Source organism: Coturnix japonica, chromosome 7 (assembly GCF_001577835.2).
Source record: "Coturnix japonica isolate 7356 chromosome 7, Coturnix japonica 2.1, whole genome shotgun sequence".
In the NCBI taxonomy this organism is placed as follows: Eukaryota; Metazoa; Chordata; class Aves; order Galliformes; family Phasianidae; genus Coturnix; species Coturnix japonica.
In genome coordinates this window covers 24913071-25201428 of record NC_029522.1, presented here as the reverse complement: position 1 = coordinate 25201428, position 288358 = coordinate 24913071, and the positions used below count along the sequence as shown (strand labels likewise).

At 39.3% G+C, this 288358-nt stretch overlaps 1 protein-coding gene across 3 annotated transcripts; it reads left to right on the top strand.

Moving 5' to 3' along the window:
• Window positions 1-124838: 124838 nt before the first annotated feature.
• RBMS1 (RNA binding motif single stranded interacting protein 1) lies at window positions 124839-261856 on the top strand. 3 transcript variants are annotated; one of them, XM_015869076.2, is made up of 14 exons: window positions 124839-125216; window positions 199318-199493; window positions 225339-225397; window positions 228186-228277; window positions 239918-240075; window positions 242530-242609; window positions 250337-250452; window positions 251317-251366; window positions 251461-251554; window positions 253458-253508; window positions 255601-255711; window positions 256325-256405; window positions 256647-256731; window positions 259490-261856. In XM_015869076.2, exons 1-13 carry the CDS (start codon window positions 125142-125144, stop codon window positions 256722-256724), a joined length of 1221 nt encoding a protein of 406 aa, XP_015724562.1. In that variant the 5' UTR covers window positions 124839-125141; the 3' UTR covers window positions 256725-256731; window positions 259490-261856. The 3 variants fall into 3 exon arrangements, with proteins under 3 accessions (XP_015724562.1, XP_015724563.1, XP_015724564.1); XM_015869077.2 differs by having other exon boundaries at window positions 124840-125216; window positions 250337-250443; XM_015869078.2 differs by lacking the exon at window positions 124839-125216 and adding an exon at window positions 174962-175287.
• Window positions 261857-288358: the final 26502 nt, after the last annotated feature.

The following is a 288358-nucleotide window of genomic DNA, read 5'->3' as shown; positions in this document are numbered from 1 at the left end:
CTCAACCCCTATTCCTCTTTGATGTCTTAATGTGTTTGGCATTAGACTAACATAAAATTACCAAAACCAACAAACAAAGCAGCTTAGCTAAGACTGATTGAACTGCTTCTGGGAAAACAAGAATTAACTTGAACCTTAAAAAAAAAAAATTTTTTAAATATTGCATTTACATGAAGCTTATCCAACTCTTTTGGGATTTTTCCCATCTGTGCTGAAGTTACCCTATTATTTTTTCCTTTTACTCTTGCTAAAGCTTGAAGATGAACATGCATACATTGCGAGTAAGCATTCTTCAGCTACCAGTAAAAAATTTGAAATGCTGTCAAATACTAAAGGTGTTTTGAGAAATCTATTAAAAATGCTGCCCTCTTATGACCTTAATTTTCATATATTTTGTATGTGCTTATAACAGAACAGCATGATTCATTGAATACATAGCTTGACATTTGGGTTCGCTGTATGTTTTTGAATATCAAAATGAAAGTGATTTTACCTCATCATTTTTTTTTTATAGTGTACTTTGAACAGAACATTACAGATGGTGCTCCTTGACTGTTCACAAAACTTCACATTTACAGAATCACAGAATGGTAGAATGGTTTGAGTTGGAAGGGATCTCAAAGATTATCTAGTTCCAACCCACTGCTCTAGGCAGGGACACCTCCCTCTCGACCAGGTAGCTAAAAGGCCCATCCAGCAACCCAGTTGCTGAACAATAATCTGTGGTAATCTAGTGGATTTCAACACTTCGTGTCAGGCAAAAAATGAAATCCAGAGTTGTTTAATGATAAATAATAAAAAGATAGAACCCTGTAAGTTGTATCTACGGAAATCATTCTCAAATTAATCATCAGTGTAGTCTTGTAACTTCCACTGTTTCTCTTCCATTCTTAATTTCACAGGTCAGTCCCTTCCCATTCACAATCTCATAACTTCCTTTTGGCAGTTCAAGCAACAAAAGAAAGTATGTAGTTGGTGTAAGTGTGGGTAGCTGTCAAGAAGGAATATTGAGAATGGAATTAGGAAGATCAAAGCTTAACCAGAGCTGAAACTGAATAGAGGTGTAAACAGAAAAATGAAGCAGAACAAAACAAAAAACCCACCCAAATAACATGGGTACATTGGCAGCAGATGGAAGATCTAGAAAAATATTGTCCCTTGGAGAATGAAGCAAGCAATGCAATAATAAATAATGTAGAAAAAGAATGAGAAAAATGAAATGAAAGCAATGCTGTCCTTATATCTGTCTTTAGTAGTAAAGCTGTCTCACAGCTCTTGAGTTCTCAAGTCTCTATTCCCAGAAACAGTCTGGGGGATAAAACTGCCAAGCATAACAAGCACCGAGTCAGAATTAGCATGAGCGAGCTGGTCACATATATGTCCCTAGAACAGATAGGATTCATCTAATGGTGTTAGAGGAGCTGGCTGGTGTCAGTGTAAGGCCTCTCTTTAGATTAAAAGTTTTGAGATGGCAAGTAGGAGAATTTGGTGAACTACAGACCTGTGGTCCTATTTAAAGTACAGGAACAAGTATTTATGTGAACATATCATTTCTAGACAGATAGAATGATTTATTCTAAACCATAGATTTTCATAAGTTTTTACTATTACCTTAAAAAAACCAAAAAAACAAACAACTGGCTTATGGTCTTTGTTTTCTTTTTATGCTGATCAACTGCCACACTGAGTCTTTTTCACAGAACAGCGATAGCCAGTTACTGCAAACTGAGGACTATCATGTAGGCATCAAGTTGGGTATAGCTTGCCCTTGAAACCATTGATTCAAGCCCTAGCAGTGTTCAGTAAGTCATTTGCATGGTCTAAAAGAAAGATAAGAAACATTCATTTTGGAATTTGACTTAGTATTTGCAAAGCACAGCTCGCAAGGAGAGTAAGTGGGTTCTATTTCGGTTTCAAAAAAATCCTTTTCTCCCTTTTTGAGGTGCTAGACATTACTTCACTTGTCTCCTTTTCTACATTCCTCTTTCACCAGCCTCTGATGGCTACAGCAGCATCTTCCCCAAAGCACATACTTTCCCATAGTTAACATAGAAGTTCTCTATGAAAGCTACTCTTGTAATTTAATAAGCAGGTGTTGACTGGTGCAGTCTCTCCTTTGATATGGCTTGATGTCACTGCTCTCTGCCTTTATGCCCAGTGTTCAAATACTGATGAAGATAAACTCCTCTTCTGGGCATGAGGTTAAAGAAAGACCTTGTGATTTAATCATAGGGAAATCAAATAATTCTGAACATTCTGGTCACTGATTCTCATTGACTATTTGGCCGTCTCTAAAACCAACGGTTTCCCCATCATCACTGACATCTGACCTGCACTCATGTTTCTAGCAGGGAAACCAAGCAGATTCCCTTCCGATCTGCTCAGGCATTTTCCTATACTGGTGGAATCTATGAAGAAACTCCTGAAGAAAACAGTGCTGCATGAAACTGTCCAAGTTAGAATGACTGACTTTGCAGAATAGGAAACTTCCCTGAGACATGCAATCTCCTACTGACTAATTAAGGTGCTTTTGAAAACATTTCCTTGATGTTCATCAAGACTCACAGTCATCTGTTGAATATGAATTGTATTTTAAAGAGAATTCTGCATGTCAAGTTGTAATTTCTGCGCAATCCTTCAATTCATCAGTTTTTATTTTGACACTTAGAGAACTTTTTTTCATATTGCAAATACATTTGTATGCAAATTATGATACAGTCTCTTACTGATTATTCATGACATACCCTTGGATACTGCTATTATGTATGCAACTTATATTTGAAGCCAAATCAATTATTTAGAAGTCACAGGAACTGTGACATTAACTGAGATATAAAATTGTCTATTCATATCAAAGTGTTCTATGCAGTGATTTTTCACGTGAGTCATTATTTATATGGTTAAGTTAGACATAAAGAAAGGCTACTTAATTTATGAAGTTGTGAGCAATACACATGTATATTTCTTTTAAAAGAGAAAAACATGCAGATCACAAAGCATATGGTTGTCTCTCCTCATCTGTCATTCACTAGATTCTGCCAGTGATGTTAAAACTGTATGTATCTTTTTTTTTCCAGCTTAAATTAATAAGATATTTTTGTACCTTCTGAAAAGGCACAAAGGATGTTTTATAGCTATATTTGGGTCTTCAATCTTAGAGTACTCTGACCTATAAATATTTCTGAGAGGGACCACATCTTTTCCTGTTTGAAATTATATTTCTCTCATGGATCTTACTCCTCTGGAGTCTTGTCCAGCAATATTCATTTTTTAGTGGGGATGAAAAATGAGTATTAGAAAAGAAGAGATTTGAGTTGCCCTTCAGTATGATTGCTGTAACTGGCAATAGAAAACACCATATACCGTGCTCTGTGTTACGATCAACTCTGAATGGAACAGATAATTGGTTATTCATTGGTCACAACATTGGTCACAAGTCTGAAAGTTTGTTGGGAAGGATAAGAGGAGCTGCCATTTGATTTTGGTAAATATGGCCAATAGAATTCTGCTGTTGAAAGTCCATTACGGTACTGTATCATTACTGATTAATACCTATGCTACCTTTTAACTTTGTTTTCCTTTTTTTTTTTTTTTTCCCTCATGATCCCCTAATGCTTGGTTTAGGTTCAGTGAATATTTGAAAGAATGCTATTAGCAATCCAAATGTGTTTTTTCAGTATAAGAAAACAAAAGGTGGATGATTATAGTGCAAAGTCAGATGTTGTATGGATATATGATGAAAGGAATCTATATCTATATCTTTTCTATATGTAGAAAGAGGTGTGATAGAAACAAGACCTATAATCCAAACCTATTTGTGCAAAGGCAATAATTGATGTAGAAAGGCTCAATTTTTGATAAGGAGTTTTGGGTTATTTCAACCTTAACGAACAGCAATATCTGCAGCAGTGTGCTTTAGCTTAAGATGTCATGCTGTAGCCTCTGTGAAAGAGGAGGAAAATGTCATAACTATCCCATAGCATTCACTTGCAGGAACTCACTAATGGATGTTTCTCTAATACTGAGTGACGGCTAAGCATGTTCGGAAGAAGCTGAGTAGTACTGGTTCCTGACACTTGTGAAATCCTTCACAACCACTTAGACATTAAGGACTTTAAATTCCAGAAAGTTTTTGCTAGTTCTTACTACTGCTTATTTTTCTGACTTTTTCAGTGCCATGTATCCATGGAATTACTTAGAAGCTTGTTACAAATTCTAGAACAGAACTAACAGAATTAATAATGCTAACATATTTTCATTGTTCTAATACTGCAGAAATCTGTGCATGGTGTTTTTCAGACATAAAATTATAAAGGTTTGTATGCTTTAGGACTCTGATGCTATCACTTCTGCTATCAGATATAAAATTCTCAGTTACGTTTCCTGTTCAGAAACTGTTAGAAGTTTCAGAATGGTAGATGGGCATTTCTTAAGCCTTACGAGGAGAAGTAATAAACAGTAGTGCAATGCATGCTGACAGGTTGCTCTGTTTTTGAAATATTTAACATCATTTGTTGGTCTGCATCTCCACAGGTCATAGATGCCATTGCCCTCTATTTTTATTATTATCTTTATTTATTTATTTATTTATTTATTTTTAATATGGTTATCCGAACAGCTTTTTTGTCTGTTTGTTCTCTATTCATGTATGTGAAATACTTTTTATGCCTCCAAAGGCCCACTGCGATCATTTAAAACATTTATATCAAAAGCATTCTCCCTCAGGTTTTAAAAAGTAGAAATAAAATATTCTTACTCAGCTTATGCAGTCTTATTCCTTTCTTCTCTGTAATTTTCTGGGATAGATTTTACAGACAATTATCCTCTGCTCTTCAGATTTTTGAGGCACATGAGCTGGAAATGAAGAATAAAAATCATTGTGCCAGCTCTCGGATTTTGTCCCATTGGGATGGGGATGTTAAACAAATGGAACTAGCTAGAAAGGTTAAGATACAATGGAGAAAAAGGTTGCATATCTGTAGCCTTATACTAAGAATCTCTGAATAGTTTAAACTGAAAGGTGCCTCTTTTAGCCCAACAGTGATGCACACAGAGATGGATCAACTTCTAAGTTAAATCAGGTTCCTGAGGATCTCATCCTGCTGAGTTTCAAACATTTCAAACAGAAAAAGGAAATTCTATGGTTCTCTCTGGGCAGTTTGTTCCAATTCTAAATGAGCTGCCAGCTGTACCCTTGTTAATGGAGCCTTCACTGCCACAAGTTGCTCATCAGGATGGGAGGTTGTTTTTTGCACAGGTGCTACCTAACCAGCTGGTCTGCAGTTCTTCTTTTCCTCTATCCCAAATTCTTCCTTTCTTTCTCCATAACACATCCTTTTTAAAAAAATTACTGTTATTCTTGTAAGGGCTTCTTTGCAGGTTCTGGAAATACAAACACTGCATGTGTGCTCTCTCTGCTATGAAACTCTGCAAGACTTGTAAATTTTATTTTTCCATGGTGAATCCTCCCAAAGCAGCTGATCCAGAGGAGTTCAGTTACCTCCCTACTCCCTGAAGAGGAAATGGGAACCTCCAAGTTCTCAAGAAAAAATATATAGAAGTTCTGCAGGTATAAAATGGATTTTTAATTTGGGATGTAAGATCTAATTAATTAGATTATAGAAACAGTCTGTAGCTTTCTTTCTCACAATTTACCTTGTATGTAGTTTGTATAAGTAACTTCTAAAAACGTTTTGGAAATAATCTTAGAAACTGCATAGGAAATATAACCAGCATAGTACTAGACCATTCAAAATAGGTTTATTTATAGAGAGTCAGATAGGCACAACAAAAACCATATAGGAATAAGAGAGTTCAATGTTGCAGTAGTAGAAGAGGAGCAGAAAGGCTATTGAACTAATTGTGGAATAAGTTATTAAAAGAACTGCTATGGTGACAGATGGAAATAAACACTGCTGCATGAATAATAATCATGTTTTTCCCTACCCAAAGATCAACTCTAGACATTCTGTCTGAATTAATTTTCCTTTAAATTAAGAGAAAAAAAAGTAAGCAGAAAACAAAAGAATTAATGAAAACCTTACATATGTTCTCTCTGTAATATATTGCATGATGTTTCCCTCATAATGAAAATTGTCCTTATGTAGAAAACATTTAGAAAGCTACATGTAGGTGACACAAAAATGAGAGAAATAACATACGTAATTTTGTCAGTAAGAATCCTAAGAAAAATTGCAGAAAAAAAAAAAAATCCTTAAAAAACTTATTAAAAAAAAAGAAACCTGCCCCAAAATGGGTCATTCACAAGAAAGAAATCACAAGAAACAGAAGTGTGTTCCATATGGAAATTATGGTCACTGAAAATAGAAGCCAACAGTGATACCTTTATGTGTACTGGTGCTCCCAGTCTGTGTAAAAACACAGTCCTGATTTATTCTTTTCCTCTCTGCAGAAGAGGAATCATGATTTTCAGAGCAGCTAGCATGTGTTATCATAACAGAAAGGGGAGCAGAAGTAGTAGTAATCCTATGAATAAATTCAGGGGGCAAATCTGTACTTTGTACATAGATGTAATTCTCATTGCCTGTGAAGGAAGTTCTGCAAAAGTGATGAGTGAGTACAAGATTAGCTGGGTGGTTCTTCACATCTCTGTGTCAGCCCTTTTGTTTTTCAGCTGCCATGGTTTATGCACTGCTTATTGTAGGCTCATATGCTCTAACCACTTCTTGTTTGGATCATTTTCTTGTTGCATTTTGTGAAGCACTAAGCATATCCTATGGCCTAAATAAATAATGAGCTCTAAAATAGAAACATGTCCCTCAGACTCCGACTACCCGAGACACGCGCTGATCTTGTTCGCATTACTAGATGGTTCCTCTCTGATTTGTTGTATTGTTATGTCTTTAAACCTGTGAGGTTAAACACCTGAAACTATTTTAGTTTCTGAATCAAGCAAAGTTAGTCCTGTTGCGAAAAGCAGGTATTTCATGTACCCAGAGGTCTGAAACAATTCTGTGTGTTTGCTAAGTAATTAGCGTGCTTTTTCCTAAGTGTAGCATATGGCAGGCAAACTTGTAAACATTACCCTAAGATGCCCTTTTTATTGCTGAATTCTGAACTGAACTGTAATTCTATACACATGTAAAATTTTTATAATAGCCATTACAATGATACTGGTATTTTAATATTACCTGGGACAGTGACAAGAGCTTGAATTTGCTCTAAAAAATTGTCACAAGTATTCACGAGTATTCAGCTGTACCTTGTGTTTAGCTGTATCTTGTGTTCAGCTATAGATGTGCCCTTAGCCAAGTTCAAGTCAGACAAAGGATTTTTCTGGTACCGTGACCCGTGTCAGGGCTTCTCCAGTCAGACTGTCACAGGATGGGGATCTCACATGGCTTCACTTCCAGTTTCAGAATAGAGAGTGAAGATCTCTACAGAAATACAGCTGAAGAGGTTCATATATGAGGAATCGAAGTGGGAACTGAAACCAGAGTGTGTAACTGACCCTTAGGAGAGATTTAGCACTGTGCTGCCTGCCCTCTGTCTGGGCACTAAACTGTGAGAATCAGGTATTGAATGGGTGTAAGTTGCTTATTCATCTTGCATGGCTTTTCTGCTCCAATACAAATCTGTTGCAGGAACCAGGGTAGAAGTCTCATGTTGCTCTTGTGCGCTGCAAGATTCAAATACTGATGCTGTTACTCTGTAGCTCTTACTCAGTGGGCTTTCCTGAAGAAGAAAGCAATCTGTTTCCATCAAGATTCAGCCTGGTAGTCCAGCAGAGCTCTGTGGGCAACATTAATAGACAAATAGAAGTGCCAGAGATGTGATTTACAGGAAGACAAGTTTTCAATAGTCACACTGGCACCACAGACTATTGATAAATAATCCTTTGCTTTGCTTTGCTTTTTCTTCCATATATTGGAAGTCTTAAACACTGTTCAGCAACAGAATTAACTTCCCATGTGATCCTGTAAAATGCCTTTTTCCACCTCATGCTCCCCTTCTCCCTCTTTTCCTTTGCCTGATGTTTCCTGCTGAAGATCTCAGTTTAAGTAGATAATTCTTCTTCTGTTCTGCAATGGCCTTGGTTTACAGCATGCACAAATGATGAATAATACCACCATCAGAACAGCAGACTTCTATTTTGTACACATACTACAAATCAACATTTATCCAGATTTCATTTTAAAATGAAAGGGAAAGCATATACTTCTATATATCTACTTAACAAAATAAAGAGGGAAACCTCCTGCACCCATGATAACATAAAAATATTCTGGCTTGTCTTCAGACACTGTGAGCACTTCTTTGACTGTAGAGGGGAGATCAGTTTTCTTCTGAAGAACGGATTTTCCCCCCACACAGAAAAATCCAGAATGACAATCTTCCATCAAAATGTAACTAAAGTAACACATACATTTTGGAGATAGTTCAGATGATATAATAAGAAAAGGTTGAACTGTAAGTAATAAAACAATTCTGGGATGGTTGTTTTGTTTATTTTCTGTTTTTATGAGAGGAAACTTGGGAGATGAAAAAAAAAAACAGCTGATCACATCATTTTGGTGACCACGAAGACCTCTGTTAAAAAAATTAAGATCCCTTGATATCATACAAACATTCTTGATATCCACAAAATTCTACATTTCTATATTAAGCATCGTGTTGCTATTTTCTGCATAATATAAAATTATATGTCCATAAAGGCACCATTACTTGAGCGATCTATTTGTAATTAAAGTATAACTATAATGCATTTTCCCCACCTCCCACATATTTATTTTTACCACATTTCTTGTTCTGACTCACAGAAGATGTGAAGGGAAGTGCTGAGGCCCTGTCGATTGAGCAGTGCCTCTGAAAACCACAGCCACTCCACTCAGCTTGCCTCTACTCAAAAGCACTGGGCAAGCAGTTTTCTGCCATTGCTGTACATGGGAGTGTGTCTTCAACCAGGATCCAACAAGCATGGAACCTGGCACACTGCACATTTTGAAAGAAAAAATCAAGAAGGGAACAGCACTTCTATGCCAGGAGAAAACCTAAGAGAAAGGTTGCATAAGAATCTGTGTCCTGAAGACCTGTCTGCATGTCTCCCTTCTTCCTGAAAAATGCTTTAGACCCTAGTTAGGTTCTTGCTTATGTATTTCTTTACTGGCTCCCAGAAACTTGCATTAGGCTCAAACCTTCCCATAAACCTTCTGGTGTACAATCTATTTCTAGCTCCTTATAACTGATAGTGATTTTACTAACAAGCATATTCCTTGTTGCGGATTTTCATAACTATTGGAAAAAAATCCCAAACAGCAATCATTTCTTAGAATTAATCAAGGGAAAAAGTGCATCATTTTCTCCTAAACTGAATGGAATCTCTTTGTTTGAAATGCTAAAATGAGCCATGAATTAAGGCAAGGATTAGTAACTTGACTGACAGTACACTTTTTGAAGTAGGTATGCTTTTGTCAGCCCTATGAATTCTGGTTTAGTCATGAGCCTTCAAAATATTCCCTCAAGCTTTGAATCTTTGAAAATGACTTAATCTAGAAATGAATTTGTCTAATTTAGAAATCATTTAAATTTGTACTGATTCTGGCATCATGTCTCTTTGTGGCGTCCAGACACCTAACCATGAGAAATGGCTGTTTATGTTTGAAGTCAGCATGCTCTGGACAGAGTGAGCACTCTTTCCTCTGACTCCAGCCAGCTTCTTTTTATGATAGTCTTGGTTCAAATGTAACAAATCCTATCTTCATGAAAAATAGAGAAGAAATTATTAGATGAAAAATTTAATGAAAAAGGAAATAACAGCTGGAGTATGTAAGAGAAAAAATTGACTAAGAAAAGTAATATGATGAAATTAGAAGAAAAGGAAATAGATACTGGTCAAGGTCTATATGAAGTGTTGAACTTCTGGAGAAATTCACAGCTTACTAATATGAAGTGGAAATTGATTTTTTTCATGATTTCTAGTATCATTTGTTACTTTAAATTTTTGACATCACTGAGGCTGAAGTATAGACCTTGCTTCTCTATGTCAAGAAGATAGGACTGAAAAGCTGTTCCAACATGCAGAATTTAAATCCCAATTAATACTGGACACCTAACACGTGTATGTTAAACGTACACTTTTAAAGAAAATGATTTTAAATTTCTCCTTATATCTGCCAGGACTTCAAGTTCCATGTGCTTCCTTCTTTAAAAAAAACAAAACAAAACAAAAAAGGTACAATAATTTATGTACAGTAAGATGCAAAGGAAACTGCAATCAGGCTTGCATATATTACTGCTCTTTAGAATCAAAACCCCTGAAAGCTTGCTTTGTGTTATGAATGTCAGTCTTATCTTCCCCAAGGGCTTGTTAGCAATTGGACAATTGGTGAAATGTTGATATCACAAGAGAACGACACTGGAACAATTACATGAAGGAATTTTAGTTGCAGTATTTACAACTTTTGGCCAGGGGAGAGGATGTCACCAGAATACTGGAGGGAGTAAGGAAATTTGTAAGGGAAATCAAAGATCAGGTATCAGGAACGTTAGGATATTTTATCTCAACTTTTTGTCTTTGGCACACAAAATAGAAAAACAGAACAAGAAGGTTCATATCAATTCAATAGCAGATTAATGTTAAAGAATGCAGCTTTCTGTTCTTATTTTATATATTAACATCCTTCTAAGCACTTTGACAAGTGTCATCCTTTATCTTGAAAACATGTTCTAGCAGAGAAATAAAGGGATCCAAAATATCCCTGAGCACCTAATCTTTCAAAGCAATATGAGGGATATAGCCATCATGTTTCAGTATTTTAAAATTTACTTCAACCTGGAATGGTTCAAGTCCCTGCTGATTTTCAAGTAGACATAGACAAGAGCCTCTCTCTTAATTCCCTTTAATTCTGAGGTCTGGTTGCTTGGCTTTATTCAATGTTAAGCCCCAAAGCAAAGAGACTTTACTACACAGACTGAAAAAAATACCAGCACGGAGCCCATCTCTTCTTTCGCAGACAAATTGACCTGAATTCTGAAAAGCTGTACTATACACCCCTGGAATTCAACAAAAAGAACTGCAAGAACTGCAATCAATATTTCTTCTGTTGTATGCCATCTTACAGTAGAGTATTTTATTATTACCTTGTTTAAAAATAGGTTTTTCAACTGATGATCTTTCAGCAAATAAAAACACCTTTTACGGCTGGCATGAGATGCATAAGCAAATGTAAGAAGACCAGTTGCATTCATTTTTAAGACTTAGTAACTCACATAATTATGCAGAACTAATTAGTTCAAAATCTGTTTATCAACAGTAGACTGTAGCTCCAGCATTTCATCCCAGAGGCATTAACAAAGGCTTATCACCTGCTTTTGTGTTGCATTTTATCTCAAAGACAAATCAATAGGCAAAGGATGTAAAAAATGCCATTTCCATAACTAACACATTACAGAACTTGCAGGAACTTTCAATAGCTGCTGCCAATTAATTTACCTGGCTTAAATTAAAATAATTTCTAAATGGAAATGAGATGTGCTAAAAAAATCAACACATTCACTACTAATATACATGATACGTGAAAAGGAAATTTGAAATACAAAGAAATATTTAAAGAATTTAAGTAATTGCTTAAGCATTAGGCTGTTATTCCTGTCAAAATATTCACTGTGCAGTACTTGTGCAGCACTGTACATGGTTTAAATCTTTCAGAGCTATGTTGTACTATTATTTTTATTACTCTGTCTTTAGATTCTTTACATTCTGCTCTTTTTTTCCTCATTGTTCTTTGAGTTGCAGTTTTTCGTTTACTGTTACCTGTACTGCAGTAGAAATGTTAGCTAACAGCAGTAGAGCTATACAAATTGCCTGTCATGAGTGGTTTTCACATTTTTTCTGCAGGGTTATCATATGTTCTAACATCTTAGTAGCTTAGTGTCCGCTTGAGTATTCAGCGTGAGGTGTCAAACATTCATCTGAGATAAGGTAGTTCTGAACCTGACAGGTCTGTATTTCTTTTCCATCAATATACCTAAAGCATTATTATATGAAACAAATACACAAATCTCTACTTTTGTGATCTAAGCTGTGGAATATCAAAGGCAGCTGACTTCAGCACATGTTATTGGAGTCTCTTCACAGAACCTTGTTTTGAATGTCTTTCTAAACCTGAACCAGTAGCCATAGCTACATAATTAGAACAATCTCATATGGAATCTGTAGATCAAATCGTATTCCTGATGAAATTTGTTACATAAAATGCTTTTATTTACATATATTACCCACATCATCCTACAGATAATCATACAACACATTCATGTAGGTGCACAATTAGCCATATGCATAAACTTTGACAAGATTTGAGCCACTGTCACAGCTATTGTGCTCATGATTATTTTCTTATCAGTCCTTTCATTGTTTTTTACATCAGTTGCTAATTGCTTGCTAAGAATTCATGCACTTCTTTGGAACTGACTTCCTTTCTAGAGAGATCAGTGACTGATGTTAACAAAATTCTATGTTGAGGTACATTGCTATTAATATTGCCAACACATATTCGAACAAAGTTTAAAAATAAGGTAAAATACAACTGTTTCCTCAATATATTTTACTTTGGTGTGATCTGGGCTGATAACAGAGAAGAAAGACCAGTTCAAGGAGAAGGAAATACAGATGGCCTCGATTTTACTTCAGGTGTCAGACACATTCCCTTTTGCTTATAAACTACGTTTACTTAAGTATTAGCCACAGCTTGAAAATGTGTGGAACAAAGATTAGGGAGAATCATGGACTGTGCTCAGTCTGGCAAAGTAAACAATTAATTCAGCAACAGTGAAATTAGTTACTCCCCAAAATACTCTTTGTATTGCCTGCTCACAAGAAGCTATAGGTAGGGCAAAGAGAAGTGACAGTCAAGGGTTAAATTATGAAATTTTGCAATTTATTTCTTATCATTTATGAGATTGTTAAATGTCAGAAAGTGGATTTTTTTTTTTTACTATCAGTATAAAACTGAACATACTGTGAGACATAAGGTAGCAGGTGTCTTGGCTCTAAACTATCAAGTCTGTGGGCATTCTGTTATAACAGGTGCTCCAAAAATTTGAACAGATTTTAACAAGAGCTGTATGGGCTTTTTAATTAGCCTGGTTACTCAGCATGTGGAGAAAGCACTAGGTATGTGCTTAAAACATCATTGTATCTTGCAAACAAATGTTTCACATACTTATAGTTATTCTTCTTGGTTATCTTAAAATTCCTTTCTATTTGATGCTAGGGTTTGACCCTTCTATTCATTTCTTGTATAACTTATTCTACCTGAAAAGAATCATCATACTAAAAGACAGAGTTGAATGTTGTAGAATCTTGTCTTGGGTAGACAGCATTTAATAACTTGGATTTACCTGATATTTAGCTGTGATTTTACTTGGCACCATAAAGCTACAACAAGGCGTGCACCACAGTAATTCTCTGCTCAAAGTCTTTCTCTGTTTTAAGTACAGTTCTTCACATTTGGTTATGTTTTTTCATTATTGCATATAATCAGATTTTTGTCTTTTAAAGATGATGCAAAAAACTAAATTAAAAATCATTAAAATAATTAAAAATAATTAATACTATAAAAATTTACATAAGTTTAGGGCTATCTTATATGACATGAAAATAATGCCACGTAAAAACATTTTTTTATAATGCTGGATTGAAAGAATGAGCCGAAGATATCACCTTGCAAGGGGGTGGGGGGAGGGGGAGGAGGTGGGGAGAGTAGGAACAAAGTGGTTGCATGCATAAATTGTTTTGCAAAATATCCTGTGGTGATTTATTAGCTTATTTTTACATCAAAACGATTTTACTGGTTCATTACTTTGTCATGCTCTGACAGAAATATCTTCTGCTTGTATTTGCCTAGAAATCTTTGCATCTATAATGATTTTGTTGCTACAAAGTTTAATATTGCACATCTTAAATTACAGAAATCAGTTTTTTTAGCTCAGCAGAGATTGTTGAGATATTATGTGGAGGATTTCACACTTGAAAAAATTCCTGTCAAAATATCTTTAATCATTTGGTGTAGGATTAAAAATACCAAGACACATTCTGATCCATATCAAATGCATACTTTCAAAAGTGGTCTCAATTTTAAAAATGCTTATATCTGCTTTTTTTCATTTTTACATGAATTCATTTCAGAAATGTACATTTCATTTTTTTTTCACTGTAAATTCAGCCTCTTTCCTTACTTGATCTTTTCACAAAGATGTGCTCAGCAGTAAGAAGCACGAGAATCATCTATGATCATTTATTGCCTAAAATAATAATTATTACCATTCTTGCTATATACATATGTATAAAATTTAGAAATTCTAACCACCTTATTTGCCTAATGGGTACACTGTGACACAGCGAAGTGAAGGTAGTGCCATAAATGTAAGCTAGCAGAGGTGACAACAGTGGTAAAAACACAGCAGAACAAGCGTTAGCGTGTCAGCCACCCAAAATCCCCATAGATCTTGTAACCTGTTTTCTGAGGTATTAAAGGATCCTTGCCACTACGTTTTTGTTAGATAACATCAACAGTAAAAGCAGATTACACTCATTCTATTACCACTGCAGCCGAGGCTGTAGTTTGAACATTAGTTGCCTTGGCATGAATGCTGGCTCGTTCTCTGACCCCACCAATTCACACTGCTTGCTCTTGTATGGCACAGCATTTCTTAGCTGTACCAATGCAATTGTTAATAAGCCTAATTTGCTTCTATTAAAAAGTATGTATGCTAAGCCAGTATTGCTGCAGAATATTATTGTATTGTATTGTCAAAGTATCATCTCATTTTACTGTGAAAATATAACCTATGTACAAATTAAGTCTGCTGGGAGTCTCCGGCAAAACTGAAGACAATAAAACGGACTCTGAAATGACAGGTAGAGAAATTATGACTCTGTCAAGGAGACTTTGAAGTGATAATGACTTTGAAAATGTTGTCTTCCTCTTTACTGCCATAATTTTCCCTTCAAGTAAGAATTTTCATTTTAATCTTTGGAGTGATTGAGAATAGTGACCACTTCATCATCATGTTTGATTATCCAAATAATCATGAAAATTGAAAACAGAAGTATCTCCTGCCAGAGAATGATTCACATTAGTGAGGTGCTATGTAGGAAAGTCTGTAATGAGATTCAGGTAGTAATAGTTGAAAAATGGAGTTGCAGCAATCTATTTCTAAAAGTGATAGGGCTACTCCATTAAAGAGCAGAACAGGAACATGGCTTTCTTTTCAGATATGCAGTTGTAAACAAGAAGCCTATTTGTCAAAACTCTGCCATATCTTAATGCAATTCTTTTTTTCTTGCAAATGTGGAAGCTCACACTGGATTGATTGGATGTTGCATTTAGGTAGAGGCTAGTACAAGTGGCAGGGGAATTATTTTGCTATATTTCTAATTGCTGCCTTGTGTTAAGTTTGGTTGTATGGTACAGATAGTTGTACTAGATATAAATACAAAGATTAAAATAAACACCATGAATTGGTTTTGCAGAATGCTTCAAGGGCAGCCCTAAGGATTTCATGTAAAGCAGTCTTTGCTAAAGGCTTCAGCTTTTTAAAGTCTGTCTGTGGAATAGCTGTGGACAGATACAATTTCATAATACAAAGTAGGAAGCTGTGTGCCCCATCTAGACCTCGTCCTGAATTTGGTTAGATTTCTTAGTGTCATTAATGTCATCAGCTTATGTAAGCAAATGAATTAAACTGCAGCACTTGTATGAATGTTTGCAGGATTAGAATCTTTGAAGAAGCTCTTGAAAATGTCACTGGCAATTATCTAGTTAGGTTTAAAAAAATACCATTTTCAAAGCAAAGTTCATACTTCCATAGACCACTTGAAGATACATTAAATGATATACTCAATAATCACTACTGTTTATTTCCAGCTGGGTTTCTCCATCTCGGTAGCTGCTTTTTTGTAGTCACACATAATACAGGCTCACTAAAATGTGCCCGAATTTGGGAACTTTCAGCCTGGCAAGAACTTGCAAGTAAAAGTTTCAGTTATGAATAGTAGAATAATTACAATTTATTATTTATTTATTTTTAACGTTTAGTTTGGCAGCTCTGATTATCTTTTATTGTACACTGAGGTCAATTAGGATTCAGCAGATCTTGGAGTCAGTTGACAACGCTGTTTATAATTAGATAGAGAAAAGAGGAAAGGTTGCTGGTTTTTTCTCTTCCTCATTAAGGCTGGCTGACTGAGCCAATTTCCTTGCTATCTTAAAGGCAGTTAAAAAGGTCATGTGACTGTTTCCTAAATGAATTGTTCTGCAAAATGCTGCTGACTTTTTAATGATACCCCATCGTTAGTACGGATAAACAAAGATAAATGTAAGATATTTTGCATTTCACCCTCTAACCTATGAATTGCAAGGGTACAAATTCTATATGACTATGTTTAGCTTTTCGGGAGCTAAACGGAAAGGGTCACAAAGTCAAGCCCAAATTTAGTACTGAATTTTTGTTTTTGACAGCTACTAAACAGTAGTTTCTAGAAGCAATGCAGTTGCTTTGGGCTTTCCAGTGACAGACCTTTGCCACTTGAGGTTTGCTTAATAACCACACGCGAGATTTTTGTTAAATAAAAAATCATGATAGCACTAATATAAATGAATTAAAATACTGTATATCATTCTGAAGTAAAGCAGAAAGAACTGATAAGTATTTTAACAGCCTTCAAACTCATTGAAAAAACTGGCTGTGTTCATTGCAGGGATATAATCGAAACAATCTTAGTTTATACTGTTAGTTTATTAACAACTTTGCAATTTCAGGCGCAGCTCTTTTGTTTATGCTGCAGTATTTGTTAGAGTGGTACTGACTCCCTTATTATTCAATGAGAGGTTAAATAGATTTAAATTTTTAGAACATTTGGTACTACGTTTTAATCATGTTTTAGCTTTGGTAACTCCAATTGGTATTAAACTAATGCTTATATTATACATAGTATATATTATACTGTGCTATAACAACATCAATAGAAAACAGCTCTCTAGTAAATGCAGTTTGAGGTAAATATAAACTGAGTTCAGGAGAGAAGAAGAAGAAAGAGCAGAACAACAACAACACAAAACGAAAGGAAACAACGAGAAAACAAACATGAGAAGGAAAGTCCCAGCAGTTCTAATTAAAGATTTTTCAATGATAGAACTTCAGCATCCACCCACATGTCATTCTTGCATGACATGTAACAGATCACCAGTTCTGTCTTCTTTGCACAAAATTATCTTTCTTATCATTGTTTATCAATAGTGGCAAAAGTGAGAATTTTGGCAAAACCACATTCATAAGTTGTACAGAAAAGGAGTAATCGCAAAAACTGCTGAAACCCAAGAAGTGATTGTTAAAGCAACTTCTAAGTAACTCTGCCAGCCCTGTGCTATCCTAGTACATTAGTGGGAGTGCTGGTTTCCTTCATCGAGTAGGGGACAGTGGAGCAGCCTGAAAAAGATGGCTAGCTCATGGCTTGTGAAAAGTGAAATGCATGTTTCCTTTGTTTCATTCAAAGAGGACTGAAGTGAGAACAAAAAGCCAAGAATATTCATGACAGTGGCAGATGGTGCCAACCTTGCACAGCAGTATTCTATGATTACTGAGTACTTATTATGCTTTCAAAAATGAGAGACAAAGCCAGAGAGCTCTGGTTCTAGAAGACAATGAAGTCACACTGACACAGGTCTTGTCCTGAATATCATATATGTATTTAGTTGGTGTTTCTACAGAATCCTCTATTTCTTCTTCTGCCTTTTATATTCTCTAGAACCCCTCCTAGCAAATCAGAACCATCTCATTCTACTCACACCAATACTAGGAAGAGATTAAAATTAAGCAGAATGCACCTACCTGTGCCACTTTAGAACACTTAATTATTACATGCTTTAAGAACTGCAAAAAATAATACTGACTCTCAGTTGTTGGTATCTAACTTGCTCTAGCCATTTTCAAGCAGCAAGTGTGGATTTTGAGTTTTTTATATCCCATACTGAAAACTACAGGTATTGTGCAGAATCACGTGAAACCTGGAACAGCTTGGAAAAAGATAAAATTTCTGCCTGCTGAATGAAGGCTGATTTTGCAAAGTGTCTGACTAACACTGGGGGATTTTAAGTATTGTTTTTTCTTCTCAGAAAATCCAATTGCTTTGTATGCCCATAGTTAGGTGTATGTTTAATGAAGATAAAAAATACAGCCAAGTTAGAATGAGAGAAATGTTAGCAGGTGGCCCCTTATGAGTACACTCTTTCAAATCAGAAAAAGGAGTGAAAGAAGAAGCATCTTTTCTACTAGGAGAATGTGGGAACCAAATGGGGTGGCCAAATGAAAATGCAGAGCTCAGAGAGTCTTCACCAAGAGAAAATAAATTCTTCCTGTTCTTTCCAGAGCATAGGGGATGTCATAAAAAAAAAAAGAAAAAAAAAAAGTCTAATAATGAGGTATGAAGAGAGTTTTTTTTTGCTGTGCATAACTATCTACTTGGATTTGTAATTCATATGTTTGAAGTAGAGTTTTAAAGCTAACCACATTATGAGCCTTTGTCCTATTGCTGATGTGACCGTGTTACAAAGGAAACTATTTGCAAGAGACACATGGTGACTGAATCTAAAATCATTAATATTTGCTTCAAATAATTATTTCATTATTGGAAAGCTCTGTGAGTTGTTTCTGTTTTATTCTTAACAAGTAACTATTTCAGATCAGAAGTAATCAAGAGTCTGTGGAAAGGACTTTTTCTTCAAAAAATAGCTCTGTTGTCATAATCTCTATTTTAATAATTCAAATTTCTCCCTCAGTGTTAGAAATACAGCAAAGAGCCCTTAAAATACAATAGTCATGTTACCACTTTTCCTCGAAGTTTCTTTGAATCATCTCCTGAATAGATCTTCAGCATACAAATGCTTCCTAGTAAAAAAATGCAACCCAGGTTTCTGTTTTTTATTCTTTCCCTCTTTTCTTAAATGTTATCACACTTAGTAATGAGAAGCATCACCTTCTTAAAGCAGGAGCTTATAGAGGGTGTTCAGCTTGCCATTACTCTTGCATAGTACTGCAGCGTTAGTGTGTGTTGCAATAGAATCAATGATACATGCAGTGGTTAGTGGTACTTGTTCATTATATACCATTCATTAGGATATTTTTTTGTCCTCACTGGATATTATCACTGTAGTTTCTTCTATGTGATACTATTGAAAATGAATTCATTTATTTTGAAAATCTTTATCCTTCTCTAAGGCAAGAGATACACACACGAAAAGATACAGTATGGCAGAATTATCAAAAGACCCTGACAACAAATCTGCCAGTCTTCTCATCCCAAGCGCATATAACATGCACTTGACTGAGATGGAAAAGGCAAGATATGTGACAGCCCAGACATGGAGAAACATAAGTATCTGTTTTAAAAGTAAGCACATGCATAAGACTTAACACTATCAGGGACCTCATACATTTTTTCTGCAATTTCTCAAAAACAGTCATTTTATGCCTGCCTTTTTTTTGTTTGTTTGTTTGCTACTATAAATTTATTGATTCTGTCTTTTGGAATGTGATTATAGAAGGGCCAGAAAACTGAGAGGAAGAATGCTATTAAAGTATGCTTATTTTATAGTATAGAGTTGAGTCTGAAGTGTAACACAATTAAGAAGTAGCTGTGCTTCAGCTATTTAATGTATAGGTGATGCAATATTCAGAGAGCTATTTAGATTGAAAATACTGAGGAGAAATAACAATATTACAGGGAGCAGACTGGAATACAAAGAATCTCTTGTGAGTTCTGTTGATGTGAAAGGAATGTTTGTAGACTGTGGATCATTTGTATTGCAGAAGGGATGACAGACAGCATAGAGATCCACAGTCCACAAACAGTGAGGTAGTGAAGAAATATATATATTTACTGAAGAGTAACCACTTTATATTAGACAGTAAATGATGAGGTACACTCTGGGTCTACTTTTACTTTTTTTTTTTTTTTTTTTTTTTTTTTTTTTTTTTTTTGTGGCACTTATTGACTTGCATAGATAGAAAAATGCAATCTTTAACCCTGCATTTTTCTATGATCTTTTCTTCATGTTAACTGGTTCATTACCAGTGTCATTGATGTGTCCAGCCTGTCTCTGTGAATAACAGAATCACACTGCTCATAAGTCTATAGTACTGGATGTTGGATAAGCTGATTCCAGTCCATAACACTGTAGAAGTCCATAACACTATTAAAATCCAAAAATAATGTAGCTAAAAATTAATCAACCTCATCCAAAGAGCCCTTATTTCTTTCCATACAATATTCTGGATCTAGGCAAAAGATAAAAGTCACAGAAGCTTTTATGTATTAAAAGCAGAGACAGTTGGCTGCATTGATTGGGGTGACCAAATGGCAGCAAAAACAAAATCTTCATTTCCTTTGAAGACCTCATGCTGAATGAGAAGCTGTCGATGAGATACAGATAGTCAGTCTTTGCAAGCATTTTCATTTTCTTCTTTTTGGCCTCTCAAGAGAAAAGAAAATTCAAGCAGTAAAGCATCTCTGCCTCTGAGATCACAAAAGTTCAGAAATTAAGTTGAAAAAATGGAATGCTGAGGGCAGTTATGAAGCTGTGGGGATGCCTGACTCAATGACATACTGACTTCACTAAAAACTACATGAGGTGTTTCCTATTCTGGAGAGCAATATCGAAGTTCCTTGTATTAGATGAGCTCTGTGCTACTCAGGGAGCTGCTCTGCAAAGTAGTTGCTGAGGCTGTCATACACAGAGCTTGATGGATAACTCTACTATTATTAACTCACAAAGCAGCATTTCTCAAGGTGACTTCCTAGCTGTTTTAGCAGAATTTAGGTGCCTGGAGATGTAAAAACCAGAAATCGTAGGAAGAAATTTCTTTGTTATGAAGAACCACATAACTGAACAGGAATTAAAGAAACAAGAATTGATAATTCTTTGTATTCTGGTACCTAAAAGTATTGCCATAATTGTATACTCTAAGTAGAGTTACCTCTGTAAATAGAGGTGTATTTTTTCTGCATCAGGAATTTATTCTAATACTTTTTATACTTTTCCTTCCTTAGCAGTATAATAACTACTGTACCATAAATATAGAAATTACTCCCAAGAATGTAACAAGCAGGGATTCACACATTTAAATGAATTCAAAAAAAAAAAAAAAAAGCAAAAAAAAAAAAGCTGAACTGTTTCCAAATTCTTCTATCCAAGCATCACTTAAGAAACTGTTTGTTCAGTTCAGTTTCATCTCTGCAGCTGCCAAACCACTTCAGTTCTGCCAGCTCTGCTCTGTGATTGCAAAATAAAGGGTGGTCACTTCACAGTGTATGCAAGAAATATTATAATTTTGTGAAAATTATGACATTTAAGAAATCGTTTCAATAGTAAATTGCAGGGCTATCCTGGTATGTGCCTACATGTCTATTTAGAAAAAAAATGGAAGTTTTATATTTTCCATGCCTTTCTATAACATTAGCAAATTTAGTATACAGGGTTCGCATTTTTGAAGGCTGGTACACTTCACTGCAGCTTACATTCATAAATATTTTTGTAGTATAATAGCCTGTCAAAACAAATCTGTTTCCCTCATTTGTGTGTGTGCAGAAGTGCGTTCTTACTGCTTTTTGTTCATCCCTAAATTTAACAATAGAAATTGCGTAAGGTAGCAAAGCTTTTCTTTTTGTCAGTGCCGACAGTGCCACTTTTCCTGAAAATAAAAGGTGTGAAAAAATCAAGCAAATAGCCCCTTATTATATGAGAAATGTTCCTACATAAACGCATTCATCATTTTTTTTATCCTGTCTCTGGTGATCGGAGCCCCCTCCATGCGTTCCGTGCGCAGAAGCACCGACATTGCAAATGAAGCCGCTACCTGCTTTACTGAGATGAGACGGGAATGCTGGCATTACGGCAATCCTTTTTCATGTGTGTTTAATACATTTTCAGAAAAACAATCTCAGTGGATCAAGAGCTTAAATGAAAGGTCTCCACGTAAAGCAAAAAGTGTAAATATTTATTTCCTATTTCTTTAATCTCGTGTAGTAAAGCGCAACGGGGAGGGGAAATCAGTAAGCCCCGCTGCTTAACTTCTAAGCAGTTTTCTTCTCAGGGAAGTAATTTCCCTCGGATGAAGGAGAAACTAAAGTGTGCTTAGGAGTCAAGAAGAAACAGAACATTAACTTCTTCTTAATTGAGAATAATAATTCTGTAAGTAGTGATACAGAAAAGCTGTTAGAAATAACAAAATAGAAGGATGTCAGTTTCTGCACTATAAGAGCAAAGTAGAAGGAAAGTTTCATGGTTTTCTTTAATGGAACAAATGTAGAAATAATTACTTCTACAGCTTTTGGCTTTACCCTGTGAGTAGCATCTCATACCGCCCAGGATGCTGTTTATATCAGACCAAGTTCTGTGTTTTTCTCGCGATGACACATAATTTGTTTGGTGGGAAATTTCCTTCCATTCAGAGGCTCACTGTGGGGCAAGGGGTCCTTCAGAGGATTGCTCTTTCTTCACCTTCAATTGCCACTGAGAATTATTAAAAACCTGACTGTGAGGAGATATCAAATTGTAACAGTAGTGCATTGCACTCATTTTCCTATTAGTGTATATTGCCTTTTACATTATTCTGAATAAGGTCTGATTTCAATAAATGTCATAGAAATAGGTATTGCAATTTTTCACTAGTAAGTAATTTTGAGAGGATTGCTCCCTTTATTTTTCTTCATACCAAACCCTCTAATTAGTCCTTGACGTAAATGCAGATTCAGAGGAATGGAAGTGACGGTAGCATGCCTCTTATGTGGGCTGTTATGTAAGCATTAGTGTTTGCTTGTCAAATGCTATTTCCATGTACCCCTGTGTAGACCCACTGAATGGAATATAGGCATGGGTACATTCTATATAGAATCTCTAGCCCAGAGAAATGTGCCCTGTTACAGCACAGTCTTGTGCCAATCGCTGCCTCAGTAAACACCGCCACATCACGATGACTGCTCTCCAAGAATTAGCAATGAGTTTGTTTATAATCAAGTTTATCAATATTTATAAAGTACTGTACTTAGGGGGATAATATATTGATAAAATACAGTTCTAAAATGCATTACATTTCCACATTATATTTAATGGCTAAAAATACATGTAGTGGGTGTGGAGTAATAGGGGCCATACCCCGCCCCCACAAACAGTTTCTTTATCACCCCATCTGCTACCCCAAATGCTAACTCTCAGGAACACCACTGCTTAGCAGCATGTTTTATTATTCAGGCTTTGGTGGGAGGAGAGCTGCAGAAAGAAAGTGTTAACTGTAGAGGAAGGGAGGGTCAAACTAAGACCCAGAATAAGCTGTATTGCTCCACTAATGCCAGGACAGTGGCACAGACTTCCACTGGACCTAAACTGGCTACTAAACACCATTAGATTGTATTAAAACCTGCTAGAAAAAAAAAAGTAACAGTGAGAAAGAGGTCTGAACACATTTGTCAAAGAACTAATAAAGAGGCTAAAGGTATTTATGTAGGCAGGGAACATATGGAAGAGGAACAAGGCAGACTTTGAGAAGAAATTATTTAGCTTAATTTAAAAAAAAAAAACACCAAAAAAGGAAAAAAAATCTCCCCCTAAAAAAGAAATACCAATAAAACCAACAACAACAACAAAAACCCAACAAATAAACCAACCCCAACAGAACAAAGGTAAGAGAAGGAAAAAAATAAAAGCCTGCACTTTTTTTTCACATTGCCTTTCTATTTTTCCAAAAGAAAGCAGTCGGGTGGGGCACGATCCAAAGTGCACAGAAGTCAAGCAAAAATTCCTTTGAAATTTTGGAAAGAAAGAATGTTGCTAGATAAGTATCAAATACTGATGAGTGTTAATGGGGGTTTTTGAGACAAAGCGTCCAGTTTGAAGCACTTATTGGCGATGTCTACACTATCACCACTTGCCAAAAACATTTCCATCACTATGTAATAGTTGAGCTTTATAAGTCATTTCCAACATTTAAATCTATCCAGCTCAGAGCAGGTGAGGAGGTGGCTGAATGTAACTCATTGAGACAATTTTGAGGGTGGCAACATTTTCTTAAGTATAAGTTGAATTCAGCCTACAGTTTCATTTGGGGGAAAAAAAAAACAGTGGGGAAAAATGCAAAAGAGAAATCAAAGAACTGGAAGCATTTTTTGGGATATAAACAAAATTTTAAAATGTGACTTTTGATCTTAATAATTTTTTCTTTTAGAATTGGCCTACTTAATTAACAGGGAAGAATCCTGACAGAAAGCAAAGTGCTTTGTTGTAGGATAATTCAGATTGTTTAGGGCAACAGAACAGTAATGATTACTCTGACTATGTGATACATCTGTCAATCTGAAAATGCTGCTACTCATACTGCTCTCAGTTAGGTAACACACTTTTGGCCAGAATGGCTAGCCACTATTTGGGGCCTCACTTGTACATGTCTGTTAGGATGTGAAAATGACAATACAAATCAGGTTTTCCTTCCAAAAATTCCATTTATTTACAGTGACAACAGAAAGATCTTCCCTGAACTCAGTCAGAACAATCACTGTGTGGTTTTTGTATTTCTAGTTGCATTGTCTGAACAGTTACAGATGTCTGGGGTTCTGTCTTGTCCTCTAAAGGTTTCTTTGTGTTTGTTGCTGTTGTTTTATCTACTTTCTTCTGTCCTCAGGTATTACATAGCTGTACATTGGTGTTTATTTTTATAGAACAGATTGGCCTTTATGCTAATAAGTACAGCATGTGCCGGTATAGACAAGGGTCAATATTTTCAGAGAGAAGAAAATTTTAGTCCTGACCATACAGCAATTGTTCATCGAGCTGTCAAGGTGAGGAAAGCCAGAATTATGCCAGAATATATTAGTAACTTTTCTGTCTCTAGTTCTTTTCACCCATAAGGACTCTGGTGAGAGCTCAGATTTAGCGTCAGTCCCAGTTAGTGAAGAGTTAATGTGATTGCCTCTTGCTATTGAACTAAAACAGGACCTGGGGCAAGACATAGGCTCTATGTGTGGAAAAACTAAAAGTCAACATCAGAAAGTATGCGAAGTTCAGTATTAATTACACCAACAGGGTCCTGTTAATTTTCAGGATGAGGGCCTTTTTGCTGTTCCGTCCCCCTCCCACACTGGATGATGAAATCCTAGTATGATGAAGTTAGATTTTAAATTTCCATGCCAAAATATTCCATACTCAGAAGCGACCATTTATGAAGTACTATTAAAAGCCAAATTCTGTTTTATCTATATGGCCTTTCTTTAAGTGAATGTACTCTCTCTCCTGCTGGTTAAGATGTGTTAGCTGACACTCTTCATCACCAGAAATGGCTCTGAGTCATGACTGAGTATGGGATGTCCTATATTGGGATGGCTGTGGTAGTTTCCTGCCCACGCTGCAGAACAGTTCAGACACAGAATTGCAGCTACAGAATTGCAAATAAGATCTTGGCATTTGTGTAATAAACTTGAGCACTTCAGTTACTGCTTTCTGAGAAGCAGAGCCAGCCCTGTATTCAGGACAGGAATCTCTAGAGAAGCAAGCAAATGAGGGATGTGAAATTCTATATCTTCCTCAACATAAGCCATCTTTGCTTGTGAATCAGATCACGGCTGTGGTACGTATCCTGCAGGACACTTTGAAATGAAAGATAGTTTGTGAATTACTATGGGAATTAATTGAAGTTAGGAGAAACAGCTCTTTGGTAATCTTCAGACAATGATTTTGTACATGGCTAGTCTGAGATTCACAGTTTATTATTCCAATAAATGGGAAATCTGACACAATAGTGAAAACAAAGAATGCTTCAAGTTTCAGAATTAAGGAAAATAGTAGCACATTGTCACAGAGAACATGTGTGCAGTGTTATGGTTTTACAGAAAAAGGAATTAATCATTCCAGACAAAGTCAGTTTAAAGTATGACACAAACCTTGTTTTGCAGAATTTCAGGCTCATGCAGGAAAGACAATTGCAGACAATGACTGGAAGGAAAGAAACCCTCACTGGTTACCTGGAATACTTAAGTATGACATTCCCAGCTCAGTAGGGAAGGACTGAAACTCACAAATTGTCTGCTATCTAATTGTCTCTTGGCTCAGCTTGGAAAATGCAAATAGAACTAGACTGCAAAAATTGGTTCAAGAAGCCCTAACAGAATATCAAGCACTAAGCAGTATACAGCAGATGGTAAAAGATTTTTAAAAAGCAGTCTTCTTGAAGTTCACAATAGTCTAGGGAGTTAGAAAATGGCAGGTGGAGCAGGAACTGTAACAGGTTATAAATTGTCAATAATTTCCTTTTCAGTGGCAAGGAAACTGCTCTTGAAATTACCAAAAGGTTATAGAGACACACTGTAATTGGAAGACACACACCTCAAGTGAGAACTGACATAAAGATGTAACAACTACAAAAACTGCAGAGGAAGAATGTAATTTTCTGAATTAGCATTTATGAGCTAATGAAGAATTATGATCAGTCCAGAAAATCTTGGACCTAGATGCATCTAAAGGTTGTGCAAAAGAAACACAGACTACAAATTAAGATGATTAAATAGCCTATCTTAAGCATAAGGGATGTACTTTGTACTTAGACACTTCAAGCTGACAACTGAAACAGATAATGAAGCTCAGAAGAAAAATAGTGTGTGTGGCAGGAGGCTGCATCTGCAGAGTACAGAGTGATGCAGAGGATGCGTGTATTTACACAAAAAGGTCTAGGATTGTATCTACATTAGTTGCGTGCCTGTTTTGCTGGTTACCTCCACTGACTTCTTCAGTCTCCAGCAAAGTGCTAAGGAAACTGAAGGCACAACTCTTGTCAATATAGTAGTTGTAAAAATAATCAATTCCTGACTACAAATAACTGCTAACATTTGGTTGAAATGGTTATTTTCTGGCCCCTTATCCTCTTGCTACAGTAGGCAATTGTCTCCTTTCCCTATGCTTCAAGTCAACCATTCTGTCTTTGGCAGAACAAACATACTGGCAGGAGAAATTAGAAAAGAAAGTGAAATTACTGTTGTCAAGCAGACACAGAATGAGTGGAGGATGCTGTAAAGTTTCAAGGAAATGGAAAAGAAAATTAGAATGTAATTATCTTAGTTGGTCTGCATTTAAATAGCCTGCAATAATAGCACCAAGGACAGATGTGAATTTTCCCATTCATCTTAATGGAACATTAACAGCAAAACATAATTATGACAGCTTCAATGCTAGTAGTGGTAACTGTTCCATTACTGAATTTTATACCTGATGTATCCATTGCAGCACCACTTTATTTCTTTAGAGCTTACTTGATATTTACTAACATTTCATTTGTTTTATGTTATTACTTAAATTATCACTGCTGGAGCCTACAAAATGTTTAAAACCAGAAAGGCACGAGAGGCAATTCAGAATCACACATAAAATTGTTGCTTTCAGATCTTCTACTTAAACTGCTCATTGATCCCTGATGTTTGCTTGTCACAGTACTGTTTTTCCACTACAGAGAAGTCTAATAGCTTCAGACTTTCTCCCTGTTCTGATATTACAAGGAGCTCTTTAAATATTTAGAAATCAGTTAGAGACTCTCAAAAAATTCCAGTAAAACTGGACAGTAGTCTGGAAAATGAAGAAAGTCACACAGTTGTAGCCTAGAGAGACAAAAGTTAAGAGACCAAAGTCTCAGAAAGCTGAGAGCTATTTACTTTGTGGGGTATTAATTTGCATGAACAGGTATGTTTGGAAAAGTTTTGCATTTGCAAGTTAACAGAAAAAATATTCAATTCTCTGCCTTGGTCTTCTATCACTGTTAAAATAGTACCAGAATAAAACAGTTGAAGTCCTCCCATTCAGCTCAGGACCTGGCAGTGGACAACAAATCTTCTTCCTAGTCTTTATTTAAGGGTTAGCCATTGGGCTTAGTCCCTTGCCAAGTGAGAGTCCAAACACAGGGATTTTCAACTTTCATTTAAAATGTCCGATAATTTGGACAGAACTATCAGATAAGTCAAAAGAATCCAGCCTGTTGTTAACCTCAACACAGCAGGTAAAGGAGAAAGAATAAGCACACATTATCTGGAGCAACGGAAGAAACCCCACTGATGATTTCTAGTTGCTATAAAAACTCATAGAAATAGAGATGATGCTCTTTGGGAAGCAAGGTCAAACAAATTGGCAAGAAACAGATAACAAGGTTGTGCCAGAGGAAAGAAAACCTTAGAGATTCCTCTGTAGGTCAGTAGTTTTCTGTCAGCAACGTAGTGATTTCATTATAAACCTCTTATGTTTGTGTGTGTGTGTGTGTGTGTGTGTGTGTGTATACAAGCATGTTAAGAACAAGTACATGTTAATTTCTTGGAGATTCCTCGACTCCCTGAAGATTTCAGAAGAAACCCAAGGTGCTTGAATTTAGTGGGCGGAAAGTGGGTTAGAAATAGGACAGTTTATCAAATTATGGTGGTCCCATCCCACAGACTGTTGTCCTTTCTTTGCAAGCTGTATAAATTCAGCCTTCAGCTACATTTCCAACTTCAATTCCTTGTCACATTTCTCATTCCTGTCTCTCTGCTCAGCCAATGGCAGCAGTGCCAATCCCCCAGTTGTTAAATCTATCCAAAAGCTTCCCCCCTCCTACTTTATATCACCCTAAAAGTGATTTTTGCAGCCTCTCCTCCAGAAAGAGTGAATTTGAACACAAAGATGGAATATTTGAGCCAACGAGAGAAGTAAAAAGAGAATCCTTTGAATCTTTAACTCATATTACCCTATGCGCATTAAAGGAAGGAGGATGTCCCTTTAAATACTTTGGGAGCCCTCTAGTGATTCTTGCTGCCTTTTGCTTTAGAAATGGTGAAATCCTCCCCAGTTCCCATGGAGGTAGGTGGAGGGGCCTTGGCACACAGCTCATGAACCCAATATTTCCATCCCATGGCCCAGCGTTAGTTTCATAAATCCTTAATGTAGCACAGAGAAGCAGAATTTCTGCGGTCGCCTCTGTTTGTCCTTTTTTTTCACTTTTGACATTCCCATTCTGCACAGTTTCAAGAGCTTTGAACTGTGGCAGCCCTTTGCCCCAGTTTGTGAAGGCCCTCCAGGGCAGTGCCCCAAGCACATTTGTGCCTGTGTGTGCTGCAAAGCCTTTCTCCCGGTTCGTAAGAACCAGAGTGTAAATCCTGAGCTTTCAGATTGTGGTGGGAGCTGAACCACTTGCAATTGTACCGTTACAAGCTGAAAGCTCTTATAAAATATATTTTTAGGAGTCCTATTGAATCGCACAGTATGTAGCATAATGTAATCAATACAAGAAGCTGCATATAAATAATCTGTTTGGATTCTCACACATTTTAAGATGAGAGAGGGCACCATTCCCAGCAGTACTCCCCCCCTCCCTCAGAGTTCACACCTTTTATGGGGGAAAATGATTGTAAAGTATTCATTTAAGCCAATAACCAAAGCTTATGTTATTCATTTCTCGGTGATATACATAGTGCTCTTTTTGTATACTATTAACTGTGGACATATGTTTTTCATTTGACTATGTTACTTACACACACAATTCTTTTTAAAAATATGTAAAATATAACAGCTGCTGTAAAAAAAAAAATATTTTTAGATCTCTGAAGAGCCTAGAGAGCTGCAGCACACAACAAAAATGGTTTGGTCTTTGTAACGTGCCCATAGTAAAATAAGGAAGAATTTAATCCACTCGGTCATCTCCCTGAAATAGGCTGAACTGACACAGTTACAATGATGGAGTGCTTCTGCAGAGTTTATTCCCTGGCTGTAGCAGAAAGGTCTCGATCGTTCGCTGCATCAAGGAAATGATACAAACAATGGACCAGCCAACTTTTAAAACAGCAGTATAAAAGCAATTGTAAAGGCACCAACTGTATCATCTGAGCTCTGCTTTGACATTACTGTTTTTTGATGGCAAAAATATACCTATTTCCTGCCAGTATAAGTGAGAGATTAAGGGGTAAATATAGAAAACCTAAAGTTTGCTTTGGATAAGAAGTTTTTTCTTTATGAATTATTGAATAAATCAAATATCCTTGGTTCTCATCCCAACAGAGTGTGATGATTGCTAGCTTGAAAAAAAGTAGCAAGAGCAAACGTTGGCAGGAGTGAAGCATTATAATGTGATGGCTACAGAGATTCAGAGATAAGAATTGTCAGTTACAGTAAATACTATCAGTGTTGGTAGAAGATATTTACATTGTAATTCTACCTAGATTAAAGTACTCAAGACAGTGTTCATTGGTTGAATGTAACCTTTGTGAACCTCTTCTAAGGAAGAAATTCCACCACCAGGTAATTCATAGATGCAGATTATTCTGTTACCACACTTTTGTCTGCTACTGTGTGAGGGAATGGCAAGTATGGAAAACTGCCAAATTTGAGTGTCTTCTTCCTTCTCTTCCAGTTGATAAGACAGGAGAACTAAAATGTTGGTTTTTTTCCCTCTGAAATCAGTTATGCGATATCTGGAAAGTAGGATGAGAAAACAAAATCTTTTTGAAGATCACAGTCAGCCAGTGGTAGAGAACATACTGGGGAGGATCCTGCCTCCAGAGGAGTGCTGCCATCCCCTGCAGCAGCTGCAGCACCAGGCTGCAAAGTTTCTGCTGCTGTTTGGTGGTGAGTCACAGTCTGTACTTGTACGAGGTCCTGCTCAGCTAGGTTCTCATAAAGCACCTTGTATAATCCAAGTTAAACATCTAGAAAATGGTTCTCATTTATTTGTGTGTCATTTTTTCCATGATACATTTCTGTTTCCATAGTGCTAAACCCAGTCCTTCTAGAAGTGCTCAGAGCATCCAAAGCTGTAGGCAGGGCCTTTGAAGCAATTCTGTTCAGCTCTAGTGCTTAGGCCATACTAAGCTTTGCTTATTTTTTGGTAAGCTTTGCTTTACCTCGAGTAATGTCAAGACAACTTCTTTAGTCACATGAAGCTGCACTAGCGATATCCAACTGGCTTTCCACTAATTTTCAAAGTACTTGTTCTACAGCAACAATTTTGTATTATTACCTTTAAAACTATCAAAATTTAGCTTATTTAAAACCCTTTGTTTAGCTTAATGTGGATGTCAGACTTTCCACATATTGGTTAATTTGACATCTGTATTCTCATCCCACAGGCTGACTCTGGTGTTGGCTGGAAAGTGGTGTAATTAATCACCACCAATATTTGGAAAGGGAATATGGGAATATATCTAGGGAATTCTGGTTTTACTTGGGGCCAGAAAGCCTGCTATCACATTAGATATATTTATTTAGCTTGCATACATTTTGCACTTTTTATACATTAACTCAAAATAATCTTCAAAGTTGTCAGAATAATCATAATGTTCTCTGGTATTTGAGAACTGACAAGTTCCAGGTCTTCAGAAAACTTATCTCTTATTTTAGTTGTATTTAAGTAGTATTGAATGAATAATGATGGCATCATAGTGTTTCTTGTACCATTCCTTTTTGCTGTTGTACTATCTAGTTCTTCAATCACAGGAGTTCTAACTGTGAAACCACTGTCAGTTTCTATTTTCCTGATAATCATAGATCTAATCCGAGACTCCTTGGATTTGCTTTCCTCTTAAAAAACCTCTTTAATGTTGTAGCTTGAATTTTGTATCCAGTTTCCACACTGTCATTGTTTTGAGCTACTGAACTCCAGCACTGTTTCTGGCCAATAAGAAGTTGTCTGCAGTCCTGAGCTTTTTGTGTGAGTAGATTTTTTGTGTGAGCAGTAACTTCTATTGAATCCATACCCATAGTGTTGCTGATTTCTGTCATCTCAAAAGTTTGAAAGAATGGCAGATCAGCTTGATCTCAGTGCCAAACACGTGCTATCACAGCAGCACTCATCCGGATTCAGTCATAAGATGGAGACAAAGAACATGAGGTAAAGCTTGCTGTCAAGTTTGGCCTGTGAAATTTATAAACCTGTGTCAGTGATCCAGTGATCCACTTAAACAACATAACAAACTTCACATTCTAGATTAGAACTGGATCTAACTTGCCTTCAAGCTTGCACTCTTTGCCTGCAGATGCATACTTACTTACTACAGCAGCTTTTGGCAGAGGATATATACATAGCAGCAGCAACCAGGGATCAGCTTTCCACTGGCAGATTGCAGCTGACACCTGGGCTGAGGAACTAATACACTCATTTCACAATCCAAAGGATAACACTGAACAGTTTGATTTTTAAAATGAAAAAACCAAAACAAAAAAAGACCCCAATCTGTATATGTATTTTGTTTTGGGGAGAAGGGGATGGGGGAACAAATGTCTTTAAATTTTATGTGGATTTTTCTTTTACATAAGGGAAGCAGGAATGTGAGACAGAAATATTTGCACTTCTGGTAGATTTCTCAGCTCCTGCATTTCGAATATGCAACATAAGTTGAAATTTTTTGCTGGGATGAAGGCATTTCATGTTGAATTGCTCCCAGAAAGTAGAAGTGCATCTGTAAGAACATCTGGCAGAACGATGGAAACCCTGCATGGAGCAGTGGTGGTGAACTGCAGAGGTACGGAAAGCAGGACAGAGAAATCTCCTCATCATTTAAGCAGTAGTGTTGTTCTGACTCTGTGCTTCTTCAAGAGTTGTATTTTAAAGAAAAGTTGCTGATTTTTTTTTTGTATTTCACTCAAAGCAATTTGATTTTGTTTGAGCATGGCACATTTTTCTAGAGAAGAGGAAAGAAAAATCAAGTTTAGCTAATTATCAAAATAAGCAGAAAAGCTACAGCCATCAAGAAAACAAGAATTTTGAAAACATTCCATTCTTTAAGTCACTTTAATTTAAAATTATAACAATGATTGTTGCCTACTGCTCAAATTTTCTATGTCAGCAGCACATACTCATGAATGGACAATCTGGATTTTGAAGTGGATTTCCAGTGAAGTCCTGGGCACACAGACAGCAGGAAACCACAAGTGCACTTCAGGTAAAGCTTCAGAGTTCTGCCAGGGGCCATGGCATCAGCGTTTATGTCAGAGTGAGAGGCTGAGCTCCATAACCACTTGGCAGACTTGCCAGTGCTATGATTGCCAATCTGATTGTTATTTGGGAAAGCTGTGGAGGTTGAATGTAGGCTCTGAACTTTGGATTATAATGAAGAACCAGAAAAAATCCTGGTCAGAGCAGAGTTTAAAATATACTTGAAATCTACATTGTATTTACATTGCAGAGCACATCTTCAGTTCTCAGAAAGGAAGAAATCCTGTTTTGCTAAGTGAAGGAAACTGAGGCAGAGGGATAAACTTATATTTCCAAAATATCACAATGAGGAAAACTGGAAAAGTTCCTTAGCTGCCAGCTACAGTAAAGATTGCAGTATCTGAAAATTGTTCTATTCTCTCATATCAACTCTACTGAAGAAATGGGATTCAAGCTCTGTACACAAATCAAAATGCTGAAGTGATGCAGACCAAGAAGTACTAGAAGAAGCAAACATTCCAGTGGCAAAATGTGCTGTGCTGATTCTTTTGACTTTCCTATAGAGACACTGAGAAGTATCTCTTAATCCAGAGGAAGAGCTTAACTTCCAAGGGAAGATGTTCATTCTTCCTTGATTACAAAGAAAGCCTGGGGAGATCATACCAGCAAAGCTTTGTTCTTTGTAGTGCAAGTGAACAATGTCATGATTTCCCATTTCTATAGAATTCCTTCTTTCTTTTCCTCTGATATCTGGCATGTACCTTATAAAACTGCTTATGGACTGCATAATGGATTATTATATGGACTGCATATATATATATGGATATATATATGGACTGCATTATGGATTTCTGTACAAGGAAATCCTGTGGAAGTTTGTAAATCTTATTTTTTTTTCACCGCGTTTTAAAACTTCAGAAATTCATTGTAGTGCCTAGTTCCAAAAGGTGCTGGAATTTTCACTTTCCAAATGCTCTCAGAAAAACTGATTTTCCATTAGTTTGCATAGCTCATGACAAGGTAGGGTACTGATATGTAAATGAGGTTTGGAGACTATCTTAGTGTCAAAAATAATAAATTCTGCTAGTATGAATAAGACTGTTAAACCTGTAGCCACTCAACAGAGGATTTTAATGTGCAGAGTAGCAAATTACCTTATGCCCATCACCATTCCTGAGCTGAAATCCACTGAGACCATCCTAACTGGAAATTCTATTAATGGAATTGGTGGCTGGTAGGGAGTTTTGTGTCTTTGACATTGGAATTCTTCTCATGCTTCTTGTGTAATCATCACGTGTCTTTGCTTGCCTTTTTGCTATACTTATTTTTTCTCCTTGTACATCACTGTTGTATAGTGTTGTGCAGTAAAGATGAACTATTGGGAGGGACTTTACATTTGATGGACCAGTGGTTTAGTAGTATATTTTTTAGACTAAAAAGGGCACTTGGCATTCTAGGCAAGCACTTTTATATCCTACAGCATTAAAAATCCCCATTCTACCAAATAAAAATGTAACACTGGAAAAAACAAAACAAAAATATCTTTTTAAGATATGAGTCACTTTTAGTACCACTTCACAATGACTAATTTTTCTTTCTCATCAGAGTCCAGACAGTCTTTTCATCTGTATATTGTTTGTGGACTTACTATATGATATCACCGTCTATGGCCCTCATCCTTTAGAAACAGTTCTGGATCTACAGATTTTAACATAATAATTTCTAGCTGAAGTACCTGAAGGCCTCAGAGGCACAGGCTTCCTGCCTGGTTTTGTGACATATGAGCATATATGAAGAAGACAGTCCCTATCCCCAAAAGCTAAAAGTTCAAATCTACAGAAAGACTGGAACTAAAAGAGAAAATAAGAAAAAAATGAGGCAATATTAATAGGTGAGTTAGTTGTTGGCTGGCTAGTGTTGATCTATTTAGAGGTATCAAAACGAAGTAAAAGATCAAAGGAGATATAGGAGAAGATAGTGAGGTGTTATTATTAGTAAATAACCATCTACTGTTAAATCAGAACTTCACTCTGGTGGTTATGACTCCCACTTCCAAAAGTTATCAGAAACACAATCCCTGCCACTACTATATTTCCTGCAAAAAGCTTACTGCTATTTTACAACTGATATGTGAAAAAGAAAGTGATGAAAATTCAGTGGCACTGATCCATATTTTTTTGTCTTGGTTTTTTCCAAAAAAACGTTCTGTCATTTTTGAATAACAACAAAGATTCCTTCCAAATTTTTGTTTCTGAAGCAGCTTTTCCGACTGATGAAAATGTTAGGAGAAGACCATGCAAGAGGGCAAGAAAGCCTTACATTATCTCACTCTCATTTTTCAGCAGAGAGCATACTGAAATAAGATATGCACTGGCAAAATCTGGCATAATACCATACATTAATCTCACAAATATTTTTGGTAATGTGTTTCCCTCTCACATCCCAGCTGCATTAGAATCAAAGAAATAAATGTTTACAATATAATTTGGAATTGTTTAACCTTTTCCTGCTAATAAAATCATTCTTTATGGGCTCTGATTTTGTACTGACTGGCAGTAATATACTTTGTGTAGTAATAACAATGTCATTCCACTTTTCCATCTGGATGAATAAGCTAATATAACTGAGAGGTGCCTTGTTGAATCAGTGAAACATGGTATAATGTAACCATTTTCCCTCTGAGCCAAGCCTGGCTCAATTTTCGGTCTTGAAGGAAAGATACGGTGCTCTGAAATTAATTTTATGGATCACATTTTCATTTTCCACTCAAGTGTTTTGAATTTGTTTGTGGCAGTTTGAGGTCAGATGCAAGCAGTAGTACCAAGTACTTCAGGCTTGACTCTTGGTTTACTCTGCAGTTCGATGTCTGTGAATTTCCTAAATGACAATGAGAATTATTTCTGCTTCTATTTCTATTCTCCTACTCAATGTTGTTAGCATCATTCTGTGTTTCTTATTCCACCTTAGAAGTTGTTACTGAAAACTGATCCAAAGAGATAGAGAACGTACAGCAGCTGTTCAAGAAACTTCAGACAAAAAAAAAAAAGTGCAGAAGGATTCTTCCAGGTCTGACCATCCAAGTGAGCAAAAGGCTTGTTCTCATCCACACTGGCTGTCATGAATAATTGAGAATTGTTGAAAGGCAGCATCAGCCAACAAAATCTTGTCTGGTTTGGTTTGGTTTGGTTTGGTTTGATTTGGTTTGGTTTGGTTTGGTTTGGTTTGGTTTGATTTGGTTTGGTTTGGTTTGGTTTGATTTGGTTTGGTTTAGTTTGGTCTGGTTTGGTTTGGTTTGGTTTAGTTTGGTTTGGTTTGGTTTGGTTTGGTTTAGTTTGGTTTGGTTTGGTTTGGTTTGGTTCTGCCTCCTGCTGGCAGTGGGAAAAAAAAAAAAAAAAAAAAAAAAAAGGCATTCTCCATGCACCACACTTTTCAGACTGTTTTCAGGGCTTTTGTGCTATTAGAACGATACAAAGAATTCCTCATGAAATTAAGGCATTTCTTGAACAATTCTTCATGCAGTGCTCATTGATTGGTGCTAGGCACCAACTGAAGGTCTGAGGGACTATTATCCCTCCACTTTTTCTCCAGATCTTGGTGAACTGTGACCAGAGGTTCAGGTAGTCAGGCAAAAAATGTCTGCAATATTTGGAGGCTGTATTTAAGGGCAGATCTTAATCATTCTATCAGCCAGGATTACTATCTTCCATATATTCATAACTCTGTCATAAATATATAGATTTCCACGTTATCTTAATAAGTGAATGAAAATACCTTTTGGGGAATAAAGTGATATGTTTTTAAGACATTTGTTTACTTTTCTTGTAAGCTCCTGAGATGGCTAACATACTAGTTGTTAATCACGCCATCTGTTCAAGCAGTGTTTGACTAAATGAATCAATTCATACTTTTTCTTCTTAAAGCAGTTTTTTACAGAACAATATGTTTGTGTCTATTACCCCATCATTTGGCAAAGTAATATGAGATATTTTAATTTTCCTATTTATTGTGCATGGATTTTCAATCTCCAAATATTTTTTTAAAAATATGCATACAGCACAGAAAAGCTGTGTCTATTGATTTCTGTAGCTCTGCAAACAGTGGAAAAATCTGTTCCATTCTGCTGTCAAATTCCAACCATCTGATTATATTTAAATGAGATATTTCAACATGTTACTTTTGAATGACCGTTGTGCGAGCCATTCCTAGCTCGTACCGAAGATGGCAGTGGTGCACAACCTAGATTCTCGTGCTTATCCTTGAATAATGCTTTCTCATATTTGTGTTAGAAGTTCCAGGAAAGAGCAAATTAGAGAACGATCCTGCAAGTGGGAATAGCACCCCTTTGTAGCTGCCTTTGTTTTTAACTGTTTTAATTCACATAATTGCAATCAGAATTTGGGCTAAATAAGGTAACTGAAGATTAAAAACAGCAAAATAAATTTCCTTGGGATTTACACTAAAGGTAAAATGAATCACTTTTGAACTTCAAAAGGATTACAACTAGTTTGTTTTTGTGTGTACTTCCTAGTTTCAGTCAAAACCAAAACCCATCCATGTCTTCACATCACATTTTTCATTGTACTGACAAATCTTGGTCATTCCTGAAGCTTCATCTGAAAGGCTGCAAGCTTTAAGTGAGTGTAGGTCATTTCTGACCCATAGAAGCTGTGCACTGGCTCTTCCTTTACCTTAAAGCACCTTTTTGAGTTTCATCCTAGCATGAATTTGAAGAGGAATGCTGAGCTGAGCACCAGTGAGAATCAGGCATGTAGTTAGTAAAACAGTTTCTGAATAAAAACTATGATTGAAGCCACAGCACTAGTGCAAACAAACAAACAAACAAACAAACAAATTAAGAGAAAAAAGTACTTTGGTATGCTAAGGAGTAATCTTAAAGGAAGTCTGACTGGATGACTGCCCTTTGCTGGGTAAAATACTGACTGGAGGGCTGGACCCAGTGAGTGGTGATGAATGGAGTTAAAATCAAATGACAACCAGTCACAAATGGTGTTCCGCAAAGTTTGGGATTGGGGTCTGCCCTGTTTAATAACTTCATCAATGATCTGGATGAGGGGATTAAGTTCACTCTCAGTAAGTTTGCAGATGAAACCAAGTTGGGAGGAAGTGTCAATCTGCCTGAGAATAGAAAGATCCTACAGAAGGATGTGGACAGGCTGGATCACAGGGCTAAGGCTGTGATCCATACCTAAGATGTTGTTGATGAACAAGACCAGTTGCTGGGTAGGGGCAATGCTACAGGCTAGGGGCAGGGCAGATGGAAGTCTGCATAGAGGAAAAGGAGCTGGAGGTGTTAGCTGACACTGCTGGAACATGAGCCAACAGTGTGCTCATGTGGCCAAGAAGACCAATGGCATCCAGCTTGTATTAGAAATAGTGTTGCTAACAGGAGCAGGGAAGTGGTGAACACCCTGTACTCAGCTCTGATGAGGCCAGGCCATTGTATTCAGATTTGGGGCCCTCACTACCTTAATGATTCGATGGTTCTATGATTCTGATCATTGATTATTATAATGGACTGAGCGTAGATTTTGATGCCACGGTGGTATCACAGCTAATAACAGTTCCTAAAGGCTATAGCATATTTATGAGGGCATCTGTGAAACAATAAATGTTTTTCCTCACTGCTGTGATATCACTATCCTTTATAAGAGAGGCAACTATGTCCTCAAAGGCAAATGCCTATTAAATCTTTTAAAGAAAAAAAATTATGAAATTATTGTATGTAATTTCTTTCATGTAATTAATTTACATGAAAGATCAATCCTCTACTGGAGAGACATTGTTCTCACATTATTGATGACAAAGATGTTTCATGTCTTCACACCATTCCTAATGGCTCGTTTCTAGATGTAGAGAAAGGCAGGCAGGGAGGGAGGGAGGAAGGAAGAGAAGGCAGGAAAAGGAAAGAAAGGCAGTGATTGGAGTTGTTATAGTGCTATGTAGTTCACTTGTGCTCTCAGGGGTCAACAATACCTCACTGAAGTCAGTGCAGAAGGCAATATTTGCCACCAAGATTTAATTTCTACTTTTAAAGCCTTATAGAAGTCCCACTGGGAAGTTCTTCCCTGAGTCCTGATCCATCTTCAGAAATAAGTGTAAGCTACATCAGACAATTTTAATTAGTCTATGTTACAGTTTATTTATTTGAATATCAAAACTTTGATTTTTGTTTGTTTTTTCAACATTTTCAAAACACAGGTTTTTCTCTGTTTAAGGGGGTACAGAAGATGACTTTTGCAGTGTGAGGTAAAATTAGTTATTCGGTTGTCACCTCAGATCACTGAGAAATCCAGGTAGAGCTATAGCATCATGGTGAAAATGCTCATACACTGCTTTATTTGGTTAATTAGAAAGGATTTCTAGGGGGTTTATGTCAACTTGAATAATGAAGTAATGCAAGTGGTTACTCTTGTTGTAAAAACTCTTTTATGGATTTGTAACTGACTGTTTCTAAAACCTAAACTATTTTACAGTAATGGTAGGTTTTCTTCTCCAAAATTTTAATTTTCTTGGCCATTAAAATAATCTAAAATTCTTTATTTTAATCAATTTAAATCCATGATTTCACTGAAAAATAGTCTGTACTAGGTGATAATTTTAATTCGTTTTGTAAGCAAACACATTATAGAGAATAATTTGAAGGAAAAAAAGAAGAGAAACAAGGACTAAACTGAGACCTTTATTACTTAATGATGTTACAAGATTATTTATGTCAAGCTAGAAAGCAAGATGCTTCTGGTTATAACTACAGAAATATTCCATTTGCATTGAAGAAAACTATCATTGGTCTACAGAGGTAAAAGTTTTCATTAAATTTATCCTCAGTTTTGTGCTATAACGGAGTGGGAAATGACAAAAGAGAAAATACTGACTGAGTGCTCCTAATGAAATGCATTCAAACAGAAGAGGCTTCTTCAAATTTTGTGCTTCTACCTGCACTGAAAACTACAGTCTATTTATATTACCCTGTGTCCAGCTTGCTAAAATTTGAGTTCAGAAGTCTGTGTAATCTTATCCTATGTCAGTGCAATAGCTTGAGGTGTTAGGAAATAGGTTTGCTCTCATGAGTGCCTAATTTTGGAGTTGGAATAAAATGGAAACAAATTGAAATTGATAATAACTTTCTCCCTGATCTTTTGCTATTTCAAGCTTTAGGAGGTAAAAAAAACCTGTTAGCTATTATTACCTCTCCATTTATATATGGTTTTGAAAGATGCAGAACATTTTGACTGTTATAAGGTTATTGGCAATCTTTGTGCTGTATTTTTGCTTAAGGAGAGAACTTGTTGAATCACTAGACATCAGAAATCTGAAGAAAACACCCTAAATCTCTTTTGGCAAAGAGTTCAAGTGAATAAGTGCAATACCATGAAAAAGAGACTGCACTCTCCTATTAATCAATAGTACAAACAGATTATTGTAAGTTTTATTATACTATTATCTCCAAAGAGCCATGTGATATCGAATCCTGTTTACCAAACTATGCACTGTAAAGATCTCCCAAATCCAGTGAGCTTTAAGTTCATGGGCTTATGCTGTTTACCAGCATCATGCTACTAATTCCTTACATATCTTCTAACTGGTGCTTAGATGATAAAGTTCCAGTTATAGAGGATTAGAAGGGAATAAGATGAAAGAAAAGAGAGAAGATGAGCAAGACAGGATGCAAAACTACTTCTTTGATGATCAAAAGTTTTACCGATTAGGTCTGTGTAGTGTCTGATCCCCTGCTATTGTCAGGCCATATGCACTCTGCTCTTCATTGAATCATGTATTTGTTCACTATGGATCTTTCTTAGGACTTTTGTTCCCTCAGTTCTTTCCTCTGCTGTGGTGGTGGCACTGCTTTAGTGGCCCAACAATTTCACCTTCCAACATTCTCCTATTCTAAAGTAATTCTCTAAGTATTGTGGAAGAGAGAAGGTTTAATCAAAAGCAAATGCCAGCCAGAAGGTTCAGCTCCTACAGACACTGTTAATTCCTGACGCTTATTTCAAAACGAAAAGAAATACAGTGCAGTAATACCACCGAGAAAGAAAGGCTCGCTATTGCTGAGTTGTGTGTTCAGCTTCTTCAGTGAGTTGTTTATTCCTGCACCAGGTTTGCATATAAACTTTTTATTTTCCTTCTGTTGCAGAACCTTGAAGAATTATATCTTGGACGCATTTTTAAACGTTGTAAAAACATGCTATTTGCAATTTAAATTGATTACATTTCTAAACAAAGAAGAAATGGAAGTAACGATGGGAAGATGTGTTTAAAAATTGCTACAAATGTTTCATGTATTATTCAAGGCAAACAATTCTTTTACACAGCATGAGAACTGTTAAATTGCAAAATAGTGTCAATTACTGCAACAATAATGTTGCAGTTATGTTTGAATCTGACTTCTTGTACCTACCCTTTTTTGTCTTCTTATTAAAGTAGAAACAAAGGCTCTATAGACTTAGTATTGAAAAAAGTAAATTACGTTCAGGCCACTTGGCAGCAGTTTCTAAGCGCACAGGTGAACCTCCTACAGCAAATGCAACAGTGTACCTGGTGATAGGGCTAATGGTGCTTCTAGGCTGCTTTACTCTATAGAAGAATGAAAACAAAAACAATGTTGGAGAAGCAGAGCAAGCAAGGGCATTTGGTAACAGGTGTTGCAGTAAAGAGTTGTTATTTTATAAGCCTGTTAGAAATACTGTTAGAAGTGGAGGACATGTGCCAGTGGTGTCATTATTTTGACCAGGTTGGCAGCAAACCTGGCTTCAGCAGACTTAGAGACAGTCACATGAACCGACAGACACCTGCTGCTATTGGTCTTTCTGTTATCAAATGGACTCTTATTGAAAAATTCAATGCCTCGTGTTATTTATTTCAGGCAATAGTTTAGCATTCACTCCTTTCCAGTTAAACTAAATAACCTGCTTTTATGTAGAAAGTTGAGTGAAGGGACTTGCACTTTCCCTCATACTGAAAGCTTTTGCTGTGGGCTTATGTGGTCACTAGAAAATGAACACAGAATTCCACTTAGTTATCATTATGCATCATTTGAGCAATATCCTGTGGGTTTCAATTCAGCCAGGCATTATGGTAATCTCTTTCTCAAAGGATAGCATAGAGGTAAGGATGCATCTGCTCATAGAGCATATGAAAATAAATGATAGATGGAAAAATCCCTTGTTTTCTAGAATAAAAGGTGCACATATTAAGTATTTGTTATTTCCATTGTTTTAGTAATAACTATTTCCAATCACTTTACACTTCAGAATATACAATCCATGTGAATTTTAGAGTATATACTTCTGCTTTTTTTTTTCTTTCTTTCTTTTCAAAGCCAAATATTATGGTGAGCCAGTTTTTTATGTATTATTATATCCTCTCGAGAGACTTAAGTAAAAAATGTCTGTGAAACATTACTCTAAATCACCAGTGAATGAGGCCTCTCACAGTACATAAACCTAGCTGTGTTCATAAGTCTTCTCTGGGTCAGGGCTGAAGAATGCATTTACTTACCAGTACTGCCTTAAAGACATCTTAATGGACAAAAGAATCAAGCACAACAAGAAAAGCGTCATTCTTGTGAAGACACTTGACATTCCCTGAAGCATTCACACCCTTAAAATCAGTACACACCTGAAAAGCAGATTGAAGTAAAAGCAGCTGAAATACGCTATTGTAGGAGAAGTTCAAATATTTGCAAATATTAAGCAATTGTTCCACACTCCTAATACAACTGGTTGCATTACACTTGTGTATGCAAAGGTCTCTCAGTATCATGGAGGAAACTGAAAACGTGATAAGGTCTGAAACTTTCTGTGTTCACTGAATATGTGTAAATATGCATTCAATTAGTCTGGAGCAATTCTAGAAATGTTGTCTATTCATACCTCAGGATCCTCAGGCTTTGTGCAATGTGTAGTTAACCTCCAGTTGAGAACAACCTCTGTTGTTCATTCAATATGTGAATCCACCAAGTGGATTCTGTTCTAAGAGTATTAGTATATTGCTACAAAATGCTTTTGTTTTCACAGAGCAAACTAATTGAAAAATTGAGAAAGAGAGTTCTGGAGCAAAACTGCAAAGTTACATGCTGAAAAATTGTGAGGGTACATGAAAAGCTGATTTATAATGGAAATACTGAATCTAAAGAAGGCATTTAAATTGCTGCTTCCCTCAGTCACTTAAAAAGTAATGTCTATGTCTATAAAAATCCATCACTTGTGAAGTTAGATACATACTCTCCATACAACAAACTTAACCACTGAAACTTTTTGGATTCTAGCCATTCTTATTGCTGAACTTAAGATGTTGTTCTTGCAATGCCCGGACCATATTTTTCTTACCATTAATATTTCTTGTTGCAATACTGGGAGGAAGATTAAAGAGCTGTAAATCAGGATTTCTTGAGTTCTCCTTTCCATTCTTCATCTTAATTGGCTTCTTTCCAAATCGCTAGTTAGCCACCTACATCTTAAGAGATATTTAAGAGATCTGTGCTGCAGAAACCTGAGTGATGACAAAAAAATTAGAGAAGGACTGTAAATTGCTTTGCAGCCTTTCATATTAGCTCTAGTATTTTAAATGCAAAACACACTAGCATTAGGAAACCTTTTATTCTGCTTTATATACTGCATGCATTCAACTTGCTGCCCTGCTTCTTTTGCTCGAATGCAGTGTAAATATTGGAGCTCTTGGAGTGGATCCAGAAGAGGACCACTAAGATGATCAGAGGGCTGGAGCACCTCTCCTATGAGGAAAGGTTGAGGGAACTGAGCTTGTTTAGCTTAGAGAAGGCTCCAGAGACCTCACTGCGGTCTTCCAGTACTTGAAGAGAGTGTTTAAACAGGGAGGTTTAGGTTAGAGATTAGGAGAAAGTTTTTCACACAGAGGGTGGTGGCACACTGGAATAGGTTGCCCAGGAGGTCATGGATGACCCATCCCTGGAGACTTTCAAGGCCAGGATAGATACTGTGGTGGTTGGCAGCCCTGCATATGGAGGGGGAGAGATGAAACTAGATGATCATTATGGTCCTTTTCAACCCAGGCCATTCTATGATTCTATGATGAACCACTGATATTTTTACATTACACTTGTGTAAGGGGTTGTTCTTTTATGGGTTCATTTTATTCAGTTATGACTCCATAATATCTGTGGTGCAGGAACTGAAGCTTAAAGAAAATCGCGAGGAAGCATTTATCTAGTGAGAGAAGGCTGGATTCTTTAAAATCCTGCTCTCACCTCTACTTATGCCCAACATGTGTACCTATAGAGACACATCTGACTTGTTAGGGGTACATTGGCAAGCATATATGAAGAGAATTGCCTGAATAACTTTTGAAAAATACCCTTGCAACATTTATATTTGCATCATTGCAGAGATGGCAGTGATTCCATGCCTCTTCTTACACAGTTTTGTGCATTAAGAGGCATCTCTCCATACTGTATTTCAACATTTACAGCATAGGCCAAGACAAAACAAAATTTTATTTTTATTATTGTTACTCTCAGAGGTTAGACTATTATTTAATCTTCATTTAAGTAGAAGAGATCAAGAAAGATATGATCTCAGTGTCTATATTCAATAGAAAGGTAAATGAATACTGTTTAAAGTTACATATGAACACAGTCACTTACTAGTAATTTTTCTGCTACCTGCTGATGTTATACTAGTTTCTGCTAATGCGGATATGAGCAACTAATTTCAGTGATGGCAATAATTTAATAAGAATACACAAATCCCTAAATTAATTTTACTGCAGTGTATGTGTGCTTAAGCAGTCAATCTGGGCAGTACAAGGGACAGCCCTGTGAATATTCTCTGACATAATATCAGTACTTGCTAATCCCCACTGAATGCCCCAGAAGAAGAAACAGTTACGTTTGGCTACAATCATGAATTTTTTAGAGACAGGTAATCTGACTGGTCATCGCTCCTGAGAAACACATTAATGGAAACAAGTGTGTATTAGTCGGATCCTGCAAGAGTTGTTCAGTTATTAGTTAAAAAAGCAGGCTATCCACTAACATACTATTTATCATTGAGCTGCATATTACTGCTTCCAGACACTTGATACCTGGGGAGGGAAAATAACTCAGATCATTTCACTTCAAAAGTAGAGGCCATTTACCCACTTGAGCAAGAGGAGGGTGTTTATTGTTGGGTTTCAGCGCAGATTCAGGGAGAATTGGCCAAGCATTAGAACTGCTGAGAGCATGACAAATTTTGCTCAAAAATGCTTGCATTTCCATTGCATGAGCTATAATGAGGAACTACTGTGATCACTATTTTTCATCTAGAAATATTTTGCAGGTGTTTGTTATTGCGAATCACCCTTTGTTAAATTCTCCTGATGAAAGTGAGTATTCTTATTTGTCATATCAAGTATAGTCAAAATGTTTTGAAAAAGTACTATTTAAAAATTTCAACTAATACTTCTAAGCAGTTGGCTTACACTTCTGAGCAATGCACAAGTGCATACGGCATTTTTCTCCTGAGTGGAATAGATAAGCTCACTTATTTCAATATCTATAATCGATGGAGAGGTGAGTGAGTACTGTTTAAAATGATACGTGACTGAATACAGCAAGCTTTCGGTAACTTGTATTCCATGAGCAATGGTTGATGTATCAGCCAATATTTTAATAACTTCCAAAAGAGCATAAAAATATAAAAGCCTCCAACTACTTTTCCACTAACTTTCAGTTGAGTTTTCTTAGGAAGTACAAAACTCATCCAGAAAACCTGTGGAAAAAACCCACAGACTTTCTGTTCTAGCACATCACTAGAGATTTTCACTCAAAATATCAAAAAATTGGTGACAGTTATTGATCAGTCGAGCTCTGACTTAATTCACATTCTGAAATATGCTTCTGGATATTTTCCAAGATCCTGAAATAATCTTCTAACACAAGGTGCTTTTGGCATTGGTAAAGGATGAAGAAAAATAGGTTATTTTTTTTTTCTTTACAGTTTTTTTTAAATTTTTTTATTTTTTTATATATATATATTTTTTTGTGGGTGGTTAGTTTCTCTCCAGAGCTATTCCATAGGCAGAGATAAAAGAGGCCACACAAAGTGGACACGGATTGGATATCTTAGGCCACTACTGTGATTGCTAGTATCTTTTGTGAAGAGCCACGTAGCTTTGTATTTCTCTTCCTTATACCTTCTGCTTAAAATCATCTTGCAATTTGCTTTAATGAAAATATTTCTATGTTTCAGGAAGAGTAGCACTGCATCTCTACAGCTCATTAGGAAGTAAAAACCATACGTTCAACACGATGTGCAAGTAAAACTTTCATTTTAAACTGTATTGCTACATAATTATCCTGTTTACAGTCTTTCCTACAGCTTTTCTCACAGAAAAATGTAGATTTGGATTCTAACTGGAATGAGAATGCCAGAAAGCTTTGGCAAGAGGAAAGTTGCTGCATACTTAGGGATATTGCATGGAGAAAGAAATGTGTTTGTAATTAGGGAAACGCAGAACAGTTCTGATTACATCTGAGAAAAGCCAAGTAGAGCAACTTTCTGAAGGATAGACCATGTAAGCTTAAGTGGATAAAATTTAGCTTACAGTAATGTAGTTAAAGGAAGTACACAGATTCTCACAAAGTTGCTTTAACAGACCTGCTCTTTCACAGTCTTCTATAATCCATTTCTTCTATAATTGATTTGTTCCTGGATCAAAACATGCACACTGTTTGTCCTGCAAGTTTCAAGGAGTCTGGCCAATTTTCTCTCAAAATCTGTGGGTAATGATCACAAAATTCACCCACATACAAAAAAAAAAATAAAAAAAATTAGCTGAGGTTAGTATAATGTATTAATTGAATGAAACGGGTACTAAATAGACATAATTGACTACATTCTGTTATGAAAAGTATTCAAATCCCAAATGATTTTGAGAAATACTGAAAAATGAAGTGCTGCTCCCTCATCTTAAAAGAGTTTTTTCACATCTACTCGACCTTTGGTACCCGGGTACTTCTAAATAGCATCACTATAAAATTATTTTAAAACACTCAGTTAGACAAGTTAGTGTGGAGCTGTTTAGTCTCATACACTCCTATTTTGACAAGAGCCCAGAAAATTATAAAAGCCAAGCTGGTGAACTTGGAGAGCTGAAGCAACTCAAATGTTGAACTAACAATGCCACAGAAAGTCTACATAAGAATTATCACCTTGAAGTGGAGATTCTGGTTGTGCAGTTTTGATTACATTTTATATCTGACCAGGGTCTAGTCATGTGGAACTTCAGACTGCACAGAAACTGCATTTGTGATGGATTCAGAAAGTTAAAATTTCTGAGTCAGTTCCTTGCAGCATTCTCCTCCTAAACACGTGGGTCAGTAAGCAATTGTTACAAATGCCCACAGCAAAATTCCTTGTGCTGCAGGTGCTCATTGTCCTCCCTCAGGCCAAACTGTTCATCCTTTCTGCCAGATCAAATGGAAGTTCCCATTTCTGTAGTACTCAGAGTATGTGAAATATTAATTAGGCATATTTAACTTATTTTCACTGTGAGTACCTGAAACCAGAGGCTAGAAATTCTCAAATTTTTGGGTACCAACCAGGAAGAACAGACCTGGAACTTCATAGTGATGATTCACATCACAGTACTGTAGACTAATATATTGAGAAAAGTTCAGGAAAAAAAGTTACTAAAAAAAAAGTTAATAGTATTACTAGAGTAGAATGTGAGAGACTGTATTTTCATGGCACACAGCACTAACAGATGTGGTGCTGCACTTTAATTTAGTGTGAATAGCCAAGTTTCATCAAAGCACTATTATTCTCACAAAATGCCTGCCTGGAGAGTATTAAGACTTTCGGCTTTGTAAAATTTAATACTCAGGCCTGACTTCTCCTAGTGGCCAACACTGCTGTTGGTTGTCCTACCGTCAAGAATTTCAGGTCTATGTTCATAAGGATGGTGACCAATGTCCCTAGAGCCTTCTATCTGCGACACCTAAGAGTCTCATTTGTTGTCAGATATGCAAATGAACAAAATATTTCTATTTAGAAGTAATGAATGATTTTCTAAAGGAAAAGGGAGATATTTCAGTAAAAAAAAAATTATAATGGACTCAGAATTCTTTAAAGCTCATGACTAAAATCTCTAGAAGGTTAAATCATGGTCATTAGAAAAACAACCTCTGGTATCTTTAAATAAATGAGGAAGCAACTTTGAAGAACAAATGGCAACAGAAGTGAGAAGGAGGGAACATGAATGAAATCCTCATCCAGAGTAGAAGTTTGTTTTGTATACTGAAGTCATAAAGATCTTGAAACATCTTTTCCTGCTCCCTTCAGAACCATAGCATGTTCAATAGCACACTTAAAGAGATGCACTAATGCTACATATTAAATCCCCAAATTCTGCATGTGTTCCTATGTGAAATTCACCGATGTTAACTCATTCTTGCTATGAAATAAGGACTTACATTTGGCACTAGGTACCAAATCTGCAATTGTATTTGCAAGGCATAGGAAGCTTTGTCTTCAGCAGGTAGATTTGTCGCAGTTACCTAAAAGAATGTCATGGGATGTAAGCACATAGTTTCAAAAAAAGCTATTATACCTAATGGATACTTCCTTAGAATATTCTCCTAGGTTTTTCCCCTGGTACCATATATGCTTTTATCACATTTCAACTCTATTCAGTATAGTGTGCTTGCCATTCTCCACCTAAAGAGAGGCATAGATGTGAGAAGAGACCTTACATTGCCTTTCCAAGTATGAGGAACAGGACAAGATCTGTAGTATGCCAGGACTACTGTAGATTGACCTCTGTATTGTGACTTTGTATGATCATACCTTTGGTCAGAATTCTTACTATGTGATGCAAAGGACAAGTGGTATAGAGTTGTCCTCCAAAAGTTGTGATTACTTTAAAGGATATAAAGTAAGGCATCTGTCTGGAAGCAATTAAAAACTAATATAAACTTACTGTTTATTTTAATCAATCAGTCATCCTCACTTCTTTCTCTTGGTGTTTTTATACTGCTTTAATTTTTTAAATTGTAACTGTCTATAATGGCTTTTGACTTTTCCCTTCTTTTGCTTTCACAGATCAAATCTTTCGTAGGTTTTGAGCAATATTCTGACATACATTTAAAATTTCTTTACACTACATTCTTCCTATTTTCTTTTTGTTAACAATCCAAGTATAAACATCGTCAAGTCCACTTAGTTATTTACATTATACTTAAAAATATCTTTGTATGATTGCAGTTAGAACATTTCTTTTGTTTCTTCCCTTTTCGCAGCTTTTCACAAACCAAAAGCAATGCTCACAGTTTTCTGAGAACTGAGATGTTACAGGTCCAGGCTTAAATCTCAAAAGTAAAGAAGAGTATCATTTGAACTGAAACCAATATGCTGTTTTATGATGAGAATTTTCTCATTTCCAAATGCATACTTTGAGAACTGCTGAGATGACTAAAATGCATTATCTTTCTCCACTGTGCTTATATTTTTCATCACATGTTGTTTCATTTTGCTTTTCTTCTTTTTAATATAATAAATGGAAATGTGCATAGAAGCAAATTATCAGCAGTTGAAGTATGCTGCTATCAATATTCAGCTAAAGATAAACTTACCAGTGTCTTTAAAAGATGTTTGACAGAATAAAAGATTGAAAAATGAAATTCTTCATTTAGTCACCTTATTACAGCTTGTAAAATCTTGGAGTCTATTTCTTAATCTCTTCCTTACTTGCAAGTATACGCACTGAGAATTTAAATTGCATCAAACTGAAGGGTGATGCAGAAGTGCGTAATTCCCTATTTCTTTAATACACTGAAAATAGAAGCACTGCCTCTAAATATTTATTTCCAGCAGTCTTCAGGTGCTGATTAAATATTTGCATGATTCACTAGTAGTTCTGTAGAATCTCAATCCCAGGAATTTGCGAAAGTGCCAGATGGAGTTATATTGTGGTGAACCATCTCTGAGTTCTGTTGATATGTGAAAAGGCATGGAGTAGTGTGTTCTTAAGCACCACCTCTTAAGTACTGATATGATCTATTTTCACTGAGAATCTCTCAACTTGGAAATATTCTGTAAACAAAATGAGATCTGATGTGTGAGCTTTTCACATTATTTTCTTCCTCCCCTGGATATGGTTATTTGCATTATTTGTATTAATTTCTTCAAAAAGTTCTGTGCTATTTTTGTAATGGGAAGTGTGCTTACCATAAATTACTTATTACTGACAAGATTACAGTACAAAATATAGACCAAGTGAGACAAATACATTCTAGCTCAGAAATTTCAAGAAAAGCTACACTCTTTTACAGTTTTATGACATTCATTATACCCCCAGAATTGAAAAATCTTTCTAAACTCCCAACCATCTGCTCTGAGTAAAGTAAATGTTTGTGCTGCTGCTCTCTGTAATCCCTGTTTCCTTTCTCCCACATCTGCTACTGCCCAGGCCACTTCTTGATTGTTACAGAGTGCTCAGATTGAAAAGATGCAACAACTTCAAAATGTGTAGGTGTCATTCTTACTAAAACCTTTTACTCAGACTCTATATCAAGGTGTAGGAGCCTTCAGGTTTTCTTAGTGATTTTGGGCAGCTGACTGAATCTCTGCCTCTGCATGCTTTGATCTCCTATTTATGAAAGTGAATAATATTGTTTGGTTTTAAGAGAATATCACTGTTGTATGTTTTAATTGCAAGCATTTGTTTGTTGTGTCATATGAGGAAATAATAATGTCTACCGAGGCTTCTACACACTGTATATAATGAAAACATTTTAAAATGTGAAAAAACTGTCTCAGGATACTGTCTCAGAATTGCTTAAATGAAATGATACATGAATTGCCATTTTTTGTTTTGGAGTGTATAGAACCTTCTGTTGCTTGGGTGTTTGTGGACAGTGAAATAGTCAAGTAGTTGAATAAATCTAATAAAGATTTCCTGCACTTCTGATGAACACAAGCCTTTTACCTGCCCTGTATACTATATTTTGTAAGCGCTAAACATAGGAGCTCTTCTTACCGTAATGTTCTGTAAGCATTTAAAATGTCAGGAGAGAAAACTTATTAAGGCTTACCCGTGTATGGAAGCTTCCATTGGTATAATTATATAAATTAGATTTATATGACATCTATAAACACTACACTGTACTATATCTTGGCAGACACATGTTATTTAAATCGATTCCAAGATTTCAGGTTGCTGAGCATTGCGCATTGCATGCTCTAAACACACTGCACACAAAAAAGACAAAAACAAAATGCAGTCCCCACCTCCAAATAGACTCATTGGTCCTGAACCTCTGCATGTTTGCCTTTAGCATTTTTCAATTTTTCTTGATGCTTCAGCAAGTGAAGTGGCATCAAAATTGATTCAGAGGAGAATCTGGCAACATAAACATGTGTGTGCAGATGTCCCTTTTTGAAGCAGGTCTTACACTGCTTCAGTCTAATAAAGGAAAAAGCCATGGATCCTTTAAATTAATTGCTCCTGCTTTTGAGGGAGCTGCTTGTACAGCAGAATAGACATTTAGTGCTTTGCTTAAATCTAGTTACAGTAAGGCTAAAGTACTTGCTTCAGGAGAGTGAAGGACACAAAGGTCCCTTGACTTATGGAGGTTTGGCATGTCAGATTGATAAACTTGCTGTTCTAAAATGATGTAGAGACATGATGATCACAACTGCCTGCAGAATTTCTACATGCAGCTGCGTACAGAACTGGCTCTGATCTAACAGGTCAGGGATAACTTCTGAAGGATCTATTGCCAGTATGATGGGCATGAGATGACACTCATGTCTCCATTAGTTTCTGATACTGTTGACATGCTTCAAACAGTTTGGGTTTCAGCAAGTCAACTGGCAGAGTATGGCAGTGATAGTAAACATCTGCAAAGTGATTTTGGTGACAGCTGACCAATGCATACGGCACATATGAAAATGTGGTAGGAAAAGGTAATTTCAGGAAACATTTACAAATACAGTGGTGTCAAACTGAGGTGTGCTCATATTTCCTTTCTAGTCCTCAGCGGCCTGTTAGGACACCTGTGGGGGGAGCATTCATCTGGCACAGATCACCAGGGCTGCAGGTGCAGCTTTGAAATACACCAGGGAGGTGGACAGCAGCAGGAGGCCAAGAAAATCTTGTCGTACAACAAGTTCAAGCAGGGACCGCATTTTCCCAGCAACACAGGATGTAGTTTGTCATGTAGCCTCTGACTGTAAGGATGGCACACATGGAGGAGCAAATCTGGAGTTTCCATTCCTGTAAAAAATGTACCATTCCTGAACTGTCTGCAGAATGTGGAGACTAGAAAGCTCTAAGGATCAAATATTTGTGTTTTCAATGAGCAAGAAAACAAACAAACAATCTAGCTTTTAAGGTAAATGGAAATGTTGATCCAGGCAGTGCCTGATTATCATTGTGTCATATTACCACATATTACATACTCCCAAGTTGCAGCTTTCACTTTCTCTTTAGAGAAAACCCACTGCAGTTTATTGTAGCTAATGTAATTTTCATCACAGTGTATCTGCAGATGTGAAACGTGATGGGTTTTATTTCATGTAGCTTACTTTGGTTCCAAAATATCTCCTGTGCCCTCCAACATTGTTTTAAGACATTCTTGTCCCATGCACACTGGAATACAGAAGGCTGAGAAAGGTTTTGTTTCAGTTTTGGTTAGTGGCAGATTTTGCATGATGCTTCATGATTGTTAGGACTAAACCCTGTTCGTTTGAAATTAGACCTCTGTTTCCTGCTTCGTTTTATTATTGTGTGGCAAACTCCAGCTTTCTAAAAGCATCCGTGCTTTATGGTCAGGTTTAAGATATTTTTTCTTTACTTCAGCACCTGCCAAGAGCTGAGGAATTTTCTAAGCTGTGATTAAATGTGTTGCTTTTCATTATTCTTTTCTTTTTGATGACTGTTTTTAAAAACAGAAATACCAAAGACTCAACTTTCCAAAGGAAAATGATGAATACTGAGTTTGCAGGGAAATCCATCTCTTGTGAATGTGTAAATGCAAATAATTCTTCATAGTGAAAGCTCTCATGCCACTGTGCAAATGAACAGAAATTGATTCTACATCCAAGTTGAGGCACACAGAGGACTGGCTAATTCTGTTCTCAGAAGTCCACAGAATTGTTCTTTGGCACTGTGTACAGAGCACACTTACAAATGAAATCCTTTATCATTGTAGACCTTTTCCTAAATATTTTTAGCTTATGCAATAGCATCTGGTTTAAAACAGGAAACAGACTTATAGCTAAGTGACTTTTGCACATAAATATTTAAGACTATATACTGAAATGTGACACCACAAGTTATCACTTCCTGGTATGCAGCCTCTTATGCTCAGTTTTATTTTAGCAGATACAAAATACCACAAAGACATGATAGATGTAATGTCCTTTTCAGAAATGAATTAAGTTCTAATATCACTTTGGAATGCTATAGTCATTAAGCGCTATTTCTGTTTTTAATGAATCGCTATTGTTTTTTTGGGAGTGGGCTTTTTTTTTTCCTCTTTTTTTCCAATGGTTACATACTGTCACATTTGCTTGAAGATTTGACCCAGTTTGCTCCCTCTTCAGTTAGTGGGAGCTTTGCTGCAGAATTCAGCTCATAGTTTGTATTAAAAGAATTTGCAATGCTAAGATCGTAAACACTATTTTTTCTTGGAATATCTTTAGCTTTAGAAATACATTAAAGAGAAACATCTTATTATTCTGGAATTTTTAATACAACTTTTTCAGTTTTGGGGAGAAAAATTTATAGCATTTAAGTCAGTGATCAAGTTGATGACTGACAGATGCTTACTACATGAATGCCTTTGTTTTTAATGCCCTTCCTCTATCTTGCAACCTTATGCCATGCTTTTATTTGTCTCTTTCTTCAGTGTGTGAACTGCACTGCCTGCTGTTCTGTATGTTCTCTCTAGGTGGCCCATCTCTGTTAAACAACTTGGGATATTTTACTTCATTTTCACTGGTCCCAGCTGACTTCTGCCAGACACAGGGTTTTGCACTGGGTAGTAGAAGGACATGGTAGAAGCTCATGTGAAAGCACGAAATTCTTCTGGGTGTCAGAACCTTTAAATTAGTTTCTCCAAATTTAGGCATGTCTTCAGAGATGATCAGGTAATCACTACTGATTAATCTTAATGAAGGCTTTAATAAGCATGAATAATTAAATGGTCAATGAGACCTTCATTTTGCACTTGTTCAGCATGGGAAGGATTATTGGTATTATGCCCTGTTAATTAGACAATGTAAGATCTGTAAAGAGATGTAGGTCTGCCACTCAATTATTCCCAAGACATAGATAGGAAAAGTCTGGGGAAAACTACAGTCTGAACAGGTTGCTTGAAAAGCAAAAAACAACCAGATGAGAGGAGAGGCAGGGGCAGTGTGCAGGTGGCTGTGTGCTGAGTGCCTCTGAATGTCCAGATGTGGGCAAAGCTCTGCCATCACAAGGCTCTCAGCTATGAGCTGTTTTACCCAGAGCTGTTCTGCTCCAGCTGACCTTGATGGTGTTCCCACTTGCCTCCCACAGCCCTGAAGTAGTTGGGGAAAAAGTACAGTTTTCTTTTCCACATAGACAGTGGGCTTGATCAGAAGAGAATCAGTGTGAGCACTTGTGTAGTCAGAAAGGTGGGGTGTAAGAACCATTCCCTTCAACTTCCGAAAATTTTATGGCCCTGACCACTCACATTTTTAATGTTAAGTAGCATAAGCTCATCTTAGGCACAAGAAGAATTTGTGGACAGTATTTCCTTTATGCTAATTCTAAAGAATATCACTTATAGTACAGTCTAGGGAATACATTGTCTTACCTTGGTACAACTGAATCCACTGATGACAGCAGTAGAGGTGGGTAGGCAAGTCTAGGTGCTCTGAGAAAATATTCCATTAGATTTATTCAAAACTACATACATAATTTATTGTGCATTTCAATTAAAAAATGATAGCCCTGCTTACTCTGGGTGATGTTTTAAGTTTTATGAAGAAGCCTTAAGATGTTTATAATTTTTGTATTTTGATCATTTGGTTTTCATTTTTTCTTATTAAAAGTGAAAGTTAACTGTGTTCATGCTGATTGCTTTCTTAGCACAGCAAAGTTTTAACCTGCATTTTGAAAACTAGTAATAATTTTTGTGGAATTAATATTTAGAAAATATTATCAGTTATCTTGCTTTTCCTATTTGGATCAGTCTTGCACTGAAATCAGAAGTGACTGACTGAGCTCATCTGTGAAAAGAAAATACTTTCACTTTCTGAAAAAATAAATCATTCAGTAGAATATTTTTAAATAATAACTCTTTTTAATCAGTAGGGGAATATGCATTTCAGGAAACTGAAGAGGAGAAATAAGTCAGTGTGATGGCTAACTGTTTTATATCTTTCCACTAATTTTAGTAGATCGGAGCTTGAACACTGCCCTCTTTTGCTCAACGCTGGTCAGATGATAAGGATTAATTTTCTGTGACCTATTTGTTTTGACCTTACTATGACCTTTAGGCTTTTTTATCCCTTTTCCTGACACTGTCTGTCATCTACCTTGGGCAGCCAAGTATAACTTCAAAGCAGCATTCTGCAGGATACTTAGTTTTATTGCATAGTCATTAATTCCAGCAGATAAAAGATCATTTGCCTATAAACCATGTTGCTGAAAACAGGAGTAAAGTGGATCCATTTTAAGCTTCCCAGGTTATGCCTCTGGGTGTATGCTCCAAAAGGAATAAAAGAGGTGGCATGCACTTTTTCAACTAATTCAGTCCATTATATGACTTAATTCTTGTAGGAAATTCCAGAGGATCCTCCATCTATATAATGTAAAAAATACCCATATTTTTTTCAGGGGATTTGGCTTCATACATTTTCTATAGTATTTAATGCCATTTTAATGCTAAGCTGTCACACTTCTGTTAGAATATTTTCTCCTGTTTATGGGGTTAATCCATAAATGTAACCCATTTACATGTGACCAGAGGTAACAAACTCATAGAGTTCATGTCTGACTTGGGCATGCGTAAGTTTTGAGAGACTCTGGTGTCTGAGAAGAAGCTGCACAGCCAAGAAAAAAATATTTGGTTAATTTCACTTCTCTATGTAAATTATAGGAACTTTCCAAACCAGTCTCATCTGTTGGACTCTAAGTTTACTATACATGCTTTGTTGTCCAGTCATTCAATGTGAAAAACACTGTCCTAAAATAATTTCTAGAACATTTTCACTTGGGCTAAATTTGATAACATAAAAACACAGAATCAATGAACAGCTTAGTTTGGATGGGACCTTAGAGAGCATGGAGTTTCAATCCCCCAGCTGTGGACAGTGATGCCACCCACATTATGTTAGTTACAAATGCATCCTTTTTCTCAAGTTAAACTTTTATTTTTTTTCTTTCAGTGAACATAAATCTCAGACCAGCGGGTCTGAAACCACACAACAGCATTGGTAACATAATGTAACATCTCCTATAAAGATTTAAATGACATTAATCTTAAGAGATGAGTGTCAGCTTCCAGAATGAAAGATCTTACCTTGTGTGAGATCATGGCATGACCTCATACAGTAAGAGAATAATTTATTATCTTTTCTGTGAGACATTTTTGATAATACTTCAAAGGGATGAAGATAACAACAAATACCATATCACAAGAACCATGTGAATTTCTGTTTACATTCATATGGCATCTTCCCTTTGAGATTTTCCAGGAATTTTAGAGAAGTATTTCTATGCGAGTTTTTTGGAGAAGCTTACCATGCAAAGATCAATGTTTTTGACCTACTAGTGATGTCTTGGTAATTTTTTTTTTTTATTATTTAGAAAGAAGGATTTAAATGAGAGTACGTCTGTACCAGATTATTATCCTTCATTTTGCAAGTGAAAATTGTGGTAGGATTACCCTTTAGGAAGATCTGAAGTAAATACTTTATAAAAGGGCAAAAGAATAAGATATACAATAAGAAACTGCTGAGGGATTTTGCTAAAGTGCATAAAAGGATTATGGTTGGCCGAAAAAAAAAATCCTTCTTTGGAAAATATTCCTTGCATAGACTTGAAGAATAAAAATGTATGGTTGTTTTATGGTTAGCAGTTAGTGGAATGGCATTTGATGCAGTAAAATTACACTAGCTTTTTTCTTTCCTCTTTCCTCCACTCCTCTCTTTTTTTCTCTTTTTTCAGTTTTTTCTTTTTCTTGGGACTTCTATAGTTCACATCTTTCCTCAAAAGTGACCTCTAATCTTTTCTCAACCATAGCTATCTCATATAAGTTCTTGGACTATTTCTACTGGTATCAAACACCCATATGGTGCTGCAAATGAAGGCTGGACAGACTGTTCTTCCTAGAACCTTAATGGAAGAGAAAATGTGAAAATTTATAGATTCAATTTAGTTTGTGTGTCACTTAAGAACATAATGTCTTATTTTTATTTATCTATCATATTTGAAGAAAAAAATATTAGAAGAAGTATTTAAAAAATGAAATGGATACCCCATTGCCTCGCATATGAATCTTGCTCAGTGAGGACTAAGAAACCTCCAAGACTAGCCTCTCATTAATACACGAGATGTTCACAGAATGCTTGCCAGACCCAGGAAGTCAAGTTTAGATGGAAACTTGGCAAGAGCTTACTGGCTTGTCCCTTTGAGGGGTGGGAAGGAAAGGAAAAGAAAAAACAGTGAACCCTGTATGCAAGCTTGCATGCATGTACACACGAGTAAGACTTTTAACTTCATTTTCTCATTAAAATAGAGAACAGTGAAACTGTAAAGATTCCATGTGTGTTCCTATAAACTGTGCTTTTCACACATCTTTTGTTAGACACATGGAATGTTAACTGAAAGGGCTTATCTTAAAAATCAGCAGGGTAGCTGGAATGCAATTTTACAAAACCTGGCCGTCTTTCAACAAGAGTGGGTGGATTTTCAATGCAGCAAATGTTTGTGTATTAAAAAGTATTTGCCATGGTGACAAAGCTTGGAGAAACATCCCATTAGCCACAGACGGGAAGCCGTTGCAGATTGTTCTGATTATCCATGCCCAAAACTTAGTCTGGCTCTGTTTATACGGCATTTCCCGATTAAAAAAAATAAAATTCAACATACCCCTAAAACCTGAGCAAACTGTTTGCACTTACTTACACATGCCTTGTGCTGTATTTTCTGGCTCAGGTTCAAAACATGATTAGATTCCTACTTCCCTGGAACTTAAAACATGTGCTTAAAGCTAAGCATATGCTTAAATGTTCTGCTGCACTGGGACCTAAGAGGATGTCCCTATATACCCAGTACAGCTGGGACTCCTTGTGAAACAAACCAGAATTTTAGAATGAAAAGGCTTGTAATCTACAGCTCAGTAGAGAGATGAGTACAAGTCAAAAAGGGTTTGTGGTGATGGAAGTTCAGAGTACTGTTGGAGGTAGCCTAAGAGCATATGGGCATACTTTACATATGCATACAAATATGTTACCTGCTGAAGTGTGTGGCAGCTGCATTAATCACAGTCCCAAATCCCTGTTAGTAAGAACTGTTAGATCACACCATCATGATTTTGATATGAAAGCCTAGAGCAAAGTAAGCCGTCTAAATGGCAGGACACTACAATTGTCTCACTGTTATTGTTTAACAGCTCTTCTTTTCTTCCAGCTTTTCCACTTTCCCCACTTCTAAGATCGATAGTTTGAGATGTTGTTCTTAAGAGTATTGCACCTCACTGGAGAGACAGGAATCTGCCTTTCTAGAAACAAGAACTAATTTCTTCACCTTCACCTGTCACTTGCATAGTGAAAGATAAATAAATCAACATGTCAAACAATACTCTCTGGAAAAATGCTCAATTCTATCTATCTGGAATTAATTTGTACAAATGGAGTGGGGAGAGCAGGCTGTAAAGTGCATATGGGATCACTGGCTACTAGAGGGAAATAAACACAGGGCAGAACCAACCTGGAATAAAGACTTTCCGTCAAACACTAACATCTCTACCTTCTCTTTTGGACTTGGAAGCTCACTCATTCTTGGTTTTCATGCTAAGAGTAATGTACCTTTGTGAAGCTATTTCATGTGATTTCAGTGTCTTTTAATTATTTGCTGTACTGGGGTGGAAAAAGAAATGTGGAGCTGCACAAGAGGTAAAAGTAGTGGATATTTTATCATAGAATCATAGAATCATAGTATCATAGAATGGCCTGGGTTTAAAAGGACCACAATGGTCATCTAGTTTCAACCCCCATGCTATATGCAGGGTCACCAACCATCAGACCAGGATGCCCAGAGCCACAGCCAGCCTGGCCTTGAATGCCTCCAGGGATGGGGCATCCACAACCTCTTTGTGCAACCTGTCTTAGTGCGTCACCCCGCTCTGTGTGACAAACTTCCTCCTAATGTCTAACCTAAACCTCTTCTGTCTTAGTTTAAAACCATTTCCCCTTTTTTTCTATCAGTATCCACCCATGTAAACAGTCATTCCCTCTTCTGTTTATATGCTCCCTTCAAATACTGAAGTTTAAATTACTGTAGTTTAAATTAAACACATTTTGGAGCAGAGAAATATTTGCTGTCCAGACAGGCCAGAACACAAAAACCCCAATTTAAAACCCATGTGCGTAGAAGCAAAAATTTTCTAAAACCAGTGGTCATCGAATATAAACCTAAATATACTGGGAAAAGTTTTCCTCTGATGTATGCATAAATGAACCAGGAACTGAAACAAACCCTTTTGGATTCAATTTTAACCAAAACATTATTGGCAGAATGGATTTTGAATGAAACACTTTTTCTTTGTGGAAAAAGTAAGTTAATTTAAAGTATACTGGACTGATGACTTCAGAGGTCATGTATGAATTTATGCATAAATACCATATCTCTTAAGGTAGACTGCAAAGCGTCCTATTTATCAGATAGACACTGACTTGTCAGCTGTTGTGGCTGAATTCTGTACCAAAGCTTCTGGGAAGTTCACTTTCCCAGTTCAGGATAGAGACTTCTTCCAAGAGAAAGAATGTAAAGGTGTGACAGGAAGTAAGTGAGTGTAAAATTTTTAAGTCTTTTAAATATTTAATTAACATTAGCACCGTGCTGAAATACTCATTTCCTAATTGCGTAGCACACAAAATCTTGGTCTTGCTAAGGCCTCCAATAAATTGAAAGCAGACTAAAACAAGCTTTCATACAAGAAACATCTGGTTATTTAAGTTTCCTTCTTTTAATACTAATTTTAACAACTCCCAAACGTGGATAGAAATACTACCTTATACTTTTGTTTAAAGTTCATTTCCTGTCCCTGGGATATTCACTGACCTTTTAATGCTGGCCATTTTGCTTTCCACTTTCTTATTCCTATTCTCATTGACTTCATTCCATTCTTGACCTCTCTTCCCCTCAAGAAAATTAAATGCAGTCCAAAACATGTTGGACACCAATTAGTTTTACAGCTCGTCTTACCTCCCCTCCTACTGCATTCTTCAGTTCATTGAGTCCCCTCCACTTTTATAATTTCAGCCCTCACAAAACCTATATCCCCACTGCAAAATAAACAGTGTTGGAATGAAATTAAAGCCTTTTTCTCTGTTTTTCTCCTGCTACCTTGTATCAACAAAATGTGAACACTAGACACATGAAAAAATATGAACTAGCTTCTACCTTTGGCTTTTGAAAGCAAGCTTTATTTTCTAGTAGTTAGAGTATGACAGAGGTTTATAGCACTTGTTATGCAATAAATCTTGACTAAACAAAAGGTGAAATCAATCTTCTTGGATATTGTGATTTACTTCTTTATCTTTTAATTACTGAGGTGCTGGAACAAGAGAGAACATCTTATTTGTTATGATGTCTGTGACATCTCTCTTTAAAGGCATACCATAAAATATAAACATAAAATGTAAGCATAGATCATGATTCTACTTATATTTAAAGCTATTATTTAAAAACCAGACATATTTTCTACTGTTGCCTTGGTATGAATCTGCAGTGTCAGTTGTGGTTAACAGTAGGAACTTGCTTAATAAATCTTTTGTTACTGGCCTACCCCCTGGCTCAATGAGACACTTGCTGAGAGCATACACTGCAAAGTTCAGAACATAGCTGGGAAGATGGGAACCACTTCTCACTTCCCAATTTATGTTCCAGAGTAGAAGACAGGCACACATTTATGTACCTTTTTGATGTACTCTTAGTGACCATGTGGCTGGCAGACAGAAAAAAACAATGAAATTCTGTTTTACACAATCACAGATCCAAGCAATCAGAATTTTACCTTGACTTTAGTAGTGGGACTGGACATGATGCATGTGTGTGTGTGAACGATCATCTTTTCGTATTTTCAGATCTATATTTTACACATTATTCTAGGGATATATTTTCAAATATGTATCATATGTATTTGAATATGCATAAAATATTTCTTTTGGAAATGGCAAAGAGGCCTTTTAAAATCTCTTTTCTTATTGGTACTTGAGAAGAATTCTGCTTATATCTAGCAGCAAAAAAAAAAGCAAGATGAAAAGCATCTTGCTTTTCAGAAAGGAAAAGCTATAAAACTGCTAATGTTTGCTGTTAAAACTTCTTGTTAAACAAGAAAAAGTTAATTACATGCATTTTAAAGTATTTAGTAACTTCTTAATGACGATGTGATATTCAGTTTCTTGGACTAATCAGAAGACTGGGAGGAAAAATGTGAATCCCCTATCCTCTCTTAAAGAATCATTATTCATTTGACTGTAAATAAATCTTATTGCCATGAGCCAGGGAACACAGCTTTTATTGATTTATTTTCTTTTTTAACCATCTTGTAGTGTCTACACACAAATATCTAAGCCGTAGCCTATTCCGAAACCTTCAATATTGTTCACAGTATAAACTATTCTTTGTCCACGCTTCCAAGAACATTTTACGACTCTTCAAAGTAGATCTTGGACCAGTATGTTTCTGTTTGATTTAATCTTTATGACATCAAATAAATAAATAATTTTAAAAAAAATTTACTAAAGCAGAAATGGTGTCTGTGTAGTAATGTTTCCACTTACAGAGATATTTTATTTTGCTTTCAGCATTAATGCCATCAGTGTCAAACTAAGGATTGGAACCCACATGATTTTGTAAATCTGCCTTGTAACTTTACACACAAAGCATAAATTTCATGGGTGAACCCTGGCTATGCTTAAGAAGAAACCCTAAAATATACTACTTTCTTTTATCAGTATTTGTCCTAAGAAAGTGATAAGCTTATGTACAAGTGGTATGTATTTCTGATAAAGATTACTTTCTTCATTGTTTCTTGTTGGTCAAACCACAGGAGAGAAATTTTTTTTGACTTTATTTCACTTATACTTTCTCCATATCTTGGTAGATTAAGAAGAAATCTGGTTAAATTTTCCATTCATATTTAGATATCTGAAAGTCAGAAAGTATTTCTTGTAATTGTGTTCTTCAGGCAAAAATAATAACTACCAAGAAAAATCTCACTTTAGGTGTAATAAGGCTTGGTATTGTGCTTTCCAGGAGAACAATGGGGGCCCATTTCTGGCTGTGCATTGCTCTGTCCCTGCGCTGATTTGTGATACCTACGTTTCTGCTTACATTTTGTGATTGAAACTGGTATCTTCTAATCAGATGCAAGTTACAAAGAAAACTTGAAGTGGTGAGAATTATGCACAGAGAAGCAAGAACATGCCTAAGGAAAGTGGCAGTGCTCCACATGCAAATGTTATTTACCTTTGGAACATACAGTTATAACCACATTAACACTCCTTGTGATCCTAGCAGCACTTCTGCAAGTTTGAATATAGAATTAATGTGGCATGAATAACTAGAGGATTATATCCAGCTTTGATTGTAAAAGCTTGCAAAGACCTCCTAATGTACATAATACTTATGATGACTGGTGATTCTCTCCAGGCATATTTTCTTGTCAGGTTGTTACCCATGCTGCTCCAAATTTTGTACTATAGCCACTCAGTTTTTTATTTCCTAGGGCAGTGGAGGATGGAATAACTCAGTAACACAGAAGTGCAGCTATCAGAAGGAAATATCAAAATTCAGTTTGGTTGAGAAACATTCTGTGCTGAATTTCCTACTGGATCAGAACCCATGACAGGGGGCTCCCATGAAGAAGGCTGAGCTCTCTGTTCCTGGTTGGTGACTGTATCATATAGCAGGTTCCCTTTCGTGGCGGCAGAGCTAATCTGCAGCCCAGATAATCCCCTGCTGGTAACTGAGAGCTGATTATGTTTGGTGACCTTCTGTACAGGCAGTGCTATTTCCTGCATCCAGAAATTTAACTTTCTCACTCTAGTGAAAACTGGGAGCACATAAATATCTCCAGTCAGTCACATGAATGGTAAAGATAACATCTGCTCAAAATGTGAGTAGACTATCCAAGGAGAGCAGACAGAATGAACAGTTAGGCCGTCTGGATTCCCTGTATTCTCAAAGAAAGAAAGAAAGAATATATTTAAAAAAACTGGGCTTCCCAAAGTGAATGGGTTGTAGCATCAAATTAGGAAGTTTCACAGATGGCATAATCAAGACTATGCCATACATCGTTTTGGATTACATTTGTTAGATTAGTATATTTCTTATGATATGAATATGAAAAATGTTCAAATGAATAATTAGAGGCTGAATTTTCCCTATAATTTTCAAAGAATATTTTAGAAAAAGAAAATCCCTCAGAACAACAGTTCCATTAGATACAGCTCAATGAAATCACCATAATTCTTCCAGTATTTTCCTATTGACTCAGAAAGTGGATAATTAAAAGGGAATGTCCTTTTTGTGGCTGTTTTTTTGAGCAGGTGTAGCAGTTAGACTGAAACTCTCATCAATCAACTTTGAGAAGTTCGGATGCATTCCAAAAATGTAAAATCTAGTCTAAATTTAATAAAACCTAGTCATCATATGGATTACAGTCCATGATTAGCTGCTTGTTCATATTTATTCCTTAATTTTGTACTATTTGTCTTTTTCTCATTTGAATCACTCACTTTTGTAACTGCAGTCTCCATACATTTGTTTCCATACACACAAGGCAAAATGATGCCATTTAAACTTCCCAAAACACTGCCGGTATTGTGGTTGCAGTGTAACAGTACCCCCATATCCCATAAAATTCTTGTTTTATAGGGACCTACCACTTTTTCATGTACACAACTCACAGTCCCACATACAAGCTTCCCAGCTCACAAAGCCAGGTTCTCATAGAATTATAGAATGGCTAGGGTTGGAAGGGACCTCAAGGATCAAGAAACTCCAACCCCCTGCCTCCCTCTCCCTGCAGGCCACCCTTTTTCTGATGGAGCCCAGGATACCATTCATTTTCCCAGATACAAGAGTACTCTTCTGGCTCATGTTAAGTTTTTCATCCACCAGGACCCCCAGGTCCTTCTCTGCAGGGCTACTCTCAAGGATTTCTCCTCCCAGTCTGTCTGTATGCCAGGGATCCTTCCAGCCCAAAAGCAAAACCTTAAGTTATAAGGGAAAATACGGTAGAAACTAGTCTTTATGAGATAATGCAATTGAAGAACTGAGCTGAACAGAGATAAATTTGGAATATGTTTTCTGAGAACCAGAAGATTCACACAGAGGTATCATCCATCTCACCTTGCTTTCTCCCCAACTGAGCTAAGAATATTCTGGCTATATTTTTATTCTTGTATAACAATACAAGTCTGTTGAAATCAAACAGTTTAACAGAAATGTTTCATTAAAAAATAATTAACTAAAAAAAAAATAAAAAATACATTTGAAAACTTACTGTGCATGAGATTCTAATGTCAGTCCCAAAATGACAGCATGAAAACAGATGAATGGCCATGCCAGAAACAAATGTTTTCAGAATTAGTGTCAGAACAAGTCTCATTTTCATAGCTTGCAATTAACTTTTATATATGCCTGATTAACTTGGTGAGTAGGAATTTGCCGAAGAAGCTACAGAAACGTATTTCCATATTAGGGGTTAGCCAAAGGAATTCTAAATCAATGTTAAACCTGAGCTTAATATATAATACATTCATAAACATTTTAAGAATTTAGGAGCCATATGAAGAAGTATATTTAACTACAGGAACCTCAGCATTGTGGTGCTGGCAACAGAGATTTAGATTTGGGTTTGCTGTTGAGTTATCTGATATCTGTTCAGTCATTTAATCTGAATGACGTTCACTCTTTAAGTCCCATAAACTGAGGATAGAATTGGTTAAAGCTTTGCTATTCTGAGATGAGGAATATTGTAGGAATATCAAAAGGTTGGTCTACTTCCTTACATTCACATGTGAACAACATATTTGATAAATGTCATTTGAAAAATATCATAGGTATTAAATAAGCTAGACTGTGAAACAGTCTTAGAACTTCAAGTAATCCTTAACTTGCAATAGTCATTGATAGATAATGAATGAACAATGAAAAAGCATAGATATTTCTCTCTTCTCCATGTGTCCTCCATGACTTTTTGTTCAATATATTCACCTGCTATTAAAATTAGGGTACCAGACAAGCCTGGCTACAATACACTTAACTGTATTTACTTTTATCTAATCTAAGTAAAAATCCTAATTAGTGAAATACATGTATTCTTAAGACTTTCAGCATGTAACATCTATAAACAGTCTTCAAAAGCAGTAATTTCCTCCTTGCCTTATTTTCTTTTTGAGCTGGTGGCACAAATTGGTATGTTTAGCTGTAATTGCATGAATACAATTCCACAGATGTTCGCTGATATGGAGTGTCTCCTGTGGTAAGCATCTGATGTAAAACAGCATATCTGAAATACTGAAATATTACTCTGAAAGACAGTGGCCTTTATGTCAAGTAAATTTGGAGGTCAGTTTGTAGGCACTTCCAGGCACTGAAATCCTACACATTCTTCCATACCCTTTTTAGAAGAGGAGGCCTCAAATGTTTTGTCTGAATTCCTTGCTCAATGAACCTACAAGGAAACTTATGGAGCAACAGAATTAAAAGATTAAACCACAAGCCACTTGTACAAGTATTTCCTTAAATGACTTACGAAGCATAGAGTTTATATAGTAAATGAGTCTGCAGACACAATTGCTTTGGAGGATTCTGAGGACTCAATTTTTTTCTGCCTGACTTGTCTACTTTGTTGCTGTGCAACTGTTCCCATCTGGACATTACAAAAGAACAAGACAATAGCTAATAGAAAAGATTAAAATTAAGAAACTTTTTTTTTGGTCACTTATTCATTAGAGAGAAAATCCTCTTAATTATTAACTCACAGGAGAGAAATTGGAAACAGCGGTATATCACATGGTCACAGTACTCTCACTCATGTAACTATCTGAAGTCTTATTTCAGGGATGAAATATTACACACAACAATAAGAGACACAATGAGTTGATAGATACATACATTATTTTTTTTTTCTCCAACAAGTTTTTTTTTAAATGTAGGTATTAAATATTGAGAAAACTGAAATCAGTTTTAACCTGTAACCTCTTTGGTTTTAAATCTGTGAATTTCTGTCATATGGGGAAGGAAACAAACAAACAAACATGATGCAAACACTGCAAAAAAAGAGTTGTACAATGGATGAAAAGGAATACAGGCTAGAAGGAGGTTAGTGGTTAGGTACATGTATAAGGATGTAGTTCCCATTATTCTGCAGATATGTTTCTATTCATCTTCAGAGCGTAAGATGCTCCTTTTTAAAATTTTATTCTTGTTGTTATTTGATCTAAGAGGCTGTGAGGCACATGCTATGCCCTGAAGGCTTGGACTCCTGTATCTATTTGGTCAGTATGAAGTGGAAGAGAAGGGCAGCTAATGACTCCAGCCAGGCCCAGGGGATTCCTCTTTTCCTGTCAGTAGTACAAACGTGTGTGTTAGAGAGATCACATTACACATTTCACCAGTGATAGTGTTAGGATCTTGTATCTCTTCTAGTCAGCTATCAGCAAGGGTAGCACCTTTTGGAAGATCTAAAGAAGTGACAAGATGCAGCCTCATATCTTGCTGCAGCTGTTTCCACAGCTGGTGTTAGCAAACTGCAATGATCAGTTATCACTGTGGATGGCTGGGGCCTGTTCCAAGCTTGGTTTTGGAGTTGTAGAATTTGTACCATTTTAGTTTTGGCCTGCTTCCATCAGTGCAACCTCAGAAAACCACCAGATGCCAGAGTGGATACTGTAAATTTTATATCCATGCTTTTGTTTTTACATTTATACCTAGATGATGATGTGTTTGCACACCTGGTCACCTTACCAAAAAACAAAGCCGGTCAGAGCCCAACACAAAATGAATACAGGTTGAGAACACATTCAAGAGATGGAATTGGTCCTCTGAGAAAAACTCAATTAAAAAAATGTGGAAGTTAGATTAGTGTTAGATTTTTTATTATTATTTTTTTTTTTTCAAACAAGCTCATTACAATATATAGTCAATCTTCCCAGTATTTGGCTAACTTCTGTTTCTATAGGCTACAAGTAGGATTGTGTGATTTTTTAACCATATGTAATTACTTCATCTGGGTAGGAATTCAGATTGTGCTAAGTGTAGCAAAATATGTCTGCTTTCTGATTGGAGCTTAGTAAAATTTGCAGAGAAATGAAGATTTCATAAATATCCTACGATATTTCAATGGCAAACTCCTGCAAATTGCCATGAAAATTTGGAGTGAAGATTCACAAACATAGAATGGTGCATCCAAACACCATGAAGCTTGAGAGACAGAACTTCCCTTTTTCTTCTGTCTACAAAACCTCATTGCTTGCACACAGAAAATTTTCACTTCAGGCTCTTCTGACTTGTTCATGAGACATCTAGCTGTATGCAAGCAGGTTACTTGACCAGCAGTTCAGTTAACTGTAGCTTGTTGAGCAGCAGCTTGTATTAACACCTGCTCTGAACAGGAAAATAGCCACATTCCACCCAAACACATTCAGCAACAGAAACAGAGACTGCAGTGAACAACACACTCTGTAGAGGACTAAGCAATAAATAGAAACACTTTTTTTTTTTTTCTTTCCAAAATATGCGAAAAAGTAATTGGAATTTTTACAGGTGTTTAGTATTATAAATCTCTTTCTGAAGCAAAATGTTCAGCATTTTCCATTCCTGCAATAATTTCTGCCTAAATATTTTAGTGTTGAACTGATTTTACAGAGAAAGTACAGTTGTTTTTTGATAATTATCCAAATTATTTAAGACCAAGACAATTCACTACTAAGAACAGGAGCAGAACTCATATTCCACTTTAGGACAAAAAAAAGCATATACAGACTTGTGCCTTATTCCCTAAAATAAGTAGATGCCTGTGTACAGAGCTGACAAAATGTTTCTTCTTGTATATTTCATCAACAGAATGTACCTGCAAAGCCTGTTAAATCCAAAACTGTTCTTCAGTATTGTCAATAGGGATTTGATGTGAAAAATAGGCCATGTAAAATGTTGTACACTGAAGAAGTGTAAGTCTGTCTCAAAAGCAAAATGATCTTCACAAATTTTGAGAGATGTGCTAGAAAAAAATTTTCCTGTGATTCATTAGGGACAAATGTAAGGTGATGTGGAAGACTATTCAACTGAAAAAATACAGATTGAGAAAGGGATATTTAGGTAGCAGTTGTTTAGGAAAGGACTGAAGAGTTATTTGGGATAATTACCAAATGCTAATCAACAGTGTCAGTCTGTTGGGATAAGGACAGGTGCCATGTGGGAATATGGAAACAGAATCCTGTCCTGCCAGATGTGAAGCAGTTCTGCTTTGCTCAGCAGATGATGAAGAACGTTATAAGCTGAGAACATTAGCAAAAAACTCAACTGGAATAATGTGTCCAGATGCAGATAAGACTCTAGTGATCAGTCAGAGTCTATGAGATAGGAATGAGATATTCAGGTCCAGGAAACAAAATCAGAAAAATCTGGAGTTATTTCACTAGGGAAAAAACAATACAAACATAGAAAGCAAAGAGATTGGGCAACCTTCATGTGTAGAAGGAATAGCTATGAGAGGTCAAGGAAGAATTTATTTCCATGTTTGTGAGTGGCAGCACAAAAAAAAATAAATAAATTTAGATTAGATGTGAGGATTAGATTGTTTATTTTAATAATAAAGATAATTTAAGACAGGAATAGACAGCTTGGAGATGTAGTGGAATCCCCTTGCTTAGAAAATGGACAAATATGTACCAGAAATGATTTAAGGAGAGTTGTCTCTGTCTCTTGGTAGTGCTTGGCTGATCTCTAATCAGCCTGTAATTCTATGAAACCAGTGAAGGTTCTGACTATCTGATAAGTATCTGGTGAATATTAACATACACAGAGATTTGACAGATGTGACCTGACAAACAATCAAGAGGAGATACAAGGAGTGTGATACACAGCTTGACCAAAGTCTCCTGACTTTAGAAAGAAGTCAGGGAAGTGGTGATGAGTGGAATGAATTTCCATGCGCAACACTATACACAACCATCAGAACAGAACTAGCATTTGAATACCTCATCACCTGAATTTTTCAAACAAAACAAGAATTCTAGTCTTAAACATTGTATATAATTCAAAATTAATCAGATAAAATAGATTTATGGGGCACCATAATAGATACAGGGCTCTGAACTGCCAAACCTTTGCAACACTTGTACTGTATATGCAGTAATACATATATTATTAATAATATATGTACATATATTAATAATTAGTAATACAATATACAGCCAGCCTGTTTTCATTAGTTCTGCAGTGAAATTATTCTAAAAGCAAAATACATCATAATGATATAATCCTGATTATTAATTTGCATTAATTTGTACATATAGCTACTTAGAAAAAAACAACAAAACAACAGCACAAAATCTATCATGAAATGCAGCAGCTGTGCTTTATAGAAAAGTTGATATCCTTCATCAAATAATGATGATGTACTCTTTGTGCTTAGAAAAGCCTTCTGATCTGTTTGCCATTTTCACACAAAGACTGCATCTTTGATTTTGCCAGTATTAGTATTTGGAAGAATAATCAACACAGAATTGCTCAGGTTTGACAAGCAGTGTGAGATTTCTGTAAACAGTCCTCTCAGACAGATATTGGAACCAGATAATATTAAGGGAAATTATACTGCCTGAAACTCTGATCTTCAAAGAGAATATAAGTATAGATTGAAATCAGAATGGACACTTAGGGATATTAAATGCAAATAATACTTCAACAAAGGCCCAAGGATACAATTAAATTATGGAAATAACACTCAAGTTCAAGAAGTGAAAACATGAAGTACTTTGTGATGGAAGGTTGTGTAAACATAAGCTTACTGGTGCTAAATTAATATCTAGTGTTTGCTGGAATATTTTGTTAATATTTCATAGAAAAATTCTGGTTTGTCTAAAGTAGGATGCTTTGTGAAAATTTTCAAGGATTTTATGTTTCTTAAAACAGAAAATTACACTATGAATTTCCATGAATTCTATTTCAAAACTGATTTGAAAGCATCCTGCACTGATTTGCCTGTGAATACAATATTAAGATCCTGACATCAAAATGAGGTATTTAGATTAATCCAAAGAATTTCTCCACACTTAAATTTGATGGAGCATTTATAATATTTTCATTTGCTTCTGTTCCACTGTAACACTAGAAAACATGAGAACTTGTAACATTCTTCCCAAATGGATCCTCTAATAAAAGAAAATTATATTTAGATACTTATTTTAAAATAAAAATACTTATTTTAAAATAAAAAAAAAGGAATTAACTTGTGAATGACGGAGAAACTATATATTTTTTCCTTAATTCTTAAAGATACACTGTAAATGGAAAATAAATCAAACATGCATTCAACAAACGTATAAACTATGTAACTTTACATCTAAAATGTGAAAGTGGTTTGAAATATATTCTTCTCACATACCTTAGGAAATCATTAGGATTCTGCCAGGTGTCATCTACATGCCTTATTGTAAAACGTATCTGATGACATAGAATTCTCACAGGCAGTGAGAATAAAGAATAAAGGCACTTTTTATTTACATTCAGCGCCCACCTACAAACCTTTTCTAAAGATATAAATTAGATCAAGTACATTACCAGCCTTAAGCAAATATTTAGAAAATGAGCATTTAGGCTGTAGCCCTTATCATGTGATTCCAGAAAGCATGGCTATAGGTTTAGACTGGAGGATAAAGAGGCTGAGGTCCTTTTGCAGAGATAGGGAAATGCAGAGAGTAGGATAAAGGTGAAAGAAAAACAGAAAAGATACCTTTCAGTTATAAATATAAATATAAATATAAATGTCAGTTCATTAGCCTGGACTTTACTCTGCTTTTTCCCCCAGTTCAGTGACTCTGCCCCCAAAACCCTTCAAAATCCATTTATACTCTGCTTTCTACTACTCCAGATGTACAGTTTGAATGAGAAGCATCTACAGAATTTAAAGCTTCCTTCACCGCTTTGCTAAGGGCTATGAAGATAAACTGCATGTATGTATGGCAGCAAAACACAGATGCTGATGCTACCAAGAGCATTTTCCTTTTAATCATCTGAAATTAACTAACAGTAAATTTTAACAAAATGCTAAAGAATGCAACAGAATGTGGGGATACAGTGGAAAATATTTTACTTTGGAGGAGTTGTAATATATTCCAAAGTCTCAGTGATTAATACAAGTTAAATTTAAACAGCTATAGCTACAGCTCTTGATCCTTGCATACAAAATCCATAATGAGTTAACTGTTTCTAGAATATTTCCACTGAAAACTTTACCATATGAAAATATTTCATGTATATGTTAATGATAAGATTTCAGTTGTGTTTGAATGACATAAACATTTAAATCCCTTTCAGAAAATGGAGTTAAAGCAGGTAGTGAAAGCTCAAGTACCAATGTCTTGCAAAAAACATGGCAGAACATTCAGCCTACTGAAGTAAAGTTCCTAACTTCACCTAGCTTCCTTAGCTGGCCTGTTTCCTCGAGCTCTTTGCTTAATTAAGGGTGAGAAAAATCTTTCTTCCAGTGGTGATCCATGGCAAAAGCCAAATTTAAAGGCTTGAATTGCCCAGAGGAAGAAGATGTTTCTCTTTGCTGACTATCAAGAGGCCAAACTGGCCAAGCTAAGTGCATTGGGTTTGGTTCAAAACACTCTTCTGCTTCGTAAGGGCACAGCTTTCTGGGAAAGGAGCTGCAGTAGTATAACCACCTAAAGTGCTTTTGTAAGCTTTTCCTTAGGCTGGTCAAACAATTTAAATAAAACCCCTCATGCTGGAGTTTTTAATTGTTCTCAAATCACTTGCAGACAAATAACTGCTTAAAAATCTGTAGAATTATTTGCATGTTGACCATAACAACTGTTATTCAATCAATCAGCCACTGCTTTCTAAGGTTCACCAAGTTTTGTTTAGGAAGTAGTGTTACAGTTCTCTGATCACTTAAGCTGGATGAATTTTCCTGTTCCCTGATGAATTGGGTTGTATCTAAATGCCACTTTTGCTGTGATCCTAAACGATTCTTTTCCTGACAAAAATGTGGTGTTTTTTGTTATACAAACCTGTGTTAATAACCTAAAATTTATCCTCCAAAAATGGATTTCATTCAAATGTTTATGAGAAATGAAATGAACATAGTGACATGAAGAATCATAGAATCCTAGAATAGATGGCTGGCACAAGTCATAAAGCACTATTCTTGATGTAATTTGTTAAAAAACATTCCCTTTATTTTCCCCCTTATGTAAGAAATAGCAGTTCTTACTGATTTGTCTGTTCATTACACATCCATTTTCCTGTAAATGCATGTTTTGAGTCTGGCAGCACCAGTGAGACAATGCACAGTGAGAGATTTTGCTCATGCAGCTGCCCAAAGCACGTTCTGGTGACTGAGTGCATATTTCTGAGTTCTGATACAGAAGTAGAAATTCTTTGAAGAAATGTAGTCATTACGATTTTCACTCCAGCATTGAAGTGATGTACATGGAAGTGATACAGCTGTTACAGCTTCCAAATCAGCATGTTCTTTTTCTTCCTTTAACCCCCCTTTTATCCAACACATCTAGATTTTGACCTCCTTCAAGTGAACTTCTTGAGGAAAAATCATCTGTCATAACCTACCTGTAAAAAACATCTTCCTAAACTACTTTCTACCACAACCTTTAATTAGTATCTCCTCTCAGCTTGAGAACAGGTGCTTTCCAATCAGGATTGCTGGAGTTGTATGTAAGACAAAGCTTGCCATTAGTGGCTAGTAGGAATTTTAGAAAGGATTTTTTATGGGATGTGTACCCTGAAAATGTTTCCTTCTTACTACTGTCCCCACTGTCGACAAGTGAGGTAGACTGATACCGCCTTCTTTCCATATTTTTATAGTTTCTTGCTGTAAAATCCTACTTAGGGCTTCTTCACTTTTACAGTGTGATGGTTAGTGTAAGGAAGAGTTTGTTTATCTTCTGCAGCTGTGGTTAGAGCCCTTCCTTTGAAAATGAGAGAGAAAAGGTATGATACGAAGGGGAGGGAAGAAAATATCAAAATAGAGGATAAAAATTCTCTCCAAATCCCTTTTGGTGTCTCCGGTGGTGCAGGGGTGGCTGTGAAGCAGAACACAGCATGCTGTCACCTCAGATGTCATGCCAGAAATTACATTAAGTTACAACATTGCCAACTGAAAACACATCTGCTTTGTTTCAAATGTGTACTGTACTTTGCTAAACACTCCATTCTCCTCTCTAGCTCCATCTGATGGAAGCACTTCAGTACAAGAATCCTCAGCTGCAGCAGTACTACGATTTATGTTTATCCCTTTTTTATGTTTTCTAAAAATCATAAGCCAGATCACATATAGTATTCAAAATATGTGTACATTCATGCGCTAAAGCATAAATAATAGGGAAAAGCTGTAACAGAGTAATTGCCATCACAGGCAAATAACCAGAGCTTCTTTAGTTTTCTTTTTTAAGCAATAATTTAAAATTATAAGTAGTAAATATTGAAACCTGCACTACAAAAAAACCACACAGCTATGTCGTGTCAGTGATCTTGTTTCATTCTCATAAAGATGCTGAACACTGTAGCAGAGCATCAGTTATGTTACATACATTTTTTTGCCAAATGTTTTGTTTTAGCTTTTAAAAAGAGAAAGGACACTCTTGAAAGGATGATAAAATATAATTAAAAATAAAAGAAAAAGAGAACAGTGGCCGGGCTACTAAATCCTCTTTCTCTGTTCTGTCGAGGCCTAGGAGCTGGAGACTTTCTTTGTTTCAAAATTGCTTCTTTTCTACAGACTTTATTACTTCTTCTTATTCCCTCTCCTTGTCACGGAGCTGTTACTTCTTGCATCAGTTTAAAAATAAAAAGCAAACCACAACCCAAATTTCATGTTGGTTATATCTTACAAATGATTCAAAACCTGCGCAAAGACTGCTCTGTCATTTGTTGCAGAATATCCTGACTCCTCTGGCTCGGTGGTTCTCGGTGGCCCAAGGCACCACCACCCCACATTTTATGTCTGACAGCAAAAAGTGCTAGTTTTGGGATCTGTTAGATTCAGAAGAGGCCAGTGAAATTTCTTGCAATATGTTCTCTTTTCACAGAGCTTGGATCTTTCATATTTAACACGTTTCCGAAATGAATATCAGCAGACATTTAGCTGGTGTTTATGAAAGCAGTGACCAGCTGCTTTATTGTCAGTGGACATATGCAGGTTGTCTATGTAAGTGAAGGCCCAAATGGGCCAGATGTTTTCCATCATTGCACACACTCAAAGTGCTGCTATTATGCCTGAAAGAACCCCACACATCAAGCAGTAATCATGTCCTGATTTCTGTTCTACTGCACATTGCAGCATGAAATAAGTTGCATTCCATCTTGTTGACATAGCGTGCTTCAGCTGCTGGTGTGGCAAGTTATTTCTTCAGTGAAGCTGAACTAAGAAATGTCTGGCTTTCTTAGACAGATTATCCTATTACTGTTTTCTTGCCAGTTCTTCACAATGACACTTGTATGGCACCATGAGAAAGTAAATCACTGAAAGCACATCAACCAAACAAATCACAAGTATACATACGTTTTCAAAACATTATTTGGGACAAAGTTCAGAGGCAATATCATCTGCGAAGTAGCAAACAGAGGGTTAATTTAATTCAATTTCCATTCACTTCCAAAATATTAGAAGAAATGAACTTCTGTAGGTCAGTAAAATTTCACAGACTGTGCTAAAACAAATGCCTACAGACATCTTCCTCTGAGATAACCCTTTACTCAAGACCTTACCTATCTATATTTCTCAACCTAACTTGGATTAGTTGAACTTGCTTTTGTCTTGCAGAAGCAATCACAACTCTTGGCTAGTTTGGCTCCCTCTCTTTTTCTGTCTCCAAAATGCCATGCTACTTTTTACACAGAATTTTAGATTCAAAAATTAGAGGGACACAGTAATTTGTATCAGCTTAACAAGTGTAGTCTAAGCACCCTCCTAGAAGATTGAATCTGCTAGACTGAATTTGAGCTTTTTCGGGCTAAAGAAACACTGGGGTCTCTGCTTTCTGGGCAAATCTCTATCTGCTCTCTATGCTACTACATAAAAAACCTCTCCTTTCCCCCTCTGTTTTTTGAATAAGTGGGTGGTTTTGCACAAAGTGAAATATATCCTGTGTTTCATGTGTCTGAGATACTGTTAGACTGAGCCATTCAGGAACTTGGATAGACAGCTTAGGCACAGACACGCTTTATGAGTCTCAGATAGGTCAGATGAGACAGATATCAAAACAATTGGTTTGGCCAAATTATAGCCAAGTGCTGGTAAGATATAATAGCAGAACTTTTAAAACTGATGGAAAGCACAGTGCTCTATCATATTGTTAAGCCGTATTTTTATTCTTTATGGGCTGGTCACTTATAATTTATTGGAAGGGAGAAGCAGTTGGGGCAACCATTAGCCCTTTCTTGGTCTCATTTATTCCTACGGCACTATCTCAGTGCTATTGAATATACTGATATGGTGAACGTAAATAATCTTTACAGTTGTAGGTCACTTTCTGTGTTCAAGTTCATACAGTTGTGTTCTGCAGAGTACATCCAAGCTGAGGGTCAGAATGTTTTAGCCCTGTAAACAACACACACTCTAAGTCACTGCTCCCCAGAGCATGCAAGAGAGCTGGAGAATCGCTCAGTCACTAAGAGGAAATTTATAAGTTTTGAAGTTTCTCCTCTTGATGATGGGTAGAACTGAAATTTTACTTTGGTTATTATAAGAAACTGTGCATAACGATTGTTTTTCATTTTATTTTGACTGTGAGGACTGGAGCTTAGGCTTGCAGAACTGGAAAATAGCTGATATGTTTATTGAGGTAATTATATCATGTCCCCTGAGACTGCAAGCTTTACTGGTACCTGGAGAAGTTGTTTCCATTTTCTGTTTGCAGTTTCAATCTTCTACTACTGCTGATGAAAAAAAATATTAAAGATTTAAAGGGAGATAGATCTCCTTTCTGCAGTTATTGTTGCCATCCTGGTAAATACAGGGACAGAAAGTCCACCCCTGCACAGATATTTTTTCAGTATATTTTCAGTAAGGATAGCAACAGGCCCTGGTCTAGTACAGCCACTTCCCAGCAGCATGGGATTTTTTCTTTAAAAAGAAGGAAAGTAGAAGTTGTTTAGGTGGTAAAGAATGGGGACTATAGGGCTTAAGGAGATGGGGATGGGATTTCATATTCCAGAGGACATGAACTGGGGAAATCAGAGGGGATGCCACTTCAGGATACGGTGGGAAAGTGAAAGAAGCCTTCACAGGGGCCTTAAGCTTAATTAATGCTTTTCAACCCATCTGCTGTGCAGTCTTCTCAAATCTTATTTCTCCCCCATAGAATTTTCCTTCTCTTGTCACACCCCCTTGCCCCCAACACACACACCTCAGATTCCACCACCTGCTTCCGCACCTTCTCTTAAATGCTGCAAGTGTCGGATGCTATTGAATCCAACTGGTGCAGAAGTCCCAGGCTGAGCAGTCTATACACATGGATTAGATTTCTGGATCAAGGCCGAAAGCTGAAACCATAGCCAAATATTTCCTGCTTTACGTGAGACCCCACAGTGCGTGGCTGTGTCCTGGAACAGCACATTAACTTTGCAGTGTTGCAAACTGTGTTTCTCTTTAAAAATTACTTTTTTTTTCCTATTATTTTCTTGTGAACTATTGATTGTAAATGGTGCTAGCTTTTGAATGATTGTTTGTGGTACAGAATGGCTGGTGATAATCTTGTTTGATTTTATATTCTTCATGTTACTTTGGGAAAAGTGTAAAAGAAACTCTGCACTTTCCATTACTGCTACTTCTCAGCCAATATTTCTGTGCTGATGAACTTGGAATGATCACTGCAATCCAGAAATGGGCTAATCCACTTTGCAGCAAATGTACTCCTTACAGTGAGATTCAGACAGTCTTTATAAATTTGTATAAAATAAAAACAGCCTTTATATTATATATAAGAAGTTTCAAATTATCTTTAGGTCTTTCTCCACGTGTTTTATTTTGTTCTAGAAAATATCTGTTTTCTGCTTGATCTTCTGCAACCACTAAAGAAATAACTTCGCTTCTTAAATTACTTGGGCCATTAGAGCCCAGAATTTCATTTTTCCCTCTGAGGCTGGGGATAGGCTTTCTAGACAGGGGAAGAAAAGGGTATGGAACAATGTAAAAGAGGCTCCATCTCTACTGCACTATTCTCCTTTTAGCATTATGCCTTTTTTTGTAATATGCCCTGAGGCAGTCATGAGTTACAACCATGGAGACAGTGGTCAGTGGAGGCAAGCACTCTGAAGTCTTTCTCATCCCATATAGTCAAATTTATGCAGTCACTTAGTGAATTCATTTAAAACATCAAAGAAAAGACTGGTTAGAGAAATGAAGAAGATGGAAATAAAAGAGAAGCAAACTGTAGTCATTTGCACTTTTGGAGCCTTTTCACTTAAGTATCCTTATAGGAACATTTTCATCTAAGTATGGTTGCTTCACAAGATTGCCCTTATAACAGAAATAAATCAGTAGCCAGCTGGCTCATCAAAAAACATGAATGATAAAGTTCAAGCTTTTTCCAGATATCCCTAAATGGAGATATATTTGTATTTTCTTTTTCAGCTGTCTGTAATCATCTCACACTTCACAAACAACTGGTGTTTGTTTGTCAGTTGCAAAGTATCAACCTTCTTTCCTTCTGTATTTAAAAATCTGTGCTAATGCTAATGCCGGTCGTGATGGTTCTACTGCTATTTGTTTTGTTACATTATCTGGTGTTTGAACACTACCAGACTAGGCATTTAATCAAACAGCCTGTCTCTGTAATGATCTGAGAACTGATGAAATACTGTCTGAAGACCATGTGACTTCATCTCTTGAGAACAGAGTTCAGATTTTATTTTTAAGTGAAGCACTAATATATAATACTAGTATAATAATTAATACTAATCCTACTACTGTAAGTTATTGTGATATCAGTTCTGACACAGTTCTGAAATTAGATTTATTTATAAATTCAGTAAATTTTCTGGCTTAATGTTTTATTTCACAGTAATGAAAATGGAGGAAAAACAAGGTATTTCAGAACACAAAACTGCAGTTAAGTCCTTTTACTTTTAGAAAATATACATGAAGTGCTGTAGGTCTTTTACCCCATTCAAACTGGCATTACGAAACAGGGTTAATAAACAAAGTGAAAACTAACTAATCCAACTCAGCCTAGTTTACTGAGCATCAATCAGATAAATACTCCTTACAATTTTAGTTCTGCAACTTTAATTCTACTAAGAGATTTTGCCTATTTAATCATTCTATTAATTTAACTGAAGGAAAGTTTTAAAAGTCCATTTTGTGTTTTTAAAACATTCTTTTATATAGTCATGTCATGAAATTTAGCTATCAAGGGAGCTCACAATTCTTTACAACTCTTCTGCTAAAACTAAATCTGAGGGTCTCTTGAGCACTGTAAGGACAAGTTCAGTGTTTTATATTTATCAGCCCAAGCTTATGAGTGCAGTTGTACCACCAATAAAAAGCTAACTTCTGTGACCTTTTCCTACCTCAGAAAAGGTGAAAAGGAAATATTCCAGAGGTTGGAGTAGAAGGCAATAGCTGTGGGGATTTCTTCTTGAAGTTCCCAGTGTGGCCTCTAAACAAACTTAAAGCCACTCTAGCTCCAGAGTAACAGCAAACAACTGCAAACTGCTTATGAATCCAAACTGCAGGAATAGTTTGGTTGTGCTCTCAAAGAAAGTATTTTATTCAGCCTACCGTAGCACGTAGTAATCCTTGGTTTGTTTGTGGAGTCTAAAACTCTGTGGGTTTGGACTCTGGTAAAGTCAAACTTAAAAATGTGCTTGAGTTAAGATCAAATCAGGATCACTATCCTTTCACAAATGTTCATCTTTAAATAGATTCAGATTCCTGTGGCTAGATTCCCCAGACTAAATGAGCTGCCCTTGGCAAAGGACTGCAAAATGGAAGAGGAAGTGAAAGCTTTAAAGTATTTGTGGTTCCCCCTCTCCCAGCTGGCTGAGAGTCATTTTGATTGCAGCTCAGTGTGCTCAGATGCCCCTGGCCACCAGGAGCTGATCTGGCAGCCAGCAGCTGGTGCAGGCAAGAAGACAAGAGCAGATTGCTGCTTGGTTTGGGCCTGAGGAAGGAGAGGTAGCCCTAGGGTGAAGTATGAAGTATGAAGTAGGAAGTGGACATTAAGAATCTTTTTGTGTGCAGAATGGATTCATACTACCGCTAAGAAAACAATCTTAATGTAAACCGGACACAGTTTTAACGTCACGCTTATGAAGAAATTTGGAGGGACAGAAGGTCAACAGGAGGATTTGGGAAGGAGTGGGTCAGATGTGAGAGACAATGGGAGAGAATGCTGGACACTGATGGAGACTGATGTTATTGGTACAAGAAGGTCATGTAGCTAACCATAACTTACGTTGCCTATAACTTAATGTGCAGAGAGCTATGGCTCATGTTTGACAAATGAGTGCTGACTATAATGTACTTCATTTGGAATGCCTCAGTTCCTAAGAGCATCTAAGAGGACAGATGTTTAAATGTGCTGAGTACAATGACTCTGTAAATTAATGAAAGCTTTCATCTTGTGAACTGATAAACAGCAAAGCCTCAGGGCCTGATGTTTGAAATCGAGGAACATTGCACCTAAAACTCCCATCCTCATTGCACATCAGTGTCTCTGCTGAAATAAATCACTAACTGAATAAAAGTAAGTACTGACATGCATTTTGCATATACTTTCAATTGTATCTAACTATAATTCAGATATATTTTGAAATAAATAAAAATATGTAAGTATGTGGTAACACCAGCGTGCAGTTGTTTGCATGCAGTTGTTTTAACCTTCTCTGTCTGCTCTGCTGATGTGAATTTTGGAGTCTGATGTGTATAAACTAGAATAAACGAATAAACATAGTGCATTGTTTACTGTACAAAACAGGGGGCAGAATATTACAAAAAATCCTAAAATCCTTTTGTCTGAAGAGAGTGAAAGGAATTAAACAATGAAGCCTAGTGTTTAAACTCACCGGTTTAGGGAACGTGAAACAAGCCATACAAATACTCAAGAAGCATCTGGATGCCTACCTGTGTGACCTACTGTAGGGTACAGGTTTTAGCAGGGGGGTTGGACTTGATGGTCTCTTGAGGTCCCTTCTGACCCCCTTCTGTGATGTTTTTCAGATAGAAATTTGTCATTATTTTGGAATATACTTTATCTAAGAATGAAACACAAATGAACAGACAGAAAGCAATAATAAAGAAAGAACTTGTCAAAGCCACAGTCATTCTTCTACATTTATCAGGCAAAATAGAGACAGAGGAAAACAATTCCAAAGCAAATAAAGTGACTTCAGTCAGATTCATAATCTCCCTCTCCCCCTTTTTTTATTCCTGGGCTTAACTTTCCAAGACCTTACAGAAATTTTGGACCATGAATTGAAAACACCAGAGTGTCAATAACTAAGCAAGTGTCTTCTTGCGGTTGATATCAGTTTTCTTGGTTAAAGCCAAAAGTACTGATTTGTAACTCATAAGATAAATTCTTTACTTTTTTTATTACATTTCTTATTTATTAACTGAATTTTCTTCAACAATAACCAATGATTTTTTTTAAATGGAAGCCTGAGTATGTTAAGCTAGAAATGAAATCCAGTTTCTCTCAGAAGAAATCTTTCAAAATGCTTTTAGGAATTCATGGCATTAAGTCGCTCCTTTTAGTTCTCTAGTGAAGAATGTTAACCAAATGTTACAGGTAGGCTGTAACATAATGTTTTCCTCCCTCCAAAAGGAGGACAGACCTATGTGCAATATTCTGTTGGGATATCAGGAGTGGATTTCTGTGAATTTGGGTCATTTGTGTGAAGAAGATTAGGAAAATTCTTCCTTACTCTCTTATAATTTTATCAAGCACTGCCTCCTCCTACCAGAAGATAAATGTCTCCTACTCAGATTCTTACCCACAAATCAAAGAGCATGTGGATTTCTTTTAGACATTTCTGTTGTATGTCATTTTTCCACCAATTTCTGCCATTTTTCCCCTTTGGTAATTATGTATATCAGCTCACATCCTTCTACATTGTGGTCTCAGTTTATTCCAATTCATCTACTATCAACAAAATGTGAAGTATTTACATGAATCTTCCACCCTAGTAGCAGGAATGTGGTCATGGACAGGAAACTACAGGCTTTGGGCCACTGTCCAAAGCACAGCACATACTGTAGGTAAAGAGGTCACAGAATGACTCTAACCTAACACACTTCTCAGCTTCAGCCGATATACCTTAGACACTACACGCAGTGATGAAATGTCTTTGAATAACTGCTCAGTTATTTCCCAGACATACATAGCTCCCATTAGCACTCTGTAAACCTATATTTTTAAATCAAATTAAGCTGTTTATCAGGAAAAGAAATGTAAAGTCTCTCAAACCACTATTTTTTCTGTTCTCCTTTAATATAAAGTCAACTGTAGCTGTTTTTTCAAATGAAATTTTTAAAATAGACTTGCCAGCTGTTTATGCCAACATTGACTCTCAAATTAATTTTCGTAGTTGAATCACACATCTCAAAAGAAATTGCAAGTGATGGAAACACTCCTACAAAAGCAGTAGAATTTGCAAGACTAATTGGACTGTGTAGTACAAAATTCATTTTCTCCATGCTCAAAAACCCTCCGGTGGAGCTTAAGTCCCACTAGCATACATCAGCACTGATCCATTGGTTTCTGCAGAGCTGCACTAGCTTACTACTCCCAGTCACCTTCAAATGCTAAAAAGAGTTTAGATATTTTGCAAGTACATTTTTTGTCCTTCAGGAGTTTTGTTGTAAGCGGGTGGACATTTGATTCCTAATGCTTCCCTCTTTGGTTACTGCTGAAATTTAAAAAAATACCAGTGTGAATGGATATAAAGTTAGAATCCCATCCCTAATTATTACCTACAGAGTCACAGAGTCATGGAATCACAGCATCACAGAATTATATATATTATATTTTATAGAGGTGCACCATGCCTGGCCTACAGTATTCCCACCTTTATCTAGGTAACAGATTTACTTCTTAGATAATGAAAAATCATGACATTTATTTTATGCTTTCCATCTTTGATGCAGAAGCGTGAGTCTCATTAGCAGAAATTAATTCATAAATGGTAGAAAAATTTCTTGTCATTTCAGTCGGATTAGCGAGCAGTCCAACATCAAAGCAGGTCTCTGAATGCGTATTTTTCCCAGGGCTCTGTAAATCTTCAGATGGAAAAGAGTCTCCTACACACTCTAGTCCATAATGCAACTTCAAGTGATTTCCACTGTCATGCAAGACTTTTACTATAATCATATACATTTTACTTTTTTTTTTTTAAAATCTGTAAGACCACCTTAAATTTTGTGTTTTATATTAAGTAAAATTAGATGTTTATTGTCTTGAATGAATTACTGAGTCCTTCATTTGCTGAATTAAGCATAAGAAACAAAGCATGTGCCTTGTACATTAGACCTAAACGTCTTGAAAGTACTTAACAGCATTGCTGTATCTGTAGTTTGCACAATCATGTGTGCAGTGTATTGAGTATGTGGGATAAAGTAGGTAAAATTATAGTAGAAAGTAGGGAATTTTGTGTCTTGGATGTGTTTATGTAATATATCTTAGACAGTTGTCAGTGGGGGCGTTGCATTGTACTGTTATGTTCCTGCAAACAGCAAGTAAAAACCTGAGATGTTGTGTCATATTTCTCTGTTTTTGTCCTTAAAAAAGGTAGTAGGATCTTTATTTCTTTTCCTTCTTTACTTTAACAATGCAAAGAAGGCATCTATTCCTCTTCATGGCTTTGTGATGAGCTGTCAGAATCACGTATATGAGGTCCCCAATGAGGCCATGCAAAAGTGTACACATGCTTTGAAAGCTTGGCCCAAACTATTTTGTTTTTGTATCTTTGCCAAAGAATGCTAAGTATTTTCAAAGGCTATTTACAAGTCAGAGGAAGTTCCCACCAGATTAGAAGAGATTTAGGGAAAGTTAAAACCTGAGCCAAGCCATTCCACAGCATAGAATCTTTTAAATCTGCACATTAAGATCTTGAATCCATAAAAAGTGTTCTTTTTGATAAGAAAATATATTTGAAATGAATGTATTGAAGCTGCATAATATGATGTTGCTATATCTTTATCTTTGTCATAGGCTGTTGTTGCACTCCCTGTGGTTGGTAATGTAAACAAAGTGCTGTAGGTCTGTTTTGATGAAAGGCTGACCAGACAGCCATCCTGCTGCTGGGTAGAGGGAAATGCTCAGGGTAGCTGTGTAAAGATTCTCATATCATTTTATTACAACTTGAGACATGAAATGAACTGGCTAAATAAGCTGAGTAAATCTGACCTACCTTCACTCCTAGCCAAAGTGTTACATTGTGTAATTTTATTAATCTGGCTGTAATTCTTTTTTCTCTGCTATTTCTTCCACTATAGTAAAGAAATAAGATCTCCATGACACATAAAACAAATTGTAAAAACAAACTGGAGACATATTTTTGTAACTTACCGAGTGTTTGAAGCTGTAATAATTTAAAGGAAGATACAGAACTTGTCCCTGTAGGACCAGTTGTATTGCAGATGTTGAGCATGCCATGAATATATGGCATGTAAGAAAGAAAGAGTAATTCCAAAGATCAATAAAATTTGTTAAATGAATTTTTACTTTAGCCAACAAAAAAGCAATTACTCTTCCTTGTACCTTCCTTACTTTTTGACTTTTAACCATGGTAGAATACACAATAATAATAGATGAAAGTATATTTATATGCACATGTATACTTAGATATATGCACACACAATCACACACACAATTTTATATACATATACATATGTGCATTTATTGGGTAAGTGCAAACCACAGTTTTTGTCTGTGTCAATTACATGAAAAAAAAGATTTCTTGGGAGATCTATGGAGCCTAAGAGCATAGGCTACTCAGATTTTGAAGCTGTGTTCTCAAATATCTTGATACTGTCCCTTCACGATTATTCTCCCCACTCTAGAATATACAAAAGTCAACTTAGACTCCAGAGCATAGAATCACAGACTCATAGACTCATAGAATCACTGAGGTTGGAAAAGACCTACAAAATCATCAAGTCCAACCGCAGCCTAACCATACTACCCTAACTAACAGCCCACCTCTAAATCATGTCCCTGAGCACCACTTCCAAATGGATTTTAAACACATTCAGGGATGGTGACTCAACCACCTCCCTGGGGAACCTATCCCAGTGCTTAACAACCCTTTCTGTAAATAAGCTTTTCCCTGTATCCAACCTAAAATTACCCTGGAGCAACTTGAGGCCATTTCTCCTCATCCTGTCACCAGTGTGAAAAGACCAACCCCCCCCTCACTGCAATCACCTTTCAGGTATGTGAAGAGAACAATAAGGTCTCCTGTCAGCCTCCTCTTCCCCAGACTAAATAGCCCCAGTTACTTCAGTAGCTCCTCTTAAGGCAAATTCTCCAAGCCTTATTGCCCTTCTTTGGACCTACCCCTGCACCTCTGTGTCCTTTCTGTACTGAGGTGTCCAAAACTGAACACAGTACTCGAGGTGAGGCCCCACCAGTGCTGAGTACAGGGGCAGGATTACCTCTCTAGTCCTGATCACTGCACCATTACTGATACCAGCCAGGATGCCATTGGCCTTCTTGGCCACTTGAGAACACTGCTGGCTCATTGATATTGAATCCATTTTTACGGATATTTCAATTCTCTGTGTAAACAAACAGTGACAGATCTTCTGTTTTTTCATTCTTTGTTAAATATTAATGAATCACACAAAATGTTCAAAAGTTATAATAATGATGACAACTGGATATACATGTTAAAATGAGTTATCCATCTCTTTCTTATTTTATCTTCTTGCTTTTATCTAACCATTCCGTTGCCATCATTTGATGTAAATGGTAAAGGGCTTCCCCTGATTTCAAAAGAGTTTTAAATAATATTTTTGTTCCATTGGGGTTCTGTGATTGAATCAGCCTTGATCTTAATGGTGGGAAAAACACTGAATTCCATACCAATGCAAATTCAATATTCAAATTAATGGTTAAGCTATGGATGTCTACCTATAGTATAAAAGAGATCACTGGAGAAAGTTCTCTTCCAGCAGATCATGCTTTTCTTAAAAAGTTGATTAACACAGTGTCTATTACATTTACAAATCATGTAATTTACATGTATAAATATTTTGGGGGTATCAAAAGGCTATCAAATTTACTAAAATTCAGTGAAGAGAATCGTAACCTAAGATTATTGCTTCTTCAATTTCATGAGCAGTTGTAAAATGTAAATAGCAGAATATAATCCTTCAAGTCTGACACAGAAAATACCTTACCTTTAAAGAAGGCACATTAATGGAAGACTCATGGCTCATATTTTTTCTGTGGTTTTAGGCCAAATTAACTCTTCTTGCATTGTTCTCAAAAAAGGGGCCTTTCCAGATTCAAAGATATACATTCTGTACTCTTAATGCCTTTATAACACTTACTGTAAGTAGAAAAAGTTGAGGCATAGGTGTCTTTCGTTTAGCCAAAGCTGGCATGTATGCATCACTGCCAACAGATGAGCAATTGGTAGTGTGGTGTCAATATGCATTTTGAATGAATTCATTTCTGGATTCTCCTACCAGGACTGTAGCTTACCTGTAGCTAATCTTTTTTCTCTGCTCATTAATGAAATGAAAAATATCTTGAGCTGGAATTTTATCTGATTTTTTTCCCCCCCTCAAAATAATAAGAACACTACAGAAAATGGTATGTCAGTCTTTCCATTATAAACCAGAGTTGCTCAAGCAAGAGAGGATTTTACTTGTAAAGTTCAATCATATATTTTTATCAAATACAAACGATAATAATGAAATGTTCCTATAAATGTCAGCACTTCATCATTCTTACCCTCAAACCAAAAATCCTTTAAAGAAAAAATAAAATGACGCACACAAAGACAAATGTTGAGCTTAGCCAGATGTGAATTTGCAGTCAATATTTTACAGTCCAAATAACATTTGTACAGAACAGTAGAAAAAAATAAGTTTTTTTTATTTCAACTAAATAAAATATTTATGTAGGAGAATTTTTGTAGGGCATAAAGTGAGCATTCATCAATGCCTTGCTGCCTGTTTTCCTCAGTTCAGTACTATAGTAAGTAAAACTATGACTCATAGACCAAGAGCTTTATACATATTTCGTTATGTGGGTGGATCCTCACACTGATTTTGAATTGTGACAGGCAGCTGTCCATCTACCCTGTGTAGTAATCAGTGATAAACTCCAAACACAATATCTCTTACCTTCATTGCCAGGAAGGACCCATATATCATCTATGACAGTACAGGGATCCTCTTTCAAGTACGATAGAAAATTTAACCAAAATAGCCTTCTAGTAATGAAGAAGTACAGCTTAAAGCTAAGAAAACTGATCACTAGAACATTTTTCCCACAGGCAAAGTTCATTTATCCAACCTGCCTCTTCTCCCCATTCAGACTTTTCATAGATCTAAATGATTTTAAATCTCTATCATGCTATTTAGCAGGGAGAAATTCAGGAAAGAGACACAAACAATATCTAACATGGCACTGGACGCTGAAGTTCCAATGGATTTATGAGAAGACTCTATAGGTCCTTATAGATTGGAAGAGGACTACAAGAGCATAAAATCATAAATAGCAAGCATGAAATTGCTTGTCCATATTCAGTGTTTTTAAAAACATGAATTAAAGACAGGTTTGGTGTCATCATGGTGGTCTGAATGCAAACTGAGATATAACTAAGTCAATAATGTTTTCAGATACTGATTACATTGTAGGAGAATATTAATTGCTTTAGCCTGGGTGAATCTTCACTAGCTGAAAAGGCAGTCCGTGTAAATTAAACAGTATGTTTTTAAACTCAGGTCAAACTGGGTCTGGCAACACTCAGTACTGCTTTTATTAAGCTACATGTTTTTTCCTTGCATTATTTACCTAATGTGATATTAAAAATAATCTTCTTAGGTCTTTGTTTTCCTTCAATTCTTCTTTCTATCCATCACCTTCACCATTTTAAGAAAATACCTGCTACTCATGAAGATCTCTTTTCCTCTTCCCCACCACATATTTCCTTGCTCACCTTTCCCATGTGTCTATCACTGCTATGAACTCCTGCAACTCAGAAGACACTCAAGGGATACAGGGACTCATAGAGCCAATGAGCTGCCTTTTCTTCCCATCCTACCCCACTTAGCCCTTTATTTAGTGTAAGCGGGTGGTACTTACTCATTAAATCACAGGAAAGGAGAAAGTGGGGAATGGCTGTCAGGGCACAGACAGAAAGCTGTTGTCAGTTCTTGGCAGCCTGCTGAATATATACATACATTTAAGAGTAACCCATATGAAGGCACATTTCCAATAAAAGCAACAAAACACAAAACAAACACACACACACATACACACACACACAAAACCAAACAGACCATCCCAAAATCCCAAATTAATGAGCAGCATCCTTGGGCTCCAGTTCTAGGCTGTTGTTCTCTGACATTACTTCACTTTCAGTAGTGAACATCATGTTAATACCAGCTTGATCTGGCTTGAGGTTTGTTCTATTGAGATTTCACCGTCTCCTTTATTCCATGCACAGTGTGGTGTGCATAGCTCTGTTGATAACCCTCAACAGTTGCTCCACAGATGGGTTCTGACTGTGTAGGAGGGCGGACCAAAAGATAGCACTTCTCAGAAGGGCAAGTCTGCACAGAACTTTGTGTTTCTCTGCTTCCAGTTAGCTAACTAGCTAGCTACCAGCGAGCTAGTTTAGAAGCAGCTCAAGTATTTCTGGTTGACAGTGTGGAGCTCACCACCAGGGAATAACCAGGTATGCCCTTGTTTCCATGGGGCAGATACGCAGTCAGAGCAGCCCAAGACTTTACACCCATACATTCTAAGTATAGAGGAACAGATTCTCCAGCATTAACAGTACTAACGTTAGACCTCAAAGTGAACAGCCTCCTTTTGTTACTCACACGCTGATTTCCAAAGTGCTTTTCTTGCCTTTAAATGCATGGAAAGCCCTCATCTGCTTTAAAACCTCAAGTTGTTTGATGCTCTTAAATAACTAAAGTTGGGGATTTTCAGTTGTTGTTACTTGTTTTGGCAGTAAGTTTTAACAGCAAATTCACTCAAAGATTACAAAGTTGTAAAAGTGATTCCTATGGCACTCCTAAACCAACTGCAAGTGTGTATTCCTTCTACTACAAGCACTCAAGGCACTGTTTACTGAAGGGCACAAGTCATGTTAGTTTAATTTTTTTTTTGACATCCAATCTTTGCAAGTTATTTAAACCAGGGAAAGAAAAAACGTATTTCCCAGAGCCCCTCCCTCCCCCTCTTTTTTTTTGTACAGGCAGCAAAAACAATTGTTGAAAGAACCATTTTTCTTTTTGCAGGTGAGAAGTGTTCTTTGAAGTATTTTAATGAAAGAAAAAAAAAAAAAAGAAAAAAAAAACCCAAAAAACTAAGAAGGAAGGAAAGAAAGTGGTTGGAGGGCCAGCAGGGCCCATGTGTAATGCATTCCTGATCCATACATTTGTGACCTCCAGGGCTGATTATTGCAATTTATTTTACCTAACTATGTTGCCAGGTGCTTGGGGAAAAAAGCCTTCAGCTAAGAAAAAATGTAACAGCTTTTTTCCTCTGCAAAACAGATCTGAATGGAGGAGTCCTCTCACTTCTTCCTGTGCAGGCTTCTTGTGCATAAATACCAGTTGTATGTCTCTGCCCTCACACTGAAAGATACATCTGAGAAATCTCCTCGCAAGCCATAACCAGTGGTGCTCAGCAGCAGTGGTTCTCAGATAGTTTAATTATAGACCGGTGATGCAGGAAGGTTTGTGGATGTTGAAGACAGCTGAGGTACAACATGGTCTTTCTTATTTTTTAGCATGTTATTCCGAGTCCCTGGAAATGGTTTTGCACAAAATATTATTATTATTGTTGTTATTATTATTTTAACTGCCTTGACAGAATACACTCTGGAAAAAAGGAAATGTAAAAATAAAATCAGTGATCAAGCTACAGTTAGTAATACCCAACCTCGTGCTGTAAGAAAAGATGTCAGTGAGAGAGTTTGTTGTTGATGTCAGTTGCCGCTGACTGCAGTCAAGTGCTGTTTGCTGCCTGTGTATTTCATTCTCATGAGAAGGGTGTTCTGGGAACACCACGGTAACAGAGCTGATATTCTGCATGTGGTAGTTTAAGATGAAATTTATTCTTGTAGTTTCATGAGTTTGAAGCAACTGATATTATGCATCAGGAGCATGTAATCTGGAGCCAATTTATCAATATTAATATGTTTTTATATTACAAGTACAGATTGTCAATTTAGTCTGAGGTGGATTTATTTCATTGCTTATAAGCTTATAACGAGTTCTATATTAGCTACTGTATTTTATTAGAGTGTGAGACGTGTCTTTTAAGGATCAAGGCCAAAACCACAATTATTATTTCTTCTTATCAACATTCAGCTTTCACATGCAATTACAGCTTATGCATATTTTATAACAAGCATTTGGAGCACATGCTGATTATGTAGTACTTGCTTGATGCATGGTAATATCCAAGAATGCTTATGGCAATACGTGGTGTTGTGAGGTCTTTCAGTAAGAAGGAACCGTCTTCATTACAATCACTTACATAAACCAGCATTTTTTCTTGGTGACCTTGATATATCTTGTTTGTTTCAGTTATTAAAGATGAAAAGAGAGGCAAAATATTTCTTGCCTGCATGTCTTATCTGTGTGTTGCTGCTGCATCACTATGTGAGAACAGAAATGCTGCAGCAGAGGCACGGCCATGTGGAAAGGGACCTGCAGTCTCTCCAGGGTCTGAACACTTTGCCTGCATCTGTTAATGACTTCTTCCAGATATTTGTGTGAATCATGCAAAAAGCATAGACAGGAAATTTTCATCTTCACCTGCTGTAGTAAGCTGGCAGACAGTTTTTGATATGGAGCATAAATGCCTTTATGTCTTGAAACAGTGTTGACTTGTCTAATTTATCCCATTTAATCCCCATTTTTTGTCATGCATACAAGCTATGTTTCCTTTAGCAGTGCTCAAAATACCCCCAGTATATATATATTTCCATCTATATCTACAGGGTGAATCATGTGATACATACCATCAAAGCAAACTGAGATCACGTAGCATCAGCTTCCTTGCCACCTTTCAGTGCTGATCTGTCTCTTACAATGAAGAATGAGGGCTGCACAGCATGGTATAATCTTCTCCAGCTTTGCCTCAGTTGGAGTTTTCAGTGTCAGGGAATCTACAGCTGCCCCTTTAAGACTTCCATCCATCTTCATGCTGCCTCAGCAGTGTTCAGCAGAAAGCACTGGAGCCAAGGGCTTGGTTCAGAATGTGCAATCATGTTTTGCATAGTACTATGCTTTTGGCTGAGATAGTAAGTCATGGCTATGGGTTCCACAACTTGATCCTAGGGCTTCATTGTCAGAGTCATCATGAAGATCAGTAATTTAATGAGATTCCAGCCAAGCCCAGGAAGTGCTTTAAAAGTGTCTGTGATTTTTAGGAAACTTTTGTCTATGAAGAGCATGTATTTCAAGAGAAGTTTTTCAGTGCTTTCATTAGTCTTTGTCCAAATTCAGTTTAACATTCTGCTTTTTTCTTATGACACTCCAGCTTAATATTACTGAGGTGTTTCCAAAACGGAAAAACTCTGAACACAAATGAAGATGTTCTTAAAATTATCCGAGCACAAAATAACATTTTGCCTGGGTTTTTTGTTGTTTGTTTTGGTTCTGCTCTCAGGGGCAAGGGCAAAATCCTGTTTGCTTGGAGGATGATGTCAAAGCTTTCAGGGACCTTAATAGAAGTTTGTCAAGATTTATGTGACAGGACTGTACGTGAGTGACAAAAATGTTAGAGACAGGTAAATGAAACTGTTCAGCTGTTCACCTATGAAATGCCATAGAATTCAATTTTTTTGACATATGGTTTTCAAATTCAGCTATTCTACAGAAGTGTATGGCAGTGTATTTCTGCTCGTCATGTGTTCTGTGGGAGTTTTCCTACGCAGTATTTTAGAACTTTTAATGTGCACAGCCTCCTGTGAAAACGCTTCTTTTAAGTCTGAAGTTTACCTCCCTTGCAAGAAAAGCAAGAACTGCACCAGACAAAATCCCCTGAATTCTTTTTTAAGCCAGAGAAATCTCAAAGTACATGGGCAGCAGCTTCAAGATGTAACAATAAAATTTGTCTTGTCTCTTTGGTAGCAATTCACCGTCTTTTATCTTTTTATGGCAAAGCTTGAAGGCAATCAGTAATAAATTCCAAATCATAGTTTTGGCTTGAAACTAGAAATTTTTACTTCTTTCATGCTGCCAGATTGCTTTATATCTTTACATCTGAGAGAGCTGCGGCATTCGAGAAGCTTGGGTTTTATGGGTTTTCTTGATGTTGTTTCTGAAAGGTAGCATTTCTGTACCCTCAATATATTGGTGTTCTGAAAAACTATTGATTTCATATTGAGATATTTCCTAAACAATATTTTGGCATATGTGATACAATTTCCCCAACTTCCCAGTGAAAACAAGTCCCTGGAATTCTGATGTGTTGTTTGTAGGGTTATGTGAATGCAGTCCCAGCAGTTTGATTTTATCATGACAGCACTTTGATTTTATCATGACAGCACACAGTTCTGGTGTGGCACATATTGCCAACCGGCTTCAGAAACAACTTTTCCCATCTGAAATCTTCACTGTGAAAAAGGATGTGTGTATGTATTAATTCCTTGTCAAAGGAGCAGACTCAGAATCTATCTAAATTAAAGCATATCTTACAGTCTCTTGTGAATAACTGAATAAGTTGGTTCAATGTTAGGTCACAGTGGAACATAGACTGCAAGGAGGAATACATAAATGCTCTGAAGGGAGCAAAGAGACTTTATTCTGGAATGGTGAACATCGTTGCCAGAGTAACATAAACCTTGTGTGTTTTCACAAGGAAATGAGTCACTTGTTTCTGTTGGCCAGAACTCTGTTTTCTTTTAATTTCATATTTTAGCTGCCTAATATAGTTTGAAAGAACCCTTGGATTGCAGTCTTTGAGCTAAGAAACCTCGTTAATTAAAGCAAAGCAGAAGGGTAGCATAGTAGTCACACAGAATAAAAAAAAAATGACAGTAAATATTACATTATCAGATGTTGCATGAAGGAAAGTACGAAACCTTTGCTGTGCAGTTCTGTAAACTATTTATGTAGTTCTGAAAAGGAGATTCATCTTCAAAATTCTCATGTGTATGTCTGTGTGCACACACAACTGTGGCTTGTGCTCTCTGTGAAACTTATCTGGGGGTTCCCTCCTTGCAAATGCAATACTCATGGTTAAGGCAAGGACACACATCCTAGCTGCCATCAGTGAATGGACTATATTAATGCTGCTGCTGATGGACCAGATCCATACAAACAGTAATGAAGTATTTTGCTTCTGTGGGTCAGCATCTCTGAACCACTGAGTTTCCTGTCCATCTGCCTGGTGCTTATGCTGCAGCAAGCAATCCTGCAGCATGCCACCCCTCCTTGGTGAGGTGTCCTCACGAGACTTAAGATCAGCACAGCTCATTCCTAAACCACTTTCTATTTTCTCTTCTTACAGCTCCAATCTATGGAAGTTGTGCCAAGCAAAATAAGTAACACAGACTGTTTGAGCAATTCTCAACTACAGTGGAGTCTCTGAAGGAACATAGCTGGCTGGTACAACATAGACTACTTTATCCTGTATATAATTTGGGCAGAAACTCCATATATCTCCCTTCACTGCTACAGCCTTAAATGGAAGTAGCAGAGAAAAAGGGCCAAATATATCCAATTGAAAATTAAAGTATATATTATTATAACCTTTTCTGATGGCCTGCATCTATGTGCATAAGCACTGCACACCTGTGCGTAGGTATGTAACAGCTTAGACATCTGAGTAGTTTTTAATTTTGTGTTTGTATGTGTATAGGTGTAGGAGATAATCATGCATTTCTTGCATCATGAGTACTATCAAATCAAATTTATTTTCTCATGGGTAAAGGTTATTCAAAAACCAATGCTTCATGCTCAGACGAGCACATTCGAAAACACTGAAGAAATGCTAACCCATGGAATCATAAACAACATTTGTACGAGTATTCATACCTGAGGATCTTAAAAACCATGTTTATCAATTAAATATTGAGTAATGCCTTTGACAACCTGACAAAAACACATAGTCAGATATTTTTAAATTATTTCATTGTGGATGAAAATAGAAGTGGAGAAACTGACTACATGTTTAAGGTCATCCACCATAACTAAAAAGGTAAAAAGTCCTAGCATTAACCAGGTCCTTGCAGGAACAGTTTGGACACAGGTGGGTAGTCAGGACTTTCTGAGCACATTCAACATGTTATAAATCCCCCTAAAAAAGAACAGGGGATGATATTCAGACATGCACAGGTGTAACTGAAGTGAACTGATGACTGCAGCATTAAGAATTTTCTTTATTTTGAAATGTGTAATAGAGAGTAAATAGGGATTAAAGATGGCTAGAGAGAAAGCATGGAGAAAACATCTCAAAGCATTTAGAATGTAGCAAGCTCATTGTCTCCCATGCACAAAAGACTAATTCTTTTTTCCTCTCCAAAAATAGCTTGGCATATAAAAGTAGGTAAAGACATAAGCTAAAGGAGTGCTTTGCATACAAGTGCTTGAGATTGGCTTTCTCTAACAAAGAGTTATCATAAAAGAATGTGAAAGTTTAAAAGCAACTTTAACATGAAGCCTTTGTTAAACATATGATGATTAAATTAATTATGTTTTCGCTTCAATAACTCTGCCCTACGTGATCTATGCAGATTATATGCCTGGATGTTTTGACAGCTGCATAGACTGTAGGGGGTTGGAATACCTTGAAGATAAGATGGCTCTATTATAACTTTTTACTTAGGTTTTTGCTCTTTGCTTTTCCCATTCTGTGCAGTTAAAACAGGTGGAGAGGTGATGGAAAGTGCACAGCAAGTGCTGTCCATGTGAGGGTTGTTATTTTACCAATGATAAATAACATATATATTTATATATATTTGTTTTATAGACACAGAAGTTCCACATTTGTAATGATCTATACATAGTTTCAGAGGAATGCTCTTTGTGTTGAAGTCTACAGGAATATGAAATACACCCCCTCTAAAATTCCTGAATGCTTCTTTTGGCCATTTCAAACTAACAGCTCCAATCATCTTTGGAGATAGAGCTCAGAGTCTTGAATCTGGTGTATGAATTCAGTGCATGGGTATTTTGCCAGACGGGTTGTCAGATTTTTGGAACATTTGACAAAAATATGCAGAACAGATACTGTCATTGATACTTGTGTTTAGGATCAAATACTAACTAAATGTCCCCAAAAAAAGAGATCTTACAGACTCACCTTTAAAATGCCAAAGAAAGCTATTTACCTCAGGTCACAGCTGTCCCACCCACGCTATTCAAGTGTCACACGATTACATAACAGATGACTCATGAACACTAATAAGCAAGATCTGCTGAACAGTTTTTGCCTGTGTCTGTGCAGGTTTTGTCTTTCAACAGGTACTCATTCTGAGGATGGTGGAGACATAAAGATTCTTTTCAAATATTCCTCTCTGTATAAACTTGTTCTTAAGTGTCCAAATCATATTCCTCTGTGAATGATGTAAAAATAGGTATATGCAGCTTCCAGAAGGGGACTGGAATGATATCATGTCAAAAAATAATATGAAAACTCACAGATTGCTCCAAGTGATTGGTTCCCCATGAAAAAAACATAATGTTTCTTGCATATTGACATGTCAGTTTTGCATACACTTAAGCGATAGCTCTAAATCATCAAGCAGGCTAGTATGTGCCTGCAGAACACAATTTTTATGTTAATTCTTCTCTTATGAGAATGAATGATAAGTTGGAAGAAATCAAGGATGTGTTAAATTAACAAGGATCTCTTTCCTGTGCTGAAGCCATAAGAACTTCTCTCGGTATCTACAACTGTGTGGTGGATATATACAGTATATACAGTACTTCTGTACTGAAGATATGTGTGCCCCATCCCTGAAGTTGCTCAAGTCAGACTGGATGGGGCCCTGGGCAGCCTGAGCTGGTGTGTGGCAACCAGCCCACAGCAGGGGCTCGGATCAGACTGATCCTTAATGTTCCTTCCAACCCAAGGTATTCCATGATTATATGATTTTATCCCATTTGGAAATGTCGCTTAATAATACTTCACTTATCTCTCCATATGAGCAAATATCACATAGCGTGATATATATATATATATATATTTTTAGTCAGCTATGAGGAACTGTACCATTTGTGTATCTCCAGAAAATCTTTGCTGTTTTGATGCCATTCATTTTGTCAAAAAAAAACTTAATTTAAGTGCAGGTCTGAAATTCCTACAGCTACATGCTCACAGCTCTTCTTTGCCTCTGCTACATTTGCTGCAGCAACAGCCCTGTCCTGCATTGATTCCCAGACAGTCTTTGCTAAAAAACAAGAAAGAAATAAAATTTGCTCTGGTACACAGCTAGTTATGAGAATATCAGCCTCAGTTATCTTCTCTCTTTGGGAAAATTTTGTCATGTGTGGTGAAATTTCTAGGAAGAACTCACAACTCCTGTGCAATCCTCCCTTAAGCTCAAGCATGTCCAGTAAGACTTCACAGTCTCCATATCTGGATTCTCTCATGAAGAAGCCACCCCTCTTCTGAGAAATCATAAGTGGGATAAACTGTGGGTATCTTCATTCACTGACTACCTGGAAATAATCTGCATAGCACGGTTTGGATTTCTCCTATTTTGAGCCAAAGGCTTAACATGCAGTATACTTGTAGTCACAGAAGTCTTTCCACTGATGGTAAAGGGATTTTGTATAGAGAATATACTTAAGTCTTTGACTAAACTCAAGCATGGTAAAAAGAAATGTAATTCTTAACAAGGCTGTAAACACTTTTAATGCATAGTGATTTCATACAATAACTTTTATTTTGGTTTGTAAGGGATTCCTAAAGATGGCATTACAACAAAAGGCCAAAAAAAAAAAGAAAAAAGAAAAAAGAAAAAAAAAAGAAAAAAATAAAGTGTTTGCACTTGCAATTAGCAGAGGCTGTGTTGTAAGGCTTTAATGTTACTTTATTTTCTACCATTAGTCATTGTAAAGCCAAAACTAGTTCTCCACATTTTCTTACACAACAGTTTCAAGTGCCCTCAGGATTTATGGCTCATCATGGTTTTGAATTTTAATCTTGATATGGAAATTCTATGACTGAGATGAGGTAAACCGAATGTTCTACACCTCTTTCACTGTATACATTTTCCTTGCACAACTGAAAATAGCTGAGCCATCTCAGATGTGGGAAGTAGGATAACATGTGGTGCTGTGCCTCACTGGTCAGCTCTCCTTCTTTATAATTGTATCAGTTATGAGTCTCATATCACAGATTTTGTTGTGCCATGCAGATAAACCAGTTTATATTCAGAATGAGAACCAATCTTCTTGTTTGCTATTTTGCTGAGTGGTAGAGATGAATCATAGTTATCTCTCCATGCAGTATAAACATCAGGCACTTTTTTCCCCTCTTCTTTTTCATCTTCCATGTCTGTACAAATACATGAAATGTTTTAAGCCCTCAGCTTTTAAATTTTCTCCCAGTCCCTTAGACAAAACCATTCTACTGACTAAGAGAGAGGTACAGTGATTTCATTCTCAGGTCAAAATCACAATTATTCATTTCAGGGGTTCATCATTCCTCAGGATGATGAAGTTCAAACCACTGTCTAAGAAAGGATGGCTGAAATACTGGACCACCAAGCATATATGGTGTGGTAATCTTCATGTTCTACAACTATGTATTTTTGAGTGTAGAAGTTCATTGTTTGGTACTATGTTCCTTCCATAAAATTATACATATAGTTATTGGATAAAATGATAATTTCTACTGACTAGTAGATATCATACAAAAGGTGTTTTGGCTAGTTAGTTCAGCTAATGAAACTCCTGAATCACATTATGGATATTAGTTCCCATTGTATTGTACTGGCATGTGTTTTTTAGTTTTATCGAGCAGGACAGAGTTATCACACTACCAAGCAAACTTGGAGATCTTTGCTCTCCTCAGTGACTTATTTTTGACCTCAGAAGAGAATGAGGACATTAGCTGAAAGGACTCTGAGAAAGGTATAGATTACTGGTCTGGTAAATTTACTCAGGAGGGACCGGGGCCAGAAAGGCTGGTCTTCAATTTGATTGAATATTGATTTGACAGAAGATCTTATAAAGAATAGGTACTGATAGCTCCCATCTCTGCTGAGGCTTTCTGATGCAAATAGTAGCAGATAGACAGCTTCCATAAAGAGGGGAGGTATGATCTTCTCTGACAGCCTGTGACATGTCATCTGGGTTCATATCATTAAGATTACTTTTTCAAAAAGTGTTATTTTTTAGAAATAAGTATGAGGCAGGGTCTAGTTAAATATCTCTGAATGTGCCTCACAGTTGTGTGTTATTTGAATACTTTCATTTTCAAGAAGAAAGTATTAATGAAAATAAGCAGCTATGGTAATACTTCTACACCTTGTAATTTCAAGAAGTCTCAGCGCAAAGCTTCTCTGATTAATATTGGAGTTCGTCATGAACCATGAGCCCTAGGGTGCCTGCAGAGTTTCCTACAGGGAGGGATGCTTTGAGTCTTTTCCAGTCCCTGGTTTCCTTGTGCCTCTGAAGGAGGGAATGCTGGTCATTGCAACAATGAGAATAAAATGAAATCCCACTAAATGTTAAACGTGTGAGTCTTCTTTGCATTCCATTTTTTATGTTATTTTAATCCCAAACCAGTGACAAATGGTGCTAGAATTTCTGCCTGTGAACCCTGGGAGTGTAGATTCATCCTATATTTGTTAATGAGATGAGTCTGGATGCTGGCCATGGGGGAGTGGGGGAGGAACGCTGGCATGCTGCAGGGAATACCCCACACTGGTGTCTTCACACCATCCCAAGGAATAACAGAGGTCTCAGTAAGGATTCATTCATAGTTCTGATAGCAGCAACACCACCAGTTTCAGAAATAAATTATAGACCAATGGAGCAATTTCTTATCAAGATTTCCATAAGTAACTACTGATTCCTGAGCACCTTATCTGACTCTGAACTGGCTTAATAGAATTCTTTTACCATGGCTGTAATTCATAGAACACTTTTGAAATCTTGTTTATAGAATAGGCTGCCTTTTAATTGTTTGTAGCTTTTAGAATACATTTTGTATTCATTTAATGTCTCCTTGCTGGCATCATGAGCTTCCTTGGGAAAAAGCACATCACAAAATCAAAGGAGATGTTTAATAATTTTTTTGGTTCCAGACCTGATGAGAAATGCTACTTGTTTCCCAGATACAGCAAGGTTTCTTTATTGGCCTGTCAGCATTCCAAAAGCTGCATTTATGTGAGAGATGATTATGTCATAAAAAATGCATGCAACAGCTCTGTTCCAGAAATATGAATACTAAATAGCAAAGTGCAATAGCTGCTGTACCAGAAAGAATTTTCGTATGGAACTGTTTTATTTATTTCATGTGCGAACCTTTCTCAGCTGCTCAGGAAAGTGGGCACCTACCAGGTATTTTTCTTTTTTCTTTCCAAATAACCATTTGAGAGTCAGCACAAATGTTAAACATGGCTGGGTTCATGCCCTTAAGAGCCCCTTAGGGTTGGATTCTAAAGCCCTTTCATGGCCTTTATGCTCATAAATAAGGGATTTGCTGTATTTTAAACCATATCAGATCACAGTGAAAGTTTAAATTAGCATTCACTCCAAGGAGAACACATCCCCCAAACCCCGTTACATTCACCTCTTTGAGAGATGCAAAGACTGAAACAAGAGCCTTTCCAGACACTCCTCACATTTCCCTCCTGTTCTCTGTCCTGTTTACTCCTTCAAAAAGTGCAAAGCTGCAAGATGGATGTGGGAGTCTGCTGTATCTCTGAAAAATGAGTTTCATGTTACCGCTGCTCTGCCACACAGGCGTATTTTATCAGTTTGTCTACTAACTAGATGGCAGCCAATCACGAGGCATTCAGGCGTTCCAAACCAGCTGCCAATTAGCAGCTGTAACAAGAATCCATCCTAGTAGATAACAAAAAATACAGTGAGGGGGTTTGCCTTTACAGTCAGAGAGTGTGGAAAAGTAATGTTTATGTCAGAGTCTTCTGCTTTTGGAAGGCATACTGGGCTGTTCTCATTCCTGCAGTTTTCCATGTGTGTATTTTATTGGTATGCAGATAGAATAAAGTATGCAGGCGAGTGTATCTGATGAGAGCATTTGGGCCTGGAATTTTCAATGGCTGCGTTGCGTGGCACACAGTTTAAGGCTTAGGCATATAAATGCTTTCAAGCAAAAACCATTTCCAGACATGGAATTGAACTGATAAATGCAGCTGAGAAGATTTGCCAGCCTAGGCATTTATGAGTGTGTATCTTGTGCACATAATTCAGATATTGTTTTGGAAAGATTTACATTAGTGGATAAAATGCAATGAGAGTAACTAGATAAAGCAGTCTTTGCAGCGTCCTGCTATCTGTGCTGCTCTGGGTAGAAGCCCACCCAGACTGCAGTCTGAAGGAAGCAGGGTGGGCAATCAAGGAAGGAGTGCACTGCAGAGGCTTCAGGCAGTTGATGCTTTCTCCTCTTTTTGCTGCGTTGTTCTGGGGCTTGGTGTCAGAGTGTCTCTGAAAGGGGACGGGAAATCTCTCATGGTACCTCTGAACTGCTCTTCTTCGTTCATGTGCAGAATTTTTGACGGTAGTTGACCTCAGATTCTAAGCTTACTCCCACCTGTAGGCAAGAAAATGAATAAGAGAGGAAACTGTCACAATTCCAAACTGTTGAATCCCCCCCTGTGGCGCAAGTGGTAGAAGTGCCGCTCTGCTACACAGGAGGCTCAAATCCCAGGGGTTGGACTCCGTGATCTCTAAGGTCCCTTCCAAACCGCATGAGACTGTGATACTGTGTGATACTGTGAATTCCCTCTTTTGAAAGCAGAGGAGGAGCAGGACAAAAAAAGTGGTGTTATCCTACTGCTAAATGCTTGAAGGAGACTCGCTTATTGTGATAAGGAAACACACAAGAACTGTTTTTCTGTTTTGTCTCATGGTAATCATGTATCTACATATTAGCATAGTCTTATCTGCTTTCATAGCACTTTTACTACGGCTTTTATACCTTGAAATCACCTGCTTTTTCAGTGGTTCTATGTGGATTGTTTTTTTTTGTTTGTTTCTGTTTTTTGTTTTTTTGGTTTTTTTTGGTTTTTTTTCCCATGGATCTCAAAAAAAAAAAAAAAAAAAAAAAAAAAAAAAAAAAAAAAGAAAGAAGTTCAAGCTTGTTTTTTCATCCTATTGATGCCAACAGCTCTGGGCTTCACACTCTGTCTCTGAAAATAAAAACTGATTCTTTTGGCCCAAGATGGTCTACTTAGAAAAATTAGAAGAGGAATTAGAAAATAACTGTTCAAAATGCTGTCACTGACAGACTAATCTCTTTCTGTTGTTCTCAGACTTGTTGCTACTTTTCTTTCTTCAGTCGTAAGTTTCATATAATCCAACCCGAGAGTTCTCTGCTGCCATGAAGCAAACATTACAAGCACTCCTGATTCATTGCTGTGATAACAGAAAAATCCTATTCCTTCTTAAGCTTCTGCAGTGTGACTTTAACACAATGACAGAAAGAAATCTCAAAGGCGATTTTTGCATGGTAAGGAGAGAATTCCTCAGACTTCTGTGTTAAGAAAAAAGTGAAAAAATGCGCGCATGTGATACGACTTCCTCTAAGGTGTAACCAAGAGAAATAATCATTATATAGGAAACTGGGTAATTTATGAAACGTTTGAAAACAGTAATATGAATGAAGGACTGTGTCAAAAGAGATATTGTAAAAGCAATAAATGGTGGATTAAGTGGGAAGTGCTTAAGTGCTGAGAGTTGGAGTCTAGTCTTGGAATATTAATTAAAATAATAAAAGTATGTAGCATTCCTATGGAACAGCTAACTCTATCAGGACAAATGAATTCCCATTATAACTGCTGAAGATGCATGAGTCACAAGGAATAAATTTGGCTCGCTGAGTGAAATGGTGCATCACTGCTCTGGGAGACAGAACTGTACCTGTTGTACCAGGTGCAATTACAGAACTCACAAGATGCCTGCTCTTACTATGTTAATTGCTTTTCCTTCAACAGTTAAGAATGATTTAGGCAGTACTGCATATAGGGAAAAAGCTCATTTTTATGTTTTTTAATAGTATTGCATTAAATGACAATCTTATTCTGAGATACGTTTTACAGAATATTGATCCCCTATGCACATTACTTATCCAGTATGTTGAAGATAATTTTTAAAAAGTTAATTTGATTTTGTTATTATTTTTACTGTCCTCGCCCCTCGCCCCCAAAAAAAAGAACTTACTGAGTTTGATCAAAATTGCGCTGAAAATTTCATATCTTCATAATAATCAGACCATTATGATTAATAACCAATTATCTTTTTTTCATTCCTAACAAGAAGAACAGAGAATGAAAAGTGAGGAAAGAAGCACAACCAGAATAATGTATTCATAGAAAATAGCCTCAAGTGAAAATTCGCTTACATTTTCACAAGTACTGAATTATTTGGTCCTGTCAGTGAATGCATAAGAAGAACAGAGTGTATCCCCTGACCAACAGAAAGGCAGGGACTAGATGTTCTTTCTTGGAAAACAGGTCCTAGTATCTTTCATTTCCATTATGGGATATTTGCCACTTCATATGCAAAAGTGAGTATTCAATGGTCCCTCCTCTGGCACACTCCCAAAAACCCTATCCAGAGCCCTATTCATGGTTAGTGTAGTGTAAAATGGGTCAATTTAACAGACTTTAATTGGATCAGTTTTCAAACATGAGTTACAAATATGGGTCTCTTCTTTTTTCACTTAACTCTAATTGCTACTTGCTGTATGCTACATGCCTGCATCAACTTGAATGCTGAAGTACAAAGATGTTGCTGTAAACTGAGCACCTCACTTTGAAAAGGGAGGCCTATACTAGTTTCAATAGAAAGCATAGAAAAGCATTCAACAGTGAGCTGCCTTAGTCCATAGAAAGATTAATTTCTTCTTACTCTGATCCGTATAAAACAGAAGTCTCTTCTATTTCCCAGCTACTTTTTAAGGTCTCTTGTTAATTCAAACCTACAAAGTTCTCAGCGGTAGGAAGGGAACATAGCTGGAAGATTGCTGATTATCTGCCTTGGGATGACTCATTCAACATGAGCAATTGTGAATCATGAACAAACTATCTGCAGGCAGCATACATAAGATTTTTAATAACTTCCACACTACTCGATGTTTCTAATGCTTGGCTTCAGTGTTGCTTTTTTTCTTAAAAGCAGAAAAGCTCACATCACAGTAGGGTATTCAGCAACTACCTTTCCGAAAGTCATACAAGAAAATGTCTGGCAACTGTTCTCTACCAGTTTCCATTGTATGTGGGTTAACCAGGCTTTTCAGATTCTTACAAATATAGCTTCAAAAGTAGAGGTCAGTCCCTGGGCAGCGTACTGTTATTTTTGGGACACATGGGTGATTCTGAAGTCGGACTTTGAGTTACTCTTCTCAGCCCCATCAGCCAGAGCAGCCACTAGCAGTTGGAGGCAGCCACAGGACAACAACAGAATGGGTTGGCCATTCAGGGCCGTTTAGTGTGGCTGATAACTGAAGAACAATGGGAGTTCCAGCTTTCATGTTCTTGTGGACTCCAGCACAGAGCATCCACTAACAGGTAACAGGCAGAGCAGAATATAAACATATTTTTGATTTCTGTCACTGTTTCAGTCTCTCTTTGTCGCACCATAGTGCAGTTTGACTCCCAGGCTCCCACCTCATTTTTCATCTTAGCCTTCATTTTTTTTAATCCATCCAGGCCTATTTCTCCACGCTGGTACTGCTTTCTGGCATTAATGCTATAGATTCCTGTTCCTCCTGATACTACTTGTTTTATCCTGGGCTGTTTTGGAAGGAGCAGGCTCCATATATATTTTAAATGCCATTTCTGTTGCATGGTTGTGGAGCACATTGAATTGAACCTTGGTGGATGTCCTTGTGAGGCATGTGCATCATTGTACCCTGACTCTACTGCCTGCAGTAAGTGTGTTCACTACACTCCATTGCTGCTATGAGAGTGGCCAAACTGCAGAGCTCCCTGGCACTCAAAACAGCCTGTAGCAAAAAGGTTGCCTTAGTGCTTCTGAAATACTCCATATTGTTTTAGCTGAATGACTTCTTTATCTTAGAAAACCTCCAGTTCTGCTAAGAAATAAAAGCTGTGCTTTTCTTTTATGTACCTGTTTATTTTAGCTAGTGAAATTACCCATTTTTACTGCATCAACTGTAGTTACATAGTAAACCTTTATAAGCAGACTGTCTACAAGACAAGAGAAACAAGAGCTAATACAGAGAAGACAATTAGGAAAAATAAATTCTTATGACATGCCAGGGAAGGTATGTTCTACTTCTGAAAGTTTATTTGTCTTTATAAGTTGGCAAGGGTTCCTGTATTGTCAGTTCTGAGTGCATACTCGCTTTAGCATCTCATGTTGCCGCTGGTCCTTTAGGCAAATATCCCTCAATTAATCCTAAATGCTGTTTGTGTGCAGCCAAGCACTCCATGATAACTAAACATTTTGTTTCTGATAGTGCCCTTTTAATGAGTTGCAGGTGCCACAAACTTCATGTTCCCTATAGTGCTTTACTGCTTACTAGATGCAGTAAAACATTGGCACACTGTAAATTATCAAGTGATAATTATATTCATGGCCTCAATACATGAAGAAAATCCTCTGTTAACAACATATTTCTTCCAAAATGTGGTAATGAGATGTGTTGCACCTCCTAAGAAGTGCTTGCAGGGTGACTCTCTATTTAGAATACTGCAATCACAGTTCTATTTTCGGCCAGTATCTCTCTGGTCAGAATGGAGAGTGACTCTACTCCCAAAAGTGCGTTTCTCATTCACTGTACTCTTTAATTTTTACTCATCCACTAAAAATAAGTCGTTCTGTGGTTAAAATTGGAATTATGTGATATTTATTTACCAGGAATGTATTGATGTGGATTTTCCTATGATTTGATTTTAGAAGGTTGAGCTGTGAACCACAATAACCTGATGGCTTTGCCAAGCTATTCTAGTATTTTTCCACTCTTCCAAATGTCTCCTATATGTGAACACTCCATAACAGAAACATCTCAAATGGTAATAGTGTCTCTGAATAGCATAGAATGCTTCCTATCTCTAATAAGCTCCTTTAATATACCAGACATATAATGATGCTCATCAGTACAAATTACCACTGCAAGGTCAATGAATGTTAATATGTTTCCCGCAACAGAACCTTGAAGAATAACATAACCCCCTCCTCCTCTTCAACTAAGATAATTCCAGGCTGAGTACTGACCTACAGCAAAATGAATTAAGGGATACTGGAATGTGTGGTTATGCTGACCATGTTTTCGTAACAAACCAATGTAATCTTAGATTTCTCCTCTAGTGATATAACAATTACAACTTTTTAATGGTTTCTATTAATCTGTCAAAATTGTGTGCTCACTGCATACATCAAGACTGTTTAGGGACCAATATTCACACAAGATTTAATTTACACCATTTCAATCTCAATATCAGGAATCTTCCTGCAGGCTGCAAAGCTCTATGCAAATAAACAGTCACACGAGGTAGATGTAATAGTTACATGCCAAGAGAGAGCAGCAATAAACTATAGGTTAAACATTGGAAAGTTTGCATGTGCTTTGCTAAATTCTGCTCACGGTTCTGTGAGACAGACATTTCTCCTTTTTCCTTCCTTCCTTCCTTCCTTCCTTCCTTCCTCCTTCCCTCTCCTTTCCTTCCTTCCTTCCTTCCTTCCTTCCTTCCTTCTTCCTTCTTCCTTCCTTTCCTTCCTTCCTTCCTTCCTTCCTTCCTTCCTTCCTCCTTCCTTCCTTCCTCCTCCTTCCTTGCCTTCCTTCCTTCCTTCCTTCCTTCCTTCCTTCCTCCTTCCTTCCTTCCTTCCTTCCTTCCTTCCTTCCTTCCTTCTTCTTTCCTCCTTCCTTCTCTTGTCCTTCCTCCTCCTTCCTTCCTTCATTCCTCTTCCTTTCTACTTTTCCTTCCTTCCTTCCTTCCTTCCCTTCCTTCCTTCCTTCCCCTTCCTTCCTTCCTTCCTTCCTTCCTTTCCTCCTTCCTTCCTTCCTTCCTCCCTCCTGTTCCCTCCCTCCTTCCTGCTCCCACCCTTCCTTCCTTCCCTTTTGCCCTCCTGCTGTGCAGAGCTGCTCATCCTAGTGTTCCCTGTAGGGAATCAGCTTTCCTTCCTTTCCTTATTTTCCCTCCTTTCCTTCCCTCCCTTCCAAAAAAGCAATCTGATTTCTTCTTATGTCTTAGGCATTGCTATTTTGAAAAATATGGATGTACACTGAAATTGAAAATTGGTCATTGAATATGCAATTATTAATTCAAAATATATATAAAGCTGTGTGTTTTGGTGCATCCCTGCTCAGGACAGTATGTGAAAAACTAAAACCAATTTCTGAACAGGAGCTCTGAGCAGATTAATTTTAGTAAATGAAGCTTGAATTTAGTACTGTCACCAAAAGTTGTTTAGCCAAAAAAAAAACAAAAAAGGTTTTCTGAAAATTCTGTTCTGATTTCTTTCACAGCTAGCATAGCCACCTGTCGTATTTGTAGCAGATAATTAATTTTAGAGCATACAATTAGTCTAGCTAAGAATAGCCTTTGCAGCATACTACCGTCTTATTATTTCTTTATCATGCTTCCCAGCCCATTGACTCATTACTTCTCAGTTGCTACATTTTCCTTTCATTCTTTGTGTGAATCCACAAAACAATAAAACGATAACAGACTGACACTTCTTGTTATTTATTGTAATAACCATAATAAAAGGGATAATCATATCATGCTTATATTTTATGCATACTTAAATGCACCTTAAACTCTGCCCTGTACTCATTGAAGGTTTGTCTTTTTTCCTGGTGTTTTTTAGAAGTATTGAATGTTAAGACAAAAAACATATTACACAGAAACATAAAATTTATTGGAAAATGTAAGGATAAAGACAGAATGGACAGGTATCTGGAAAACGTTTCTAAAAGGAATATATTTAATTAAAAATATTTCATCTTTAAGATCATAGACAAATTAATGATCTGTTTTACTTTATAGCATATATAGCAGTTAAAAAGGCAGTCTCATGGGAACAGGAATGCATAAACCATAGTGTACTGCTTTTGCCCAATACATAATTCATACATGCAAATGTTCTGCAGATATTTCACTATAAATATAATTAATTGCTGCAGATTCACAGATGAGGCTGTGTGACTGTGCATGCACATATTGCCAGACACGCTCATTTATGCTGATTTCAGGCTAGAGACTCTTGTGACAAGCGTAATAGGTAGAGGGGAAAAATCAGTGTTTGGAGACACATGGAGTCATGCAACATCCATATAGACAATGCCTTACAGAAATGACAACATCCAGAAAGAAATGGAGGGAATTGGTCCGAGGTAAATAAGGAAAGGTCTCTTATGCTAATCAATACATGTGCCATCTAGTATTGCATTACATTAGCATACTACAATTTAGTTGAATTTATTCCATTGTCACTCAACAATTATCTCTTTATGCCATTGTTTGCTATCATGTTGGGAAAACTGAAAATCCAGGAGAAGAAGGTTTTAGTGACTACATTTGTTAATACCTTCCCAAAGTGGAAGCTCTGGTGCTTTTGTGATTCAAATTAAAAAAAGCTGCAGAAAGTTTGCAGATAGTCCCACAAAATGAAGAAATCTGATTGATAAATATAAACTCCAAGAAGGGAAGTGCTATTAGGCTTTAGAGAAGGGAAATATAAACAAAGAAAATAAGGACATCTTGTTACATTTCCTATGGCAATTTCGTGTGTGAAGCGTATGCTCCGAAATTTCAACAAAATTCTAACACCAATTTGCATATCACACTTTGCATGAAATATTATTTCTCTTTCTTAGTTTAAAATCAAGCACCTTGATTTTTAAGTTCGATCATCAGAGACTTTCACTGCCTTCCATTGGAAATCAACTAGTTCTTTTTCTATACTAATACTAATACTATACTATACTATTAATACTAATACTAATAACTAAATAGACATAATATGTTACCAACTGCTTCTAACAAAACTCTGAATTTATGTTGGTGTCTAAAAACTGATGCCCTAATAAATTCCTGGGATAAAATTCTTGGAATTTTTATGACTGCTCTGCTATGTCTTGTCCATCTGTGTGACAAAAGGTTTACAAGTATTCTGAGATTTCTGGCTTTGCTGGACTTCTACAGTTTTTGAACAATTTCTTCAGCTTTCCTTTCTAGATCTTTTAAAATATATTTGATTTACATTTAATTTCTTAGAATTATGTTGTTTGTTGCAATGAAAGGTTGGCTTGATCAGCACCAACTTCAGTTTCTTCTGTTTTGGTATTTTCCAGCAAATATCTATGTATCTCTATGTGTTGCACTTTATAGTTCATATTTTATATTTGGTATATCTTTATTTTGGTTTTCAAATATTAGAAATGGCCCTCAGCATTCTGAATCTGAGCATACCCATGCGTAAGAATCTGGTACTAACAAAAGTCACTTTCACAACAAATGAAGTCAAGAGGGTTCTGGAAGAGGTAAATTTATGATGTTTACTTACTAGGTCTCCATGCCTAATGTTGCATGCCGAAGAATGCATAAATATTTGTAGATGAATGGGAATTCTAATGTATTAGAAAAGTCAAAAAGCAACCAAAGGAGAGAACAAAGAACAAGTTATTTTAATAAAGTCTTTCTTCAAATGCTTGTGAATAGGAGTCAACAAACTTTTTGTTGTGTATTTTAAAGTCAGAACCCATAACCCTTATTCACTTGGGATTTCTTGTTTGAATAAGAAGGGAGAAAGCTTCTTATTTGTTTGTTTGATTTTTATCTTTCATCCTCCTGGTCTTACTTGGCCATTTGCTAACATTCCAAGATTTTGACTGGAGAAAAAACACTTGTGAATTAGATAAAGAAGTTCAATATGAATAAGAAAAGGTAACTGACCAAGATAAAAAGTTCAAAGTTCAGTACACTCTGTAGGCAGATTATAGGAAGTGGCATGAGTTAGCTAAGGATGGAGCAGGAAAAACAAGAACATCATTAGTCGAGATTTTGTGCTTTTTGTTTTCAGTAAACCATCTATTTTTCTCTCTTTCGACTGAGTTTGAAAAACCACTATTTTCTCAATAGCTTCTCTGAATACTAAAGTTAATCACTGAAAATACTTTGATTTATACAGAATTTACACTATCACTGCTGTTTTGCTTGGCTGTTTCTCTGGTTTATGAAGTTCTGATATGGTATATCTTAGAAGAAATTCCACATTTTTGTAATTTTCCACCATTTCCCCATATTCTATACATCATAAAGTGTAAAAAATATGTTCAAAACAAATCTCAACTTTTGATGGCAAATCAAAGCAAATTTTTGTCAGATTTTCTTTTTCAGCCTGATTCCCTTAAAGAGAGGGGAAGAAATCTTCAAAGTTTCAGTGGAATCAAATCCTACCCATTATTCTTCAGTACCTGAAAACTTATCGTAAATAAAGATGCATGTGAACTCTTTTTGTCCAGCAACATCTCTGTTCTTGCTATAAAAAGTTGCTTACTACCCTATTTTCTTACAGATTGACATCCTGCAGGCTTTTCTTGTATATCCTCAGAAAAGCTGTAGTACTTGCCCTTCTGCCTGTTCTAAGCACGCAGAATGTGTAGAGTAGTATCCTACTCATTACCTCAGAAGGTTTCTTAAGAACTGCTTAATTATTCTCATTTTGTCATCTATTCTTTCAGCTCTTTGTCTCGGAAGAACCTACCCTACACATAAGTCAGAATGATCTTTCCCTTTTGAAAATGTTAGTTTTAGAAAACAATCACAAATTTATCCTTTCATGGAGTCTTTGATGACAATTCATTCTTTCTTGGTCACTGCAAGTCTCATTAAGATTCTAAGAGCTCACTTATCCTTAAACTGTAATCAACATGCTATAGCTAACATTCTTGTCAAAAATTTGAGGACCAAATGAGTTGAAAGACTGATCTGCTTCTCTTTAAAATAGTTCTTTTTCTAGTTTGCTTTGTTGCTTTTTCGGATTTACTGCAGAGAGACCAATGGATACATGAGAAGGCTTTCCCTGGGAGGTGAGAATGCTTGGAGAACCCACTGCAATCATGAGAACAAAATTTAGCAAAGATTCACAGATATAAAATTCTAAATCCTATCCAGAGAGATGCTAAAACTAACATGTTCAGAAAGTATATTTGTCTTCATCAGTTTAGCTCATTACTGTGCTATGCTGAAGCAGAGCTATTCCACTTAGTTAAAATATGGGTGGTAACTAGGACACAACTTCACTGTAGCAAGACTGCTCTATAGAAGAGCTGTCTGTGAATATTTTAAAAAATAATTTATAGCACCACCATTCACACACGAGAATTTATCATGCTCTATGGTTCAGTAGCATTATATTACTATAGTTTTGTCATATACTAGAATTATCATGGACTCGGTGCAAATTCAAAGACAGATGCTGAGTGTCAGCATGGATCCCATCACTTTTGGCATTTAGTGCTTGTGCTGGTAAGTAACATAATCTCTGAAGAGCCTTTGCACAACCTTCTAATGGTCTGGTTGTCATCTGGAAATAAAGTTTCTGCAGTTTTTCATTTCCCTAATACTTCTTGAAGGTGATGTCAAAGACTACTTGAAGTTAGGGAGAATGGTCAAAATCCCATCAGCGAGATTCCAAAAATCTCAGATGAATAGGAAGTGAAGAAGGAAAGATACATGGATTGGTGCCCCCAGGGAGGGAAAATCTTCTGCATGAGCTCAGCAGTGAGCTGCCTAGCTCAGCCTGGCCCCAGTCAGCCAACAGGTAGGTGCTCCTGGCTAGCAAGCACTTTGTGAGTGAACAACCAGTGACTACCTCCTGCTGAGGCAGTAGTCAGAGGCAGAGGAGTGATGTGGAGATGATGCTGGGAACAGCTGGGAACATAGCAGGAACTGGGTTTCTAGGCCACTTGTGCAGTCAGAAGAGATACAGAGCTGGGTCACTGGAGAAGAGAGATCTTCAGGGCGTGAATGCGGGAAGACAGGCCTTGTTAGCTGCTCATGGAAAACACTGAATTTGATTTGGATTTTGTTCCAATATCTGCTAGAAAAAATATGCCTTGAAGAATTACCCTGTTTTGTCCTCTTCCTTTCTTGTCACTTTCAAATTTCTTCACTTTTCAGGAAGACAGATTGTGCTATTTTTCTTTTATGTCTAAGAAGAGATCTGTGTGTAAAATTTCCTTTAAACTTCATCACTTGTATTTTTCTTACAAATTAATTATTCCTATTTGGATCTCTCCCATGTATGGAAGCACTGTTATTATTTTGGACTTGATCTCTAGAGGTCCCTTCCAACTCCTACAATTCTGTGATTATGGGCATCTACTTTCATTGTGTAGTACATGGTTACCCTTGCTCCATGGCCTTCAGGATGTGCTTGACAAATGTCGCTGTGCAGTTTCTAAGGGATGATGTGTAAGCTGTTAGTAGGAGGAAATGAACCGCTAAAGAAGAGCGACCATGTATTTTGCAGCTTGAACAAAGAGGCAGAGGAGCTGTAATAGATTTACACCCTCTCTGTCATTTACTGTCATTTATCTTACACGTTCTGATGCAGGCATACTACCTTTGAGTTACTCTGGATTTTGCTTTCAGTCAAAGCCAAAATCAGTTACTTTTCAGCACTGAATGTTCACATGCTGTTGAAAGGGCCCTCTGTGACTCCGAAGGGAGGTCTGTTCCAAGCAGCTATAAGGTTCTTCATCATTGAAGTGCTATTACAAGCTAAAAAGAAAATAATCTACCTCAGGTTTGAACAGAAATTTATCTTTATTCTTGAGAGTGTAGAGGCATTGGTCTTGTTCAGAAAGATTCCTACTGTGATAGACAAATCACTATAATTACTTCTTATATGTTATCATTAAATTATGCTGGAAATACCAAGTGGGTTGGTCAGGATAACGCCATGGAGCATGAATGCTCTTTCATTCTAGTCCCCTCTACCTGCTCCTAGGAAGATCCTTTGTTGAAAGAAAGCACACTGCAGCACAAGCATTTTACTTCTCCAACCAGGGATGTCCCTTGTGATAAGATGGAGATAACTTGTTTTTCTCTCCAAAGTAAAGATGATGAAAGCATTCACATTTGATTCAAAAAGATGCTGGATGGAACGAACATATGTGTCTTGGTATTGTCTACTGTTTCTTCACTTTAGCTTTCTGCCTGGTCCATGCCTGTATCAATTTAAATCATAAGCCTTTTGGAGATAGGAATGAAACATTTCATGCAAAGCATCAACAGCATATAACAAATAGTGATGAATTAGCTGGGAGACCAATTAGCTTCTCAATATTATCATACTAAATCTAATTTTCCTAGTATATGTATTGTACTTTTCTTGTTTGTTTTCTTTTTTTTTTCCCCTTTCTTTTCTTTCTTTTTTCCTTTTTTCTTTTTTTTCTTTTTTTCTTTCACTAAGGTCATGCATTTGTTGAACGATTTCTGCTAAGACATTTACTAAGCAATTATTTCTTTGTACTCAAACAATCTGGTACACACAGCTACTGAAATTAAGGAGAAAGAGTACTAATTGAGGATAGTTTTGTTTTAAATTTAAAAAAGAGCCACAAGTTTTCCCTTTATTAATATTCACAGAGTACCAACACTTTCTCATTTGTGTGTGTTTTCAGTTATGATTCACTGGGACTTCTTGGTTTTTACTGGCACTGGAACTGGGAGAACCAAAACACCACGATAAGGGCTGTTTATGCAATATTTCCTGCCTTACCACATCCAGGAAATGCTAAAAACAGAACAAAAGTTTCACAAGATTCATAGTCCAAAACTATTTGACATTACCCCTGAATTTTCAAATTGCTTGTGCAAACTGACCCATTTTTTTTTAATGTCTGCCTACCATTAGCACTATGCCTATAATTATGCCAGTTTGTCCTTTTAAATTGTTAGATTCTCTGCTTACTTATTCCTTCAAAAGAATGACCAAAATCTTGTTAGCACTGTTTGTTCAGTGTATCCAAATTCATTTCCTGGGAAAACCATCTCAAAAAGTCACACTTAGTTTTGGTTGGAGTTCACCAATACTCCATAACCTGACTGCTGGCAAACTAGATGGGGCAAGATACTGCTGAGAATTTTCCACAAGTGTAGAATAGAGCTGATGACGAGAGCATGATGGCTTGGAAAGAAAAGCACCTCTGTGCTTCTCTTATTCCTGTAGTTCACATACTCGATGTACAATAAAGTCCTCTTAGTTTCTTTGAGCGTGTATTTTATAGGGAGAAAATGAAAGAAATCTCAAGTTTTTTCTTCTAGGGAAGCAATGGGTTTGGAGAATTCGGAATTCACAGCAAATTGTTACATGAACGTTAGTGCTGAGTACCAGTCTTTATCAGCAGCACTGGAAAGACTTCAACTCTAAAGTATGTCTGATGCAGTTAAATGGCATACAAAATGAAGGAAGATCCAGTATTTAACGGCAGAGTTTGGATGTTGTTTTTTTGTTTTTTGTTTTTTTTTTTATATTTTGGACGCTAATCTGCGGCAAGATGTGACAGTGAGTTCATCACATAACTTATTTGATATTGCAACACCTTTTTGTAAACCAAATGGATTAGTGTTTCATCTCTCCATCTGAGAGAAAACCAGATCCTTTTTGATGTTAGGGTGTTTGTGAGCATGTTCAAGTGAAAAGGGAAGGAGAGATTTCATAGCTGACAAACCTACAGTAAGTTTTTTCCCCACCACCACCTTTCATTTGTAACACTCAGAAACCAAATTCCAGAATCGAGAGCACAACTGATGGCTTTCTTCCCAGAGGAGACATTACAGCAACAGAGGAGAATATAAGAGCAAAGTGACAGTAAGGAAAGAAAATCATTTCTTCCATCCTGTGTGGGCTAGCTTCCCTTGGAGGAAGGTAGTCAATGTATTCTCAGACAGAGTCCCAAGTCTATTACATCATCTGTCTCTATGAATAAAAAGAAAATTCTTTATATGCTTTCTTATAAGGGAAAGTTTCTATATGAGATGGAAGTGGAGTTGTAGTCACTCACTATTTTTTTACAAATGGAAGGGATCTGTACGTTTAGGACTTAATAATCTTAGCATAGGTGACCGAGTCCCTCAAGGATTTAAAACTGCCCTAATATTAGTGGAATTGAGGAAAATGCTGAAGGGAGAAAAGGCACAGGGACAGAAGCACTTATGGAGCTGTGGGAGTAAAAATAATTGAGTGACTATCACACCCATGAAGAGACCTATTCATGAGAACTGGATCATAACAGCACAAACCAAGCCCAGACAACCTACCAGTGTCTAAAGACTTGTAATGCTTACTTTTTAAGCAATGGAATAAATGTCTCTCATGAGAAGATGTGATCCTTCCTAAGCAAAGTTCTTAGCTTCCTGACTTTGCAAAGTTAAGGAAAAAATGAGCCATAAATAACAACTTCTGGACACACTGCATTGTAGATTGAAGATGGGTGACTACTGAGGTCGTATGTGAATGGCTGTGGGGAACTGAGTGAAGCCACATCTGATCTTTCCCTTTGATAAGTGGAGAGACCAAGATCCAACATGAAGTTGAACAACAGTGTTCTTCACGTGAATTTACAATCCCTTATAATTTTAACCCCACTCTCTCTTAGGAAGGAGCCCCCTCCTGTGTGGAGGCTTTTTAAACCCATGGTCTAGGGACAGACCATTCTCTGCACTGCAGGCATCCATGTCTGTGCCTACATAAATGCATTCACATGCTACCAGCTGAATCAGTACACAAATGCACCTTGTGACAAGACTCTATACTGAGTTGTGCTCTTTTAGTAATGTTGTGGTTTAACCCTGCAGGTAGCACAGCACCAAACAATTGCTCGCTCACTCCCCCATTCCTCAGTGGTGTGGGGGAGAGAATAAAAGAATAAAAAAACCACACCCCCAGAACTCTGGGGTTGAGGTAAAACTATTTACTAAGATAGGGAAAAGGAAAAGGATAAAAATTATGGCATACATATGTATATATACACACATGAATATATGTAACAAGTGGTGCACAAGGAATTGCTCACTGTCCCCCAGGTGATGTCCACTTAGCCTTCTGAGCAGCAAAAGAGAATGAATCAAACTCCCATTCCCTTCAAAACTACTTCCACATGATACCATATGGTATGGAATATCTCTTTGGCCCACTTAAGTTACCCGTCCTCATTCTGTTCCCTCCCAGCTCCTTGGGCCCTTTGCTGAGAATGGCCTTTGCTCAGTACAACACCGCTTTGCAGGCTACTGTAAACACTGGTGTGTTATCAGCGTTGTTTTTCTCGCAGAAGCAAAACACAACATCATACCAGATGCTCTGAAGAAAACAATTCCGCCCCAGCTGAAACTAACACAGGAAATATCTTTACCCTCTAATTGCTATGAATATACTAACATTAGAAAGAATTTCTTTAATTAAAAATATTTTCTTTTTTTTTATGGGGTGGGGGGGAGGGGGAAGGGAATCCAAGAAAATTAAATAGAAAGAAAGAATATGCACTGAATTTAGAAGCTATACTTAAAATGATTTGTTTACTTATTTATTTGGCAGGAGCCAATATTTGGTTGGTAACAAGTATCGAAGCACTGTACCAAAAACTTAAGTCCTTGTCCAAAAGCTTTCATACTACAAATGATATGATGATTTTTTGTTAGTCCTGTTAAGTACTTATGTAAATATACTACTGAATGTGATTAATTACAGTTATTATTTACTTTTCCAGCTCTTACAGTTTAGTTTTGCTTTGTAGTGGATGTTCTGAAATCCCAACTTGATTTTAAGATGGTGAATATGTCCAGAACTTGTCAGAAAATCAAAGAAACATCTAAAATGATGCTGCTCTGTGACAAGAGATTAAAACAAATAATATGTAAGAAAAATATAGGCAGATAGAAGCCTGAAAAAGAAGTAAATATGCCTGTTACTTCTCAGCATTGTGTGCCATATTTTTCTTTTTAAATGCAGTCAAGGAAAAGAAAGGAACATATTTAATTTTAATTAGCATGCAGAGTTACTCTTGCATTAATAATGAGCTTTAAGTCATTAATCATTATCACCTCAGTCATGATGACATGGGGGAAGGCCAAAATCTGGACGGACTTTTAGAAAACGCTGCACAGCGGGTCGGTAACGAGCCGAGCACCGTGCAGCTTCGTGAGTCCCCGTACGGTGCTGCGTATCTTCCAGGGGACACGTGGATGCGTCCGCCGGGTCCCGCAGCACTCCGCGGCAGACTCCCCCTCGCCTTTTGAGGCATCTCCCTGTGCTTCCCAGAGCCAGACGGTCCCTCCTGCCCCGGCCGCATCCCCGCCGCCACGTGCCGGTGCCGCCGCAGCAGGTTGCGGTGTTACGGCGCGGGGACCCGCACGGTACCGGGACCCTGCGGGTGGGCGGCAGGCGGGGCTGTGCGTGCCCCGGTGCCGCAGCGGGGTCTGCCCTTTCTTCTTCAGGCGCACCGGCAAACGCAGGCAGTGCGCGGCGCGTACTTTACGTCCTGCGGAGGAGTCTTAGGTTGTAAACGGCCCGTAAATTGCGATAAACCGAGGAAACGTTGCACTTTCCTAGCATTAATTCCAGCGAAATGAAACAGGCCATTATAAAAATATGAAAATCTCGGGCTATAAACCGCGAGGATGATCGCTAGGGTTTGAAATCACTTGATAGATAGTAAGTTCTCTAAGAAAAAAAACGATGAGCATTCCTCGTTGCTAGAGATGTGTTGGTTGCAGCCCAGGCTTCAGCTTGTTTATTTACAGTGTTTTCAGGTCTCCTGGGAACATATTTTTGGTGGTTTGATGCCTCTGCTCCTCTAGCAGTGAAAATGGAGGCAAAAGTGCATCAATTTATACAAAAAGGAATCAAAACTCATAAAATGATGCAATAAATATTGCTAGCATCTGACAGGAATATTATCCCACGACCAGTGAGTACATTCTTACATTTCCCAGTGGATTTAAGCCCCAGAGACTAGAACTGGAAATGCAATATTTTTATTTGGGTAACTTTCCAGTAACATAAATGTGCTTTGGTTTATAAAGTATTGTGAAACACAAGATCTGGAAAGAATTTTGAATGCTAACATCTTATATACATCTTATGTCCAAATATCTGAAATATTTCTTAATATCACAATGTTTCTGACGTGTGAAATCCTAAGGAAGAGAAGAGCCATCACAAAATGGTAATTTGATCATCTTGAAAATGATCAAGATATAAAATTATTACAAGTGAGAATTTAAAATTTTACTTATGTATTATTTCATTTATGTTAAGAACAGCAAAACAATCGAAGGCCTGAGATGGTCCCAAACTGGAGCATCAGCCTCAGAATCAGAATATCCAAAATCATTTGTTATTTCTATTCTATTCTATTCTATTCTATTCTATTCTATTCTATTCTATTCTATTCTATTCTATTCTATTCTACTCTATCCCATCCCATCCCATCCCATTCATGCTATCTGCAACAAAATCTATGCCTTATACAGTGTTATAGAAGTCACATAGTCCCTCCATGTCTCAGATTCATGTTTTGAAATGACCTCAAAAACTGTGTTCAGTAAAGTGTCAAGATGAATCCAAAAACTACTGTGACATTATCACAGTATGCTAAGAGAACAAGAGAGATGCAGCCAAAACATTTCAAACTAAATTTTAAATAAGGGGTATATCCTCCACTGACACACGTCTTGAAATATGCAATGCTGAGACAGGAAAAAATTGGACAAAGAAGAATCTCAGCTTATTGGATCAACACTTTTCCATTAGCATTTCAGAAATTTCAGAAGCAAGAAAAAACTTTTCAAACCCTTAGGAAACACATCATAGCCTCCCTGGATATGTAGCTCCTCTTGGCTCCACACCTTAATTTCGGCACAAACAGTACTGCCTGTGCTGCACAAGGAAAAATAAATGAAAATACACAACTCAGCTTTGTCAGTGCTGCATCACTTGAGAACTATTCCAGCGGGGAATTCTGGGGCTTCCACAGCAGGGTTGGCAGCCAGAATGAATCACCCACTGCGACTTCGCTGAGTGTCTGGCATTTCAGCTACGGGAGTGTGAGAAGACAGAAATGGATTCAAAGCTGAGGAGGAAGCTTCCATTTTGCAGCAGTTCAAGGGTGATGAGATGTTATTTTCTTTAATAGCTGTGAAGAAATAGTTCAGTGTGAGCATTAATATGAGTACGTGTAGATCTGAGCGTTCAAACAATTTACAAATTGTTTGTGATGAAGCTAGACATGATGAAATATGAATGAAGCTTGAATACGTGAGCTAATTCAAAATGGCAGTGTTGTGGTCTTTTAGTGGGAAAGATGTCTTTCTGTGTGAAGAAAATAAAGAAAAATAGAATCATCATCACAAAATAATATGATGATTATCATAGAATCATTTGAGTTGGAAGGGACCCTTAAAGGTCATCTAGTTCAACTCCCCTGCAACAAGCAGGGACACCTACAGCTCCATCAGGTGCTCAGAGCCCTTTCAGCCTGACCTCGAGTGTCTCCAGGGATGGGGCATCCACCACCTCTCTGAGCAACCTGTGCCAGTGCCTCACCACCCTCATAGTAAAAAACTTCTCCCTTATATGCAATTGAAATCTCCCCCATTTAGTTTGAAACCATTTCTCCTTGTCCTGTTACAACAGACACTGCTAAGGAATTTGTCTCCTTTTTGCAGACCCCCTTTAGATAATGAAATGCTGCTCTCAGATCTCCCTGTAGCCTCCTCCAGGCTGAACAGACCCAGCTCTCTCAACCTGTCCTCATAGGGGAGGTATTCCATCCCTCTGATCATTTTTGTGGCCCTTCTCTGGGTATGTTCAGACAGCTCCATATCTTTCCTGTGGATGCACATACTACAGGGGACATCTCAATCCTTTCATCCTCCACCCTGAACTGATAGTGGAGGTTGCCACAACCCAGGTACAAGACCTTGCTTTGTACTTCAGCCTTCTTGTCCATTCTCGGCTGCCTCTACTGATGGATGTCTGTTGAGATTCATAGCTCAGGAGTGTTGGGCTGTATGGTCAAGGACCGACTTTAATTAATTAAAATGTATTATTTTCTGGTTTTATTAAATTACATAAGACATGAAAGGTGTTAAAATTGATATTTGAACAGGTTAAAGGGCCTCTGCTCTTTGGCTTAAACTGCTTTATTTCAGAAATATTATTATCTCCTTCATCACTTATCACACTGTAACTATTGAAGCCTTCGGGCAATTTAAGTTGGAGGTGACGTTGGAACAGAGATGGGCTTGAATAGGATGGTCCTGAAAGTTGCATGAAAATCAAAGGCTGCAAAAAAATGAGAAAGTCGGTGCTGTGTATATAGAAGGCCAGGAAGCTGGGGTCTGCCCAGGCCAAGTGACCACCATGTGAACTAAACCACACAGTCTCCATGTCCTTGACCAAGCTTAGAGCGTGGGACACTGGCGATGTTGCTATGGTGACATGAGATGGTGTTTGAGACACGAGAAATAGTTAATAGATATATCACGAGCTTCAAAACTTGAGTAAAATAAAACTGTGTTTGGATTGGAAGGCTTGCATTTCATAGTTAGGAAAAATTTTATTCCAAAAAGGAGAACATTGAGGAATGTGTCCTCTGTCTTTTATTCAGAACTTAAGATATGCTTCAAGACAGTGCAATGTGACCCTAATGTCTGTAGAAATAAGATGTCCTCTATCTATGTCTATTGAACTTCATTTTTGTTGTTGTTGTTGTTTGAACAGGAGAAAAAAAATGTTTTAAATATTTAAAATTGATATTTTGAATTAAATAAGATCAGCTACTGCTGGCTAGTCAAGCTGGTAAAGGGTTACCCACAGGAAGGTTCTTGTCATGCTGCACCCAAAATAAGCTAGACTTGGTGTCTTCCTCAACTGTTTGTGTAGAGTGCAAAAGAATTGCAAACAGTGCCATGAAACTGAGAAAACTGAAAGGAAATGTCATTATGAAAGAGCCATAGCTGTTCAAGATTGGATAGAGGCACAATTATTCCCTTCATTGCACCTCTGCTGCATGGTGGAAACAGAATTTCTAGAGAGAGTCTGAAGTAGTTAGGAATGACACAGAATGGAAGTTCCTCATAAATAATGGATGAATAGAAGTTGGATTCTTACTTACCTCCACATAGGACAAACATTTGCCTACAAGAAAGATAATTTTTGCCATCGTTGGGTAGGTGATTTAAATAAAAATTCCATGTATTAAACAGCTGTTTGGAACTGGACCAATTGAAGATGACTTACAGGTTTTATGAAGAAAGATGAAAGAAAACTATTGCTGGTATAATGCAATCATCTTTATTAGCTGGGCATCTTAGGATGAAATAAACCAGAATGTAGGAAATGTTCATAATATCTAGTGCTTGTAAGATGACTGATTCTCTCAGACCTATAAAAACAAGAAGAAAAAATTGTAGGTGGCAGTCAATGAAACTAAACTGGTTCGTTTATCTGCAAACACAGGCACGATTTTGTGAGCAGCCCAGCTGCGTCTTCTGTTGACATCCATTGCTAGTAATGGGAGCACTGCCTGGCGCACATGGAGCTTCACAGGAGTGGAAGCCTGAATACAGAAGTATGCTAAATACTGATGTGTTAGTGCCAGTTAAACATTTCTGTTGGACAACCTTAGAATAGTGTATAGCCTTGTATATGTCACAAAACCGAATGGAGCTGGCTGCAGCTGTCAGAAGCAGCTGAAGAAGGGCAGCGCGTGGCACATTCTGCAGCATTTTGGTGCAGTGTTGCTACACCAGGGGGGTTACTGGAAAAATACAGAATTGGAGTCACTCGATTGAAATAAATATTTAAGAATTTGTTGAAAAGGTTAATAGCCATCAAGTCTAAAAGGTTGGTTTAATTGATGGAAACAATCAAGTGCTTTTCATCTTGGTGGTCCATTGACAAAGGCCGTTTATTTAGCCTTTGTGCTTAGGAGTGTGGCCTACTGCGACCCAGATTGAGGAGCCTTTCATTTGTGTTGCAAAGCAGTCAGGGCCATACCATGGGGCTGAGGGCGGCATTATGACAAGGAGATCTTTCAAGTAATTAGAAGTGTGTGTTGGGGGTGAGCGGAATAGCATAGAAGTTACTGGTGATGGCTTAAATATTTCTGCGTTTCTGGAACCCTCAGCCATCATCAATGGGTATAAACTGTATCTTATTGTTGTTGCACATATGTGCAGATTAGGAAGCAGTACCTGTCTTCTCTGCATCCCCAGGTGATGCGCTGCCATTGCCTCTATTTATTTTAGCACCTTTATGAGAATCATGCAAGGCAAATTCCTAGCAAATTATTTCTGTGCCTTGTATTGCCTACAGCCTGGTGATTCAAAGCAGACAAAGAACAGAAGAATGTTTGACACAGTTTGCAAACTGGGGAAGTAAGGCACAGGGTAATTGAGTGACTTGCTCACCCTCTCACACACATTCTGTAGGAGATCTGGGCAGACAAAGATCTCCCAAGACTCCAGCTGGTATCTTGACCAAAAAAAAAAACAAAAAAAAACTAATTGGTTGTTCAAATACTCCTGACTATATCCGAGTAAAAATGATTTCAGCAGAAACGTGCCTGTCTCTTTCAGCCTAAACTGATGCAAAAACCCAAATTGATGCATAGTAGAGCAGTTCACTTAGTTCCTGGAGCAAAGAGGATTAAATGTACTTCACTTCTATTCTGCACTGCATTTGACTTTTTCTGCCTTAGGGTAGAACTCCAAATGTCTAAACTAATCTGGAAAGCTTAAATGGGATTTCTTACCCAACACCCCTACTCTGTGGATAACAGTTGATTGGGTTTAACCAAGCTGCCCTTAAACTCCTCTGACACAGCAGCACATGCAGAGCTTCTCTGGCCTGTGCATCACCATCACAGCTGTGTTTTCACCACATTTCAATCTGTCCAAACCAGACCAGTAAGATTGTTTCTATAAAAGGGGGGAAAAAAGTAATATTTAAGTTCCGTTAACAGCCAGTGAAATTTGATATGGATGAAACCATGGATTACCCTTTTCCCTAACGTTGACAAAGCCAAAGCACACTTCCATTGGTGTGCTCTTTAGGAAGGCAGTTTTAAAATCAAAATGCTCTTTTGGCTGCTCTACTTGTGTCCGGCGAGCACTCAGTACACAATTCAGTGTTTACCTTCCTTCTTAATCCTACACTTTGTGCAGCGGGTAAACGACAGAAGCATTTTTAACCTTTTGAATATTTGATTAAGAAGACAAGAGTTAGTACTGGCAGACAGCATAAGCAGTTCTAATTTGAAGGCTAGGAATGTAGAATGAGCAGCTAAAGGCAAACAATACTGAGAGTATAAAAGTTAAGAAATTTGTCATTTGTTTTAAAGTCTCCACTGTGATGCCACCCCATCTGCATCACACAGCCTGCACTTGTGTTTTTAAGTTGAATGAATAAACACATCATAAAGGTACAAGCAAGGTACAAGCAAGGTTCTCAGTGGGGCTTAATTAAGGTTGTTCACCTAACAGTTCTTTACTTATCCCTTCTTAATGCAGTTAACATTTTCGATATCATATTAAAAATGAAATAAAATAACTGCAATGGAGACTCATGTAAACAATTTCAATGAAATAATTATGTTTTCCTATCTCATATCAACAAAAACTGAGCGTCATTTGCAAATTCTCATTAGCTGTCAGTGGGATCACTGCACTGTAAAAGTTCTCAATAATTAAGTTGCAGGCTTACATTTTAGATTAACTGTGATAAATATTCAACTATTCATTTTTAACTTCTTTGACATCAGCTTTGCAAAAAAATTCAACTAGATATTTCAGCATCGGTAGATAGGTTATAAGAAAATACCCTGGCTGAAATAAGATGGAACCAAACTGGCCTCACACTTATATTAACAGATCATGTTTGGGGTTGAGATTAAGCTTTAGAGCAAAAGGCTCTGTTTGGGAAAATTCTAAGTCCCTGCAGGGAGCGACTGGGAAGGAGCCTGGAGATCAGCTTTAGCTGTTACAGTTGTAATCAGATACTCTCTCAGCCAGATTTCTTCTTTCATCACTTCCAGGAGCTGTTGTGGCAGAGCATTGCTGCTCCTCTCCCTGGCAGCCCTCCTCAGTAACTCGACACAGCTAAGCTGGAGGCGGCTGCAGTTTGCAGTGCTGGAATGGTACAGGCTGCCTTTTCCCCCTCCTCATTTCCTAGAGGTTTTTTCATCTGGATGCTTCTCTCCCCATTTGTGATGGCACAACACTGTGACAACTACAGTAGTTTACACAAAGTTGGATTCTAGGAAAACACTCTTCTAACTGTCTATAGAACAACATGTATTTTTCTTTCACATCTCCTCCTTAGTCTTCCCTTTTCCTCAAGAAAATCTCCACAGGTTGATCCACCAGTTCCTGATCTTTATTTCTTCTTCTTACTTGTTCTGTTTTTCTCAGAAAGAAACAAAGTGTACTAGCACCACAACCTGTCAGCTGAGAAGCCAGCACTGCATTCTTTGTAGTTCAACCAAGAACTCCAGACCACAACTTGGCCGTTCCTGAAGCAATCTGTAACAATATCATCACGTAGCTGGGCTGCAGCAGCATATTTCACCACGAAGTAGTGGAACTTCATTTCTACTGTCCTCTGACCATATCCTACCCTGGAGCTACATTACCTTGCATTCTTCAGATAGAACTGCAGCTTCTATGTTTTTTCCACTGCGTTAACGCTAGTACAGCCAACGGAAGGCAGCTGATTTTGGCCATGGCCATTTTGGCTTTTCCAGGAGCACTTCCTTAACCCTTTCAACAACATGATATTTCTCTTTTGCTCAGCTTTTCCCAGCTTTAACCTCTGCTACTCCCACATGATGAACACCAAATTATTGACATCCATGGCTTTTTTTGCACTCTTCTCATAGTTATTCCAGCCATGCCTAAACCTAAAACAAACAGGCAAACAAAACAACAACAACAAAATCCAAATCCTCTCATACAGCTTTCCTGGAGAAAAAGCCATCTCACAAAGATGCAAATAGTCCTTTAATTTCTGTGGCCCATAAAGGATACACAAATTTCTTCTCTGGTAAACACTACAAAGACATCTTAACAGCTGGCCAGGTGAGCTGTAATGTCATTCACTTAATTGTTCTCCACTCAGCTGGGCTTCAGATGAGTTGCTGCACTTCCCTCCCGTTGCTTGGCTCCTCCAGGGATTCATGGCTGCAGAAAGGCTGCCCTTGCTATTGTACTGGCATGTCTGCAAATCCTTAAGTTTTTAAATCCTTTCTGCTGCAGGCACATTCAGCTTGGTTAACACTTGTACACCCAACAGCTGTGATGGACCTTGCATATATGTTGTTCATAAGTAGTGCAGTAAGACAAACCAGAGTGATTAACGTGACAAAGAAGTGGCATCTACTTAATATTCTGAGGATCAGTTTATCTTTGGGTAGAAAAGACACGGTTTCAGAACTAAACCTGCTGGATTAAGCGCTTTTATTATAAATACCGGCAGATTAAGAAGTGTTGTTGGTCCCTGCTTCTGATGTTTGGGAAATTCTCCTTCGGAGATAAACAGCCAACTGTGCCTGGTATTGCCTGCAAGAGGAACTCTTCCTGCTCGAGGCTGAGGCGCACCCGGCGCAGCTGGCACAAGTACAAATGCAAGGATGCACTAAGGACCAGACGGACAATTCGGTCCGGTACTGTGGCTGCCGTTCTGGCTTTAGAACTGCGGTTTCTTCTCATCCCAACAGCCCGACAGACCCCTCGCCGCCAGCCAAACGGAGCTGTCCGAAATCGTCCCCAGTCCTCCCGAAAACCTGGGCCCGGCATCACCTCTCCGCTTCGAGCCGCACAAAGGCGGTAACAAAGCCCGAGCCGGCTAATTAGGTCAGAGCCGCGCCGGCTGCGGGCGCGACCACCGCAGCCCTTCCGCAGCCGAAGCTCCGACCCCCCGTTCCGCTCCTCGCTGCCCGGCCCCGCACTATCCCCGGGGTTGCCCCGCCGCCGGTCGGGCCCGGGGCTCACCCGGCGGGCGCGGAGCGGGGCTAAGCGCCGCCCCTCGCCCCCTCCCTTCCCTCCTCCCGCTCGCCGCCAGCCCGGCCCCGCCGCCTGGTACCGCCGCCGCCGCCCCGAGAGCTCCCCGCTCCGCAGCCGGCCCGCCGCTGCTCGGCCCGGCCGGGCGGGGACTTGGCAGCAACTCGCTGGGGAAGAGAGAGAGAGAGAGAGCGCCTGCCCCCGCTGCCCGCTCCGCTGTGGCTTCGGGGCGGAGGAGGAAGGTCCGCGCTCGGCCGAGGAGCAGCAGCCGCCGCCGCCGCCAGCGAGGAGGAGAGACGGAGAGGCGGCCGGAGCCCCCTAAAGTGCCCCCCCAACCCTGCACTGCAGGCTACATTTCCAGCTTCATGGGCAAAGTGTGGAAACAGCAGATGTACCCCCAGTACACCACCTACTACTACCCCCAGTATCTGCAGGCGAAGGTAGGGCACGGCGTGGCGGGGCTGCAGCCGGACGGGGTCCGGGGCGCGGACGCGGCCCGGGGGGGGGGACGGGCGGGATCGTCCGGAGGTCGGAGACAGGAAAGAGCCGGCGGCCCCTTCCTGCCGGCTCCTCGCCGCCTGCCCGCCGCCCCGCCGGACCCTCCTCATCCTCCCGGCGCTCCCTTCCCCCGCACGCCCTCGGCAAAGCGGAGCTCCGCGGGCCCCGCCGCCGCCGTCGTCCGGCTTTGCTCGGGGAACGACCCAGAGTTCGGGCGGCGGCCCCGAGACGCTGCTGTTGGCCGCGCTTTGGGCCGGGGAAGGGGCACGGCCGCGATATGCCGGTGGCGATCGTAATTTCAACCCGGTGGGGACACCGCCGCCTGGCCGAGCGCCGGCGGGTCCGCATTGTCTGAGGAGTTGGACCTTTGTGAGCAGCCGCCTCGCAGTTTCCAAACTGGCTTGAAAAGGCGTTTAGGAGCCGGCTGCCGACGGTTCGTGCTGTCTGCGGGTAGCTGCCGTGCGCCGGAAAATGGATTTTAGCAGTTGTAGCGGTGTTAGATCCCCAGGTTTTTGTCCTTTTTATTATTTTTTCCTTCTCTCCTCTGAGGCTGTGAGGGCAGCCAGCCCTTACGCTGCTCTAGAAGCATCACGCTGCAAACTGGCAGATGCAGAGGTGGTTGCATCAGCTGTCTGGAACATTTAGCATAAGCCTCTCCAACCACCAGTGTCACTCCTCACAAATCAAAACGGACCCATATGAGGCTTCAGTGTGTGAACTTTTTGTTAGAGGTTATAACTGTGCTGTGGTTTGATTTTTTCCTTCCTTTTCTCTTTTTTTTTTTCTTATTTTTTTTTCCTCCATGGAAGTGCCCGGCCTGTATGGCAGTGAGAGGACAAGAATTCTCTTTATCTGCACATACGATAGGCTCTTCTGTTCATTGTGCCCTGTGATACTGTATTGTGAGATGTAATTTATAGCGCTTGGCCGAAAAATAGATTTGGTCTGACAGTCATGAGACGTTTTACAAGTCAGCAGTGAGGAGGCTTTGAAACGTTCTTTCACATACACAGAAATTGACAGAAATACGATGAAGGTCTTTAGGTGATTTGAAGTGAGTAATTATCTCTTACGTGTGTAATTGACACTGGGCTAAACAGGAGAGCGTGTCACCATTTACAGATTATGCCGCAGAGGTGTCGCTTCACCACTCTTTAGATATGGATATTTCCATGCATTATTTTTAGGAAAGTACAATGCCTGGCAGATAGCCCCTTGCATCACTCCGCTCTCCAATGTACGCCTATATCTGCATTCTCAAATGAGAAAATGTCTTTGTTCAGAAGCGTTTACTTTTGTGATTTGATGTGGCGTTAGTAAGTTCGGAACCAAGTCTGTACCATTGAATATGCATAAAGCAATGTCACTTGGCTTTCCTGACCTGTAAATAATTGAAGAGGGAGGAGAGCTCTAATAGCTTACTGTAGTTACTAGGATATGGTCCTAGAAATCCATGATCCTATGAGAAAGCTTGATGGACCATCTTCTGAAAATGTTTCCTGTACAGATAATTTGATATTGATTTGCATTACAGCCAGGGACATCTTCTTCAAAACATCTTGCAGTCTTCACTATGAAATGATGGGGCCTGAAATCACGTTACTTTGTTTCAGCAGGGAGAGCTCACAGCTGTTTGACCTACACACGTGAAATCAAATATCTGGGATCTAAAGTTCCCTCCTTTGAGAGATCTTGGTTTTAAAAAAAGGAAAGAGACCAGGTGGCCCCTTGCTGGGGGCAGGAGGGCCGGTACCCCTGAGTTTTGACATTCGAGCATGCAGAATTCAGTAATGGAAGAAATCTCATTATGAATCCTCTCTGAAAAAAATAATTTAATTCATCTTTTCCAGTTGGTTTGTTCCTTGGATTCTAAAAAGAACCACTGCCCAGTACACTGAACATGTCAGTAATTCTGGAGAGAGCTTTGGTTCTTGTCAGAACCTCATTAGAATAGAACTGAATAGCCTTTGCTGTCTGTGTGGTTGGCAGTGGATGGTCACACAGGGGGAAAGGAATTGATACTGAGGCTGGAAGTTTTGCTTCGCATCTTGTCCTTCCTTAAGTGATGATGGAAAATCTGCTGACTAATAAACCACAAACTGATGATTAGTAGATGACAGAAATTACTTGAAAATATATAAATATATACTTGAAAAAATATATATTTTCCCCAAATATATATATATACTTGAAAAAATATATATTTTCCCCAAATATATATATATACTTGAAAAAATATATATTTTCCCCAAATATATATATATACTTGAAAAAATATATATATTTTTTTTTCTCCATTGAGAGCTCAGAAATACTCATTAGATGTTGCATGCACTGCTAATGGTTCTTAGGGTTAAATGTGATATGGTTGACTTTTAATTGCTACAAAATATGCTATAAATTTTAAGAACAGATTTTGTGTTTATCTGTTATGATCTTCGCAATCTTATCCATGAAGCATTGAAGCTGTTTCAGTCACGTATTCTGGGAGGAAATACAAACAGTTGCCATGATTCAGCACCTCCTTCCCCTTAATCGTGGGGCGTTCAGCATTGAAAGAGATGAGGGAAGCCATGGGCTTACTTAAATAAAATGAACAAAATAAACATTGGAAGAAGGTGTAAGGCTTTTAATATGAAAAATCATCATGGCTGTGCAAATAGAAAGTTTGAAATGGTTTCAAGTTTAAGCTTTTATAACCTCCTGTTTTTTCTGGGCTCACACCATTTTTACGCTATTTTACTAAATTAATATCTATTAATTTTTTTTTTGCATCTTCTATTAAGTGTATGTTTTAGGACGGTTCCTGTATTGTAACATTGCTTGGCATGTCAGAGAGCATCAAACATATTTCCAAAGTCTGGTGGACATTGAGATTTTAGAAAATGATACTAATTAAAATATATATGTTTTACTAAACCTTAAATGCCATTCTGACTGGTAGGCATGCAGGGCAGTGTTGTAACAAAAGCCAGGCAGCTGGAGTGCTGATAAACAAATATAAATGGGCATCATCAGGCCGTACCTTGTTTGTTTTGGTCAAGTAAGGAACAGATGGGAATTTCTGCTTTGTTTTCCTTTACCTACTGTTCTAAAGGAGTTTGGGGACTCAGCACACACTGATTTACAAAGACTTTGTCCTAGCTGTCCATATTGTTTTTTTTTTCTTTGGAGAATAACGCGACAATCTAACTGTCTAATTCTAGTGATAGACTTCTGTATCTTAACGCAGATTTTCTTAGTGTATGAAAGTGTTTGTAGAAAAAGGCAATGTTTGTTATGGAGGGCTTGATTTATTTGAAGTGTGGGCATTTTATAGCAATAGATAATAGATAACAATCACGTACTATCTCTTTCACGTGGTGTTAGATGACAACAACTCAATTCACAAATCTTGTGAATTTTGCTAAATTTCCTTATGCCATCCTTCCAGCTGCTTAACTGTGTCATTTGGTGGCTGCAAATTGAGTGCCCTTGCAGTTAGAACTAATATTTCCGGAACTGTGTGTAGGTTTGTAGGCAGTTCTGTGGATGGATGGAAACAGGAGGTGAGCAGGCAGATCCTACCATGTCAAAGATGTGTTTTCAGGCTGTTGACAGCAAACTTTAAAATGGGAACATTGAGTTTTTGTGCAAACCTGTTGATGGCAGAGTAACTGGGACACCAGATAAAAGGGACCTTGCTGTAATAATGCTACAACGCAGATAGGAAACTTTCTTATTAGGAGGCTGTGGGTAATCTGCCGTTTAGCATCCAGGGCACAGAGCTAGCAGGCAGATGAAGGAGCTGCTGATTCTAGAGCTGAAGCTGCAGAACACCCCAATGGTTTGCTGCTGCTGATTTCCTTTCCTCGGCTTTCTATGACCAGCAAATGTCTGCTGCCCTCTAAAAAGTGTTACTGGCTTCTGAGCTGATTTCAACCAGCACAGATGATTACCAGTTCTAATCAGTTTTGTTTATTTTTACTTCATATACCCTATGACTGCAAAATCTGTACACAATGAGAGGCAAGATGGGTTTATAGGAACACAGAGAATGGGTGAATGTGTTTATAAAATCTGATAGAAATAATATACACATTTGCTAAGTTTTTAATTGTCCATAATTCTGATGTCTCTGGTTCCGGGCAGGGTTTGAATATCCATTGAGGAGTGGGGTGAGGGGAATCACAGGTTTGCTGCAGGCAGACCTTTTTTGTTTTCACACAGATACATGATCCCATTAGCCTCTTAAATGTGTTCTTTCCTATTCCTGCAAGGCAAAGGTTTTATTGTGTCCCTTAGGTGTAACTACCCAAAGAACCCCTTCTGAAAGTGCACCACATTGTGGAAGTAATACTTGAAAGCGCTGGAAATGATCCCTCCAGCTCCATTTAATAATCTCGGGGGATGTAAAAAATGGAGAAGGGAAGAGTGTTCCCCATGAACAGCGTTTTGTCTTCTCCCAAACGTCCGTTCCAGAATTGGGAATGGTTGTGTCCATCCACCTGAGAGGCCACTGGCTTTTTGTGACTGATCTCAGTGGCTGGTTTATGTAATCATTCCTGCTGTCATCGTTTGAGTGGAGATCTCTGTCCTTGTCCCAGTTACAGCTCCTTTTAACTTTTGAAGTTTAGTTTGGGTAGCTTGCTGTGAACTAGAAATATGCTCTTCAGAAAAATAATTCTTGTATTTTCAGAAATTGAATCCTTACTAGAATTGGATCAGGCAAAGTTTGCACATTGCTGTGCACGCATTTGTCCTCTTTGCCTTGAAATACTCCAATTTTGCCTTGAATTATTCTGTACCAAGGCCTCACTTGAGATATAATGTCAGATTAGTCTGATGGGTAAATACACACCAGAAGCAAGATGCAACCAGATACGCTGTTAATAGCAATAATTTAAAGATTGAGCCTAGATACTCCACACTGGAAACATGGCATTGTTTGGTGGAGTGAGGAAGGACGTGTGTTAATGTATTGTGTGTTCAAGTGCATCACCATTGTAATTCTGTAAATTACTCTGATGCTGATAAAGATACACAAAGTGCAGAAATATTTCACAGTGTCTTCATTGTGAAGACTGGCTTCATTGAAGTCAATGTGAGTTTTGCTTTTGATTTCAAATGAGCAAAGTTTTATTATTTCTTTGAAATTTGATTAGTGCTTGGGATCTGCTGGTTATGTTTAATTTGGAGGTGACTTGCAATAACATACTATTCATAATTTGGGAGGAGACAAAGTGAGGCAGTGTAATGTGTAGATGGTGTGCTCAAGGCTGTTATCAAGGAGAGGCAGTGATAGTGCCCTTAAGATGTGCTTGTTTTGTATGTTTTGCTATGGAATTGTTTTAAGAGTGGTTTAAAAAGCCATGACTTTCTTGCCTTAATGTAACCTATATATATATATATATATATGGATGTGTATATATGTATTTATGTATGTATGTATATATATATATTCACATATATATGTGCTTAAAGGCTGAATTTGCATATTACAAAGAAAAGATCTTTTCCTCACATCATTAATGGCAGAAATGACAGATTCTTATTAGGTCTGTAATTTCAAGAAGTTGGAGACTAAACTCATCCCTGGAGTACACTGTGCTTGGGGCTTAATTTGATACTGCATGATTGGCCTCATTTAACAAATGTCAACAAAATCTTAGTCCCTCTACTTGATTCTGTAGTAACTTTACTGCTGGTGTATGAGTCAGATCCTGAGCCCAGTAATATTATGGGATTGACTTTTACGCAAAAGTGGTAAACCAATATATGGCTTGAAAAAGGCTCAAAAAGCTCATTCAGTGCTGTTTTCCTGTTGTGCTTGGTTGTTATCTCCCCAGGCACCAGGTGTATTCCGAAACTGCGTTCAGATCATTTTTTCAGTGATAAGGGTCTATGAAGTAAGTGGGCAACAACCACAGGAGATGAGAACTGTGTGGCGTGTCTGATTTGTACTAATGTATTTTTTAGCTTTGCTTTCAGTGCAGTATCCCAAGGCAGTCATGAAAAGCATGCAGTAAGTTTGTGGGGGAGAAGTTAAATTTCTTTCAATAAAATAGTGCTTTAAAGTATGTTTTCTTTCACAACTTTACTGTTACTTTTGGTAATGATGATAGTTTTCTCTATAAACCAGAGCTGTGCTTGCTGTTTGCCTTCTTACACTTATATGTAAAAAGGACTGTGTTCTTCAAAATTCTTTGCTGCTGCTTTGAGCATAAAAATGCAGGTCTCAATCAATGATGAAATTTCCTGTGAGTAAACTTCTAAGTTTCCACTTCAAGCTGAAGGAACACAGAGATTTGCCAAATTATTGAAAATTTCCAGTGGAGATTAACACAATTTAGCAAAGCACTCTTTAAAACTACTTTTCTATTTAGGGCATACATAAAATGATCAAAATAAAACAAACAAAAACCTGAGAGAATTGCTAACGTGCTTTGTAGCCCAGCAATCTGTCCTATCAATGTTGATACCAGATCCATCAGTCTTACTCAGAAAGATAATTGATGCTACTGATTCAGTGCTCCTAATGAAGTACACTTGTTGTGATATCAATAAAGAGGTTTGAACAAAGGCATGGTAATAAACTGAAAAATGCAGGTCGATACAGTTGCATTTTCAGTTACAGCCTTCTAAGTAGCCAGAATCAGGAATAAATAACAATATAAAATACACTGTTTTTCGTGAAATGATGTTTTCAGTTTGAGAAAGATATGAGATACATGCTCAAATCTAGCTAAAAGCTTGCTGCAAGTGGTATACTTGTTTTTTTGTTGTATTGCATGTGTTCTATGGTCTGTGCAGAGCTGTGGTCACAACTGTCTGTGGGAAAAGCACCTACTTACTCAGAGCAGTGAAAAATGTTGGGCAAATGTGCTGATAAGAATCTGTTTATCTGAATTTAATTCATGTCAGTCAGAACACAGGCACACAACAAATCCAGCTCGTATTTACTGTAGCTAATAGGTGGTAATTATTATCTGCATTTATGTACCTGCTTAGTAATCCTCTGCTGAAAATACAGAGCTCTGCCTTTAAATGTAATTTTGTTAAATTCTAAGCTGAGTTATATTGTCTTATTGAGGAAGGCTAAGAGCTTGGCTTGGACATGGGTACCACAGTTCACATATTTCATGATGGGCTTGATTAACTGCTTTCTTCATGGTATGAAGCTGTACTTATGCTCAATTGCTCAGGCTTGATGAAAATATTTCAAAATATATTTGAGCTAAACTTCTGAAGTTTCGTTATAATGCGTAAGGCCCATGGAAATTACTTCAAAGTCATTCCAAATGGATAAAGAGTGCTAACCAAGAGTGTTCCGCAAGACCAAAGAAAGCTAAGAGTGAGGGCTTGGTCCTCCATCCAGGGGTAGGAGGAATGGGTTTCACTTTGTGGCTTTTACTACAGGTTAAGAACTGAATTCCCTTGCTTGTCTCTTGGCAACACACACTGACACAGTTTCTGTGGCAGTTTATAGGCTGTGGCAGTATCTGTGACCTCTTCAGTCCCTCAGGCCATAGCTACATAATCACTTTAATTTTACATAGCTATGCACAGCAGCCAAAAAGGGCAGTCTTGTCTTTCCCCATTGCCCCGGGCAACTCATTCCTGCCCCTTCCTGAGTGCCAGTACTGGCGTGGTCACTCACTGAGCTGAATCAAGAAACCAGTCTGACAGAAAACTAACCCCCAAACTCCCAAATGTAATGAATTATTGCAGTGCAGCAACTAATGAGAAACCTGAGAAGCTGGAGATTTTCATGGCTGTGGGGTAAAGCTGTGCCCCCAGAATAGTATACCCGCTCATCTCCTGCTTTCATACAACAAAATGATGTTGCTTGCTTCTCTAATTACAGTTTTTTCCATGTCCTTAGCAGCAAGGATGAAGGATCCAAACCAAAGGAAGATATGACATTGCTCATAGGTAACCTATATCTGTGATTGCACGTGTAAGCTAATGCTAGCATCATTTTTTATGAATTTATTTCTCACTCTCTGTTTTAAATTGAGTTTGATAATTGGTGCAGTGAATGTTTAAAAACAAAACAGTTCAGTCTGTGTTTCATTCTTACAACCAATGCATGTGGGGGAAAGTGTGAAGTAAGTTGCTGAGAGTCCTTAAGGTAGCTACAGGTCTGTGAGGAAGAAAGAATTGAAAGTAAATGAGACCTTGTAGCATAATGTTACATCTAACTTTCCATTTTCAGCACAGTGCAACATTGATATTTTATTTCATTCTGGAGAGAGGGGGGGAAGGCTGGCACTTCAGAATAGCAGCAACTGTAGAATTAAGACAAGGGTGTTAGTGACTCATTTGGAAAAGTACTAGCTAAAACATTCTGTCTCCTAGAAAAAACATTTAGGAAAGGTTTGTGATAGAAGCTTTGAGTTCCTTGAATAGCGCCTGTGACCTTCTGGTTCCTTCCAGTTTCGCTTTTGACAATTGCATTTTAAAGTGAGAGGAATTCATAGGGGTATTCTGTAGTGATGAACATCTCTGCTCACAGGACCAAAGCCTCCAGAATTCCTCTTACCTCTTTTGACCCTAAAGTTCAGATTCTTTGGTTGTTCCAGGTGGGAAGATACATTAGTGATATTCAGTTGTTCTTTTGACACAGTTGAGTTATTTTGCTTTGTTGAATGCAGAGCAGAAGGGCTCAATTGCTTCCCTCACCCCGGGAGCTGTGCTTGAGGGTGTGCTGCTCAGCCCCAGGCCTGTTCCAGCAGAGCAGCCCCCAGCCTGTCCCAGCGTGAAGGGCTGTGCATGTAAAGCAAAGCTGTTGTAAATGTGCTAAGCAGGCCAGTTCTGATATAGGCACCTGCAGTGCTCCAGTGGTTACTGGCCTCTAGGTAGGAAGTGACCCATTAACTGGGGTTCTCTGAGCCTGACTGTTCCAGTTTAATTCCCATCAACTTGTCCACCCTTCCAAACCATAAAGTCCAACCTTGGGTGCAATAGTATAGAGTGAGAGAATGAAATCAATGTGAATGACATCCACTGCCCTCCATTGTCTGTGGATCTGATAGTTTTCTCACAGAGTAGTCAATAGGATTCAAGGCAATAGGTGCAAGTTGTAACATGAGAAAATTGTAATTAGATATGAACTAATTTTTTCTTGCCACAAGGGTGGCCAAGCACCTGAACAAGTGTGGAGAAAGGCTGTGGTATTTCTGTCCTTGTACCACCTGCTCCAGCTGAAGCTGCTCTCAGAGGAAGTTGGACTGGATGACCTCCAGACATCCCAAACAAACTGAGTTAGCTGTGATCCTATAAAGTGCGCTCTGATAAGTGTATCATCAGTGTAACCATCTCTAAAGTAACTGTTCTGTCCGTGTTTCCTCGCTGTAGGCTGTGGTGTGGCATTTGGAAAGGAAAGGCATAGAAGGAATTATCTTTTTCTTTTTATGTGTATTCTACAAATATACAAATGCCATTTCAATAATCTCTTCAGCATGCAAGTTCCTTTATCCCATTTCAGCTAGTATCATATATAAGCTGCTTAAAATTTAAGATTTTGTTTGTCTGTTTATTTTTCTCCTGTCAGGGCATTGTAGGGCTACAAAGATGATGTTGTAGGTTGTGACAGACATGTATATGTTCTCATATGAAATTACTTCTTTAGGCTGATGTTTCTTGTTCCTGCATCACATATGAATTTGCTGATAACTTTTTATCTTGCTCATGGATTAAAAATAATAGTAGGAAAAAACCAACAACAATTAACTCTAAATTACATCTTGTTTCTCTACGAGCAGATACTATTTACAGGAGCAGCAAAGTGGACTCAGGAGAGCAATGTTCTGATTTTCTGGTAGAGAAAACAGGGGAAGAATGAGTGTGTTGCCCTTCCTTTACAGTTCAGCTGTATCTCACGTGACTTTTCTTGGAAATTATAGTAAATTCATCAGTGTTAGAATCTATGGATGTCTGAACAGCTTTCAACCTACTCATCAGCACCTCCAGCCCACCCTGTCAGGACTTCTCTCAAGTGTCTTTCATATACTCTCTCCCCTATGTGTTATAAGGATTCTCACTTGAACGTATGATAATCAGAATCTTTAATGATCCCAAACCCTGAAGTTAATCCTGAAGATGTTGATTCTGATGGAAAACAAAAGCAAAGAAGAAACCCCACAAGACCACAGACAAACAAAAAACCAGTAAATCAACCAACCAGGTTTAGTTAGCAGCCAAGCTGATGATTAGAAAAAAAATATCAGTTCATTTTTGTTTTATTTTCCTCTTTTTTTCTTCACACTGCTAAGAAGTGTGTCTGTGGTTGTTCATTTATTCTGAAAATCAGTTCCCTTGTTTGGTGCCAGAATATATATTTAGAGACAGGATAATGTTAGCCTTAAAATGACTTCCTTCTGGCTGGACAGTGGCATTATTGCTCCAAATTATTATAATGGAAATGGGATTACCTTAATGAACACTTCTTTACTTCCTCCTTTATCTTAGCATGTTTACCTTGATGGTGGCTGGGCTATCTGAACATAAAGAAATGTGAAGATTTTTACAAAAAATAAGGATTGAGGAGAAATTCATGCATATACATTATGTATTTGTCTTCTTGGGAATTTTAAATGCTATATTTTACTTCTATTTAGTTGTTTGCCTGGGACTAGGGGGATATCTAATGTCTAACGCTTACATGCAAAGTAGCTGTGTGTCATTCTGGGAGGAAAAAAAAAGCAGCCCCACACTGTAAAAGTGAAAGAATGGCAGTTTACTGTGTCATACTGCCCCAAAAGATGCAGAAAAGCGACTACGCATGTTATATCTGCTTCCACTTTCCTCCTTTTAAAAATGAAAGTGGAGTTCTGTGTCAAATGAATAATTGAACAATGGAGAAATGAATAATAAATATTCATTTTTTAACTCAGGTGAAACACAGTAGGCCATTTTCTGTGCTTACTTGTACCCCACTTATCTCTGTGAAGATTAGCATAAATGGCTCCTCTTGCTGATATTCATGTCAAGTCTAGAAATGCATATATGTTGAACAATATAGCTCCTGTATTTTTCTGGAGTGGATCTTCTTAAAAGTAGGGCTTCATCTGAGTGTCTTCTCCAAACATTTATTCCATCTCTGTCACTGGTGGAAAGTGTGCTGCATCTCATCCAGCTGCTGTCGTCAAGGGAGGTTGCTGCAGATCCCTGTTTTCTGGTAGCAATTGCTAACATTGTATATACACATTTTGAAATGTGCCATATATATATATTACTTTAGATTTATGTGCCAGTTGTTAGGAAATACTTGCTGTTGATTCAATTTCCTTAATGGACTAGGTATTATTACTCTTGGATTCTTGACAGTGTGGTGTCTCTGCAGAGTGGTCTGTAATTCAAGATATTGGGCAAACTAGTGATGTACGTATGTACATGTATTATTTATTAAATAACCCGTGTTGCTGCCTGTGTGAAATGAAGGCATTCATGTGTAAAACAGTCACTTTGCTGTGATTTTTCTCATGAATTAAGACCATAGGCCTTCTGTTGACACTGATAGTGAGCTCCATGTGTAGTTTAATTTCATGGCCATGGAATCTTGTCTTTGCAGAAAAGTCATGCAGGAGGATCTTCATTGTATTTTTTTGCAAGTTAATATTTAAAAATATAAAATATTATAAGATCATCTGTATTTATTTTGCTACAGACCCCCATTTTTTTCAGTTTAGATGAGACAGATGCAGAATCTCTAGGCTGTACCAGAGTATTGTTCATGCCAGCCAAAGCTGAATTCGGGAGCCATTTACTGTGGATACCTTGGAGACAGTGAAGTGAAGGCTTTCTGATATCAGGGCTTGCTGTATACAAGTCTGAGCATTTCTACTCGCCTAATTACTGAAGAATATCAGGAGACTGAGCTGGGCTTTCTGGGAACAAAAAGGTGAGAGCTGTGTCTGGGATCACCTCATAGCTTTGTGAGGATCTTTTGATAATCGGTACTTTTAGGAATAGTATCTACAAAAGAGGAAAGAAAGACTCAAGGCACCAGTATGATAACAATACCTGAGTACTTTGGTTTCTGTAGTTGTATGTAGCGATGGCTACACTGAAACAGCAGACATCTCTGGGCTGGTGGCCTGAGCACAGAATTGGGGGTGATCTACAGAGCCCATTGGCCTGGCTTTCTTCAAACCTCCGGCACTGAGCTTATCCCTTAAATCCCTTAAAATGGCTTAAATCAACTCTAAACCTGGCCATAGGCCCATCTCTTTAGCATTGTCTCATCATTTGAGATAGGAAAAGAAGAAAACATAAGTGAGAAATGCAAAATAAGATGGAGGGAAAACATGAGAAGTAGTTTTTGAAAGAGGCAAATTGCTGTAGAGAAAAGATAAGGGAAAAGAGTAAGGCAGAAAGGGCAGGAAAGAGAAAGGGCAGAGAGCCGAGTAGAGTGGCTGTGCCTTGTGTGCCAGAGCATGGCATGAGAAGGCAGCTCTGGTTGCCAGGCTGCCCAGGGAGAGCTGCCTTGCCCACAAAAGGGGATTTAAGACAGCATTCTGCAAGAACTCATTTTGGGCACTGCTAAAGTTCAGCAAAAATTAAAGGTTATTCTACAGAAACAGTGGAATTTTGTAGGATAGACAGGCAAAACCTCCGGGAAAGGTCTTGTTTCATGTAGATTTTGAGAGGACAAAAGATATCTGTGGGATAAATTTGGCAGTTATCTTTGCCTCTAAGCTGGTGTGTCCATAGTGTGATGCTGTGGAAGTACCTTACAAAGGTAAGCTTGCCAGAATTTGCCATTTAATCTTGTTTCTTGTAACTTCTTCTTCTTTTTTTATTACACTGAAAATAGTGTAAGCATAAGGACTTCTTGAGCATGCTCTTAAGTGATGTGGTGATGTTATTATTCTTTTTTATTTTCAACATTTTCATAAATTCTCTCATCCTGGTGGGTCTGGCATCAATGCAAGTGCAAGAAATATATGCTATAGTAAAGACTAAATGCAGAAATAGTTGGCATCCACTTGGCAGGCAGATTTTATCACTAGACTGTATCGCACAGTACTCCTGGCAAAAGTGGCTAAAGAAAAGAATTCAGCAGCCATCTCAATATTAAAAAAAAAAAAAAAAAAAAAAAAAAAAAAGAAAGAAAGAAAGAAAAAAAGAAAAAGAGCTCAGTTGGAAAATATAACAGTTGTATAGCGCAGCCTGAGTGAAATTATAACAGCATAAATTCATGTTTTTAAACTTTGCACATAGAGCCGTGCCTTCTCATATTATAGTTTTCATCATTTCATTTGCACTTTGGGTACAAATGTTAGAACCCTTCTGTGTCTGAGCGTGCTGTCTGGTCATGTGTCAGTCAGATGGAAAATCCGAGGCCAAGGTTCCTTTGCTGGCAGCCTGAGCTCAGGCTAGAAATAACAGCACAGCCTGCTTTGGTGAGCAGAGATGGGCTTTCTCTTCAGATTAAGATCACTTGTAGGGAAAAGCAAGACCAAGAGCAGGTTTAAGTGCTAAAAGTTGCCCACCAGAGAACATCGTTTTCTGTTCCTCAAACAGAGATGGGACACATTTACATGTTTTAATTCATATTTTTTGTGTGGTGGCCAGAATGCATCTCTACTTTGTGGTAACTTCTGGAGGTGGTGTAGATGATGGTTGTACAGAGAGGTAAGACAGAGAGTGTGTTTTCTGCCAGCCTACTACTATGGATCAACACAGCCCAAAGAAGGGCTTTAGTTTTATGAGGAAAGAGTCATAAACAGTAGGTAATGATTTCACACTTTGTATGTTCTATCCTGAAGCTACATCTGGTTGATAGAAGATAACTTTTATTTTGTTCAGATTTAACAGCTCTGTTTCTCCTGCTTCCTTTTTTTTTTTTTTTTTTTGTGACTTTTTTTTGTATGACATTTTGTTTTGCTTTCATTTTTTATTGTTCTTTTTTTAACCAGTGCTTGTATTTGTGATGCTAGCCCACAAAAAATGATAAAATCCCTGCATTTTGGCAGTGCGTAGTTTTGTCCTGCATTTCTCATGTGCAGCGATCCTCTGAGAATGCTTTTTGGCATCTAATTGCTTGATTCTGTCAGTAGGGTTCTTTGAGAGACAACTGCTTTGCAGGCATTGTGCACAATACCAGCACAGCGAGCGCTGGTGGAAGGCCAGGTATAAGGATTTATTAAGTATTCTGGAATAATTATCCCCAAATAATTTCAAGTGAGTGGGGCTTTCTTCTTCAATAAGAGTCCCATTGTCCAAAACAGCTTAATCCACTTTCAAAGCCAGCCAAATAAGAAAAGGCATTCTTATTCTCAACTGTGATTGCTTTCTCATGGAGTTACTTACAAGGGTTTCTAACTATTCTCCCTTTAATCTGATACAGTTTGTATGGATACACAAGACTTTAGTTCCTGCTTTTCAGGACTGAGCTTCTCGTGTTTGAAAACAGTGATGTAAGCACACTGGAGGCTTAGAAAATAAAAGTTATCAAAGGTGCAGAATACTGATGCTAACAAGATTTGGACCTTTTCCACACTTAAAAATTTAATGTAGTGCAAATTGTAAGGAAACAGTTTTCTGGAATTAGTGATTGCTATGAATTCCTGCATAGATGTCCGCATACCTGCATGTCTGCTAACAGAGGTTATTTTAGAGTAGTTCTGGTGAGTTTGTGAGTGTAGACAAGGCTTAATTGAGCAAATTTGGTGCACTAAGCTCAGTAAACTAAAACTCTATTAACTGTATTGCCTTCTAATTAATACTTTTAATAGTTTTAATTAGATGGCTAAATCCAATAATGCTACAAGTAAATAAATGCATAATGAATATTCATTCACTTACCTAAGTGACAATTTTGTCTGCATGCACTATTCAGGATTGGGCCCCAGCATACTTAGAAGAATGCAGATGAGATTTCTCTGCGTTCTTTTTGATGTCTTCTTTCTTGCATATTGTAAGTACTGAGGTTATAGGAAAGTCTGGAATTTAATTTCATTTTGGAAAGTTTCTAGATTATGCAGTGAGGAAGCATACAAGTAACTACTTGAACGTGTGTACCATAAATACATGAACACCCTTATTTTAAATAATAGCTTTATAAATAAAAAGCCATACTGAATAGAAAATGGATGTGAAGTAGCTTAGCTTTATAAAAAACTACCACGATATGTACACATAGATGTATTTAATTATGCTAAGCATTGGCATGAGACATGAACTCTGCTCTGTAATAGCTGTATAATTGGAGGGGAATGAAGCTGAAGAAGTAATGCGGAGTAGTGTTTTACTCTAAATGCAAAAGAAGAACTCAGCTAAAGTCTAGATTTCAAAGAGAATTGCACATTTGCATCCCAGGGCAGAAATTGGCCGTGTGCTGGGAACCACGAAATCTCTCAAGGTAATACTTCATAACTATGGAATGTATCCCATGACTGATATGTAGCTAAGAACGGAGAATCAAATTACACATTAGAAATAGTTGGAATGAAATATATTTCTAGTAGAAGAGAGCAATTAGGCTGGGTAACCAGCATAATATCAGATAATGTCAGACTAGTTATTAACTTGTAGGGGAACTAAGCAACAAGTACATCTCATTGTCAAAATGGCTTTATATATGCACACTATTTCCAACAAAATTAGATGCTATCTTTTCCTAGTACTTCATTTATATAAAATTTAATCAGCCTTCAGCCCAGTGCCACAATACTTAAAATGCTTAATGACGGGAGTAGCATTTGGAGGTATCATGTAGTTAAGAATATTCACATGATTTCAAATTTGAAGTTATATCTGATATCTGTAGATCAAGCCTGAACTGTTTGTCCTGCCTTTACCGTAGCTCTGTATTGCCTGTTGGTCGTTGCCTAAGTATTCAAAGGTATGTAGTTGGAGAAATACTGCAGTGGATATTCTGTTATGTTGCAATATGACAACTAATTACAGAAAGTACATCTTACAGTACTCATCCTTGATGAATGATTTCACATGAAGACTATACACTCATTTCAAATCTAGTAGTCATTTCTTAAGTGAAATTTCACTGCCCTGCTGAGTATATAAAACAGAAACACTTATATAATAGAAACTTGGAACACTGTAAATGATGTCCTTTAAACAGTAAATGAACTCTCCTCTTTTATTGAACTGAAGTTTGGAATGTGGTGTTCTTTGTCTCATAATTGTCTGCCTACACACACCCAGTCTGCAGTTCTAATAACTTTCTCTCAAAGGAGCACATATGTCCTTTTTTTTTTTCCCTCAGTTGTATATTTTTGTAGTTGGATGATGCCTGTCTTTACATTAACAAAAATAACTTCATAATGATTATACATTAGAGTTAATGGTGCCAGTTTTACATTATTATGTGCCTGCATACTTGTTGGATCATGATTATTTTCGGATGAGCCATATAGCTTGTGGAAATATAAAGTGCTTTTTCACTCCATTAAAATATTCATTGATATGTTTGTTGAGCATGTGCTTTCATCTTTATTAATCTATTGTTGCCATTTATTAGGCTGTGATGTGTATATTCACCAGGCAAGGTAGCAAAAGGTAACAGATCCATTTTCTATCAAGGAAAATTACACTCAGTAAAAGCAATATTAGACTATGGCTCTGGAGGGGCTACTCACTATTCTTTAAAATAGGAAGGTCAGCCTGGTATGATGTCTGTGTTTTAGTATAGCTAAATATTCAAAACAAACAAACCAACAGCAACAGAACTGTTGTGTAAAGTTTAGCATAAGAAGCATAAGCTTCATTATCATGCTGATCTGGATGAATCTTAAAGATTGTTTACAGTAAGGTCTGGAGAGTTGCCTAGCACTGGGGCATACACAATTAAACAACAGAGCTGAACTTTTCTTTCGTGTCAGCATATGGCTAAAAGACCTCCATTGTACTCATATGATCGTCATTCTTGGAACTTACAACATAAACAGGAATAGAGAACATTCACTTGTAACTCTATCCCATGATAGCTGTGCTCACTAGGGGTCAGAACTTTACGCTTTCACCTATGGAGCTTAAGAAGTAAACTAGATATAAGAAAATGATAGTAAGGATGTAGTAAAATATGAGCTCACTTCCACAGTGCGAATGTGTACCTGAATATGTGGGTTGCAGTTGTGGAATAATAGTCATTTGACATACTGGGAAATTAAGTTTGATAGTGCTTGTAAACCCTTGTGCCTGTGACTAATAAGCATCCAGGTACTCATCCTTTCTTTAGCAGTGTAACCCAAGGAAAGCAAGCAAATTTATACTGGAGCAGCAAGCCAGCTGGTAGACCTTAACAGAGGATAATCTGAACTGGAATTTCAGGTCGGCTTGTCAGTAATCGTACAAGTACTTGTGTTGCGCACTATAACAGCAGGAATTTCTAGAATCACCTAAATGGTTTTATAATCAGTCTGTGCTTTTTTCGAATTATTTAAAAAATATTTTGGATATGAAATTTGTATATGTATATGTCAGAATAGCTTTTATGTGCTTGTAACTTACGTTACTGTTTCAGTTGAGCTGCTCATGTAGAGACTGTAACTCAGGGAACCTTTTTAATGAAGAACTGTTAATATTAATGGCTGCAGGTAAAAATGGAAGCTGATGTGGGATATGAATTTAAATATGCAGTATATGACTCGCTTAAATCTAGGACAATTAAGTAGGTTGCAGGCAGCTGATGACACGGCAGAAAGCTGAGCGCTAATTCTATTACATATGAAAAATGCTCAAAACTTTCATCAGCACCCAGAAGGGAAGTCCAGTTCAAAGCTTATAAGCAAGCTACAAGCATGAATGCTTTGAATCTGTTTTCCTTCAAATACTCTATTTTTTTTTAAGTGAGACCTTTTGACCCTTGCTTTCTGATGTAATAATGTTAATCTGTGCCATTTCAGATAATCGCAATACTTGCTCATTGAATATTAAGAGGCTTTTGTAATGTTTGTATACTAGTAATTAAAATGTTTAAACGATACGTTCTCTTTGCTTTCACTGAGCTGTATGTTACTGCTCATTGACCAAGAATTATTCACACTATTGTCTGAAATTGCAGTCTATTACAGTTATGATAGAATAATTATGTTCTTCTCTACTAGAGCTGAATGGCAAGACGAATAATCATCACTTCATGTTCACAGACCCTCAGTGGTGTCTGCTCTGGAATATTTTTTTTCAGTTTGGGAAGCATGGCACCTCGTTAGTGTGGATGGGGATACAGCTGGGAGTGGCAACAGGCAAGAAATGCTGCTTCCCACAGCGAAAATAGAAGCAGCGCATGGGTTCCTGTGTCAGTGCTGATAAACAGATTCGTTAGCAGTCCTACCATGTGTTTGCTATTGGTTGTAGGTGGGACTATTGCAAGCACCCTCAAGAAGCTATTTTTGCTTCTGAATATTCAGGAATTTTACTACCATTAAAATTAATTTTCTCAAATTACTTTCCTTTGAATCAGGTCTTTCAGCCAGTTGGGGTTGGTATTACATTGCTAATTACTACCAGTACCTTTCCCTCCTATTTTTAGTACAAAAACGTTCCTCTGGTATCTAGTGAGTTCATTTTAATTTAGATGGATCATCGTATGGTCTGGGAATCCAAAAAAAGTCCCTGGCTTGCAAAGTGGAATTAATATGTTTATGCTCTAAGTCCATAAATTAATGGACAGTAAGAGTGTGGACAGTGAGAGGAATTCATTGTATGCACAAAGCAGTTTGGTATCCTGCTTTGTGGTTGCAAAGTGGAGACAAAGGGGGACACTCTTAGGGCTTAGGTGGTGGCTGGTATTTAGATGAGCAAGAATTGTGGGCTGCTGTGAGGAAAAGGAAATGCTAAACCTGAAGGCAAATCCCTGCTGCGAATCACAGCTGCATCCACTGTGAGCCACAGAAGCTTGAATGCTTGCTGAGATAGGGATTTGTGTACGTGTGTGTTCCTGCTATCTGTGTATCACAACTCCCAGGAGGTACACATCCTGCAAAGTAGCAAATTCCTGTCCCAACAAATCTCACTGCTTTTGCTTACTCAGAAAGTTCACAGAGTCACAGAATGGTAGGGGCTGGAAGGGACCTCCAGAGATCATCGAGTCCACCCCCCCTGCCAAAGCAGGTTCCCTACACCAGATCACACAGGTAGGCATCCAGGCAGGTCTTTAATATCTCCAGAGAAGGAGACTCTAAGCCCCCTGGGCAGCCTGTTCCAGTGCTCTGTTACCCTCACCATAAAGAAGTTCTTGTACACATTAGTGCAGAACTTCCTATGCTTCAGTTTCTGGCCATTTCCCCTTGTCCTGTCTCCACACACTGCTGAGAAGTCTGACCTCACCACTTTGCCCCCGACACCTCAGATATTTATAGACCTGGATCAGGTCCCCTTTCAGTCTTCTTTTCTCAAGGCTAAACATACCCAGTTCAATTAGCCTATCTTTATAGGGGAGATGCTCCAGGTTCTTCACCATCTTTGTGGCCCTACACTGGACTCTTTCCAAGAGATCCCTGTCTTTTTTGTACTGGGAAGCCCAGAACTGGACACAGTACTCCAGATGAGGCTTTACCAGGGCAGAGTAAAGGGGGAGGATCACCTCCCTTGACCTGCTGGCCACGTTCTTTTTAATGCACCCCAGAATGCCATTGGCCTTTTTGGCCACAGGGGCACACTGCAGGCTCATGCCCAACCTGTCATCCATCCAAAAACTGGCCATGGACAAGCTGTTGGGGGTCTGTGGCTAACCTCACCAGCTTCATTCCAGAGTATTTCTTCCAATTTGAGTGGGCTTGTGCCTAGTGAATAAATGGGTAGACTCTGAAAGCCATTGCAACTGGTTCGCTTTGAATTGCCATCATCAAATTTCCTTTAAGGCATTAAAAATAATTGTACTACACTGAATAACTTGTGGCTGTAAATAATTGTCTTAATCAACTTTCTGTGCCTGCTAATATATATCTACCTTCTCACTGGCAGCCCATTTTTCTTTTAATAATACCTAATAGCATGCATTTGTAGCTGGTTGCTCTGTGTGCTGGTGCCAGCCAGCCCAGCACAGATAAGGGCTTGTCACTGCATCCATGATAAATCTCCATTAGGTGCGTTTAGAGCTAGACCATATTTTACTTGTTATGGTAACTCCTGAACCACAGTGTAGCTTAACATGAATTTATAGAGAATAGTATGTACTAATTATGTTTCTCTCTCTCTCTTTTTTTTTTATTTTTTTTATTGTAAAGGGAAGATAGCTTTTTATTTTAGTTACCCTTTTCTTTCACCTTTGACTTAACTTTTTAAAGTAAGGGGAAGGATGTTATCTGATAATTCAGAATGTTGGCCAGATGTCTGTATGTTATAACAATAGCATAATGGTCTAAATTTTTAAAGATATTAACTTTATTAATAAAATAAAGTGTTAAAACAATTAATGAATTGTAACACCCAAATAAACTGCATAGTCTAATAGGTACTTTCTGGCATATGCTTGGGTCCAGGGTAAGGTGCTGAACAGACATTAGGTCTTGTTTGTGTCCCAAAATAATTTCCTAAAATGATCCATGAGTAATGCTCCGACATTGTTTTGGCTCCCTGTCCAGTTGCATGAGCCAGCTTCTGTAGTTACCTCAGTAGTCTTGGTGCACACAGTTGGTGCTCCCATCAGCTGCACAAACCAGTTTGGTGTTGTTAACAATGCTGTGCTGTACCTCAGAAAGTCAATGATCTGTGTGTTCTGTCCTGCTCTCTGTTTCCAGGGAAAACTAAAATGTGTTTGTAGACCTTTCTGTCCATCGCCCTCAGGTTTAACTTTGTGCAAGCAACTTTATTTGTACAGTCCCTAACCACTGATGTGATTGGAATTAGATAGACGAGGAATCCAGATAGAGATCACACAATAGGTTTCCCTCGTAGTCATTGTCGCCATAAAGTCCTGATGTCTAACCCTTAAGTTGTTTGAATAGCTGGTTTTTGTTGGTGGTTTTTGCTTTTGTTGTTTTTTTTTTTTTATGATATCTCCCAAGAATGAATTGTCAGGAAGTCACTGTCATAAAATCTCACTGTTTAATGAATATAGATGTCTTCACGAATTCTCCCAGAAATTCATTACTGTGAATTTTTTCATCATATAAAAATCATAACAAAAAAAGGCACAATACAGTTGAGCTTGTAGACATTACAAAAAGTAAATACAAACCACCTTCTCCCATTAACTGAAGTGTGGAAATTAAAAAAAAAAATGAAATCTCCAGACCCCATGCTTCCTTTTTTCATCTTTTATTTTCTTTAATTTCTTCACAAGGACAGGAATAAACGGGGCATCCATGTGAAGCAGCGTGAATTTGCAGTCAGAAGAAAAGGACTGTTAACAATAAACTCTCATGCATGAGGTCCTGAAAGACTTTCTTTCCAAATGTACCCTGTTGTAAAGCACTGGGATTACTCATAGTAGTAAAGATTTGTTCTGTAACGTTGCAGGGTTGCCGCCCAACCATTTTGTGGCTCCCAAGATATGCAGACCTTGTATATAGCATAGAGGAGCTGACAAACAAATGGAAAGTACTTTTTTGTATGTAGCTGTGCCACTTTTGGGAGACTGGGACATGTGGGAGGTGGGCCGCATGGCTCCATGCAGCATTCTCCTGCATTTTCAATAGCAAGCTCTACTTGAGAATTGATGGCAAGGATATGACCCCTGTGCTGCATGCTCACAGGCTGCAGGGTGGTGGGAGGCCAGCTGTGGAATGTGGGAAAGTGGCTGAGCTGCTCAAGTCATGCAGGGAATGTTAAATGTGTCTCCAGCTGGCAGGAGCCACGGCTTAAACACAAGGTCTGGATCTGGGCATGGCCGAGCATTCCCGGCATCCCCAGCGCCTGCTGCACAGAGCGCGGCGCCGATGAGTGTCACAGATGGATTTAGAGGAAAATGAAATGCCTGTCACCTTTAGTGAAGTTCTAATGGCAAATGAAGGGAGGCAGCGGAGGCTTAAACTTTTTTATTATAAACCAAATGGTAAAAGTAGTGCTACCCAGACAGTGAGAAAAGTTAGTTCTTCTACAGCTCTCAATGGAGAGAGAAAGGATTCTTGTATTTTTCCTTTTTATTTCCTTGGGGTATGCTCCTCACATAGAAAATGCAATTTGCCCTTCTTTAGCAAGCCTCTAATTTAGTGGGGGTGTTCTCTCATTTTCCTTTCCAGCAACCTAATCGATGAGCTCTTGGTTCACAGCAAAAGCTACAGAGAGACTGCTGTGTTACTGCAGAGCAAAATTCATTATAATTTCCTGAGGTCCCCCAGTGCTCCTCGATTAGCAGGGCAGCTGCTATAAAACCCCCTAAGGAGAATCTGCAGGTATTTTCACATGTTTTTTTCTCACTGGCATAAGCTCGCTTTGTCTTAGCTCTGAGCTGAAGGGAAACAGTGTTGGGGCAATGCTTATCCTGAGCTAAAGGTCCTGCTGAGGAGTCAGCTCATTGGCTACTGCTCTGTGGGTACAATGTATATGTACCCGGTGTTATCTGAGGGTAAACAGAAAAAAAGAATACGAGACTTCACAGGATTATGAAAAAAACTACGAAAATAAATGCTGAATTAAAACATTTAGGACTTTCCAGTGCAAGTGGAAAATTTCAGTCCTCTTGCCTTCATTGAAGAGGTGAATCAAAATAGCATGGGCTACTGAAGATTTTACATGTGGGCACCATTTTGCATTACAGAATTGCAGGATAGGACTAAAAAATAACATAGCAAGCAGGGTTTGAGTGGGCATCAGAAGGTAGCACATTTGTGAGCTCTCTGCTTGGGAATAGTAGTGCCAAAGGCTTGTTTATTTACTTGTGCTTAGCCAGAGATGGTTATGTTCTTTTTTCTTTCTTTTTTTTTTTTTTTTTTTTTTTTTCTATTTCTGGAAGATGTCTGTCTTTAAAACTGTGGTGGAAATGTATCTAAGATCAGTTTGGGCTGAAAAGCTCTCTGTCAAAAGCATTTGCTGTTTTTTTCCCCAGCAGTTTTGTGAATAACATAGGAGTTTAGAAGGAACCGTGTATTAAATATGACATAATCATCAACTGCAAATGAATTATTACAAACTACTGCATAAAACTGCCCATCCCTGTATGGCCTTAACAGTCCTCAGCTGGAGATTACTTGATGCCTTCCTAAGGTTCATTTTCATAATCAGATTACAACTTCAGATCACCAAGAGAAAACATCGATTGGCTGGTGTTCAGCTTTTGTTTGCCTGAAGGCTCCACCCAAGTGATTCTGATCATGAGGCATTTTCTTCTGTTAGAGTCATAACTCAGAATGTGTCACAAATGGCATTAATATTGAAATAGCAATGGGCTGTGCCTTCTTGCTGCTAATCCTGACCACAAACCTCTTGATGATGGTTCAGTAACAGAATGGAGAAACACGACAAAAATGCTTTCTTAAACTTTTCCTATGCAAGCAATAATTTATGTGTTTTTCGAGATTAACTCTGGTGAATCTTGCTACACAGATTTCACATGTTATTTTCCCCAGCTAACCACAGGCCTTCCAGAGCCTCACCTCTCCCAGCTAGTAGCTGTTTGTGGAGGAACAGCATCAAGGGGACAGCTGCCCTTGCCCTAGTTGTTTTCTTGCAGTTTGGCACTACCACTCAGGTTCACTTCCCCTGGTTATAAACCACTGTGACCCCGATAACTAGTTGGCAGCAGAGAAGAAGGTTTGCTGTAGGGAGTAAGTGAAAAAGGAACATACCTGGAACTGAAATAGAGCTTCAATGTGAAGAAATTCTAGTTGGGAAAGGGGTTGAGTATGGTACTGCCAAGGGAGTATGGGGTGAGCAGAAACAGAGTACATGAAAGCTCGCCTTCCAACCTCCTCTTCAGTCTGTTCTATGGGGATAGGGGGATCCTAGTTGTGTGTGAGGGAGATGTGGGAGAAAGCTTAAAGGCGGCTGAGCTGAGATACTGTGCTTTGTACTGGAAGAGGCTGAGGCTCAGGCATTCCCTTCTGCTCACTGCTACTTGGTTTTGGCAGAAGAGCAAAAAGGACACCTGGAGGCAGCAATACCTCAGACTACCAGAGGAAGATTTGCAAATGCTCATATGTCAAAGCCTCAGTTGCAGTAAGAATATTCACTGCTCCCCAGTAGTCAACAAACAGAGTTTGGGCTGTATGTTATCAACAGAAGCAGCTGGTGCAGGTTGAGGGTCTAAGGAGGTGAATGTTAAGTGCTCATAATTTGCTCTCTGATGTCTACAGCTCAATTCGGAATACTATCCCATCATATAGAAGATACATTGTAATACTAAAGCTGTGTTTTCAGAGGTGTGGTTTCGTGGCAGCACAGACTTGAAGCATCCCTCTTTGTCATCAGCCCTTCTTTATCCCTGCATTACTCCATCAGCAATGCCAGCATAGCTGTTAGCAGGCCATACAATGAAATAGATCTGGGAATCAGTCCAGGTTAAAAATAAACAGCAAAAATGAATACCAGGAACAAGCAGGATAAGGGGGAAATGTTTATGCTAGCACTGTTGCTGAAAGAAGTGTTTAAGAATTTTTTTGGATTCTCATTTACTATAGGAGAAAACGATGACCAGTGATCAGCAAAGTAAAATATTAGATCTGTGTCCTGGCAGTCTGAGAACAGTCATGATTGTCTTGTAGCAAGATCTTTTTCCTATGAATTTGAATATGTTTATGTGGGCTGTTATTCACTTTTTACATCCGTGGTATTATCAAGGAGAATATGGCCTTGTCAGAACCCTCTATAATCAGTATGTACAAATGGGATACAGAAATTAAGTATTAAAAACTGCTTTTATGCTGCAGTGGAGGAAAAGGTAATTGTGGAACCAGGACTAGAACTGGGGAGTTTCTGAAGAAAATCCTGCTCTATAGCATTAGAGTATTGAAATACTGGAGTTTTTAGTCTTTGGTGTAAAGTAGCCCAAGAATCACTGTAAAAGGCTTAATGAAGTATGTAAGGAATAGATGCCTATTTTCATTATTGCAAATGAAATGAGGAGGAAATGAATTCAATCTCAAAGTATGGAAATAAGGGAGAAATGAGCTACTTCTCCTGAGTAAAGATTAATGTTTGCAGTTGCAGAGCATTAAAAAATAATCCAGTCAGTCTATTCCTGCTGGAGAAATCATCTTCATGCCACAGAACATGATATAAGCTCATAGAAGGAAAATGAAATGGGGAAAACGTGCTATATTTGTGAAGAACTCAGATTTACAAAGACGAGGACACCCTATCTGTTCTATTTGTAAATAGGTCTTTTGATTCATGTATATAGGGCATGGCACACTGCGCTTCATATCTGCGGTTAGTTAAAAACAAACAAAATAAAAGTAGTGGCAAGCAGCTGTGTGTTTGGATGCCGAGATACTGGTGATTCCTGGGTACACAGAGAAGCAGTGAGTCATGAACAGAGGTCTTTCTGCAGCCAAGCCAGCATTCTCTACCATCCTGGCATCTTGAGGGAGTCTATTTTACCTCAAATCAAAGAGATTTTGTTAAATGATTTCAAACATGGTTGCATCTGATCTCTGTATTTTTTATGCCTTATAATGTGGATCAAAGGACTGGATAGTCTAGGGGACTAACAATATCTTCAAACATTTGTCTAATAAAACAAGAACTATCTGAATAGATCATTTTTTTGTGTTGCTAACAGTTGAAAACTGGGAGTGGAAGGCAATGCATTCGCAGTTCCCTTCAACTGGAACAGTTTTAGAAATTTTAATAAAACAAGAAGTTGGAAACATTCTCCTCCAGGTTGGCCTAAGTCTTACTTTGACACGATTCATTTTCAAGATTTTAAAAGCACAATTATAATTACAGAAGGATCACTTTGAAGTACTATTTTTAATCATTTAGTGAGAAAAATGTTACAATGAGATAACTGGGTGTACTTTCAGTAACCACTTTGAGGATTGTTGCTGCATGGTTGTCATCCCTGATACCAAGTTAATGGCAGGACTTAGCTCAGATTTATGAGCGTGTGGTCTCTGGACACTCCTTGGGATTCCACCTTCCAGATCAAATGCCTCCTACTATATTTAAAGCTCTGTCCTTATTTCTGTGCCCTGATTTCTGGAAGATAGGAATATATTCTTTATCTTGTTGTTGGTTGATGAAAGCGTTGATTTGAACTACATAGGATAAATAATTTTAGATCATCTTCTGCCTCTGTGGCCTGCTCCTCTATGTCTTTGCCTTATGTATTTATAAAGCTTCAGATCTTAGAATGAGAGTATAGTTTATATTATCTTGATACGTCTAGATTTCATTTTCTATTGATTTTTTTTTTTTTTTAAATCTTTATTTCACCCAAATACATCTGATTTCCAACATCACGTTACTGTCATGTTAGTCATGGCTTGTAGGATATGAACAAAGTTGCTGGCACTCAAGGGCTTTGTGATGTGAATGTGAAATGAGAAGCCGGTCTCCTTTTGCACTCCTTGTAGTTACACAGGCCACTGCCTCAGCTGTTGCCCTTCCTGGTACTCTCAGCAGGGAGTTTAAAAAAGGGGAAGAATTGCACACTCATCCTCTTTTGACAAGGTGGTGAGCTTCCAAAAGTGGGAGTGAAGTAAATCAACAGGGCCCAGTGTTGTACCACCTTCTGTGGAAAATAGGATATTGTCATTTCCAGAGTTACTAAAGCAACTGCTAGGGCTTGGTGACAAGACAACCCCTTGAAGCACTAGGTAGGTTTTACGGCCATAAAGAGGTGGAGAATGACAGGTTCGTTCTTCAGTACCTCTGGTGCCTGGAATGATCGGTTACAGCTAACTTTGGGAGCTGCTACTTATTCTTTACTTAGGCTGGGAAGCCTAAGACTAGATGACATTTATCTGTTGGCCACTGTCAGTGAGGTTGAACATGGCATAAATGAGCAAAAGATTTAACAGTGAAGGAGTTAAGACACCAAGTATTCAACTTCATGCTGAGTTAATGAACAGGCATTTAAACACTAATGCACAAATGGGGAAAAGTTTCAAAGCTTGCTGTCTTCTGTTTACTCTTGAGGATGGCCACCTAAAATGGTTACAGATGTTCTACCATCTGTAAATGAACAGCTTGGTAATAGCAGTGATCAGTAATAATAAATACTAATTGCATTAATAGAGTTGAGAAGGTTTGTTATTTGCTCAGTTCTTTAAGAATGAAAAATGTTAAATAAATCCTGTTAGTAACTTAAGTGTAAGAGAAAAGTGTGCTCAGTGAGTTAGACTGGAAAACAATTAGCCAAAAGAATCATTCCTTCTTTGGGCCATCTTTTGTGGAAAAATGAAACCTTGGATTGTTATTTTAAACACTGTGAAAACTGAGTAAGAATTAATGGGTGTTTTATAATGAAGTGACAACATATCTTGTTCATTAACATGTGTTATGGAAATACCATATTCCCATATGGAACTATAACATATTCTAATTATTCTAAAATGTTTATGCACTTATGTTCTTGTGTGCTACACAAAAGCACGACTTCCGTAAAGCACAACTTTTAGTTGCATGGAGAGATCTGACATTTCAAACATAGAGGAAATAAATGGCTGTCTGAAATAGCAGACAACAGGCTTTCAAAACTTTGTACTTGAAAATAATAAATTCAGGAAATACCTTGTGCCTGACTCCAGCAACAGTCTCTTCCTCCCTAAGAGTGATCCCTGCACTCTGTTCCCCACTGCTGGCAAAATCATAGGCCAGAAGGGGCAAAATGGAAGAAGAATTGATAGCTAATCCACATTTCTTCTTTTCATATGGGTTCAAGTCATAGTTTTTGCTTACGTGGGGATAAGTTCTTTACATGTCTCAGGAAAGATCTGCATTTTGCAGCTGGAGACACTATCTTCCTAAAGAGCAGACAAATGCAGCCTAAAGCTGTCTAGGATAGCAGCCACTGTGGGATAACATTCTAAATCCAATCTGTCTCTGCTGTTCAGCCACCATTTCCAAGTCAGTATTGAACTATTTCCATAATTCTCCTCCTCTCTGACCTGACTTCTGCTCTTTATGACTAAGTGAGTGAGAAATCTATACATAGATCAAGAGAGTCAGCATTATTTTATGCTCTGAACTTCTGTCTGAATTTGGAAGAAAGCGATACTGTGGAGTTGTTCATTTTATCTCCAGGATTGGTTTTATCTATTGATATAACTCTGAAAGGAGGAGGGTAAAAAATTAGTAACTTGGGTTAAAAAAAAGCCAACCAAACAACAAAGAGAATCACAGTGCTTTGTGCCTCTGAGTGTCTTGATTAGAAATAGTGGCGGGCTCAGCTCTACCACCTCCCAGGCCAGACCTCCTTGTACCCTGGTGAAAATAATGCTACTACATTTAGTTAGGGAAAGCAATGTAGTTCATTTTTGGAAGCTCCATTTGTAAGAAGAAAAATTATGCTCAAATACACTGATAGGAACTTCAAGAGCAGAAGTAGGGATGGCACGTGATGTGTATACTACCTTCTTCAGATAAATGTCTGTAATGTAATGCTTAGGACCACTTTTGTAGTATGTGAAAGCAGACCTTGCCATTGTCTCAGGGTACTCAGATTTGGAAGTTACCATTAGTCTCTTTCCTATTATTTTTAAATAAATGAAAACACTCAGTTGAAATTAGTAAATAGCATTTTGGTCCTTTCCTATTCAATCTGCTAGATTTGAAAATGGTATGTGAAGATCAGTAGTTTTATTTTAGTTCATTTTCATAAAGCATGTGATGTGTCCAACTCAATTTGGTGTTTATAAAAAGGAAAGGGAACTTCTATAAGAAATTTAATCTGGATTGAGGCACTTAGTTCTTTTTTTACCATATACAATTTTAAATAAGCACGGTTTAGTGAGGTTTTTTTTTAATGAGTAAGTTTGAAATGTAGAACGTGGGTTAAAAGTCATATTCAGGTTCATTCTTCTAAATCTGTTTAAGTGAAATGTCTCCTCTGAAGGAAATTGGGCATGTCCCCATGGGCAAAAGAAGCTGATGCCCAAAGAAATCAAACAACAAGCTCAGCCTCCCTGTATGTAGAATTGAGCAAAGTACATGGAAGAGGAAAAAAAAAAAAAGGCAAAAAAGCAAAAACAAAAAAGAACCATCTTCATTGTTTCATGCTGATAATCCCGGCTTTCCTGTGTGTCCCTAAATCAGACAGACAGGGGCTGTGATTCTTAATTACCCTACCCCACATTGAATTACTTGTAGCAAAAAAAGAGTGGTCATAAGGTGTCTTATCCAGAGTCTTCATATAAATCTAAGTCATATCTTCAATAGTCTCCTGACACCAGAATAAATGATTACCTGGAGCATGGGGAGCGATGAGTCAGGTCCCAGATATCCCTCATCCCAGACTACCTGTTAGTCATTAGTTTTCCAGTAATGGATATCTTAAGTAGCCTGCAAATAATCAAGGTAAAATATTGGTGCAAGAGTGCCGAAGGCAGTAGAGAGTGTAGCAGCAGGGGTGCCTCCTAGACCACTGCAATTCCTACACCTTCCTTTTAGTTAAAACTCTTTAGATCCTTCAGAGAAATAAATCCAGATTTCTGCTTTTGGGGAGAACTACACTGCAACGATGTAATTCCCTGTTTGCCCTGATTTGCTTCTAGGCTGGGATCAGCTTTCCTGTTGCAAGACTGGCCTGTCAATACAATTTGTCCAGGGAGATATATATATTTGACAATCTGAAGCTTACATAAGATCTGGTTCCCATCGGGTACATTTGCAGGCAGCAAATGCAAAGCTTCCTGTCTGATGTCTGTCTGTATTTCCATTTTCCATATTTCCTGTAAACATTATCTATCTCATACTATTTGCAGTGGCCTGCCAGTTCATTTAAATAATAAAAGTATCAAGACTTGAGGTCAAATCAAGAATTGAAACATCATTCCACCTAATGGCTTTCTTGACCCTGCCTAAATCAGTGCTAGTCAACTGACTATGCAGTGCAATTGTTTCATTTATTTCACATAGATTTTATTTCCTTTAATAGCAGTGTTTTTGAATGACCCTAAGTATTCTAATTCCCCTTCTACGTTATGAAGGGATCAAAAGCACTGAAGGGTGAAGAAAAAGAACCGAATTGAATTTCCTGAATATTGTATTAATCAACTACTTAGAAAAGATCGGCGCAAGCATTGAGATTCCAAACAGGTAGTGTGATACATGGACAAAACTGTCAGTGCTTTTACACCCTACAAGTGTATGGAGAGAACTGCTTTAAAGTCAGTTTGATAATATCGGATCAAATGAAAAGTTGCAGGACATCAAATCTTATTTAAATTTCGAATGTAGAAAAATATTGCTCAAGTTGTGTGCAAAAACGTCTTTTTAAATGTTGAAATATGAAATGTGAATGTGAAAGTAACAGTAGATAAAGAACAAACATAGTTCTAATATCGTGCTGATATACCTTGTTTTTTATTGGTAGGCCCAGAATAGCTTTAAAGTAAGATCCCAGGACTGTATGTGTATTTGGCTGCGGGGGAATGAATGCGCAGTGGAGGCATCACACAGTGGCAGGAGTAGAACAGAAACTGCACAGCTCCCTCACATCCCAGTGCGGTCTATTAATCACTAGGCCCCCTTACACAGAGTCCTTATGTCCCTAAGGGCAAACCTTTAGCTGTCTATTTTCACCTCTGCTTTGTGTCAACTTTGAATACCTACATATTTCTACTGCAGTCCTTCTGTTGAAAGAAAGTTCGAAATTAGTAAACAAGTAGAATCTGAGGAATAGCAAACTGTAACTGTGGGTAACAAATACTTGATTGAAATGATAAGCCACATTCCAAGTATATCAGCAATCTGTTATTAATGTTTCAAGGAGGTGGGTAATAACTGGATTTCAGTGGATGCTGAAATAAAAGCCTATAGTGTAGGATCAAAATGCATATGATGCTTGACACAAATAGCGCTGTTTAACTGCTCAACATTGTATCTCCAGCTTTTGTACAAAGTATTTTGCTCTCCCTTAGAGCAATTGTTTCCAAAGGAGAAGCCTCTAATGGAAAAGGGGAAGCTGGGACTGATCCTTCCGCTGTTGTTTCACTTGATGAAGGCAATAAACAGCTCGTCTGCACAAAACCCACTTTGTGAAGGTTCTGGAGAGCATTTTGGATAGATGGAAATTAACCAACAAACACATCCAAGCGCTGTATCTGTCTCCAGCTGCTTCCGCGGCTGATGGGCCGTCCCAGGAGACGCCTCATTACCACACGCGTGTGACGCCCTGGAGGCCGTGGTTTTGAGAAGTGCATCCAGAGCTGTTAGTTGCCATTGGGTTCAGGAGTGAAATACGCGCTGCCTTCAGCAAAACCGAGATTGAATCCTGCGCATCTGCCAGGAGCCCTGCGAGGGCTGAACAGAGGGTGCTCGTGGGCTGCATCTGTACGTGTGTGCACGCACGTGGGTCTGCTGAGACTAAGTATATGCATATAGAAAATATTTCAGGGACAGTTCTGACTTCTATGCTATTTTTAAGAGTGTTACGAACCAGTGAGTTTATATAAATACTGCGTAACGGTGATAGCCTCCAACCTTCCGGGTGCCTTTATATACCGCGATGAGTCACGGAGACCGCTGGCAGCAGCGGAGGCTGTGGGCGCGTGGCGAGGTGCTCCAAATACATCACAGCAAACTTTCGGGATAAGTCAAAATTCAGTTTCGCTCATTGAATGGACTTATTCTGCCATCCCGGGAAACGCCGGGCTCCCTCTAGCGGGCGGCGCTGCCCCCGGTGCTGTGCCGTGCGGACAAGATGGATGCCGACCCCACAAGTTCATGCAAAGTTTGCTGCAATGCGGATATGGGATATGGGATATGGGTACCGATGGGAAGTTTGATTCTTAGTTTGCATTTCTTCTTAAATTTGAATTAGCCTCTACTTTTTTTTTTTTTTTCTATTATTTTTTATTTTTATTTTTTCCTTTTTTCCACCGACTGGCTTTTAATAGCTTTTTATGTTGTGCATTTGGGCCTAGTTTGAGCAAAGAATGCCATCCTGCTGCTGATGGCATTTAATAAGTAGCAGGGCTCCTCGAGAGAGGTGTGTAAAGCTAACGAGAGCTGCTGTGAGGAGAAGGGAGCTGCCCTGCTGCGTTGCTGCATCCCGGAGTTATCTTAGCTGCAAATGTAATTAAGTTTGATTATTTTTCTTTTCATTACACTGGCACAAAATGAGAGCAGGAGAATGTCACTGAAACAATTAAAGCTGGCAGTGAAAAATAGGACTTTTTTTTTTCTTTCCCATACCTCCAGCATAGTTACATTTATAACTGAGTATGTGTCTCTTGTGGTCTCGATTACATCCTGTGTTTCTAGCTGGCAGCGTTTCCTCTGCAGAGGCCCTGCTCTGTATGCCAGCATGCGTTGCTGTGCATATTAAAAGAACAGAATCAAGATGAAATAGTACATGAAATGAGCCCCCGTAAATGGGTTTTTAATACTAATGCTTGGAACAAAATGAGAGGCAGTGTATTTACCACCATTTCTTTTCTTAAAGCCAGCAAGTATTCTAGCTCTGTTGTCAGAGAAGACTGAGCAACTCCTGTAAGTCATCAAACACATTACCCAGACTTTTCTCCCATTCTTTAAATATTTGAAGACTTTATTTCTTCAGGAATATTTTCCTGAAGATGGAGCTTGTCTTCTCTGCTGTGTTCTGTACTTTTAGAGTCAGAATGTGAATCCACACCTCGTGGAGTATTTTTCTTCTCCTTTCCCCCCCCCCCCCTCCCAGTTTGCATAGAAGCATTTCTGGAACAGTGAACTCTGCTAACAGCTGTGTTCAATCTTGAGTAAAATCACTTCCTGAAAAAAGTGAAATTAAACTTAATATACAAGCCTGCTTGGAATATAATACCATGGAGTTAGGGAACTTTGTGATTATGAAACCAAATCCATTCACCCCGCTGAGGTAATTTCTTGTAAATTGTTCACTATGGAAATCTTTAATCAACGTCAGTGTTTTTGCAGCTAAAATTTATACATTTCAAATACGCTTTTTACTTCCCCTTAACCAGAGAGTGCATTTGTTTGCTGGGTTTGCTTGTTTGTTTTTGCTTTCTTTTTAAAGAAGAATTTTCAGTGGTGACTGCATGAGGTAGGCATGGGAAGGAGGTAGGGCATGACGAATGGCACTACCTGCCCTCAGCGTCTGGCATCCCCCCAGGTCTGCTCATGAACATCATGGAACTAAATTTAGAAAAAGGGATTTAAGAATGAAATCTGTTTTATTTAAAATCAATCAATCAATCATTGAAAGCCAGTGTGTTCTTTAGAGTAACACTACAGTATTACGCAGAAGAGATGAGAGGTTTCTGCATTTTTAGATGTTTAAAATGAAATGTGAGATCCTGGATATACTTGTATGCAGTCCAAAGGTAGAAACTGTGCTAGCTGGGTACTGGTAAGTGTCTCTCATGTGGTGCAGACTATAAACCACCAAATAACAGTCAGCTTGCAGCCAGGCTTACACCCATGAATATGAAACCCACCTTGTGGTGTCTCGCCTGTTCAGGGTATGGGAGTACAACAAAATGCACAACAAAACAAAAGGTTCCTTGCTACACATTGGAGTTCTTGCCATAATTCTGTCATTCCTCTGACTTCCTGATCCAGGGCTCAAACACAAACCTGAGAAATACAACCCACCAAACTCAAGTTGCATAGTAGTATTTACATTTCAAACAGAGGAATAAAATGTTTAAATCCTGAGAGGTGCTGAGCAGTGGAGTCAGTCATGGGTGCGCTCTGGTGTTTCTTGCAGTCCTGCCTTACCTGAAACTTAGTTCTCTATGCACCCAAGAAAAGGAAAGTTAAAAAGGTATGTTTTTAACTCTTAAACCATATGCTTGTATGCCCGAGTTGTCCTATTTGATAAGGATGGTCTTTAAGTTCAGTAATATTTGCTATTTTCTGACTTGTTAGTCTAGGGAACTGCCAAGACAAGTTAATTGTCTAGCAAAAAGAGGTGGCGTTCTTATTGCTTCATGTGCTATTTTACTTCTTTTGTTAATTATCTGTAGTTTTCCCTGGAAAATACAAGTGTAAATTGCAGTAATGAAATGAGTAGCCACCCATTTCAGCTGAAATGCTTTTGTACAAAAACAAACAAACAAACAAACAAAACCCCAAAAAAACAAAACAAAAAGAAAAAAACCAAAAACAACCAAACAAACAAAGAAATAAATAAAAGCTCCCCAAACACTGAAAGTTTTAACATAAACAAAAATAGTCGCTTTCACCCCACTTTGGCTCAGTTATGGCTCTTACATGAACAGACCATAGGATTTCAGCCGCTTTCTGGTTGGAGCACCATGTTTTTTGTTGGCATTCTTGTAAAATGTGGATTATATACTCATCTGATGGATCATAAAGCCAACTTGGGAACAAAATGTGTTTCTTTTTTTTGCACGATTTCTCATTTTATCCAAATTCATACAACTAACACTGAAATTCTGCCCACAACAACCATTTCCCCCCCCCACCCCCCTTTTTACTGCCAACAAAAGAATGGAGCATTTTTTCCATTCCTTGTCCAAATTGTTAAGATGCCCCCAAGGACCTTTGTTTACAGTGTCTTCTCATTCTTTCTTTCCTTGACATTCTCCCCTCCCTCAAGCAGTGAGATACTAATTAAAGAGAGGACACAGTGACCCTGGGTTGTTTAGGAGTCGCTGGGGAGGGGTGGTGGCACAATGATAAAACCATCCCTGCAGGAAGTAATCAGGCTGGGACCTAGCACAATGCTCCTTCACCTGAAAAACCCATTGAGTTTGGAGATCCAGCCTAGCAGGAGATTTAGTTTCTCTTTAATAAAGTATCTTCATTATAAACAAAGTCTCAGCTTCTCTGTGTCAGTCTGTTTGTTTAACAGGATTCTTACACAAGAGCGGTTTTGTTTGTTTGTTTGTTTGTTTCAATAAACTGTTACTGAAAAGTATTTATCTTAATAGTTTGTGAAGTAAATGTAGTGTTACAATACCATGTAACTGAATGTCACGGATGTAGGCAGTTAGCATGGAATCATCCAGCAGGATTAAGGGTCTTGTCTAGTCCATATGATTTTCGCAATCTTACTGTGGCTGTTATTACTTAAATACTATCCCATTGATACTTCTGGTGTTTTACAAACATTTAGCAGCATAGGTATTCATTCCACGTCAGATTTGTAAAGTAGACCCAGAAGTCATCATTTTGGATTTACACCTGTGAACATAAGATTTGTGTTTATCTGAAATCTCTGCTGAGGGGCGTTCCCCATTCAGAGGCACCATCCTGCAGTGCACCAGAGCCCAGCCCACTCCCACACAATGCTTTACTGGCCGAGCTGGGGAGACTGCCTTGGTGTGCTAGTGCAGCCAGCTAGAGCAATCAGCAGGCCCTAGCCTGGACACCCAGTGATCTGTGTCACCTGTCCAGTTTTCTTCTACCCACAGAAGAATCCAGCTATCTCAGTAGCTGTCCACTTGGGTTGCCGAGTGTAAATCAGATGGCTGTGTTGTTAGCAACGTGATACCATTCCTGTTGAATACATGGAAGAGAAAAATCCCTCTGTCTGGGAGCTGGATCAAACTGCCAACAACATACTTCAAAATACTGTTGTTAAAGACCTTTTAAATATTTATATTTCTGAATGTTATTTACTTATTTTGAAGTAACAGAGTAAAATCAGCTAGAAGAAACATTTGGAAGAGCCCTGTTTGAAACAGAGGAGAGAATGTCATTGTGCCTTACTCCACAGCCTAAACAAGTCATTGTCTTCTTGGAAATAGTCTCTTAACTCTGAGGTTTTGTTTGATTATCATTTTAGTTCTTGGAAGCATGGAAATACCTGGAAGACCTGTAGGCTGTGGTGTGGTATGCCCATTTTAGTGGCTCTCAGCCTGTGCAGCAAGGTTTAATCTTAATGCTTACTTGCGTCTCAGCCCTGTTTGAAATGTGAGCTTAACTGAGCAGGCAGGAGTGGTGCTTGGTAAAGGCCCTGCTGGATCTGTCAGCTCCAAGCAGCTAACGTGCCTGATGAAATGTAAGGATGGGGGTTAGATGTTCTAAATAGTAGGCACTAGAATTTTGATAGCATTCACTCAACTCTTTTAAAACTCTTATCTTTAATGGCCTACTAATCCCTTAAAAACAAAGGTGCTGCTGGCTTGGTTGTCTGGCAGCCTTATGTCTTCAGGATGACGCTGCCTCAACACCCTAAAACTGCACAAACAGCAGATGATGTCCTTCCTTGCAAGAAATGTGACCTCACCCACAAATGTGAGCTGTCCGGGTGACTAACAACATGCAGAATGATTACTGTATGGGCGACAAAAAAGAGTGATAGCATCACAGCCTGATGCTCTGGCCCCATGATTTGTGCTCTATGGGACCACCTGGCAATACAAACTAGTTATAAGCACACAGGATGCATTTCTGCTGCTTGTGTAGGATTTATATTCACAGAGATGGAACAGTACCTGCAGTCTTTCCCCATGCTCCCAGCACCCACCCTGTGTTGTGCTGTTGAAGGCCAGCTGTCATCAGCAGTCCTGAGCCCGGTGGGCTTCTGGCACCATTAAGGGAGCAGGCCCTGCCTCTAATGAATGTTGCTAGGCCATGTCCTTCTGGGTGGCAGCTTTTTGGTGCTAAAGTTGTTTATGGGATGCAGGGACTAGTGGGATAGCAGGGATTGTCCAAAGGAAAGAGCCTGCTTAAAATGAAGGCATTCAGTGCATTTGGACCACTGATGACTGTGATATTGGAGTAGAAAGAAGACACAGTGCCCAAGATAAGTCTCACCCTGAATAATCTTCAGTTGTGGAGCAGTCCAGATGTTTGAGACTACACTGCAGCATATGTATTGCCGGACTAAAAGCATTGCCTTCAAAAATAACAAACTTGGAGGAAAAAACAAAAACCAACACTTTACCAAGGAGAGCATATTTGTGTTGATTTCTCACTGCACGACATCAGTGTGGCCAGTGTGTTTTTGATCTAATACTGTGTTTCCTAAAACTTGATTTAGTATCTTGGGGAATTGATTTAGTATCTCAGCGTAATTGATTCAGACCAAAAAGTATCAGCCAATGTTCTTTACATCACTTTTGGTTATTGCGCTGCCCATTTGAGTGGATTGTTATTGTTCAGATTCCTTTCTGGTTTGGTAATGGCTGTATTTCACATTAAAGTTCAATGGTTTAATTAAGGAAATGACTGAATAGGAAGTTACTGTAACCATGATTTCAGCCTTTAAAGAAAGATTTGCCGTGCACGTGAGGAAATCTGTAGACTTAAGCTTTTTGTTAAATGTGCAGCATCTCCACTGTGCCTCTTAAACTGCTGATACTCAGATAAACTCAGATGGATAAACAACATTTTTCTGCTCTTTGTGGAGCTTTGTTAATTTGTTTCCAACCGTATAATACATTGCAGTGTCTTTCTCTGAAGTATGGCTTTAAACAAAGATGATTTCATTTCAAAGTGTAATTGAGATCTCAAGACCAAACTAAGGACATTCAGTGTTTAAAGATGTCTCTTGGAACTGAAATATTTTATGTTCTGCTGCTTAAGGCTCTGAGTAGCTGCTTGCTTTCAGTTTTGACTCTGGTCAGGGCTTTGCAGCCAGGCTGCACCCGAACAGTGCAGCTCTCAACAGTGGGAGTGATTTCAAGGTTCCTGTCTCAGAGCCCAGGTCTAGCCAGGGTCCTTGTGCTCTACAGCACAATTGGGAAACGAATTTATAAAATCTCTTTCTTGATCTAGACTTAAACTCCGTATCATAGCCCCAGGAGGAGCTGAGCACAGTGAGGCAGTGCCATACTGTCTGCTGGGAAATAAGGGACAGGGCAGAGGGGGCTGTGCTGGAGGAGACACCTCGTGGATGGGGTCTTCTCCCAAAGGGGCAGCTGAATGAAAGTCTGAAAAGCCAGGAGCTTGCATCCGCTCCCTGTGACCTGTACCTACCCTGCCAAATTGTGTGTTTATTGGTTCGATCAGCTACCGAATAATTACAGTAGTACAGTAAATAGCATTAAGTTCTATGCGTCATCTGAAGCCTGGGGTTTCTCAGCATGAAAAGGCATAACCTTTTTTTTATTAAAAAAAAAAAAAAAAGATTTTTTTGCCTTTTCAGAGCATTTATTTTATAGTTTACAGTTCTTGAAAGGAGCAAGAAACAGTGCAATAGTCCAGCAGCAGCTGAGATCTGTAGGCAGGGATCACAGAACCATTTCCAGCAGCCAGCAAGGAGCTGGTGGTTGCTGGGTCGTACACTGCCGGGTGGCTCTGCACTGCCACAGAGCAGCTCTGGTGTTCTGACATCAATTCCTGAGTGTTATCAGCCAGACATAATAAAACATCACTGATTAGACAACTTCAGGCAATTAAACCAACTGTAACCATGGAATCTAAAATACATAGTAGGGACTATAGAGTATGATATCACGTATTATTTGAAATGGAAATGTTATGGTAATGCATTCTAAAATTAACCTTTCCATTAATTTAAGATGATCTTTTGTTTTGTTAAGAAAAAAATTAAAGGTTGTCTAAACTGATGGCATTCCAAAGACTTAACCTGAACTCTTCGGAAAATGAACTGATTTTTGCAGTATTCTACAATGACACAGTAAAAACTGCACTAAGGGAGCTTAGCGAGAGTTACTTTGTGTCATTCTACTCCGATGGACACATGATCAAATTCTGCCTTTTGATACAGAATGTGTTTATTTATTTGCTTATTTATTCATTAAAAACTGTTGTGAAGAATCAGATTGGACATTGTTTTGCAGTTTTAGTCGCTTATATCTCAAAGTTTTAGCTTCTCCTAGTTTTCTGTTCCATTGTGTGAATGAGAGTGAAATGTACCAGTCCAGCCAATGGGTGGCCCGTGGAATGCAGTCACCAGGGGATTCATTCAGCTCTGGAATCTTTTCATTCTGGCCCAGCTCCTGCAAAATCATGGACCCGCATGATTTACTGACATAAGGCACCACACTGTAAGTCTTCACTAGGAAAAGGGGTTTAGTCTTTGTCAAATTACTGAGTATTGAACTAGATAGAAGAAGCTAAAGTCCTCATTGTGGCAAAAAAAAATTAGTAGGGCAACTGGTGTGAGGAGCTTGCCACTTTCTTGAAATTAGGAAAATGACATAAAGACTTTTCATTACGCTCACCTCCTGTCAGTGCATTTGTATGTACGAATACTCCTTTTTTTCCTGGCTGCATACATACAAGAGTATAAGTTGTATGTATTTTTAAATGGTCTGAAGCAGGGTTAGGAACAACCCTTCTGTGGAATGATTTAGTAAATTTTCTGGCAATGTAATGACCAAGGGGATTAAAACACAAGTGTTTAGACATATATAGAGTTTCAGATTTTCTGTTTGTACCTTTTAAATGGTGTCAGTAATTCTGATAAAACTTCTTGAGTTGTGAAACAGTGGGCTCTACTCGTAAAACTGTCTAGAATGTCTTGGATGCAAAATGTATTTTTTCACTTGGTGCAGAATGTGATTTATATAATATCTCGGCTGACATGATCTGACACGTTTGTGCAAATTCCTTTGCAAGGCAAAAATGCCTCTAGTTGCAATTTATAGTAATGAGACTGTCTGCTGTAGAGTAACTGATTACAATGAAGGTATAAGAAGCAAGTATGTTTGCCCTTCAAAGTCATTAACCTCTCCTTTCTTTGAGAGTACATGTCTGTGTTCTGCAGTTGTCCTATCTGCACGTATCCCAAATCCATTTGTTTGTCAAAACATCTTTTTGTCTGTGCTTTACCAAATACATTTGGATGGCATTTTGGCCTAGGTTTTGGCCATTTGAGTTAAATAATATATCTGGCAGATGACTGCGAGAAATACTGCAAAGCTCAATCTGTAATTATGCAAACAAATATTCTCATGAAATTTCTCAATGATGCTTAGAACAGTGAGGGGTGAATTGTCTGTCTTAGGGCTGAGAGCAATATTGTGACAGTACTCAGTTGTCTTTATTCAAGCACTACTGGATTACATCAGGGCCAGCTGGATAAGGTCCTGAAGTGGGAAGATTTGGTGGTTGTGATGAAAAGACAACAGCAACAAAAGAACTGTACCATATATGCATGAATGCCTGTTCACATGGATTCACATCAAAATATATAGGGAAAGTTATCCAAATCTGTCTCTCACTAGACCATCCGCTTCCTCCCAGGATCTCATCCTGGAAGGCCCCTGCAGCCATTTGCTGAAATCCTTTTTGTCTTTAAGCCCTGTTGAGCACATTCTGCTGGGAGTTTCCCAGCGCTGAACCCCACAGGCGTGCGGCTCTGCTCAGGAATCCACACAGTGAGGTGGACCACAGGCACTGGAATGCTGTGGGGTTCCTGTCCTGGGGGAACTCAGTGCAAAATTCCTTTTGAAGATCCCAGAACTGAGAAAACCTTGGCTTTGCAGAGCCTCCAGCAGGGGCTGTAATAGGGGAAGATAGGGGAAGGAGCTGCCAAGGCAGGGAAGAACTTCAAAGAATGTTCAAGCTGAGGGCAAGAGTTCAGCCTAATTCCTGTGTTATCTAGACTCTCTCACCCAGCTCTGTGCAGGCTGTCCATGCAATGCAGCTGAGTCTGGTTGTGACAATAACCTCCAGTTTTGGGAATCTGACTGCAAATGTCAGGTTGAAAAGCTTTTTGCCATTGAAAAATGCTCTGAGTACAGGTCCATGGATGAAAGGAAGTACACTGTCCCATATCGCCTGCTGTGCACCTTGTGGTGGCCCTGTCAGACAGCTTGATGGCCCAGCTCAGTTCCCTGTTGTGGCTGAAAAGAGGAAAGATTTCTGTTGGGTGGCTGAGGTGAACCAGCAGGCAAAGGAGCCAAAGGATTGCACAGAGGGCTGGTGGCTGTGGAGCTTGGAGCAAGAAGGGGGAACAGAAGAGGTTTCCACTTTCTCAGCATCCCTGAGGAATTACATGCTGTGAGGCATTCATTAAGCACAGTGTAAATGCTTTCATTCTCTGTGAGGCCTGGGACCCACTGGTAAAGCTCCCACTGTCCAGGCCAGGCTCTCATTTTATGTCTTTGATTTATGTCCGTCGATGCTGGCAAACAGGGCTGTGAAATATGGTGATGGATAGCTTGAATCCAACTTGAGGGAATGTGTTGGAAACAGCTTTAAGAATCTATTTACCTAAATAAATATACACTTTAATTATGATGCAATGAAATATTTTCCCACTATGATTTGTGCTGCTGCCAGCCCATGACACTCAGTATAGAACAATTAGTAAATAACTCTGTGAATTACTCCCTGAAATAAATTGTCCTAGCCATCTTGATTAATTTACTGATTACTGAGCATAAATATTCAGATCATCTCTGAATTTAAAATTACAGGAACTGAAATGATGGGGCTAATGGTGAATGCTACAAGCATCGAACACAAATGGGAAAAGTCAACTTACCTGGGGGCTGCTGTGCAAAAAGCACCTTGGAATAAAATCAAGGCTCTGAAGGCAGTGACGTGCCTCCTTAAAAATGTGGTTTTCTTATTCTGAGGATAACTGTTGATCATTTAATTCAGCATTGTGTGGTATTGTGTAGCTGGTGCAAATGTGAGTTGCAATTGCAAACCTCAGAGAGGGAGAGCATGTGTTTTAGGGGAAAGAAAGCAGCTTCAGGCAGGCTGAGGCTGGAAGGGACCTCTGGGGGCCTCTGGTCCAGCCTTCCACTCAGTTTATAGCTTCTCTGGGAGACTGAAACCCTAATGCCTGTCAGAGATGGGAGCTGCACCAGGTACTCAGGAACAATTATATCAAGGTTTATGTAGATACTTTTATTGTAAAGATACTGCAAATGAGATAAGATTCAGTCTCAGATGAATATTTGCTCAACTCCTATCACATGATCTTGTTTCTTTCCTTCTTGCTCTAAATTAGGTCACTGTAATCAGATTGTGTATTATAAATGAATGTCTTTCTGTTTATACGTGATCATAAAGCAAACTTGCAGGGTAAAGGCTATAATTTTAAAACAGATAAAATGGATACACTGCCTTGAAGCCTGCATGGAAATGAGTTTCTCATATCCAGGTGAGATGATAGGAACTGACACTGCAGGACAGCGCCGTGCTGTCAGCGAGCTCAGGGGATTCTGAGCACGGCAAAGACTTTTGCAGGTCAGAAATGAGGTTAATTGACAGGGAGGTGTGTGAGGGCTGGAAAAATTTGCACAGCGCTTGTCAGTAGGTGCGGCTGCCAATTCCTCACTTGACCACCAGTATTTGTCAAATAAATACAGCGGTACTTCCTCCTAGGGGAAGAAAAAAAATAGCAGGAAGAGTCATCTTAGGACGACAACACTGTTTGGAAAGAGAGGTGTTTTGTGTTTTTGTTCCAAGATGTCAACACATGCACCTACTGTACACAGTCTCCAGTCTGGCTTGTCTCATCACATAGAGAAGACAACTGCTGTCTGCAGCAGAGGTTTTCCTGGAGCTGGCTTTGTGCTGGTGACAATAACTCCACCCTTTTTGTATCATATCGGAAGTGACTTTTTCTGTCTTTTTCTGTTTTCCGTGATGACCCATTTCTCACTGTGTTATTACCAAATCTGCTTGTAATGCCTGGAGTGCATGTTTCATTCAAATACATGTCCCATCTTATAGATGTAGAAAGAACAAACAAGGGTTCTATTTTTTGTTTCCCTAAGTACAAAGCACTGAAAATCCGGCTGAAGATGTTCCATGCACTTAGATAACAACACAGTGGCACACAAAGGAATAAAATTGATACCTGGCTGATATTTGGTCAGACCTTCCCCTCTAACTACTGCACGGTGATTTATCTTCTTGGTGTCACCAACTGTTCACGATCTTAAAATATATTTTAGTTGTAGGTGACCTTTAATTTGTTTCATTTCTTATTTCTAAGATTCCAATAAAAAGCTAAAAGGTAACCATTCCAGCCTGGCCCACATCCTGAACATTTTCATCCAAAAAATTCCCACACATCTAAATTGAACAAGTTCTGGATAGAAGAAACCCCTTTTCTGTTGGAAAACCATCAAATACAGCTCTAATTTAGAATCAAACTAATTCTAAGTTTTAGAAAAAAAGGGATTTATTTCTGTATTTTTCGTCGCCATTCGTGAATCTTTGTATTAACAATGTAAGTATGTAAAATATATGGAAAAATTAAACAGCTGTTTAGTCTCTGATTGTTTCCTAGGAAATATCAGGCAGACAGGGTTCTGTTTTTGTTCCTTGCTGTCACATAATTTTATTCCACCCCTGATCAAAAAAACCCTACAGATGTATTTCAAAGCGAAAAGCTGTTCTTACTAGGTACATGTTTTAAGTGAAATGGTGAACAACTTCCTACAGAGAAAAAAACAATATACTTTGTCATTTCGGACTTGATTATTTTGTTCTGTAATAAATCTGGCGACTGACTCTTATTGCTTCATAGCTTCAAACAAGTGTCTGGCACCATTATCTAATGGCAGAATTTGGATCTTTTCGAGTCATTCTAGTTAATTCCACAGATCAAGATTGGATTTTGTCCTGTTTTAATTACCAATTATGAGCAGCTTCCTTATATTTTCCTGTTATATAATGGCCCTTTACAGTAATTCTCTTCCCTACATGTGCTTCCCAGAATATACAATCTATGTTTAGGAAGGGGGTGTTTGTTTGACAGTGGAAATATTTCTATAAAGTAGCATCTTGTCATGGCTTTCAGAGAATAAATAATGCATTCCGTAATGTAAAATGCTGGCACAGCATTAACAATAGATCTTGCTGCTCTCTATGTTCATATTCTTAACACCAGTAATCATTGAAGGCATGACAACAATTACTTTTAATTATACAATTTATGAAGTGTCCTTCCAGGAACGTTTAAGGAAGCATGGGAGGAATGAAGTGCAAGCTAGAAGGAATAGGAGGAGTCTAAGCATGCCACGGGAGGCACAAACCCAGAGGCTAAAGCAGCAGCATTCAGCGAGCACTACATGGAGCAGAGGGCGGGTCCTTGTGTCACAGGGAGCTGTTGGGTTTGGGAGAAAAAGGAAGAAAAAAAGGAACACACAACAAAAACACAACCACACAACTGAGGTGATGGGAAAACTAAAGAGTTAGGTGGGAGGATTCCCAGGGAGGATGAGTTGATGGGTTCTAATGATGAGTTTACACAGAAATCTGTGATAGTGACTCCGAACTGGTCTTTTATAGTCAGTGATGAAATAGGATTTGCTATTTTAGATCCTAATCTAGAATATAAGTAATTTGGTGTCTTGTTACTAATATTTGAAACAGTACAGCTGGGAAAGATTATTTGCCTCCTCCTTTTGGTTCTGATTGTCATGGAGATTCTTTTCTTATTGTTGAATTTACCGCTGTGATTATTTTCAAGACTGTGTTCTTAAACAACAGCCTGTCATTGTGTGTGCAGTACTGCGCTCTTTGCACTTCTGCAGAAGTCATTGCTTCTTAATGATTTTATTTTTCTACCAAAAAAAGTGTCTCAAGTTTTTATATGGAATGTTCATTGCTTTTGTATGCCCCGTTTCTACCGTCCTTTCCTTTTCTTCCTTACTTAGGAGGATACAGACTTTTTTTGTTGTTATTTGCTTACCTGGAATATTTAATATCAAAAACAGTGAGGAGAATATTTATCTCTAAATCAGCTTCCCTTTGTCCCTCTGACCATTATAAATGCCTTTCTTCTTCTCAGCCCTGAACAGATGAGTTTAATGCTAGAATTAAAAACCTCTTTCTGTGTAATTCTTAGCTTTCCCATCCACCACTATGAACGCATTTCAGGAAATGCTGAATATCTCTCAAAGTTCAGCCCTGAAAACCATTTCCTCAGCTTTCACTGGGCATCTGAATGTATTTTTACATTCCTGTGGCTCAGCTCCCAGCTCACCCTCCTTTGTATCTTTTTGCATATGACAAGGTGTGATGAGAGCGTGGGTCCTTAACTGAAGGAGGTTGTTCTGAAAAGCTTATAGGTCATCCAGGTCCATCAGCATGGGGAAATCAGGTGCCCACAGTCACCTTCCATTGATGGGGCTTCAGGAGGCCCTGGTGCAGCATCGCTGGTCCTGGCAGAAGCCGGGTTCTGAAGAGGCTCAGGACATCTCATCCCAACTTTGATTTAGGGCTTTGTAACAGAACAAAGTTTCCTTTTTAAAGCAGATCCAGGGCTGAGGAACCATCTATCCTGCAGAGGCAGTGCCCCATGGGGAGCTAACTACTTCAGTGACAGCTTGAGATAAAGAGAGCCATGGATTTGATTTGGAAGAGAAATGAGGAAGTAGCAGTTTAAATGTGTAAAACTGTCTTTAAAGCAGTGGGTCAGTTTTACCAATCTACTGTTTGTTAAGATTGACAAATGTTACATGAAAGATCCTTGAGGACTTCTAGTTCTATCCAGGTTTCCAGAGCAATCTTTCTGTATTTACCCAGTCTGCAAACCTATATTTCCAGACTGAATGTACAAAAGAACAACTAATCACAACATTTTTAGCTCCAAAATGCACCAATTCTGCTCAGCAAGTAGTCCCTGTTTCTAAATAAGCAACCCTGGGTTATTTAGAGAAGTTCTGAACATAATTTGTATAGACAATTGACACAGATATTCCTAGTCTTTTGGTCACCTTTCCTTTAGGAGTAAAAAGAGTTGCTCCTTCGGAACTAACCAACCAGATGCCTGCCAACCTGCAGGGCTGTTGCAATGGTGGAACTGCTATGTGAGTAAAACTGAGTATTCTTTGCAAACAAGGTGTGCTTGCGCCCCAGAAAATCAGTAGGGGAACTATTTACCAGTATCTGGAATAGGTATCTGTGCATCTGAAAAGTGCAGGGAATTATCTAGAGCCTTATCCACTTAATCTCTAACACAGGAATTTACAAAGAAATGTCAACAAAAATTCCCTACCCAGCCATGCCAGTCTTCTTCCCCTCCAGCTCATCTTAACGGCACTGAAGGACAGCCTGCTCCTGCACCTTTAAGACTTTTTGAGGAGCATCCAGCCTTTCTGGACCCGTTTACCCTTCAGGACAGACTCCCAAGGGACCCTCCCTATCAGTGTCCTGAACAGTTTGAAGTCTGCCCTCCAGAAGTCCAAGGTAGCAGTTTTGCTGCCTCTCTCCTGACTTCACCAAGAATCAAGAACTCTACCATTTCATGGTCACTCTGCCCAAGACAGCTCCCAGCCTCCACATCTCCCACCAGTCCTTCTCTGTGAACAGCAGGTCTAGTGGGGCACCTCCCCTGGTAGGCTCCCACACACTGGGAACTTCCTCGACTGCTTCTTCTGCACTGTGTTGTATTTCCAGCACATATCAGGGAAGTTGAAGTCCCCCATGAGAACAAGGGCTGGCAACTGTGCCAGCTGCTTGTAAAACACCTCATCTGTCTCTTCATCCTGGTTAGGCAGTCTGTAACAGACCCTCACCAGGATGTCAGCCTTGTTGGCCCTCCCTCTGATCCTTATCCATAGAGAGCCAACCTTCTTGTTTCCAGCCCTGACCTCAACAACACCAAAACTCTCTCGGCATAGACAGCCATGCTACCAGCTCTCCTTCCTTGCCTGTCCTTTCTGAAGAGCTTATAGCCATCCATTGCAGCACTCCAGTTGTGGGAGCAATCCCACCATGTTTCCATAATGGCAACTAAGTCACAGTTTGCCTGCTGCACAGTAGCTTCCAGCTCCTCCTGTTCATTGCCCGTGCTGCATGCACTGGTGTAGATGCACTTCAACTTATTCCCTTGCCTCAGCCCCATCCTGGCATTGTTCCCCCAGGCTCATCTCTAGCAAGCCTCATTTTATCTCCTTCCTCCTTCATATCTTGTTTATAAGCCTGTCAGTGAGCTCTGCTAGCTTCTGGGCTAGGATCCATTTCCCCTCTGAAGTCCCTTTTGATAGCCCTCAAGCTTCTCTCAGCGACTTCATCACTGCCAGCCTGAACTATCAGTAAGGGGTAAAGATCAGAGGGTCAAATCAGACCCTGGCCTGGAGAGGCAACACACTTCCCTATGGGTCTGCTCCTGTCAGAAGGGAGTTGCCTCCAACAATCACCCTTCTTTCCTTCTTGGCAGAGGCAGCCTTCAGCTGATGTCTGCAGTCCCCCTTCCTTCCAGCCATGCTGTACGGGGCCTGGCTCTGTCTTGATGACCTCGGTGTAGGTACCGGAAGGCAGCTGTTACCACTTTTAAGACAAAAGTGGAGTCAGGTTACTCGAGCCTTGGAAAACAAATAGAAAATGTTGATAGGTAGATTAGTGCTTAGGATAGGACACCAAGGGTTTGGTCCTGTAAAACTCTATCATGCATTTTCCTATAACAAAAATATATAAGCATAATTTAATGGTGTTCCAGTAGATGTTTATAGGATTATATTTGCCATGTGTGTTTTTATGGTACATTAGAAAAGACAGCAGTGGTGGCCAAAGAGAATGTGCCAGATACTGAGCCCAGCAGAGGGGAGCTGCATGGGCATCATGGGCAGTGAGACACTGGTGACGGGGTGGTGGCCGGGCAGAGCTGAGCCAGGCAGGACCAGGCAGGAAGGCGGCATCTCAGCTGCTGCTTTGAGATGTCCTTGAGCTCTTTTGCACAGCACAGCGTGTGCATCCCTTCTGCTGGCCTGAGCTGCGGGACAGGAAGAGAGGGGAGGAAGCAGGGGATGACTGGCATGTTGTAGAGGTTTTTTTTTTCCCTGGGAGGAGGAGGTGTGGTCGTTCCAGCTTCTCCAGCCAACAAAGTCCTGGTATAGGTGCAGCACATTGAAGCTTTGTTCCCTCTTTGTGTGGAAAAAATATGGTTCTTATCTCTCATTTGGGAGTACAGCTTGGAGCAGAAGTTTACTGCTCATACTGCTGTAAGGCAACATTTCTGCTCTGAGCACGACTGTGCCATCTGTGACCATGGCCTGTAACAGGTAAGAGAGGTGCATGGATCACCTCCTGTGCTACACCCAGGGCAGATATGAGCACACAGCTACATTTCTGTCAAACTAAGCTGCAGGTACACGAGCAGATTAAGCCCATCTAATCTGCTGTTGCTACCAGAACAAGCAGCCATACCCACCCTCTCATCCCTGCCTGTCTGTGCTCCCATGCTACCCCCTCCATTGTACCAGCACAAGCTGCAGCACAGCCACGTGCTGACCAGACAAAGGAAATGATCTGGAGGAAAACTAATCTGATCAGAGGGGGGGAAAAAAAAAAGGAAAAAGAAAAAAAAAAAAAGGTTTCACCCAGAATCAATTGCCCAGCGGGTGCCTTCCTCAGCAGCCATGCCAACGAATGCTGCTGTACAGTGTGCATGAAGCTGCACCTCAATCAGAGAGGCTGTGGCTTTACCCTCACCCCAGCCTCTGTGCCACCGTCTGGCAGCACTGGGAGCCCCAGAGCTGTGTGCTCGCAGTGTGGGGCGGGCAGGCGGCGCCAGCACAGTGCTCTCCATGCAGACGTGCCCCAGCGGCCGTTCCAGCAGCAGCCACTGCCGGGTTACATTATGGGGCTGCTGCCTGTTCGGCCCGGTGCTGGCAGCCCTCAGCCATATAGAGGAGCCGAGGCTGAGCTGAAAGAGATCCATTTTAGGACGCGAAAGAGGGAAAAAAAGGAAAGATATGCAGAATGTCATTCTGCCAAGGGGCAGCGCTTTGCACGCTGCAGTAGTGGCAATACAGTAGGATGCCAAACTATTTGGTGATTGTTTCTAGTTGCAGGTTATGGTGTTTGTAAATAGAAGCTGAGTTACGTGAGTAGCACCTGATAAGTCTTTGGTTTTTCTCAGCTGTTTCCCTTTGTAATTTGTGTGAGTGTGAGATTGGGGCCACATCTCTATTAGAAAGAGGAAGAAGAACCAGAATGCGCTGGGCGGTGCTGTCTGAGCAGTGCTGCTGGCAGCGGCCAGGGCTCAGGGCCCGATGGGCCCACAGCTGTGAGCTGCTGCAGGGCTGCACTGCAGCACTGATGTGAGCAGGGCGGGAGGACAGGGGTGAGCCCAGCAATTCCTCCTCCCAGCACGGCTCTTTCTTTCAGCCTCCCACTCTTTGCCTCATAACTGCACAGCTTCCTGGGCCTGGATTCTGGGAAGAAATCAGAGTTCCTCTACTTCTGCTGGAGCCTCCACAAGGGCTGTGACCGGATGTTCCCCCAGCTGCATTCCTGTCTCCAACAAAGCAAAACTTTTGAGTTACATATTCCTGTTTTTACTGCGCTAGGAGCAATCTGGTCTCCCTACAGCAACCGCGGAGTTATGCGGACCCTGAGCTCCCTCCCACCCCTGGGAAGCCCGGGCACTTCGACGGTGGGAGGGGGAGGAGGGGAGAGAAAGGAGAGAGATGGGGGGTAAAGGTCCATTAGTTGTATTTATTTCCCCCTAGAACAGCAGCTGGGAGAGCCCGGGCTGGGGGCGCGGGGACCGTCCTGGAGGTCAAAGCCGGGGCTGAGCCGCTCTCACCTCTCCGCGGGTCCGCGGCGGAATGCGCGGCACGCGGGGCCGGGCGCAAGTTGCATTCCGCCGCGGTCCCGCCGCGCCCCCCAGGCGCAACCATTGCGCTCCGCGGGGGCACCGCTCCCCACCGCGCCCGCCGCCCCGCACCGCCCGGGGACCGCACCCCGCTTCGCTCCTCGGCCCCGGACCCGCGTCGCCGCCAGCGCCCGCGCAACCGCGGGGGAGGGGGCGGGCGCCTCGTCCGCTCCGCGCTTCCCCGCTGCGGTTGGGCTCGCTCGTTCCCTCCTTCTGGGCGGTGGTTGAGGCCGGCGGGAGGTGGGATCGGCCGGGCCGGGGAAGCCGCCGGCGGTCAATGAGCGCCCGTTGATGGCAGGCTGGGCGGCCGCGGCGGGGTAGGGTCGGTGCCGAGCGGAGCCGAGCGGGGCGGGGGGCCGGGGAGAACGAGAGGCAGCCGCAGCCGGAGAGAAGGCACGGAGGCGGGGAGCGCCCTGCAGCCCCGCCGCGCCGCAGCCCGGCGGCCGCCAAAGTTGCTCCCCATCCCGAGGGGCGGCCGGGGATCAGGCGGGGCGATGATCTTCCCCAGCAGCAACAGCAGCGCGGCGGGCGGCAGCCGGACGCCCTATAGGAAGCAGGTAAGGGCGGCGGGGCTTCGTGGCACCCCTCATCCGCTTTTTAAAAACAGTATTTATTTTATTTTCTTTCTCCGCTGGGAGGGGTTGGTGACTCTCGCTGCTGCAGAGCTGGGCTTTGCAGAAATAACCCCACCTCCAGCCCCCCCCTAAGTCCCTTCCGAACTGTGCCGTGACCTTGCCGAGTGCCGAGCCCCGAGCTGAGGCCTCTGCCGGGTGACCTTAGCGGTCGGGCCGGGCGGCTCCGGGCCCCTCTGGGCTCGGCAACAAGTGACAAAAGCCCTGCTCCGTGTCGCAACCCGGGATGTAAAGAGAAACTTGGGGCTGGGTGATTTCTGGCTTCGCGTGAAATGCCCAAAAGGTTCAGGCGCCGCCGCTGCTCTCATGCAGCCGCTCGAGAGAGCCGCCAGAGCAGGCAGGCTTCCCCCTTCTCTCTCCCTTGAAGTACACAAGGGAAATCCTGTGACATTTTCTGGGCAGACAGAGCGTCACGATAAGCTCGGGGCTCTCGAATCTATCGAGCTGTACTGAGAGAAGCGTTCTGTTAGTTGCTTGTTTAGCAGCTGGAGATAAAACAGCCGAAGTGCAGCCTTGCTGGGCCAGTGGCTCTTCAGCTGCGTTTTTAACTTTTTGTTGCTGTGGTGGTGGTGGTTTTTGCGCCCTGATACGTTGTTGTTGAGATCCTAATGTTAACAAGAAACCAATTTCTCATTGAATCTTCGGTATTTTTAAAGCACTTCGTTTTAAAGCTCTGTAGTTACGTTCCAAGGGGTGAATGGAGGAGAGGTCACTGCCGGCAGGGCTCACGCTGCCAGGTGGAGGCACCTCCCGGCCCGTGCTGGCTGAGAGCGGCCGGGCTCGGAGCGCACCCGCAGCCTGCGGGGATCCCTCGGCCGTGGGTCGCGGTGGCACCGCCGCCGTGGACACGCACGGCGAGCTGCCAGCTTAGTGCTGCAGGCTGGGCGGAGCGAAAGTTGGGCTACTGGGCACACCTGGAGTTGAAGGGCAGCTTCCAAAAATCGTGATTTCTTTTCTCTTCCTCCCTCGTTTTGGAGAAATAGCTTTTCGATAAGAATCGCGTGGATGTTATCTCAGCGGCACCCTGCCGATGCTGCTAGCAGCGTGCGGAGTTATCTCTGTATCTCGTGCTTGAAGCGTTCAAGTCCATGCGTAATAAAACACGCTCATTGTGTGCGCTGGTTTTGGTTTGTTTTCAATAAATGCCCCGGCTACACCCACGCGGACGGTCTCGCCCGGCCCTTCGACATACTTTGGACATGAAGGCAGTTCCGCCGATGCCCCCCCGGGGCCGCTCCGTGCAGGGCCGGGGCGCGGCCGCGGGGCCGCTGGCTGCCCGCCGTGCTGCAGAGCGCTGATAAGCGCAGCTCCGTTCTGCTCAGTGCCCTCCTTGGATTCAACGAGCTGAAAGGGCTGCCTGAATCGGAAAAACAAACAGAGCCTTTTTTTTTCTTTTTTTCTTTCAATAGGCAGAGAAAGAAATGAATGCGGGGGTATTATGTGGTCTTAAGACCCCGGGAACCAAAGGTTTCTTTTGTTAGCGTGTAGCCATTCTCCAGTCAAACACTTCCTACACAAGGAGCCGGGCCTGCGCCTTTCTCCGTTTAAGTCCCTGGAAAGCTCCCATTAACTTCATTCATGGAGACCGAGGTCGTATAAAGATTGACTTTCTGATCTCCCTTTCACTCAGACTTCACCTGCAGGGGCGAGCTGCTGCCATACAATGCTGAGCAGCGTTATGAACCTAATTTTCAGCCTTTCCCGGTAATTAGAAATAGTCCAGATTAAGTCTTTGTGTCTCTGCATAACCAGTATTTGGACAATTGAATTATAATCGTATTTTAGTCTAAGAGACTGGATTCTGTTAGTGCAGGAAAAGCAGCTGAGAGGAGAAGCTGTGTGGCAGCCCCAACTATGGGAACTGGGGAGAAATAGGTAATTTAAAAATGAAACCGAAATGTTTTGAGCAGCTTGTGTCTCGTTATTTGTATTGCAGCATGAATGGTATCAGAGTGGTGGAAAAGCAACCTCGTTTTTAGTGTTTTCCTGTTATGTTCTAAAGAGCTCATAGCATATTCAGGTAGCTTAGTACTGGATATTGTGTTGAAAAGGTGAGATCTTTGCTGGTTAAATGCACTGTAAAGCTCTCATTTTGTTTTAAGACATTGTAATGGGAAATTCTGCCTTCTTTTAACATACTGGCGAACTTCTGGTGAGCTACAGTAGGTCCGGAGTGTTGCCCATGCTCTGTTTGTTTCCACAGAACTCTATTTTGTTTTGTAAACACATCAGTGCTGATGCTGCTGTGCTCATTATCTGCTGGATCTGTTGCAGTGTAACTCAGGCACACAGGAGCCAGTCAGCATCCTTGGTTTCGGGTCAGATGCAATGAGGTGGTGCCTGATCTTTTTCTGAGCTTTAGAGTAAGAATACCAAACTGTGCTCTCTCAACTTGTATAATCAAACTCCTGCTAGGCTGGTGGTGTTAATTAGCCATGGTAGAAATGAGTAGCAGCTCATCTGATGATTTCCTTGAAGTGCAGATTCAGACCTCCTTAAAGCCCAAAGCCCATGCAGTACCTGCAGTAACGGCCTATCACGGTGCTGGTGGCTATGCATCCTCTCTGAACAAGGTAGGGGTAATCTAATAGCTCTGCTCACAAGGTTACGCGAGTTATGCAAAGAATGCACACGTGTGCATCCGCACGGCAAAGGAAGCACTGCAGTGCCTGGTGTCCGAGCTGTGCCGGGCTCCCTGGCTGCGGCCTGCTCCTGCCCTTGGATTCCCATGGAAATCAGGAGGCGCTGCTCCCAAGTTAATATTTCCACGCACTGTAAAATTATCATAAATGGGAAAGCGAGGCTTTCTCCTGCCATCTGCTCCTTGCATCCAGCAACCGCCTTACAGAGGTGCCGTGCAGCGGGGCTCCTGAGGGGCCACAGAGCAGGCTGTGGGCTGCCTGCTAACCATGCTGCTGTTGCCTTGTGTTGGGCGTCCTATTTATCTTGCCGATGGAAGTAGATTTTACATAGTTTGCTGCTTTCAAGCAGATTAACTGGGCGTAGCTGCACGTGAGGAATTTAACACTGATTTTCTATTCTTGTAAGGCAAACGTGAATGAAAGAAATAAAAGGAAGCACCTTATCTTGTCAGGCGAGATGGTACAGATGATGAAAAGCGATACGTTTGTCTTATCTGTATTTGGCAACTTAAAGTTTTTGTTTAGGATTTCTAACAGGGTAAATAGTACGTTTTTATCTGTTGGGAAGTTTAAAGTTTGTGTGTTTGTCATTAAGCTTCACGTGGAAGGGAAAATGGAAGGCTGAGCCCCGACCATCTGCTCTTTTTCTTTTTCTTTTTCTTTTTCTTTTTCTTTTTCTTTTTCTTTTCTTTCTTTTTCCCTGAAACTTCCAACTGTTTAAAAACAAAAAAAAAAACCACCCAAACTGCTTGTGTTGCCACATTTCAGAAGGGTTCGGTCCTTTAAACTGGGATTACTGGCGGGGCGGAGAGAGGAAGGAAGGGAGGGGAAAAGCCTTTCCCAAGAGCTGGAGATTGCTCTTAAAACATCAGCACAGCGCTGCAGTTGAGTTGATAATAATGGTGGTTCGACGTGCTTTTGTTTTTATCAGGTAACTAACAAGAAACGATAGCCGTTTGAGTCAGTGTTATTTCCATCTCTGAAGCTTTCATTGAAACTGATGTTTGTTTGTTCAGTGAGATGGAGTGTAACAAAAGAAGTCGGTAAAGAACACGAACTTTTAAACCTCTTCCCTCCCAGCTCTATTCCCGGCTTCTTATAGGCTGTTTTCTCTGTTTCTACATCAGATTATTTCTAAAAGATCTCACTTAGGGGACAGCGTGAAGGCAAATAAAGCTGTCAGCCTATTGATGAGGCACATGGGCATGTTTTGGTCTTGGCTGGAGCACTTCGGTCAGAAGGTTTCTAGAAAGCCAACAGAACCACATTTGAATGCCTCCACGAGCCTTGTTTAAGTAATTGTTACTTATTTTGCATACGTTTCAGAATGGCAGCGCATTGTGGTAATTACAGCAGCCCCACTGCAGCCACTGCATTTGCAGCTTCCTGATGCAACAGGAAAGGGAAGGGATGAGTTACAAACCGGGGAGAACCGTGGGGGAGAACCACGTGCTAGATAAGCACAAGCCTTCTACCCCAGCAACTTAACAAAACAGATACACCACAAAAAATAATCATGTGCTACAGGGGCTGGTTGCTGTGATTAGCAGGGGTTTGGCTCTGCCTTCCTCCAGAGACTGCAGTTACACCAGAGGAGCTGCAGCTGTGTGCTGACACACAATGGCTTTAAACTGCAGTTGAAGTAATTGTGTGCTGGGGAGAGATTGTTTTACTCAGGTACAAAGAGGCTCAAGGTTTGTGCTAGTTTGAATTTAATGGTGTTCATTACTGTTTGTGTAAATTGATTTTAACTGCAAAGCTTTATACCCATGCACTGGGATGCGTGGGTTTAAAAACATCTAGCAAATGTTTTGGAATATGATAAGCTCTTTAAAAGGGAAGTGCAGTTCCAGTGTCCCAGAAGTTTATTTTTTTTCTGAATTTGTGTTGTAGCATAATACATTGCAAGATCAGTGCTAGTAATTACAAACATACAATATTGATAAAAATACCTTTTTGTTCATGCATCCTCATAAAAGCAGTGCCATTCGCTTAACAATACTAGTTTAGGGAATTGCTGATCTGTGCCTTATTTGTGTAAAGCGATCTGCTTCAGAAAGATGTGTCGAATAGAGTGGGTGTTTGGGTAGAACTTATAGAAGTGCAGAACTTTGTGAAGTCTGCGGTGGGAACAAATGATGCTTTGTTCTGTGCCACCCAATTTGGGCCTGATTTCCCTCAGTTGCTTGATTGAAAAGCAACAGAGAGTGCTGTGCAAGGTGAGCATCAGGCTTAGTCTCACCTGACATCTCCCTGTTTGTGGAATGAAGCATTTCGCATCAGCAAGGAAATATACAGAACTTTATCATTCATTCTTTTCCTTGACAGTGGTTCTTTCCTTTAAAGACCCCTTCATATGCTATTCTGAGCAGTTTATCATTTTCTCCATTTAGATAAGGAGATTTCTTTCTTTTTATTATCTTGTATTATTTTGTTTTTATTTTTATCCGAGTCTCCTCTACGGTATGGTTCTTTGCTTCAAGAAAATGGAAATGTGACTCTGCAGGTTAACTACAGCTCATATATTTTGTCATCTGTGTACTACAGCAGAGCGGTGTTAGACTTCAATCCTTTCAGGTATCTGAGATCTGTGTGGCTCTTTCATTTTTAGTGTCCCTATGGAGTGCAACTCCTGGATAGGAGTTTGGGGGGTAGTTGCAGGGATCATATGTCTAAAACTCTGAAGTGATGTTCCTGTGCTCGACTCCTCCTTGGTGGTTCAGTCCTGTTGTAAGGCTTGTCTAGCCTACAGGAACCATATCAGTTAATGCTTGCCAATGTAGTAATCTGAAATTACTCAAAACACAGAGGCAAATGAGGGTAAAATCAAGTATAAGTCCACATTTACAAACCTCCAGACAAAAAGTGGATGATTCTTACTTGGTGAAGAGAAAGAAAGAGAAACACTGTAGTCCAGAGCAGGGGAGTTTCCTTTACCTTGTACATATTACTGCAGCAGACGACTGCCAGTCTTCCCAGCACCAGTGTAGTTATTGTGCAGCCCCAGTCACTCAGGTTGCTTTCAGAGCAGTCTCTGATTTAAGACTCTCTATGTTCTTGAAACTCATTTTGAGGTTAAGGGGTAGAGGATTATTTTGGTCTTTTAACTCAGTAAAGGGTTATTTAGATGTCTCACTAGACCTGGGTGGTTTTGTTTCTGCTTGGGCAGTGCTGGTGTCCCTGGGGCACAGCCAGGTGCAGGGCTGCCCCACGGCTTTGAGCACACTTCTGGTCTGTTCTAAGGGGACATCTGGTGTGTAGCAAAGGAGGTTGGGCTTTCATGCTGTGGTGGATGAATTTCAAGTCTTGGAGTGATGTTTTTCTTTCTCCTACCTCTATGCATAATTTGCTAATTGTGCTTTGTGCTGTTTCATAAGAGGAATTTTCTCTTGGTTCCTGTTGGTGGCCAGGAACACCTTGTGTGAGTCCGGGAGGGCAGCTCCCTCACCAAATAAATGCAGGCTTTGGCAGAGCTGGGCAAAGAGTTGTGCACATTTCTGTCCTTGTAGAAGCAACCACCAGCAGGCTGAGGTCCTTTGAAGTGTGTAGTGGTCTGTGTTTCAGATGAGTTCAAGAAGAGGTCTGAAAATGTGCGTCTGAGTTTGAAGACTCTTGTGCCATCACCTGTTTACTTACCCAGTGGTGCCACTGACTGTGGTGAGGCTGCAGATGTGAATAAGTGCTTATTGAGACAGAGAATCAGAAGACCTTTGAGTTCTTCTCATGAGAAACCTGAGATGAATGGTTGGTGTATCCAGGGTCAGTATTAGACTGACAGTCAATGGAATCAAATGGTATTTAAATTGCTTTAATATTATTCCATCCACTCTACTTGGCTTACATGATCCCCATTACAGTAGTACTTAGGCTTATTTAAAAATACTTCTGTGTAATTTGGGAAAAAACATTTGAGTTAAGTATTTAATAGAACTGCTTAGCTTCTAACCTTTGAAACAGTGACAATTTTCGGCCTTTTTTCAGCATTCCACTCTGGGCGCTACTTATGAGAAATGCTTACCTAAACCAGATTATTTCAAAAACATTTCTATAATATTTAGCTTAAACAAAAAGATAGATGATAAGTAATTCTTTGGAGTATTAGGGCAGCAGTGCTTCCAGTGTGAATGCTTGTGTGTAAATATTTCAGAACTGGGGAATTTTTAAAAGGAAAACAACAGCAGTATTCTATGGTACTGAGAAGCTGTGGAGTACGCTTAAAAGCTTGAGTTATTTTTTATGGTGAAAAATATCAGGATGTAATTCATTATGTAGACTTTCTGTTCATTGAAAGTTCTGGTGAACTTCAAGGCATACTGTGGCACTAACAGAAAAATGTAGTGATTTTCTAATGCCTTGGGAGCCTCTTCCACTCCTACTAATGATGCTCTGCAGTCTCAAGAAGCACGATACAAGATGGAAATAGTTAAGGAGTTATTATGCTGAATTATTTCAGCATTATGTTGATTTTTTTTTTTAAATTGCTATGGTGACAAAATCAGGTTAACTCTTGGACCAAATTTTGTCACATTGCCAGCGTACTGTTCTCAGGTCTATCAAGTGCAGCTGAAAACTGGCTTAGTCATTAGAGAAGGCACTTTGGCTTTTCATGTAACCATTCCTTACATCTTCGGGTCAGCTGATGGGAGTTCCTGGCTCTGAAGCTCTTGATATCTTTTTTCTTTTGGGTTTATAGAATCATACAATGGATAGGTTGGAAGGGTCAAACCCCTAAATGTCAAACGTTCCACTTACAACTGTTGTTTCAGTATTATTAACATATGGCTTTGTATTCCAATATACAAATTGATCGAATTAGCTTGTGATTTTCATCCTTCAATCAAAAGGTGCTTTTTTGTGTGTGTGACTGTTCCCCAGTGAGCTGCTTCCAAGATTACAGAATCCCCAGTGCTAGCTTTCCTGCTCCACATTTTTTCTTTCCTAAAGTTCTGTACTCAGTCACTGTCTTGGTGATGATAAAAGTGCAAGATCAACCACAACTATAAAGGTTATCCGGGGACAGTACAGACGTTAAGGTACTGACATAAGTTCCAATTTCATTGTCTTGTCAAAGATGTTTTAGGTAATCTTAGATAAACCATGTTGGTTTGACTCTTCAAAAGCTGTTTGGTAACGGTGGTTTTTCTGCTTCCCATAGATCTTGTTCAGAAATGTAGTAAGATGTTAAAGCAGGTCAGTTATTACTGTAACTGGGGCTAAAAAGCTTAATATAAAATATATATCCATATATATAACACACTCTATCATACATATATCCAGATGTACTTTTCATCATAGAATGATCATAGAGTCACAGTATGGCTTAAATTGGAAGGGACCTTTAAGATCATTCAGTCCCAACCCCTGCTGTGGCCTGGTTGTCATCCATCCATCCTGGCCTTGGGCACCTCCAGGGATGGGATATCTGCAGCTTCTCTGGTGTGAGGGTCTCAGTAACCTCTCAGCAAAGAATTTCTTCTTAACTTCTAACCTAAATCCCCCCTCTCTTAGTTTAAATCACTTCTTTCTTGTCCTATCACTTTCAGGCAGTGTCAGTCACTGTCAGTCCCAGCTTTTCATCCATCAGGACCCTCAAGTCCTTCTCCGCAGGGCTGCTCTCAATGAGTTCTTCTCACAGTCTGTGCATGTATCTGGGATTGCTCAGATCCCATGCAACACCCAGCACTTGGCTTGTTGAACCTCATTTGGTTTTAAGTCAGTCTTCCAAAGCTCAAGATAAAGCAGATTACTCATAATTGTAAAACTTAATGCTCAAATTCCTCTCATCATTTGCTGTGTGAGTAGTTACTTCACAGTCTACGTGAATGTTCATGTGAATACTCCTATTAATGTTCCAGATTAATAACAATGACAGAATTCATTTTAGCAAGGAATTAGACTGGTAGAACTGCATAGAGTTCTAGTTTTAAGAAGAAGATATTGTTTTTCGCTTAGTAGTTGGCTTCCTTTCTAAGCAGAAGTTTAGTGTGCAGTAGGGCACAATCCAGATATTAAACTGTTGCTACTGTTGCTCAGAACAGGAACAACTCTCCTGTTCTAGATTTTGCATGTTTTTTAACATAGGTAGTTGTAGCAGTTCTGTGGCCTTATCTCTCCTGCTAAATAAACTTAATATTTTTCCCTCCTTAGGGAGGCTTCCCATTCTAATTCTGTTGTCCCATTTTAATTCTGAATCACTTATTCTCAAATATTTCAGTTTTTTCTTCTAGTGAATGTAAGGCACACTCCAACTTATTACTAGGACTGGTGTGGCAAGCTAGTAATAGCTTACAAGATCATTAGCATTAAACATCCAACAGTTGCAAAGATTGCTAAGCCACATAGGCAGGAGCTGAATATTCTGATTCAAAATAGAATTTATTGAAGTTGCCCACTGTGTAGAACAAACCTGAAAGCATTTGTTCAGAATGGTATTTGTGCAAGAAGTAGAGGTGAGTGATTAATTTTCTTAGAACGTTTGCTGTTAGCCTTGAGATACCCTTTTGTTACAGTATTTGAACATTGATTATTAATTTGGAGTATTTTCTTTTATCTGCAGTTTTTAGATGTGTTCAGAGACAAGGTTTCTCTGCTGAATTCTTGTGCTGAGGGCTAGAGCACAATGACAGAGTGGATGGATAGGCTCTGTGCCCAAATGGCATAGTTTATTTCTGACTTGTGTTTGACGTCTAAGTGTTCATCATCTGTTTCTACAGCACCAGACATTGTTCAAGTGAAACAGCACCTTCCAGCAACTGGGGCTGCTGCACACAGGTGCTGCAGTTGTTTTTGCCAGCTGGGCTCATACACAGCGCACGTGCATCTAAATGTGCTGTTGAGTGCTGGAGGCACTGCCTGCTTCACTTCTGCAGTTGGAGCTGTAATTGTTTGTATGTTTGAGCTATACTATTATCTGTGCTGCCAGGACCACTCAATCTTGGCTGTGGAATTCCTTATGTATTTAGTGTTGTATTAGCAGTACATCTGGAAGTCTTCCTAGGTGTTAGCTAATTCTCCTAATTTTCATTTCAGAATTAACAACAATCTGCAGTGTCTGAGTGATTCATTATGCAGGCAGACATTCACCCGACAGCTATCTGGAGTGTTGCTTTCGTTAACTTAACTCACAGCAAAGAACACTATCCTGTGTTTGTTCAGCATACAGTTGCTAAACATTTGTAATTTAACTTGCATGCTAAATTTTGTGATGGAACCATTAACTGTCATGAGCTATGAAGTAGCTGATATTTTAATTTTAACTCCGTGCTGTATTGCTTGAGCTTCAGGTGTCTGAATGAAATTTGTTAACCACTTTAAACCACTCTTCCCTTAGAACTGAAAGCTGGTCATGAGTTACTGGAGTTAACAGTATGTGTGTATAGATGTGTGCATATATATACATACATATATATATATATATATATATATACACACACATATATATACACATATATATGTGTTTATCATTTAGTTCAAAACAAGAAAGAAGTTTCAAATTAGAAAGGAAAACACAAGAGAAATTTGATGAGTACCTTGGAAGGAAGTTAGAGCAAGCCTCTTCTGTTTGTGTTATTCCAATAAGAATTCCAAATTTCAAGAAGAACAGGAAATAATAAAACCAGCAAAAGGTTTTTTGGATGAGTATGCACAAAGATTTTGGAGGAGATTGTCGTTAAAGAAAAAAATTTATGGCAGTTTTCAAGTATTGGATCCAATGAGTGATAACCATCTCTGAAAACATCTTCCTGTAAGGAATGATAACAACTAACTCAGTTGTTTCACATAAACTTGTAAGTTAAATCTAACCCTAAAGCCAGAGCAGCTTTGCCACGTGTGGTTACACAGGCAGGATTTCACCCAAGGTTTAGCAGATGAGCTTGTGCACGCTGCTTGTTGCTGTACTTGTAAGGTTTAGTTACAGACGTGGGTACCAAATGTATTTGCTGTGGTTTGTGTGTAAAACTGAAGCTGGTTTCATTTCTGATTGTTTGACTGTCTGATGCTGTATTGTTACCACTTCCATGAGTCAACGCTGATGGTGAAAGAAGGATTCTGAACTTCCCTTTTTTTCCTTTTCCCGGTGAGGGCAGAGCTGCTGCTTTCAGCCGTGAGCTGTTCCTTGAAGTGCATTGCAATTTGTGGTCCCTCCCTCAGCTGCCGCTCAATGGGATCCATGCCTGCCCAAAGCTGTGACACCCCCTTCAGCACTCCTTTCTCTACTGCCTTTTTCCTTGTCTCTGGCTGTAAATCCTACTTCTCTCAGAAAGTTCAGCTTCTACTTCACAAGCAACAAAAACTGACTTTTTCTTTTGCTTAAAACACCCATCAGCAATGAAAAATTTTGGCCATCTGTGCTTCTCCTACTTATAGTCTGACCATGGCTGCAGGCTAAGAGGTCAGTAAGGATGAGTGATCCCACAGGTGTGGATAGGAATATGCTGGGGAGCTCCACCAGAACTTACTCACATATGGAAATCTCACCCCAATTTTTAAGGGTGAATATTCGGTTCAAGTCCTGCTTTCCTTTGCAGCTTCAGGTCTGTCATCCTGCTGAAGGAATCTGGGCTTCCTTATTTGCAAAGAGAAGGAGCCTACTAGTTATAAAATCAGACTGCGTGCTGGATTCTGCTAGGCTTAGCCAGCTCCTGTCTTTGTTTCATAATGTCCCCTGATCTGGTGTGTTCAGTGTTGTTGTGAGTTGCTTCCATGTACAGGAGGACTCCTCCCCATCTCTAAACCCTTAATCACTTTAGTTTAGGGAAGCACTTAACATTTTCTTAAACAACTTTGCACAAAGAGGATTGGGTGCATTAGTTGGTTAGATTCCCTAATATATTTAACAAAATGTGTCATGCTTTTCTTTTTATTTTCTGGCTGAAAGTTCAAAAGAGCTCAGCCCCAGATCATTTTTAATCAGTGTTCAGCAACTTTGTGCTTTAGAGACTTCTCAAGTCAACTTCTCATGGCCATGGGACTATGCAAGCTGCCCGAGATAGCTTTTAACAACAGAACCAGCTAACTGCTCAGAACTGTCTTTAGTCTGAATGGTTTTAATAGGAACTGACATAAGTTACCATTCTCTATGGCATAAGTTGACCCCAAGAGTTAGATGTGAAGTTTTGTAGGCATTTGACCCCAGCAAGTAATTAATGGCACCAGCCACTAATAAGGGTGCAGCCGTGTGATGCTCAGTGGATCTCTCACTGGCAGCCCCAGGCAGAGTTATTTATACCCCCAGCCTCATTCTGCCTCTGTGTTCCTCTGACCCAAAGTGGGCTGGCTCAGAACCGTGCTATTGCGTTTTGTTGCAGGGTCAGAGTTTTGTTAATGGAAGAATGCTGTTAGGGAAGGGATGTGTTTGACCCAGGGAATTTGGTGCTGTGGGTTACCTTCATTGTGAACCCAGATCCTTAAAGGAGTGTGAAGAAGTAGATGAAAAGAATGCAAATATCCTTGAAGTAATACTGCTAATCTAAAACTATGTGCATTTATTTATTTATTTATTTTTCTTTGAATGGTCATATAAAAAACAGTCAGTTTGTAGTTACCTATGAACACTTTGTCTTGACTGCAGATTTGGCGTGTGGTGTGTTCAGAGCTTCCAAACTCGGTTTCAAATAAAAACTGCTAGAATGTAGCAGAGAGCTGCTTATAGCCTTGTGAGAGGCAGACATCATCATCCCTTCTGAGGCAAGCAGCTCTCTGAAGCTACCACCTCATGGCATGGCACCACCAGCCTCTGCAGGAGCTGGGCTGGAATTACGTCTTCTGCAGAAGTAGGAAGTGTGGTTTGTGATTGTGATGCTGCCTTAGTGATCAGCATTCAAATAATCTCTAATAGGATTCAAGATCTTCTTTACTAGAAGGGTGGTTAGGTCCTGGAACAGGCTGCCCAGTGAGGTTGTGGATGCCCCGTCCTTGGAGGTGTTCAAGACCAGGTTGGACGGGGCCCTGGGCAACCTGATCTAGTAAATGTGTATGTTTGGTGGCCCTGCTAGGCAGGGGGGTTGGAACTACATGATCCTTGAGGTCCCTTCCAACCCGGGTAATTCTGTGATTCTGTGATTCTGTGATCCCAGTGGATGGTTTACACAGGTCTGAAAGAACACTGATGTCGTTGCTATGTGTGTGGGCAGTATGGTGGTAACAAATTAGAGAAAGATATTCAAAGTTTCTTGTTGCTTTTCAAGCTGTGTTTTGCACCCAGTGTTTCCTGAGCAGCTCAGGCAGTCTGAAGGTGTCTACATTGTCTCCAAATTGTTCCCAAGCAGCATTTCAGTAGCAGGAGCAGCTGCAGGATAGAGGCTGGTAGGTATCTGTCTGAACAACTCATCGACCAGAGGAGCTGTTCTTTGCTGCTGTCTTTCACAGGGGTTAAATGTAGTCATGCCAAATTGATTCTAGATTTGTTCTGTGGTGCCTGTGCACAGGTAAATGGCCACATGCTACATGGGGGAAGTTGTATGAAGCACTCTGTTAAAGGCAGAGAATGGTCCTGTGTGTGAATGTGGCGGTTGTGTTGCAGGCCTGTAGAAATTGCTCACTGTTACAAAAGTTGCCACTGATCTTGCTCTTGTTCATCCTCAATGGTACTGTAGACCTGGACTACCTTACAGCTTTATCTGCCCAGGAGCCTGCTGTAAGAGTTGTTACTGATCTCTGTACCTGTTGTGCTGGCTGGATGGGCAGCTTTAAACCACTTGGGGAACAGAAAACATCTTATGGGTAGGGCTGTTACCAAAGGGGCTGCAGTCATTGTTAAAGCTAAACACTTGAACTTCCCCTGCAATTGTGTCAGTGGCTGCTTGTGTCCTCTGAGAGACGGCACTGAAGCAGCTAAGGACTGTTTTCAGGAAAAAGAGAGGAAATCAAACTTTTCTCCTCAAACCAAAGCTGCAATCAGAAGTCTTTTCTTTGTGCATCTTTGTTTTGTTTTTGTTTTTGAGACGAAGAAAACAATGAGTTACTTCTAAATCCTTACAGAAGTACTGAGGAAAACTTGCAGTCAGTCAGCTTTGAAATGGAGAAATGTTATGATGGATCATGTAAATACCTGCAGTGGAGCAGGCAGGGAGAGCAGTGGAACTCAGTTACATATTCCTGATGTCCAGCACTTTCAGAAGTCATTCATTCCTGCAGTGTGAGATGCTGCCCTTCTGACCTACATGGGTGTTACTGCAGGCACTTGAGCTGCTGAGCAACAGGGTGGGACCTCTCAGTATCAGGCTGATGGAAACCCTCGTGTTGTACTTGTGCATTGTTTCTCTGCTACCTTATTCTTTGCCAATGCCTGTGCAGTAGTTAAGTCTGGAGATGTGATGCACTAGGCATTTCAAAAGAAAAATATTTGCAAGCCAAGCAGGAAGTATAAAATATATAAACTGGTCCTTAGTATAAAGCATAAATTATGTAGCTGAAGAGGATGTGTTCCGGGGGTTGTCTGGATTCAGTCTTGGCTATGAGGTGTTACCAAACTGGCTTCTATTCTGGAGGGCTTTTTGTGCCCTTTCCTTCCTCAGACGCTGCTGGCGGTGGTGAGATGGGTGCTGGCTGCCAGAGGCAGATTAAGATTTAGGAATGTAGCAGAAAGGGCTGGAGCCAGCTGCCTGTACGCTCCCATCCGCTTCTTCAAAGAACGCAGCAGGAGAGGCAGGAATCGGCTCTGGGGTTACTGCACAGTGCTGCACATTAAATACTGGCACAGCTAAATGATGGCTTTGCCAAAAAGAAGATATGTTTTGTTCTTTGAAGTAGCATAGAGGGGGGCAGACTAACAATGCTGCCGCAGTGCTGGTATGGTACCCTGCCCATATGGGACCCGCACTCGCAGACAAAGGGATGTGAATACGAATTGACTCCCTCATACATGGCCAGGCACAAGTTCTTCGATTTATTTCTTAACTTCAGTAAACAGAAAATGACATAGCGGATCCCATGTCAGCCAAAAGAGCCATCTGTGGTCTAACCCTGTGACAAACAGTGTAGCAATAATTCAAGTGCCACCAACAGTGTGGAGTTTGCCAAAAAAGCAGATGCTTCTTTTGACATGCATCTTCAGTGCTGTGCTGTTTTTGTCCCGTAATTGCCGTCGATGGAGGGAAGGTGGGTAGGCTGTCCAGATGAGCAGAATGCTGAAACTGCATTATTTTTTTTTTGTGGGGGTGAAAGGAGAATTTGGATTATTTTTTTTCTCTGGATAAGCCCAAGTTATCTCTGTGTCTGTAGCATCCTCCTTTTCTAATGTGGTACTTGGAATGCAGGCAGCAACTTTGTGAAATACGGAGTTAGCTGGCCAGCTGCTGGGATGAGATGATGGATGGCATCCTGAATTGCTGAGAGGAGGGAGTGGCTTCATGAATATTGCATATTTACTGCTTCCGTTTATGAAACTATGAACTTAATTACATGCACCCATAAAAATATGCATCTTAACTTGTCATAAACATAGATACTTGTCAGCAGTAACTTTCAGATTATGTTGAATATTGTCCGTGGCTCCTTTTGTTGGCAGTGGAGGCAGAAGTTCTGACTAGATGATGGCACAGAAGGTGAATAAAGTCACAGCTGAGCTGGGGATGTGCCTTAGTGCAGGAGTCTGAGCTATGCTATAAATGAAGTAAGGTAAAGAGATAATGCGTGTTATTTATTTTCAGTTCTCAGTGCAATCATTTCTAAATTTACCAAATAAGAAATAATTGCCTTAATCTTTCTTTTGGATTTTTGATTACAAGGGATATTGGACTGTTTTTCATCTTTCTTTCTGGGAAAAAAAAAAAAAAGAAAAAAAAGATGGAAATATCCCGCAATCATAACAGTGTTTTCTGTCGTGAGGAACTGCTGCACTTTCTCTGATCTTCAGTACTATATAGGGCAGATTTGCTCACTAAGTAGTTAAAAGTAAAAAGATGAGGACGTACCATGCATTTAAGGGCTGGGAGGAAGAGGAAATGGTGGGATCAGCAGTGCCTCTCAGTGCCTTTTGCTCTGCTTCTTCCCCTCCCTGGGCAGTGAGAGCTGAGCAGCTGATGAGCGCATTGCTCGTGCTGCTCCCCTGCCTGTGCCGCCCTTTCTGCTGCAGCGTGCATTAGGAAGGAACTGCTGATCTAGGCAATATCTTCTTTTCTTGCTGATGAAAAATATCATGTGGGACAGTGTCAGAGGTCTCAGTCAAGATCTATATATATTTACTGCTTCTGCCTTACCCGCTAAGCTGGTTATCCTGGCAATGAAGAAAATTAGATTGTTTTGATGATGTGATCTGTTTTTGACAGATCTTTTCTGTCTGCATTTTTCCCCCCTCATTCTGTTAACATCCAGATTCTTGTAAACTGATTGTTTGATAATCTGTTCCAGAATATTTCCGGGAATTGAAGCTCGGCTGACTGCTGTGAAATTCCCTGGGTCCTCCTCTTCCTCTTAACTAACTAACTAAATCAAAATCGCAAGGCATGAGGTGACTGACTGAGAAGGGAAGCTATTTGAGGAGTTCTATATGTATCAGCTGCAGTTTGGCTCCTTTTTTTTTCTTTTTCTTTTTTTTTTTTTTCCTAATTTTATTTTTTTCATATCCTGGGAACTGGACTGCATTCATGAAGCAGAACATTTGCCTGAAAATTCGTTCTTTTCCCTTGACATTAATCTGTTGTGGGCCAACACCTGAAGAGCTTTCAGATGGTGGCACTGAGTAGAAGTTTCCTGTTCTATGAACGGTTAAGGAAAGTCAATCACACAGTGAGAACAGGCTGCTGTGAGCGTGTAGTGTAGGGATGTCTAAACCTCTTACACTGACACCATTTAAAATAGTTGTTTGTCAGAGGACTGTGCAAATGCCTTATTTCTGCACTTTTTTTGCCTTAAGCCATTTAGGTGTTGCCCTTGATGCTCTAAGCATCCCTCTGTGTGCTTACCTCTGGCATTTCATTGCATATGTTGTAGGATTTTATACTCTATAAGGTGTGCCAGTAGGTGTGTAATGCAAGGGAGGAATTAGTTTTGTTATTTGTGTTCAGTGTTGCTCACTGGACTTTCAGAGACCTGCATGAACCCATTGACATGTGAGTTAAGCCTCTCTATAAAGGGATGTGTTTTCATCTAATTGCAGCTTGAATCCTCAGCCTGGAACAGAAACTTCAACGTAGTCTAGGGATTCAGTTCTGTTTTCTGTCTGGATAGTGAGCAGAAGCCTTGGCTGGTTGCACCAAAGGAAGCTGGTCTCTGTATTTACTGGAGTCAAGAAGGAAGTTGGCAGGGAATTCTTTTATGTCTATTGCTCAATGAGGGGCTAACCACAAAAACATGTATGTGTTTTTCTGTCCAGTAGATCTCAGTACCAACCTCTTCCTTCAGGTACTTCAGCATCTTGACTTTCTCCTGTTGTTTGAATTGAGATTAACTGTTGACTTGTTCCAGCCTGTTCAGGTTGCAGAAACTAAAACTCAAATATTTTACTTTAGGTATGTCTATGGTATTTTATCACAGCTATAGCATGGCACTGACACATTGTTCCAGGGAATTCAAGTCTAAAGCAGAGAGACAAGGATGCTGTGGTTTGTGATAAGCGAGAAGAGAGAACTAATAGCTTCTGCAAAGGAATGGGGGCTTAGCCAGTTCAGCCCTGCCTTCTTGCTCCTTTGTAATAGCTTTTGTGCAGCAGCATGGCTTGTTTCTTGGATTCATCGCCTTTTGTTCTCCTCTGGATGAAGGGAGTCAGTCAGTGGAGCACTTAAAAAATCCCGGATGGGGTGTGCTTGATAGAGGAGCTGAGCTCCTGGGAGCTTTGAAACTTTCCCATTATCTCTAAGAAGAGCTACCTTAGCCAAGAGGAGCTCCTCCTGCCTCCTCTGCAGTGTTGTTGCAGCCTCTCCTGCCTTCCCCAGCTTAAACCTTCTTTTTCATTAAGCATAATTAAAAGAATCATTCTTGTAGGAAAATAACCTACTGGGTAAAATTAGTGTGGGTTTTGTCACATACTTCAGTGTTGCCACGATTATGCTCCCACTTTTTCAAGTGTCTTCATAAAAAAGAAATATGTGGCTTTGGAGCTTTGCTTGTTTCCTTACTGGCAGGGGTCTGCTGTTCTATCGAACTTTAGTGTGTGTAATTTAAATAGTATTAGTTCCAGCTCTCCAAAATGATGAGAACGCGGCATTTTGTAACAAGCTGGAGTGACACCTTCCATTGTTGGTAGTCCCTGCTTTCTGGTGAGGAAATTTAGTCCTGCTCTGTTAGTGTGACCGGTGGTTTGTCCTCAAAACATCCTGAGCAAAAGGAAGCAAAATAGCTGTTAGTGGGGAGAGGGCTTGGGTCAGCAGCAGAACAGCCCAAGGCTGAAATTGTTAGGAGCCTCTGAGCTGTGACTAAGCATTTGTGCCGAGCTGTCTCATTTCGTTGTTAATAGAACCACTCTCCATAAACATCTTTTTACATGGAGGCAAAGAAAAGCACCTATTCAGTCTTGCACTTCTGTATTTCAAGGAAAAGTCTCCCAAATTACTCGGGGGAAAAAAAGCGCATTGACTGCTTCCCTAGGTTTTGACAGAAAGCTTTCTGGTTCTGACTGGCAAGAGAGCTCAGATCACTTAAAAAATAATGGACCAGAGAAGAAAGAAAATAGTAATTAAAAAGAAAAGTCAAGATGAAAATGACTCCTTGTTCAAACTGAGTTTACTTTTGGAGGTATACTGTCTTCTGTTTCCTTATATTTTCCTTCAGTATGGAAAATACTGTCTGTATTTAGAGAAACAATTTCTGCAGGACTTGGCTTTAGCCTGATTTTTTTAATTGCTTGATTCTCAGCCTTTTTCTTGCTGTCTTTCTTTACATTTTATTATATATTTTTTTGTTATAGTGTGCCAGTTATAATTCTTTGGGCACAGTTCTTTCACGCCAAAGCATGGAAGGTTTAGGGAGGGTTATTTATTTATTTATTTATTTTTGAGAATCCCAGGGCTGGGTCTCCAGGTGTTTCTGGGCTGTCTGTGGAGTTTCATAACAGGGAGAGTCTCTGCTTGATGCCAGCCTCCACCCACGGAGTCCTGCCTCTTCCCAACCCCTACTTGTTCCTTGTAGCTGCAGCACCAGCAGCCATCTTCACTATGTAAAGGAAGATGGAGCAGGTTTGGATCTGGGGCGTGCAATTAGCTCTGTGTGATCACAAGACACAGCATCCATGGTTTCAGCTTTGTGCAGAAAACCAACCCTTGCTGGAATTTCGCTGTTGCCTCTTAAAGCATCACTGAGATTGTGTTCTTCATTTGCTTGGACTGAACTTCAGGATGAGAGGAGGAAGAGGGGGCAGGTCCAAGGGTTTTTTCTCCCAGAAAAGTTCTCAATGGGAAGCTGGAGGACAAAGCTTCTGAGATTCTCTCTACATTTTTCATTGGCTTAATCCTGAAAATGCTTAGAAAGCAGCTGATTTGCTGCATCTTTGTGACAAGTGCTGACAGACTGAAGAACAACAGTCAGAGAACCTACCCTAAGGGAGGAGATGTGAGTGCAGACAGCAGCAGCAGATCGTTCTATTCCTACTGGTTGACTCCCATGCATTGAGAATAGGACTTGGAGAGGTCTCCAGAAATTTTGCTTGCCGTAGCATTTCAGACAGTGTGATGGAAAATGTGAAATGGAATAGTGTAGACACTCAAAATGGCATCCCCGCTTCAGTTGTTGGTTTGCAAGCTGAGGCTGAGTGGTCAAGGTTTAATGATTCTTGATCCATAGGAAACTGATAAAGCAACTGTCTTCACCACAGAGCAGTTATTCCTGTTGAACATTTGGATTTCTTCTTGCAGTTCAGGACATTGTTTCATTCCAGACAACCTCCTATTTCTTAAGATGGTTAAGTGCGACAGTGTTTTTCTTTACCACATGATATCTTCTGTCTTACTGAGCCTAGGCGTTCCTCGTACATATGAAGTTCATAAATCAATACATTCACCTCCTAGCTTAATTTTTAGCCATATTTTTTCCATATTTGTGTCCTTTAGTAATTTATATGACCATTGCACACATCCGCAACAATTTAAAGTGAATTTAAATCAATGCCAATTACTGAAGGTGCTGTTTCGAAATACTGGTTAATGAAACGAGGGAGGCTAAGCATAGCAGGGCAGGGAGAGCAGGTACTTGGGGTGGGTGAGTAGGTACTTGAGGTGCAGTCACCAGAACAACGCTGGGCAAACACCAGTAGCGAGGTTTTGAAACTACGAGGTGATCCAAGTCAAAGTTCAGGCTAAATTGGGTGGTTAATGCAAGCTGTAATTTATGGTTTGAGTTAGAGTCGATGTGTGAGAACTAGCTCTGTTGGTAAGTCATGGTATTTTTCCCATCAGGAATTTTCACTGTGCAAAGGAACTTGTAATTAAATGCTAGCATGTTATATAACTCCATATATGTGCTCTTATAACACCGAGATACGGAATTAAAAGGATTGCTACCATAATAACTGTGCTCTGTTGTGGAACAGTGGTTATCTGGGTCCGTATCTTCTACTTGTTAGGGTTTCCTTCAACTTTTGTAGTCTGAAAGCTGCAGGGATCAGCATCGCGCAGTTTGTAGGTCCAAGGAATTTCTCAGGGTTGTTCCTCTTTGTTTGGGTTGGGTGTTTTGTTTTTTTTTTTTTATGTTTGTTTTTCCTGTTGACAATAAGAAGATTCTTCTTGTTGGTGGATGAAATCCTGCTCTGACTCATTTCCAGTCCTTAAGCACAGAACGGTTTATAAGAAAGACAGGAATGGCTCATATGAAGATGAGTATTCTACAGCTGGTTTTCTACAGTGTCTTCTGATCATTCCCATTTTGTTTCTCTGCACAGAGAAGCAGGCAGCTGCCATTCAAGCGGGGGCCCTCCCCAGGGAGCGAACATTTCCCTTCCCACCCGTGCCCGCAGGGTACAGCCACTGCAGTGGGGCTGGGGTGGTGGTGGCAGCTGGTCCTGATGGCTGGGGCTGGGGGAACTCACACTGCAATGGGCGTTTCACTTTGGTTTTGGGGGAGGGTGGTGGGAAGGATGCTGCACTGGAGAGAGAATGGCCTGGCTGCCCTTGGAAATGAACTTGAGGAAGAAACGGGAAACCAGCATGGTGAGTTTGTTTGTTACGAGAAGGAATGTTGTCACTAGGAAAAAGGACTGATACTCTTCTTCCGCCTCTGTTCCTGTCCAGTATTTTAAGATGCAGTGAACAATTAAAAACAATGTTTTTGCTTATGTTACATTATTGCAAGCTGTTGTGAAGCCCATGTGATAAAATCTTAAAGAATCGTTTTAGTTAGAAACTAGCAGCGGGCTACAGTTTGTACAGCAAACTTTTACAAAGCCCAAACTCAGTTTTGCAAAGCTCTCAGTCAGTATTCATGAAAGCTATTTCCAAACAAACAACCCCAACCCTTGGCCAGGTCTCCGCAGCAGAACATCTTGCCAGCGAGTGCTGTATTAGCCAGGGGTGTGGAAAAAAGTCATGCATCCTCACTGACATCGCTGCGCTGGCACCAGACCAGGCGGGGATGCAGCTGTGGTGGAGGAGGCGAGCTTTATCGAGCTCAGCTTGTGCCATTGGGAGGTGATGCAACCGCGCCTGCAGAGCTGCTCTGCTGGCACAGTGAGCCTCACTGCAGCTGGGTGGGGAGACACAAACTGCCCCAAACCGAGAGGGGCCTCTGGCTGTCAGGGTGTTCTTCAGGAACAGAGTAGAAACAATGATTTGGATTTTAAGATGAAGCTTCTGCATAAAAAGCATGTATAAGCTTTGTGGCTTTCAGGAGTTGCTGGCCCTTTGGTACCTGTCTGTTTGCTGGGCTGCAGCATTCTGCAAGCTGCAAAGGTGTGCCAAGCATCTGTGTTTTTAGGGCTAGTGAAGGTATGGGTTTGTGTGGAAGCAGTCAGAAACCTTCTGTCTGCAAACTTCGGAAGACAGCTAATCACATTTACATTCCCGTGGTGTTTGGATCTAACCACTAGCATAGAGCATCTTCGTGCTTAAACAGAAGTTTAAGTTTCTCAGAACACAGTGTTTATATCTTGCAGGAAGAGAGACTTAGGATTGCTGCTGTCTGCACACATGCACGCTGGCTTTCCTCTCTTGCTTTTGGCAGGCTGGGGACAGCGCTGTACTGCAGCTCCACAGTAGAGCAAACTAAAGCCTCAAAGGGCAAGAAGTGAAAACCAAACTGAAGGTGCTGCAGAACAGAATGGAGGCTCCGGTAGTGATTAGCGGTCAGCATTGTGACTGATCCGTGTGTGCTTGCTTGTCTGGGAGCTGTGTATAGGGGTGTGTGTGGGGTGGTGTGTGTGGCAAGCCGTGGCACAGGGTGCTGTGTGCCTGTGTGAGCTGCAGGAGCAGCGGCACCACACCATGTCTCTGCTCTGTCATTCTGCATTGCTTCAACACAGCAAGTAATTGCCTGGTGTTACGGGAAGCAGGGCACTCTGATGGCCTGACTCGTGCCGCTGTAGTTAGTATCCGTCAGTGTTTCCATTACAAACTTGGAGGGAGGGTTTTATCTTTTTCCCATTTTAAATTGAGCCTGGAAGAAATTCCATATCAGCTTTTCAGCTTGCAGTGTAGATCTTTTGAATGATAATTGTTTTCCTAAAACCCTTCATTTAAAAAAAAAAAAACAAACAACAACAAAAAAAAAAAAACAAAACCCAGCACCCAAAACACACCACAAAGCAACAACGAAAGCAAGAACCACACAAAACAGCTCAGTGGCAGTGGAATACTGACATTCAGTTTTGAGATTTTAAATGATTGTGAATGTACTTCATTCTTTTTCTTCATTTTTAGCTCAGTTCCATTAGGTAACAACATCATTTCTCCATATCAGTGTTGATTTTGTATTGAGCGTGAGTTGCAGTTTGCTGTTACAGGCTATTATTGCTGCATAATAAGATTTGCAATGCACTGAATGAGAAGATTTCAAAACCTTCCCAGGGAAACATGAATAAGAAACACGTAATTAACCCGAAATATCTGATCGAAGGATTCTCTGCTTTGCTTCCACTCCCAATTTCATTCTGATTTCCCAAGGTTATCTCCCAAATGGTTTCACTTTTGTGTGCTGAGGCTGTAGTACCTTCAGCCCTCGGAACTGAGGTGAGCTGCAGCCCCTCCTGTGCACATGCATGATGGCTCCCTGCCTGGGGCAGCCTGAGCTGCACCTACCTGCTGCAGTCAGCCAGAGCAGGGTGATAATTCTCTGGTTCAGGTTATGGCCACGCAAGTGCTTGTGTGCATCCACAGAAGAGGGTGGCACAGGGGCACTTACACACTTGTGTTTCAATTTGTATTCCTCTTTTTTTTAATTATTTTTTTTTCTTTTCTCCCCATCTGCATCACATCTGCAGCTTGTAAGGAAGTTCTTTGCTCTGAGCTGTCTGAGCCATGGAGGATCAGACATTTGTAGGAAGGGGCTGCATGCAGTGGATCCTTTTTTGTCAGTGAGGACCTTGTGTATGAGACTTACCTGCAGCCCGAGCTCTATTGTTCCAGTGTTTCTCTCTTACAACCCCGTATACCTGGTTTTAGTACTTCTTGTACCATGACTTCCTTACTGTTGCTTAAAGAAAGGATAAAGACTGTTCTTCTGCTGATTTCCATGTAGGCATTTTTAAGTTCCGCTGCGGTCTGATTTTAAGAACAACTACATTAGATATCCTGAGAACTATGTGAATTATTTATGTGCTTATCTCCTGAAACTTTGTTTGCAATTATATGGTCTTTTTCTTGAGATTCTTGAAATAACTCACAACTACTGACATCAATGGCAGTGATTCTGCAGAGAAACACAATGAAAATCTACACCTTAAGCTGTCTGTGCTCTCTCTCTATCTTAAATAAAATTGTGTGATGTGAAGTACTAAAAGGCAGCAGAGGGACAAAAGAGGTTTCCTATTGTTTTTATATTTCTGAATAGATGAAGGAAATACTGTAATCTTCACATCTACCACAGTAACCCTTTACGATGTGGAACAGTCTGAAGGAAATAAATTTATTATGTACCTGTTAGAACAGCCTCTTTTCATTTTCACATCAGATGCCACAACAAAAATAAAATCCTATGAGTAACATTCTGTAGAGCTTACATGTAACTTAAATCTGTGTCGTGCACTGAGCATGCTTCAGCTGAGAGCTGGTTATGTCGGACATGCCCATAGATCTGTCCCAAACCTGGTGTGAAAGTGGGTTTAGAATGCAGGAGTGACTACTGCAGCTGTAGCACAGTGCTCCAAAGGGCGACCAGGCTGCTGTAAACTGAGATAATGTGCATGCTGCGATTGCTGTCTGCAGTTCACTCTAACGCCCTTTTTCCTTTACAGCAGTCCATTGTACCAGCCCACCCAATGGCTCCTCCTAGTCCCAGCACCACCAGCAGTAATAACAACAGTAGTAGCAGCAGCAACTCAGGATGGGATCAATTAAGTAAAACAAACCTTTACATCAGAGCACTGCCTCCAAACACCACTGATCAGGACCTGGTAAAATTATGCCAACCGTAAGTACTATACTTAAATACAGATTACAAAATCATACCTTGTAAGTTTGTAGTAGGTATGCTGAATGAGTGTTTGGATTATAAGAGGAGAAAAAACTGTTTTATTATTATTTTTGTTAATAAAACTCCACATCCTGTAGAATGATGGCAAGTTTCAGCTCCCAGGGAAATTAGTAGGAAAAAAATGGTTTGGGCAGTTTGGAGAAGCAAAAGATGTTTAAGTGCGATGGTGAACAGAAGCACTTTATTGCTTGAGCAAAAGTTGTGGTCACCCAAACTGCTGGCTGATGCTGTTGATATGGCAGATAAAAGAAAATTAACACCTGAGCGTGAAACCTGCTATTAAGAACTTGCAATAGAAATTCTCCACTGTTCACTGCTAGCATAATCTGTTGTTATAAACTCCTCGAGCAATTGTTCGTATCACAGTAAATTTTAATGTGTGTTTGAAAGCTTATCCAAGTTTCAGGCTAATTTACGTTGGCTGTACATTACTGTGCAAGTACATTTATGATTTTGAAAGTGGGTCCGGACGAGAATACTTTCTGGTCCCTGGAGATCCAGGGAGACTTGTCTTAGGAGGAGGTTTTTAGGCAATGTTGTAAACATGAGATTTTTGCTTGTGTGAGATTTTGGGTTTGTTTCTTCATCTTTACAGCAGCACCTGCCTTTGAGTTACTTTTAAATGTTGGCCAGATGTCTGAAGACTGTGTGCAGTTACGTTGTGTATATAGTGTTTAAAATCATCCTAAATGTTTTACTGACTTTTTAGAGCACTTAGCAATTCTGAAACACATAGTGCACTTTCTGGATCATTTTGAAATCGATATTTGTGTAGTACAGTTAAGTAAACACCCAGATCCATTCTAAGTGAATGAGGAATCTTTGGGATTTGTATATAACAGCACAGTCTGAAACTCTAAGTGATACTGTTTTCTGTCTAGCAGATAAGGTACTATGATGTGTAAAAGCGTGTGCTTAAGATCACAATACAAGTTAGCAAAATAGCCAGGGAAACCTGCAAGTCTTGGATCCCAGCTTACATGAGATGCATTTGGTCTTTCACATTGCAAAAAATCTGTCATATGACTTATAGATAATAATTTCTTTCTTTTTTCAAACAAAACTTGGACTTTCAGGGTAGTGGTTACATCAATGATCCTAGTATTATAATAAAGACAACTTGCTATTATGCCTTAAAAATATTACCATTTGGTCATTTTGTGGACAGTAAATGCAATCTGTATTATCCATAATTTAGCCAACTTTGAAAGGATTTGTTGATAAAGCACACATTTTTACAGCTTCCCATTTGAGGATGGCCTCTTGTCACTTGAATTTTAGTTTGTTCTAAATGTTTTTGTCTGCTCTTTTTTTTTTTTTTTAATAAGAAGTGGATTTTCCCCTCCCAGTTTTCATCTCTTGAAATGATGAAAAAGCTTTAGTTTGTGCACTCAGGGCAGAGTTAGGAAGTTATTTTGCACCAGAGATTCTCAGTAACTACTGTTGCACGGTGGTTACTCCTGAATCTCTCTCTGAAGGCACCTAGGAGATGTCACTGTTACAAAATGAATTCTGAAGTGAATTTAAGCACTCTGAAGGTCATTACAAGGTAGCAACATTCTCCATTTCTGCTGAGGAACCAAGTGAGATATCCTGACATTTAGGCTTAGAACACCTCACAAAAATTTGGGTAACCTATTGAGAGCCTGGCACTCCTCTGCCAGCAGAGCCCCTTAGCAATTGGATGGGTGTTTCAGTAAGACAGAAGTGACTGCTCTCTCTCTTCACAGAAACTCACTGCTTTTTTAGACTGTGGAAAGTTTCAGATGCAAAATTGTTCCTTCCTGCAAACCTAAGCCTCCAGGGCACAGAGGTCACAGCGATTCCTGAAAGTGCACCTGGCACTATTCAGCATCCTCACCAGAATGACCTTTCTTCTTCAGATGCTTATAATTTTTGAAAACTTCATGAAGTAAATAATCTTTTCAATGCATATCATTGAAGAGAGATGCAGATATGTTCTGTGGTGTTGGAAATAGATTCTGTTATTTATAAAACATTTTTCTTTTTTCTTTTTCTTTTTTTTTTTTTTTTTTGAATTAATACCAAGTTATTCATATAAAGGAAAGGAAAAGGTTGAGGTTTTTAAAATTAATAATTACTTGAAAAATATTTGTGAAGTGCATTAATTTACTTTTTGTTTGTTAAATAACCTTTTCAGTTTAGTTTTGTGTATTTCTGTGCAATGTCTTCTGAAAAAATATGGAGTACTGAACTATCAGATAACAGTGAGAAAGCAAAACTGATTGCTTGCTTTACTTACTTAAACTGAGGTAGTATTAAAAAATAGGTGGAGAACATAACCATGGACACAGGTCAGTGAAGAAACTGCTGTTTACTCCAGGTCTCTGAAACATATTCTTTACCTCTTTCCAAATGCCTAAGGCTTTATTGGGAGGCTGTAGGGTAATTTTAGCTCGTTTTCCCCATATGGTTGGGACTGTGGTGCCCTAAGAGAGCACCCACCTAGATGCTGAGCTAACTGTGGGGAGTGGTTGGAGCTTCTCTGCGCAAGGCAGTGTAGGCTGTTTGTCTGGCTGGCTGCAGCAGCTGTCAGTGGATGTACAGAAAAAAATTCCCTGGCTTTGCTTTCTGTCTTGTTGTCAAACAAGATGGAAAAACACCTGTGGGCTGAGGAAATAATGGTTGAAGAACGTCATTGTCACTACAAATGCCAGATCTGCACAGATTTTCCCTCTCATCATCATGGACTTGTGTCATGCACTGCACTGAAAAGTTATTTGCAGTGATGGTTATTGCAGACGTTCAGTAAAATCACCTGGAATTCAATGTAGACATATCCGCAGACTCCGATTTCCTTGAGTCAATACATTTGCTGTAGTTCCTGCCCACTACAGCTAGCAATGCTAATTTTGGCCATGTTTATATTTGAGGTAATTATTTTTGGTGAATCACTAGAGAAACCTCTTATCAAATTAGAGAAGCATTGGGCCTGCTTTCCTGTTGTAGTGCAGCTGTGCAGTGTTCATGGTTGCAGTTAAAAAAGCACAGAGCAGTACTTTGCTGAGGCCTACCTGCAAGTCTGCTTGCTGCTTGCACCTGGGTGGTTCTTTTTGGTGCTGTAAGGTGAAGCTTTCTCCTCTTTTCCAAGGCTCAAAGACCATCCTATGATGTTGCAGTAAAGACTTACCTGGGAGCTCAACTGTCTCCAGGCAGCATAATTGCTTTGTGTGGGCAATGAAGCTGCCACGTTTCTGAATAGTGCATTCGGTCTCAAGCCTGCTGCTCCTGTTCTGCATGGTAAAAACACATTTCTTCATAGCAGTCATGCCAGGAGCAGAATAAGATAGGTGTTGTGTTTGCTGAAGGAATGTCACAACAGCCCTGATTATGAGGGGACAATGCCTGAGTCACCCCATCTGTGGGTGCTCACCATTGGCAACGTGAGGATAGGCAAAGCAAGCAGCTCAGTGGCCCACAGATGTGTCTCCTCTGTGGGAGGCTAGATGGGAAAGGTTGGCTGAATAGGATGAGAGCAGAGGAAGGAGAGAAGGGAGTAGCAGCCTGCAGGGGAAGCCTGCCTGACCTGAGCAGTGGCTGTGGGTGCGGAGCGATTTCAGCATCCTCTTGCTCTGCTTCCTTCTCCCCACCCAACTCTGCAGTGCAGTTTCTTTTCTCAGACAGCAGGGTCTGTGCTGAGTCCTGCCCTGCCCCTCTGCTTTCACAGGGCTGACGGAGCAGTGCTCCCTTGCTGTGGGGCAGTGGGCAGTACCTGTGTGATGCACCTTGGCCATCTGCTGTCTGAATTATTTTTATTTAAGTTCATTATTTAGGCTTTACTTATATAACTTATATGTTCATACTCATCAACTATGGCACAGTCACTTCTTGTAGCTTATTTAATATCTGAGTCTGTTTAAAACTAACAAACAAAAAAAGAAGGAGAGAGAGAGAAAATACATTTGGTTTACTTCACTGAAGTCATTGAGAATGCTTTTGTGATGAGGGACTTTAGTGACTGGGTTTTAGGAGGCCTGCCCAGAAACCTGTAGCTGGCTCTGGCATGTTTTCTAGGTGCTTTCCAGACTGCAAGCAGTTTGCTTTGCTGTTTATGACCTTTATGCCCAAGCTGCATGGTTCCAAAGCCATGGGGGCTTTCCACTTTCTTCCTTATGATTTACTTATTGGCCTGCAGCATAACATCTCTGTAGTGCTTCATGTCATCAGACACCTCCTTTTGTGCCATTCGTAAGGTTACATCACATGATGCAGCACAGCTTCCTTCCTCAGACAACCCCCAGTCCCAGGGTGAGATTTCAAGCTCTGAGTTTCAGCCCAGGTTCCACCAGTTCAGTTCAGTGTAAATCATTGAGCTGCCTCAGCCTCTGGGCTGCTCCTTTTCAGGTGATTTGTTTGTTCTCTGTTGCTTCTACTGAGCTGTTTGTCATCTCTATATATATTTGAAATCTGGTTTCAATTGGTCTGTGCCTGGGCAGTCAGAATGTAAAACCAGATCCTTGTGGTGGCTGCCTTTGTGCGCACTGGAAAATCATATATCTAGCTAAGAGAGCATTTAAGGACTCTTTCCTAAATATTCAGCATAATGAACATGGGTACAAATAGAACAAATGGCAGGCTGCCGGCCCTTGTGAAGCTTTTGAGTCACATGTGCTATCCAGTAGTGTTTCCACAGCATGGGAACTTTCTTTCTTTTTATTATTTTTTTTTTCCAATAGTTGCATGCTCCAGTGTTTCCCTGTTTGAGGGCGAGGGCATCTAATTGCTTCAATTCCTTTTTCTTAATAAAATATATAAGTCAAGTCATGTGATGGCCATTAGTGTATTAACATTTCCACATTCCATGCTTCTCATGTAGTTGTGAACCTCTCCCTGCACTGCCATTTCCCATCTCCTTCAAACATGTTCAGTGCTGAGAAGTTGTGAACTGGAGCTCAACATCTACTGTTGCTGGGAGTTGTCATTACTGCAGTCAGATAAGAGCAAGAAATCGACTAATTTTACTCAGCATATCTCATTAGAAATCAGGCAGGTCTGGGCTTTAGGAAGCAATCCAACCATCTTGTGTGTTTAACTCCTTTAAGGGAGAGGTCTTGGCAGGTGGCTGCTGCTCCATTCATGGTCTGAGAGGTCTGTAACACATGATTGTGACTCCTTTAGAGAGGTGGTGCAGGGCAGGAGATGCTGACTTGAAGATTTCACACCCAACCTCTCAATTTCTGAAAGCACTCTCTCTTAGTTCTTTTCTCCTATATTCCTTTTTTTTTTTCCTTGCATTTTTCATTCATGAGTTGTCTGTCAGTTGCAGTGAATTATTGCGTTCGTAGTTATGTGAAACAATATTTCATGTCATATAATTGTGATATATCTGTCCCCAATACAGTTCCTTCAGAGATCAGTTTTAGCACCGCTTATACTGGAAGAGAAGCCTGTCCTTACTTTCTTTGAGTGAAAAGAAGTCCCCTGCAGATGAGTTCCTTTACAGCTTTATGGATGCTTTAATATTTTAAGTAGTATTATTGCATGCATCTCTGAATAAATAACACCCAGTTTACAGAATATCTTTTGTAGGAGGAGGTGAATTCTTTAGCAACTCAGCAGCATATGATCCATAAACATTTGGCTCTGAGCTGTGAGCTAAAAGCATCGTCATTTGCTTTATTCCGTTTTCAAGGGCTGTGACATGATTTGGGCTTTGCTCAGGACATGCAGACTGCAGCAGAATTCCTTGAATTGTTATTTTTCAACTAGTTTTGCTCTTTGGAGCAGTCCTATTGTGGGGGATGGCAGAGGTGCGTTGCCCAGCCCTCAGCAGGGCAGGAGATCTGTGACGCTGCCATCTGCCGCGTGGGTGCAGATGCTCAGCTGATGAGCTTTTAATAGGTTGGTGTCAAAAGGAAGTATCCCCTTCCTGTTGCAGAGATGAAATAGTATTGGTTTTGCCTCCTTTATCTGCAAGTTGTGATGTAGAGTCTGCAGAGCTCAGTGCTGTCAGGGCCTGGCTTCTACAGCCAGGGGTGAGGCATTGGTGTGCTGTGCCGTGGGAGCTGTGCCTGGCTGCTGAGGTGATGGTGGGTGGGTGTAGTGATTTCCTCCACTTTTCAACAATTGCCTTCAGCAGTCATGTTACAAAGCAGCCAGGATGGCTTGATGCAAAGAATCTCTGTTTTTCTGTCTTCCCCTGAATTTGCCCTTTAATGAGACAGAACTAAAAATCAGCCAGCTTTGTATTCACAATGAAATGAAGCCCGTGCTGAAATCCTCTCCGAGGAGTTCCAGGGTGGGCCATTTTTTTTATTTTATTTTTTTCCAGAACAATAATACCTTCTAGATTATCATCATGAGTAATCTCATTTGTGGGGGACTGAGGGGAAAAAAACCAAGTTATCTTTCACGTCCTACCCTCTGGATGCAGAAAATCTCTCGAGAGCTCTTGAATTCCAAAGAAATGTGATAGCTTTAATTTTCTCTTTACTTTTTATGACCAAACTTGAAGTTTAGGCAGAGATTAAAGTTTTTTTCTAACACAGCATTGCATGCAGTGCCAATAGCTGAGCAGCGAGCAGCTGTTCCCCTCTGCACCTCCTAAATGCAAGGAGTGGCTCTGAGTGCAGAGCTGTCCTCCAGCCACAGAGGCAGGGACCCAGCGATTGCACAAGCCCATCTCCCCCCGGAGCTCAGAGCTTGGTTGCAGCATGGGGCCAGAGAGGAGGTGATCCCATGGAATTTCCTCTAGGAAGTGGGGGCGAGGGGAGGGGAAGGAATGCTTCAGCCACAGCTGCTTGTAAAAGGAGCAATAGGAAAACAGATCTGCAAAAGTTACCACCATGGAAGATCTCTAGCTGGGAAACAAAAAGCTGATTTTGTTGCATAGAGCCTGTAAAATGCGTAAGCATTTGCAAGTCTGCAGGTATTTGCTCTACAGAGATGCGACCCTTGTTCACTATCACACAGCCGCAGGAAAAAAAAAACCTCTGTGGCAGCTGCTGGAATGCCTTTGATCAGGGTCCCAGTCCCAGTTCCCCCCCTGTGGCAGGGGCCCATCTCAGATGGGAGGTGATAGCACCACAGTTGTTCATCAGAATAACCAGTAATTCAAGAATGTTTCCAAGGGGGGTTGCTTAATTTCGGTGGACAACTGGAAGTGTTAACAAGCACTAGTGTGTTCTTTGGTGGGTCACATCAGATGGATGCCAAACACTGTATCTCACTAATGACTGAGGCGGGAGTCTCTCTCAGCCTACAGCCTGGGTTCATTCTGCTCCAGAATGCTGACATGAAGCTTTCCTTTTCCTTGGAGTAGCATGGGGAGCTGAAAGCACAATTTGTATTTACAAACCAGTTCTCGTTCCTGATGTCTCATATCTCATGCAGTTTCATATAACTTAGAAATCTCGTGAAATTTGGCTGCTTGCTGAAGATTCCTTTTATTACGTAATGTTAACTCCTTGAAAGGAAAAAATGAGCCAGCTGAGGCTGACACATTATAAGACCAGCCTTTTTTTTTTTTCCTAACATTTCAACTGCTTTCCCCCTCATGTTGGTGCCAAGCTGCATTTAGGATTCAAAAAGTAACACTCTCAGATTGCATGAAATGCAGATAATGAACATCTGTATTTTACCGATGGAATGAAAGCAGTAGTGGAGGTAGATAAACAAGTTCGTTCAGATCTGCTACATCCAACAAAACTTTTAACTGAGGAAATCAGTGTTTACCCTGAAAACAAACAAACCGACGAAGATGAACAAACATGCCAAAATGTCAGACCCAGATCCTCAGTTGTTTTCCCACGTCTTCCAAAATTCTGTCCTTGTTTTCACAACCAACAAATGTCCGTTGCCTCAGTTCAGTTTGATCGGTGCCTTCCCCAAGGCTCAAACTGGAAAACAAAATTTTCCTGTTAGGTTTGTAATCTTTGTGGAGAGATGTGCAGAAACTGGGAAAAGAGTCAGATTTTAAGTTGGATGTTGATACTGTTGTGATATGTGGAAATGGAGGAAGAGGCACCAATGAGGGCACACAAAGAGAAGACTTTGATTTGGGGTCTGTTTTGACACTGCTCCTAGTACAAATATTCCACTTGAAGTAACCTGTGTGGGCTGAGTTAATCATTAACAGAACTAATTTTAGGAGATGTGTGCTCGAATTCATGCTGCTGTTCTACCCTTCAATTTCTGTTTCTTCTCTCACTCATTTTAAATCCTTTCTCTTCTCTTCTCTTCTCTTCTCTTCTCTTCTCTTCTCTTCTCTTCTCTTCTCTTCTCTTCTCTTCTCTTCTCTTCTCTTCTACTTCCAGAAGAGGTAAAATTTGTAATCTGTTGCTTTGCTGCCCTGAAATCCAAGATAAAAATTGTGCTTTATTTCACTTAATGATTTGGTTATTAACATAATAATTACATTATTTGATTCATTTATATACTAATTTATATTTTCTGCTGTTGTCATAGAAAAAAATCAGCCCAAAATTCTGCATTTGTTTTTCTCTGTGTTGTGTGCAGTTGCACACGCTGTCTTTATAGGTCACAATAGTGGGTGGCTGTTTCTCACTGGGAGAACATGGTTTTCTTGTACCTTGCACATAATCAGTACTTCAAATCGCAGGGCACCTTTTTGCTTCAGGTGCAGTCACTGACAACCTTTGGGAAGTCCATCAGAACACCAACAGTTGTTCTGGAGAGTTAATAAGGTGTTTTTTTCTGTAGTGCATGAGTGAATGCAGTAGTGAAATAAGCGTTCTGGTAACAGAAGATATAAGATCTTGTTTCATACAAAGAAATGAATACTGGAGAAATCTGAAATATTTTACTTGCAAACCCTGTATGTCAGAAATAAAATGACCTAAGCTTTAGAAGTGCCAAGCCACTTCTGCCTTTGGGGATGCTGCTGATATGAGAACTTGAGAGCTTTTGGAGTCTGGAAACCAACCAGCAGAATCTTGCACTTCAGTACACGGTTGTACTTATTTCTTTATTTATTTAGCTTGTATATGAAATTGCCAAAGAACTGATGTTTCTTGCTTCTTTCATTCAGTGTTAACAAACCTCATGGAGAACAGAAAGCTCACATGTGCCTCTAAGACAATGGTGAGCTTAATTTCTGTTTGTGTTCACAAGGACGAAATCCTAGAAAGCACCAGGCACCTGCAGGAGCCCACAGCTCCCACTGCCAGTATTAGGATTTAAAACCACTTAGCACTCCATAGCTTGGACTTAGTATTTGTTTGACAGCAGAAAGCCAAGCTTTTCAGCTACGCAATTGCAATGTGCCAGATAAACTCTGTGCTCTCTGGCTTGTTCTTTTTTTCCCCCCTGTCTTTGTTTGACCTGTAGCTGTACAGTACCCTAGATCAGGAACCTCCCCTGAATAATATGGTTGAGCAATGGAAGAGCTGCTTGATGGAGAGAAGAGGCTTTCTCTGCCAGACTTGTGGGCATCAGCCTGGTGGGGTATCCTGAGGAACTGACAGGGCATCATCTGTTTCCTTCTCAATGTTTCTGTTTGTAGATCTGAAAAGGAGTGTTTGTAAATTGTCTGTGTTTTGTTTCTCAGATATTTTGTATTTAACACTTCTTGTTTGATGCTTGGTTTTGCTGTGTTGCAGAATGGTAATCAGCTTTGTCTAAACTTTATTATTAAGGCTTTTTTATTTGTTACCAAAGATTTATTTGCTGTATTTTTAATATCTCAAATACTGAGAGGGAAAGTATTCATCCTTGTTCCCTTTTCCATGTGACAGTCACAGCTTACAGGGCTTTTCTGCTGCAGTACAGAGGTACATAGTATGAGAGAGGCCATTAGCCATGACTGCCAGTGAAAGCTATTTATCGTCATACCATGGACACAGCAGGAATGTACTCTTTACTATGCAAACGAGGATCAATTCTTTTTGAACATCTTCCAAATATTCAGAGCTATGACTTTATAAAAATACACAGTCATCTGTCCCCTTCTGTTCCTTCCCAAGTGAATTGCATCTTACTTTGTTTCATGAGAAATTATAAAGGCATTTTCTGCTTGTTTCATTAATTGCTTATGCAGTTAAATATTTCTTAGTTCTCTTTAAAGTGTGGGAGACTTGCTCTGAATTCTATGCTTTTACAAATGGTATGAAATATTTTGGGAAACTGGCTACCTCAGGAGAGGGGTCAGCTCTATCTCTCACTGATCAGCGCTTTCCCATCTACCACTTGAGCTGAGGTCGCTGTAGTGGCCGAAGGAGCACAGGCTTGCTGTTCTGGACAACTGAATTGGGTAGAATTGATAAGATGCAACAAGTTTGTAGGTTTTGGTAGATTGCAGGCCCAAACTGTTAAGATATTCTTGGGTAGATGGTCAGAGTAACAAAAGTTTTTGGGTCTGATTCTTTTTTTGATAGAATGGAAAAATTCTGTTTTTCTCCTCTTAAGTTTCCATTTAGTCACTACATTTCATATTGAAACAAGGATGTGATGCAGACTCCGTTGATCTAAATCAGTATGGAACATGGGACTGCTGTTTCATTTTGATGGATTTTTGGTCTTTTCTATTGAAGATGCTACTTAAAATTTACCAATTGAGTGATAACATCTGTATTCTCAAGTCAGAGTCCTCCACTTGAACTCATTTGGGTCCAACCCCCCTTCACACACTCACCATTAATCTCTTTGGAATACATGGTTGTGGCTGAAACCTAAGCAAGATGCTACTTTAAAGGGTAACTGGTTGCTGACCAGTATAGGTATATTACTGAATATATATAATATATATTATTGAAAATAATGCTGATTTCTTTATTATTATTTTTTTAAATCCCACAACGTAATTTTCTCAGAAGTAAAACAGAATATAGCAAAATATATTGTAGTGAGCCAAGATGCTTAAATGAATAGCACTTCTGAAAAAGGGATCCACTGCTGTGTATGTATAAGATCTCACCTAGTTAATTTATTATTATTATTATTATTATTATTATTATTCTTTTCTTTTTGGCACGGAGAAGGAGAAATTAGTTTCTGTTTCTCTGGATGGAAATTGAGTTCCTGTGATAGAAGACATCTCAGTGCCCTGAGGGCGTTGTAGCGCTGTTCTCCTTACAGTAGTTGGCTTGCCTTCTTTGTCCTTCCCTAAGTGAAAGGAGGGGGAGGAAAGCATCTTTAAGTGCAGTGGAAAGAGTGAATTGTTGTCATCTTGCCTTGTAATCCAGAAGGGATACTCCTGAGGGCAATGTTTTTTTCTATTCACTGGTGTCCTTTCCAGACCTCCATTTTGTTCAGCTGGACAGAATTTGCTGGAACATTAACTGTTCCTCAGGGATTTAGCTGGATTTGTGTTTGGGTCTTCTGCCTTCGTAAGGACCTTGTAGTTGTCTTCTGCCCATGACTGTGGCAGAGACATTGGATAACTGCTGAGCACAGCTTCTGCAGGGATGAGGAAATGTCGGGCTGTTTCTCTCTAGTTGCTCTCCTGTCCCCAAGGTCAGTGTTTGGCTCTCCTGCTTTTTTGGCAGGCAGGCAGTTCTCCAACATGCAGTACCATGTACACCATGTTGCATGTTACAGGCAGGGTCTCTCGGTCCTTTCATAGCAATATTTAATTTGTTTCCAAAAAACCTGCCTGTTGACTCAAAGATGTGTGCATTTGTAGCTCCTTCCTTTTGCGCTGATTTGGTTTCATGTTGAGGGTGTGGATTCTTTTAATCCCAAAGATAATTGAAGAGAAACAAAGTATCATTAAATTTCTCTCGGCTGAGTCACTCTGGGTCTGTGAGTTCATCTCCCTGGCCTTCCCACACAGCATTTCCGACACGCAGCCAGCCCAGGGCATACAGGAAAGGCTGTAAACTGACCTAGATACTCTTTAACTCTTTCCTAATGGGCGGATTTGTGGCGCTGAATAAAGCCATTGCCTCTTAGCATTCTCAGCCCTTTCTGGGGAGGAGAAGGATCCACTACATTTTCCTGCTTTTGAGTGATTTTCATCAAAAGTAATATAAGATTTCTATTTGGATTGATTTAAACATCATGTTTAGATAAATCAATTAGGAAACGTGTATGTTTGGTGACCCTGCTAGGCAGGGGGGTTGGAACTACATGATCCTTGAGGTCCCTTCCAACCCGGGTAATTCTGTGTGAAATTAATGAATGAGCTATTTTAGAATCTGAAGTGTAATCACTGAGATTCATCTTCAAGCAGAGGTTATGTGTTTGTATAGCACTTTATCACTTCCAAGAAAAAGATTGTTCATTCTCCTCCTACATGCAAAGGAATGGTCATCTCATCCTCTCAAAATGTAAAAGAAAGAGGATCTGTGTGGGCTGGCCAAGCCCAGAAGCACTGTGACTATGCCATATGAACTATTGTGATGTCCTGTGTTAGAAAGTTGTCATGATGTGCATGTTACAGAGTTATGCTGACTTTGGGCCTGTCCATTAGCTTGTGCTGGTGCACTGGCTGGGTGATTTTTCCTGGCTTTGTAGGAGAATGTGTTTTTTGGTGTTCTGGGTTTGTGAAATTGCCCTTCCTGCAACTTTTATGCAACACTGAATCTGTGTCTTACTCTGCTATCCAAGCTTGCAGTTGGTATTGCTGACTGCACCATAGGAATTTCCTCTAAGTCCAGTCAGGCCCAGTGTGGAGTACCCCATGCACAGCTAGGTGTTGGCTGAGTTCTCCCTACCCAGCAAGCATTAACCTCAGCAGCCCATCCGTTCAAGAACTCCCCAGTGCATACTGGCTGAAGTGGGACATTTGATTTAACCTTCCATGGTGGTGTCTGACATAGTCATTAAATGAAAAAAAATCACTGGAGACAAGAGTCTGGGGTATCACATTCGTTTCAGCCAGCTGAGGCATATTCTACATGATGATCTGGTAATGCAGAGTGTACTGCATCTGTACGTCTCCCTGCAGTTTGCAAGTAAGAGTAGGCTGAATGTGTGGTTGTTCTAGAAGACTTCAGTTGTACTTGGCTAGCTATTACAGTGATGGGTTCAGAACAGGTTAATGGTGCAGTTAAAGAAAATGGTATTTTTAAGCTACCAAAAGCAGATTTCCAGATAAGTATTCCATTTTCTTTGCAAAACAGCAGAAATCAAACTCTGCTTCCTGCTTGCTTCAGTCAACATTCCAAAGGCTGTCTATCTGAAGCAGTGTGAAACTGAGGAAGCTGCAAAGGTTGCATGTTAGATTTTGTGTTACTACTTGTGATTGCTCATGTATCTCAAATCTGGCAACAGACACATAGAATTTTCTTAATGCATAACACTCTTGTGTCTCTGTCTCAGCACTTAATACTACTGCAGACATCTTTTCCACAGAGCCATGCAGCTATAATCAATAATATGTGAGCTGCTGTTTCCGCTCAATAACGTACAGCCACTTAAATGCCCTTCTGAAGTATTTTGACCACCAGAGGAAGCTACTTTAGTCCATCCATTTTCCCAGTTGAAATGGAGATGTTTGCTATTCAGCACAGTTGGGACTGGAGAGTAGAGAATCATATTCAAGTAGGGATCAAATCCACATGCTGTGCTATTAAGGGGGCAAGGCCTCTGGAAAGGTCTAGTAGAGATTTTGAATAATTTGTCTATTTAGTGCCATTTTAGCATGATTGACACAAAGTTACCAGAAATTAGGGGAGATCAGATTCTAATATTAATTTTACAGTTGCTTCATAATTAGGTGTTAATTCCAGTATTGAATAGCTGTTGAAAGCAGGATGTTATTACGAGTATTTCATGAAAGAAGCACTGTTCAAATGTAGTTCAGTGGGCCTAGAAGTTACTTGAATGTGTTGAAGTGTTTTGTTTTTTTCCCTCTTCTGCACTTCAGAAAGGAGAGGGGCAGTCAGCACTTCCCCAAACTGGGTGATAAATGAGTGCAAGATGCAGTCACAAAGAGATAGATATCTTTGTCTAGAAGGTATTTTAATCCAGCAGCTTGGTTTGTGCTGCTGTTTTTATGTCATCTTAGTACTTTAAAAACAGAACGTATTAAAAAAATATATTAATGATGGGCATTATTCCAGTTACCGAGCATCTTCCTTATGAGATAAATGCAACAAGCATTGTGGGTGTACTATATATATATATAGTATGCACTTATATGTTTATATGTATGTAATTTATGTAATACATGAGAAAGTTTTTTGTTGTTTGGAGCTCATGAGTTGGTCAATGCATAGGAAATGAAATGTGGCTGAAAGTGCCCTTGTGCTTTGGCAGTCCCCACTTTCATGGCTTTCAAGTCTTGGCCTACATACTCTTTGGGGCATTGCTTATTTACATGGAAGGTATGAGATTTGTTTAGTGACCTTTCCTAGATGTAATACTAATAGGCAAGAATAAATTAAAGAGTAATCATCTTCTGCATATATACAGGCTTGCAGCATTAATTAGGTGTCTATCTGTCTATCTAGTTAGCAGGTTCTCTAATACTGCCTTGAATTGTAGCTGGAATAACACCTTTTGATTGATACTGTTCTGACTAACGGGAAGAAAGCATTGGGAAGTGATGCTAAATGGTATTTTCCCTTTGCCATTCCCTTCCACATGAAAAAGTAATATACTTAGAAAAAAAACCCAAAAACCAAACAACAAAAACCATAAAAAACACCCCAACATATTAAAAGACAATGCATTATACGCTGGGAATGAGTGAGTTTGGCTTGCTTGGGTGGAGGAGGAATTAAAACAGAGGGGGAAAAAAAGTCTTCGGGTATACAGTCTAGAGACTAATTTATGCTCCAAACCTGATCTGTACTGCTTTGCACAGGCAAGAGAAAGGAGTTATAAATTATGAATAACAAGAACTGCTCTCTTATGTCTTCTTAGTTTTATTCTTTCAAGCTGTTAGTGTAGGCTCTGCAAAATTGGTGAGGCTGGAATTCGCCAAGATTTATGCCTGGGTGTAGAAATACAGCCTTACTTTCAGATTAAAGCAGCTAGCAGTGGTAAATCAATACATGCAAGCCTGCAGAGCTGCCATGAGCTTGGCTCATAAATACTCATTAGCATTTATCTGTAGTTTAATTTCTCATCTTCCCAAATCATTGTCTTGATTAGTGATCATTTTTCAGTAATGAGGGGAAAAAAAAAAAAAAAAAAAAAAAAAGGTGGGGAGATAAAAGAAATTGCCAGACTGTAGAAATCATATTCTGAACTTGTCATTTCAACCTGTTCAGAACTTTATTATTTTGCTTGCAAATGAATTATGATTTTGAAAGACCCCTGAAATCCTTCATGCTCTCATGGCTGTGTGAAACTTTATGCTTTCTCATGTTTCTTATATTCTTCCTATGAGCCACATGAGCCGTGGTAATTTATTTCCCAATATATATATATGTATTTTCTTTTTTCAACTTTTGATGGGGGGAGGGGGAATCTGTTTAAAATGTGTGGTTTTTTTCTGTATTTTGCTGTTTATGCAGACATTCTTGAGTCTGTTCTGTAGCGTTAGGATAAGACACCGATATTTGCTTTCTTAAAATGGCACAACTTTGTTCTATTTTGTAGTTGTGAGAAGCTGTGACCCCTTCCCTTGTCAGCTGATTTAGAGGCAAAGTGCTGAAAACTGCTGTAGAACATTTCAATTATTCTGTGTTTTATTTCAGTAAGGATGGCTGTGTAGTGCAGAAAAGTGGGTTAACTGAATTCCAAAGTCTTTATTGATGTATTTATTTATTTTATAAGGATTCTCCAAAGTTTGCTGTACTGAACTGGTGACTGAATGGTGCAGGCTGGGGAGGGCAGGCTGCTTTGTGAGGCAGGATGCAGGAGGCAGACATCTTGGTTTGTTTTGCTGATGTACTGTCTACCAATCTTATACTGCATGAACGTTTTCATGGGTTAATTAGTTTATGATAATTCTGGGATTTGTTTGTGATAGTCTGATGAATAACTGAACAAACCATTTTTGTATTAAAAATCCTGTTTGGTGTCATATGCTAAAGCATTTTTAAGAGCACTTTGTATCCATCACAATGTCCTGTGGCAGAAGTAGCCTAGCATTAGTTTAGTTTCTAAGCCATTCTAATAGAAATTTACACACATCATTTCATATTCTACCCAGCTGTAAAATATGCTCTTTGAGGAACAGTGCCCCATATTTTAATTTTACAAAAACAAATGGCTGTAGTTGACTTACAGTAATTTGATCTTTAAGCTCAGTAGCATGTTGGCAGGAAGGAATGTTTTCAGTGTCATCCGTCTACGCAAAAAGATGTTAGAAAGCTGAATGTGAGTCTGTGAAGTTTATGCATTTTAAAATAATTTGCGTGGAAGTCTTACCATAGGTAAATGGAAGAGCTCCTAAGTGGGGAGGCAAAAAGAAGGTAGAAAGTATTTAATGGTAAGTGCTGATTTCACAGACTGCAAAGATGATGGCAAACAATTTCCTCTTCTTAAAGAACAGGTGATTTGATTAATGCATTACTGTGATTCTTTTTGTTTCCCCTGCTTCAGTTTAGGAGAAAGAAAGCTGTGGTTACTTAGACAATATTTGCACTTCAAAGTGTGTCAAAGAGGCAAATCCATTTGTGTTTCTGATAGGTTGTTTATCCTGCTTAACCTATAAACTGTGGAGTAACAAGGCTACTGAGCTGATAGACAGCCTAGCAGATGGCCCAGAGATTACACTAAATCACCTCAGCTTGTCAGAAGTCAGGCTGGGTTACTGCAGGGACAGCATCTGTAAGAAACACCGAATGGGATCAGTTGTCTTAAGTTCCTTGCTTGAAATTTCATTTTTCTTCACAGCATGTAACCTCTTCCTTCTTTTACTGTTGCTAGAACAAACACTTTGATTGCAGTTCAAAAAGATATGTATAAATCAGCAAATTTGGGACCAGCCTCTTGGTATACTTGGTTTCTCCCTACCGTCGGTGTTCTCATCTCTCTAGCCTATGATATATCAAATGAAAATTAAAAATGAAATGGCTAAATTAAGTTGAGCAGCTTGCTGCTCTCCTTGTGCCAAACATCACAAGTATATGGTATTTGGTTCACTTTATGATTATATGAAAATTGAAGTGTGTAATTTTCGAAAGGGATTAGGGTGAGTGACCTCCTCTAAATGCTGGCTAATGATGGCATAATGCTGTGAAGGGAGGGAAGTCAGGATGTCACTAACTTCAGTGAAAATACCACATATTTAATAGTCAAAATCATGCTGCAGCTGAGCAAAGATAGATTGATAAAGACAGGGCTTGGTAAATCTCACCCCAAAGTGTGGGTGATTATTAATTGCTAAATATCCATATTCACATCTTTAGTGAAGTGACTAAGGCAACAGATGCTTGTAAATCTTTCAGAATTTGCCGTGTTTGTTTTTAATTTGTGAAATTTGCATTTCACTAATTTACATTTTGTTTGAAATTACATTTATTTTTAATTTTGAAATTAACAAAACAAAACCAAAAACACACACACACACACAAAAAAAAACAAACCTGCACCACTTGCCATGCTACTGTAAAGATTTTATACTTAAGATGTCTGGTCTCTCATTATTTCCATTCTCCTGCTCTTATGTCCTTTTCACACAGTGCCATCCAGCTGAATTCTTCTCGAGACCTGATGGAGAGGAATATCTGATGGAATTGCAAGGGGTTAGAACTCTAAAAACTATTTGACAGGGTTTCATGGATGTTTTTTAATACGATCTTGACATCACAGTGCAAAAGAATAACTGCCTTTCATGGAATCATGGAATAACTTGAGTTGGGTGTAAGGATCACTGAGTCCGGCTCTTGGCTCCACACAGGACCACCCAAAAGTTAGACCATATGGCTTAGAGTGCTCTTCAGATGCTTCTTGAACTCCAGCAGCCTGGGGCTGTGACCGTGACCCCAGGGAGCTACTCAGTGCCCACCGCCCTCTGGGGCATGGAACCTTTCCCTGACCCCCAGCTGCTCCTCCCCTGACACAGCTCCATGCTGCTCCCTCAGGCCCTGTCGCTGTCACAGAGGGCAGAGCTCAGCACCACACTCCAATAGCTTTATGTCCTTTCTGCACTGTGATGCCCAAACAGTGCACAGGTAAGGTGTGACCCTTCCCTCAGCTGGTGGCAGTGCCATGCTTGATGCACCCCACAGTGCTGTTGGCCTTCTTGCCTGCCTGGTGCACCGTTGCCTTGTATGCTCAACTTGCCGAGCATAGACACCAAATCCATTACTATATATTGCAAAATCCTGAACCTAATTAAGAAAAAAACAAGTAAACCTGGTGTTAGACTTTTTTTCCTTCTTTTCTTTTTTTTATGATTTAAGATCGATGGAAGAAAAATCTCTTTAGGGAGTTGTTGGAAGTCTGTTGTTTTGCCACAAACATTGGGAATGCTGCCTTAGTGTCAGCTGTAATAAGTCTTAAATGTTTAAAATATGCAGAGGCACTAAAAAAGCAATTTTCCTCCGTTGTGCTAAATGAAAGCGCATTGTATGTGTTGTACAGTGGGGCATACTCTTAAGATCATCGATAAGTTTTGCAAAAAAAGAGCATACTTATTGAAAAACCTTTGCAAAATACAAAGAGGATGTAGGATACTGTAGGATGCTAACAGCAGCCGTCTTTCCTTGACTTCCAGTCAGTTTCTATGCAATGCATGGAGCTTATTCACATCTCTATAGAGCAAGAGGAAGCAAACATTTCCTGATTCTAAAAGCTTTTCTTTCCTATCCCCACAGATCATACTCTGCTAAACCAGGAAATAACTACTCTTAAAAAATAAAATGGGTAGCTGAAAAATAATGTAAAAAATCTTCTTCCTGTGTGTGTCACTTTGCTATTCATTACAGTTTTGAAATCCTGGTTTCTTTTCAATATAAGAAATAGATACACTTGTGCAGAGCCAGAACACTATAAAACCTATACATAAAATACTGCTTTTTATCTGTTACAATGAATATTGTCCAAGAAACTAAGAAGGCATCTGTTCATACCACTCTGATAAGAATTGTGTGTGTCCTTTCTGCTAAGCATCTGCTCTGTTAAGGATGGATAACTGCAAGAGTTGATAGCATATCTGATTTTGCATCTGCTTTTACCACTTCTATTTACATAGTGAAATCTGGAATTGTATGTACTGAGCCTGAAGACAAGATTGTTTGTACCCAAGTTATACACCATGGTTTGCATCATGCTGATGTTGGTAATTGCATCAGTAATGATAATGGTGTATGCTTCAAGTTTTCTTGGCCTTGCAAAGAATTTACAGCTGCATATAAGTCTATTGACAAGCCAAATATTTGTTTGTGTTTTTTATTTTGTTTTTAGTAAATAGATCATAACTTGTTTTAAATATATACATACATACATATATATGTATATATATGTGTGTGTGTGTATATATATACACGTATATATATGTGTATATATATACACATACACACACATTTTTTCTTTTCATGAGTAGACAAACTGTTATTTGGGAATTTTCAAAGTGGAAAAAGCAGTAGTTGGTTTCCATCATAATAAACTCTAATCTGCTTGGTTAGCTATTTTTTACTTCCTGAGTAAAACAGTCAAAACAACAGTGAGAAACACTTTGAACATGCCAGCTTTCTCTCTGTAGAACTGGAGAGTCAAAGGGATAAGTAATATGAACTATCGTTGGCAAAACCACACAACCATTCAATAAAAATATCACCAAATCAAAGCTTTAGCTTTAGTTTAGTTTAGAATGTCCTGTTTTGTGCATAATGAGATTTATGGTCTGATGCCTGAACCAGGGCGCATAAAGCTGAGTTGATTAACCCAGTGCTTCAATACCTGAAGCTGCTATAGGAGTCCTTTATGAATCAAACAAATTAGGCAAATCTAGAGCAGTTTTGAAGGAGAACATGTACTAAGCTACATCATTCGTACCTGTTAAGTGTGCAAATGAAAGTAAAAAAAGCATAAACCTAGTTTTTTTGTAATGTTAATTTACACGCTAAAAATGGTTGATCAGACTTTCAGAGGTAGGTACTCATAGTCTGGTGAGCAAATGTTTAGGTCTGGGATGACCGTATAGCAAGCGAGTGGATCCAAAGAGTTTGTCAAAGAGCGATATGTCAACAGCAGAAAACAAAACATGAACAAAATGTTCTTCTGATCTCTCCTTCTGCACTAGGGCATAAATGTGGTGAAGAATTTAAAAATGAAAACCATATGGCTATAGGTTGTGCAGCCTGTGGTTCTGTTCTTCAAACTTAGTATTCTTCTGAATGGAATAAGTTTCTGTATCAACTTTTAATAACAGAACATTTACCCATAATTAAATAGCAGGATTGTAGTAGTCTGTCAAAGAGACTATTGTTTACGCATTTGTTTTCTGGAATTCCCTTTTTTGGAAAATAAAAGATTTCATGTGGAAAAACAAATAAATAAACCAATCAACCAAAATTGCTTGTCTGCTAAGCCTGAAAAGAAGCAAGAGCATGAGGTTTGGTACACCACTTTTCCAAGGTGAAACAGAGATGGAGGTATAGGAGCCAGATATAACCTTTTGTACTCTCAGACACTGCTCTGGGCATGTTTTTAGGATCTAGGAGGGAAGATTGCTGGGGCTGATTACGTTCCCATGGTTGTTATGTTGGCTTGGAAATGCCCTGAACATTGGAAAAGCAGTGAGGTGTGGGAGCCAGCTGCACCAAGTTAGCTCTTGCTGGCAATTCCCATGACTCTTTTCTCAGTTATGGGGAATTAGTTTTCTTGTTACCACCTGGAGCAGAGAGGCTGAGAACTGCAGCATAGGTGAGGCTTTCCTATAGACTGCTCAGGCTTTTCTCTTGATCTCAGTGAAAATGAACTGGCTGGGCTTCCACATATACTACAAGTAATGGTACAGAACATGATAACAGGCTTGTCTTTGAAAGTCCTTATTTTTCTGTAATTTTTTTTTTAATTATTATTTTTGCTATTCAGAATGTTATACCTGGGGTTTGGGAAGATAAGGATGCTTGCTTAAAGTTGACTGATTTGGAGAAATTGATATTTGTTACTTGTATGTATTTGAGGTCATACAGAAGGATAATATTCAGTTTCAAGAAGAAAATGTATTACGTTTTGAGTGTATGCATCTCTCTGTATTGCAACTAGTATACAGCATTTTCTTTACAAGTAATTCTCCCATTTGCTTTACCTGTTTGTTTTGTTTTAGTTGGTAAAGTAAGGCTTATTTTGATGCAGATGTGTGCAGCAGCTGCACTGTGTTTTAGCATTAACCGATCTGCCTTCCCACATGGTCCTGTTGGCTCTCTCGTGTCTTTGGGTCACCTGGTGAGGACATTGGCTCCTCACCAAAACCTCTGTGCTGAGCCAGGTCTTCATTCCTTTTTCAATTCCACTTTATAGTGAGTTCATGTACTCAGAGCCACTTATATGTTATGAAATATGTGCCTGGCTTTACCACCTGATTTTGACTCTTAAGAATAAAGAGCATTCTGTGAAGGGCGGTGATAAGATGCTGAGTTCTAAAACACAATTTGAAATAAATACAAAAGCTTTGCAGCATTATTTCTGCTTTGCAGAGGCCTTCTGACAGTTCTATAGTAAAGCAGGGGGGAGCAGCAGCATCTCTAGGAATGCTCTTTTAAGGACTGTGCTTTTACAAAGGGAGAGAGGGCAAAGCCCTCTTTGTCACAGGTGGTTGGAGGAGCTAAGCAGCTCTAAATGGCAAGGGCTTTCCAGAAAAGCAGAGATTCTTTTGGCATGTTAGGATCCGAGTCAAAGCCAGGTGGTAGAAAAACCTTCACAGCTGGAAAATACTGTAAAGGGAAATACTGAGCTTGGTGGAATGAGGTGTGTTAAGCTGTAGACAAAGATTTAAACAATTCCAGACAATCCCCGTCTAGCTTTTCACAGCTTGTTCTTTCTGTACCTCCCCTAATGCACACACAGATAAGTTCTTTCAACACTCAAAGCAGCACTTGTGGCAGAGCCTTCAAGCTGATTTGTTCCCATTTCTTGCCCTGCTCCTCATGGAACCTTTTCACCCTCATGTCACAAGTGCATGCATTGTGCTAGCAAATGTACAAAAGGAGAGAAGTAAACACTCGTTCAGTTTGATCGGAGTACAGTTTTTTCAAAAGCCTTTTCTTTCATCCTCCATCATTGCCAACATTATACTTCAGAGACGTTTTAAGTATCCAGAAAGTATTCCTAGCTATATGTAACAGATCTTGTTACTTGTACTGCCTTTGATCATGTTACTGAACAATGAAATTTCTAAAAAGAACGTATAGATTTTTTGCTTCAAACTTTCCACGTTAGAAGTATCTAAGTCAAAGGTATGTTGCTGTATTTTGAGGCTCACGTTGCCTGGCAGTAAATGTTAGGGGGTATGGGCTGGTGGAGTTATCCTTTCATTTCTGCATGGAGTTTGTAATAAGCAGTGGTGAACGTTGTCTGTTAAGTAGCAATACTGCATGTCTCCCTAATTTTGCTTTTAGACAAGTCTGTCCTTGATGTCCTATCCAAGTATACATTTGTCATGATCTTCTGTACAATGGGTAGCTAATACATCGGTGCACAGCTTGTTACTGAACATAGCCCCTTTAATCTCGTAACCAGTTCACCCTGGCAAGTATTTGCCTGACTTTTACCTGGGTCCTATTTTCCTTAGTACATTAATTGATGCCAGTATAAGTGCAGTACCTAAGAAAATGAGAAGAGAGATGCAAAGCTGAAGACATCTTTCTATCTCCAAGATTTTGTTGCCCTGCCTTCAGCACTGAATCTCATCAGGCATGCAGGAGGGCTCTGAAGCAGCAGGGCAGCAGCACCAGTGGGGTGCCTAGGACTGTTAGATGTGCTCAAGCTCTGAGGGGAGTGGCAAGACCTCTAACATCATAGATACCTTTTTAATGTAACTCTTCTTTCTTGATGTATTCTCTTTTTGTAAGCAGGCAATATGTATTAGTTTGGAGCATGACTTTAATGCGTTATGTAGATCATTGATTTCTGGTAGATCTCAATTGCTGTTGCACTAGCAAATGAGTATTTGAATGCAGGAACCTATGTTAGCAGTAATATTAGGATTGCAGAACTTAGGAGGAAGGAAGTAGAGGTTCACGATAGTCATCATTTGAAGAAAGCAATTATGAGGAACTGTAAAGAGTAATTTCCCCTGTTAACAGACCACATATTGGAAGCAAGAAAAGAGTGTTCTCCTCAAGTTAGGCTCAGGTGGAGCAAACTGCATTTTTTGAGTTTCATGAGGAGTGGAGAGCTATCACCTGGAAGGAGTATTGGGAACATCACAGGAAAAAGCCCTGGTGGTGGGTGCCATTGTTACATTGTTTCTCTGGTGCATTCACAGAGTCGCACTGATGATATTTTGTGGCTGCCTTCCATGGCAGCTGGTTCTCTGCAAGAGCTATACTGTCTAGGGCAGAGAGTTATATCACTGGTGGTCTTGTACATTGGAAGGCAGGGATGGGTGTGAGGAACAGACATGCAGACGCGTGTTTAGGTGCTGTTGGCTAATGAGCATCAGTATCTGGGCCAGTGCTGTCCAAAGCCAGCCCCTGATTCCCCCCACTCACCAAATTGGTTGAGGAATACAGCTATTTTTCTTACACAGATTCTTAATAGTACATTCTTCACAATCACTTTCTATGCTTTCAAGTCCTGAAAGATTAGCAGAGATGAGATCCCCCTTCATTCTGTTTGTTGTTTGCATGCATGTTTTCCTCAAAGGTTTTGTAACATTTCACATTTACACAATGGGAAATCTGGTAGGATATGGAGAATGCTGGCATCAAGTCCTGTGCTGAAGCACAAGAATTTAGCATATCTCGAAGATCCCTCTTCTGAACAGTTTGCCTCTCTTGTGCTTACAATGTGTACATTTACCCTGTGCTCACAGGAAAAGTTCAGAAATTTGAACTCACACGGTATAAAGCTCTCATATGGAATGACTCATTTGGAAAATAACTGCTACAAATAAGGAAGTATGTGCTACAGTTATTAGGCAAAATTTCTGTTGCTTTTCTACAGCTTCTAGCATGGTATATCTAAGTATATATGGTTTTTCAGAGACTCTCATACATTTTTAGGCTATAGATGGATAGTTCTATGTTATGGCAGCACAGATGTTCACAGATCCAAACACAATAAGGACTCTAATGTCTAGTGTATGGTGCCCCAGATCTACTCTTCTGCAGCCAACAGAAGTCATACAGTAACTCACTGACCTGAAAATGTCCTGAGATTGAAGAATATACTTAATTATTCTTTAGGAGGAAAGCACTTTGTGGATAAGCTTTACCCTTAAATAACTATAACTTCGCAAGGAAGCAGCTATTTCAGCACTCTTATGTATATTTTGCATATTTTGAAGAACTTTTAAGACTAATAGAGCTTCTGCAGAAATTCCGTCAGTCATCTTTTGAAATAATGTCTTTAGGAAATGCTACTCAGTAACTGCCACTCTGATGGAGTTATATTTAGCAAATGAGCTGGTGAAGCTTCATTCTTCCCCAAAGTCTACTTACTTCTGCTGATAACATTTCTAATACTTTTCAGTTTGCTTTTGGTACTTGTACAGTGATAGAGAACCTCTTGTCACACAATGCTCAGGTATACATACTGATGTAACGTTACCTTGTGTTTTATCATGTGAAAACAAAGTCATGTTTCATCATTCCTCTCTTACATACTAACTGGATATTGTCAAATGTAGTTCAAAAGCAAAGAGATGAGCTTGTGGTAGGGAACTTGGGAACATCTGCTCAGTTTCTCATTCAGCTGCTGTATTGCTCTGTAATGAGTGTATCTGTGCCAGTGGAGCTGCTTTTTCATGTTTTATTTTTTAATCAAATATGGAATTTGATTTCCAATGCAAGTTGCAAGTTTTCTCCAAGTGCAACAAGTTCTACTCAGAGTCAGAGTCAAAAGAGCTATTAGTGGCAAACTTTGCAATGCATTTCAGAATCAGCAGTCATTCCTATAGCTGAGATTTCTGTCTATCTGTTTAGTTTATCTCGTCTTAGCTGCGTGGATGCTGACCTTTGGGCTTCATAGCAGATTGGTGCCTGGGCTGTCAAGCTATTGAAAAGATGCAAACAAGCAATGAATGTCTTTTTCTTTACAAAAAGAAAATTGAAACTTTCCTGATGGATGCGTTGCTTTCAGCTGAAATAGTTTACATTTCAATTTTCCATTGTAAACATACAGAAAATTCTTTATCAGCCCTGCAGATCAGCTTTTAGAAATCTGGTTCATACAGAAGAGAGGTTTCATTGGTTTGGATTTGAATCAGTAATTAAAAAAATAATAATAATAATAATTTTTTTAAAACCTTATTATTGAGACTAGCCCTGATGAGTCTGTTTCTTGTCTGCTTTATTTGGTATGTATACTGACTGGGAGAGCTTATCCCTAAAATATGATTTCTTCTGCCTACCTGGATTTTACCAGAATAGTACTTACCAGAATAAAGCACTTTTTCTCTGGCTTGTTTTATGGTGCTACTGGGAACTCAGGAAGAGTTGCCCATCCCTGGAGGTGGCGGGGTCGGATGAGCCCTGGGCAGCTCTGTCTGGTGGGTGGCAACCAGCTCATAGTAGGGGGTTGGGACTGGATGATTTTTAACGTCCCTTCTTCTAACCCAATGTATTCTATGATTCTACAAGAGGAGAGCATGGCCACACTTGAAATAGTTGATCATTTTTGTTGCTTCTGTCTGCATTAATTTTCATTAAATAAATGTACAGTTTACATACTGTTGCAACTTACTGAAGGTAAGCACAATAAAACAGTGTGAATGGGATGTCTGCTGTAATAGAATGTTATGGGTTTTTTTCTTCCTTACACGTTTCTTTACGTATGTATAATACTTTCTAGGTATGGGAAAATTGTATCCACAAAGGCTATTTTGGATAAGACAACGAACAAGTGCAAAGGTATGTTTGCTTTTATATTACATTCACCCGGTTAATCAATTGATTTTATCAAATTGACTATTTAACAATTGACTAATTAATTGATTTTACAAAATTAACCAATGCTGTATTGTAAGTACTTTTGATTTCCTTTCTCCAGTCATGCTCCTAAAGCAGGCTTGTTGTTGCCCGTGGTCAGCATGCTCAGTACATTTGTTTCCAGCGGAGCTGGCAACCTGCCCGTGTTAGTGGTGCAGCCAGCCCTGGGTGAAGCGGACATGCACGCTGCTGGCTGCCACTCAGCCTCTGTTTGAAACACAAAAATGGAGTTAAAAGCAGCTTTTCTCCTCTGGCCTGGAGAAACCAGGGAAGGTTACAGCAAAGCATTTGCTTGTACGAAGTGTCTGAAAAAATTATACATTGTGGAAATCAGCTCTGCTAATTTGAACAGTTTGAAGCAGCAGTTAATCACATGTTCCAGTAGTGTAATTATGTTTAGCTATATGCTAGTCAATGTGTTGGGAGCAAAGAGGGGGTTCGTGTTCACGTAAGTAATTGCTGCTGGAAAAAATACAAAACCTCCTTTAGATAAGCTGGGTATGTCCGTTCAGTGATCTGCAGCACTCACTGCAATTACAGTGAGATGTAATCTCATATCCCAGCAGTGTGCTTGGTGGGAGGTGTGGCAGCAGACACTGAAATATCAGATTGCAGACTTCTTTTTTACAATTAAGAAGATAATTTCTAAGCAAATTGAAGAATTGAGTCAGATGGTTTAGTAATGTTAATGAGTGTAAAGCTGATAGGTAGAGGCAGGAGAGGATAATTTATCTTTAATTGTTTTTTTGTGGAAGATTTAGAAACAGTGCAGTGGCATAGCTCTTATACATAGCTACCTGGGTCCCCACCTTAAGCTGTTAATGGGGGACTGACAGTGCAGAAACCTAAATTTCTAATTTTTTTTCCTCAGCTCATATGCAGATGTCATCCATGCACATTATGACTAGGAAATATGGGACACCCTTTTTAGTTGTTTCTGTCCATTGATACCAACTAACCAATTTAGTCTGCCCATTTCCCCAGCTCCTGAAGACTTAAGGAGCTCTGCCAGCAACACTGCTTCGCCCTGACTCTTCAAAGATTTAAACAGAAAATCTCACATTAATATTTTAAGAGGTTTTAGCTCACTTTTCCAATACTGTTTTGAAATCTCAACAGCGTGAAGCAGTAACTAACTGTCTTTTGTAATGGTGTGTGGCAAGTTGAAGCTACAGGGAAGCTCACTCCACGTCTTCAGAGTTGCAGTGGGAATATGAGTAGGCAGAATGCAGAGATGTAACTGGAATTTAATCAAGAGATTGACAGCATCTCTGGCTCTTGCCAAAAAAGCATACCATGGCATATAAAGTAACGGGAGCAATGAGTAATTGAGTTTATGTATCGTAGAAAAGATGGCAAAGCCAGCTCTGGTGGCATACTTGGTATCAGTATGTAACTCCATCTATATTGCACACTGCAGTGTGGTGGTAGTGATAACCTATGCTAGCATGGGTATGAAAAACTAGTCCTCCTTTGGCAGCCCAGGACTTGATATGAGCTAATTTCTTCTGTTTCTTGTCAAAATTTAACAGTCTACAGCACCACATGTTACACAGAACAATATGCTGCTTTCTTAAGCTTCTTGGCAGGTTAAATAAGCTCGCTCTGATGTGCAAGGCTGCTCTAGTTGTTTTTCACAAGTTAAGGACTTTAAAGCTGACTCAGTAGTATCTTTGCACAACCTTTTGGTCCTCAGTATAGACAAACTGTAAGAGGATACTGTTACCATCTGAAGAAATGATTGAATTTTCTACTCCTCTACAGTTTGTTTGTTTGTTTTTATCCCAGCTTAGACACTGGAGAGGGATTTTTTAATATGGTTCACTGGTCAGAAGGAGGGGGGACTGAAAAATACAGAACGAGGCTTCAAATAAGAGAAGGAACCTTCAAACTCAAATTATATTTTTGGGATTAAAAATCCCAATCTGTAGTCACCAAGGCTTATTGCTGTCCAAATGTGTTGGAATCTATTAACTGTACATTGTTTAGAATAATAATAATATTTTTTTTTAAAGTTACATATATATATATATGGAAATTGTTGTAATTAACTTCAGTTTTATAATAAAATCAAAATATTCCATCATGTGACATAGAAAAAATATTTTATTTACATTCTGTTTTCAGTATCAATAGAAAAAGTCATTTGATTTCACTGAAGGTGGGTTTTCAGTCACTTTCTACTTTAATTGTTTTTTATGTATGTACAGTGAATAACTGGATTATAGTGCAGTAGATATGCATCTTTTAAACTAACCTACTCTCCCAGTTCTGAGTAAATGACCTGTAACTTAAAGGCTTATTGGTCACTTATTCAAACCAGACAAAGAATTTAGTTCAGAAAAATTAAGATTACGCTTTCTTTGGTGAACTCTATGAAATAAATTTATGATGTCAAGTTTGCTCTTCCTGGTTATGATAACCAGATAACACAAAACAAAGCACCATACTATTCGTCAGATTTGGACAAAATCCTGATAATTAGTGAGCATGGAAATTGATTTGTTCCACTATAGTAGGTCTACGTCATCACAAGATGGAAGGACTTGGGTCGATTTTTTTCTCTGGGAACTACATGAAGAACCAGCAAAGAAATTGTATTAAATAACCGTGCTTATAGCATACAAACCCTTTGATTAAAAGCTGATTACTACCTTGTTGATGAAATTCGCAATCTGAAGAGGAGAAACCAGACTGTTTTACATTTCAGGTTATGGTTTTGTTGACTTCGACAGCCCAGCAGCTGCTCAGAAGGCGGTTTCTGCTCTAAAGGCTAGCGGAGTCCAGGCACAAATGGCAAAGGTGAGTTAAATTAACTGGCTAACTCTTGCAGTGGTTTATGAAGAAGGGTAAGCTTATACCTTAGCAGAGCATTGGCAGTGTGAATTTTCAGGCTGCAAGACCTTTATGGAAAACACAGTTCTCAAGACACAAGATAACAAAATGGGACTTTCAAATGGCATATCCCAAGTCAGCTCAACTAACAAAATAAAGAACAAAAAAGTCTGGTCAATTCTCTCTGGTTGGATTTATTGCTATTTTAATTTATACTGCCTTTCCATTGGCTTAATGAAAAGAAAGATTAGGAATATTATTATTGTTATTCTTAGGAATAAGAACTACATAATGCTCGATGGGTTAAGTTCATCATGTTAATTTCTGGACAAATTGGCTGGCTACAACCGCTTCTAGCAGACAGGTGTAAGAGGTTATATGCGTCGTCTAATTGCTGTTACTGAGGTAAACAGCCTTGAAATTTGGGGGTGAATTTTTAAGTACAACATAGCAAAATTTAACCTTGCAACTTTGTTTTCAGCATTTTTGATGTATTTTGCATTAATAGAAGTAAAATATAAATCTGTACTAGGAATTTCTTGACATTCCTAGCCAACTCTTTGACAACCTATTTTGCATCAGGACAAAATCAAGTATTACTAAAATTAAAGAAATATGGTCTTCTTTTTCTTATTTTTACTGATCTCTGGTCTCTGTATTGAGTTATTACTTAACATGGTCTTCAGAGCAGAACTCTATCTCCACAAGATAAGCTCTGTAAATCTATAAAATCAGGGAGATGATACATTAATAATGGCTTTGTCATATGGTGGTCTTAGGTCAGATGGCCAGTTTCCAACATAATGCCATAACCACCACTGCAAATTTATTCAGTTAAGAAAATATTTCCAACATAATCTATTTGTGTAATTTGTGGTGCCTCTTAACATAGATTCTTTAGAGTTTGAAAATTATATTCTAATTAAATAAAAATATTCCAGTAATTAAACAGTAAACTCAGAGCCTTTTTAAATTTAATAGTCCTTAGCAGATCTAGCAAATCTTTTGTAGTTATCCATTAGGTGCAGATTTTTTTCGGATGAGATATTTTCCACAGCTTCTCAGCTGAGGAGAACAGTTAAGCTAACAACATAAAATGTCTTTGGATGGGTTCCAGGGCTACAAAATGGAAACCATATGTTTCATACTTAATGCATGTTTCACTGTAACCATGATACAAACATACATGCTTACCAAAACACATCAGAATTTTTTTTCTTTTTATAGTATTTTATCTGTGATTAATAAATAACTTTTAATTACTCCTTAGTTTTTAGGTAATCACTTCAAATTATACACTGGATTTTTCAACACCTCTGTCTGCCATCTTACAAATACAATACGTAGGTAGGAGGAGAGAAAAGAAAGTACAAGTAAATTCATTTTGCTATTAAAGAATTTTAGCTGATCTGTCTGCTTGACTTGAGTAGGTGAAGCTTTAATTATTCTCTAGAGTAATCTAATGAATAATTTCCTATTTTTTTCCATATATATTTTTTGAATCGATTCTTCTGCTGGTTAGTTGCAAAATTGCTAATATTTCTTTCTGTTAGCATTGATGAAAGAGCATGTATCATAAAACTTGACCATTTTGATTGATTTTCCAACACTTGGAGTCTGTCAATCCTGCTGACCTTTGGGAGATCTATAACTATAAAGTTGGCATCAGAGTGAAACTTGTTCATTTACTTTTTAGCATGGTAAGAGTGATTGGATTATAAATTTAGAAATAAAAAGAGAGGGAAAAAAAGAAATAAAGAAGAGCAACAATGATAAACAGTGCTACAACAGACGGTCATAAGTGATGGAGAGTTGGAGTGCTTTGATTTGTTCTCTATCTATTTTGAGCCCTTGAAAGTTTGATTGGGGTGGGATGGTCAGACAGTGCTGCTCTTCTTTTGTCTGAAAAATCATATTTCCACTTGGATGTGCTAAACAGCAAATTACCATCCACTTCCAGTTGCTCTGGCAAGGTTGAATATCGGACTCTTCATATGCATTACAGTGTATAAAAATTTACTTGTGGTTGTGTATTTTATGTTACCCTATTGCACACTACGAAGCCAGTACCATAAAGCAGTCTTGTTGCAGTGAAACTGTTTAATCTGGCATGAGGCTGAATGTCAGGCTGAAAGATCTGGAGAACGTTTTGCCAGATGTGTGCCAATGGATTTCCTTACTGACCAGTGCAGCTGCTTCAGTTACAAAGTGGCGTGTGCCTGTCAGTTCAGTTTGGGAAAGCATTGCTACACTGTGCCCATGGCCATCAGTAGCAACACTCCTACCTGGGTTTTCACATCTTCCTCCTGGATCACAGATTAAATGGAAGGGAAGAATTTGCTGTTGAAGCCTGAATTTGACTGTTATGAATCCCTTTTTGCAGTGTCATACTGTAACTGTACACTGATAAATTTAAAATGGTTTTCTTTTCAACAAGGTCATCTACAAATCCCACTTTAGTAGAAACTGTCTGGATTGTACTTATCAAAACTTCTGCTGTTTGCTTTATAGAGATAACTTCAAATATTGACTCTGAACTTTTTCTGTGCTCTGGGTAAGCTCATGCTGTACTCTGCTGTCTGCTTCCAATCTGATCTGACTTTTGACTGAGCAGACTTGGACGGCCTGGGGCCTAAAATGCAGCTTCAAACCATATCCAGAGAAGAGGGCCATTGTGGGGAACTGTCCACATTCTGGGAGTTGTCATGATGATAGTTTCGATTAAGGAACCGAGTGTTAGAGCATTGCTCAAGAAACATTATGTCTTCAATTGTTCTGCCCTTTCAGAGATCTAGATTTGGAAAACTTTACTATGACAATTACACTTAAGCAACTTGCTTAAGTTTTTCTGCAGTGTGCTGTGTGCTGGTTAAGTGTGTCTTCTGGTGACAGCTGAAACTGAAATTCCTGTTGGTCAGGAAATTCTGCTGAGAGCTTACAGAAGATATTTTTGTGGAACCAGTGGATCATAGTAGCTTTTTGACTGAGAATTAAAACGGAGGTGATGAACCCTTTCCTCATTTTCATTGGTGCATTTCCAGCATTCGGTCTAACTGATTTCTTTTCCAGTGTGTAGCCGCACCTGTGGAAGGGGATGAAGAGTTGATGTGAGCAGTAGTGGTAGGTAGTTTGTTACAGGACACAGTTCAGAAACAATGGCTTGTCTCCAACTCTAGAGATGACACATGGAGGAGCAGATGCATGTCTTACAAGAGTACTGTTATTTCTAAGCTAGTTAGAAAATGACTGAAAGTCAGTTTTGGTTTATTTTGGTTCATTTTAATTTCTTCTTGAAGTTTCTTTTATTAGTTTATTGTTCTTGCTCCTCAAGGAGGGCTTCAATAATAAACCAGTAATAAGTTAAAAAATTATCATTATTCACAACCATTCTTTCTTAAATAACATTAGTAGTAGCATGGAACAGTTCTCCCCAATTTTTATAGTTAGTTTTTTTCTTTTATTAAAACTGTGCTTCTGAGTACCTTCACTTTGATGAACTGATGAAAAAATGGGTTCAAAGGTTTGTTCAGCAATCTCCTGTCACTAAAGCATGATGAAGGAATAAGATTATGATTATTTTTGCTAAAAGCCTTTGTAGTTGTTTGAAGGGATTTAGAGTAAAAATAAAACAAAAAAACCAACTGCATAAAAAAGTTTTATAAAAAGCATAGTTTTTGACATATTTGTATCTAGCAAACTTAATTCAAGAGTATGATTGTGTTTGCAGCCTACATAAAGCCAGATGAGAATATCTGTTCATGCTGATGGCATCGGAGAGATATTTCAAGCTAGGTAGAATAGCAGCTACACTATGGCAGCTCATATCTCATTGAGTGATATATAACATACTTCTTGGCATGATAGTTAGACTTGCATAGGCATATTGTCTAGTCAGGGTGGGTATATTGATTCCTGAGATAATATAGTGAAAGGCTTATAGCTATTAAATTTGAGTCGCATATAGAGTTACTCCTTTTAGCTGAGATTTTGTTGTGCTCATTGGGCATCACTGGAGCCACTAGCACACTGCCCGGTGCTCTTGCAAACATATTCCAGCCTGGTCCTAAACATTAGTGGGGCCTCCTCCATTCAACATAATGCACCCATCTGAATCCAGTGCAATTTGTATAGACTCAATGAGACTGTTACCCTAGATTTTCTCAAAGACCTCATCTTCTTTCCTGCCCCCTCTATTCTCTTTCTGTGTTCATGAGGTTTTTCGTGCTTCTCTGTGTACAACTTTGCTATGCTGTTAAAGTGATGCTCAGTCTTTTCCAGTTTGTATTTTTCACTTTTTGTTGCTTCTCTCCCCCACCCCCACCCCCCATCCACAGAAGCACAGATTTACTTTTGGTTAATTTGTGTCACTTCTAACAGAATTAATTAAATTAGTCCATGGACTTGGAGAATTTCTGAGGACAACGGCATTTGTTAATTTAAGCCAAGGATTGTTGTTCCATTTACTAATGTGCATTTCTGGGGGAAGAGTCATTGTGTATCCATTGGAAGATTTCCCCACAGTCTCACATTATTAGGAGTTAGGGCTTCAGATGCAAAATTTTTGTAATTTCTTCCTTAAAGTCTTCACTCCCTTCCTTCCACTAGAACAAGTAAGTATGCTCGTGTTTATTGCATTAGATCCTCTCATTAACAAATCATCTCCCTCACTGCAGGCATGCACAAAAGATAGGCACACCTTCAGAGCATTTTCTTAGTCAAGTTGTGTTAAAGATGCCCAATGGTAACAATGCAAAATAAGTTTTACCAGCATATACTGACTCTTCCACCAGTCTTGAGAAACTGTTCATATTTTCTGAAGAGGTCTCTTGACATTCAACACAATGCACCAAATTTTCTCTTAAATGTAGAAGAGTTTTTAGTGTGTTATAAATGTTTGCCCTTTGTCTGGTTTCGTGTTGGTGCACCAGAACTCAGAGGTAACCCAAACATTTCACCTTCATATTCTTTACTAATGGCTGAAAGGCAGAACTGTGAAGCACTCTCTGTAGGTTGATAGCTACATCTTTGTTTCCAGTTAAGTCTAATGTAAGAACATTTTTGTATTCTAACCTGAGATGCCTTTTTTACCAAAGATGTTTGGAAAAGACAGTTGAACTGTCGCACTAAATAAAGTGTGAATTGCATAGCAGGTATGTTTTTGAGGAAAAAAAGGCCTGCTTAGTCACTTGTCCTCATGTCTTGAACAGAAGTCAAGGTTGTTCTGCAGCTATTAAACATAATGCATTAACAGTAGTCTTTCATATCACTGATGAGGAAAATGGTTTTGAGTTATCAAGAATGAGAAACAGCTAACTTTTATGACTTTTAATAACGTATTACTTTTTGTACTTGTCTTCACTGTGGCAACCTTCTGGAGAATTAAATCAGGGTTTGTTCCTGCAGAGTAAAGTAAGAAAATAAATGTAGGTTACCATGGTATCTTGTGCACTTAATCCAACTAGCAAAGGTGGGCATATTGCAGTAGTCTTTATTCTGCATCTGGGCTTCTGACTGCCAAAGAACAGATGACAGGCAAATGGGAGGTAACTCAAGCAGATTTCTACAGCAGTTTTTAGCAACTGTTTTGTAAGAGTTTTGTTTTTACTTAGTTTGTGGTACCTTCTGTAGGCAGTAGTCTTAAATCCTATGGTTATAGACTGTCTTAAGTAAATGTGAACAGTTTTTCCCATTTCTGTACCAAAATTTGATTTATCTACAATAGAAAGCTAGAAGGTGGTCTTTTTAAATATATTGGAAATTTCTGCAAATTCCTTGTTCTTAAAAATCATTTTACAATCAAGTGAAAGTAAGCCAAATTTTACAAAATGTCTGTCATTTCAGGAATTGAATTTGCATTAAATAAGTCAGTTAACAGCCACTTCCTTGGAGTACCCAGATTCAGCTCAAGAAAGTCTTACCTCATATGCCAAGCAGTGCTGTGAAATCTTCAGCTCAGCTAGCATCATAGAATCATAGAAGGGCCTGTGTTGAAAAGGACCATATTGATCATCTAGTTAGGAGCCTTGATTGACTCATTCAGCTTTCTGCTGGAAATGGTGGCATTTGTGAGCAACATCCAGCAGTGCCGGGGCACTCTAGTGTCCTTGGAGCAATGGGTGCAAGCAAGATTTGCAAGGATTAATAAAAAGGGAATATGTGGTTGCAGGGATTAAATGCAGACTTGTGCACAGTGTTTGTTATAGTTAAACATTACTTTTTGGACTTCTTATTCATAATAGAAATGTGCCTATTAAAATGCCTAGCATGTTAATGCTATGCATTTGTTGTGGAATTCTGGATAAGAAGTGAAGATTGTAGTAGTGATTTTTCCAGTGAATTGTGTTGTTAGCAGTCTGTGGTCAGACAGTATTAAAACTGCGGCTGAAACAGACGTATTTCAGTGAGACACAGGCCAATTGTAAATGTTAAAGTAGTTTCTATAGGAAGGCAGACGAGCATTTAATCCCTTCCCTATCAGCCAGAGGATCTTCCATGCTGTGAGCAGTTCCTAGTCACATGTTTCTGAATGGCTATCTGTTAACTGTGACCTTACACAGAGCAAGAGAAAACAGATGTCTTATCGTTTTGCCAAGTTTCTTGCTTGCAATTTAGGAACAATTCCACACGCACAGCGAGGTTTTTGTTAATTTATTTCAGATGATGGCAGAACCTTTCACATTATCTAGGACTCCTGATCACCACTTTTCTACAAAAGTGAACATTAGCAGTTGACCATTTCTATCCCTTATATGAGAAATGGCGTATCTTGTAGTCAGCTTATTAAGCTAGAGCTGCAAGTGCTACTTGGGGATAACAAGTTCATTGAGCTGAAGAAACACTGTTCTGAGTGTTTGTTTTGTTGCATTCTGCTAGAGAGGTTCTGAAGGTGCAGCTGAAGGTATTTAGAATCATAGAATTACCTAGGTTGGAAAAGACCTTGAAGATCATCAAGTCCGACTGCAGCCTAAGCAGTACCCTAACTCTAAAAACCCTCCACTAAATCATATCCACTAAATCATATTTGGTGAGAAGAAGCTGATAGAAACTTGCTGACATGAATGGCTAAAAACAAAGACTTCCTAATTTCCTCAGTAATGTGCGCTTTCATGGTAGCCCACAAATCCCCTGACGTTGCCCATAATCTGCAGTGAGCTGAGTGCTTTCAGGGTCTTTCAGAACTCGCTGGAGGCCATGTTAATTGGGGAGACCCTCCCTGAGATACGAAGACTCCAGTTAAGCAGTCTTCCTAAATCATTTAGGAAAAAAGAGAAATTCCAGTGGTTGACCGGTTTATATTGTAGTTTGCTATCCCGAGTAGGAATCTCTCCACTGACGTTAGTAATTCTTTTTGATCATTCTCTTAATGTTGTACAAATAATTTCATGATAATTTAATTAGATTTAAATTTTCTAAGGTAAAACCTGATTATATGGTTTTATGGACTTTAACCACAGAAGAATCTGCCTTTGAGAGCACTTACAGTGATTGCTTTCTATAGGCAAGGTTTGAGTTAGATGCTCATTTTAGCAGGTATTTCATTGCACCCATTTGCTGAATTCAAGAAAGTCAGATATCCAAGGAGTTAATTTTCCCTTCTAACACAGCACTGTAATAACTGTGTAAACCAAGTTATGGTGGGACAGATTTCAGTAAGGAAGGAAGTCGCAAAACTTAATGTATTAAACTGCTGTTTGCCAGAGAGACAGAGGGACGAGTGAAAGAGTTTGTCTCTTTCCAAACTTCCTGAATTTTTAACTGTTAAACCACTTTCTGTGCCAAATCCTTATATAAAAGCAAGCATCTGTTTGTACAGTGCCTTTTGTGTAAGACAGGATAAAGTTGGATGGGGAGTCCTGGTTGTGGTTGCCATTTGGAAGTCAGCTTGGAAATCCAGCATGTTCTAAGGGAGAGGAAATGACTTGCTTCTTATAGTCTCCCCACACTTACCTGGATAGCTGTTTTAAGGCTTAATCTTATAGAGATGACAGAAGGCACATGATGACATGAGAAATTAATGTAGAAGTGGAGGTGTTTTGCACACTAATAGGCAAAATTTTTCTACTTCCAAACTTCATAAAATTCCAACTATGTTGTAGTAGTTTGGTCTTCCTTTATGTCCACCCCAGTGGTATTATCTCAGTATTGTAAACCAGCTATTTTGAGTACCAACGGCAGTCCCTTTTTCTTTCTTTTTTTTTTTTTTTTTTTTTTTTTTTTTTTTTTTCTTCCCAGCAAGATGAAAAAGTGGATAAAATTAATTTATTCTGATCTATTTGCTCTTATGGTTGAACTGCTGCCACTGCCCAGGGCTGAAGCATCTGCAGTGTAGTTATAACCTTGGTGCACTTTGGCATGTGTTTGTTGGCATTTTAACTATTTTATTCTGGGAGAGTTAGAAAGGAATGAAATTCCAGCTACTATCCCACAGTTTCTTGGTGACAGCCAGATCTGTTTAACTTCTTTTTGCCCTTTGTTTCTCATGTTAGCCTTCTTTACCAGCTGTGGACATAGTGAGAAGTATCTTCCTTTTTTTTTTTTTTTTCCACTGTGGTTGGTCCCATTGAAGGACCAAAAGCAGAAGTAGACAAACACATGATTGATTTCAACAGAAATATTTCTTTGATTATGATGGAATTTCTTGCTATGTATGTGTATCATAAAAAGTGAATGGCCATAAGGTTAGCAGGATTGTAGATGTGCATACATTTATCTGCCACGTATAATACTAGCCTTAATCGTCTGCTGGCTCTGTACCCTCATAATTCCAATGGAGATTCCTATTTGAGCTAGTGCTAAAGTTATTTACACTCTTTTAGAGTTAATATTCCTTTTTCTTGTTCTGACAGCACTGTGTCATGATGTATGGCATGAAGCTCTCTGTTAGGCAGACAGGTACAAGAACTGAGCTTCCCACAATGTGTGGAGGAAGATCTTTCTGTCATGTAGTCAACTGCAGCATGCCTTATGTCCCTTTGGCAAGGAAAGTTTGTGACCTCTCATCCTTAACACAACATCTATAATGTAGAAATGTGACAACCCCACAGGCTGGAATAGGAGCCTGGGTAAGGTGAATGTGATCTTCCTAGTTATCCAAATAAAACCGATTCCCGTGACATTCTGCAATTGAATGGATTTCTTTCTCTAACAATTGTTTTTGAATGTAAGCTTTTCTTTTATGGCGCGCAAATTGCATTTTTATTAGTGCAAACAAAATGTGTTATTTATTTTTTCATCTTTCCAATGCTTTTTAGACTTTTTAATGAGAACATTGTAATAATATAATCCAGGCTTTTGTTATTATAGAATAAAAAATAAATTAGTAAAATAGATATAAATATTCAAAGCATCTGATTTCCAACTCATATATTGTTTCAGGTTATTTATAGAAGTTTTAGGATACTTGTGTATATAAAGCTAATATTGATCACTAAAGAAGAAAGTAAGCCTACATACTCAAGGTGTAACCCAAAATTCTCCAAGACAATCTGAGTAACAAGCAAGCTCTAAAAAACTTGAAATGTTATTTGAAATTCCCAGCTAAGGAAACGTAAAATGTATGTCAGAGATGTAACTCTGTAACATAGATAGATGTAACACAGACTTTTCCCTCTCAAACATTGCCCAGCAATGAATATTAATGTAATGTCTTAATTCCCTGTGAATCCATTTTCTCACCTTACCTTCCTGCTGATTTTTCTAACGTGAAAGGTGAATGAGATGTTTGTAGATAATTTAAACAACAAACTTCTATGCCTTCTCTACAGATTCACTACTAAAGGGGGAGGAAGGGGAGATGAAAAGAAGGGGGCTGTTCCCAATTGGTAACAAAAGGCAAACCACACGTGATGTTTAAATGCCATTTCTAATGGGCTGTAAAGAAACTGCCTAGGACAACACTCAGGCACTTGGAAAAGTTGGTTTTCTGTAAGTTACATGGTATTTCAGTGTGGCTAGAAATCACGCATATGTCAGTGGCATTGTGTGCAGATCGGGAGGGAACATTAATGAGGACATTTCCCTTTTATAGGTTGTTCGATACTGAAATTTCTTTTAAAAGCCTTACAGAAAACTTTAGGCCTTTCTAACTTAATATAGATGGAAAAATAAACAAACAAACAAGCAACCAATGTGTGCCCTTAAGCATAACGTTTGCTTCCCTATTTTAACTTTCATTATTTTTTGGAGTATAAGAGTGTAAGTCTGTGCCTAAAAGGACCAAGACTTAGCCACCTGGCACTTTTTTCCCTAGGGAACACCAGTCCCACCTGAGGGGTGATATTCTGCACTGAAAGCTAATGAATTATATGATATGTTCCTAAAGGTACCAAGGTACTATTAATACAAGGGCAGTTTAATGACAGATTGATGTTTATTCTTTATAAGACAGTTTCACCACTAAAACAGCTGTAATCGCTTCAATAAATGTTTTAATTCCTGAAGGTGTTACGGGGTTTTTGTTTTTTGTTTTGATTCAGACTTCTCTATAACTTAACCCACTTGCACAGAGTGAAAGTAAACTGAGGCTTATGTCAACAAAATCACATTTGTTTCATGTCCTTCTATTCTGATGCCAGTAAAGTTCCTCTGTGTATCATAGTGCTGCAGAGACTTACATCTATATAAAAAGCCACAATTATGACATCAAGGTTTTGCACAACTTTAAGGGCCAAATCGTACAGATCTGTGTAGATTAAAGAATGTATTTCATAAGAGAGTACAACCATCAATTAGCAGTACGAGAGAGATGCAAAAGATGCATCCATAACCACAACTGGAAAATCTGTTGACAAATACTTGAAATGATTGATTTCAACAGAAACATTTCTTTGATTAAGATGGAATTTCTTGCTACATACATATACCACAAAAACTAGATAGCTGTAAGGTCAGCAGAATTGCAGACGTGCCTACATTTGTCTCTCATATCTAATGTGAGCCCTAATTATCTCCTGCTCTGTCATTTTGTCTGTTTCTAGAGACATTTTTGGAACACTTTATTTTGGTTTCTATACATAATGTAAAACTATGATGAAAACTCAAACATGATCATGTATGAGAGAAGAGAGGGGTGTCCCACTGTCTTGTACATCAGGCTATTCTTATGAAAATATTTTGACCATGTACCAAGTTTTAAATGCATTGCCTCTCCTTTTTCCCACATCATTTTTGTATTCTCACTAATATTTTCCATGTTTAATTTACATCTCTTCTTCTTCTTCTTTTTTTTTTTTTTTTTAGTTCTTTCCACCAGTTGTATTTCTTGTCATTTTTCACTTTTGTTGATTTTGCTGCTTCTTCATTCCAAAAGAATCTGAAACATGAAGTTGTAACATGCTCTATAAATTGGTCAATTATTCACCTTTATCTCCACTAAAAAATGTCCTTGTCAGCAGTATTTAATAGCAAGCGGAGGGGAGCTTCTCTTAGGAATGCAGTATATAGTGACAGAAAATGGAGGTTGCTAATGCTAGGGAGAATCACCTTTAGAAGGGGGTCTAAGAGGAAAAACTAATTAGCAGTAGATGTATGTAATTGGTCTTATATTTTGTGTTCAAAGTGTCTTTCTGAATGCTAGTGTAATAACAGTTGTTTTTAATTCTGTTTCAGCAACAAGAACAGGATCCAACAAATTTATACATTTCCAATTTGCCACTTTCAATGGATGAGCAGGAGCTTGAGAACATGCTTAAGCCTTTTGGGCAGGTTATCTCTACAAGGATATTGCGTGACTCGAGTGGGACAAGCCGTGGTGTTGGCTTTGCCAGGTACTTCAGTGTCATTAGCCATGCTGGCAGCATTTTTCCCTTGTTAATTGAAAAGGCCAGAATAGGGATATCTGAATACAAGCAGAGCTTTGCTTGTTTGTCTTTTGCTTAATAAAATGTGGTTGTGTCTCGTTTTGCTGATATGGCTGAATCTGAATATATTGTTCTTACTAGATAACTGGCAAGAAAAAGAGCTCATCTCTACTACTTCCTCCTTTTTGTACTTCTTCTTTTTTCTCTGTCTCTGAAGCAAGGGTTATGCAGTGTTTCACTCAAACATCTGCTGTGACATTTCTGTCTTGTGAGGCTTGAATTCCAAACAAGAAACCAGAGGGCAACCACCCTACTACCCCCTCTTCTTCATTACTTCCTGTGAGAAAATCCACTCATCATCACTTTTAGAATGTCAGTGCTTTTGAGTGGTCTGGCTCATTAACATCATTTGGGAAAGAAAATATTTGTATTCATTTACATTACATTTCACCTTAACGTATTTGGCAGCTTGATTCAGTATTTATCCTAAATCAACGAGAATGAATGTTTTCCCTAAACTAGCAGATACCTCCCATACATTCTGTCTGTGTGCATCTGCCTTTTCCATAGTTAACACAGTTATTTGTTCTGGGGTTTCTTCATTTAAGCTTTCTCTGTATCTTTCTGGTATTTTCCCATCTCTAGTTAAGTCCTGCTTGACACTTATATGGAAATAAAAATTTGGAGACTTTAGGTTGGAGTTTTTCATTAACAAAAATAGGGACATGCAGGTACTGTGAAGGGCAGAATCCAGTAACATTCAAGCTAAGATTTGGTAGGCCTTGTGCATTTATACACTCTTTTTTCCCTAAACTCAGTAATTCTACCTTGCATCCAAAGTTGTATTTTAGGAATGCTTTTATTCCAGCATAGCCAGAAGAGTTTTAAAATTCTGTGCAAAAGTCCAAAAAACTTGTGTATATTTAAGGTCTTGGTCCTATTGAGGGTGTTGTGGAAGGTTAGTTTTAAAGTGTTTTGTCAGTAGATTCTCTGTTACAGATCTTATTTTTATGTGTACATAGGCATTAAGTATTACATGTATTGATATATTTGTTATTTGTAGGCACACATACGCATAATGCAGCATTTACAGAATAAGCTGTTATGATATCTAATCAAAATTATTCCCTTCTGCAAGGTAGATATTGAAACATTATTGCATAAATATTAAAGCTAAAAATATTAAAGGTAAAATTGTCCAAGAAACACGTAAACATAAAGATTATCATTTCTTGCCTGTGGGAGCATTTCACCAGGTGAATAAGGGATAATGCAGTCAGACCCATGTCTGAAATGAAATAATACTGTTTGTTTCATATGAAAGAAAAACATTACGGTTCCTTGGTTCGAATCCCAAAATCCAGAACTTCTGCAAATCCCCCAGAATGTGGTTTTGAAACCATAAAGAAAACTGTTTAGTCTGAAATTTGGATGATTTTGGTTCTTGTGTATGACTGCATCTCATGGGTCTGTGCAGAAAGGCTATCAGAATTTAAAAGGTGCCAAGGTTTAACTCATTTTTAGTACCACTTCTTTGATGCTGAGGTCATTGGGCATAATTTGTGGATCCACATTAAAGAACTCAGTAAGCAAATGAAAAGAAAATCCTCTGTTAACATTAAACATCAACTTGCAGACAGCTGCAAAATGTATTCTTCTATTAAAATAAGTTTCATTTTACTTGCACATCTCAGTAATCTGTTCCAATTTAGTCCAATTTAGTTGTTAGAGCCGACACATCTGCATTGCAATGTGAGGATGTAGCTGCAACCTGAGGAGCTGCTCCCAGACCAGCAGTAGTTCAACAGCAATCTACCCAGTCTACTAAGGCTAGTTTTGACAACACAAGTACACTAACCTGGTCAGGATGCCAGATTCTCAGTAGCTGCCACAGCTGTTCTTTTATTGGTTCCTGTTTGGAATGTAACAATGATTAAATTAGGGGCAGGCACGTCATTTAGTTGTGATAATGCATAGAAATTAAAAGGTGCAAAGGCATGTTTGTGTTTGACTGTTTTAAACTGTACAATCGCTTAAGTATCTATCAAAAATGGCATTAACTTTTTTTGTATGCATTGTGTACACTTAGAATTCAATTAAGAACGCGTATTGATCTACTTTCTTCAAAAAGCAAAAGCACTACAATCACCCATATTTTTCCTAATCTCTAAGTAAATAAGAGTATTGTATTTGCAGTGTGGCATTAACTTAGACCTTGCACTGTCTAAAATGTTAATTGCATTCAGTTTTTACCCTTCTGAAGCAGTGTATTCTTCGAAAACATTCTCTCCGTTGCTCTAATATGGGAAAGCAAGTTGTAAGATCAAAGTAAGAAAAAGAAAGAAGCGTGCATGAAAAAAAAAAGCAGAAATATGGAAATCTGATCATTTAATTTATGTAAATTATTCTTTATTTTCCTAGGATGGAATCAACAGAAAAATGTGAAGCAGTGATTGCTCATTTTAATGGAAAATTCATAAAGACACCAGCAGGAGTTTCTGGTATGTTGCATGTATTTCTAACGAGATGAATGGATGGGTTACTGCTTACATATTGGGAGCCTGTTAGACTGATTGCTGTATCTGGCTTCTCATTCAGAGTCAGCCTTATAAAAATTAAACTGTTTCTTGTTGGATGACTGTAATAGTTGCTCACTTGTAACGTGGCATATCACTTCCCTATTCTAATTCTTTTCTAGGAATCTATTCTCATAGCAGGTAGACAATCAGCTAAGATGCCTTAGGCCAGTCACGCACAAATTACATCCCACATAATTCCAGCTGAAGTCAGGAGACAAGGATGTGTTGTATGTGCATCAGAAGTGAATTTGGCTGATTTTCCATGAACAATTTATCTTTGTAAAGAGGTGAAAAATGGATTGCTTTTGCCATCTGTAGATGATCTTTTCCAAACTAAGTGTGAAAAAAAGATTTGATGAAAAAAGTTAAATTCTGTGACAGTGCCTTTATGGCAAATGTTTTCATTCATTGGGAGATTTAACTCTCAAGTCAAAACAGGCTTTGAGGTTTTTCAGGAAGGTGAAGGGAGGTCAACAAAGATGATTCTAGAAATATTGTGCAATGCAAAATGCAGAGATGCTGCAGTTCTTTTGTCGCATCATGTTCCCCAGTGTGCCATCAGTGTGCCAGTGTTTTGTCAGCATTGTTTTTAAAATATTAAACTTAGCATTCCATTAACTCAAAAGTGAGGAAAGGAAATTCAGAGCAGCAGAGTAAAACAGAAAGAAATCAGGATAACATTGGAGAAAAGAATGCATGCCTGACATTCCAGCCTGCTTTTGGTAGCCATTTTATTGAGGGTCCCAAGTGGGAATTTTACAAATTACATAGTTGATGTGGTTACTGAACCACCTTTTATATCGCTGGTGGAATGTTTGCCAGAGCCTGACCTTGGCACAGAGGAAGAGGGAAGCAGCTATCAGCAGGCAGCAAAGAATGCAGCTTGCTCAGTAAGGCTGCATACATGCCTCATCCCTAAAAGATTACTCCAGTTTGAGGCAGTCTGTGCTGCGGTAGGGATGGCAGGCTACTTCAGAGCACAGGAAACCACTCCCTTCACCAGCACTAATCTAATGCAGGGCTTTGACTTTGCTGGCTTTTGCAGACCTTTTGTGCTGGGATTGATCGTCAGGGCTAGAATTATTTTGTTGCAACTTTGTTACGTGTAGGGGCTTTAACATTCATTTTTCTATTTCATATATTTAGCGATGTTTTATGAGATGGAAAATCCCTCTAGGGGCATGGAGATAATGGGGTGATTTTCTCTGAACGTTGATTGTGCTCTGATCCACCCTCCGTGATTAGTTTTACAGTGCTGGTATTGCTTGGACATAATTAAGAGTAAAAAAGTACAGAGAAACCAAGAGTTCAAGTTAACATATAGGGAATTCTATTCAATTAGAGCCAGTAAAAAGCTGTAATAGAACCTCCTATTAGTGCTTTTAATGTGCTTATTCTCACTTGCATTGCGCTGTTCTCAGTGAGCAAGCCAGCGAGCGTATCACGTTGAGCAGAGTCTCAGTTAAATGAAATGAGTCGCATGCACTGAGGTGCTGAATAACTTTACAAATGACTAGATGAACAGGGGAGTCATGCAAAGCAAGATCCCTGACGCTGTTGTGTAGGCTATAGCCTCAGCTGTATTTAGCTGTACTTTTCCATGCTAGTGCTGTGAAGTTTTGTTGCTCCGTGGGATGATTTTTATGGAGTTCCGTTTCTTCCTGGAGGTCCTCACCACATAGCAGGCATGTGGCCAATAATGCAGGCTTATGGAAGGCTGCAGATTGACAATGCCCTACGCTCTGCCAAAAAGTAAGGCAAAGCCACAGGGCAGCTATGGTTTTAGGCTACCTGCACGCAGAGAGGGGGATGCAGTGGGGAAAGCTCTTGCACAAACAAAGGCTAGGAAAATGTTTCAAAATAGATTAGTATCTTTTGGGGTTACAGAGTAGCAAGTTCAAATACATACAAAATAAAACCATGGAACTGGAACTATGTTTAAATTAAAACATTGTGTCCTCAAAACTTGGCTAAAACCAGCAAAGGGAGCTGGCTATAAAAACACTGTTATCAGGATGAGGAGGGTAGGAGAGAAGGGCCTGTAATGAAATAGGTGGGGGAGGAAGAACATCTGTTTAACAGAAACACACTTTCATAATGCATCTTTGTTGTTTTAACTAAGTTTGGTCTTAAATAGTAGAATGGGTTAAACATGGTTATGAAAAGCATAGGAAGGAAGACAGAACAGAAATTCTTTTGTGAGTCTGAGTGAAACAAGGATAGCACAGGGGGTTCACATATGTGCCCACTGTAGAACTCCTGAGTGACAGAATGCCTCACACTGAGCACTGACAATGTGAATCAAGCTGGATATGGATGCTACAAGCTGCACAGACTATTTCTCTATTCCATAGTAGCTTAATGAAATATATTCAATATTTAGTGTGTCCTTGTTTGTCTTATGTCAGGAAGTAGAAGGTTTTGCTCAGAGAGCAATTTCAAATGCACTGCAAGTTGATATGATCCTAAAACTCTTAGAAGCCGTGCCTTCATTTCACTGCTTGCTCTCGTCTGGTGTTTGTACTTTCATTAGGCAAGACATTGCAATGCTTTTTTCTGATTTGTGGATTGATAACATCTAGTGCATTTCTCTCAGAGTTTTGATTTCTGTATTTTGTACCTTTCTGAACTGAATATTTATGCTATTGCTATACTCATGAAAAGTACTTTTGCATTTAGTTTTACTCTTCTCTGTAAAGAATTATTGATTTCAGTGAGTTATTTAAAGCTTTTTTTTTTTTCCCCCCCCAATGAAACATAAACCTCATGATGTACATGGGGGGAAAGAGAGATTAAACCCTTATATGGAGCCAGAACACAGAAGGAGAGTAGTGAGGACAGACATGGGACACTTCTAGCATCCTTCCTTTACAAAATGTACTTAATGTTTGCAATCTTTCTGCTTTATGCCAGTCCTGTAACAACTGCAGAAATGTTCTGCTGGGCAAAGTCATGAAAGGCATCTCCTCCCTACTGTGGGAGCATGTAGCTGCATGATGATACATGAGAATAATTATATAAATAATTACATAAAGCAGTTATTCTGTAGAATACATAAGGACACACCAAGGTATGTAAGTCTGAGTGTATTCATCTTTCTTAACTTTTTTTTTTATAGGTGAAGAGTTACGAGAGCTTTCTGCCTCTTGAATTATTTTGTAGCTCTTTTACTGAGAAGAGCTTTTTAGTTGTTTTGCACATATGTATTTTTTCAGTGGAAAAAAAGGCAGAGAGCATTCTTGCTAAGCAGCCCATGATACTTTTGCTCCAGAAATGATGGGTGACAGTGATGACCCAGAGGTCATAGATTATCCATGTCCCACCCTCCTCTTCCTTTTTTGCAGCAGAAAAAGATCACTTGGACTTCGTTTCAGGGAGAAAACTGTATTTTCTCTCTAAAATAACATTTTATTAATTTGTTTCTTCTGCTAAGACATTGGTCCTCAAGCAGGGTGATTCAGAGCAGGGGGAGCTGCCCTGCTCTTCCCAAAGCCAGGTTTCAATGCAATGAAAAGTGTGTGGTTGAAGACTGTCCCTGTGGCAGTAGCTCATCATCTCCATCCCATTTAGGAGTCTGCTGGTTTTCATTAAGCATCAGCAGAGTGGGCATTTTCAATACCTTAGCTGGAGATGCATAAATCCACTGTAAGTGATAGCCTTTTAAATCAGCCATCTTTTAGCTGTGAATGCTACTCTGAATATTTATGCTGTGCCTCTCTGTCTTGCACATACAGACAAAGCACTGAGTGATTAACAGTTCCCTTCATCTGGGCCTGAATACTTCCCAACAATTAAACAATAAAATTGACTCTCCCTTCCTTCCTGGACCACAAAAAGAAAGAAAGAAAAAAAAAAAAAAAAAGAAGAAAAAAAAAAGATTGCCTGACTGGTCTCTGGTCTGTAGAGCTTGCTGCAGCTTTTTCTTGTGTGTTTGTAATATTTTCATGTTTGTATGTGTTAGACAGAGAACAGAAAGGAGAAATAGGAGAAGGCTAAAGAAGAAATCAGTTTCTGAAAGGCTGTGATTGTTCTTCTGCAGGAGGGGGATCAGTAGATCCTACTCAGCTCCTGTGAAGGGTTATCTCCTTCTCCTGAGCTTTCTCTGATGACCACCAGTCATTGCGTTCCTGAAGCAATGAACATGGGTAGCGTTCAGGTCGCAAGGATGGAAGAGCAGCCAAAAACTGAGGCTTTTCACTGCAGATGTCCTCCCTATCAGTATTTAGATCTTGAACTGGAATCAGGGAAGACGAAAGCTATACGGCCTTCTCACAGCAGTTGGTGGTATGAAATAGGCAGTCTACTGCTCCTTTTTTTTTTTCCTTTTAACTTGAGCTGCATCATTTGGCATCGTTTATGGACACAGTGGGGAGTAAAAGAAGCTGGAAGGTCAGAAACACAAGGGTTCCCATGACCAGATCTGTGCTCAGTAAGATGGAGAGCAAACTTCTGGCAAATCACAAATAATTGCCTTAGTTTTGGGGTGGAGGGACTTTTTTTTTCTTCTTCTTTTTTTCTTTTTCTTTTTCTTTTTCTTTTTCTTTTTCTTTTTCTTTTTCTTTTTCTTTTTCTTTTTCTTTTTCTTTTTCTTTTTCTTTTCTTTTTCTTTTTTCTTTTTTTTTCTTTTGTCTTTTCTTTATTCTCTTCTTTTCCTTCTGTTCTTTCTTTTGCTTTCCTTTTTCTTCTTCTTTCTTTTCCTTCTCTTTTCGTTACTTTCTTTGTTTTCTTTTTCCTTTTTTCTTCTTTTTCTTTTCTTCCTTCTCTTTTTTCCTTGGTGTGTTTTTTTTCCTTTTCTTTTTTTTCCCTTGTGTTCTTGTTTCCTTTTTCCTCATTTTTCTTTTTGTTTTTTTTTTCTTTTTTCCTGTTTTCCCCTTTTTCCCTTTATTAGTCTTTTTTTCTTTTTTCCTGTTCTTGTTTTCCCTTTTTCCCCTTTTCCTTTTTTTCCTTTTTCTGTATCCTTTTCTTTCTCCTTTTTTCTTATTTCTCCCTTTTTTTCTTCCTTTCCTTTCTCTCCTCCCCTCCATTTTCTTTTCCTTTTCCTTTTCCTTTTCCTTTTCCTTTTCCTTTTCCTTTTCCTTTTCCTTTTCCTTTTCCTTTTCCTTTTCCTTTTTCTTTTTCTTTTTCTTTTTCTTTTTCTTTTCCTTTTCCTTTTCCTTTTTCTTTTTCTTTTCCTTTTTCTTTTTCTTTTCCTTTTCCTTTTTCTTTTTCTTTTCCTTTTTCTTTTTATTTTTATTTTTCTTTTTCTTTCTCTTTTTCTTTTTCTTTGGGAGGAGGTGCTCACAGCTACATGCACTGCTATTACAAAAACGCAGTCCAACAGATACAGATCATTTTTCTCTTATTGTTTACTTATTTTTAAATTTGTCAGGGACTGTTTCCAAATTTTCTATGGGAGATGTTTAATCATTTAACATTAAGTTGTATTCAGCCACTCAATGATAAAAATGTCGTTTTTTCTGGAAGTAGTTTTTCTAATGAACGCTGTGCTCAAACAGATGAACAGATTTGCTCCACCTTTCCAAACTAAATGATCTTTATCTTGAGACAGTGATGAGAAATGTAAGCCCAGATAACCCTTTCAGAAGAGTTTTGTACAGCTCACTATGGGTACTTCTGATGAAGACATATTATAGTTTTAAATAGTGTTTACTGTCCGTAAGTGCTGTAATACTGAATCACAGGGCTAGAAACCTCTAATATTGTTGGGTGCTTTTGTATGCTGGTTTATAGACACAGTTATATATTATATATTATAGAAACAGTTTATATTATGTCTTCCAAAAAATTAAAGCAAAGTATTTTGGAAGTCACGTGTGCTTCTCACCACCATAGATGGTTTGAAATAATTCATACATAGCCAGAGACTTCACCTCAACTTGGCTTTTTTTGTTTTGGGTGCTTAACTGCTTATATCTCAATGCTCTCTTTCTGATGAATGTTTTTCCTCACTGTGTAAAATCAAAAACCAAAATAATTTCTGACCAGATCCTGACATCTTTAGCCATGTTCAGTAACATGTTCTGCTCCCACTTATTCCAGTAGTACTTAATATAGATTAAAATCCTCTATGATATAAAAAACATCCATTTGTCCTTCAGTCTGTTGATACACTGCATTTTTTCCCCAAATATGCCAAGAATTTTCTTGACAGAAGACCCCAAAACAAAACTGTTCTGGTAATGCAAAAAGAAAAGAAAAGAAAAAATCCCTTTAGAGATGGAAAATTTTGTAGTGATTATTCTCCAGTTTCCATCTCCTACTTGAAGGTTTCCGGTACTTCATTGCGCATTTACTCCACCCTTCATAGTCTCCAATATTTTTCCGATTTGTTAACCTAAGCTTTCCTTAGTTTATTTTATGGTCATAGGATTTTAATTACCCTTCTCTGTAAGACAATCCATTTGAAGTTAATTCTATTGTCAGGTAGTGAAGTCTGACTCTTGGAGATAAAAAGTTATATGGCTGCTGAATAGGAGTGTATGAGCCACAGCAGTGCAAATCTTTGAAGGGCACGTGATCCATCCTGGGATGAAACAAGCAGCCACACTCCAGTTCTGCCTCCCAGCCCATCCTCCTTTCCTAGAGAAGGCTCTCAGTGATGTATCATGTAGGAAATGTGTATTTTTTTCCCCAGTGGAACCAGAGCTAGTATTTCATGTGTGCTGTTCAAAACCCACTATGACTTGGCCACCAGCGGGCTGTGTTAGGGCCGTGCCAGTAGTTTGGAAGTCAGATTCTGGGCCGGGTTATTGGTCCCCTGAGGTTTTCAGTACTCACTGTTCCTCTGATTTAGGGAAGTACTAGTAGTGCTTTTTAAATGCAGGCAGAATGAAGGGCACGTCAGTGCCGGTTGTGGTTTTACCACTAGATTTTATTGCAGGATATAGATACGCTAAAATTTTCCTCTGGGATGATTTTTTACACATGGTCCCCCCACCCTGTGTGTTTACTCTGTGCTGGAACATTTGCACATTGTCAGATCCAGCCTCATCTCATTCAGGTGTTTCCAAACAGAGAACAGCTCAGAGGAGTGTCACCTTAAAGCTTAGACAGCTCATGTCTCAGGAATTACTGGCAGAGAAGTGTTCACATCCAAGTCATAACAGAGCTTCCACCCTGTGATTAGGGAGGGTGTGGTGTGATGTGGCTCTGTGCTTCAGCCACGGGTACACAGAGCTGTTGCAGCTTAAGCCCATCGTAAGGAAAGAGCACTGTGCTAACTTTTGTTTTTTGATTGATTTCATTTCAGCGTGGCAGCTGTGGTAAGGATTCTGTTATGCCATAACTAAGAAACATATAGCAAGCCCATTTAATGGCATTTTGCAAAGAATGAGATAAAAGAAAAATCTTGAAGAGTTTGTGGTTGCATTGCGTGCTCTTTGTAGATCAGAGATAGAAAGGGAATGGAAAGTTGTGTCATTTTTTCAGTGCAGGGAGATAAAGGTTTCCAGTCTGTAAGTGGAAGTACAGCACAGCTCTGGTCATTCTCGATGAGCAGAACTGCTTGAAGCTTTGGGACATTACTGAGCACTTCAAGAACAGAGGAAATATATGAAAGCCATTTCACATATGTATTCTTCACCTTCCATACACTTGTACCTCCCTATGTATGAATAGGACTTCAAGTAATATTCTTTCTTCCTTCTCAGTTCCTGCAGAACCTTTGTTGTGCAAGTTTGCCGATGGAGGACAGAAAAAGAGACAGAATCAGAATAAATACATACAGAATGGAAGAGCATGGCACAGAGAAGGCGAGGTGAGACTTGTAAGTCTGCCCTTCAAGCTCTAGTGTGGGTGTGCAATAATGAATACTTATGGAAATGATAGGCATTGAGACTTCTTGGCTCGGCTCTTTGGCATATTAAAAATATGCAAGCAGCCCTCACCTGACAGTTTGCAACTCTATAAACTGCTTAACTGTATCTTCCTTAAGAGGAAAAAAAAAACCTACAAAACAAAATGTAAAACACCAAACTGTATCTCATTAAAGTGAACGCTGAAATATCCTTTGCTTTGGTCAGGAATGTGTCTGAAATATCTCTGATATTATAAAGCTATCTGAAACATAACTTTATCTACATCTAGTCAGTAATCCCTTTTGTTCTTGCAGAACTGAAGCACACAGCCATTTTCTAAGATCAAAACAGTGCAGTGCAGCATTAATTTTTTCTGTTTGTTGCAGCTTTATTTAATCTTGAATATTCAAGATAATAGTTTCACAGGCTTAGTGTGTTTACCAAGCCTGGAGACCTCATATGTATGAGACAACAAAATTCAAACGTGTCTTCTGAAAAATGGGCTCCTTGTTCATTTTTATAGTTATTATATGCCTAGTATAGCCCTCATATAATCATCCTTATGCTCCGCCTCTCAAACACACATATGTTATCTAAGCCAGGTATTTCATGGATTGCATTTTGTTCTTCTTGGTGGAAACTTTTTGGCTGATATCACAGACTCTCCTTACTTATCATTGCTTCTGTCAATTAACCTTTCCCTAACTGTAGGATAATCAACTGTATCAGTACAAACTTTCAGTTAAAATTATTGCAGCTAATTAATGAGTATGAGAAATAATTTACAAGCAAGATGAATTATGTCAATTCTCTTTCCACTTATTTTTTTAAAGGCTGGAATGACACTCACTTATGATCCAACCACAGCTGCTTTACAAAATGGGTATGTTAAGTGCTGGCACGCTAAGAAAAAAAAAAGTTTGCATTATGAATGAAGCATAGAACTGGCATTTAATAAATATTTTTGTATTTTCTAGATTTTATCCGTCACCCTACAGTATTACAGCAAACAGAATGATCACTCAAACATCTATTACACCATATATTGCTTCTCCGGTTTCCACATACCAGGTTTGTATTTAGAACTTAGCAGAGGGAATGATTCATTGGAGCTTGTGTTTATTTATCAGTTGCTACATCTGGTTCTCTGCATTCTCCAGTCATGCTACATTTTAATGAAGAGGCCTCTTCACGCTGCACAGCTTGAAAATGAAGGCCTTAAAAACTGAAGGTGTTTGTTGCAGGAAGCACAGCAAAGCAATGGGATGCCAGTTGCCTTGCCAAAAACACTCTCCAAATCGTGCCGATGGCTAAGGGTTTGCTGTCACAGTGTTACCTAAATGATTACCTATCTGGCATTTTACTATTTAACACACAAGTTTTCTACCTGTGGACCATCTGGTTACTGTGCAGAAATAACCATGTCCTCTCCCAGTCCATCTGAGAAGAGCAAGGAGGAATTGTCCAGTATTAAGTCTGGAGGCCTGATGCCTTCTTGCTCCAACAAAGCGTTATGCAGGAGGTGTGCTCTGGGATAAAGGGCAGCTGGATTCATTTGGAATTAATTTCTGATTTGATTTATGCAACATGTTTGCTCCTGGCAGCCAGTGTCACTCATGTATCTTTCAGTATATGGAGTCTTTCTGCTTTGTACAGCAATATCTCAAAAACTGCAGCAAGCTCATACCCAGAAAAGTATTCCAGTAGAATTATCAGCAATTTTTTTATTAAGGTATAAATGATGAATCAGCAGAAGACTCCTGAACATTCAGGGTCCAAATAGAATTTGAAAGTTGGCATGGAAACATGCTTCTTGGGAGCATGGGATCACTTCTGGGCTTATTGGGAGAGGTGGGTGACAGTAACGTACAGTTCTAAGAATGTCACTACTAGTATTTCGGTGCACGTCAGATGGAGCTTAATTAGGTGTGGATGGAGTTATTGACGTCACGGTATTTAAAGTGCTACAGTAATACAAATTGAAAATGAAAGGGAAGCAATCTGTGGTAGGGAGGGAGGAGGTTCTTGTCCAGAAATATTTCACAATTGGAGCATTAGTCACATCATCATTACTGATCCATCCCACTGAAACTTGCAGCATTCTGTCACCTACACAACAGAACGTATCATGAAAGCATGATTTATTTATTTTTTTCTTTGAGGCATGGTATAACCTGTTCCTAGATTTATTCTTATTAAAGGTAAACAAATTTAATAAAGTTCTGGCTAGTGTTTGTTTCTGCAACTCCTGTATGCTCAAATGACAGCACTAAGCCAGTTACTATCATAGCGTGAGTAGATTAGCCAAAGCTTTCGTCAGGCTGTACCAGTATTTTTGCCATTAAGCTTTTGCCTGGGGAAAGGGAGGGTTCAACTGTTTTACTTTTTACCATTCCATTTCTGAACAACTTGTTACACTTCTACTGATTAAAAATAATATTAAAAAAAAAAAAAAAAATTGGTCTGAACTGAAAATGAATGTGAAGAGGATGGAAGAAATGTTTCCATCTTGCCAAAAACACCCCGCCTTGTGTTTTTTTTGAAGACTGTCTGTCTGCCTGTCCTATTCACAGGACACTGGGAAAGAAGGTGAAGAGTTTAAGGGGTTTTAAGTGTCCAGCAGCTGTGGTTAGTCAGGTCTGCATGCCCCATGCAGGTCAGGTCCTGCCTTATCCTACACATATGGCACTACCAGAGCTGAAAAAGAGGCACTGTTTTCTTGCCTTTCTTGCAGCACGCTTTTTCAATGAGCTGTTGTAACCAGCTCTTTTTAAATAAGAAAACCATATAGCCCATTAATGTACTTCTTCTTCCTTTTAATTTACCTTGTCATGTGAAGTTAGGCAACCTGCCTCAGTTTAGGCATCTGGATAATCAGGTTTTTTGGAGAGAAAATATGCTAGCTGAAACAGGAGGGGAATAGTACTGCACTGTGTTCATTGAAGTGGATAATAAAATACCAATTTTGTTCCAGGTTCAGAGTCCTTCTTGGATGCAGCCTCAACCGTATATAATGCAGCACCCAGTAAGTTTTTATACTTCTCCATTGTCGTGTTAATGATTGTGTAAACAATTTGCATCTTTTAAACAACAGGAAATAGGCCACTTCCAGCCCTGTTAACTTGCAGATAATTGACAATTATATCATAATGATTAAATCATGGATGAAAATGGGAAAGAGAAAGGATGGTGGTAAGCTAAACTGGGGACTCATTTTATTAGGAAAAAAGAAAAGCTGCCTTGAGGGTATCGACGTGATGAGTAAAACTAGATTTACCATGTTGGCATCCTGAGGAACCTTTCTTTCCTTTTTAAAAAATCGTGAGCACTTTGCAGTTACCGATGTTTTACATACTGAGTACTGATAGGAAGCTGCAATAGAAGACCCAAGGTTTTAGAATAGATGTAGGGGAGTTCAGACCGGATAATTTGTGACAGACAGATGGACTTGGCGATATGAATGGCAGCAGGGGCACTCACTTGAAACTACCTGGATAACCTGTTCTGGCTTCACCATGCATGAGTAACACTACTCTCCCTATACGTCTGGCTGTGGTGTCTATGCCAGACTGACAAGTATTCTAATCTATTCTCTCTCATGTTTTGCTTCTTATCTATGTCATTTGCCAATTGAGTGCTATTATATCTAAGAGTTACAAGGTTTCTTGATAGGAGCATTACAAATAATAACAGGCACTTTTATATGTATGTCCTCCTGTAGTGAACAAACAAGTCTGTTTCCAGATATAGAAAGGATATTGTCCTGCTGTCAGTTAACTTGTCCATACAGAGTACGGAACACAGATCTTTGTGGCTGAAGATTTCCTTGTGTGTGCAGGGAAGGAGATACCAAGCCAGGACACCTTCTTGTGCAGTTCATTATTGTTTTATTTGTATTTTTTGAATGTTAAACACACAGACAAACTGGCTTTAACTTTTCTGTCAACACACTTTTTCCAAAAAACATCTTGCAAATTAACACTGTAGAAGACACGAGTTAATATGTTATAACACCGTGAGATCTATCTGTTTTGAAGATACACAGGATGAGATTTCGTAGCTGAAAAATAAAGATCTGTTTTTTTGACGTAAGTTTAGTTTTGGTCTGTGCAGAAACTGGTGCTGTCTTACTCATTTGCTTTGCAGAGAAGCCTGCAGTCTGCAGACAGGAAATTCTTTCAGTGTTTGATGTGCCTGTGACTCATTTCATCTACGCTGGTCACATGGTTGTTTTTCCAACTACACTCCGTAGGGTTGGTTGGTTTGTTTTCTTCTTTCATTTTAAGGAACAGCTACAGATTGAAAATCCTGGCTTTCAGTACACTGCAATTATTTCTGTTGATTTTGACCCTCCGTCTATTTTAATAAACACTTCTGCAAGCGTAGCTCATACAGAGTGCTTGGAAATACGTTTTTGTGGAACATGATTAGTAAAATAAATTCAGTTGATAACCTTCCATTTCAGATAACTCTGAAAACCTGACAAGCGTGCCTTAGCATACTTAGCGTGTTGAGTTTTTAAAAATGCTGCTATCTTTGTAACTTTGTAAAGTCAGCAAACTGGCCCCAGAGCTATGGAGCCATCCTGGCAGCTGGTATTTGTGCAGATAACCAAGTCTTTTCACAGCTCTGCTGACCTCCTCATCTAAAATTTGACTGGTGTGTGAATATGATGTGTGCAGGTAGTGCAGCCCTACCATGAGTTTTCCTCCAAAGCCTCTATTCCTAAAGATGAGACAAATAAATGCTTCTTAAAGCCTGAAATTCCAAAGTTCAAACAAAGCAAATCTGTACCTGGTAATGTGCCAAGTTTTACGGTAAAGTTAACATCTAGTTGAACTCGTGTTTGCAGTGATTTCTGCAGGTGTCTCAAGTGCATTGTGCATCTGTTTACATTCAATAGGAACTCAATGCAGTACTTGCCCTATGACCAAACTGCAAAATGCATCCACATTATAGTGTCTAAGAGCTGCGTGCTGAGTCAGTCGGTGCCTTGTATGAAGGAGAATTCATGCCTTATATCCCCTTGAAAGGACAGCGCCTACTTAAACTCTCAAATTTAAAACATAATTAAAATCTGATTGTTGCCTTCATCATTTCTTTCTTTGTTTTCATAGGGTGCTGTACTGACTCCCTCCATGGACCACACCATGTCACTACAGCCTGCATCAATGATAAGCCCTTTGACGCAGCAGATGAGTCATCTTTCGTTAGGCAGTACTGGAACAGTATGTAGCAATTAAATACAATATAGAACTTTTGCAAGAGGAAAATATTGTGTGTAGATAAAAGTACGCGTGTACATTTACATGTCAAAAAGTCCTAATTCAATAAAATATTAAGAACCGTCTCCATATATGCGTTAGATTCAGCACTATTAACTAGTCACATATAGTGCGTAAGCAAAATAGATAAAGCAAATGAAGGGAACCCAGGAGATGACTCCAGAGTTGGAGTGAAAAAGAAACGACAGTTGTTTTTATTCTTCGGGAGTTTAGAGAGCTGAAAGTTAGACATGGTATGGAGCAAGAACTAGATGGGGAGAAGAGATGAAGGCCAGGTTCTAAACCAAAAGGTTCTTCTCTTCTGAGCAGAGAGTGTTAATATATATGTGTATGTGTAGGGATTAACAGAGAAAAACTGTTTACTTAGTTTTTGAAGGCTAAATTAGGTATAAAAAAAGCTGCCTCAGTTATCTAAAAAGGCTGTTAGTTTCAGACAGAAAAGTCTCCTGCTTGTGGGAAACATTCAGTATCTATTACATGCTATAACAAGTGTTTTGAATACTCTTAGGTTTTCATTGGTCTTCAGCTCAGCTTAACATGCTGTCTCTCCTTCTAGTACATGCCAGCCACAACAGCTATGCAAGGAGCCTACATACCCCAATACACACATGTCCAGACAGCAGCGGTTCCTGTTGAGGTCAGTATATGATACGGATGACCAGATGCAAACATATTATTTTAAAATTATTTTATTGTTATTAGTTTTTGCAAGGAGTATTGCCAGCTGAAGTGTTGTAACTGTGCACATATGCATGTACTCTGACATGTTTAAAAGGCTTTAGACTTGAAGACTGAATTACACACATTGCATGGAAATACAGATTGTAGGTAAATCTGTCAGCTTTCATCTCTCATCTTTTCTCCCTCTTCATTTTCAGGAAGCCAGTGGTCAACAACAGGTTACAGTAGAGACGTCCAGTGACCATTCTCCATATACGTATCAACAAAATAAGTAACTGTGAGGTAGGGGCTCCTCCCATCACATGAAAGATGTGAATTCAAATATATATATTTTTTTCTTAACATGCATTACTCTGTATCGAAAGTTCTTGTGCACATCGTATAAATAACATCTGGGGACAGACACCGAAATTTACATGAATTTGGCCAGAGTTAGAAGTAAAGGAAAGGAATAAGTGAGTTACTGAGTTACAAATAACAGCTCCTTGATACTTTATAGCATTTCTGGATTATATTCTATTTTAATTTGTTCATCTGGTATACAGCATGTGATGTACAAGAATAACAATGAGTTAGTGCAAAAAATCTTTGTATCAACTTGGGAAGCAGCTTCACAACTGACTTAGGCAGTATGTGGGTGGGTTCTGGTCTATTAGAAATCCTTGCTGACATTCTCTTGCAAATTTCCCAGCCCATCCTTTATTCTAGGAAGCAGCAGTTTGGCCCAGAATTTTGTCAATTGATTTTTTAGATTAGACCTGGATTGGCTCTAATTCCAGATTTATTTATTTACTTTCCTGCTACAGGTTTCCTGCATCTCTGCTTGCATTCCTTACTGACCCTTTGTTAGTTTTATCCTAACTCCTTCCCTTCTGCATACCATTTTTCTTTCTGTAAATTGCTATCCTGAAAATGCTGTTTGCACTAACCATCCCCTCCTCCATCTTCCATGTTTTAAATCGCTGCTTAGTTTTTCCCTAGCCCATCTATTTAAGGGTGCTTTGTAAACCGAGCAACTGGACTACATCATTTTTAAATCAAATTTTTGAAGAACTAATACTGAAAAATTCCATTCAGCTTCAAGTGTGCACAAGAGGTGATGTGAGCAGTGTTTTTTCACGGCCCTTGTGGCATTCCTTAAGTACTCAAAAACCTCACACAGTTACGTGCGCAGGTTTCCAGTGATGTGATACTCTCTTTAAAACACACAGATCTAACAGCGCACACATTTTGCCATCGCTTTCGATTCTGCAGGTCGGCTGTGTTATTTGACAGCACTGCTCTCATCCCTATTATTGGCATAACAGTTTCTTATATGTTCAAGTATGTAAAGATAGAAACAAGCCAATTGGGAAACTTTGCACATTTGACAGGTGGCACAGTCTGCATAGCACAATGTATGATCTGTGTTTATTATTTTAGTCTGGCCAAACGCCGGCATCTAGAGCAAGCCCACATCCTTGGTTTTCTTCCAGGGCAGGGAGAAGCAAAGCCACAGACTCTTCTCATTCTCCATCTCCTAGCATTAAAACCATAGCTCCCGCTCGCTTCCCATGCCAAGGCTATTGGCTGGTGTTAACCACTTTTCAAGGAATTATTTGTTTTGCCTTTAAGCCTTCCCTGTGGGCATGTAAAACTTCCTTGCAAACAGAGATCTCTAGTAGGCGGGGCAATAGAGCCCTGCATGGCATCCCCACACCTCCAGCAGTGTGCCAGCCTCTTTCCCATAGATGGGGCCATGGGAGGAGCAGCTTTTAGACTCCTGAAGGGCGATCAGGTGTGCTGCAATCTGAGAAACAGTTGTGTAACACTGACTCTGTAGCACACTGAGCTCTGTGAGCAGCTCTGGGCACTTGCTGGAAGTGATAAAATCCTCTGCGATTTTATTCCCAGAGAAACTCTGCTGCCTGCACTGATCTGCACAGGGAAATCAGTGCACTGTGGCAGTGGGTGCAGGCACATGGGGAAGGGTAATATTGCTCAACTGATTTCAGCCCCAGAGTATGGCATTCGGTATTTCTGTCCTCAGAGCATGCTGGTACTTGTCATCTCTCAGACAGGTGAAGGGGAGGGAACTGATGGTTATTTCTTGCCCTGAGTACAGGGAACGCTGCGGCCTCTTAATTGTTGTAGTTTTGTCACTGTTGACAAATGGAAGCTTTTTTCTAAATACGTGCACAGCACTTTTGGAGATGTCCTATTAAAAGTCGGGATATATTTTGCCATGAATAAGTGGCAAATGACAACCAGCACACTAACGTGTGTCGATGCAGTCTGTCAGGAGCGCCCAGCTCCTTTCCTTTAATGAATACACTTAATGGCTGTATTGCTTCTTTTCAACAAGTTGCTGCTATGTGAAAATAATCAAAGGGACTTGGAAATAGCCCAATATAATTGAATATGCATCTATGAATGTACAAACTTTAAATTAACACGCTTCCTTTCCTTGAAAAAATCCAAAATTGTCTTAACTTTTCATTAGCTGAATATTTTTTAAAACCCATCTGGTTACATAAGCTAATATAGCAAATGGAAGAGCCTCCCTTCATGTTTAATGAGCCCGGAATTGCTGTTAAATGTTAACCAGTGCGGAGGCATGGGAGCTGCCTGTGCTTTGGCTGTGGGGAGCTCTACACACCCTCCCTCTTCATCCAGAGATGAAAGCCTTTGGATGCAGCAGCAGTGAGCTCATTCACTCATCTGCTCGGGGTCAATTAAAAGCAACCAACAACAAGAAAGCAGGCAGAGGGAAATAGCTTGAAGCGCAGCCTCCCAGCTCCTCGGTGGGCATTCAGCATGCTTATCTTCATTAGAAGCAAAGGGGGAAAATGTACCACCGCATGCTGGCACGGGGCCGAATCCCAGCGAGAGCTGAGCACCTGGAGTGCCACCTGGCTTTGCTTTTCAGACTTGAGCTCAGATTCACTTGCTCTGCTCCCAGCTGTCTAGAAGAGGAGGTGGTGTAGTTCGGGGATAGCCACGTTAGCAAAATAAATGCAATTCGTCACCCTGCTGTAGCTCTGACCTTTCTGTGTTGCAGATGCCCGGTGTTGACCCGGCCTGGAGAAGGGTGCAAAGGCTGAAACAATCATGGATTTTACTGATCAATTGTGCTTTAGGAATTATTGACAGTTTTGCACAGGTTCTTGAAAATGTTATTTATAATGAAATCAACTAAAACTATTTTTGCTATAAGTTCTATAAGGTGCATAAGAAAAAACCTTAAATTCATCAAGTAGCTGTTCCCACGAACAGGTTTATTTTAGTAAGAAGAAAAAAATTTTTATCAAGTGTTACGACGCAAAAAAAAAATAAATAAAAATTCAAACTTCTGGGTATGCACAGATGACCACGAAGACTATTCATGTGCATGGCAGAAGTTGTGTTCTGGTTTAGTTTTGTTTCCTTTGTTTCCTTTTATTTTTTAGGGTTTTTTGTTGTTTTATTTTCCTGTTTTGGTTTTGTTTTTTATTTTCTTTTTCTTTTTCTTTTTTTTAATTGTATGAAATGGGTTTTCTGAAGTTTAAACTAGTAAAACATCTAGGATGATGTTCTGTGCTTGCAGTGTGTGAGTGTTGCTTTAGTGCAGTGTTGCAGTTATAGCGTCTGGTCTTTTAGCCTTCTGTTTTTCTTTTAACGTAGTGTGAAGTGTCTTATCCTTTTCTATGAATTCCAATTTGCCTTAAATCTTTCGATGCTGTAGCTATTTCAGTAAGTAGTCCAAACTAATGGTGTAGAATGCTTTGACCAAATGAGCTGGTCTATTATGCCTTGTAAAACAGCAGCATAGGGCTTTTAAAGGTAGTCAATAAAAATTGCTGAAAATTTGGCTTTTTTAATGTGTAGTAAGTGTTTTTAATGATTTTTCACATAATATGTAAGGTAGTGAAACGCAAGAGGGGAAAACTGTTTTGTGTGAAACACATTTTCTGACGGGGAAATTTTAATAGGATAAATCGTTTGTAAGGCCGTATGCCGATAGCTCCCTCTGGTAGTTCGGGTGACTTAGGAACTCTGCTGTACGATGCAATGTAAAATCTTTTTTTGCCTTTTTTTTTTTTTTTTTCAGAAACTAACTCGATGTTCTAGTTTTAGCGTAGGTAGATTAGGGAGTTTGGGGTGGGGATCTCACCGAATGTTTTTGTCCTTCCTTTATACTAACGATAGTGCTTTAGGATGAGGATCGTACTGAGACTTAGCAAACACAAAAGTTGCTATTGCAGCAAAATGGCAAAAGCAAAAGGACTCGTTTTCAAACACGAGCTGAGATGCGAGGAGAAGCATAATTGATTGGATACTAGCTCTCTATTGTAGGTAATTAAAAATAAAAAGACTTGGCACTTTTAAAAGGTAACTTTACCAAAGAACAAAGAGCCAGTAACCAATAATTTTGATTTGTCTCAGCATTACGTCTTCTGTACTCTTTTATTTTTGCCGGACCAGTTTGCGGTTAGGAGAATGTGCCTTTTTTGTACATTTGCATTTAGGTTTTATAATTTTAATTGATGTATGGACACAAAAGCATGAAGGAAGACTTGGATCCAAGCAGTGCCACACTTTACATCATCACTACAAGTGTTAAGTGTAAAGAAAACCGATTTTGAAACTATGAAATTCCTGATTCATAAATACACAGTTATTTGTACTTCACATATTAGATAATTCACTGCTACTAAAGCTCTTTATTACGATCGCATATGTTTTAAATCGAACGATAAATTAAGTTGTCTTCCAAAACTGTGTACTTCTCTGGTCAGCTGTATATGATCAGTTATCTACCTCAAAGTTTATTTCCTTTTGTATTGGGACAGGTTGCTGGCCCTCCCTGTTTCCACAGACCAAATCATCCCGGCTCGGGAGCTGGGGCTAACAGTTGTTTCTTTCGAGTATTTTTTAGTTTTTAAATTTTGTGTGAGTATTGGAGTATAGATGTCGGTGACATTTCATAGTTTCAAAAGTAAATTGCTGCTCTGAGAAGTGTAGATTCTAGTGAAATACATAGTCGTAAGAGATGTGTTTTTGTTTTTTCTTTTTTTGAAAAGTTGTGGTATTATTGGTTCTATGCTCCCTGGAATATTACTGCTTTGTCAAAGTCCAGACTTCCTGCAGCACCTTCCCTGGGTTGGGTGGATTTCCACGCCTGGATCTCTCACTACTTGATATTTTTGCGTTACTTGGAACCGCAGTATGATGGCCGTGTTAGAGGGAGGGAAGAGCTGCTGCCGGAAGGTCTGAACTAAGTGCCATACTCATTGTCTGGGTAAGATTTGGGAAATTTAACCTCTGTACATAAAGAAATAATCAGTTACTTAAACATCACATAGTAGACAGCCATTAAATTATAAAAAATTAATTTATGAAGAAAGACCTTTTGTACAGATTGAAAAAAAAAAAAAAAAGATTTTCATAGAGATATCTATATGATCAAGAGAGTTAATTTTTTATTTTTGTTTTACTAGTGCCACAAACTTGCCAGTGGTAACTTATTTGTCCGGTTCAAGATAACTCTGTAGTTTTGTTTCCTAGGACTTGTTGTTAAACGCCAAAAGACATTTTTGAACTGTAAATTTGATTAGATTGTTAGCTTTTTTCTGTTTTATTTCTTTGAAAACTTTTGAATAAAAAAGATCCAAAAAAAAGAAAAAAAAAAAAAAAAAGAAAGAAAATGCATCGTCTGTTTCCTTCAGCTCTTCCTTTACTGGGGGAAAACCCAACCAGGTTGTGGTGGAACCTTCACCTTCAGGCCGAAGTGCTCAGCGATGCTTCGTGCTCGGTTGGCAGGCTTTGCCCTCTGTCTTTTGCTACGATCACAATTAAGCACATTACAAGTTCCGCACTCTTTCAGACAGAACGGGAAAGGCTCGTGACAAAGACGTGGCTGAATCTATCTCTTTGAATGCAGGAGCTACTGTTCCTATGGGAGGTGTGCATTCATGCTTTGCTGTGGATGTGTGGCAGGGATGGGGGAGGAGGTCTCTGGTATCTCCTGGCACTGAGCTGCAGCCACAAGGGCCCCCAGTCATTGCAGCTGCACTGGAGCTGGCTGCAATACCCCATTCTGTAGCACAATGCTTTAGTAGGATTCAAAGTCAGCCTGAGTGATCCTCTTCCAGCTGCAGTCTGTAAGCACCCCTTTCCCTAAAGGTAATCTCTGATTTTATCATCCTTTTGACAAGATTATCACTGCTGATGCCGTGTATTGCAGGGCTTCCCTGCTCAAAGTAAGGCCTGGAAACAAAATCAAGTTAAATATCAACCAGTGCATCTCTCCAGCTCAATGAAGGCTCTGCCACTCAGCAGGCCCACAACACCGCATAGTGCCGGCTCAGCGGGCTCTGACTCCTGGGCACTCATGGGCACTCAGGGGGGCAGAGTGGGGACTCAGGGTCCCATTGCCAGGCAGTGGGGAGTGTGCTGCCCTAAAGAGCGCTTCTTACATTCTTCATCTCTTTTTGACATAGTCCAAGTACCCCACCAGCCCTGCTCTGGGGCAGGCAGCCTATGGGACAGGTAGGTTGAGGCTGCCCTATAGGCACAGCCCAGGCTTCTGTTGCACGATGCTGAGATACTGAGGCTAAATCTCTTTTCAGTGGAACAGACGAAAGGAACTCACCTACAGGTTGGGAAACAGCAATTTACAGTAGCTTTAGCAATAAAGATGTCCATGACAACAATGGCTCTTACCAATGAAGAAAGAAAAACCTCATACTCTGTTCTTCTGAGAGGTTTGGCCTCCTGTAGCTGAAAAAATACCAGATTGCTATTTTGTGGCAGTTTAAATGCTGGCCCAGCATGTTGCCTATGTAAAATATAGTAGATGAATACAGCAACCTTCTAAGGGATTTTGTTGCATTGTTCCTTTCACCATCATATCAATTTAATCTCGCATTACAAGCAACCCTTCTGAGTTAAGTACAAATGCTCCCTTACAAAAGCTTTATGGAAGAGTCAGATTAATGCAGGTTGGAAAGGCTTTCTCTCTATTTGCTTTTCTAATTAGTGCTATGATAAACCTACCTCTCAATAAGTCCAGCTGCATTTGATAAGAACGAAAGCTTGCATATTCATACCCTTTGCCTGGTGGAATAAGGCTGTGCATATCATTTCTATCAGACAATCTGCAATAGTGCAATATCCTTATGTAATATACTTTATTATATATAATAAAATTAATCTATTACCTGCTGCCTTGTTCAAACATCAACTCCATCCCGATGCTCACAGCTTGGTTTTGAACCCCGCTTGCAAACATGCTGTTAACACAGTCCTGTTAACAAATACCAATAAGCATCGTATTCATGTAGGGTGGTTTTATCCTGGCACAAATACTTTGTGCAGGATTATGGACGGACTCTATTGCTTGTTGGCTGTTAGTGGTTAGAAACTAGTCTTTCTGTAGGGGTTGAATAAAATATTTTACTTTTCTCTGTATTTTAAATTATCTGAGCTGGATTATTGCAAGCAATGCACTAGCTGCAAGTTAATAAAGTGCTACTGATCAGCTGAGCTCTGTTAATGACTGTTTGCCTATATTGGGCTAGAATAATTGTGACCTCAGTCGCAGTAGTTTAAAGCACTTTCCCAGTCCTCTGTCAGATTTTCACAAAAATAATAACAGTGAATAGATCATAGGTACCGCTTTCCTTTCTGGGGTTCATTTACGTCACAGTGCCTCCACTACCCCAGACTACCTGGATGATCGACTGAAACAATGCCAACTCACTCTCCTTAGAAACAGCTGACATCATGAGAAACCCACTTTGTGTGCCAGAATCTTTCTGTGCGTTCATTACTCCTACTCCTCCCATGCACACAGCACTGCACCTGCTCCTTTTGCTTTGATCAACCGTTCCAAAATTATTTGCAAACTTTCACATGCGTTGGAATAAGATGCTCATTCGTACCCTGTCCAGCAATGCTTTATTGTGAAAGCCCATGTGTTAAGTGATGGCGTTTAAGACATGTGTGCTGTTACCTTCCAAACACTTGCAATACTGACGTAGTCTTTCAACTGTGAAAGATCATCTGTACCATTTCCTAGCCAACAAATTCTGGCATTGATTAACCCAAACAAATCTGAGGCTTTTGGCTTTCGCGGTTGGGCCATTAATTCTATCCAGAATAGGGGTTAGAATATACAAAGCCTATTCTGTTTGGCAGCATCTCCTCCGTCTCCTAGGGGAAGCCAAACTGATGTCAGAACAGCGAAGATTTACAATGCAGTGACCAGAGGGAGTGAGTAAAAGCCTGCATGCAGGGTGAGTAAGTTTCCTTTTCAGGACAGTTCTAACTGCATCTACTGTCTGAGAAAGTCTTGCAGCCCGTTTCTATAACCAAGAAGAAAGCATATCACAGGAAAATACCACTGGACTTTTTCATCTGCTGGAGAAGAAAGGATGGCTTGTCAGCAGGCAAGCTTGGGTTGCTTGTGTTATCCATCTTGCCTTTTTCAACAGTAGCCCTTCACTCCATGCTTATATCAGAGCTGTTCTGAATTTTGCTCGATTCCGTCATTCTACTTTCAGCTGAATTGTATGATCTTTTCCAGCAGCTTCACTGGGATAGAAAGAGGTATGTTGCAAACTCAGAGACTGAAGGGATGTGGCACCCTAAAGACTTCCTGCAGGTGCTCAGACCAACCTGCACAGGCAGTCTTACAAGTGGCTTCACTGCTTCAGCAACCATCATGGTATTAATAACAAGGGAAACACATCTCTTCATATGCATTCCACTGATCATAAAGAAGCAATTTGCAGTAGGAATTTTCTCCAGTGGTTTTCCCAGCTGAAATTTGTAGGTGAAATTCAGTGCCCAAAATATAGTTGATGCATTCAAGCAGTTATTTGTAAAGTGCAGAAGGGTAATGGAAAAAAACCTAAAGAAGGCCAAAAAGAGGCATCTGGGCTATGTCAGAGCTGGGGCGTGGGGTGAAGGAGCAGCCAGTCCGTGGGACACAGTGGCTGGGATGACACATTCTGGGTCTCTTTGGTGCCAAGAAAACCTTTCTCAAATGATCAGTGAGTATTCAGTGAGCTCCAGTCATCTCTGCTTTTTGTCTGGACGGAATAGTTTGATTTTAAGCTGGTTTAGGAGAGATCAGTGTCTCATAAAAAAGAGTGCTGAAGAAGTTACCAGCTGCATGGAAGTTAAGGTTCCTGACCTCCTCCAGCCGTGCTTTGCTCATTTGCTGTAGCTCAGCAAGTTACAGCTGTCAGCATTAGGGTTCCAGCGTGAGCAGGAGGGAGGTTCGGAAGCACGATGAAGGTCAGGCAGCAATGAGCACCTGAACCACGGGAGTAATGGAGAAAAAGGAGAAGAGGGGTGGGAAAGAGTTAAGCAGTTCTAGGAATTCCTCTCCCGGAACTGCGTTGCAGCCAAAGGCAGCCAGCCCTGGGAGAACAACTGGGGGCGCAAGGCAGCGCTGTGTGCGTTGCAGTAAGTGTAAGCTCAGCGCATCTGCTCCCGCTGGGGCCGTGCGATCGGCTGCGAGGAACGGGCTCAGCACCGCATCCTGCCCCGCGTGCATGGCCCGGAGGGCTCTGTGTGCCGGTGACCCCCGCAGCATCCTTCTGCGGTCGCTGCGGTGGTCGTGCCGGGGAGTGCTTCCCTTCCAACACCCCCCACCACCAAATGGTCCCACCCGAGAAAGAGCACAGCGGCCACCAGAGGGCGCCTTCCTTTCGAGCCAGAGCAATCCCAAAGGTGAGATCCCGTTCATGGGCTGTAATGGTGGTGCTCTTCAAGATCCCAATCACTAAAAACAAAGCCTCGTGCCGCCTTCATGGGATAAAATACAAGTGCTCCCGATACCAGGAAGATTCATTCCAGAAGAGAACCGTGAAGTCGAGCCAGTGTGTTGTGTTGGCGTATACTCTTGGAAGCATCATTTTTGCCATTGTTTTCTCTTTGTAAGAGCCCAGACAGATATATGCACATTCATAACAAAGTGTAAAATGCACAAACACCTGCTCAGAAGGTAACAAATCTCTGAAAATACAAGAGTCTCTTGGGGGCTAAAGGAAATTTCTCTGCAATCAAAAGCATGCACAGCATTTGGGGTGACATGGGAAAAGCTGCTTGTTTCTGCAAAGCTCACTCTGGAAGACCTTTTAGTGGTCACCAAAGATGAATTCTTATCAGTCTATCCAGAGTGCTGATAGAGATGGGGAGGTGGGCAACAGAGTGGTTATTTTTGCTGCCTTGTCTCTACCTGCAGTATAGCTAGAATGTAATGAATAAATTAGCCATGATCCAGACAGGACACTGGAACTTCAAGTCTCAGAAGCCTTTTGTAGCAGAGCTGTTGGTCAGGAGAAATTGGTTCGCAGACACATCTCAGAGAGGTGTATTCACCTCCAGCTCTGCGGGGTACCCAGCTCTGTGCAGAGCAGCAGTGCCCAGGGCAAGGCCTGTGATTTGGTCCTACACAATCCAATTCTCAGATGTGGACTACAAGAAGCATTTGTTAATCTCTGCCAGGGATTTTGTCACTCCTCAAAGTAATTAGATGAATCATTTCTGGATCAGCCACACTGCTGTATCAGATACAATAAAAGACCCAAAGAGCAACGAGAACAAATAGGGCAGTTCATAGACAGCCATGAATAAGAAGTACAAAATATTGCAAGTCTGGAAAAATAAAGTATTTCTCTGTTTTGCATACACCCCAGCTTGAGGCAAAACAGCATGCAGACACAAACCTGTACTTCTGGGAAAGGATCCGATCCAGGCGTGTGTTTGTAATTTGAAGGATTGTTTTTTATTTGGAAGCAGGACTGGGGAGGAAAATGAAAAGCCCAGTAACTTCATTTTCTTTTGCAAACTTCAGATCTGAAAGCTTTCTCTGCAATTCCCTCCCCCCCCCCCCCTTTGAAGTCTCAAGTACTCGCAGTGATCTCCTTTTGGCAGCCACCTCAATGCCAGCGTGACTATGTTTGTCACAGGTTTTCTATGCTGCTGCAAGCAGGACTCAAATTAGGATTGGTGTGACCGAAGGACAATAGCTCTGCCAACGAGACAGACTTGTCTGATCTCACCAGCAGATGCTCTGCAAGCGTCTCTCACTTCTTGCCTCTCTTGCCTGGAGGACTGAAACCAGCCTGTCAGTGTGAGCTCACTCACTGGAGCTGCAACCGTGTGTGAGATCTGAATTTTGACTAATTCCTACCTTAATAGCTGCTCCCAACAGCTACTTATGAAGACTCTGGTGGTAAATTCCATTCTGTATCTCATAGCTTCAAAAAGCAAGACTTTTTCTAGAAATGGCTGCTCTTTTTAGAGAGGCTCTTTTGCACCCTACTGGATTGTTTCAGGCTGTAACAAATTGTTGCTGCATGTCCTCGGTCATTGCTCATGTATGAGGGCAATACCGTAGGGGAGGAGGCTAGAATGGGAGCCTGCTGTGATTCAAACCTCAGATTCCATTTTTTCCCCTTCCCCACTACCTGACAGTAGTTTTGGGAGGAGAAAAAAAACCAAACCTGGCATAAGATATTGATGGGTTTTCCAGGTGTCACCAAGGGGCAGCAGGCCTCGAGGTGCCTCTCAGTGCACACTGAGGAGATCTTAACGGGCTGCAGCTCTTCGAGCACGCCTGACTTCTCCTGACTGCCAGTCATCCTGACAAGGTGATGACTAATGGGGACAATTAGTTCCCCCCCCCCCAACATGCTGTCTGTCATGGCTATTTGAAAGGGAATTAGAACACGTTTCCCTAGGGAAACAGGTTGGCAAATGGGCTTGGGTCTGTTAAAGTTTTCAGATAGCTTCATATTAACAAAATGTCAAAAAAGTTGTTCCAGTGAGGGGGGGCTCCAGTGATATCTGCTTTGTGAAATCCTAATTGATTCATGTTTGCATATTGAGAAATTCACCCTGCAGCAAACCTGCAATTCCACAGGAGTGAGCTGCAGAATTTCCCTTAATGCCAAAGGGAGTACAGTCCAGTTTTGTACTGCCCACCTGACAAGGAAACAACAATAAAAGTTTATTTGTAAGTAATAACTAATTAAGCTGCATAGGATGAGCTATAAAGAAGCAGCTGTCAGTAATTTAACTTGTTCCCATTTCTTTCAGAATCTTATTTCCAGTCTGTGGGCAAATTGAGGCACATCTGGGTGTTAATTGTTCATTATCACCATTATCCAGCTGCTAATTATCAAAGCAAGTTAAAATTCTTCCTCAGTTGATGCCTGTAAATGAGCTAAAAGCAGCTGGCTGCACGTGCTTTAGCAGAATTTGCTTAAGAGATGGGAGGGGATATGGAGCTGTAGGCATCCTTGCTCATTGTGGTGGGTTGGACTAGGTGTCCTCTGAGGTCCCTTCAGCTCAAAGAACTCTGTGGCCCTGTGGTAACCAGGCTGCTCCCCAAAGTGACCAAGATGCAGTCAGACTGCAGACCAAGAGCCACTGTGAAAAGTCAATGTGTGAGGGTGTCTGAGTGGTGGGAGGAAGGGGAACAGCACAATAGCCAGCTTCTTGAAGAACAGTGCGGTCTTGTAGGGCATTGCTCTGATCTCATTTGAATGTCAGCAGAGCAGCCTGCTCTTGACTTCAGAAAACAAGTCTTTCAGATTCCATATCTAATAATAAGATTTTTACCACTGACTTATTTGTTGACAGAAATTACTTATAGCTAATATGTTCCCATTGCAGACCCTGGGGTCTCTTTGTTTATGCTGAATGTGAATGTATTCTAGCACATGAATTACTATCTCCCGCTCGCTGCTTGGGCGCCTCCAGAATAAGTAATACGCTGGCATAACTTTGCCATTTGTCAGCCAGCAGTCTGGTAGCACATTTGCTTGTCAATCTAATTTTAACCTTTTCTCATACGAGCACTTGGTATTTCATGTAAATCAACCAGGCAGTCTGTCATTCGATAGGACACTATCTTCATAGCCTTCTAAACTATGTGCTCTATCGTATGTGTTCATTTTTAAGTAGCAGAGGAAAATTAAAACTAATATATTACTTCTGGTTTCTTAATGCCAGAATGCCAGGAATCTCTTTATTACCACGATGGAGATAAATGATATGTCTAGGAGGGTTGTTCTGACAGTGGGCATGGCCGTGCATTCTGCACTTTGTGAATTGGAAGGTCTGTCCTGAATGGTAAGTAGTGCTGAACACCGCATAGCACATGGTCCACGTCTGCTCCCATTATTGCTGTAATTTGCAGATAGGAATAAAAGAACGGTGCAACTAATTAAGTATATATATAAATAATGACAATGTGGTTCCAATAAGTTTCTAGTTAAAATATCAATGCTGACTCTGAGAAAGGGAATGCAACTCATTCTGACTTATCGGTAAGTTCGTTTCTTTTGATGATTTGTATAAATCACACTAAAGGTTTCCTGGCATGTCCTTTAATTTGTGAGGTGTTCCAGAGATTGGTTTGGCTGTGAAAGTAGGACATCTGAAGTTAGACGTTAGTTGTTTCTCAGGGTTGCTGGAGCTGAGCATCACTTCGACCTTCTTGGTTTCCTTTTTAAAAGATATTCTAGTCCATTTGTAAAGCCTGATTCAATTCTGGCATTTTCAGATATTTTACTGCATAAAGAATGATTTGAAAATGTAATTTTCCAGTTGTACTGGAATGATTTGTGGCATCTCCCAATGCCTTGGTCCCACCTGACACCCGTAGTCACTCACTGAGTGGTATAACAGTAGATATCCAAACAGTGATGAACATTAGATTTTGGATAATCTAAATTTTCCTCGTTCATTATTTGAGGCTATTAATGCTGCCTACTGTTTCACTCAGGATTATGATAAAATAAAGCTACACATTCAATGCCAGATTCTGCTCTGATGATTGACACCACTGTACACAAACTGGGGCAGACAGTGAAGGGTGCCAGTATTTCTCCCCAGCACAGTGCCCTGTGGTCCCTTCATCAAAGAGCAGAACCGAAGCTCATTTACTCCTGTCACATCACACTCACTCCTCCTCTGCCCAGGCTATATTGTGCTGCTGTTCCTGTACAGGCATTAGCATCCTTCCAGCCCATTCCCACTGCCATGCCTCATTTCTGGCAACTTCTGTATAGGATATACACCCCAAAATTTGCCTTTACTGCTGTGGAGTTCTCTCCCGCACTGTGCCTCTATGCAATGAGTTGTGTCTAATTATATTTGTGCAATCCCTACCACAGAGATCTGTTTCTGATTGAGGCAGTAATGTAATAGAAGTAATAACACATGAGCTGCTACCACCACCACCTCCAGCATCCTTTTCTATCTGCAAATCAAGTGCAGGCAATATTTGCCCATGGAGATCCAAAATTGTATATGACTTCAAGTTAGCATGAATGTTACCTGAAGTCTCAGCCACAGATTAATTAACTGTCTTTGGGAAGATGGACATGAGGTATCTGGCTGTAACTTTGATCTCATATAAATAAATACAGCTCAGAAGAATTAGTCCCAGAAAAGGTTCAGGTAACTCTGTAAGTTAAATTTGCACAGTAGATTTATATGTGAATTTATCCTCTGCGCTCTGATGAAGTTCTCATGGAGGTTTGTTGGACTTCCAGCTCCAGGCGTTCCAGGGACACATCTGGGCAAAGTTCGTATGGCTGATTAAGGGGATGGCCACCAGCAGTGATGGCATTTGGTTTCATTGAGCTTGTCCAAAGTAATTTCAGATGTAATTTGTTGTGTATGAGATTCTCTGCTTTGCTACTGCTGCTCTTGCAGCTGTGAGGCTCAGGGTACAAATGAATGTTTGCTCTGCAGGAAAATAGTGCATTTCTGGGGATGGAGAGCCTGTACTCTATTACAAGGAAAGTATTTTCAGGTCTTATTATTTGTGCATTAAGACACACATATTAACAACATCCTTCTTCCCTTCCTATTTTCCATGACTGTTCATCTGCAAGGATTACTGAAGAAACAACTGACCAACAGGATGGAGTGTATGAAGTCAGAGTTATCTCTGAACTGAATCTGGTCTCAGATCCTGTATGTAAGAAGGAAGTTATTAATTTTTTTAATTTAATGGTTGAATGAGGAAAAGAGAAAAATCACAGCAGGACAACACAAGGAGAGCTTTCTCCATTATGTACACATCTAAGGACAAACTCAGTTCTAGTTTTTAGCAGTAAATTCCTTCAGGAATCAAAGGCAAAATTCAGCTGTCTCTACTGGGAGGGTTTAGTCCTTCTCTGTCCCTTTCCATGTGAATCCTTTTTATAGTATCACTGAAACAAAAACAACTTTAAATGCGTTTGGATGTGCTGCTTGTAAGACAGCTCTAACGTTTATCCCCAGAGCCACTCACAGTCTTGATCCTGCTGATGACTATTGCTTTCTTCACCTTGACTCAGCCCAGCCTTGGGAGATGACAAGACTCACTGTTATTGCTTGCAGCAACCTCTGTATTAAATTGGTGTAATAATGGTAAGTGCCACCACAGGCACTGTCAAGCTGAACTGCTTGTATTTGAGTGCTATATGGAATCTAAGGAGATGACATACATTCTGTGCCTGCATAAAGAGTCCTGGTTTCTTGGTTTTTATGTTTCTTCTCCTGAAATCGTTATATGGAAAAAAAATAAAGAAAAAAAAACCACAAAAAACCAACTAACCAAACAAAAAATACAGCAAAACCATGCAGCTAAATTGCTGTAATGAAAGGAGTATTTGAGGATGAGATTACATTGATTTCAGTAAATAAAAATGCTATGAACCACAACAAACTCCATCAGTTGTAATGAATTATCTGATTCTGGCATGTGACGGATGCTGCTTGGTGACACACCTTGCCAAGGCCACAACTGACAGGTATCTGCTGGCAGCCGGGGGTGGGCAGAGAGCACTTACCACAGCACAGTGGGGTTTCTTGCTGCGTCTCTCCACATCACTGGTCAACTGTTGATGTACAACTTCAGGCACCAGTTAGCTCCTCAGGGATGTATCAATAGAAAGCCTTAATGCAAGTTCATGGGTGGTGTAGCAGAAATGCTAAGTCATGACCTGAACTAGTGATTGAGCACCTGGTGGGAAGGCAGGGCCCACCCAGGGGGTGCTCAGGTGTAAGCAATGCATGACCAGAAGGGATGGAGTCAGGATCCAGTCCTTCCCAAGCCTCATTTAAGGGTTGGCAGTGGATGTGAGGATATTTTGCTGGAGATTGCTGTTTATCTGAGGCCTTCCAAAGGTAAGCAGTTTTTCTGCCTTTGTTTCTCATTTGCTGTAGCAAAAGACTTTGCCACCCTGTTATTTCTGCTATACTTTCCATCACATTACAGGTGGCAACAAGCGTTACTGCTCCTCCTTAGCAAAATTTTCTCCCCACCACTTTCCCATCCTGTCATAAAGGGCTTTTCTCTTACTACATAACTTATCAATCTGCTTTGACCTCACTTGATGCTGCTTTGGGTCTATGTCCGGTTCTGCAAATCTTTCGTGCCTGTTGGTCACTTCCCTTTTCCATTCCCTCTGAACCACCTCAGCATGTGCTGGTAGAGGTGGCCTTTCCACTCCCTTCACATCACACCACAGGCTGCACTGAATAGAAAGCTATCTCAGGCCCAAAGTAATGTGTAGTCAAAGAGCAGATACAAGTTTAGGTCATGCTACTATAGAATAACCCCTACAGCTTGCAGCAAGGTGTTGCTTTCCTTCCCACCTGTGGGCATCATCCAGAACAGCTGTGCCCCAGGCACCTGGGGTGTCTCTTGAAGTCCTGCTTGGGGCTGGCAGAGGCCAGATTTGGCTTTATTTGTTGCAGCAGCACTTATGGTAAGGGGTCTCTACTTGGTGCTGAGGCTTGTAGTGGAGCTCTGGAGCCTGTGCTGGAGTCTGGAATAGATCATGGCCTCAGCCCGCCTGTTTCTGTTTGCTTTTCCTTTCCTTGCAGTGCTTCCCTCAGCTCTTTGTCCCTGCTCAGAGGAATGAGATGCACCCTGGGGTGTTTCAGCTCCTACTGCCAGGTTTATAGGAAAGAAATACCTTCAGAAAACACATGTGACCTGGCTGGATAGGGAATGTCTGGGGGACAGAGCGCTGCCTTTCCGGAAGGGAGTGAATTAGGATTACACCAACAAAAAAACTTCTAAAAATTCAGAATAGCTTCGATGTTGCTCACTATGCTAATTGATTCATTATTACAGAGAGATTGTGAATGGGACAATTGGACTTTTATTTCTTCCCTCGGGAGGGAGGCAAGAAAGCGGCTGCTTAAATCACTATTGACATTCAGCAAGTGAATTGCAGTTTTGATTTCATGAATGGCCTCTATCATCACATCTTGTGTGGACCATCTCATGCTCATTGTGCTGTGGGGTTAGATGCGCTGTCACCACCCCTATAAATAGCTGCACTGGTTATGAAGGGCTATCAGAGCCTCCTCTGAAAGAATAGGACTTTTGATCAGTGGCATTTTAGGCCACTTTTCTTCAAACTTTCTAGGGGAGATAGCATGTTTTCCACTCTGTGGACCCTAAAAAATGGTCGGTAATTTAAGTATTGAAATCTGAAATTCAGGCACCCAGTGAGTGTGAAGAGCACACTGGGAAAACTGAAGTTAGGAGCAGTAGGGCAGTGCATGCTTACCAGAAGAAGTCTCAGCTGTGGGGCTGGTAAGGAATAACAAACTGCCATGCACAGAAAGAAAAGCTCCCTGTGATCCAGCTGGAAGTTGGGCTGCTATGCAGGACTGCTGCAGTGTTGGACAAGTCTGCTCTGCACCCAAAAATGCTCGAGTGTACCAGGGGATGGGAGGTAAGCTGGAACTGTTCTCTGCATGTATGGTTTTGGAACAAAGTAGGATGTGATTGTGTATAGAAAAAGGTTTGTTTTGGCTTCCAGCTTTTTGTCACTAGTGTGTGTGTAGAACATGAAGACAACCTTCAGGCAAATACTCGACACCCTTTAAGCTTGCAAAGATAGTGGGGGGTGGGGGGGAAAGAAAGACACACACTCTAAGAATAGAGGTTGTCTGGTCCATACAACCCTGCTTCTGTGAAGAAAAGCGCCGGAGATACTGAGAGCACAGGAGGTCCTGCTGGCCGTGCAGGGAGAGGGGAGATTTACAGCATTCAGTGAAAGAGGTCGAATGTAGCACAGCACTGAATGATGAATAACAGGGCTTGCTGGGTGTCTTTGGCTATTAAAGGTAACAAATGGTTCGGTATTTGGAGGGTTTCCTTACAATTAACAACCCATCTGGAATTCACACCCCACCTTTCACAACCTGGGAAGTTTCCAAGAGCGCATTTAGTCAGCAGAAGCATCCTTTGTGCAAACAGGAGTGTGTACACAAAGAAATTGCTCTGCCGAAAGGAAAGAAATAGAGCAGTAAATTTAGGGCTGTGACTAACTTTTTCCGGATAGGGAGGAAAGCACCACACTTGCCAGTTATCTCTTCTGCGCCTTTCCTCAGCTGTGGCTGGGGCCATCTGATGGCTGTTTCCCTTTCACTCCCAGCACAGTGCAGTCTGTCTGCTGTCAGCAGTTAATGAAGTCACTCGCTAGCCTCCATTCCCTGGGGAAAAGCACTTCTATGAATAGACCTGTTACTTACGTCTCTGGTTGTGATGCTCTCAACGATCCCTTTGCTGTGCCATCATCTCTAACAATTGTGCCATTTCTAAATAGTGGCCTTTCACTTTGGCAGTGTAGGATACCCTAAAAATTCTCGCTTCTGGCACAGCTGTAGAGCTCATTGAATGTGCTTCTATGCTGTCCTCAGTGCCAGATGTAAGTTCTGAAGTACCACAAACTTAGCAAAAAATGTGCAGGAACAGAGAGTGTTACCATGAGATATTTCTTCAACATACATCCTACAGTAAGGAGGAAATCAAGCTTTTTGTTTCTCAGAACAGAATATTTCCATCCTAAGGAAATAGAAAGGGAAACTGCTGATCTGATGAGAAATGTTAGAGAACGTCACGTATTTGCCCAGCTGAGCTTGCAAGTCTGGTAATGATTAAGCCTGTTTTTGTAAGGAGTTGTATTGGTCTAGACAGAGGTGAGCTAGAAAGGAAATATAACCAGTAGATATAAAGACAGTAAGAGAGAAATAACCATGAATCATGTTAACATATTGTCCAAAGTGCAGAAATACAAGACCTTGTTAATACTTATTACAGTTTGTAGGGTCTTTGACTAGTGTCAGTGAAGGCAAGCAGAGTGTGTCACTACTGTGTGTTTTCATGACTGAGTGGTGTAGCTGGGATCTAAATCAAAATGATTTTACAGTTCAATACCCCTAAGGAAATCTAGCTAAGAAAGTAAGTGGTCAAAAAGGCAGGGACTTGGAAAAGCAGAATACTGTTAGAACATTACATGTTCTCTGTTTAGACAGCATTTTTACATTCCATTTTTCTTTTAATCCAAACTACATGTTCTTAACAGATTCTCCCTATATCAAATTATCAGACTTTTAGTTCTCATAGAGCTATGATGAGATCTCCGATAAAATGCAACTGTCAGTTTCTTTGCACTGTGATCTAAATGTCTGAACCATTCCTACATGAGCAGTTTGGTCTGATTTGAACCTTTATTCATATTCTTTCTCTGCTTATATAAAACCAAAACAAAGTCAACAGACAACTCACCAAACTTGTTAGTCATACTTCTCATTTCATATTAATTCTGGATGGCTGAATAAGTTTAAGTGATTCACAACCTATGTTAAATTTTAACATCAGCCTTTAATGTGTTTGGCCTGACACATGGTGTGCCTTATAATATTGATATATCTCATCAACCCAGCAATCTGCATCATCTTGTAGAAGCATGCCATGGAAGGAAAATGGCATAGTAGTCCTGATCTACTTCTCTGTCAAAGCTTTAATTAAAGCATTCACTCTGTCTGCTAAGGGGCTTGGGACAACTCAAAAGATGCCTGTTCACAGCATTTAGTTTTGAAAGATTAGGAGGATAGGAATATGTGACATAAATCAGACTTCTGTGACCTGGTCAGCACCTCAACAGCATCCAGAACTCCTGTCTGAGTTGCTCTCTGGTATCTCACGCAAGGGGGAAAAAAAAAAAAATCCTACACATTGATGCATCAGATTATCCCTGATGTGTTTAAGCACTTTCTTCCAGCACTAAGCAGAGCAGCTGCAGGGAGTTCAGCAGACCTGGAGGTACAGAGCAGTGTTTCTCTCACAGTAGTTCTTGTCCCTTTCTCAGAAATACAGAGGTGCAAACCTGAGGACAGATTTCTCCCATAGGCCTCATTTCCATTGCTGACACCAGCTGCCTGAAGGCTGTGACAAGGCAGTGCTCAGCCATCTGCAAGCACGTCAGCTGGGAGGTAGAGCATGAACATACAAGGTTTTCCTTTAGCACAAGCTGCTCTTGAAATGAGCCCCTGCCAGAGTGCCCAGGAACAGCACTGCCTTCACCAGACACCAGAGGTGTCTTATTAAGGTCATACAGATGTTGCTTTTTCTTAAGAAAAAAGAAGGCTTTTTCCCCTCTTTTTTCCTAAGAAAATCTTTTAGCTCAGCAGAACCATCTAAAGGGTAGAACCATCTAAGGTAGGAATGCAACTGCTGCTGTCCTTCCCCAGGACTGGAAGGCTACTTGTAACAGCAATCCTTAGCAGCACCAAAGGATGTTTCCTACCCTCTTCAGTCCCACAGTGCTGTAACTGCATCAATTCCTTTCATTCAGTAGCAATGGATGATAAAAGTACTGCCAATATCTCAGCTGGCTGTTTAAAATCAGTTCCGGCAAGTTTTGCTTGCCCTCTGACTAATTCCTGGCTCTGCATCCCTTGTGCTTAGCAGTCCTCTTTTCAGGCATTCAGGCGTGGACTTGGAAATCCTCTGCTCCCAATGCCGAACTGTTGTTTTCTGGTAGCACTTGTCTGTTGCTCTTGTGGAAATGTGGGCTCTGTGATGCCCATACTGTTATTTGGAGTATTAATAGAAACCATAAGCTGAAAGATTCTCAGCCACAGGCTACCCAGATGGGAGCATATAGTGCTTCATCTGAGCCTGGGATGGTTTGGGGTGCAAGACAGGAGCAGTCTGCTCTGAGCAGTCCTCATCTCTAGAGTAGTAGAATGAGCGCAGTGCTGGGATCATGAATAAACTCATCTGCTGTGAAGAATGCAAGCAAAAGGTCAAAGATTAATTAATATGTAAATTCAGACCTGACTAAGTCAGACCTTTGTTGCTGAATGTTTAAGCATAACAAAACTGAGAGAAAGAAGCAGAGGAGAAAAATACCACAGCAAGAATGGTAAGAATAAATCAGTAACATGTGAGAATGTGCATATTGAGTTGAGAATGAAATATATAAGATATAGACAGCTGAGAATAAAGGGAAAAGCAGGTCTTGTTATTTCATGTGGGTAAACTGATGTTGAAGACGACCTTGTAAAATAAGTGCTTTTACCAGTGATGTGGTGTTACATGGATATCACAAAGAGCGAGCAACCGGTTCCGGGAACCCAGTTGTTGTATCTGAATAAAAAACTGCAGTGAGCTTGCTTGATTTCTGTACATCTTAAACCATAAATATTGGTTAGTTTTTAAAAAATTAGAAAATGATGGCATCAAAGTGATGAGAAAACTGTACTTTCTACAAGCCGTTCCCAGCACATTCACTCTGCTGCTGTCTATTTGTTGTATAATCTTGCTTGAAATTATTAACAGGTTTTTGGCTTGTAGGTCATCTGCTGTCTAATCTTTTTCTTCAGCTTAACATGAAACAGGCAGAAGTGAGATTTGTGGTTTTCCAGTGTGCAAGAGAGATGACATGGTACAGAACAAGACTGGAATAGCCATAACTTTGAATTCCACTAAATTAACTGAGACATAAAATTAACAGTTGCTAGGTTGTGTAATTAATTTTCTTGCCCAGGTTTGCCCTGTGTAACAGGGAAACAGCTGCGTCCAACTTTGGAGTCTTTTTCCTCTTGACTGTGTATATAGAAAGCACAGAGAAAGGGGTTCCCCCTGATCATGAGCTCAAGAGCTGCATTCCCTGCTCCCTGCAGGTTTACCAGTAGCACACAGATGGCTCAACACTTGCTCTGGGCACAGCTGTGGCATCAGGGTTTAACCTGCTGGGGTTCTTCCCTGGTCTCTCCTGTTCTTGGATGTTACCGAGCATGGTGACAGATCTGTGATTTAAAAGGGCATTCAGATGCCTCTTCCAAATTGCATTCAGCACCCTTTGTTCAGGCATCAGTCTTATTAATCAGGAATGCAAACCACTCTTGAATTAGTTCTGAACCAGCTCTTCAGATGCTAAAACTACCAGTGTAGTCATTTCTAAAGCTTTCACTTTTCATGAATAAATGCTGGAAGACTTTTCTTCTTCTCTGGAAGAAATTACATCATTGACTGTCAGACTTTGTCAGTAATGTTTCTGAGCTGTTTTGCAATCGATGCAGAGATCTAGGTTTTTATTTCTTTCTCTCATATCTCACATGGTAATTGTCACGTTGATTAACATGCTTCACATAGTGACCCTGAGGTAGACTCCCCAGTGCCTCACATGGTTGGGGTGGGCAGGTTGCTGACTTAGAGAGGTCCTGGTCCTTCACCAGGTCAGTGACATACAGGAAATCAAAAGAAGGAGTAACGCTGGAAAGAATCGCATCATAACTGACTGCTGTATAATGAATAACTTGCAGCCGTGACTCAGCGTCTGCATTCCTTCCCTAGCACAACAATGTCTTGTAGGCTGGCTTTCAATGTTTTTGTTCGCATAGTTTCAGGTAATGGATAACTTCAGATGACTAAAAGCCCTCCAGGAGAATTGATGAGACTTATTACCAACAGTTAAACCATTGGCATTACTCAAGTTCAGAAGTGTATTAAACTTTTCACTCTGTCTCATTCATTCAAAAATATATTTATCTTATTTGAAGCTGTTTTAAAACTGCCCTGTAAAGTCATTAGTACTACTATGTTGTAATTTCAAGCTAAAATGTTGTTATCCCAGTCAGATGCATTCAGTGTGTGTATGCAGGCTCTTTTGTTTGTTTTCATTTATAAAACAAGCCATGTTGGCCTCTGTGGCAACACCGGCATTTCTGGAATGAAATAACTTCACATCAGTTCACACTGTAGTATGAAGGGGGAAAGGAGAGCTCTGAGTAGGTTTGTCCTGAAGGAAAATCTGCCAAAACAGAGCTCCATTCCTGAAGAGGGTGTGTTAAAGTATGTGAGATAATAAAGAGAAGCAGATGTCTTAGGAATTGATGTTATGGGGAGCACTGTAAAGCGCTTCTCTTTTGAGAGGAAAGAGGACATTTCACAGATAGCAGATTGAACTCCATCTGCGCATGTGTGGTATTCTTTTTCTGCAATTAGGATTGCTGTGAGTGATAGCAATATATCCCTCAGTATATGCCCACTGCGAGGAGTTTTGCTGGGTGACCTTTAAGGTCCCTTCCAATTCAAATAGATCTGCCACTTTGTAACATAATTGAATCACGTAACGGTGCTACAAAATAATACATGGAAACAATAAACCTTCTTATATGCATATAATAGTAAAAGGATTGGAAGCAAAGCACATAGGAGAGAAGCATGGGGGCCACTTGTAAGTAATTTCCATGGCTGGCTCTGAAAAGCAGGAAATGGTGTGGGAAGAAAGAAATGTCAGATGGGAGCAATGTGGGTAGGAAAAATAAGCATTAACGTGGGTGAGAACGTGAGGCGAATGTCCTGGATGTCAGGAATAAAAGGAATGTGAGCAATGAAATTTAAAATAAAAAAGCACAGTGTCCTAAAAGCCAAGCTGGGATATTTGTATACAGAAACTGTGTGCGAGGAGACACAGTTTAGGAGTGCAGGGCCCAGGATGATCCTCAGTGTCTCAAGGACAGCAAAACATGGCAGATGAATAATCCATGATTGGTACGCTCTGAGACTGGCATGTAGGCTGTTAGGGAAGCTAAAACAAAAGCAGAGGTACAAAGAAACCACCTGGGCACAATGCAGAGAATATGAGGGCAGGATGAAAGCTGTTGAACTTTTGGGGCAACATAGGGTGAACAAGGGTCTTCTGAAGGACTGCTGAAGAATGATTACACGTATCTCTAGCAGCAATGTCTAAACTTCAGCTTCCAAGCATTGTGTCATTATGGGAAATTTTAACTGCACAGAAATAAAGAAAATGTTACTGATAATGACAGAGTCAGCTATTCCAGGGTGTGATATCTGGCAGATTTCATCACTGAACAGTCTCTGGACAAGTATGGTGCTATTCTAGGTGGTCTTTGTTAGGTACTGATGACATAGAGCAGCTGGTTGTAGAAAATAGCCTTGCTAAAGTTATCCCAACTCAACTCAATTGAAAATATGTGAAAGAATAAACAAAAATAGGCATGTTAAATACAGTACTTTAGGAGGACAAATTTTGAGAAACTAAGGAAACTAGCTAGTGAAGTCAAGTGGATGGAAGTTCCAAACCAGAGCATTAGGATTTCTTTAAATTAAATATGAATTATAACTAATCTGCACTTCCCACTGTAAGTAAGAGACAAATGATATTAGCACTGCGCTGGATGAATAAATCCCCAGTAAAAGCTAGTAGGAGTGAGCAAAGAGAATGAAAGATGTAGGAGAAGCAACTGTCTCTTGAGAAACAAGAAGAGCAATTGTATCCGCTAACACTTATCTTCTGTAAACCAAATTTGAAGATTAAAATCTTCACATACCATAAACATAAAAAGAGGTCTGGTATGCAGTAAGAATAGAATGGGAATCAAAAATAATGTAGATACTGCCCAAAATGAATTTTTCTATTTTACGTTTTTTCTCTGTGAAGAGGATGGTGTAGATTGTGTAGAAAAAAATGAAAACAAGATGGGAAGCATCTGTAGAAGTAATAACTAACATTTCCAAACTTGAAAATTAAATCCAAAGGGCAGAGTAGGCTCAGAGTGGGATGAAGTCCATAACCCATCCTGAAGTGCTGCAAGAAGCAGCAAATTAAATTGCCAGTACAAATGCAAGTTCTTCTTAAAAAATCTGCTAAAATAAAGGAGAGGGAAGAGTGGAAAGGAGGCAACCTCACACCTACAGTTTCATTAATTAACAATGTACAAATTTTATATACATTCTGCAATAAATAATAAATAAAGATGTGTAAATAAAACTGGGTAGAATAGGATGAAAACAATAAGCATTTGATAAAATGTGTAAGGGCTGAGAATATGTATGTGAGATACCATCTGTTCTGAAAAGGGAATTGTTAGGGCACCTAGAGGTTACAGATGGAGAATTTCAAGCATCCTGTTTTCAGCTAACCTCTGAAATTGTTAATGGTCTCACTGCTGCTGAAAGTGCAATGCTCAGACAACAAAAACATCCATACCTTTACACAGGCGGAGTGGGAGAACTGTTGAGCTGGAGGTGTGGGATTGGATTTAACATGAAATGGAAACAGGTTCTGTTACAAACTGTGCCTCAGCAAGGGACTGGCAGAAGGGTCGTAACGCCTTGGTCAGTCATGGAAGGATGCTCAGAGAGCTGCAACAGAGCCACAGAAAAGGCAAAAATGATCCTCCTTAGATGTGATGTAGGTGGCTTAGTGAGGGGTATGCAAGTACAGACACCAATGTAGGAGGCAGTGGTCAGAGCTCTTTTGGAGTCCTGGAAGGGTCTGCCCCCATAATTCAGAAAGAATATCAAAAGAAACACAGAGGAGTACCACTGGAAAAACAAAGAATGAGAACTATACAATTGCTGTCTATAAATACATCTAGGGGAGGAGAACGAAGGGCAGGGCAAATGCTGGGAAGGGCAAGAAGTTATTTGAGTTACCAGACAATGTTGTCACTAAAACAAATGGATATAAATTGAAACTTAGTCCATCTTGGCTGGAGTATAGAGGGTCTCCATCCATGAGAAGAACGAAGTCTCTGAAACAGTCTTCTAGGGAGAGTAACAGGAACAAACCAATGTGAGTGAGGGGTATCACAGCAAAATGGATCTCACTTGCCTATAAACTGGATAATACAGAATTCGCTGAGTTCTTGCATATAGCATAAAGGTGAGTGGAGCCACTTTCTCTTTGCCTCTTGGCCAGGGAGACAGTCTCAGCAGTCCTATGATGGATGATGATGATGGACAGTTGTATAATGACGCACATTCAGTATCTATGAGATCATTTACAGTGCTGTGCCCTCTGCTTTGTGTTACTATAACAGCAGTACTCTGAAATTTCTGTTAATCTATGGGTTCATAAGGAAAACATGACTCTGTGGCCTCCTGTGACATTATGACATGCTGCAAAATACTAAGAATGAAAAATGTTTAAATGGTTTTAAATTACAGTCATTCCGGTCTTGTAAATTTTTTGGCTGAAGCAAGGCAGTGCTGTCAATTATACCTGAAGTAAGAATGAGGTATTAATCAAATGTTATTGATAGGGTTTGTATCTGATCCAGTACTTGATTTAGTGGCTGGTGACCCTGCCTGTGGTAGGGGGTTTGGAATCTGATGATCTTTGTGTTCCCTTCCAACCCAAGCCATTCTATGATTCATTTGGAACTCCTGGAAAGTATCATTAGGAAAACACACTGTGCCTTATCCTTTTTGTATTACCCAGTCAGGGCAATTTAAATTGAGTTAGTTGATTAATTTTTATCTAGTGATTGTTTTATTTGCGTGTTATTGGTCTGGTGCTGTTTTTATTCAAGTATTTAATATTGTGCTAACAAAAACATTATAACCTTAAGATAATAACATAAAAGAGCAAATTGTTTACAAAAGGATATAAATGTTCCCAAAAGTTATTAAACACAGAGTGAGGCAAAATATTGTCCGCGAGCAGTAGTGGAGTTAATACTGACCGCCTTTATGCCTGCAGGTTGTCAGGCAATCCTTCTCCGTTCCAGAGCATAAAAGCAGCCATCAGATGGCAGCACTCTGCACAAAGAGCTTCCAAAACCCCAAATCCTGCTCTTTTCCCACCAAGAGCCCGTACTCTCTGGCAAGAGGGTAACACTGAATTCTGCTTGCCTGTGAATAGAAACCACGCTGCCAAAGTTCAGAATAACTCCTTGAAAGCTTCATAAATCCATCTCTTCTCAGTCAGTTACTCCATTTGTAGCTGCTCTCTGGGTGCTGAGTTGAATACGCTTATCTATTTTGGCTATTCTAGATTAATGTTTTTCAGTCCCTATGTTTCAGCAAAGCTCTGGAGTTCTGTATCCCTAAATATACAAGGTCAGTTATGATATAAATACATTTTTTCTGTGTACGATCCCAGTGGAAAAAAGTACTTTTAAACAGTGATTGAATCCCAGCCTGGTAGTTTTGAATTTACATCTAGATAAGTCAGACCTGAATGCATCATAGTTACTATTTCCTACCGGCTTTCTCCAAAGCAGGACATTGTCACTGAGCTTGTCTTGCTCACCCTTAGCACTTCTTGCTATGCAGTTGCAATTCAAGTGTCTGAGGGCTGGCTGCCTGCTTGACAGGGATAGGAGGCAGAGTTTGTTCTCAGTGTGCATCTGAAAGGGGGAATCTGCAGAGAGCTTTTTAGTTCAAGTGCCGAGATCTGACATCATGCACAGTTAATATGCACAGACTGACAGAATTGCAGGGGTTGGAAGTGACCTCGAGAGATCATTGAGTTCAACCCCACTGCTAAATCCCTCCAGCAGGTCGCACAGGTAGGCGTCCAGACAGGTCATCAGTATCTCCAGAGAAGGAGGCTCCACAACCTCTCTTGGCAGCCTGTTCTCACCCTTACCATTAAGATTAATGTTGTGGAGCTGATGCTGAGGGCCATCCCAGCCACCAGCACAGCACTGAGTATTGCTCTGGTGTCCCACCAGCATTGCTTTTAAAACACAAATGGGAATAGATGTGCAGTGCAACTATGAAAATTGAACAGAAACTCAGGCCAGATTCAATGGGCCATGTAGAAGTTCCTGGAGTGTTCTGAATGCTGTGGGTTGGGTGAAGGTCTCAGCTGGAAACCACATGGTTTTCTTCCAGTTCCATTAGAGCGCTGGTTGTAGTTCAGAGATTTGACTATTTGGGTCTGAGTCAGAGTTTATTCAAATCTGGAAATCAAACAAATATTTCAGACGGCCCAATCACTCATAGGAAATTGAGGACAAAGGTTTGCTCACACCCTTGGCTGTAAACAGACTTGGCTGGGTCAGAGCTGTGGGTAAGGTAAAGACAGAATGAAAACACCCTGAGTTGTCTGCCTGCTGTTCACTGCAGTTAGTGAACAACCTCTCCTTCCTCCCTGTTTGCTCAGAGGTGATTTGCTGACTTTACTCTGCCCTTGTGTAGCAGCAGAGCACTGCACCGGAAATAAGAGGAGGACAGAGAGTGAATCATGGCCTGAGTCACAGGGCTGCAGGGAAATGTTCCTGCCCAACCTGTGGCCGTTCAGCTGGTGCAGCCCACTGGAAGTCAGCCCATGGGAGTTCAGTCACTGGGTGCACACATCTCTACTTACTGTACGCTGTGTTGTTTTTGCAGTACTTAAATACTGACAGCAGTTTCTTTGGACTGGGGTTGTTTTTGGTTGGAGCGGTACCCACGTATCCTGCTGCAGATTAACATAACTGGGTAGCTACAGAACCCACATCTTCTTTGTATCACTTCCTTGGTAGATGTTTGCATGACTTTCAGTTACCATCTATCTAGTCAAAAAGTTTGCCTTGAGCTCTGATCTCCATCTCACTGCTTCTATTTCCACAGGGCTGGGCAGATGAGGGGCAGGAAAACACAGATGTTTTCTGAAGGGCAGGTGACACTTCCACTGTTGTAAATATCCACAGAACTGTTTTCATCCTGCAAAACATCCAGATTTTAGATTAGTCGGTATTTTTCTAGGCTCTCAGAGTGAAAGCGTGTATGAGAAGAACACTGCAAATTAAGAGCTGTGAGTCTGAGGGACTGTTTACAAGAATTTCCTTTCCATACACATAGCTCTCCAGCTTCTAATTCAGGAGATTTTCCTTGGTCCAATGAGCTTGGGATATTACATTGACTGACAAACTTTCTTTGGAGCTAACATGCCTCCTCTTGCAGGTTTTGTCTAGTGCAGCAGGAGCTAATTGTTATTGCCTCTTGGTCTGGTCTCCCTGTCTGTGTTATCACACTACCCCAGTTTGTACTCTATTTGCAGGAGGTATTTTTTCTAACGTGAAGCAACTTTTAGAACTGAATGAATGCAAACACCTCCCGCTGTGAAACCTTTACAGACTGATAGCCAGGCTCACCGCTGAATTCAGCTCAGTGTGTTAGGAAAGTTACGCATTGCTTTCAGAGGAAAGGACCCTTATTAATGAAATCCAACTTGAGGCAAATATTGTGTTAATTTCTTACCCCCTACTGACAACATTTTCTTCTTTTTCCTTTCTCGCTTTCTTTCTCTCACTCTCTTCAACGTTGATTACTCCTCAATGAATATACTAAATTTGATGGGATGTCCAGACTATCTTTCTGTGCTATCTTCATGTGTTGTGAATGCCAGGTATGGGGGAAAATATGCATTAAAGATTTTATCCTATAGAATTTTTATTACCTTTTAAAGAAGCACAGACCTGCATTGTTCAGTGTTGCTCATGCTGGAAGATAACAGATAATTGTGCTGCAATATGTCATTATAAAAACCATAACTCTGATTTAAGCAAGATCAGAACTTGCTCCAAAGTGAACATGTAGTGGATGATAAAAACAGTAATAATTGCACTGTCTGTACTGTAATCTCCCATTTGTTATGCCTCGTTGGGCTGATGCCTCTAATTTAGGTTAACAGAACAAGGCTGTATTACATAACTTCTTAAAGAAGGGAAACCTTGCTGTCAAAGCAAGCAATACCAGGACCCCAGAGATTTTACACATCCTCCCCACATCAGCATGACTACTCCAGATTGCATTTAATCTGGCACGTATAGCCAATAAAACAATAAATTAGTAGAGGAACTTCCTAGCCAACTTATCTTTAGATATCACTTCAGATATTTAGTGACTTTGCAAAACAAGTCTCATTTATCTCCTTCCTACTCAGTTTGGTTTTTTTTGCCTTGCCCAAGACCTCTCTTATCATCTTGTGCCTCTGTCAGTGAAGTTGTCATTCCCACTCTTCCTGGTCCTATGATCTTCTCATTGCATGAGTTTCTAAAAACCAAAATGAAAATGGTTCTTCTCTCTTTGTGTGTGTGTGTGTGTTTGTTGTTGCCTGTTTTGCCATGTTCTTTTATTTCTCTGCTCTACAGACAATCTGGAGAGGTCTGTCTTCAATAAATTGGAGAAACTTATTTGTTTTACTGAAGACAAGACTAATTCAGATTTGGCAGCCATCCCACTCAGAGGCAGGCACTTAGCCCTCAGCCAGGCTGTCCTTGCCAAAACCTGTATAAAATGTTACTACACAAACAGAGAACCAATGATGTCAAACAGTATTTGTAAGTTTTATGTAGGCTGTATAATTCTTTCTTTAAAAAGTTTGGTATCTTGAATCTGAAAACAAGCTTTGCTTAACTGCTAGCTATTCAGCTGGCTGGTCCTTACCCTTGTAGACTGCTGGTGTCTGGTATCTGGTAGTTGAAGGACTGCCACACAGTCCTTTGAGCACACTCTTTGAGGTGTTGTCATATTGCCGGAGGCTGGTAAGAGCTGCAAAGTGAACTCCTACGTTGAAAGGGCAGGCACTTGTTTTTTGGAGTTCTGAGAGGCTGTAGGCATAGCAACAATATTATAGGACACACACACAAATGTAAATAAAATGTGTTGGATGGCACTTACAGTAGGATTTTGTCTTCATATGAGCAAACGTTTTCAGTCGACTCCATTTCTTTTTGACCCTATGTAACTACAGATATTGTCCTCCATAGACTTGCATCCTCACCAGCTAAGAGAACATAATTGAATTGATGTTTTTTTCATGCCACAAGAAATTGTTTTAGATGAGTAAGACACTCCAAGATATAGAATGAAATTGAAGGAGACTTTGGAATGTTGTAAATAGAAATGTTAAGGTGTGGTACCACAACAGCCGAAGGTGGGCTATATCCAAACTGCCATATTCCCATCCCTCTGTCATCTCTTCCTGACTCTTTCTCCCCTCAAACTGGTGCTTGCACCAGGGTGGGCAGTGACAGAGGGCAAGGAACTCTGCCAGCTGAAGATCAGCCCACCTACAGAAGGTTTGTGGATTTTTACTGGATGAGGTTGAATCAGCTCACTGTTTTTTTGGGGCACCAATAAGAGCCAAGGGGTGTGAACATGAGGGCAGGGCAAAGGTAGGCTTGACGTAATCCAGTTGGAGCTGCTATGAAACTACCTGTGGACTGTGTAAATACTAGTAAAATCGGATGTGCCTGGGAATGTTTCCAGGCACTAGAATGAGATTCTCTGTGCTATGAAACTGTTTAAATTCTTCCCTGGCAGGGATTTGACCTCTTCCAATTAACACTCTCTGCAAACAATTTCTGGGCACAATTTGATTGCTAGAATGGTCCCAATAGGCAATTTGCAAGCAGAAACGCAGTTCGTTCTGTGCCAGTTGGCCTCCATGCCCAGGAATGCTTCCAGGCATGTTGGGTTTACTAGTATAGACCTATCCCTACTGTCACATCCTGCCCCAAAATTGCAGCTACCACCCGGTTTGAAAAGGGAGGTCTGAACCTGTCAGTTCTCATGATGAGAGCAGCTCAGTTTCACAAGCCAACTTTGCTGCTTTGGTGGGATTTCTGATGATGGAAAAACAGGTCATACGTTTTTAGGACAGAGCAGCAACACAACAGATGAAATTGCTATTTACACTGCAGTGTGCAGAGCCGGTTGCATACCCTCCCAGTGAGAAAGGAGTTGTACTGAACAAATCATTTTCAGAACTGAGAGTAGCATAACATAAAAGCTAGATGAAATCTGGGAACAATACATTTTATTTCCTTTAATAATGCTGTAAGAAATGCATATTTTGCCTTCATTTCTGGTTGG

What these genes read in the sequence shown, in the direction of transcription:
- RBMS1 (XM_015869076.2), top strand. Translation starts at nt 125,142, where the DNA reads ATGGGCAAAGTGTGGAAACAGCAGATGTACCCCCAGTACACCACCTAC. An exon ending in CCCAGTATCTGCAGGCGAAG is followed by an intron (nt 125,217 to 199,317) that starts GTAGGGCACGGC and finishes TTTCCTTTACAG; the next exon opens with CAGTCCATTGTACCAGCCCA. An exon ending in CGTGGTGTTGGCTTTGCCAG is followed by an intron (nt 240,076 to 242,529) that starts GTACTTCAGTGT and finishes TTATTTTCCTAG; the next exon opens with GATGGAATCAACAGAAAAAT.